General features: G+C 37.6%; 8 protein-coding genes across 19 annotated transcripts in view; 5 read left to right on the top strand and 3 right to left on the bottom strand.

The window, feature by feature from the left end:
• Nucleotides 1-15,974: 15,974 nt before the first annotated feature.
• On the bottom strand, nucleotides 15,975-36,879 carry SCLY (selenocysteine lyase). 5 transcript variants are annotated; one of them, XM_032225234.1, is made up of 13 exons: nucleotides 36,796-36,879; nucleotides 33,613-33,745; nucleotides 29,574-29,686; nucleotides 28,205-28,305; nucleotides 27,802-27,988; nucleotides 26,040-26,167; nucleotides 24,909-25,073; nucleotides 23,723-23,829; nucleotides 22,176-22,212; nucleotides 21,162-21,245; nucleotides 20,356-20,458; nucleotides 19,732-19,807; nucleotides 15,975-16,591 (listed from the first exon to the last, which is right to left on the bottom strand). In XM_032225234.1, exons 2-13 carry the CDS (start codon nucleotides 33,708-33,710, stop codon nucleotides 16,447-16,449), a joined length of 1,344 nt encoding a protein of 447 aa, XP_032081125.1. In that variant the 5' UTR covers nucleotides 33,711-33,745; nucleotides 36,796-36,879; the 3' UTR covers nucleotides 15,975-16,446. The 5 variants fall into 5 exon arrangements, with proteins under 5 accessions (XP_032081125.1, XP_032081124.1, XP_032081126.1 ...); XM_032225233.1 differs by lacking the exon at nucleotides 36,796-36,879 and adding an exon at nucleotides 36,531-36,612; XM_032225235.1 differs by lacking the exon at nucleotides 36,796-36,879 and adding an exon at nucleotides 36,531-36,612 and having other exon boundaries at nucleotides 33,613-33,740.
• Nucleotides 36,312-42,859, top strand: LOC116513918. Of its 4 annotated transcripts, none has more exons than XM_032225238.1 (2): nucleotides 36,312-36,700; nucleotides 39,605-42,859. In XM_032225238.1, exon 2 carries the CDS (start codon nucleotides 39,637-39,639, stop codon nucleotides 40,504-40,506), a length of 870 nt encoding a protein of 289 aa, XP_032081129.1. In that variant the 5' UTR covers nucleotides 36,312-36,700; nucleotides 39,605-39,636; the 3' UTR covers nucleotides 40,507-42,859. The 4 variants fall into 4 exon arrangements, with proteins under 4 accessions (XP_032081129.1, XP_032081127.1, XP_032081130.1 ...); XM_032225236.1 differs by having other exon boundaries at nucleotides 36,317-36,779; XM_032225239.1 differs by lacking the exon at nucleotides 36,312-36,700 and adding an exon at nucleotides 36,863-36,950.
• Nucleotides 42,860-43,454: 595 nt separating this feature from the next.
• LOC116513672 (autoimmune regulator-like) lies at nucleotides 43,455-52,995 on the top strand. Of its 2 annotated transcripts, XM_032224839.1 has the most exons (7): nucleotides 43,455-45,624; nucleotides 47,274-47,438; nucleotides 47,805-47,955; nucleotides 49,166-49,340; nucleotides 49,767-49,916; nucleotides 50,693-50,764; nucleotides 52,465-52,995. In XM_032224839.1, the coding sequence occupies exons 3-7, from the start codon at nucleotides 47,806-47,808 to the stop codon at nucleotides 52,653-52,655; spliced, it is 738 nt and encodes a 245-aa protein (XP_032080730.1). In that variant the 5' UTR covers nucleotides 43,455-45,624; nucleotides 47,274-47,438; nucleotide 47,805; the 3' UTR covers nucleotides 52,656-52,995. The 2 variants fall into 2 exon arrangements, with proteins under 2 accessions (XP_032080730.1, XP_032080731.1); XM_032224840.1 differs by lacking the exon at nucleotides 43,455-45,624 and having other exon boundaries at nucleotides 45,968-47,438.
• A 162-nt stretch (nucleotides 52,996-53,157) lies between these two features.
• LOC116514398 (autoimmune regulator-like) lies at nucleotides 53,158-65,729 on the top strand. Of its 2 annotated transcripts, XM_032225977.1 has the most exons (7): nucleotides 53,158-54,572; nucleotides 57,015-57,108; nucleotides 57,526-57,681; nucleotides 59,454-59,575; nucleotides 60,112-60,208; nucleotides 62,297-62,365; nucleotides 63,465-65,729. In XM_032225977.1, exons 3-7 carry the CDS (start codon nucleotides 57,628-57,630, stop codon nucleotides 63,543-63,545), a joined length of 423 nt encoding a protein of 140 aa, XP_032081868.1. In that variant the 5' UTR covers nucleotides 53,158-54,572; nucleotides 57,015-57,108; nucleotides 57,526-57,627; the 3' UTR covers nucleotides 63,546-65,729. The 2 variants fall into 2 exon arrangements, with proteins under 2 accessions (XP_032081868.1, XP_032081867.1); XM_032225976.1 differs by lacking the exon at nucleotides 53,158-54,572 and having other exon boundaries at nucleotides 55,351-57,108.
• A 9,408-nt stretch (nucleotides 65,730-75,137) lies between these two features.
• EFHD1 (EF-hand domain family member D1) lies at nucleotides 75,138-108,349 on the top strand. 2 transcript variants are annotated; one of them, XM_032225286.1, is made up of 4 exons: nucleotides 75,138-75,469; nucleotides 95,956-96,103; nucleotides 105,712-105,846; nucleotides 106,131-108,349. In XM_032225286.1, the coding sequence occupies exons 1-4, from the start codon at nucleotides 75,138-75,140 to the stop codon at nucleotides 106,263-106,265; spliced, it is 750 nt and encodes a 249-aa protein (XP_032081177.1). In that variant the 3' UTR covers nucleotides 106,266-108,349. The 2 variants fall into 2 exon arrangements, with proteins under 2 accessions (XP_032081177.1, XP_032081178.1); XM_032225287.1 differs by lacking the exon at nucleotides 75,138-75,469 and adding an exon at nucleotides 77,093-77,205.
• Nucleotides 108,350-113,075: 4,726 nt separating this feature from the next.
• On the top strand, nucleotides 113,076-211,646 carry GIGYF2 (GRB10 interacting GYF protein 2). Its single transcript, XM_032225223.1, has 28 exons — nucleotides 113,076-113,161; nucleotides 123,497-123,554; nucleotides 138,460-138,589; nucleotides 144,609-144,704; nucleotides 147,562-147,679; nucleotides 150,076-150,187; nucleotides 151,351-151,391; nucleotides 174,659-174,838; nucleotides 183,327-183,544; nucleotides 183,629-183,791; nucleotides 183,876-184,073; nucleotides 186,259-186,443; nucleotides 189,041-189,200; nucleotides 190,257-190,423; nucleotides 193,412-193,503; nucleotides 195,250-195,357; nucleotides 196,255-196,349; nucleotides 198,815-198,915; nucleotides 199,544-199,702; nucleotides 202,425-202,583; nucleotides 203,218-203,451; nucleotides 206,175-206,297; nucleotides 206,526-206,756; nucleotides 206,841-207,049; nucleotides 208,069-208,223; nucleotides 208,715-208,875; nucleotides 209,202-209,349; nucleotides 210,049-211,646. Exons 2-28 carry the CDS (start codon nucleotides 123,514-123,516, stop codon nucleotides 210,114-210,116), a joined length of 3,852 nt encoding a protein of 1,283 aa, XP_032081114.1. The 5' UTR covers nucleotides 113,076-113,161; nucleotides 123,497-123,513; the 3' UTR covers nucleotides 210,117-211,646.
• Nucleotides 154,693-156,613, bottom strand: KCNJ13 (potassium inwardly rectifying channel subfamily J member 13). Its single transcript, XM_032225224.1, has 2 exons — nucleotides 156,136-156,613; nucleotides 154,693-155,312 (listed from the first exon to the last, which is right to left on the bottom strand). The coding sequence occupies exons 1-2, from the start codon at nucleotides 156,611-156,613 to the stop codon at nucleotides 154,693-154,695; spliced, it is 1,098 nt and encodes a 365-aa protein (XP_032081115.1).
• Nucleotides 211,647-235,946: 24,300 nt separating the features above from the next.
• The window catches only part of NGEF (neuronal guanine nucleotide exchange factor), a 71,171-nt gene continuing 53,797 nt past the window's right edge, over nucleotides 235,947-253,320 (bottom strand). Inside the window, exons 7-16 of one of the 2 annotated variants that reach the window (XM_032225282.1) lie at nucleotides 253,065-253,225; nucleotides 251,652-251,804; nucleotides 247,543-247,672; nucleotides 247,109-247,183; nucleotides 244,277-244,366; nucleotides 243,237-243,400; nucleotides 241,657-241,860; nucleotides 238,883-238,962; nucleotides 238,218-238,322; nucleotides 235,947-237,504 (exon numbers count right to left, since the gene is read on the bottom strand). In XM_032225282.1, the coding sequence (XP_032081173.1) occupies nucleotides 237,332-237,504; nucleotides 238,218-238,322; nucleotides 238,883-238,962; nucleotides 241,657-241,860; nucleotides 243,237-243,400; nucleotides 244,277-244,366; nucleotides 247,109-247,183; nucleotides 247,543-247,672; nucleotides 251,652-251,804; nucleotides 253,065-253,225 (1,335 nt within the window). In that variant the 3' untranslated portion in view covers nucleotides 235,947-237,331. The remainder of the gene's footprint in view (nucleotides 237,505-238,217; nucleotides 238,323-238,882; nucleotides 238,963-241,656; nucleotides 241,861-243,236; nucleotides 243,401-244,276; nucleotides 244,367-247,108; nucleotides 247,184-247,542; nucleotides 247,673-251,651; nucleotides 251,805-253,064; nucleotides 253,226-253,320) is intronic. The other variant, XM_032225283.1, reaches the window with a different exon arrangement.

Genomic DNA, 253,320 nt, shown 5'->3' with positions numbered 1-253,320 from the left:
CTCGGAAGGATGGAAGGCTGAGTCAACCCTGAGCCGGTGAGATTTGAACCGCTGAACTGCTGATCTAGCAGTAGCCTGCAGTGCTGCATTTAACCACTGCGCCACCTCGGCTCATGGGTTAGGTGCCAATCTACCTTCTCTTGGGAAGCTATTCTAGGCTGAAGGGACTGCAATGGAGAAATGTTATCTCCACCTGTTTCAAATGTTTAAATAAAGGGAACCTAGAATATCCTTTCACAGGACAAGTGAACAGATTCTTTTGAAAATAATGTAACATTAGGAGATGTGGAGGGCGGGGAGGGTTTGGTCTTTTTTCCTGCTTCCATTCTATTGCCATTTTCCAGCACTAATTCATATTTCAATCTGCAGCTATTGAAAATGTGAGTTGAAAAAAAATTAGGTTCCCTTTTTCAGGCTTGCATTTAATTTGAGATTATATTAAAACCCAAAATAGCAACTTCAAAGAAAAAATAGCACATCCCTTACTCAATGTCACTGTTCTAATTAAAACTGCAATATTGTAGCTGGGGAATATTCACATTATATCTATTTATCACCTTAAATAGATAACTTCTCCCATTAGGCCACTACTGTAATGATGTTACCTAGTTTGGGTAATGAAATGCCTGCAATAAAAACAACTAACTCAGAGAGTACCAAGGACCCCTTACTGTTGCAAAACTCTGCAAGACATTATTAAAAATCCCTCACTGAAATTCTTATTTCTAAGATGGGAATATACTACTGCATTACCCAGTTTTTGAAGCCATATTTCAGTTAAAGAATTAATTCTGTGAGGAAACAATGTCTGTGCTTGAAGAAGAAATAGGATTAAATTATCTGATATTGAAGAGCTGAAAAAAAATGAAATTTGGTGTTAATGAATAAAGCCTACCGATCTGTATTCTATCAAATGTAAGGTGAAGCAAACAACAGCATGAGAACATCTGAAAATATCAGTGAAAAAATCAATGCCATCTCAGGCAGGAAAAGCCTTATATAAATGCAGTTCTTGATTCTCTAACATGTTCTATGTCTGTCCCACATCTTTTTTCTCTTCACAAAAAGGAAAGAACAACTGGAAATAAGTGACTAATATGGAAAATATGAAACCTATTCCAGACTGTAAAAGAAACATTTGTCTGATCTCTGCATCACACTAAACCTAGTGGTTTCTATTAATCCATACTGCAGGTTGATACTATAAAACATTGGTATTATGGTTTATTGATATATCCTGGGTTTTGTGATTATAGAAAGATGAATGCCATTTTCTTTCTCATCCACTTTAAGAAACTTTGCCACAGTAAACAGGCAATGTATGTTCATGTCTGAATCGTGGGGTGTGTGTGTGTTATACCTACACAAATCTCTTCAAGTTATGATGAGAATGAAATTGACAATTAATGGTATTTCAGGTATTTTTATCTTATTTGCCTGTAGGAATAAAAGACTATAATGTTCTTTTAACATGCAATGCTTAAATGTCTACTAAATCAGCTGCAGAATCATCTACTAATTCAGCTGCAGATCACCTGTGTGTATAAATGCCAAGTAAACATTTTATTATATTTCCTCTTAGATCAGAAATTGAATAAAAATGCTTGAAGATTCAACATCAGAAATTATAGGAAAAAGACAGGTGCATTTGTCTTGGAAAAAACAGGCACTTGCACATTTGACTCCAGAAACTTAACTATATAAGCATTTATCAACAGTTTTCAGTTGTAATTTGGGGGGCAACCTAATAGGTCATTGCTATAGCATTGGAAATCTATGTAGTCCTCTGAGATGAAATAAACTAGATCAGCCTTCCCCAAACTTGTATTTCTTGATATATAAAAATTAGAATTTTAACCAATAAGAAAATGGGAAGATTAACCAAGATTATTTGGAATGTTATATCACCTAGGAGTGCTTTGAGAAACATCATATTCAAACTGTATTAAGCATTATCCTAAGTGGTTTTTAATTGTGCAAACTTTGGCTGAAATTATCATGTTGTACCAGTGTTTTAGGCAGTGAGTGGGTTCTACCTTATTATGTGTAAGGGCAAGCTGTGCTATGTCAGATAAAATAAGATCACTGGTGCCTCATAAAATATTGATGAATTCTGTAGTCTCAGATAGGATACATGGCCCTCTTGAAGGTATCAGCATGTCTCAGCTAACCAAACCAATGTAGATGTCAGGGTTCCAAGTAATAGGCCCATAGCAAGCAAAACTCAGAGGCAGATGAATTCCTCATTGGAGATATCATATTGGCACAAATCTGGTGAAAACTGACTCTGAAGGTTCCCGTGGTTTTCACCTAATTAAAAGAGAAAGTTTTCCCTGAACTCCAAACAATCAGTCACATGGTCCAATCAAGACGCTGTCTGGTTGCCTGGTGACCTCACTCCTCCTTCAACAGACCAGGTGTGAGAATGTCCTTGGTTCCCAAGAGAAAGTATTTTATTTTGCTATAAAACCCCAGCTATCTCTAAACCCCACCCTCCTATCCCTCTGCTCCAGTGTGGCAACATTGAAGCTCCAATATATAGAAGGGATATTTTTTATTTATTATCACAGTATGATGAGAAATTAGGGGTGAGTGCTGGTAAAAATGGATTGGATATTGTATATATTAGTATACAAACTTGGCTTTGGCAAAACATTATTACTTGGACTGGTTCCTAACTATGCTCACATTTTTGATTCTGACACTGAAATCAACACTCTTTCCTTGTAGACTCAAGCTCAACCCCAAGTAGGCCCAACAAGTGGTTGGTGCTTTGCTGCTTCTCCTTGTTGCTGTAACTGCTTGCCTACTCTGATAATGTATATTACAAAAACAAAAGGAAAGCAAGCAGCAGAAAACTTCCAGCAGAAAACTTGAAGGATAAACTACAGGACCTCTGCAAATCTTTGTTCACGAGGCCAACATGGACCCTGCCCTGGCAGAGGTATTAGGTCCCTAGGCACTGAGGCAACATACTGAGATACCTGCTGCTGCCACATTACTTATAAGCAAGGAACCTTCCATTGCTCAGCCATGCTGGTAGTGCCAGTGTCAAATAACGTATTGCTGACCAACTCCAATGATATACTGCTGAGAGACAGACCAAATTAAGCTGCCAGTAGAAGACTGCCTTCTATCATCAGGACAGCCTATCCCACTCTACCCCCTACTTTCTACCTGACAGGTCTTTTCATCACACAGTTTAATAGATAGAACCAAATGACAAAGGAAAGTAGGTTCAGAAAATGTATCCTCCTTTTCTTAATTTGGAGATATCATGTCTCTCTATCTTCATGACATGTAGCTGATCTACATCAGCAGTCAACTTGATTGTAAAATTTGTCCTGGATTGGATTATATAACCCCAAAGTGCAATGGCTACAGTGCCCGTGAACTTAAAATGCACACATTTTTTACTTCTTGCATTTGGAAAATGTAGATAGCAAGAACACTTACTTATTCTTGATGGAAGCAGTCTCATTTTATTGTTTAGAATCCAGAATTTTAAGGTTAGGGTTAGTGCTTCCTAAAGAATATCCAATTCAGTCATGTCAGATGGGTCAATCTTTAGTTGGTCATAGAGAGTTAATTATTGTTTTAACATAATGTCCAGAAACCTTCACTCATATATTCCTCTAATTCTTCTATTTTTCTGATATAGTTGCAAGATAGTTTGTTTTTAGATAACAGTCATTTAGCATTATGCATGAATCCTTAATTCTCAAAGATATTAACTATGGTTTATTGAAAAAATAACTAATCTGGATAATTTTTGTCCAGTCTCCAACCTTCCCTGAGAAATTAGTTGCATGGCAGCTTCAAAAGACTCTGGATGAAGTGAGTTATCCAGACCCTCTCAGTCAGGATTCAGGCTGGAATATGGGACAGAGATGGCATTAATCATACTCTTGGTCAGGGACGTGCAGTCAGGGGAGGAGGGGAGGCAGGGCCTCACCACTGTCATGATGAAAAGAAAAATTAAAAGGAAAAAGGCTTAGGTAGTTGCTGCCAGAGTCACAGTGGACGACTCTGCTTAGTGCTTAACTGCAGGAGGAGGCGAGAGAACCACGTGCCTCTTTTACTCTATCTTTATGATCACTTGAGCAGAGTTAAGCAAGGATTAAAAGGCGAAAAATTCCTTATGCAAAGGGGGCGCATGGTTCTCTCGTCTCGTCCTGCTCTGGCAGCAGCAGCTTTTGCCTTTTTCTTTTTACATTTTTTATATTTTCATCATGGCAGACAAGAGGAGAGTTGAAATCCTCTGTGACACAGCTGGAAAAGGTATGTGGGTCGGACTGAGGGAGGGGGAGGAACTCAAATTATTGTAATTTAATTTGTAAGTAATTTTTTATTGTGAGTAATTTGTGTGTGCGTTTGTTTCTTCACTTCACTCAAACAAATTCTCTCTCAATTTGAGAGAGTTTGTTTGAGAAGAGAGGGAAGGGGGAGAAGTAGGGAGGACAGCCTTGTTTGAGAAGAGAGGGGCAGCCCGCCAACAGAGACGGGTCTTTTACCCGCCTCTGCTGGTGGGCTAGCGCTTTCTTTCTTTTGCCTGCTGTGCCCCCCTTCCCTTTCTCCTCTCCCCCACCAGGAGCCCCATCCTGCTCCCCTCTCCCTTTCCTCCTTCTCCTCTCCCCTTTCTTCATTAGCTGCCGCCTTGCCCCCCACCTCCTCCGTCCCCACCGCTGTGTCCAGCAGAGGTGTCTCACATCTATGGCAGACATAAATGCAAGATGCCTCTGTCGGGGACAGCGGTGGAGACGCTGCTTCTCGCCGCCACCGTGCTCTGCCGCCTCGCACCCCGCCTCCTCCGTCTCCACTGCTGTGTCCAACAGAGGCGTCTTGTGTTTATGGTGGACATAAATGCGAGATGCCTCTATCGGGGACAGCAGCGGGGACGCTGCTTCTCGCCGCCGCGCTCTGCCGCCTCTCACCCTGCCTTTTCCATCCCCTCCGCTGTGTCTGACAGAGGCATCTCGCGTCTATGGTGGACATAAACGCGTGACGCCTCTGTTGGGGACAGCAGCAGGGATGCTCCTTCTCGCTGCCGCCACTGCGCTCTTAACTCACCAACTGTAATCCTCACCGCACGTCACTGGTCTTGGTTTGTGGCCGGGAGGCACGCCGGCACTTTAAAGTGCATGCTGCCGCCCCGCTGTATGGCCGGGATGGCGGCATGCACTTTAAAGTGCCAGTGTGCCTCCCGGCCACAAACCAGGACATGTTTCATTCTATGGGGGGCCGAGGCAGCATGGCTTTAAAAATAATAATAATAAAAAAATAAAAAATAAAAAAATTATTAAAAATTAAAAATAATAAGTAATAAGTAAATAATAAGTAAATAAGTAAATAAGTAAATAAGTAAATAAGTAAATAAGTAAATAAGTAAATAAGTAAATAAGTAAATAAGTAAATAAGTAAATAAGTAAATAAGTAAATAATAAGTAAATAAGTAAATAAGTAAATAAGTGAATAAGTGAATAAGTAAATAAGTAAATAATAAGTAAATAAGTAAATAAGTAAATAAGTAAATAAGTAAATAAGTAAATAAGTAAATAATAAATAAGTAAATAGTAAATAGTAAATAGTAAATAAGTAAATAAGTAAATAAGTAAATAAGTAAATAAGTAAATAAGTAAATAATAAATAATAAATAATAAATAATAAATAATAAATAATAAATAATAAATAATAAATAATAAATAATAAATAATAAATAATAAATAATAAATAATAAATAATAAATAATAAATAATAAATAATAAATAATAAATAATAAATAAACAAAAAATAAAAAATAAAAATAAATGTGCCAGCCCTCGCGCCAGCAGAGGTGGGTAAAACACACACACACACACACACACACACAAAATGAAAACAAATTACAATTACTTACATTACAAATAATTTTGAATTCCTCCCCCCTGCCCCCTCCCTCCGACCCACATACCTTCCAGCTGTGTCAGAGGATTTCAACTCTCCTCTTGTCCACCAGGATGAAAATGCAAAAAGAAAAATGCAAGATTTGGTCTAGCCAGGGCCCCAGGCAGGCTAGGAGAGTTGCTGCTAGAGTCACCATGTGAATGACTCTGCTTAACTGTTTAAAAAGAGCCTCTAAACAAAGTGCCCTCTGCAGGTGAAAAAATCACACGCCTCCTTTGCATAAGGATTTTTTTGCCTTTTAACCCTTGCTTAACTCTGAGCAAGGGTTAAAAGGTGAAAAATTCCTTATGCAAAGGAGGTCCATAGTTCTCTCGCTTCCCCCTACTGATAGCACTAAGCAGACTCAGAATCACTGTGACTCTGGAGTCTGGCAGTAACTACCTTAGCCTTTTTAATTATTTTAAAATTTATTTTCCTTTCCTCATGACACTGGTGAGGTCCCGCCTCCCTGCCTCCCCTGACTTCACGTCCCTGACCAGGACATGTTTTGCTGTACAGCGGGCCGAAGCGGCATACCTGCCATACAGCGAAACATGTCCTAGTTTGTGGCCGGGAGGCACGCTGGCACTTTAAAGTGCATGCCGCTGCCTCGGGCCAGCCATACTCATGAGCGCAGCTTGGAGTGATGAACTCTCTGGTGGTGGTGGTGCCAGCAGCGGCGGCAGCAGCAGCAGCGATGGCAAGAGCCCCGCCGCCCAGCTGGATTCACCAAAAGCGGCACCAGCAGCAATGGGACATGCTCAGGGAAGGGAGAGCCAGAGCCACCTGCCCGGATTTGCATTCCAGCCGCCGCCACCACTTCTGCTGCTGCTGCAGCCACCAGAGACTCCTTCCCCTCCGCCACCCACATGGGGTGGGGAGAGAGCACGCGAACAGAGGAAAAGGAAAGGGCTCCAGGACCCAGCGACCTGTGGGAGCCAGTGATTGGGGTGGAAAGGATTTCTTCGCCTCCATCCCACCCTCCGGCGGCTTAAAGCGGTAGGACCCGGTTACCAGTCAGCCGGCGCTGCGGTGGCAACCACATTACCACGGGCTTTGTTACAGATGCACCTGGGCTCGGCCCGAGAAGCGATGCCTCCAAAGGCTGTCACCTGAGGCCGCCTCGCCTTGTTTCCTCTGCCCCGCCAGGTTGCAGAAAATGAGCAGCTCGATTCTCCGCTCTCATTTTCCTCAGCCTCCGCGCTATTGTGGCGGGGGGGTTTAAACCATCGCCTTGCGCCAGAATTGATAAGAAATAAAAGGCTGAATTGTTTTTAGCCTACTTACCTCCCCAATATGCAAAAGATCACTTGGAGTTAAGTAAGACCTTTAAATGATATTTGCTTCAAAACGCTTAAGAAACTTTGTTTCCCTACCTTTCAAGGAAGGCTTGGTGTTTAACTAGTTCTAATCCATCTCAGTAACAGATGATATTTCTTCAGGCAACCGGCAAACTATGATTTAGGTTTAAGCATTCGATTCTGAAATGTTTTGCTGAGATGGCATATCTGCCAAATCAAGGAACAAAATCATGCCCCCTCCCCCAAACAATTTTGTCCTGTTTAGTTTTGTTCTGTTCTTGGTTATTTTCTGTGTATTTTATCCCTGGAATAAAAAAAAATGGAAAAAATATGTGAAGTTAGTTAGCCTAATATACTAATGTAACACATCTTGTTTACATATCATGATCAGTTCTAAACTATGGATTTATAGATCACAATTGCTGTGTTCATACAATAGGTTAAGCCAAAAACAAATCATAGATTAGTTGATTGAGCCAAACCAATATGTCCCTGAATTTATACTTTATAACAAAATGAAGCCCCTTTGCCTTAGTACATGTTCATACATCTTATTCAGCCCTAGGCAAATGAAATATTATTTCACTACTTTTTATATGGAAAAGAGGAAGTCGCCATGAAGTTTTAAGGCACATTAACTTGCTGTCAGGAATCTTTCTAATATCCCACAAAGAAGACATGATTTTTTGTTAATTTGTTTAAGCAAACAGTTGAAGTTCCTTCAAGTGTTTGGGAATAGATTCTTCTACATATAGCTCACATTTCTTATTTAGCTGATGATACTTCTGTTAACATTAACCCATTGTAAAAATAACAGCAATTGAATGTTTTACCACAATCAACGCATTACATGACTGGAGTGAAGTTAGCAGCAGGGCGGCTTTTGCCTCTTGAAAGCAGGCAAAAGCTGCCCTGCCGCCCCGGCACTATGTCTGACATAGAGGCGGGATGCTATGTTGGACATGGCGTCCCGCCTCTATGTCGGACATAGTGCCGGGGCAGCAGAGCGGCTTTTGCCCGCTTGCCTCACCAGCCATAAACCTCACCGCACGTCACTGCTTCTAATAGTGGATATGTTCTAGGCCTGGAGCGAAGGAGCTGCAACCCAGGTAGGCAGAACTGGTATCCACTGTTTCAATATTTCATCTAATACATTATAAAACTATAGAGCACCATTATTGCACCCCCTCACACACACACACACCATCACAATAATGGAAGCCTATAAGATTTATACAAAAGCCCAGTTGACTTTTGGTCCACTTGTGAGGCCACAGTTATTGCCATGAAGCAATCTGGTGGGGTTTTTCTTTCCCCCTGTTAATATTTTATTAGGAACCTGAGTGGTGACAGAGGGTCTGGTTTCCTATTCCAAATCTCAGGCTATTTTCTATTTTCTATGCATTGTTCAATGAAACCTAAGGCCTTGATTAGGACTGCAGAGTTAATATGTCAGGTTAACCACAGTAGCCATTTCAATGCTTTGCTGAGCATTCCCTCATGTCTGAGGGAAGGCATGACTTCCCCAATATATTCTTTCCAGAAAAGTTGGAATTGTAGTTCTCAGACTGAAGGGCAGATTGGGTAGAAAATCTGGGATTCAATCACAATCCAATTTGAGCAAAATGGTAGATTGGGAAAAAAGAACTGTTTACCTAATACTGTGATTTCATCCCTCATTTCATCTTTCTATCCTTCCTTTTGCTCTTTCAAGTGATAAGGCTCAGGGCCCCTTGGGTGTGGTGAGTTTCAAAAGTTTTTAGAAACTCTTCTGTAGGTGTGGCCTGCTTTGTGGGAGTTGCTTGCCGGCCATGTGACCAGGTGGGAGTGGCTTTCTGGCCATGTGACCGAGTGGGAGTGGCTTGGCAGTCATGTGACTTGGTGGGCATGGTCAACTTGTAAAATGCGATGAAACTCACTTAACAACGCTCTTGCTTAGCAACCAAAATGTTGACTCAGAAACTCTGGCCTTTGAAGCATGCAAGTCTTAAAGCTGTCCAGTTACAAGACCCTTGCACCTCTAACCCTTTAGGAAAAAAACCCAGGGGTGTTCAAACTTGACAGCTTTAAGACTTTAAGGTTTAGATAGGATTCTTAGAGGGAGGGAGCTGGAACCGGTTCTAAACGGCACGGTAGATTTGTGGAACCTCTTCTATAGAAGAGGTTAGAACTGGCAGGAACCCACCCTTGGTTTCCCCCCCCCCCAACTTCCATTCATTATTTTCATCTTATGCTTTGTTTTATTTATGCAAATCCTGGAACTTCTTGTTTGCTCTCCTTTCCTTTTTGCAGTAGTCTGGATATGCAGCCATCTTAACCTAGCATCTGTGAGAGATTGGGAGGGGGATGAGGAAGAAATGGGAGGCACTTTGAGACATGAATACCAATAGATAGAAGATGATGTTAATGACTGAGGCAATTCTAAACTTATGACCATTTGTTCAGTGACAGTCTGGAATTAAGACAGCTTCTGACCATCAAAAAACATTGCACCCACAGTTGCATCATCATGATCTGATTGTCTGGCAATCTGTTCACACATGGCCATTTGTGAAGCACCCTGCAATCATGAGATAGCCATTTGCAATCTTCTCTACCAGCTTTCCTCAGAAAGTCAGTGGGGAAGCTGGCAAGGGAAGGTTGCAAGCTGCTGCTGCCTGCTAAGAGAACAACTTCTTGTCTCTTGGTGCTGGCTGAGAGTTGCCTGCTGAGGGAGGGGGGGACTCCTTTTGCAGGGTGCAGAAATGGAGCTTAGCTCCCAAAGATTCGAATTCAATTTCTACAGCCCACTTGAGGAGTTACCTTCCACACACGGAGGGTCACTGAGCTTGACAGGCATCTCTTTCGTTTTGCCAGTTTAACACCCCAGGAGATCGCTTAATGATGGCAATTGAGAGTGCTGAGATTGTGATCATTGAGCAAAGCAGTCATATGGACATCTCACTTAACAATCACTCAATAACCAAGATTCCAATCCCAATTGTTGTTGTAACTGGGGACTACAAGTACCTGACAAACAGCAACTCAGCCTAGGGTGCAGAAAGACTCCAAAGATATTCAAAACTTTTAAAGGCATTCCACTTTAGTGAACTTATTTACTAATAAAATAGGGCTAGAAATTCCAATTGCTATTTCCAAGATACTCTTCCCATAGTTCCAATTCTTCTTATCAAAATCTGAGTGATTCTTGTTCCTGGTTCATGCTCTCTATATGGGATTTGATATTACTTTGGATGATACGCAAAATTTATTTCTGCTGCACTCCAGAGACAGTTCCCCACAGCCTGCCAGGCTTTCCCATTTGATCTTATATTTTAAGAAGAAACTTTTCAGAAACTTTTACTATTTCCATTTTTCCATGTGCAAAAAGGTCAGGGAGTAGCCAGTGTTAAATGTCTTTAAACAGAATGTAGATTCTCCATGCAGAGGAAGGGTCAGGGCATGATTCTTCCCTTGCTTTCACTGTGTGAAGAACTGTTTTGCTCCATTCAAACAGAGCTTAGGAGTCTGGAAAGGTTTATTTATTTATATATAGCATAGCATCTACAGAGGTTATGCAATCGCTGATATACAAACTTATTTTAAACAAGGCATCAGCAAATACAAAACAAATACAGCACATACAGACATAAAAGAGAGATTAGGTGGCTAATAGAATGAATGGCATGGTGGCTTAGTGGTGAAGACGCTTGCCTCCCACTCTGAAGGTTGAGTGTTCGATCCTAGGGTGCAAAGAAAAAATATTTGATGCAAACTCTGCATGGTGTCAGAAAGGGCATCTGGCCAGTAAATGCTCAGCTCCATCCAATCACCACAACTTTGCTCCAACAATATAGGAGATAAAATATTAAGATAAAATCACCGTAATATGGAGCCATAGATTTGCAATGGGATAGATACTATAATTCGATATCTAAGTAAGCTAATCATCCAACTGCTTTTGATGTGGGTGGAATGAGATCATCCCAGGTGCCTAGAAATTTCCTGGGGAGACATTCTTGAATGATATGTGTTATAGTTTGCTCTGGTGTACCACAGTCACACTGCGAGCTCTCAGCTATTCCCCACTTAGAGTCTTGTTTAGTTCTGGCATGTCGCGTCCTGATTCTATTCAGGTGACTACATATTTTTCAGGGCAACTGCACTCATGAAAGTGGTTTTGTTGGATCTAAGTGATCTATTTCTTTGTGGTCATTGTACGTCGCCCATCTTAATTGCCATTCTTTATATAGATCGTAAGACTGTGGTATGTTATCCCAAATGTGTTTCCTAGACTTAAGCCTCATGAGGCTTAATGGTGGTAAGATGAGATGCCCCCATTGAGACAAAGTTATAAAATCATCTCAAGGTTAATGATTTTTTTCCCTACTTGCCAAAATCATACAAAATATCACATATGGTAAACACAACCCTCATTGTATAAAAACTGCTTCTCCCAAATTAGACATATGCAGCAAATTGCTAAGCTATCTATAAGGAAAGAACTGGAAATGTAAAAACTGTTGCTCAAAATTATATGTTTCAGCAGCACATATACTTTTATGTGAATATGCTGTAATAAACTGTAATAAAGCATTTTTTACTCTATTGGTATATATGTACTTGACGGCTCAATAATATTCAGTAAAGTTTACTTCCAAATAAAAATGTTAAGATTGTAGCATAAAATGTAATGCTTAATACTTCCCATTACGTTCAACAGACATTTAGTCCATAGCACACAATGTAAATGATTAGATCTGTAAATTAATGAAGGATGAATGGGATATACTGTAATTTAGAAAATGAATAGCTGGGAGAAAACATTTTGCATTATTCTAGTAATTTCCTAATATCTGTCCTAATTGAACAGCTGCTATTCAATCCTGTAGATGTGTAAAATGTTCCCTTTGCAAACAGTGAAAAATGTTCAGTCTGGTTGCAATATCCGTTTCCACACAGCGGGGCACTAGCAGTAGTGGGTTGCAGGCGGTACGGCCCGGTACGGGTGTACTGGAGCCAGCCCAGAACAATGGATACTGTTCCGGTACAGTATTCCAGAGGGCCCACCCAAGCTCCTTACCGGTCTTTTAAGGCTTCTGTGCCTCCGCGCACGGCGTGTACAGCACCTGCGTGACACTCCACTGAGCAGCTGGAGTGTCGCGGAGGCACTAAGATGCATGCGCGCGCTGTACGCATCCATGTGGACACCACCAGGCCCATTCCAACCGTACTGGTTGGAACAGGATCCAGAACCCACTACTGTGCACTAGATATAGCAGGCTCTTTCAAATCCACAATCCTATTTTAGAAGACCTCTCATAATGAGGAACAACTGATAAATGCCAGAAAGCAATTTTTGATGATGAGGGTTAAATATACATAACAGTAAAATCCAACAATTGGTGGCATTCACAGCTAATCGAAGAGCAATATGTATACAGGAACTACAATTATGTGTGGTATAAACAAAGTTCAACTCTTCTCTTGTTTCTATGGTGTATGTTTAGAAAGTCCTTATCAATTTACTTTCACACTATTTTCTCCACCTTCTTCAGCTGTTGTATTTTGGCAAGTTGCTCCATCACATGCTGGAATTGCCCCACTGTTTATTTTTGGTTCCCAAGAAGCTTTGCTTGCAGAGCCAGAGATCTGAGAAAATCCTCCTTTCTTGCTTATGATACATGAAAGACTAGGTCCTGATTCAGAGCACTATTTGATTCTGATTGCTACCAGCAGCTGGTTTTGTTCCTTGGTAGCTAATACCATTTCCCTGAAAATAAGACCTCCCTGGATAATTAGTCCAATCAGGCTTTTGAGCTCATTTGCTAAAATAAGCTGTCCCCTGAAACTAAGCCCTCCCCGAAAATATTGCAACACAACAGCAGCCACGCTCTCTGCCTCCAGCACCTCAAAAATAATAAGAAATCCCCGAAAATAAAGCCAAGTGCTTATTTCGTGAGTGAAAAGAAATAAGACCCTGTCTTATTTTCGGGGAAACATTGTACAACAGCACTTTGCTTTCCCATCTATCTGAGCTTTATTACTGTTTTTCTTACTTTCTTTGATCTTATTTTTATTTTATATATCAAGCAGGTGAGAAATATTTCTGATTACTTGGTAAAAGGTGATAGGAAACCCAATTTCTGTTGTGGGCTTAAAGAAAGGAACACAGGCTTGGTAAGAGATAGCAAAGTTTTCGATTTTATTAATTCTCCTTTCTCTTGTGACATTAACTCCTAAAGTGTCAAATGTACTTTAAATGGACTGATCAAATGTAAAGCACATTTTATACTCCAATTTATAAAATAGCAAAAATTAAAAGTCGCACTGTTAAACTGCAATTTTATCTGCTTTATGTATTCATCAATTATAGGCTACAAAAAACTGAAGAAACTTTAATTACTATTTTTCTTTTTGAGTTTCCTATGTCACCATTTGCTTTTTTAAAGTATAATTCCATATTTTTATCATATTCTGGGTCACTTGAGATGGAATAATTTTACCCTTGATACAAATACAATAGCTTATACAATTTCAATAAGCAAAGAAAGTTGGCAGAAGCACTCTGTTGTATACAAACATTTTAATCCTTTTCAATATTAATTCCTCATGACAGACTCCACCGTATTCTATCAACATTTGCATGTCTGAATATCTCTCTATCCATGTTCCCTTCTTTAGACAATTTTCTATTAAGAGATACAATTTTCTTGCTCTAATGTTTACCACATATTTAACTCGTTTTCACTCGTTTTCACTCCAGTTTTCCTACTACAAACACCTTAGTCCTTCATAATTAATTTCAGTTCAATATTTTTTTATCTGTCATTCAATCTAATTTCACAGAAAACATACATGTTGAAATACTGTAAAAACAACATAGAAACACATAGCATGAACGTATGTTTTTGTCTCCTACACAGTGCTTCCATCACAAACATTCATTATAAATTTATCCATAAATGCATATAACTTTCTTAATAAATAAATGGATAAATAAATAAATAAATCTAATTTTGTAACAGGGACAGAAATAGACGAGGGATCAAGACAAGAGTCAGGGAAAGGAAACTGTTTCATGAGTCTTTTGCAAATCAAAACATATTTCCAAATTATAAGAATATATTTGGGGTTTAAACTGTACTGGGTTTCAAAACAAGAACCGGTTTGGCTGAACAGAGGAAAGAGACTGAATTTTCCAAACACATCTCCCAAGAGAAGAGGGAGTGGATAATGGGGAAGAAATTCAATAACACTGATTTAAAAAACTACCGTTATGTAAAATATCCTTGAATCTGTGCTAATCTGGATATAGATCTCTATATAGTTATTGTTTGATGCAAATATTTTTAAACAGAACTGTTGAAGATGAAGGAAACTGGAAGATTAGATAATATTTGATATGTTCCTATAAATTGCCTTTCGCTCAGATCCCACAATGATCAGACAGAAATTCAACAAATAAACTTACTGCAGTATCATAAAGGAGATGGGCAAGACCAACGCTCAAAAAATACAGAATAAAATGCTTATATTACCTTTAAATTACAGTCAACATAAAATCAGATACTTGAACTGGTTGCTTCTTTGTATATTGTATCTTTCTATGAATAATTAAGCAGTTGTATTTCATGTTAAGACATAATTGTGCTTACATTTTACAGAGGGCATCAGTTTACAGTATAACCCACTTTGACCATTTAGTAGCAAGTCATGCTACATGTAAAACAAATAATACTATGAAAGGATAGTGAGTGAATTATACTGTAGAATTGCCTATTAAAACCTTAACAAGTACAGTTACCAAGAAACCAAACATTACCTCTTTAGTTCCATCACTATTAGCAAACAATGGTTCAGTAGATGCAGTAAAAAAAAAAACAGTAGACCTTATTCCACATATTCAAGTCAATTACTACATATTTCTGAAATTCAATATTTAAAGCTGCCATATATATTCCCAGCTGCCATTATCTCTTCATTTGTAGGATTTTTCAAGTGAGAACAAGGCTCCTATTTATGATATTTATGACTTTAATGATTTGTAAGAAACAGTGACAGTGAAACCTAGCTTCTATTACAGCACCTGCTTCCTCTCAAAAGGGAATTACTGTTGTGGCCAATTCTGTCCTCTTGCCATTCATGGCAGAAATGGACAGCAACAACCCCTGATTCAGATCCCAAACATTTGAGTTGCCTCCAGTATGATTTACTTTTCAGTTAATTCGTTATTAGATTTTTATCCCATTTTTATTTTGCAAAACTAAAGGCAACATGTTTAACTACACAAAACTATAATGCTATATACTATAAACTTCTAATGCTAAGTTAAATGGAAGGAAGCCGGCCTATATGTAACCAATATTCTGGTTTTCTCTGTTACTTAATTCTAATAGATGTATTATACGTGATAGATATATTATATATTCTTTCACGGTGCATATGCATACATGTATTTTTTAGAGTAGAACAATTTATTATTATACATTTCTAAATTTAGAGATTTACTTGACCATATATGTATACATATGTATGGCATATACACATGTATATAAATGCATATACCTTCTACTTATTGTATTCATATCCACGGAGATTCTCCTTCTTCCAGGTCATGATTGTCCCAAAGGTGTTTTTTAGATGAGAAGTGAAACGTTTCAAGGGGGTGGGGGGGAACCCAATACAGGGTGTTTGAAAAAAACACTTTGGGACAACCATGGCCTGGATAATTGAGAATCTCCGTAGATATGAATGAAGAAGCTTCTTGGATGAAAAGTAAACATTTTCAAAGCAAAAGAAAGTCCAGCTGCCTTTTGGAAAAAGCACCTTTGGTACAACCGTTATATTCACATTTGTTTTCTGTTCAGCACCAACTTTAAATATCCGGTAGAAATATTTCCTTGCTCTTCCTTCTGCTTGGTAAAACATGTTAAAAGGTATAATTCACCAATTGGATTTACTGGTGCTAAATTTAAGGGGGAGAAATCAGTGCTCATAGATGCAGACAGTGCTCCTAGGTATTCAATAAATGTAAACAAATTACTTGATGTTCAACAAAAATTCTGTTTCACAGAATTGATGGGAACACAATAGCTCACAATATGTCAGATGTAAGTATGGCACATTGAGCAATGAAGCATCAGGACTAGATAAGCTCACTTCCGGACACTGATGAAGAGAATCTTTTGTTGTTATTGTTGTTGTTGCTGCTGCTGCTGCTGCTGCTGACTATGTATCCAGCCTACTGTAACTCAGCCACAGCCCGTTTCAAATCTTCCACAATCAGATCCACATCTTCTTTGCTTGTATCACGGCCCACACTGAGGCGTATGGCATTCTGTGCAACATTATAAGGAATTCCACAGCTAAGCAGTACAGCTGAGGGCCTAGAGAACAGACACGATTAAAGCAAAATATAACAATTAACAGTATTTTTACCATGGTGATTTGAGAAGCATATAGAGAAAGGAAACAAATTATGCATAGCTCCTCCTGTCCAAAAGACATTTATTTCTAAGATATTTTTGTTCCAATAGAAATGCAAGTATGCATTTAAAGTGCATTTAAAATAAAGTAAGTTTGTGTACTGAGGTATGCAGAATTCCAGACTTCATAAGGACGATAGACACAAATCAGTAATTCTGAAATTTCTGTCAGAATTAATGAATTAATATAATTAGATTAATGTAAAGATATTAATGTTCTAATAAATATTATATGGATGACCAGCTAAACATTAAGGTTTAAAGTATGGAGAAAGTGGAATTGTTATTAAGTATTAGCATTTTAAAACTGATAAAAAGTTATTATATATAATACATACTCTTAATGACTTAACCAACTGTGATGAAAGGTTGTGGATTTTTAATACAGTATGTTATTTCACCAGCTAATAACAAATTTAAAGTTAAAATCCAGGTTTTTATGTAGGCAAAATAGAACACAAGAAGCCAGCATGAAAAGATTCAGAAGAACCATACTTGTATTAAAAATAATGGTTTTTTAAAAATTAACTATTTTAACTACAAGAACAGATGCATTCAGATTTGATTATATTTAGTGACTGTGCTATAAACTGATTGGTGAGACAAAGAAAAATGAATCAATAATGAACCATATTATGGATTCAAGTCATGGATGGCAGCAAAGCTACTAGAATAAGTCTCTTAATATTATGTTGCTATCTTTGTGCATTCCAAAACACTATGGCAATTTTAACAAATATTCTATAGGTTTCAGAGTATGGTTTTAAGTCTTTTGAAAAAGATATAAATGCAAAGTACTTATACTAAGTATTTCTCTGAAATACTATATAGAGCACACAATATGGAGAGCAAGTAACTTCTTGATACTTGGTTCGTCATTTTACATTTTTCTGTCTAGTCAGAACAAAAGCAATATCCTAATTCATCATATTCCATTAATTATAGAGACGATTTCCCCCCCAAAGAGAGGGCTATGGGGATCTGGGAAAATATTTGTGTACAGTGGTGCAAAGCATATCCGTATCACTAGGAATTAACACATGTCAGCAGATTGATCAGTTTCCATAATGGCCTGGGTAGCTAAATCAAAATACTCTTAGCTTCTGAATAGTCAATTCTTCTCCTACTTCTATCAAGGCTGCATAATATCTCTTTCCTCACGTCTTACTCCTAAAGACCCAGAAGGAATAATATAGAAAGAGTCAACTGATGCAGATCCATGGAGGAACACAATTATTTAAATCATATAATATTTGTTCCTATTGCATAGAATAACGGATTGTGAATAGTGCTTATTTCTTGGATAATATTATCAGTGAGTAAGGGGGAAATTACAATTATGTAAGGGCTGTAATTATTTATCATAATACTTTGTCACCACCATTACTAGCTGTTAAGAATATAATGGTTAGAATGGTTGACAAACTGATATTTGAGAACTTATACAGAATGAAAAATAGATTTTCTTCAACTAACAAATACTGCACTCAATTGGATAAATGGCTTAGATATTAATATATCTATAGAACACTTATTCCCATTCAACTTATTTCAAAATATAACCTATAACTTATCTATAACTTCTTGAATTCCTCATTGACTACATATTTCCATAACACATATACCATAATGAGCTCCTTTTATATATTCTTACTAGTTATATCCATGTACTCTATGATATACGCTAAATAAACACTAGTTGTTAAGCAACATAGGTCTATGTCAATAACCGTATTTTTTGGAGTATAAGATGTACCAAGGTTTTGAAGAGGAAAATTTTAAAAAAAAGTAGGTAGGTAGATAGAAGGATAGAGAGGGAGAGAAAGAGAGAGAAATACAGTAAGTTAGGTAGCCAGAGAGAGTAGTTAGGTAGGCAGGTAGATAGAGGGAGAAAGTGAGAGCTACAATAGATAGATAGGGAGAGGGATAGAGAGAGAGAAATAGAGAAAGAGAAAATACAGTAGATAGGTAGGGAGAGAGAGTGAGTAAGTAGGTAGGTAGGTAGATAGAGGGAGAGAGAGAGAAATACAGTAGATAGGTAGGTAGGGAGAGAGAGAATAGGTAGGTAGATAGGGAGAGAGAGACAGAGAAATACAGTAGGTAAGTAGGTAGGGAGAGAGAGAGTAGTAAGTAGGTAGATGTTTCAGGTGTATTTATCCACGTGCTGGAGAAGGAAATTACTGACAATCTGCAGCACGCAGGACTTGTTTCTGCTGGCACAACACTTGAGCAATCTAATTCTCATCAATCACTCTAACTAAAGAGTTTTTGCACGCTGCAAAACTCCCCAAAATGACTCATTTTTCATGAAAATGGGCCCGATTTTTTTAAAAGGCATGAATAGCCTTGGGGGGGGGCCTTGCAGAGTGCTCCTGGAGGGGGAAACGAGCAAAAAAACAGCCCATTTTTCATAAAAATGGACCTGTTTTTTGTCAAACAAAATTGCATACATAGCCTTATGGAGGCTTATAGAGTGCTGCTGGGTCCTGGGGGAGCAAAAAACAGCCAATTTTTTGCTCATTTCTGCCCTCCCCAGCCCCCAAGAGCTCTCTGAAAGTCTCCATAAGGATATGCATGGCCATTTTTGTGAAAGGGGCGGGGCTTCAGGAGGCAAAAAAGTGCTGTATTCGATGTATAAGATGCACCCAGATTTTCAGCCTCCTTTTTGAGGAAAAAATGTGCATCTTATACTCCAAAAAATACGGTAGTTAACAGGAGCATTAATATTGTTACCAATGCATAGCTTGCTTGTTATGACAAAGGTGGCAACATAATATTTGGGAAGGTAGTATGGCTGATGTGGCTCATGAAATTCTAAAAGTATGGCTAAAATGGCACAAAACACTATATATAATTTTTTTTCCCACAGCAGATGTTAACATTAACATCACCACCCTCCATAATTCTTGGGTAATATGAGAAATTGAGAGCTGTGATGACTCTAAGTGGTTAATTCTTTGTAAAACACACACACACAAACAAACCTCTTCACATATGCCCTCCAATTACAGGAACCTAATTACAGAACACCAGCTACTTACTGGTCACCCTTTTCAGAGTGGCAGGCTGCCCCAACACTGGCTTGCAAAGTCCTACAGCGTGAGAGCACCAGCCAACCTACAGAAAAAACAAGATATACATCTGCTCTCTTCTCGTGAAGTACCTATGGATCTAACTATGGAAGAAACACATAAAATTTGTTTATAGTCTTGCTTACGGTATCAAGTATAACTAGGATATAATTTTAAAAAATCAATCCTTGTTCATACTTTAGTAGAATTGACCTCATGAATGTTAACAACCAATGTTAGGATTACACACATAAAATTGCTACAACTAAATTGGAACATGGGAAATATACATTTCAAATCATGTTTCAGGGACAAAAAAGCAAAATGCTTTCTGACTAGTTACATAATTCATTTGTAAAAAAAATATCTTTATATCTTGCATCTGTAGTTGGCATTTTCATAATGAAATTATAATGCAAATTTGACTAAGCACACAAAAGCATGCTGATAATCTCTTAATTTGGTTTAAGGCAGAGAGACTAGTTTTAAAAGCAATTAATACTAAATTTTGTATTGATCACTAAATATAAAATCCCATAAATCAATCATAGGCTAGTTCTTAAAGAACAGTGCAAGTATAGACATAGATGTTACCTTGTAGACCTGAGCCCAATATAGAAAAATTACAGGTGTTGCAAAGTCGTTTAGAGCCTTTCAGTCGACAGTTAAAATGGATATTTTGTCTTCCAAATATAGTCTAGAATATAAAGTAATACTTTTTATAAAATGTCAACCCACACAATTTTAAATACATAAAGAAATAAAGATACTTATGGGTAGTATTGGCCTTGTGGCAGTATAACTTTCAGTATAGCACTAACAGGATTAACTATCACCTTGCTCACAGATGTGGGAAGAATATCTGAAAGGTCTACCTTATTCTGGCAAATCAAAGTAGGGCATTTGTCACAATTCTTGTAGTAATGAATTCCAAGAAAGGCAATTCAAAGAGGCTTCGATGCTATTCCATTACACAAAAATGTCAGTTCTGCAATAGTCACTGGGTTAATCCAGACATGATACATGTATCTATAATCTGAATCAAGGTTGTTTCCTGTGTCATTTCTGTCCATTTGCTATTTTTAGCATTCTTGACCTTTGCTCTGCTTCCCTCTAGATTGAAAGGCATCACTGCCCCATGACTGTGTTTAGCTCTCCTCGAAAATATTGCAACACAGCAGCAGCCATGAGGTGACCACGCTCACTGCCTCTTGCACCACAAAAATAATAAGAACTCTCAGAAAACAAGGCCAAGTGCTTATTTGGGGGGGGGGGGGTGTCAAAAGAAAATAAGACCCTGTCTTATTTTCTGGGAAACACGGTAGCTTTCTGATGTCATCTCCTGCTCCCATATAAAGATTGCAGAATTATACAGAAAACAGGCAAATAACTGAAATTACTTCAAGCCTTTCTTCCAGATAATCCCGAACATTCCTCATGTGAGCTTCATATAGCTTAGAGTTTTCATTCACCAATTCAGCTGCCTGCAAAAGAAGATGAGAATATCAGGTTAAATATTAGAGCCAAATTCAAAAGGAATCATTCAGTTCCCTTTTACACCTGAGCATATAATGTTTATTTTCATTAGCCAGGATAGACAAAAAGCCAATATGATAGAATCTCCTCCACAGGGTCCCCCAAATTTCACAATCTACTGAACAAAACCCAATATCTACAAAAGAATCTTAAAGATAAAAAGTAATAGAAAATGTTGGGGTATTCTGCAGTATGGCTGTACACACTTCAGAAATAATTGGGAGAAACCTGAAACTCTTTTTCAAGGTACTCCAAAACCTTTTTAAAAAATCAATACCAAGTAAGTCCAAAAGATATTATTTTTTCTTTTTTGCAAATGATTTTCAAAGCATGCAAAGCAACATCATCTGTCACTGTCTCACTATATGTTAAACTAACCTGAAAGCAGAGAAACGGAGCTTCATACAGGCTCCTAATCAGCTCAGGCAGCTCCGGTGAGAACAGCAGGGGTAGCGTGGAATGAAGCTGGGCCAGCCAACGAGCCAGAAACTAAGTTATAGAAACTAAGTGGATAGCATAGAAAATAGGCGGGTGGGCAGGTTAAGGGTTCACCCGAACCCTTGTGATCATGCAGCAGCCCACCACTACCTGAAAGTCTAAGTCTAGGTCTAGAACTTTGGGTCCCCATGCAAACAAATAAAACTTGGCTCAAATTATTGGCTTGGCTTAAGAGTCTAGAAATAAAGAATATTGGCACTGGCTAAGCCCAAGCAAAGAAATTTCAGAGAATCTGGAGAATTGCCTTCCTTCAGTTATGTAAATCTATGACTTGCTGATACCTATTTTCTCTTTTTTTTTAAATATAGTAAAGACACACTATTCAATAAGACAGTTTATCCACATTGCATATTTATATTATTTACTATTTTTAAGCCTACCTTGCCAAGACCAGCAATCATTGGAGTATTCTCAGTCCTAAAAAAAATTAGCTTTTATTCATACACTTTAAGTTGCACAAATACAAGGTCTACAATTGTGTGAATTTTTTAGCACCTGTATTAATGTATGAAGTAAATAAAATACACACTTCAAATGAAAATCAAGATACTACCTAGAAAACAGAAAGCCTCTCATTTTTCAAGCTTATTTGCATTTTTATTCCAAATATTTCCTTTTAAAAACTTTCTTGCATACTCTTAAAACCTACATACTATTCACTATAGCATAGAAGTGGAAAATGTGTGGCATGGTAGGTATCAGTGCTGCCCATGATTCCTTTTCAAACCAGTTTCTTAGGCCTCAGCCCTGACCTCTACTCTTCATAAGTGCCTATTACTCTACTACTCTTCCAAATTCTTCTCCCTCCAGTTTCCCCTCTACTGTGCTCACTCTTACGTCCATCATTTTTTTTACCTTCTGTGTTACTTCTATTTGTAGCTTCTCTTCTATGACTTTAAACTATCTGATACCACATCTGCTTCCTACCTACCTAAGATAATTCTCATCCTTTGTTCCTGTGATCTTTACTCATATTCCTTCTCAGTTGTATTTCCATCATTGTTGCTTCAATCCAGTTCCCCTCAACCTTCTCCCAACTCAATTCATTTTATACTCTTCTGCAATCCTTATCCTGCTGCTTTCCCCTTCATTTACATATTTTATCTGCCTCTCTGCTACTCTCAGCATCGCCTGCTCTCTCCTCTACTGTTTATCTTCTCTCCTCTTCTTATCTAAGTTGCATTTCCTTTTTCTGCAATTTAAGATAAAATCAGACAACTGGAATCGAAAAACAGAAATAGATAGGGACCCATCTATTTAATTTCCCATACTTTTTGATTCAATTAAATTGGATTGAGGGGGGGAGAGAAAGATGGATGTGTTTCTGCAATAACACTTTAATTTTTAATGATTACTATTTTTAACTGATTCTGTGCCACCATGTAAGTGTCAACTCTTGGTGACGATATAGATAGACCTTCTCCAAGACAATATGTCTCTAGCCTGGTCCTTCAGGTCTTCCCATGGCATACATGTCACTATTGTACCTGAGTCCATCCAATTTACTGCTGGTCTTTCCTTCTCTCCCCACCCCCCACCTTTCCTACAAGGGATCCTTCTCAAGACAGCTAGGTTCTTGTATAATTTGTCTAAAACATAATATTTTCAGCTAGGTTATTCTGCCCTGATTGAGAACTATGGATTGATTTATGGCAGCATAGCAGGGTTCAAAAGAGCACTTTTTATTTACTTTATTATTTACTTTTACTTGCTAAATAAAAATAAATACAAATAAAACAAAATACTCCATTCCTGCTTGTGATGGGTTTTGCCTGACTGCCCTCTTTTAGATTACAGTCCTGAATATGTCATCAAGCATTGCCTACATGCTTTTGAACCAAAGAAAGTTGAACATCCTGCCACAGTGTCATGATATATTTGTCTCTAACAATTCAGTTGGTTCATCTAGTGGTCCTGTTTACCATACCCTGGGCGAAAGCTCCATTCCTGTCCACCTCCAAACAGCATGGGGTGAAGGGGAATATTCATACCAAGTCCTCGCACATACAAGGCTCCAATACGTGGGGCATAAAACTGCAATTATAAATCACAACAGTAAAAGCAATATATAAAAACCAAAGGCAGATAAATTAGAGTTAACAATGCAGATAAAGGTTCCTAACAAGAAGATTTATTGGACAGAGTAATGAGTAAAGAGTCTTCTTCAGCATAGTTGGCAGATACATTTAAGCAAAGAGAGCCATTGGCCAGAGAATAAGAAGCAAGGATATTAGACCAAGTGTCATGAAGGGGTTTTTCCAACTTTATAATTTTGTCCTCCTGTAAGAATTAAGTGGAAAATGTAACAGGACTAATGCAAAATGATAGAAGTTTTATGGAGCGCAAGAAAGGATGCTAATGCTGTCACATGAAAAAGTCCTAAAATTCAGTGGATTAAAAAAAAGATTTCATTCAAAAATTATTTCTGAGGGCCATCTGCTGGAGAATCCTTAAAGAAACTTCTGAAGTATCTTTAAAGTCAAACAATGATTCTCATCACAGAATTATAGAGCAGAATGAAGCCATTTTGGAACTGGATTGGGCTGTCTATTCCATGTAAGAATTCAAAGTAAAAGGTTCAGTGCTGGATGGCTACACAGTCTCTGCTTGACCAATCCAATGTAGGAGAGTCAAGCATCTCTCTGGATAATCTCAACTTTATATAGTCATTTCTCTAAATGTTCCCACTACTTCCACTTCTTGATATTACAATTGGTTAGTATCAAATCAAACATAATAGATACTCTTGTATCTTCTTCTTTGAAAAAGAAAGCTATCAAAAATTTCCTAGAGGTATCAGACTTAACAGTGTGCGCCTCCCTAAACACGTGGCATAATTAAACACTTTATTACTACTGTTTTACTGCTTTATATTCTGTATACCAACATGCATAGCAAGATTATTCAAAGCAGTTTACTGTACAGCTATCCAACACATTCCAACAGCATGTCACATGAGATCTGTAAGAATAATTTCCAGAAATGACAAACCAAATTAGAGGCATTTACTTCTAATTTAGTAAATGAGAACTACTGTTCTTGGGTATGAAATTATCCAAAGTTCAGAAGAGGTCACAACAACGAGATAGAAGCCCAAACAGAGAAAAATATACCTTGTGCCCTACAATAGTGAGGTAATCTACTCCCAAGTCCTGGACATCCACTCGCCCCTTTCCAATCATCTGGGCTGCATCTGTGTGCACTAAGATCCATGGCAGACCAGAGGCCTTTCTCTTGTGGTTGATAACTTCAATCTGATGACTGAGTTCTGAGATGGGCTGAGAGAAAAGTTTCCTGTTAGGTGTCAGGAGATATAATTTTATCAAAAACACTTCCTTTCCCTCCCTATTAGTATTTAGTAATTCATTTTTGGAATTACTGAAATAGAAAGTAGTCATCAACTAATATTAATATTACCATCTTTCTACAGTCATAAAATCTATTATTAACATAACTGAATCTACCTAGTAACTTAATATTGATCTTGTTCTACTTATTTAGCAAATGTTATAATAAAAAACTAAGCCAAAATATGTTGCGCATATATTTAGCAATTTAATAAACAAAAATCTAATAACCCATGCTGCCAAAAATAAAGTAATTGTTGTAAAATATGGGAGCAAGAACATTGGCATAAATAACAAAAAAATAAGAAATTTGAAGATATTAAATGTTAAGAGCAGCCACCCCCAAAACCTGTTTTGATACATCTTTGGCATTAGTTTAGCAAAAGGGAGATCAGAAATAACTTCAAATATATGTGTATGTGTGTATGAAAGCATACATAGAATTTATTTAATTTTTAATATTTTAAAATTTAATATTTTAAAATAAAAAGATTCACAATTTTATAAAATGTGGTAAATGTATAAAATACTATAGGTCAGACAAAGATTGTCCATCAATCTACAGAAATATAAATATATTTCAGTGGATTCATTATATTCTCATATATGAATAAACCTGTTCCTGGTGGCTTTATTTATTTATTTGTCATCCAAACGTCATTGTAGATATTGCTTCATCATTGGAATACAATCAACTGAAACAACCTCTCAGTCACAATCATTTGTCATTTGCAATTCCTCAGTCAGTGACTGAAAGCAGGCTGAATGAATACAATAGAAAATGTTTTACGAGAATATCTGTCAGTACTTGATAGCATCTGGAGTAATCTCACTTAATTAAAAATCTAACTATTTTTCTTAAATTTAGGAACTATAACAATTAAATTTACAACTCACCATCACCACCCCAGTTTCATTATTTGCTAGCATTACAGAAACTAAGCAGGTGTTTGGATGGATTGCTGCAACAACATCATCTATTTCCACTTGCCCGGTTACCTTTGATACTGGCACAAAAGTGACTTCTACAAACCAGGATAAAAAGAAGATAGATAAATAAGAGTCTATGGAATTCAAAGAGGGCTGGACTTAGATTTCTTATGGGCATGAAGGAATTCCAAACTGATGATGTACTTGCCCCTCCCCCCTCCCCCGACTCAACCTGGACATCTCCTACAAATTCCTTGCATAGCTCCATATAATTAAATAAAAAGGAGGGATAAAGTTCTAATAATTTAATCTCATAATATTGATAACATAGGTATCAACCTTTTTATAGTAGCCAAGTCAGGAAACAGAACCCATAAAAATTACAGGAACAGAACTGTACTATTATAGGTCCTATAATATAGGATATAATGACAGAATTTTGAAGGCCTGACAAGAGTTTTCTTCTGACCTCTTACACCAAAGAAAATCAAAGCAAGTAAACTTGAGTTTCTTCCTCATACCCTCTTCTTCCTAAACCAAGATGTTCATTTAACTCCCCCCCCTTTCATGTTTATAACCATTATCTTCTACAATCAATGGTGTAAGTTAGCATGTCAGAATGAAATGCATGAATTTCATTCAGAAAATAAGATGGCCTTGATGGAGATAACACAGGAACTGTTAGTTAGGCAAAAAGATGTGAATTCGCAATTCGCAATTTAATGAGTTTATATGCCGTCTAATTCCGGGGGACTCCGGGCAGCTTACAAATACGAAATGAAATAAAATAACACATACGGGAAGAATACAAACAATTTAAAAAACACAACATACATTTGGTTTAACTGGGGGTTGAACCTGATTTGAAAATCAGCAACCCCAGGGCTGTCATAACAGCCAGGTTTTGGTGGCTTTTGGGAAGGCCACGAGGGTGGGAAGGGTCCGGATCTCTGCTGGTAGCTCGTTCCACAGAGCCGGAGCAGCTACAGAAAAAGCTCTCCCCCGAGTGATCGCCAGTCGGCATTGTCCGGTCGACGGCACCCGGAGGAGGCCTAGCCTGTGGGTTCTTATCAGACGTTGGGAGGTGTGTAGCAGGAGACGGTCTCTCAGATATCCAGGTCCAATGCCATGTAGGGCTTTAAAGGTAATCACCAGCACTTTGTAGCGCATCCGGAGACTAATAGGGAGCCAGTGCAGCTCGTGGAGGATAGGTGTAACATGGGTGTACCGAGGAACACCCGATATCGCTCGCGCAGCTGCATTCTGGACCAACTGCAGTCTCCGAACACTCTTCAAGGGCAACCCCATGTAGAGTGAAGTATTTTTAAAGTCCAAAATAGCCAGATAACATTTGGAAGCATCTCACACAGAAATGTCCCAATTCACTGAACTATAAGGAAGAGAGGTACAGCACAAACAGATTTGCAAGATTCCATGGATATTTTTTTAAAACAAAGAATTTTTAATAGTTGCAGATATATACTTGTTCTGAAAACTCATCTACCCATAAAAAAAAAACATCAAAGGTAAACTGGGAATGACAGACAGCATCCTAGGATGATAAATGAGATAGTGAGGTAAAGAAACTCATAAATTTGTGTTCTACTAAATTTGTGTTTTGTAAATGGCGATGCCCCCAATAGCAGTCATTTTGAGAAACATCCTCACTTGCATTTCAAAAGTGCCACCAAAAATGTTGATGGCTCGAGCGATAAAATCAATTGCTCACCAGCTTTTTGTTCCTTCACCAGATGCTCTACAGGGAGACGAACTGAATCATGTTCAATGCAAGATATAATGATATGTGGAAGTGTCCCTAAAGTCTTTTCTTCATGGCTTTCTTTTGTTGCAACAGGACTTTGTTTGCTGCTTTTCATAAAATCTTTTACTGCAGTATGAATCACTAAATTATTTGCCTGGAGAAAAAAAAGAAAGAAAGAAATACAAATCAGATTAAAGAATTCTGTAGGATAGAAAAAGATTTTTCTTTGAAGTAATTACTATTTTTTTGCTGATTTTTCTCAGCCAGAATTTCATTTCCAGAAAATAAAACTAAATAAGGCTAACAATTGGAGGCATTTTTAAAAATAAAAGCCAGATCAAAATAGTATTAACAACTTCAGATATCTTACTTCTGTCCCTCCAGAAGTGAAAATTATGTCCTGGAACCGTCCTCCCACCATTTTAGCCAAATTTTCACGAGCTTCATTTATGATCTTCTTTGCTCTTTGACCTGTGGAGGCAAGACACAAAAATACATCATATAAGGTAGATCCTGGAGGTTTTGTTCCTCACACTAAATGCATGTACATTTTAATTATGGACTTTTGTTCCGATTGCACATAATCATTATACAGGGATGTCCTGGCAACACCACTTTTCAGTCTTGTACCCATGAAATTACCTTCATTTTATTCCACAGCCTGTGAGACAGGTTTAAGTCATCCTTTGTTCTTCTTTAGTGTTAAAATGGCATTTTCTTCCTTAAATAAACAACACTCAACACTAGCTACAGGTGTGATAAAATGTAATACTATGTTTATTTTTATTGAAACGTATGATATCCAGTTGTCACACCATTCACGCATTGATATGTATAAATAATATAAAAATAATAAAAAAACATGACAAAAAGGTGTGCTAAAATGCTAGTTCTCCTCCCACTGTTTTGGAGGCAAAACATAGCTCTGAAAGTTATCCAACCCCAAAACAATATTAATGAGGCTAGGTTTTATAACATCTAGTGATGGCTACCAGATGCTAAGAACAAATAAGCCATTTTGTTGCTTTGAACTGTAAATGCCAGGTTGGTTGATGGTTTGACTAATTTTACACACTTTAAAAAAAATATTTGCATTGTTTTTTAATAACACATAAATCTGACTGAACCGAGGTGGCGCAGTGGTTAGGGTGAAGTACTGCAGGCCACTTCAGCTGACTGTTATCTGCAGTTCAGCGGTTCTAATCTCACCGGCTCAAGGTTGACTCAGCCTTCCATCCTTCCGAGGTGGGTGAAATGAGGACCCAGACTGTGGGGGCGATATGCTGACTCTGTAAACCGCTTAGAGAGGGCTGAAAGCCCTATGAAGCGGTATATAAGTCTAACTGCTATTGCTATTGCTATTGCTATTGACTGTTTGCGGTTAAATTATATATACATACACATACAACATTGGATGCTATCCTATCATCTTTTCCAAGTAGCAAGCCCATGTATCATTTTTTAAACAATGAAAAAATGCAGTGTTGCATGTTTATGTACATATAATTTAACCGCAACATTCAGATCTAAAGGTTATTAGGGCTATCTTTATTTTCCATAGTTATTACTAGAAGTGACTGGAGGCTGTAATGATTCACCATTCAATGATTGAGTCTTCTGATAAATCCTTAACTGCTACTCCAATAACCCTTCAAGATTAGACCCATCATTTACCACTAGACATTACTGTACCCAAAAAGATGCTTTCACAAAACATTTCCATATTATCTTCATCAGACCTGCTTCATAAGAACTGCTAGGATTGCCCCATGCTTCATACATGGCTTCTTTAACTGTCTCAATCACTTCTGGTGCCAAAGGGGTGGTTGCATTGTAATCCATGTAAATTTTCCTATAGGAAATAGAATGGAAAAATGGTTATCAACAGAAAGAACCACATAGATTAATACCGCCACCTATGTATTATACTAGGTTGCAATGTGTATTTTGGAAAATCTTCTTTGACAAATCTTTTCCATTGCTATCCACTTTTTCAAGCAGTGACAAGTACTTTATTTCACCTCCAAATGTTACAAAATTGTATTTTTATACCTTCTATGAAAACTGTCATAAAATTGAGGTGGTGGGCTGCCTCATGAAAGCCCTTTGATACATTCATTAATTTTGAAAACATTTTGTATGTAGTTATGACTCTGAATCAGACATTTGAAATTGGCTAATAATCTTGGTGATCTGGATATTCCATTCCAGGATAATGTTCTTTTTTTTTTTTTAAATATATTTTATTCATTTTCACATTCCATTTTACAATCACTTATATACAGGGTATTTGCTATAAGGAAAAAAAAAAGTTAAACAAAATAAAAAAGAAAACACAACTCATCATTCACAACCCCACCTGACACTTCCATCCTCCATACACCCCATCTACCCCCTCCAACTTTCCTTTCCTCCCTCTAACACTCCCCTCCTACTTCCCTTTCCCCTCAAACCTTCCTTACTCCCAACACACCCTCCTTACATTCCCCTTACTCCTTCCTTACTCCTCCCTCTTCTTTCCCTCTACCTCCCTCCTTGGTGTATTCCTTTATTCAAGTGTTGTTTATTATAATCTGATAAAAAGTAAAATAAACCAAGGAAAAAAAAATATAAAGAAAGAAAAGAGAAAAAAAAAGAAAAAAAAAAGAACAACTGTTTATAAGTGCATTCTTGTTCTTATTGAGACTATGTTAACACCCACCCACCCACCCCCCATAAATCCCCATCCCTAATCCTCCCGACTTCCCAGGGCCCACACCTGGCGCTGCCTTCTATCTAAAGTATCTTATGTTCGTATGGATTAAAAATAAAAGTAATATATTAAAGGAAAGAAAAACAAAAAAGAAAAAAAGGAAAAGAAAAAAGAAAAAAGAAAAAAGAAAAAAAAGAACTCTTTGTGTTAAGCTCAGCCCCCCATCTTTATCTATGCTTAAATAGTGTAAGTCATTCTATCTATATTTTATTCTCGTCTCTTGCTTCTTTGTTATTTACCCAGACCTCCTGTAGACTCTCCCGTTCCTCTTCCTTAACCTTGTATTCAGATAAACATTTATACAAATTTGTATAGACATCAATATACAATCTAGCTCAAAAATAATCCCTTCTAGTAAAATTTAAGCAGCGTGGATCGTTCCACATATTCAAATATTGCTTTACAGAAGAATAATCAAACTTTCCCTTCTAATAGGATTTAAACAGCGTAAATAATCTTTCTTAACCTTATTTTCAAACAGTAATTCAAAATAATCTGACCAAACTTTCTCTTCTTAGTGAACTTTAAGCAGCGTGGATCAAGTATTACTTTACACAAAAATCAGTTTGCATTCTATCTTAAAATGATCCCGACCAGCTTTCCCTTCTAATAGGATTTAAACAACGTAAATCATTCCGCATGCATTTTACCCTCATCCCTTGCTTCTCTGATATTTACCACTATCAAATTTATGCAGACATTAGTTTAAAATCTAGCTCATAATAATTTCACCAAGCTTTCCCTTCTAATAAAAATTAAATAGCATGGATCATTCCACGTATTCAAATAATACTTTCAACAAGAATCAGTTTACCTTCTGTTTTAAAATAATCTCGTCCAGCTTTCCCTTCTAACAGAATTTAAACAACATAAATCATTCTGCGTTCATTTTACATATATACATTCAGTATCACCCCACCAATATACGTAAATCATTCCGCATGCATTTTACCCTCATCCCTTGCTTCTCTGATATTTACCACTATCAAATTTATACAGACATTAGTTTAAAATCTAGCTCAAAATAATTTCACCAAGCTTTCCCTTCTAATAAAAATTAAATAGCATGGATCATTCCACGTGTTCAAATAATACTTTCAACAAGAATCAGTTTACCTTCTGTTTTAAAATAATCTCATCCAACTTTCCCTTCTAACAGAATTTAAACAACATAAATCATTCTGCATTCATTTTACATATCACCCCACCAATAAGTTCCGCTTTTTCTACCGGAGAGAGGTCGCAAACCCCCATTCAATCCACAACTTTGGCGAGTAATTTAGAATGTCTAAATCCTCGATCTCCGCTTTTCTGCTTCTCCGAGGGAGGAAAAGCTACCCCCTCCATCTTGCAGCCATGTGGTCCGTTGCTTGCCTTCTCCTTCGACTTGTCTCTCCTCTTTTCCAAGTGAATCAGGAAGCCCCGCCTTCAAGATCTTGTAATAGAAGTCTCGAGCCTCCGAAACAGAATTGAGACGAAATCTTTGATTCTCAAATGTGACCGTAATACCGGCTGGGGCCTCCCATTTATATTGAATCTGATAATTTCTAAGCAGTTTAGTTAGGAAAGTATACTCCCTTCCTGCCTTTAACATCTGGAATGGTATTTCTTTAAAGACAATCAGATCCTGGCCATCAACTCGCAAACTATTATTATGGAACTTTTGCATAATCGCGTTTCTAGATTCTTTTGTGGAGAAATATATAATTATGTCCCTTGGGAGCTGTCGCTGTTCCGCTACCAACGAATTCTGGCGATAGATTTTCCTAATCTGCCAATCAAAGTTAAGTCCCGGGCTTCCCACCGCATGGCTGAGGGCTTCAACAAAGGTCTGTTTCAGATTCTCTCGCTCCTTTTCACGGAATCCTCTGACTCTTATTGCGAATGCCTTCTTATTAAAGTTTATCATAACGAGCTGTTCTTGAGTGTCTCTAATTTTTTCTTGTAATATTTGAATATTAGTAGTCAAATTAGAATTAGCCTCCTCCAAGCTTTCCAATTTATTCTCTATTTCAGCGGTATAATCTGACAGGGCAGACACGGCTGCAAACGTATTCGCCTTCATTTGGTCAATTTTAGACTTTAAATCACCATATAGCTCCAATACAAATTCCTTAATTTCTTGTTTAAAATCATTAAACATTTGAAAGAAAAATTCCTGTGTTAAGAATTCTCCAGTAGAGGGCGTAGGAGACAAGGGCTGCGATTCCAGTGTAAATTCTTTAGTTCATTCATAGGTTCTTTAGGCACATTTGTAGAGAGACGCTTCGATTTTGACCTGGATGCCATTATAAATAAACAAATAAACAACGCTTTCGCTCCCCTCTGTTTCCCAAAAAAAAAAAAAAAAATTATTTTGTTAAGGAGCGGTCTGCAGGAAGGTAAAACCGGCTAAGTATTTCCCCTATCAATCACCAACGGAGAGAAATCGCCATTTTGAAGTCCGTTTAAACAAAGAAGCCTCTAAGACAAATGGAGCTGGTGTTTACGATAGTAATAAAAGCATAAATCTCACAGGGGTGGGACCCGCCCGTATTAATCCTAGCTTCAAACAACTTTGCTTTGTCCTGGGGGGGGGGATCGCCTGTCTAGGGCTGCAAAAAAAGGCAGCTGAGAAGAACTGGCTGGAGATAAAGGCTCCGCTACGCTGGATCTAATCTCTATCCACAGCCAAAAAAAAGAGAAAGGCTGTGAATTACGAATAGACCCTAGCACACAGAGCTACTCCCTGCCCCTTTATAGCCAAAAAGGGGTGATATCTATGATCTTATTTAGATATACAGACCAGATCTCTGAGAGGAGCTCGGTTGAGCCCTCCTCGGCGACAGGCTCCGCCCCCCCGGAAGTCCTCCAGGATAATGTTCTTGAATGAGTTTTGCAACCATATCCTGTGCAAATTCAGTTTAAAATAAGACCCATTGAGTTCAACAGGTTTTATTGTAAAAGAAATCATACATGAAACAGCAAGATCTTAGTACTTACATTAAAAGCAGAGACTATAAGTTGGTAACGAATAAGTTACATACCTGCTTGATGAGATATTATTTTTTCCATTACAATTTAATGTCTCATTAGTCTCCGTTCTTTGTTCCACTAATATCATCTTCAAGGTGGTCTCTTCCATTCTCAGTCAGCCTCTTTATGAAACAATGGCCTGCGCTGAAACAGAAAAATGTATCATGCAACTATCGATCACAATTTGTTTCTCTGCAGTGGCCTGCCAGCTGCCCAGTTCAGGTACTTGCAGACAAAGCTAAAACTCCTTAGAAATTCATGCAAATAGGCATGTTGGCTTCAAAAGAAAGATGTACAAAAGAATCCAATGCAGGTAGACAAAATGAATGACTATTTTATATGTTTGGCAGTAATTGCTTCTAGGTGACGTGACTGGTAAGGAATGGAGCCTGAACCCAGAGGATCTATAGTCAGGAAAAAGGAATCTAAGAGATCCCTTATTTCGGTTGCCATTACATTTTTACAAATTTGTTGTCAGAAAGGCATTAGGATTGCCAGTTAATTCTCAAAACACTTGCATCCTCAGGATCCTAGATTAAATGTATCACTAGGAGGCACCACACAACTGATTTTATCTATTGATGCTGCTCAGACATGGGTAGCCAAATGATAATTTAATAATTTCAAATCTTCTCCCAGGAATTGCACTTGTGGACTTTCAACCTTTTGGTGACTATATATAGTTTGTTTGTTTATCCAGGTCCTGGAGCTTAAGAGTTTCAGGAAGGAATACACAGAAGCTGGATATATGCAATATATAAAATGTGGATATATACAATCAACCTTCCCTTATGCCCAGAGAACAGAAAGGTAATGTCAAATCTTTGGCAATAGTACTATTCTCAGGGAGGGCTACAAAGAACTAGTATATGACAAAATAGAGCCAATATTGGGTTAAGTGAACCAATAATGAATCTTTTTTCTCTGTATTAGCAAATTATATTAATACATTAGTTCAAGCAGAAGCAGAAAGAAAACTTAGACTTTTAACTAGGTATTAATTTGTATATATGTTGTTCAAAATCCCTTTGAATCCAGCAATCTTTTTCTGTCAGTGGTGAAACAAACTTTTTATGGACACCAGTAAGGCATAAGAGTAAGTAAGGCTCCTGTAATATCTCAAGCTCTGTCTCTCTGATTTAGGAGGAAGCAGAATTACACCAATAAGAAGCCACCCACCAATTCACCCTCAATTTTCTCTCTCTTAAAGACATTTAATTTGATAGTCATTGATAAAGCTTATGAAAGTGAACTCCATTCTTTAGCTCCATTAAGATATGGGAAACTGATGAATCTCTACATATAATTAAATTATAACATCCTTCAACACTGGTCATGCTATTGAAAATTACAGTTCAACAGTAACTGTACTGAAATAGGGAACCTATCTAACATTTTAGTTTTGCAAGATGGGAACTTGGTACATTGTACATTGCCATAGTAAAATCAGCTGACATTGTTAGTGCAGCATTGAATAAGACTAAACAATGAAATCTTGTATGATATACAGAACATTTAATTCTCATATACTTGGTAGTATATGCTCAACCAAATCTGTCCAGTTTTCAACTTTTCCATCTTCCCCTCTTACTAATTGCTATCACTCAGTAGTTGCTCCTTAAGAGCATCGCTGGTTTATCAAAAATAGCTTTGGAAATGGTTGCCTCCTAAATGACTAAGTGGGCTGTAACATGAGTCTTTCAATAAACAAGCATCCAAAATATACCTATTAATGTCTATATCAAAGTTTAGTGCCTGCAGATTTGCTGAATTTCAATTTCTTTAATAGCCAAAAGAAAAGGGTAACCTAGTAAAGGGGTTGGATCACAGTAAAAGACAAAACTAAATTAGCTCATTAAATATTTGACACAACACTCCAGTTCCAGTGTTCTCTTGTAATTCAGTTTTAGCATTTTTCACTAAAATAATGTGATGTTTTCTTTCTTTATCTCCTTCTTCCTTCTGTTTTTAAATTGCAAGTCCTCTGGGAGAGGAGGCTCATACTTTCGGATTCCCTGAGTGCATTATTTAACAGCGCTACATTTAACATGAACTATTAATATATTCATATAAATAACAATCTTATGAAGTTAAACAAATCTGTGCCAAGGTTAGCTTTTAAATTTTTATTTAATCTGACAATAATAAAAAATTTGCACCAAGCAAAAACGATGGTACAATTATCAATCAAAAGATAATCAGACTTTCCTTCCAGGGAAGGGAAAAATCCGTAGCGCATCACTGTGTTCAATATCCTGGAGAGAAAAAAGAAGCCGTCAACCACACAACCAAGCGAGTTTCTCACCAAGGTTAAATGTCGAAGACTTCAACTAGGCGAGACAATTGTTACACAAACTTCACGGCGTCGCCATTGGTTACTGAGGGAAATACTCTCAACGCAAATCAGTCCGCGCCCCTCCCACTCAGCCATAAGCGATTGGCTGCGATTGCAGCCATTAAAAAAATAAACCGACACGCAGCAAGAGCAGCTCTAAGCACTGACATTTAGTAGGAAGAACGGCAAGCACTTACTCTAGTCCCGCCCTCGTTGGCACGGTGACGGTGCTCCCAGGGAAGAGCTGATTGGGCAATATTCGAATATAGTTTTCGATTAACGGCAATTTAAGCAGGTTCCCTTTGGAGGACCAATCGAGTTTCTTCCCCCCCCCCAACGAAAGCCAATTGGCTAAGAGCCTCCCTGTTTTTGTGACTCGGACAGCTTTCGTCGATGAGGATGGTGCCATCCAATTTTAAACAATCTACTCCCCCCTCCCCGCGACGCGAACCCCCTTCTTTTTAACCGTGGTGTCGTTTATTGACTAGATGGTGGTGGGCTATTGTTTTTTGCTGTGCTGTTATTCAGTCGATTCTTTTTCTCGCTAGGAAAAATGTGGTCCTGTCAATTTTCCAAAACTTGGTAGGCCCTTACCCACGTTTCCTCTCCGCTGACTAGTCAAAAACGAAACGCAAGCTGACGATTCCTGGTTGGTTAATGCTGTTTTCATCAGCCGCTGATTTAAAAGCCTGTTTGGACCATAGAGATGGAAGGAATTCCCTCGAAAGCAAGCTGTAAATATGCCCTTCTCGAAGATGGCGGAGGTGGGTTCGCTTTTCCCTTTTCGCTGCCTCGAGGTCTCGCGGGGTTTCACTGAAAGGATGGTGCACGGCGCGTGGGCCTGTAAGTGACGCCTTACCGTGTGTGTGTGTGTTTAATGCCGTTCTGGTAATCTGAAACGGGAAGGGAGAGATGAGGGGAAAGGCGGAATTGGAGTTCGCCGGACTGGGTTCCGCTGCCGCTGGCCTACGGCGAAAGAGAGAGCCTGGGCTTCAGATGGCCTGCTGTACGCAGGTGGGCAGAGACGTGACGAGGCCGAGAGGGAGGAGGCCGCTCCACCCCCTTCCCTTATGGGTCGGGTGGCCCTTTGCTTTTTCTACGTAGCATCCTCGTTCGGGAAAAGCCAAGTGAAGTGAAGTAGCGACAGGGATCTGCCAAATGGAGAGAAGCGTCTCATTCTCCGTTTGGAAGGACAGCGCCCAGTCACTCACACCCAGCGAGCAAATAAAGAGCCTATAGGTATTCTGGAGTTTGCTGACAGCAGGGTAGATTGAGGTGGCTGGTGGGGTTCGTCTACCCTGTTTTGCAAAACTGCTAGCTTAGAGAAGAGAATTGGGCGGTATATAATTTGAATGAATAATTGTTATTTATGTGTTGCAGCGAAGACACGAATAGTTTTGTGGCGCCCAAATACTAATACATTTATTATCCTATTAAGAGTTATTTCACCCTTCTTGTCTTATGTTTTCTTTGGCCACCTGCCCTGCAGACGTGCAACTTTTAAAAAAATAAATAAAATTGCAAGCTGCTGGAAATTTTACAACTATAAACTAGCTCTGAAATGTAAAGTTTGTATTTTGAAGGCTTCTTGGATTTCCCCCCCCCCAGAGATTACAGCTTTTGAAAAGATGCAGAGAATTTCCACTGTGTATAATGAAGAGCATAAATAGTTAAAAGTTGACAGTGTAGAGCAGGTTTAATGTAGTTGTGATTAATAACTTGTTATGTTCAGCTGCAAATGATTCCACACCAAAAAAAAAAAAAAACCTTTGAGAAGATTCTTACTTAGGAGTATTGCAATTTTCACCAGTGGAAAATATACATTTATTCATTTAATACAGATATTGCCACACTCTAAAAGACTTGTGTGGTATAACAGAAAAGCAGACTAATTGAGAAATAATGTCAAATATTAATTTTCATAAATTATAACCATAAATATTATAATAGGCATATGCACTGGAACTCTTTTCTGAATAGGTCAACTTTTAAGGAATTTAAAAAGGATCAGAATAATGGATCATTGAGATTTTTGGTGGGTTGGCATTCCACATGGGGTTTCCATTCCATTGAGGAATAAGATGTCCTTATTTTTCCCTAGATTTTATATGGAGAAGGAACCTTCAGCAATCCAAATAGATGTCTTTTCCCTGAATAGATAGAAGCTATTTCAAGATGATCCTGAATTATTTTAATTTATATAGACATCCAGTTGTCATGTGAATTAGAGTGTATAATAACATACAGAGACAACATCATTGAATCAAAAATAATTTAAAAATAGTTAAGATACTAATAAAACCTGGCCAGTTCCTGTGGGAAAAGTGAAGTCTTAAGAGCCTTTAAAAACAAGGCCAGGGACAAGACTACACGGTATCAATCTCAGCAGGGATGAAAGGAGAAAAGACATGCCTCCTAGACCCTGCCAGATGACACTGCTTATTTGATAGATGCATGCCTAGTCTCCCAGATCTTATTGGATGCTAAACTGAAGTTGGGCTTTAATTCACTTTGAATTTGCCTGTTGGTCAGTGTGGATTCCAATATTATGTATGAAAAGTATCTCTCACCTGCAGACAAGTAGGCATTTTGGTCCAACTAACTTCAGAATAATTTTAAAAGGCAGATCCTGTAAAACATAATGCAATTTAATCAGGAGATGGCAATGACATGGCTTTGTTGCTTTTATTTGTCTCTCAGCTTATATCCCTTAGTGTTGTAATGGTGATATGGGCAGGATATAAATTTAATAAAATAAATATACTTTTTGCATAAACATTGTTTTATAAATCTGTATTGTTTGGGGGAAAAATTAGTTATCTCTGTCAATAGAGATAATTGAAAATAGAAGTATTTAAGTAAATAAAATAGTATGCTATTGTTTTATTCAGTTTAATGAAACAGTAAGCTGCTTATTCATTTACACATCAAAAGCAATGCAATCATGCCTCTGGAACAAGCTCCCCTGGAGATTCGGACCCTCACCACCCTCCAGGCTTTCCGCAAAGCCCTTAAAACCTGGCTGTTCCGACAGGCCTGGGGCTGATAAGTTCTTGTCCCCGCTTGAATGGTGTGGCTGTTGAGTGTTTTTAAATTGTGGTATTGTTTTGTCCATGTCTTTTCTTTCCTATTTGTTTCCCTCCCCCCCCCCCTTGACTTGGTTTGTGACCCGCCCTGAGTCCCTTCTGGGAATAGGGCGGCATAGAAATATAATAAATTCAATTCAATTCAATTCATGCTGGCAGCAGGAAAGGGTCAAATAAAAGAGAGCCTTTCTCTCCCTCCCTCCCTCCCTCCCTCCCTCCCTCTCTCTCTCTCTCTTTCTCCCCACCCCCACCCTTTAGCAGAGTGGAAAAGTTGGAGGAGGAAGAGATTTCAAGAGTACTGTAAGCTGTGTAGCTTGCCTGCAACTCTCAGGCTGCCAATATGATTGCATTGCTTTTGATAGTAAGCGGGTACTTGAGCATTCCAAAGTGGTAAGAAGGCAAAGGAAAGCTAAAGGTGTAAAACTGAGTAGTCTTGTCTCTTCCAGCTGGAAAGCATGGGTTATGGTTTCCCATTGATGACTGCTTTGCTTAGTGGTGGAGTTGCCGATCCATATTATGATAGTTAAGCGACAACTACTTGTACTTGGTGTTATTTCAGCTAACGTCTTCCTTCTTTTTCAGCTTTTGATATAGAGTGACTTTAAACAGGAATTATGGCAGCTTTGGATAAAATAAAAGCAAAAAAGACTCTGGGAACTGTTGATTATGTGGAATCATCTGAATTTGCACAAGGAATTCTGCCTACAAAGAAGGATGTCATTCAAAACATGTTGTATTTGTTGCATCCAAAAAGGGCTGGACAAGCACAACGATCCAAAGAAGATGCTGCCCAATTGCTTGCTGAACTTTTGCAGGAACACTGGTTGTTTTGCAATCTATATACCATAGCAACACAGAGCATAAAGAAGCATATTCTGAAAGTATATGAAGAATTCTCAAAGTTATACCAATCCAGAAAGCGAAGAAAAAATGAACTGTTTATTCAGAAAGCAGATGACTTCAATAGGAGTTCAGAACAGCTTTTTGATATATTTTGTACAGACACTGTTACACGAGAGAAATTGGAGCAATGCAGTGGTGTTAAGATGACAGATACTGAATGGAAATTCCTTGAAGACCAGAGGAATGAGAGAAAAATGTACTTTGAGGACTTTGTGGACAAAAAACAAATGGAAACAATAGAAAGACGGAGAAAGGTTGAGTCTTTAGAGAATTTTAGGAAAATTGCAGAGGAAGAGAAAGAAGCTCGTAAGCGGAAAGAAATGACTTCAAACAGGGATGAACAGTCAGTTGAAGATGTTAATAAGAATAAAGATGACTCCTGTCTTGAATACAACAAGGGAATTGGAGGGTTTTCAGATAAAGCAAAAAGAAAGCGTATGTCGTCTTGTTGGGTAACTGGGACAGCAACTTCAACCACTTACAATGAATCAGTTCCTTCTGAAAATCAGCATCTACGTATGAATATCAGAAAAGTCAGACCAGGATTCTATGAGACTTTTGACAAACACAAGAACTGCTAGTTTGGTATCTGAACTCTGGAGGAATTAACTTAGATCTTAAAGTACCCAAGTTATTTGGGAATTGGTGTAGATAATTATGTTGGGCTCCATTATTGTGCAACAGCAGCACCAAAAGGATTGGTAAAAATAGTCCATGGAAAAGGTTAAGATGATAGTCATTTAGTTTTATAGCAATATATTCACAGAGAGAAAATATTAGTTATGAAAAACAATAACAGTTGCAAAAAAAATCTGAAGTTCCAGTGCTTATAAGCTTAAAAAAATAAAGTAGATATGAACTGGTTACATTCCATGAGAATAATGTATGTATTTCAACAAACTGCTTAGGAAGATAATGCTTTATCCGTTATGTACAGCAATTGAATCAGACCTGGCATACTAAAAACCTTTTGCTAAAAACATAATATGGAGGTCTGAGAAAGAAAAAAAAAATGAAGAGTAAATTAATTAAATAATGTATTCCAGCTCTGCATCTCTGGAGATTGGAAGACCATATCCAATTTATTAACCTAAGAAGCTATACATGGCTATTGAAAGGAAGACAATTTATAGTCTTGTAACATTGGAATATTGAGGATCACAGTAAACTGCAAACTCAAACCATGACAACTAAAACTGTGTCCCTTAAGGAAAAATAATAATTGGTCCCAGTGATTCAGAAAGTGCTGTTATTTTCTAGAGGAAAAAGAAAACAAAAACCTGTCTGGCCCTAAGAGATGTAGTATATATAACTTGCAGTTGATACATTGAGATTTGAATGGTTTTAGGTGTTTGCACAAAAAGTTATGTTATTTGACCTAGTAGGTAAGTAGTTGTTAAGAGACACATTGGCAAACCAGTTCTTGTAGATAATTTGATAGCTTATTGGAAGAAAACAGGAATTTTAAACAATGGCTTTAGATTCCAGATGTGCTGGTGACAGCTATCATTTTTCTGAATTCTTGGCAATTAAATAACAGTGATAATTATGTAAAAAAAAATCTGAGGTTAAAAGTAAGATGTGTAAGACACAATATGATAACAAGGTGAAATTGCCTAAAGGTTAAAGAAAAAAGTCTCAGACTGATAATTTTGAATGTGTAAACTGATATTTGCAACAACAAATATCTAGCTACTTAGTCATACCAACTGACTTTGTATATTAATTGTTGATTCTTTAAAGATTTAAAACTTAAAATAGTTTCAAATCTTTACCTTATAATTCTAGCATAGTCCCAGGGCGAGATAGGCAGCAAATGAATTCAATAATTCTGCATAAATTAGGTAGATACATTACAAGAGCTGTGGTGGCACAGTGATTAGAATGCAGTACTGCAGGATAACTCTGCCATCATCCAGGAGTTCAAACCTGACCAGCTCAAGGTTGACAGCCTTCCATCGTTCTGAGGTTGGTAAAATGAGGATCCAGATTGTTGGGGGCAATATGCTGATATTTGTAAACTGCTCAGAGAGTTCTGTACTAGCACTATAGAGTGATACATAAGTCTAAGTGCTATTGCTATTTGTTTTACATCAAAGCTTTTTTCTGTATTTTTAGCATTAAATTTTCCATGTATTCCCCTATAACAACATGACTACTAAAATAAACAGTACACACAGTACAAGTGAATATATGATTAAGTGAGTCCAAACTGATTTTAGTTATGTAATTGTTTTGTAAGAAAAATATCAATTTAAATGCTAAAATAGCAACAAAAAATTAAGAAAAGCAGTGTTGGAATTAAGCATATTGGTTAACTGTGTGCCTCTGGGAAGCCTCCAAATAAGGTGCTGTATGTTGATAATAACCCCTATTAAAATTGTTCTTTAGATACTGGAATTCAGAGGCATAAACATACCCTGGAAAATGGCAATGAGAAACCTGCCTAGAAAACTATATAATCATCGGGAATGAAGCTTTACTCTTAACGTCTGGCATTTAGAGCCGTATAACTTCTAATTATTCATATTCTGATACTCCCAAGAATGTTTTGAATCCTTTAAAATTATCTAAAAAGTGACTTGTTTTATAAAATGAATTTACATGATTAAATTAAGTGGTGTATAATGTGGGATAGCTTCTTGAATTTCCCACCATTTACCTTCACCTGATGATCTCAGATTCTGGTGTTATGAAGGAGAAAACAAAACAGACTTAGTTGAGAAGCTTAATAGAGTAAATGGGGGAAATGAGTCATGGGCCTTATTTTTTTCTTTGAAAGTCCTGAAGATTAAGGAATATACAAAATAAATCACTTGAGAAGTTTTTATATAGGATGTAGTATAAACACTTTAGAATAATGGAAACTGAGAATGAAATCTTGAGAATGGGAAATGTATGCCTCCTAGGTTAATTCCTTCATACCTACCTTTTACAGCTAAAGGAAGATGATCAAGTATCTTAACTTTGTATTAAGCTTATTTGAGCAATACCATGATCAGCTACAGAATAATCAATTGCATGACTAAGACAGTTTTCATACTAATGTAAAAATGCTCTCAATTAACAGTTTTAATTGTTTTATAAACAGTGAAGTTTTTTTTCTGGCCAAGAATAAAATTGCTTAAAAGCAGCATTCTGATTGTCTGCTATGCTTTTCATCAATATATTAAAGCTTTGGGGCCTTTATGAATATTAAAAATCAGCATCTCCCTGATCTAACTTTAATTGGAAGATGTATCTGTTCCAATTGACAACTTTTTAAAAAAATATATTTTATTATGTTTACATTTAAAACAATGCAGTACATCACAGTCGAAGTGACCATACATTCACATTATACACAATTAGTCTCAACCATTAACTATTAGCCTACTTAGTGCATTGTCTATCCTTCTGTCCAATCACAATATATACAGTTTGTTCCAGTCTTGTCACCTTGTCTTATACCAATCATAAAATCTGTTCCAGACTTCAAAATATTCTGATTCCCCTTTATTTTTAAGTTCAAGAGTGAGCCTATCTGCTTCCGCACAGGCCAACATTTTTCTGATTATATCTAGCTCTGATGGTGTATTTTATTTTTTCCAATACTGCACAAAAGTTATGCCACCACAGTTAGCACATGTATAATTAGATAGAGTACATTTTTCTTAAACCCCTCTGGTATTACGCCTAGGAGAAAAATTTCTGGTTTAAACCAAATTTGGTCTCCCACCATTTGTTCCAACCATGATTGAATCATTTTCCAATATCTTTGGGCCTCATTGCCAATTGCCTCACCACCAGTTGTCAATTTTTTGAAGTTGAAACTGGAGATTGAACACAATTTCTCAAACATTTGCAGTTTTTTCTTTTTACTGTTTTGATTTCTAACTTGCAAATCTCTTTCCAATACTGATTCTGTCATGTGAATAAACATCTCTGATTGCTGCTGTTTCCTATTTTAGGTCTGATATTATAGAAAGCATTCATCATACATCCTGGAAGAAGAGAATAAATGCTTATGATGCAACAGTCTCTGTAATCTACTTTTGCACTGCATAATAATAATTGATGTCTACACCACATTGAAATAGTGATTGGGTGGAACCAATCCTACCTTTGAAGGGACCCATAACTACTTAGGAGGCCTATCTCTTAATCCTTTGTTACTATATGAAAATAGAATGAGAAGTTTGATGCTTGGCCTGAATGAATAGAATCTTTATAAGGCAGTTTTTAATATACATGGTCATATCAATCAAGATTCCATGCAGATTTCTGGTCAGAATTTGCTAACCAATTGGGATTGCAAATATGAATAATCTTTGATACCAAGTTCACATCATTGATTAGCAGCTGAATCATTCCGGCGTATAGTCAAAATCTGCAACTGACACAAAATATGTCCAGCTTTTGGGAACAAGAACTCTTTGTCCAAAGTATGCTTGTAGCGATCCATATTTTTCTAAATATGCACATTCACATTATTCAATAGAGCACTAATGCTAACTTGCTTGGGTCATATTTGCAATTCTGAGATGCTAAAAGTACTTGTGCAAAATATATATGAAATTTACTTCCCACCATAACTACCATTCCCTATAGCCCTTAAGATATCCTTTGCTATCTTAGTTTGCCTTTAGTTTTTTGGGGGTGCATGCATACTTCATAGCACTGAGTTGTAGTCTCAATGTGGCAGTTTTGAAAGTAAGCTTAAGGCTGGTACTATGTAATAAATCAGTTTATCATTTAGCTTTATTAAAAAGTAACAAAATAATGGAGCCTGGTGATTACCAAAGAAAGGGTTACCAGATACACAGTGCTGCATAAGGAGAATAAAATTTGGGGCTTACATAAAACATCCCATTCATATTGTATACAACTCAATATATCATTGTTAATTATAATGCAATCTTTACACTTCATGTAGAAGTGATGAATGACAGTATTTTGACTGTATTTTTCTAGTTCTTTGCTAACACAGTTCCTTGAAATGATGGCAAAGCTTTATTTTAATGAAAAATACATTTGTTTATTAGCTTGTTCTCAACTATAGAAATAAACTGAAACTTTTTTGAAATTTCTGTTAAATTTCATTTATGTATTTAGCTTTAGGTATCAAATTTAGAAACTGACTATTTCACTCACAAAGCTCCTTTTGTTAGCACTATTTTATGCAAAAATGAAGGGTGGGGTTTGATTTTGTCCACCCAGGAGGATTCCAAGTCCTCATTGGTCATCTTTCCTTACATTTATATGACTGTCTCAACTATTTTTCCAAATCCTTCATACAAAATTGCCTTGTCTTTAAGCAGATTGGTTTAACAGCATTTTCTATAACAGTTCTCCCATTTTTGTATATAGCACAATAAAGCCAATAATTCACAGGCTATCAGGATTATGGGAATGGTAATTCAATATGTATAAGAAATGTTGGTCCCTGCTCCTTTGTAGCATCAACTCAATCATGGTTTATACATAGTGAATTGAATTTGCACGAATCAGATGAGTAATATAGATAACCATCGTGAATGAATTCAATCCTTAACTAGCAACAGTCCTCAATGCTTTCAGCGAAGTCTTTCCCAGTGCCAATTTCAGCTGAATTTCTAATTGCACATGAAATTTTAATATAGTCTATACTTCTGTTTCTTGCAGTTCCCACTTCATTAATGAATTTGGGTGAGGTACAATGCCACAATAAACATATTCATGTAAGTATGCACAGTTCTAAAAATGGAGGTATGGATCAATACCTAGGTCAATATGTATCCATTTTTTCTTGTTTTTAGATTTAGAGATGTGAAAAAATGAACACATTTTCAATAGCTGGGATACAGCGCCAACTAGCCATGCTTTGTTTCATTCCAAGAGTGTTTAGAATACTTACCTTCCTGTATTCTAGTGAGAGAGAGAAATGATATACCTTAAACGTAATGAATGGAGAATTAGATAACACAGCATTACTGGAGAGTAGGTTAAAAGGAATTCACTGTTAAAAATAGTTATCCAAGTTAGTTTTTCTAAAATAAAATGGACATTTGTGGATCTAAAAAAATACATCAGCAATCCTCAGGATGATTTGAGTTGTCTACTTTTATTTCTTTGGGGATCATTATCGTGGGCTTTTCCTAGCTTCATTTTAGTGAAGATCTAATGATTAAATACCATGGAAAGTCCATAAATTTTATCAAGAATAATGTAAAGTGTTTTGAAACCAATTACATACTTGGGGGTAATAGTATACTTATTTTGCATGAAATGCAGTTTCTGATTCAATTCTCACAGAATTACCATTTAAAAGAACAACTCTCAGCTTTTAACTGTCACCTGATTTTATGGATTGAAACAACAGAGTAGCATTAGGTTTTTCTAAAACTCTAAAATTTGAGGAAGCCCATTGAAATTCTGAAAAATGAGTCAATGCACAGATCATCCTAGGATTTTATTATTAACAAATAGCTTTAATAACCACATTATTTTATTACTATAACAAAAAAACTTTAACATTACATTATTATTAAATTGCTTTAACAACATTATTTAAAACAATATAGAAAAGATCTGAAAAGTCTAGCATCTCTTTTTCCTTTCTTCCTTGAGAAAAACATTTTTTCCAAGTCAGCTGAAATAAAACATCATTTGGTGCTGAAAAACTGCCAAAGACAGAGAGATTTAGCTTTCTTTAAAACTATAATGTTCAATCACAAATTTTTAATTGGCAACTATAAAAATATTTCAAATCTTCAAATATTGCTGATCATCTGCCAACATCTATCTATATACCAGTACTGACAAGTTTATCTTCATTTGGGATATAAACCACTCAATGCTATTCTTAGGCCACTTTCCAATTAATTATATTCTCCCTATACTGACTTTTCTTATTCTGGTACCTTCAAATGTGTGAGGTCTACAACTCCAGAATTCCAATTTTGTATGGAAATCATAGACTAAAAAAGATTGCCCTAGGCTCTGACTGTTCTTGACGTGCCCTCCTTGACGTGTATTTTAATTAAATTATGACAATAACTTCTCAAACAACATGAATATAGGAGCTCAATATTATTACATTCCTGATTATAGCCATATCTTTGCAACATAAAAAATTTAATTGGCAAGTCTCTCATGCAAGGTATGGAGCCTTAATCAAAACTGTAAGGGACCAGGGGTGGGATGGGGTGGGGACTCAGCACTTCCCCATCCACAGTACATACAGCCTTCTCATTTTCCAGTCAAGAAAGGTAATACACAATGTGTGCAGATGGCACAGGGTGGAGTGAAACACTGTGAAAGAAACACGATATTTCAAATAATAAAGCAGTCTAAATAGGCTTTACTGGAGAGAGCTTTTATTTCTCAGATTCATCAGAGGGTTATTACGGAGTTTCTGTTTGTATCTTCAATCAAATGCTCTTGTTCCACACACCATCTCCTCCCTCCTCATCTATCCTTATTTCAAGATGGAGCAATATAAAGAGCACAAGGAACTACAGAAAGCAGAATTGTGTTGATTGCCGTTTAGGAGGTGAGACCAACAATGTGGTATCTCTTGATTATTAGGACAGCTGGCTAAGCATGTCAAAGCTGAATACTTAGAAATATTGAAAGAAATGAAAACAACCAAGGAGTCATTGGAAAGAGAAACTATAGGCAGAAACATCATCTTTTTGCAAACTATGTTTGCAAGTCTAATGTTCCAAAGCCAGTGGGGCTGGCAGAAAGGTTCATAAAATAAGTGATGATCCTTCAGAATATCTTACCTCAAAACTGGGTTAGGGTTAGGGTTAGGGTTTAAATTATCTTCCGGCATTGTTAATAAGGTTTGATTTCTGCAAAGTTGATCCAAAAATAAACTTGGAAGATTAGTTTACTCCTTTTGTTTCTGTTCCAGGATGTTCAATTCCAATAGAGCATTAGGGGAAGGAGATTTGAGAAAATTACTGAAGATTTATCGCACAGAGATTTCGATGGCGGTGGATGATGTCTTCCCATTACTTCATGGACTTGCTGATCATGAAATTGTCACTGAAGAGATGTTCAAGGTGAGAGGGGGAAAATCTGGGTACTATGTAACTTTTCAGTACATAATATCGGAATATATCCGTTTCTTTTAAGCCATTCATTTTTAATGTGTTACAATAATTTGCATATATGCTGTTTTATTTTATACAATATTGTGTAAAGCCATGTTCAGTTACACTTTTGCTGATCTATCTCTCACTTTTTAACTTTGGTGTTTTTATATTTCATTACAGCATTTTCTGTTTCATTCTGTGCAAATTATTGAAATGTGATGGTTTTTCAGACTACTTTGTATAAATTTTTATTTATTTTATTTGGGCAGGTAGGCTGTAAAATCAACAGAGTCTGAAACTGTATAGCCTGGATATTAATTTTTAGTATCAAAGTATGAATGAAAGTGTTGTCTCCAAATGTATACACCAAAATTTATGGATAAAGTTTGAAATAACGGCAAATGACTATAAAGGAATGCCTGTCTAAAGACATTAGTTTAGGTAGAGAGTAATCTGAGGGTACTGGTAAATTTCTCCCATTCTTTTAGCATTACAGTATTAGCCTTTTGCTTCAATTTCTAAAGCACTTTCAAGACTACTTATAATTCCAAAAAGTTCATATTCAATTTTCCTCAGTTTCTAATTTTTTTCCAAAATAAATTTCATTTTAACCCTTTCTTTATTATATTGCAAATAAGTGCTTAAGTGTATAAATACTATATTCATCAGGTATTATACTATATTCTATTTATTACATTATATTGTTGGATTTTCTGCCCAATATACATTCCTTTTGCATGAAGTTTTCTGAAATCTCTTCTTATTTATTTTATTTATTTGCTGCTCATCTTTTTTTGAAGTGACTTTGGGGAGCTTTTTGAACATCTAAATACCATAGATGTATAAAACATCTAGTATACTGTATATTAAGGTTAAAATCATCCTAAAAATATATACACTTTAAGGCCAAGTTTAAATTATACTGCAAAATTCAGCAATAATCAAAATTTAATTTTGTGTCTTAGTTTGTGATGTGCAAATTAGATAAATTGCATCAAAATTATTTCTCACTTTGTTTATAAAATAGAATATTCAAATGTTGAGACTATTAATTAGCTAGTACTCAAGAAGATTGATTACAACAAATAATAAATACTGCATGATAAGCATTTTGAAGGAATAAAATATATTTGAGAATTAGGTCCATTTTTGCATTTTTCCTTTCTTTGTCTTGAAGGACACTCTCCACCTGAAGGAAACTGAAGGTTGCCACAGGGCTTTTTATACCATGTTGACATGGTTGCTAAATCAGGATTTATCTTCCATAGAAGATTTCTGGAGAGTCCTTTTCAAAGAGTACAACTTGGAGAGGTATTCCAAGCTTCAGTCCATTTGGAGCAGCTTTCCTAAAGGTATAAGATGTTGTCATTATGGCCTTAAAATAGCCTTTAAGGCCATCTGGCCTTAAAATGAAATTTATAGGAGACAGTGAGAAGTTGTGAATAATAGGTAGAATAGAAATGGGGAATTGTGGGAGTAATCCAAGTTGTATCTAATTGGCTGAATGTGGTTCGTACTAAAATTAGTGTACTTGGGACATGTCTAGCATATTGAAAGTAATTTTGAGTACAAGCTAAAATTCAAGTTTAATTTAAATACAGTCACTTGATACAAAGATGAAAATGTGAGTTAATGATGATAGCACATTTAGAAGATTTATCTTGTGGCATGTATCTGCCTTTGCTAAGGAAGACGTTACCTTCTATGTGGTTGGAGATAAATTTCCACAATTGTAGGCAAGAATTTCAGTCAGTCTCACTATTTCTCCTTGCTTTCAGATATGGATTTCGGCAAGCATCGCAAAACAAAGAAAGTTGCCATTAGTCCAAAGACTGTGGCTCAGCACAAATCCCAAGGAAAGAGAAAGATAGAAGAAAAAGACCCTTTGCAATTAACTCAGCCTTCAGGGAAAATTGATCCGCACCTTGGTATAGAATTATTTACTGTGTTTTTACTGTATCTTGTGGGATATTGCCATTTAACTAAAATATGAAAAAATGAGTTTAAAGAACGAAGGAAACCCTTCCCCTTCCCAAAACCTAAGCATCTCAGAAGAGTAATCCATTGTAATGACATCATACTGTATTTTTCTCTTTTTATACAATTAAAGACAACATGCAGTTATAGTTAAAAAATTTTTTTACAGTTTCTTTTCTCTACTAAAGGCTCTCAAGCATCTGAGAAAAGTATAGTTCTTACTATTATCCTAATAAATAATATATATTAAGATTAATTGTTACAGGTAGTCCTCGACTTACAACTATTTGTTTAGTGACCAAATTTGCAACGGCACTGGAAAAAGTGGCTTACGACTGTTTTTTCACACTTGGTTGTAGTAGCGTCACAGCCATGTGATCAAAATTCAGGCACTTGGCAACTGGCATGTATTTATGACAGCTGCACTGTGCTAGGGTCTTGTGATCACCATTCGTAACTTAGCCAGCAGGCTTCCGACAGGCCAAATCAATGGAGGAAGCCATATTTCCTTAATGACTGGATGGTTCATTAACCTGCAGTGATTCACTTAACAACTGTGGAGAAAAAGGTCGTGAAATGGAACAAAATTCACTTAACAACTGCCTTGCTAGCAACATAAATTTGGGGCTCAATTGTGGTTGTAAGTTTAGGTCTACCTGTATTGTGCATTTTGAAAAAAAAGACAATTTCTGCTTTCAATATTGCAAACTGTCTTATAAATCAACAGGGTCTCTTCCTAAAACAAAAGCTGTGAAGAAATCAGAAAATGCTGAGGTCCAACAATACCCTCTTCCAAGTGGTAAGTTTATCACTTGGCTATGCTTGTTGAATATGCTCCAAACTGTTCGGCTACTTCTGTGAAATGATCTACCAATCAAAATAAAATTTAAAACTATGAACAATCTTGTTTCATTATCAGATCTCATTAGATTTTGAAATGTCTCCCTGGGATCTCAAAAAGGAAGAAAGAATTTCACAATAATTTGACATCTTTGTATGGAGTCTTGTCAATGAAATATTACATGACTTGGTCAAGTTTTAGATTTGGTTGCTAGTCATTGACTAATTATCCAATATTATTTGTATACTATGCCTTGATGTATTGCTCACTCAGACATGATCCCAAGTCATTCTTCTTATTAAGAATTCTGGGTGGCTAAGGTATTGTTCAGCATACAAATTATTTGTTTAGCCAGAGGGCATGGCTAAACAAATAATATATTACATGTCAACCTAATGTAATGTCATGAAAGGCTACTTAATAACTTTTACTGAATCAAATTCTCATTGTAGCGGTTGATCTAAGCTGCCTTTTGATGATTTCATTTAAGTCTACTCTTTGCATGTAAGAAAACTGATTAATTATAAGATTCAAATAAGAAAAATCAAATCATTAGTTCAATATTATCTGCAGCCATTTCTCCACAATTCTCCTACCCAATTTAAAGAACATTCTAATCACTCACTATTCTCTTCAAGGAGCCAGTTAATGTAATGGCTACAGCCTCAAGCTAAAAACTTGAGAGCATTTCTAGCCCCACCTTAGGCACAAAACCAGCTGGGTGACCTTGGCTTTGCCCTGAGAAGAAGGCAATGGCAAACCATTTCTGAAAAATCTTGCCAAGAAAATTGAAGGGACTTTTACTGACAGTGTCCAAGAATCAAACATGATTGATAAAAGAAACTGATAAGGAGAATATTTCAATATTGAAATTAGAGGTCCTGAGGTTGGTTGTTTTCTTGCAGATGTTTTATTTTCCAAACTAGGTGACATCATCAATGCTAGTATGGAGTGGGGTTGGCTCTCAATTTCTATTCTAGTGGTTTGCCCTGTTGGTGTTGGTGGGAGTGGGAGTGGTCTTGGAGGTTCTTTGTCTGGGCTGTTTACTATTAGCTTGTTTGGCAATTTATTTTTGTCACTTCTTGATTATGCGTAATGTTATTCTATGCACATGTGGGTATTGATTGCTGGTGTTGGAGGTATTTTGGTCTATTTATTCCCCTTTTGGCTTGTTGATTGTTTCTTTTGAACAATATGTTAACAGAAAAAAATCTTCAAACAGAAATAATAGACAATTTCAATGTCAAGTTGAAGAATTTCCAAGGGAATGTTAACTTGATCATTTGTTACAATAGCATTTTAAAATGGTATATAAGTAGATCTCATTTTTGCATATGGGGATCTGAGGCATAAAGGTGGGAATCTACTGAACAGTCAAGAATCGAACACAGCTTTCAAAGTGCTTCATTCTGTTTTAGTGCCACTTAAACATTGGCGCAATGATATTCTCCATATTGTGTTAAACGTCTTTCTTGCTTTGTTGTAAAATCTATATCAAATCTATTTTACTCCGCTGGGCACATGCAGAAGAGATAATTATACTTTACATTACATTGTTTGAAAAAGTTAATTTGGTTCAATATTCCAGTTGCAGCTAAGGTTAAATTATCTCATAGGAAAGACACAGTTCCAAAGATGTCAAATATGTCTTTTTCCAGGCAATGCTAAGAAATTTGTTAAAGTTGGGGATGAATGTTATACATCAAGCATGTCAGAAGAACTCGGAGAAAACAAAGTTTATGAAAAGAAGCCCAGCATGAATAACAAAGAACTCCAGGTTTCTGAATATGTATACTCACATACTATTATCAATTCTTATTCTCTTTGGATCTTTAGTAGTGAAGAGTAATCTATGTTGGGCTAGTTTCTCTGTTTAGAGTCAAGGTTATGGTGACCATAGAGTCTTCATCATGGAGATAAATAGGAAATCCAAGAGCTTCTATTAGTCTTATTTATATAGCACCAATAGAAAAGTACTTTTCAACAAGTATTGCATGCATCTGCCATATTAAGAAGCAAAACTAGCAACTGAAAGTGAGTATGTGAACATGGCTATTTAAAATGAACAACAGCAAGAAAAACATTTTCATACTGGTTCCACATGCAAGAAACAGATACTTCAGAGGTGGGTTGCTCCCAGTTCGGCCAAACCGAATTCAGGTCTTGGTCGCAGAACTGGCAGAGACCCAGGCCTGCCACGCCCCCAAACCAGTTCCCTTGCTGCCACTGGGTTGCCGCCATTTTGGTTTTTAGTGACTGCTCCTGCACAGTTCACTGTAAATAGTTCTGCGCATGTGCGAAGAACAATTTACATTGAACAGCACACGCTCGCATTGCACGCAGGTAGTAAAACCGGCAGCAACCCACCCCTGAGATACACACATGACTGTGATTTATGAAAAAAAATTTTTTTGCAGATTTCTGGTCTTTTTGACTGATTTCCGGCAAAAAATGCCTCTAGAAATATGATGATTCACTTAACAATCAAGGCATTTGCTTTAAAATGCTGCAAAAAAAGTCATAAAATTGAGTCTGATCATGTGAATGCCTTGTATTATGACCTTGATGACTTACAATTGAAAGTCTGGGCTCCGTTATGGTCGTAAGTCATGAACTATGTGCATATGACAATATTCTAACATAAATGAAAATTTTCTATAAACTTTCCTGTGATAGGAACAAGTGGGGACATGATGGGAGTTGTCCTGTGTGTTACTAATAGTTAATAGTCTAGCTTTTTCCTAGCTTTTTCCCTAGTATGTGCCCAACATATAACTTGCTGAATCCATCCGAGTGGGAAGTCCCAGTTTTCTTTATCTCCTTAAACTGGTGTCAGATTCAAAGATGTGGGTTTGGCTATGATGTTTTTTCCCCCCTCCTTCTTAGATGATGTGCCATTTCTATCAAGATGGAATTCCCCAAGTATTTCAAAGTGCATAATTACCCTCTTTCTCACCTGAATTATTTTTAGATTTACGCTTCTCTCTGAGTAGAGATAATCAGCAAGGCTTTCAGAGATTCAGGGCTCTGTATGACCTGTTAACTATGCTTGGAGACACCTCCCTGTTTTTACAGGGTGTGTCTTCACAGTGCAGTTTTTGTCTCACTCCCAGTCCAAGTTGGAGGGAGCCTAAATTTGTCTTTAGTTGTTCCAATTTTAAAACAGTATTCTCCATCTTCTCTCACAAGTATGAATGAGATTAGGACATCTTATTCATGATTTTGATGCTGCTGCTGTCAAGAGCTTGCATCTAGTGAACTTCTGTTGGCGTGCTGAGGATGCCCTTGCCATTTGGTCAATATTCACTGCCCTCCCTGGATGCTTTGGCTTGGATTACAAAAGAAACCGGACACCCGATTTCTGCAAAATCTGACTCAGGCTTTACAAAACATCAGGCATTATACAGGTTTTTATAAACATTTGTATACTGATCTTCTGGAAGACTGTAAGCCTATTATTAAATAAGCCTTCATGGATCTTGAAGATCTTTAAAATAGGTTACTGGTCAAAATAAACTGAGAAATTATAATTTTAACAAAGGTCTGGTGATTTAATAAGATTGACAAAAGCAACTTCGGCCGTATGCAAAGAAATTGGTTTAAATTATAATGTTCTTTTGTTTTAATCACTCCACAATTTTGCTGGCTAGAAGAACGATGATGAATGTGCCATCTGCAGGGATGGTGGAGAGCTGATCTGTTGTGATGGATGCCCTAAGGCTTTTCATCTTGGTTGCCTTATACCACCGCTGACAGAAATTCCAAGGTAAAAACAACTTTTATCCATTTAAAATTGAATATAGCCTTGGGTACAGATTTACAGCCATTTGCTATCTTGTGTGATTATGATTCTTTGTAGCCTTTACAATTAGTTCCTTAACTGAGTTTTGTAATCTTACGTAGCATGTTCTCACTGAGTTTTGTAATTAACTTTAGGGTGCAAGCTATAGAAGGGTTTTTGTTTTTATTATTTAACAAATAAAAGATGACAAGCATCTGGTTTATAATTTTAAAAAATTACAGTTATCAATACCTTCTCAAAGTAAAAAATGAATAATTGTGAAAAAGATAGATAGATGTACATTATTAGATATAGCTATATATATTGTTTATGTCTAAGGTACACTATATTGCCAAACGTATTCGTTCACCCATCCAAATAATCAGAATCAGGCGTTCCAATCACTTCCATGGCCACAGGTGTATAAAATCAAGTATCTAGGCATGCAGACTGTTTTTACAAACATTTGTGAAAGAATGGGTCGCTCTCAGGAGCTCAGTGAATTCCAGCGTGGAACTGTGATAGGATGCCACCTGTGCAACAAATCCAGTTGTGAAATTTCCTCGCTCCTAAATATTCCACAGTCAACTGTCAGCTGTATTATAAGAACGTGGAAGTGTTTGGGAACGACAGCAACTCAGCCACGAAGTGGTAGGCCACGTAAACTCAGCCAACATCAGTGTGTGACTTCACAAATGCGCTTCTGGAAGAATGATCAAAAATTCCCATAAACAAACAGCCTTCCCAGAAGAGTTGAAGCTGTTATAGCTGCAAAGGGTGGACCGACGTCATATTGAACCCTATGAATTAGGAATGGGATGTCACTTACAGTTAGTTCATATGCAGGTAAAGGCAAGTGAGCGAATACTTTTGGCAATATAGTGTATCTTCAAGTCACAACTTTTGAGATCTGTAAAAATATTCTCCATCTCAATCTGTCTTCACTGGCACTTTGAGAAAAATTGGCATTTCTTACAGGAATATTTCACTGATAGACTTGCAACTAACCACCTTATCCATTGTCTTCCTTTCTTTCACTTTGCTTAACCTTGCCCGGCATTCTAGTGTCCATTATCTATTGGCATCACAAGCCCAAGTTTCTGAGTATCTGTTTAGAAAACTTCAATGCAATAGCCATTCTTTATTTTTCCCAGGAACAATTTACTGTGCGTTGTTTTTGCAGACCACATTTCAAATCCATTATTTGAAGATATTTATTTATGGCAGTGGTTCTTTTTCAGTTTTCCAGCTATACATTGCCATTGGGAAAGGTATTGCTTTAACTACTCTGATCTTTATTGTGAAGATTTGCAGGCATACATAGTGTGTTTTAACTTGATGAATGTTAAAATATGGATGAGGTATGCTTATGGACTGTTTGTGTGACATATTTAATGTATGTTTAAATATTGCCTATGTACCAGACATAGGAAGAAATCTCAATCAAGAAAATCAACAAAGAGAAGAAAATAGCAAGAAAAAGAAAATGAGATATCTCAAAGGTGTTTTTTTCAAAAGATCAGCTGCCCTGTTGTATATGATATCAGAAGTGTGTTTAGGAAATGTTGGGAAGTCTAGCCACAATCTCCCAGCCTCTGCTGCAGCCATTTTCTCCCTGGATTTGCCATTTCCATTAGCATCTTGATTTCTTTCACATTTATTATCCCCTTTCTTCCTGCTTCTCCCTGTTTCTGACATAAACTTTTCTTTGGGCATCCACCATGGGGAGAGAAAAGGAAAATACTGCTCTAATATTTTATGTGGCAAAAAGAAGAAACATTTTTGTGCAATTATGCTGAAACAAAATATTCTAAAATATATTTCTGCCTTTATATACTTATTTTGTGTCTATAGTTGCTCATGTCAACATATGACTCTTTTGCCCTACCCCCACTTATTTCACTCCAGAAAATAATGAAAGGAACTAAATAGAGCTTTTTCTGTCATTTGCCTTATATTTACAATCATCCCACTTCTCCCTACCCCTGTAAAAGAGTAAGACATGACAGCAATGTTATGCATTGTTTTGTGTCATTTTAAGGATAAGAGAGCAGCACTAAAATCAGTGTGTGTAGGAGGAAGGTCTAACTGGGCAGAATCTGATGCCCAGTATGAATAGCAGGCATTGTGTACGGAGAGCAGCAGCAACATATATTGATAGATATAATTCCATGTGCATTGTGAGACCCTAGGTTAAATATAATGGAGAATGCTGTCCTTATAGCAGTGCTGAATGTGATTCAACTGAGAACTACTTCAAAAAATGTGGATTAAGGGAGAAAGCAAAATATTTTCAGCCAGTAACTACTTTGCATGAAAGAAACAGATTATATATAAGATTTAAGAAGCTTGTTAATTTATTTTTCCTTCTTTTTCCCTTGTGTATTTGATTATCCACCTGTCTTTCTGCCTTGGAACACTCATCAGTGGGACATGGAGGTGTGATTCCTGCTTATCTGGGAAAGCCAAAGAGGACAGAGGCACTGAAGAGAAGAATAGAGAGTCATTTACTCAAAGTCAGGTATAACTGTGGTTTTTGACTTTCCATGTCAGATGGTCATTCTGGCTGGAGTTGATAGGAGTTATAATGCCAGATATCAGAAGCATATTAGTTTGGGGAAGGCTGCCATATCTTAAGTAGTAATAAAATCTGCTGTGTTTTTTTTCAATGGTTGACTGTCCATTTGCTCCTGTTTCACAGTTCCAGTTTCCATTCTGGAAAATGAAAACAGAGAATGAACGTTGTTCAAAGCTATGCATAGATATTTGTGTACAATGTAATTAAAGAACTTTGTCACTTTAAAAACATTTTGAAATCAGCATATGACAAATCTGAAATACATAATATGTACAGTTTGCATTTCCTCCTCCGTACAAATGCTTTCCTGCTGCAGCTAAATAAGGACTGGGGTGTTATTTAATTTACCTATCTCCTCAGGGTGCTGTTTATGTCCAGAGAACAACTGAAGATGGGAGGAGAATTCTTATCAAAGAACCTCTGTGTGCCCCCTTCAGGCAACCGCTGCCATCTTTGCTCTCTATGTCCGTGGCAGCTCCGTCCACAGTACAGAATGCTGGAACAGAGAAACAACTGGTCAGTAGATTGTCTTTCCATTATTTTTCACATTTCAGTGGGTGAGGCCATTTCAAAACATGCATGCATGCATGCATGCATGTATGTGTCAGATGGGTGAAACCATTTGTTGTCAGGTTTTTAATTTGGCTGCTTTGATCAGAAGAGCTGTATGGCAAGATAAAAGTTTAAAGCAGGGTATGTCTTATCTTTGGCAGACTAAAGATCACACTCCAAGAGACAGGTGGGCTAGGAGTAAGAATGGGGCAAATCCAAAATGAACTCTGAAATTGTTGCAGTTTAAATTTAATTAAAACTAATTTAAATAAATGTTTCTCATTATTAAGCAAATTTGAGTAAACAAGAGCCAGTTTGGTGTAATGATTAAGACTCCAGGATAGAAACTGAGAGACTAAGTTCTAGTGCCAACTTAGGCACAAAGCCAGCCAAGTTTCTCTCTCGGCCCTACGAAGCAGGCAATGGCAAAATGCTTCTGAAAATCTTGCCAACAAAAATACAGGAACTAGTCCAGGCAATTGCTAGAGAATGAATTGAAAGCACTAAAAAGTTAGTGTGATGGTTCTTCCCTCTGTTGTTTTTGAAAGGACTGTAGGATGCCACTCTTACAATTCTATGTATTCTTGGATAACATCCCTGCTCTTTCTTTATCCATGGGAAGAGGTAAATAGGTACAGTCAAGCCGAGGTGGCGCAGTGATTAGAATGCAGTACTGCAGGGTACTTCAGCTGACTGCTAGCTGCAGTTCGACAGATCAAATCTCACCAGCTCAAGGTTGACTCAGCCTTCCATTCTTCCAAGATGGATAAGATGAGGACCCAGCTTGTTGGCGGCAATATGCTGACTGTGTAAACCACTTAGAGAAAGCTGTAAAATCACTATGAAACAGTATATAAGTCTAAGTGCTATTGCTATTGCTACAGTAGACCTATTAAGGAAACTATAATTTGATGTTTACCTTATAATATCTAGTAATTCTAGCATTTTGGAAAACTTGTGGTAGCCTGATCCCAGGGTTCTGTTTTTGCTTGTTTTTAAATTCTAAAATTGTTCTCTTCCCTATATAAATTAGGTTCAATCAAATAAATCTAGACTACTGGTTAAGCTGTTGGGCTAGGAATGAGGAGCCCTAGGTTCCATTCCACGCATAGCCACGAAAGCTCACTAGATGTCTTTGGACCAGCCACTGTCTCTCAACGTAATTTACCTGAAAAAGTTGTTGGGGAAAATAGGAAGAGCTTCAGGAAGCACATGCATGCTTCCTGGAGCTTGTTATAAGAGATAGATTATAAATGTAATAAACAGTCAAGCAGTTATGAGTGTTTAATATTCAATTGTTGCCATGAAATTATACTCTCTTTTCCCCCCCATTATCCTCGATCCCAAATAGCAATGGCACTTAGACTTAGAATCACTTCACAGTGCTTTACATGCCCCCAACAATCTGGGTCCTCATTTTACTGACCTTGGAAGGATGGAAGGCTGAGTCAACCTCGAGCTAGTCAGAATCAAGCTCCTAGCAGTGGCAGTGGACCAGGCAGTTTCATCCTATTATTGCTGAGGTTTTCAAAGTTTAAATATTTATTTTTTTAAGTTTTGTCATTTTATTGTGTGCTGTAAGGCTAAGAATGGCAATGTAAGTAGAGGTCTAAGCAATTATGATAAAACTGTTAAACACTGGATAGAAGAGATGGATGTAAAGTACAAAATTATTTTCAAGAATGTAAAAAGGAACATTTTTTGCTAGAAAATTACTTTGAATTGTATTTTTTCAGAAACTAACCATTGGTGACAAATGCGGTATATGCCGGAAAGGAGGAGATGTGATTTACTGCAATAAATGTTTCAGGGCTTTCCACTGGCGTTGCCATTTTCCTGCCAGCACAGATGAAATCAGGTATTAATTGTGCCCAAGAATAAATCTTCATTTATCTCTTATATTTGTCTAGCAGTGCAAAACTCTTGTGAAAAACAGCCCCCAGCTGTTACCATCAAAAGTCAGCAGGAGGAGAATGGAGACCTGGCAAATATTGCTGTCAGGTGCACTAAATTAATGTGGCTAATATGTTCCCTAGAGGCATATTTGTTCCTAATTTTTTCCAAGACAGTTTTAAAGTTTTAGTTAAGGCAAAACTTTGATCTCCACTTTTTACAGAGGGTTCTGTACAGGTGCAAATTCACATAACTGAATGATCCACCATATCACCATCACTCTAAATCTCCCTGCATATCAGGAACAAGTTGATAATGTGGAAGGTTTCAGTCCAAATGTTTATGCTGCTGTTTGATTAGATAAAAGGTTTATGTAATTAAATCATTTGAGAATCTACTTATAATCTAACATAGATGTATCCAGTTTAACAACCATGGAATCTGAAATCAACTCTTATACTTTGCGGGAATGATTAAGATTGTTTTTATATTGTATTGTAGTGGAATCCTGATATGTAAGTCCTGTTTTGACAACTCTACAGTTATCAACTTGGAAGGAGACTCACATTCCAATGCTCAAACACTACGAGCAGTAAAGGTCAGGTTTTCCTTTTTTCCCTCCCACAACCTTATTGTTCCCAGAGGATTAAAGACACTCTGGTATATATACACAGATGACCTTCATGACTTTTCATGTTCTGATATGCAATTCCCATCACTGGTTTATCCCTTCATTATCTGAGATTAATGGGAATTATAATCTAAAAAATTCTGAATAGGCATAACTTCCCTGAACTCCAATTGCCAAATCTAGTAGACTTTCTTTATTAGTCTTGATCAGTATGCTGAACACATTCTGGTTTCTTAGACAAAAATATTACTGCTTCTTGAAGTTTATTTAGATCAACAACAAATATCGGAACATAGAGATAAGGTAGGAAGAAATATGCAAGTTCCATTTGTAAAGTTGATTGTATCTATATACTACTAAAAATTGTATCTAAGCTTTAACTGTGAAACAATGCATCACAGGGCAAAACCTTTTCAACTAAAGTATTGTAAATGGCTAAATTACTGAATGCTGGCACCCATTGCTTCTGTTGGAATGAAATTTTAGAAAGTTCTTGCTGTTTCAACACTACTATTCTTGACTGCTGCCACCATGCTGCTAGGGTTATGTGATCCCAATTTAGAGCTTCCCTGAAACCTGCCCACAAGCCAATGGGGAAGCCTGGGAAGCTTTCAGAGAGAAAGTCAATGGGGAATCACATCCTTCCATAAAAGCTTGCAGGGGAGAAAGTCAATAGGGAACCTTGCAAGAGAATGTATCAAGTTGCTCAGGTTAGTCTTCTGCACTCACAGAATCTCTGCCAGTCCCTCTGCACTCATAAATATATCTGAAAGGATGACCCAACAGGTTAAGTGTATAAATATAAATGAATGTGTCAAATCAAGGGATTCATTCCAGAAGTGAATTTTGAAGAGAAATTTGAGGAAAAAGACAGGTATGGTAGTCTCCATATATTTAACTAAGACACAAAGCATACAACTTTTATTTTTGTTATCTGTTAATCCATTCCTGCAGCTTATTCTTTTGAAAAGTGTTGCAAATGGCTTCTGCCTCAAGTTTATAGGATCATTTTCGTTTCCAAAGCTTAATAACCTCAATGTACTAAAAATCTTATATCCATGTTCCTCTAACTAGACTGAACACAGTGAAGACTTTTCTTCTTCTGATTATTGCACTGACCCCTTTCTGGAGAGAGGCAGGGAGCAGGTATCAGCAAACAAATGTAGGACCCATGGAAGTAGTATGAAGAGAGATTAATTTATTCACATCTGACTTTTTAAACTCTCACAGATAAGGCTGGCATTTTCTTTTTACCATAGCTATTTTGCACAAAATTTATACCAGCTTTCTGTAACTTGATACTCTCCAGCTGTGTTAGATAATCCCTTAAAACAGGGGTCCCTAACTCCCAGTCCACAGATGATACCAATCTGCGGCCCATTGAGAACTGGCCTGTGCAAGCAGTAGGCAAGCGTGTGAAGCTCCATTTGTGCTTGTAGCGGGTGCGCACATGAAATCATCCCCTCACACACACCCCACTGCCATTGCTGCTGCAGCCACCACCACTGCTAGTCCGTGGAGCCCGAAAGATTGGGGACTACTGCCTTAGAATACTGGCTATTGTTAAATACATGAACCTAATTTATATAAAAGCTTAAGTACTAAGGCTATAGTCCAGTCCATACAAGTTGTCCTCAATTTATGACCCAACTGGGACAGTAGTTAAGTAGTATGGTTATTAAGTGAGACATGTGTTTACCCCTGATTTTACAACCATTTTTGCCAAAGTAATTAGCAAAGCACCACAGTTGTTAAGCAAGCATCACATGATCATGATTTGCAACCTACAGTCCTCCCCATTGACTTTACTCGTTGGATCCATTGAGGAAGGTCGCAAATGGCAATCAGATGACCATAGGGACCCTGCAAGGGTTGTAAATATGTAAATATTGTAAATGCTCATAAGTTTTTTTCAGTGTATCATAACTTTGAATGGCCACTAAACAAATTGTTGTAAGTCGAGGACTACCTGTATTTAGTATGAGAACAAATCCTATTGGACATGTGGAACTTACTTCTGAATAGACATGTATAAGGAAATATTTTGAATTATAGGTGCTAGAAGATTCTGCTGGAACTGAACCTGCATTGAACAAAGATGATTTGGATTCCCTCTTAGGGGAGGTAAATCAAGTAAATAATGATGTAGGTTTATTTGTTTGGCTCTGTAAAATATCTAATGTGGAATTTATAATGCATCAGCAAGCTTCAGTAAAAATCAAATCCTCCTTGGTAATATTCAGCATTTAGCATGCTAGTTTAACAAATTCAGCCATAAAATGATTTGCAAATTTCTGGAAGAAATGGCAGATCAGAATTGGATGTGGTTTAACCTACACAGGAATAGTGTATTTGTTTTTTAAAAAGTATAAAAATAGTTTTACATTTGCCTTTATTATGTAATTTAGTATTTAGTATTTATTAATACTTATAGGCCGCCCTTTTCCCTGAGGGGACTCAGGGCGGCTTACATAAAAAATGAGGGGGGGGGTATACAGACAATAGACACAAACAATACATAGAAGTAAAATAGTAAGCAACATTCATTCATCATTCGGGTGGGGACAGTTATCTTTGTCCCCAGGCCTGACGGGCTAGCCAGGTCTTAAGGGCTGTGCGGAAGGTCTGGACGGTGGTGAGGGTACGAATCTCCACGGGGAGATCGTTCCAAAGGGTCGGAGCTACTACTGAAAAGGTTCTCCTCCGTGTAGTTGCCAGTCGGCACTGACTGGCAGATGGAACTCGGAGGAGGCCTAATCTATGTGATCTAATTGGTCGCAGGTAATCTATTCCTATGAAGAAGGGATGTGGTGGCTCAGTGGCTAAGATGTTGAGCTTGTTGATCAGAAAGGTTGGCAGTTTGGCAGTTCAAATCCCTAGTGCCGCATAACGGCGTGAGCTCTTGTTACTTGTCCCAGCTTCTGTCAACTTAGCAGTTCAAATGCACGTAAAAAATGCAAGTAGAAAAAATAGGAACCACCTTTGGTGGGAGATAACAGTGTTCCGTGTGCCTTTGGCATTTAGTCATGCTGGCCACATGACCACCAAGATGTTTTCGGACGGCCCTGCCTCTTCACCTTTGAAATGGAGATGTGCAGTGCCCCCTAGAGTCAGGAACGACTAGCACATATGTGCGAGGAGAACCTTTACCTTTACCTTATTCCTATGAATTATCTTTCTAAATTCAGATTCTGATTATTTTATTTTCTCTATGATCTTCCAGAACACGTTTGATGGGATTTTGCATTGGGCATTCCAGAGCATGCCTCGTTCATTATCAGGCACCCAAGGATTTTTCTCATAATAGTCTAGGTGGGACTATTTTCCAATATCTATTTCCACTGCTATTGTTCAGTAACATTAGAAATCATCTCATTACAGTTCAACACTATGTTCAAAATATGTTTTTTATGTTTTATATATTTTAATGTCATATTTATACCAATATGATTGTTTTCTTAAACGTGGTGATTTTTAATTGTCAGAATGTACTGATAGTGTTTATTTAGTAACTGTTTACAATTACAATGATGATGAAAAAGTACCTTCAGACTGATCTTTGCATTTACAACCTTCATGGGTCTGTAAAACAAAAGAAGAAGAAAAAGAAGCTGAAATAACATCATAAGCACAGCTGCAATTTTATTTAGTGATTTAACAATTGAGTCCTAATTGTGGTAACTAAACTAGAACTACCTGCTTATTGTTAATTCTGTAACTTAACAGGTCAACAAATTAAATTTTCTATTAATCTCTTGCAACTGTTGGCATGATAGTAGTATCATAGTAAAACATTCAGAAAATCTGCAGGTGGTGGTAGGCACTTAATTTGCCTTCTGTGGGAGAAAAGTTGGAGACAGCTCATGAATTCCTAATGACTGTGAGAGGCATTGACCTGTTCCTGGTATAAGAGCTCATCACATTACTCACTTTAGATGGGGTTTTTATCTTGGGACAGCCAATGTGATCTATAACTTTGGGACATTAATATTATGTTATGCCATGGTCAAAAAACTTGCATTCTGTGCAAGTTTATTTAGTGACCTCTAAATTTTTGAATGTTTTGTTATCATTTTATCATGCCATAACTTGATAAGTAAGATCTAGTGCCATATCACTCATGAAATAAATATGCCTATCTTACTGGTCTGCCCCAGGCATCTAATGGAATTCCAGGGTGGTGGCTGAGGTTTCAGTAATTTCATCTAGTACTTAGACGTGCATTCAGGACTTTGGAACAGATGGGCTGTAATGTACCCTAAAATTGCCAGTTTTTCTAATACTGCTCCTATGTCTAATATAAGGAATTAAACAAATTACTCTTTTGCTTTCATCTGCGTATCTCTGTGCTTTAAAATAATAACCTCATACACAATCAATTAATAAAACATAGAATGAGTCCGGGAACTTTTATTTCATTATTATTTATATACTTCATCTTGTTATAGTTACAAAATTTTGAAATGTCAGTACATTAGTTTTGATAATAGAGAGGGAAATGGGAAGTTTTGAAATATGAAATATAAAAAAAATAATTTTACTCTCCTGGGGAAAAAACCCCTACTGTATAATTAATACAAAATTTGAGGTGCTTGTGCCATGAGGTATATTTTCAGCAGCAGTTGTATTCTTTAGTTTGAGTTGGTGCAAATAGCAATAGTGAACTGACAACTGATAGTAAATCTCAACTCTGTAGTCAAATGGAAATACATAAAAGGTTTTGAGGTTCTCTGAATATTTTTTTCCACTTCTGAAAAGTTGAATGTAAAATTATCAGTTTCATTCCTTACCTTTGTAATTTGCATACAATTTTCTATGTTTGTAAAAAATGCTGAAATCCAGACAAGTTCTCTGTCATCAAAATGTAAAAAAATTTATTTATGTACACTGGCATTTTGTTTTCTAAAAATTATATTGACAGATTGGATACAAGGCTGATTCAGGAAGTTAGTCCGCAATAATTAAATTATAAGGTTGGAAGATTAATAGAACATTCCCAGTTTAAACTACGTTTACTGCCATTAATAAATAATAGAAGCTCTTTGATAGTAAAAAAAAAGCCAGTTAACTAGTCAGTGAATGTAAAATATTCCCCATTAAACATAAATAAAACATAGATGTATATAACACATATATTTACATATAGTGCTTTCCTGTTTCTTTGCAAACTATTGTATTCATTTAATTGTAAAAGTAGATACCTGTGAGGGTATTTTAAGATTTTCTGCTAATAACATACTCTACAGATAATCTATACAATATTTATTTCTACTTTCTCTGATACAGCAAGAAGTAGGATAGTTCTAGGGTCACTTTGCAGGAATACCACTTGGCTGAAGATTGTAATGGAATAAAAAAGTATAATTATCAGTTCTTGTAAATTCATGAGGGAGTGTCAAAATTCCGAGTGATGCATATTCTAACAAGATGGAAACTTCTTCAGAGCTCTAACTAACTTTAACTCCAATATCCAACTCCTTCAGGATTACAGACTAAAATAATCTTTTGTGCAATCTGAAATGATGTCTATAGAAATTCTCAATCATCCATGTCATGCTTTTACAAAAGGCAACTGGACTTTCTTGCTTTTTTCTTGAAAATATTTCCCCTTTCATCCAAGAAGCTTCTTCTGTTCTGATGAGAAGCAAAATGTTTTCGGGGGGGGGGGGGGGGGAAGAAAGTCCAGTTGCCTTTTGTAAAAGCATGACATGGATGATTGAGAATTTCTATAGACATCATTTCAGATTGCACAAAAGATTATTTTAGTCTGTAATCCTGAAGGAGTTAGATATTAGCGTTAGAGTTAAAGCACCTTTAGAACAATCTGAAATTATGCTGAATCAGATATACTTTAAACCTGAATTGCCTCTGAATACATTTCTTATTGATTAGTAGACTACTAGATACTTAAATAATACATAACTTTTCCATACCTTCTTGCTCCAGTAGGCCATTACCTACCAGCTGGGTAATACATCAGAATAAGTTATACAGTGTTTACATACTTTTCAATAGCAAAAGGTTTCTGGATAATTTAAGGGAAAAATGATATACCAGAACTATATGGTATAACAAATAGGGCTGCAATGCTTAGGAAAATAAAATAATAACTAGTATTCAAAATGCCATAATATATTATCTCAGATCAGTCTATTTGAAGAGAATATTCTGCTGCTGAAGTACCACCACTTAAAAGCCTCTCCAATTTAAATTTCCTTCATAAATTACAAAATGTTTATAATAGTAGATATTTGTATGGAGAATATATTGCACCGGTAGCACCTCCTTAAATCAAACATTGCCAGGCATGTCCATAAAAGATGTAGAAATAAGAAATTGCTCATACGTGTTACATGAGCAACCATATGTTTTTAGATAATCTTTATCTTGTAAACTTGCATTTTTAAAAACAGAGCATACAATAATCCAGCAGAGGGCAACACCAGTCTTTCACATTTCAAATTCAAGCACCATGTAAATCTAAAATCTTAATGTTTCCTGTAATTTATGTTCATTTGCTTCTGCTGTCAAGCGAAATTACAGATGAACTTATATATTTCTAAGAAAAACATCAGAACAAAGCCTGCTTGTAACATCTTGTATTTCATTTTTTAAATTATAGTGCTATTCACCACAGACAGCTCTGTTTACATATTACTTTGGTATGTCTCAATTTTTAGTTCAGAAAACCTGAGCAACCTACCGTAATCAATTTTCACGTCAAATAATTGATCATTTGTAGACTCTGCCTCTTATTTTAATATAGGTTAAATTGTTATGTTGGATTTTGTTTTTTAGTCTGACTTGTAAGAGTTCAATCTTACACATTAAAAAGTGAGAAACGACAGGATCTGGAGTTGTCAGGTATCTTTTCTTTCATTTTAGCTGTTTCCTGGATGTAGCTATCAGCAAAACACTAAATAATGAAGTTGCAGTCTCAAATAACCAATAGATACTTTAGAGTATTTCCAGAAATACCATGTAGACACATATGGCACTAATAAAGTAACATCTCCATATACATAATTATTTGCAAATTTGCAAAAAAAAAATCATTTTTTGACAATTTATACATTATTCATGGCAAGCATTATATTGTAATACATCTGTAAGAAACTATTTTCTAACCAGTATTTTAGATTTTAATTTTTCCTAAGCAGACAAATGAGAATTCCCTGTAATTTTCAGTAATATTTAAAAGATTTTTGTCAAGATTTTTGAAAAATACTCTGTTCCAGTGGAAATCAGGAAAGATTTAGGCAGGAGAAACAGCTGCTGAGCCTTCAGGGGAAGAAAGGAGACACTCTAGAACAGGACACAGGATCGTGATTCTCTAAAGGGCAAAGAAAATGCAGCTGTTGGCTTTGAGAAGACAAAGAGAAAAGTTGTAGTAATCGGTTGTTCACCTTTAAAACAAATCAGAATAAATGTACGCTGACCAGGCCTATCACCTTATGAAATGTGCTTCTATATGGAACAAGGATCAAAGATGTAATAGAATGAACTCTTGAGTCTTCTCAAGTCTTCTGAAAATTACATATTTGTATAAATTCATATGGGGATAATTACCTAAATACCATAGCTTTTGGAGGAAAGAACTCAAGAACCCTTAGGTTCTGATAATGTTCTGTTTAGTCAATGGAAATCAATTGGAAAAAGAAAACAAATGATATTGGAAATGAATGATTGGTTATACCCATAGCCAATACTGGTGTGAGAGATTTGGACTCTAGAATTATGATTTAAATTACCTGGATTATGACCTGCTGGCACAAAATTGATTGCACCTCCTAAGGGTTGCTAAAATCACATAAATTTTCACAACTTCTGTTTACACAACTGATATACTATTCAAATAATGGCAAAATGATATACCTAAATTTGTACAGCAAGGGGGGAAAACCACAATTTAAATATAAAGTGTTACAGAATGCAAAGGAAAGAGGACAGGGATCTGAAATTGTATTTTGCAACGTTGTCTGGCGGAAAGAATAGTTGTTGCTGAGAACAAGAGTTGTTTAGAGTTAGAAGGTAACTTGACATCTGGATGGCATAGATATTTATAGTGTAAAATAATGTTAAAATTAATGTAGCTTTTAAAAATCATTTTATTATATATGTCATTGAGAATATGGAATAAATATAAATCCAGATTGTGTCTGAAAACACTTCTGTGGATCTCAGCTCAAGAAGCATTTCACAGAGGAGAAAAGTAGCCAAGGTCAAATGACTGACATACTGGGAACTATTGGAAAATCATCAAGGGGAATTAAATAAAGAGAGCAACTAGTAGGAAAAGGCCATAGCTGTCAATGGTTTCCTCATTTACACTTAAACATGTAATTGCTGAAATGTATTAAGTTTTGTTACATTTGGAAACAGGAAGAATAGATTAAACAATATATGATAAAGTGGGCTAAGAATTTTGATTATAATATACAGATGGATCAATGTGGCTAAAATGCTTAAAATTTACATTATCTTATCTTAAAGAGAATGTTTATAAAATGATATACTGTTGGTAATGGACATGAGAGAAATTATCTAGAATGTATAAAACACTTCAAATGTATGTTGGAAATGTGAACATGAATGGATGTTTATGTTCAAGAATATGTAAAAACGCTAAAAAGTTGTGTATTCAAATATATACATTGATAGAGATGATTTTAAATATTGATATTCAATTGAAGCAAGAACTTTTCCTTTTAGGGTTGATGGATACACAGTTAGAAAGGATACATATAAGGTTATTTCAATATATGACTACTTGTATTACAGCAAGATTATATGAACAAAAATGAAATGATTTTGCACTATTGTACTCACTATAGAGGGATGTTTGGTGAAATTGATAAATCTTGCTGAGATAAATAAACTGATTTTGACTTCTTGGATTAAAAGAAAGACAATGTCTACATTTATTGGAGATTAAAAACCTTTTATGGGTAAAAATGAAAAAATAATTTCTGATTTATGGTTTTGATGATTAGACAAGCTAGACCAAGGAAAGATGCAACTTCAGAGTTGCTTGATGGAACTTTAGAGAGAGAGATTGAAATATGTGTACATGTGAAAGTGATCTGGGAATAATAGTTGATAGTAAATGAAGTCAAAAGGTTTTTAGGGAGGCATTTAATATAGCTTCTAAATAATTTAAGTAATAACCTACACCATTTTTTCTTAGAAATCAAAATTATTTGCCAGAAATTGACAATATTTGCAAAAATGTAAAACAATATCACTGTTCTCATTTTTTGTTAAAAATGTTGAAGAAACATTGTTCTATATTATTCTATGTTAGGCCTTTCAATGTGCATTGTTTCCAATTCTGGGCAACATACTTTTAGTAGGATTCAAACCGAGAATAATAATTTTAGAATTGTCTGAGAGAAGATATGCTGATCTGTTCCCACTGCTTCTTTAAAACTTAGAATAAAAACTAATGATTTAAGAATGAAATATTGATAATTTGCTCAATGTCAAATAGTGCCAATCTGTTCCTAACTATGTCATTCGTATATGGATAATGCTGGAATGCAATTTATTATTAAATATCTGGACCATACTGAGTATAATATTTTGGATTAGAATGAGTGTAGTCTTCAACTCAAAACATGATATGACTATATAGTACATTAATTATTAGCAGTTGGGGAGTGATACATCATCCCAAATATGCAAATATATTGGGGCACTAAATACACAGGTAATAAAAACATAAATGTATGAATTACAAACAACAGTAATTTGTAGTCAATGACCCTTGCTCTGTTGTACCCTAGAAGAAAAGAAGTAATATATCTGACTGAGCTCACAATGTTTTGGATAATTTGAATATTATACAATATGATGATTGGAATATATATTATTTATTGTTTACAGTAGGTCTGTAGAAAAAGATAAGATCTCAAGTCCATTCTGTAATTATATTTTGGTCTGAAGAATTCCCTATAGAATGCAGATGATCATTTACCCCAGTCTAAAGAAGAATCAGTGATTCCATTATTCTAGTCACACACTACAAGAAATACACACCTTTTGATACAGCAATTACCATAGTACTTATGAAAAGGAGTGCCATAGGCAAAGTGCAACATGACATCAACCTTCAGGCTGTTGCCAGTGCAACAGTGCAAGTTTTGACTTAGTGACATTCATATTTGCAGAATACTCATATTTTTCTATAAGACTTTGACTACTGACTTTTCCATTTCTTTGCCAATTGATCTATAAAAGTATTATCATTTTTATTATCATTTCTCTTAACTTTTTTTACATGACAATTAAAAAGTTGGAGGACGGTTAGGAGAATTAAAGTCTGATTATTTACATACATACATAGGCACACACAATCCATGCCCAAGAAACAGAAACATGTTCTCCAATAATTTGGCAAAGTTATTAATACTTGGCTTGTTGACAAAACAACACAAGGGCTGACTAGCTAACTTTAGCTTCCTGTTACCATTATACAGTATGATGATTCATTAACCACTGACTAGCTAAAAATTGAACAATTTCCTTCTCAATTCTCCATTTTTAATTGGCTGAAACTACCCTTATATATGCTATATGAGATGCTACCAAATAGTTTGGAATCAACAATTAAATGAACACAAGGAATAAAAAGATGATCCAAAGGTAAATAAAATCACATCTTTTGACATAAAGGTTGTGCTTTCTTACTCATGTTAGAAGCAGGGAATGTTGTTAGTCTGTGCTGGGGCATATGTACATGATCAAAGATTTTTTTAAAAAATTTCTTCACATATTCCAGATAAGCCTTGTGTGCATGTGCTCACCCAGTTTAGACCTAACTCTTCAAAATTATACTTTGTGCAATGACTATGCCTGTTCTTTTCTTATACTTCTCTGACCCTTCTGCTGATGCCCTTAGAGATACATAAAGTCTTAACAAAGACTTTAAGGGCTCATTTAACAAAACTCTTTTATTATGTGGAATAAGCAAAGAAAAAGGGCTAAAATATGCTCCTTCGGAATTTTCACTCCTTTGGCATTTTTCTCCGTCTGGACTTCCTCAAGATCAACATTATTTATGATGAACACCAGTGCTCTGGGGCTAGAAAAGAAAACTAGTATATAATTATTAGGAAGGGAAACCTGAACCTGAATACTGTGTTGGTATTTTTTTGCTGTGTGGGCTTTTCTGATACTCAGCATTTATTTTCAGGAATTCTGGTTATCTTAAAAATAAAAATCATCTCAAAAAGTATTGTTGACAAGCTTGCAATTGCTGTTTGAAGCAAGCACTTAATAGGATTTTAGATAAAGGCATTACTTTCTACCAGTTCTGACTGGCTAGCTACTTTTTTTTTTTAAAGGAAAAATGTATGTCGGAAAATTTATCAGATTGATTTCTTGTGCCAAAGATACTGGTAGAATCAAAGTGTAAAAAGATTATGGTTACTGTACTTTCATACAGAAAAGAAAATCTCTGCTGATTTCGTCTGGAAGACAGAAAGTCAAACCATGATGTTAATAATGTTAAATTTGTGACTTCATTCTAGATTATTTTAGATCTCGGGAAAAATGTGAGAGATGTGCCTCTGTAAACTTAAGGAAGTTCCCTCCTGGGATAGACAAATTGCAAACTCTTGCTTTGAAAAATATAATAGGAGCCATTTAGGTTAAGGCCAATTTTCTATTTAGTGCAAAAATTCACATTAAAATAGCTCTATAGATGTTTTAGAAAACATAAAGCTTTTCTCTGATATCTGAAGCACATTATTCTTTTTTTCAACAGCTATGTTATCTATAACAAGATTATGTTTTCATTTCTCTTGTGATAAAATTATTACATTATTCTAGAACCCACTGATAATCATTGTTCTCTTAACTTCTAGTCACAATAATTTCCACATGAAAAGGTATATTGGAAAAATTAAAGAAAACCTATCCTCTGACTTTTTACCTATCCTGTGTGCCAGGGGTGGAATTCAGCAGGTTCTGACAGGTTCTGGAGAACTGGTAGTGGAAATTTTGAGTAGTTTGGAGAACTGGCAAATACCACTTTTGGCTGGCCCCAGAGTGGGGTGGGAATGGAGATTTTGCAATATCCTTCCCCAGGACTGGGGAGGGAATGGGGATTTTGCAGTATCCTTCCCCTGCCACGCCCACAAAACCGGTAGTAAAAAAATTTGAATTTCACAACTGCTGTGTGCTATTAAAGGAAAGGATGGGGAAACATTTTATTAAGGAACGTAATAAAAATCTAAGGAAATTATTAAAATTAATTTACATGCCATTTTGGGGGTTTAACTTCAAGATCAAATTGCTTAATACCAATGTTGCATGAAACAATTTAATTAGTAAAAATTTAAAACTGTAGAGATTTTATACACAAGCACACATATTCTTGAATGGTAATCATTCTGGATTAATATGTAAAAACATGAATTATAAAAAGGGCATTCTTAAAAGAATACTTTCCTGCTTTTTCAACATTTGTTCTAATTAGATTTTTAATTATTTCTCCAAGTAGTGATATGGATCAGAATTTCAATGGTAATTTTTTAGCTAAAAATAACCTTCACACTAAAGGATATTACTTTAAAGTTACCACTTACTTTACACTGTTATTACAGTGTGTATGTATGTACATGTATACCAGGGGTGGGTTTCAACTGGTTTGCGGCGGTCCCTGCGAACCGGTTGGTCGGCGAACCCGGAAGTAAGTAACTTCCGGGAACGGTGACGGGCCCACCTGCCCGCCCGCGCTCCTTACCCGGTTTTGACGAGTTCTGCGCTTCCACGCATGCGCAGGACGCATACAGCCCCTGCGCGATCCTCCAGGAGCAGCTGGAGCATCGCACAGATGCTAGTACGCATGCATGCGCCATGCGCGTGCACGAGGACGCCGCTGGCCCCGTTCCAACCGAACCGGTTGGAACGGGGCGAGAAACCCACCCCTGATGTATACATATGCAAGTATAAGCAATTTCCTTTCTTCCCATAATCTCTGCACATGCCTGCAAAAGCAGAAATAGGGACTAAAATATTCGGTTGTACAAATTCTATATATAGTGTTAACTCCTATCCTAATTATTCTCAATAATTTTTACTTTCCATACTAAAGAATAGGCTAAAAAGACAAGCATCTTTAAACGTCTATAAAAATAGTAATTCTCACCGTTGCATCACTTTCTTTTCTCCTGCAAACATTTGGGATTACTAAACCTAATTTTTAAAAGGATTAAAAAGGAAACAAGCCTTCTCTTCCTTATTAGTAGCACATAGAAAACATGGTTGTTGCTTTTACTACTATTATGTCCTGCACTTGTAAAATAGATTACAAAAAATGTTACATGCAGAACAAGTTTAGTGAAATTTAAATTCCAAGTTAGTGTACATCATGTTGCAACCTTAGTATCCTACTCCTAAAATTAACAGAAAGTAAAGTGTTAATGGGTTAGGTTAACATGTATTGTGCCTGCTTTCTATTGATTTGCATGACTGTCATTTATGAGCATGTCCCATATTATATATATTTACCTGGTGATAATTTCCAGTGAATTCATTCTGAGTCTAAGATTACTCTATTTAACTGTATTGCCAGGTAAATGCATATGACAGAAGCCAATCTTATCTGTACGTCTAAGCATACACAATTCACTAAAGATGTCATATATAGAATATTAGAACAAAAAATAGAGCCACACTTCAGCTTGCACTGACAAATTGGCAATGATATATCTGGTTAGTTTCTGACATAACACTTCAAACAGGAATGAATATAGTGTATAGTTAGGTTATAGCTGTAGGCTCTTTGGGCTGTAGACCAAAAATGATGACATAACAGGAACATTTATTTTCTAAGAAAAAAAGATCTATCATTATCCTGAATGGCTGATGTTGAGGCCAACGGGCATTTTGGCACCAGGTTTCCTATTCCATTTGATTTAAAATGTGTTGGCATGTTGCAAAATGAAATGTGAACCTGGCATAACATTTATTTCCAAGTATGTTTCAGAGTCCCATAAGCTTTCCAAAGGAATAAAAATGGATAACTGCAGGCCAGTGCTTTATTTGGAAATGTTCCCAGATAAACTGAAAAAGGAAAGTGTAAACATAAGAAACAGGAACTGCTCTACTAGTTGCAAAGCATTTTAGGGAACCCGTGCTCTGCAAGTGTTCTTGTCAGCCATTTTATGAACAGGCAAATCCTCAAACTATTATTTGGAGTGTACCAGAACATATCCCCAAAATTTCACACCAGCTCCAAGAGATATGGCACTCCTGTTTTAAAATATACTGTTTACAATGTAATCTTAAATCTATCCAAGGAAGGTTTGTTATATACTTTTCCTCTCTTCCATCAGGTTTGAAAAGGCATTTCTGACATCTGACAGCCCCTAATAGAAGACAGGAGATGGAAAGAGAAAGGGAAAACCAAATGCACATTACAGTGTAGCTTTAATCACTGTTATACATTATACACTTTCAGTATTAAGACCCAGGCCAATCCACTTTTTACTCGGAGGTGGAATACAGCGGTTCCTCAGCTATCATAAAAGTGCAACAACAGGTGTTTGTTACAGCCAGAGAGAAATAAAGGATCAACGCCGGATTCGATGACAGGTGCAGCGGAAAAAAATAATAATGGAGGAAGCTCTGTCTGTAGAGTTTGAGCTTCCGCGACAGGGACAACCCCAGAGAAAGAGACTTTACTGCGATGGCGCGCCAATCCCCGGCGCCTCCTTAAGTCTCAGCCCGGCCTCTCGCTGCTTCCCCGCCCCCGGCCCTCCTTCCCCGCCAATTCGCCAAAGTCCTAGAATAAAGTTTGCTGTTAGCGGGGCGGGTAAGCTTTTAGCAAAGAAAGGAAGCGAGCCCAGCGGCGACGGCGGTTGCAGGGCACGCTCGTTCTTTCTCGACCATGGCCTCGTCCGAACTGGCCCAAAAGTTGCAGAGGCGACTGCTTCGAGACGGCAGCACCTCGGAGGCGCCTCCTGCAGAAGAGGAAGACAGCCTTGCCCCTGAGCCGGCCGGCTCCGAAACGAGCCCCGAGGACCCGGCCGACGATCCGGCCGAAGACCGCGATGCGCTGAATGCCGCCGCTGACCCGGAGCTGAGCGCCAAGCTGACTCGCCGGCAGGACATCAACGCGGGCGCGGCACAGCCCCGCCTCGCCCAGGTCTTCAATCCCTACACTGAGTTTAAAGAGTTCACTCGTCGGCAGATCAAGGATATGGAGCGCTTATTTAGACTGTAAGCATCGTCTTAGCCCGCACTATCCCTTTACAGTTCCTCTTTGTAATTTTCGATCTTGGCGAACTTGAAACGCCTGAGTAGTTTTCTGTAGTATTTATTTCTAAATCCTTGACGGATTCGAGGATCCACGTGTTTTTAAAACAATCCACTCGTGAAGCTCGGTTCCAACAGTGGTTTCTTAGTATCGATGAAGTCTGTGGAATCGTTGAAATTTAAAGTTTCCAACCTTTTATGCGGAAGTTCAAAATTTCTGATATGACTCAATCATGAGGCAGTAGAGGAAAAACTTGGAAAAAGTTGGTTATAACTGTACCTGCACTGACTGAGGTCAATGTTTAATGAGAGTATGGTTGACTCCAGAACAGAAGAGTGCATAATACCTATATGCTAGATATGTGCTTTCCTGGAGAAAGTTAATTGTAGTAGTAAGGTTTACTTTTGAGTAAACTTTTACAGAACTGTCCTATGTATCACACTTTCCTCAACTGCTCTGATAAATTGAAAGGTAATGTGAAAAGTCACAATAAAGCTGGCTAGATTCAATGGAATTTAAATCAGCATGCACAGGATTGCAGACTAAAATTTAGAGCAAATTCTGCAGATCCAGATTCTCTTTTCAAAACGTTGGTATGACTGGTTTGCTTTTGTGCTTCTGTGTTTATCATTTTAAAAAGATAAACTTCACCAATCTTTTCCCTCGTGTATATTAGTTAATTCTCAAATTTCCAGTTCCTTCTTTTGCTGTTCTTGCAAAATGGAAACCTGTAGTGTTTCTTTCTGCCAATTATCTGTATGGTGAAAAAAAAAATACATTCACTTGCTAAATTAAAAAAAAAAATTTAGTCCACAGAACTGGAAGGGTCAAGTTAAGTCTTCCTATTGTTAGGCTTGGTATCTTATCTCTGTGATCAGGATTGGAGCAGCAGTTTATATTTGGCCTTAAAAATCACACTGCAACAAAAAACCTAACCTTCCCCACCCCTGCAAAGTCAACCATGGTTATATTTAGCTTGTGCTTTTAAGTAATAAAAGATGTACTGTTTGTCACTTGTTCCAATTATGTTACTAAAAGAGGAATTGAAAAAAACTTTGGCCTGATTTGCTGTACATTTTCTATTGCTGTTCCAACTTATTAATTATGTAGCCTTATAGCTGCTATTAATAAAGCAAGTCATAGAGTTCAATATATGTTTAATGGGATAGTAAACTAAATTAATATTATAATCTGTGCTTGATTGAATTTAATGGGATTGGCTTCTGAATTGACTTCTGAATTGACTTCTGAATTCTGATTGGCCTTTTCATCCTTGTTCCTAACTGTAATACAGACATGCCTTGGCGACATCTTTTTTTTAATGACATCCCTGGGATGTCTTCATTCTATCCCCACCCCATGAGTGAGACAAATTTAAATCATTGTGAATATCTAGTGGAAGCTGCAAGAAATCCATTTTGCTTTGCCACCCACTATGTCAGAGATAGAATCACATGACCAGTAGTAAGAGGGATTAGAGAGGTGTTTACTGCCTGTTTCAAGCTATTTTTTCCTTCCCTTTCCCAATCTACTTCTCTGCTGTCAATCTGCTGGACATGATGGTGCATGGTATATAAGGAAAAATAACTTCTTGCCAGGGCTTATAATGGTACCAGGGTGAAGTGGCATAACAGGCTGAAATAGCATTATAGAGAAATGTTGATATGCTTCCTTCCCATTGCTTCCTGATGTGGAAACTGTAAGTTGCTATTGGTCAACTGTATAAAGAAAGGAAAGAGAAATTTTAAGTGCCTGTGACTTAACTATTTTCATGATTGTTTTTTAAAACTTTATTCAGAATGGGATATAGGTAGAGAAGCACAGGAAGGAGACAGACCCTCCTCATTTCTGTAGCAGCACTATGATTGGTAGATATTTTTCCTGTAGCCTGGTGATAGGCAGAAGAGAGAGAACAGCAAACTTGGAGAAATGAACCTGTCATTTTGCTGATCGTGAATGCACAAAATTAGGATGGCAACTTTCTGCAGTGAGTCAGAACAGAGGTAGTAGCAGGATATGGATCAGCAGCGGGAGTGGCAAATTTCAGGTTTTGAAACTGAGTAATTTTTTGCTGACTCAGATATAGTTGGCTAGATTTTAGTAGCAGGAAAAGTATTTATGTTATCTTGATTGTCATACTGGAATTGCAAAATCCTGGTTCAGATACCTACTTAGTCACTGAGTTACTTTGGGCCGCTCCTTGACTGAGCATACACATTGTGGTATGCCATTGGCTTGTTGAATAAATGATTTACAGATCATACAGTAGTGACTGAATTCAGATTATATACTAAGATGTTATTAGTTACTAAGCTAAACCTGAACATAGCAGTTTACATGTTACATTAAACTATTATGTGACCTAGTTATCAGTGGTTTACCATGACATCTGTTTACCATGATGTGTTAACCTTGTCACTCTTATCACTATCACTTAGCCTGCGGAGGTAAGAGAAAGTACAGTGCTTATTTATTTGACTTATATGGCCATCCAATTCATAAGTGTGTGACAATTTTTGAAATTTAATGTTAACATTATCAAAATTTACTTGATGCAGTTGCAGGAACAATGATTCCCAGAAGAGAAAAATGAAACAACTTATGAGGTTGAAGAATCAATGGCTTTACAACATGTGGTATGACAGCTGCAATAATACAGAGATTGCTTTCTGACGTATCTTACAGGAGATATTTCTGCTGAGTTAGTAGTTAAATTCACACCTTTGAGATAGACATCTAGACTCATAAAGCACATTCCATGCTTAAGGAAGAAAAATTGTGCAATCTGTAAAACTCATGGAAAAAAAACTTGTCTGCTCAGCTCTCCTAGAGAAATTGAAACTGATGTTTTTTCCCCCTACCTTCCTCATCCAATCCTTCAGCAGCCAATGTAAGTCTTTGTAGTTGATTAAAAATGCTTCCATATGTTGCCATGCTAACTGAAGTTTCTGATTGAGAATATGATAGCAACAAGACACAAGTTGCCCAAAACTTACAACAGTTCATTTAATGACTGTTCATAGTTACAATGGCACTAAAAATGTGACTTATGACCATTTTTCACATTACAACCTTGTAATTGCAGCATCCCCATGATCATGTGATCAAAATTCAGATGCTTGGTAACTGGTTCATATTTATGACTTGCTGTGCCCCAAGTGCGACCTTCTCACAAGCAAAGTCAATATGGAAGCTATGTTAATTTAACAACTGGGTTACTGACTTATCAACTGCAGTGATTCACTTAATAACTGTGGCAAGAAAAGTCATAAAATGGGACAAAACTCACTTAACAAATGTCTCATTTAATGACATGTTTTGGACTCAATTGTGGTTGTAAGTTGTAACAAATACAAACCTGTATTTGTAGCTGTAGACCACAAATAGGCTGTGAACAAGTGCTCAACAATGTTTTTTCTTTTTACTTTCTAGCTTGCACTGTTTTGTGAAAGTCACCTTAACAGGCCTTGGTTCAGTGCGTTTATTTTACTCAGACATGTAAATAGATGCTAATATGTAAATAGTGAATAGATAATAAGATACCATACTTTACATCAAATTCTCAGAAACAAAACTCAAAAACAAAACCTACCTGGATTTCCAAAACGCATTTATTGTTAGTAGATAATGTAACAGAATCTTAAAACCTGCAAAATCCATTCTCCAAGTCAGCTCTGTGCAAATCAGGTGGAGTATTTAGTCTTCTGAACTAAATATATCTTTTTTGTAATGATCCTGCTCTGCCTTCATCTTCCTAGTCTGTTAAACATTCCATGTTATTTACTTATCTGTGGCAAGAAAGCTTCACCCTTGGTTGACCAAGAACAGACGTATATATGAAAAGAAAAAAGAAAATTATTGAATGCATATGTTTATGCCTATGTTTCTTAAAATATATTTAAAAGTAAAATAAAGCAAAAAAAGAATCACCATAGGTAGTCGTCAAAGTTAGAATAGCTTCGGAAAAGTTTTTTTATAACCTGTAAAGCACTTCCAGCTAATGTAAAATGTTGTGCCACGTATCCACGATCCCATGATTATAATCTGGGTTCTTTGACAAATTGTTTGCACTTATGACCAGTTGCCAAGCCCCTCTATGATTGGGTGGTCATTATTTGCAATCTTTTCACAGAATCATAGGGCTGGAAGGGACCTTGGAGGAGGTCCCTTCCAGCCCTACTCCTCCCCAAGGCAGGAGTTTTTATACCATCCCCTACAAATGGATGACATATCTTTTCTTGAAAACCTTGAAAAGCATCACAACTCCTGGAGGCAAGCTTTTCCTTTGATTAATTGTTCTTACTGTTAGGAAATTCTTTCTTATTTCCCGGTTGAATCTCCCTCTGACAAGTTTCCATCCATTGCTTCTTGTCCTGCCCTCAGGTGCTATGGAGAATAAGTCAACATCCTCTTCCTGACAGCCCTTCAAGTATTAGAAGACTGATATCATTCTTCTCTGAGCCTTCTCTTCACTAGGCTAAACATACCTAGTTCCCTTAGCAGTTTATTGTATGATTTAGTCTCCAGATTCCTTATCATTTTCGTTGTTCTACTCCACTCTTTCTAGGGTGTGAGCATCGTTTTAGAATTGTGGTAACCAAAACTAGATAGTAGTAGTATAGTCTTTATTGTCATTGTACCTCATGTATACAACGAATTGGTTTTATGCAATGCACTAGTCCAAGTGTGGTCTCACCGTGCAGTATTATTACTTATCATGATTTTAATGCTATTTCTCTGTTGATGCAGCCCAGAACTGTATTAGCTTTTTTGGCAGCTGCATGCTACTGACTCATACTTAAGCGATAATCCACCAGGACACCTAGATCCCTCTCACAGTTACTACTGTTGAGCCAGCCACCTCCTATTCTATATCTGTGCATTTGGTTTTTCCTATCTAAGTGCAGGACCTTACTTCTCTCATCACTGAACTGCTTCTTGTTGGATAGGACCTAATATTCAGGTCTGTCAAGATCCTTCTGAAACTTGAGTTCATCTTCCAAAGCATTGGCAATCCCCACCCCCACCCCAAGTTTGGGGTTGTCTGTAAATTTAATTTCCCCTTCTATCCCTTTATCTAGATCATTTGTGAAGATGATGAAAAGCAGGCCCAACGACAGTCCCCTGAGATATCCTACTGCATATTTCTCTCCGTGTAGATATAGCTCAATTGAGAACTACATGCTGAGTGCAGTTGGTCAGCCAACTGTGAATCCGTCTGGTCGTAGCACTGTCTATCCCACATTGTTCTCCCTTACCAAGACGTAGGCTGTAGTCTACTTAGTCAAAAGCATTACTGCAGTCGAAGTGTATTATATCCATAGCATTTCCCTGATCCATTAATTTAGTACTTTATCAAATATGGGAATAAAGTATGTCTGGCATGATCTGATTTTAACCATTTGGTTCTGGAGATTTGAACTCATTCAAAGCAAATAAGTGTTCTCTTATTAATTTCTTATCAATCTTTTTTTGCTGGTTTCCCCAGAAAGTCAGTGGAGAAGCCAGCAAGGAAAGTTGCAAGTTGCTGCCAATAGCCGAAAGGCCTCCCTTTTTGTCTCTGGGGCTGGCTGAAAGCTGCCTGCTGAGTAGGCTCAGCCCTCTGCTGGACTGTAGAAACCAGGCTTGGATCTGTAACCTAGCTGAGGTGTTATCTTCCGCATATAGAAGAACACTGGGAATGCCATTGTTTTGAAGGCTAGAAAGATTTTTAGCCTTCAGAACAATGGCTTTCACTAACTTTCTAGCCTTGTAGCAGTAGATAGTGAAATGACTCCTAATATTTAGAGATGGGGATCTGTTGTGGGCTAAATCTATCCTTTCTGGATTAATTGTCTCTATCAGTTAATTTACCAGTAGTTTTAGAGTTTGCATAACATTCACTGTGTACCCCAGGGGATTTCTTTGTGTTCTGGATCCTACAGCAGAGGAACGCAGCCTAATGTCTTAGGACCATATTTAACATCCAAAGCCTTGAGTGATTTAAGTAATTTAAGAAATTATTAAATTTTAAAATTTAAATATAAATAAATAGGTACTAGTATAGGGCAATGTTAATTTCTTTTGATGTAAAAATTTGGTCTTTTCCCTACTTTATTTGTCAGTGGGATAGATATTAAGTAGTAAATATAATTGCCAACATTGGGTCAACTAAAAAAGCTAAAGTGCCAGTTTGGTGGATATTTGAAGAAAAGTAAGGAAATTTGAAACACACTATGGGGGTATTTTTTATGCAAACAGCTGCTTATGCAACTTTCATTATTTGATCCTAATTAAATGTGTATAACCTTTGCTCATAGTCACCCTTAACTTAAAATGAGGACTTTTTAGAAAGGAAAACATACAGTTACTAATTAAACTTAATCATGGCCTAGAGACAAAGCTGGGGAGAGAGGATAGATAATTCCAAGAGAGAAAATGCTAATAAGTCTCTTCCAGATGAAATAACATGTGGAAAAACAAAGCAATTATTATTCAGCATGGGAATTCTGCAAGAGATTTAGTCAGTTTGAGTAAAAAAACGTCATAAATGCACATAACTAGAATTTTAGCCAAACCATGGCTTAAACGTTCACCAACTACTTCAGTATTTTATATCTTTTCAGTATAAAGTATTTTATACTTTAAAATGATAATCGGATATTTTTTAGAATGATAACTTACATATCTGTTTATGTAATCAAAATGTTGCTGTATAAAGCCTAGCATCTTCGCTGTAAGGGTAATTCCTTATGACAACCTAAGCTGATTGTCTCCCCTGCTGCTCCTAGCTGTTCCTAAGCTGCCTTAAAAAATTCCATCTGGATTGCTCTGGTTTTGTAACTGGGCTAAGTTGATGTTCATACAGGACAGCAGCCACAGTAGGCCCTGGCTGGTAGTTCTCTTGCTTCTTGTCCTACCAATTCATATAGGAGAGTCAACCCTTTCTAGATATTTTCTGTGTTAATGGGTCTCTTAAAGTTTGCCTTTTCTTTTCAGCAGTTGTTCCCTCCTTCGTGATCTCTTTGCCTTTCCCTTTGCTTTCCCAGTTATTTGTGCACCTGTATGCCCTCATACTCTCTTCTCTTCTTTTCTTCTATGAAACTCACACAGAGCTTTTCTTTCCCCATTCTAAATTGTTCAATCATTGCTTTGATGGTACAATGATTGAGAGAAAAAGAACATGTTCTTTCATTTAGCTTTGTGTAGCAGTGAAATACTGATAGTTCAAGTCCATAAAAGATCTAGAGTTGTTGGAATTTTACAGCTTTATTCCAAAATTCCTAAGCCACAGGTTAAAGGTGATTTGTGTTCATTTAAAAAAAACAAACCTGAAAGTATGGTGGGTAGAAATAAAAAAGGTGCCTTCTTGGCAGTTGTTAAGGGTAGAATGGAGGTATGGTGGTGGAAGAGTTGGAGAAAACGTAATGACCATGACACTTTATTGGACTCCATGGTATTTATAGAACTTCACTGAATTAACTAAAGAATTAAAAAGGAAGCTGCTGAGTAAGAGGGAACATAGCAGTCCAAGATGAAATGGCCATGTCGGGCAGCAAGCAACTGCTGGAAGGGAGGGGACTTGCCAGGCACTATTCCTGATCACAGTAGGAAATTTTGCTAAATTGGAATGAAGCACAATAGATTGATAACACAAAAGGACTTAAGATAACAAAAGTAATTTTGAAACAGAGCTTCAACAGTTGAGTGGAGGGGTAAATTTGTGATAGGTTTGGAGTAGGCGAAAGGCAACATCCATTTTTGTGTTCAAGAAATGGTGAAAGGTGAGATCTGGACTTTCAGCTAAGTTTAACAACCTGACCAGCTTAGAAGAAATTACTGACAACAGAGCCCTTTAATTGGAGCATCTTTGCCCCTGGGATTACTCATCAAGATTATTTTCAGCCCTGACTATCTAGTGATAATAATAATAATTAATTTTAACATTAAACCACATTTACTTAAAAAAACCCTGTATTGTTAGGTGTGTAATATTCCTTCGCTGTCTGAAAATCAGAAACATTACAAAATTCAGAACATGACTTCTTCTCATTCTACAATTAAACCATGATGGTGCTTGATATTGAAATAGTCAAGGGCATTGCCATTTTGAACCAGACTACATACCTGAACCTTTGTCTTTTTAAAGTATTCATGGGGCAGTTTAGTTTATAAAGAATGTAAACACTAGAATAAGAAACTGAAAATTGCTACAGTGGCAACTTTACAGTGGGTCTTCTTTATTTTTTGGTTTAGGAGAAGAGCCTTGTAATATAATTCACAAAATTTTGTATCGATTAGGCTCTTCAGTCACAGCATGGTGATTTCTCTATTAGTCATACTATCTTAACTAGCAAAATGCTCAGTTAGCTTATTTTTTAAAACATTAGTAGCTCTTCTAGCTTCAACATAAATATTTCTGTTCATAGGAAAATTAAGCTCGTAGGTTCATAGGCTTTATTGTCTGTAATATTCTTAATACAGATCCGTTGTCATTTATGCATGCTATGGCTAGTGCGTTTACATGTCCTGGTATATTTTTCTTCTTTTTCTACTGGAATACTTTCAAAAATTTATATTTAAAACTTTCATTTTCTGTTCTCAGAACATAGGTTCTGTGGATTAAGTATTTTTAATTATTCTGAATAATGAAAGTGGTACTTAAGGCAGACTGAAGAACATATTTTAAAAAAATAGATATATTTAGAATATTTAACAAATAAGAACATAACAAATAATAACTTGATTGTTCTGTTTCTTCCCAAGTGTGATACGCAGAAAAAGAGTTTGAATGACCAACACTTTCATTTTTTAATTGCATGTTAGGTTGCTTGTAATCACAGCAGGTCCATGACTATGAATTTAGGAATGCCTTAGTCATACAGAAATTGTGAATGAAGATAGCATTTTAATCTTTAAATAAGGGCTAAGCATTGAATGGCTGTAATCTATTTGCTATATAACTTTAAAAAATATTTTGACAGGCTTATTTAAAAAAAATGGAGACAGGATAAATATGTATAGGTAGTCCTCAACCTACAACAGTCCATTTAATAACTGTTCACAGTTACAATAACATTGAAAAAAGTGACTTATGACTGTTTTTTACACTTATGACCATTGCATCATCCCCATAGTCATGTGATCAAAATTCAGATGTTTTGCAACTGATTCATATTTATGAGAGTTGCAATGTCCTGGGGTCATGTGATCACTTTCTGCAACCTTCTGACAAGCAAAGTCAATGGGGAAGCCAAGTGCATTTAACAACCGTGTTACTAACTTAACAACTGCAGTGATTCACTTAACAACTGTGACAAGAAATGTCATAAAATGGGGCAAAATTCATTAACAGCTGTTTCGCTTAGCAACAAGATCAATTGTGATCGTAAGTTGAGGACTATCTGTGTACTAGGAGATTTGCTCAATCTAATACCACTAGAAAAAGCAAGAATCATGCAAATAGTTTCATATTTATTTCTCCAAATGCTGGGGAAACTTTATTTTTCATTTTGCACACAGGTTCATGTGCCATCTCAGAACTGGGAATATGAATGCATAATCCTGGTTAAATTCAGATGCCTTGGATTGGTCATGAGGATTACTAATAAGTAATTACCAATACAATTACAGCAACAGTTCTCAGTGTAAACAGTCTGATTAGCTGGAGGCCTTTAGCCAAAGAAAATTAGCCTCTTCTATAATGGGAATAAAAACAAAGGAGCAAGAAGAAATTACTGCTCATTTGAAAGGAACACTAGGATTTCCTTGCCAAAACCAAGTGAAATAAATACTGTCTTTGGGATCTGATACAAAATTCTAGCGTTGGGTGCAGCATTTACAGCAGTCAGTAAGACCTGCTTTCTGGGAGCAGCAGTTTCCCTTGTGTATGATACAGTCAACAACACACCCACTTTAGGAATAGGGAGTGAGTTAGATGGAACTTTGATATGGATTTTGTTTTCTATGCAGTTGTTTTACTGCTTAGTTTTGGGAGTGGAGCCACACTTCATCTTTTTCTTTTCTTTTTGGCTATGATTCAATCTCTGGTGCTGTGGCTTGTCTCTCTCCTTTGTCTTTGTGCTCTTTGAGTCAGCTAGTCTCTGTGGTATGAAGTTCTTTCTTGGTTAATCTAGTAAGAAACATGAAAAAAAAAATCCTCTTATCAAAAAGGGAGCTGGATTTTCTATTACAGTAATCTCCTTTATTCACAGCAACCAGCAGTCTGGAAAATGTACTAGTAAAAAAGCAATATATTTTTACAAACATGCTTCCGCTATTTAATTGAGTTGTTAATTATTGTAATGATGTACCTTGCAATTCTTTCAGTCAGAATCTGTATTAAGAGAGAGAATGTATGAGAAAAAGAAATTTATATAAACAGGCCCTTATATTACTACAACCTCCTAACCTTGATTTGTTGAAACAGCTCTCTTGAATTATATATAGAATGTATTCAATCCACAGACCTAAAATCTAAATACAGGTTGTCCTTGACTTACAACAGTTCATTTAGAGATGGTTCGAAGTTACACCGGCACTAAAAAAGTGACTTATGACCATTTTTCACACTTGTGACCATTGCAGCACCCCCATAATCACGTGATTTATATTTGGATGCTTGACAACTGACACACATTTGTGACGGTTGTAGTGTCATGGGGTGATTTAATTATCTTTTGCAACCTTCTGACAAGCAAAGTCTATGGGGAAATCAGATTCACTTAACAACCATGTTACTAATTTAACAACTGTAGTGGCTCGCTTAACAAACATAACAAGAAAAATTGTAAAATGGGGCAAAACTCAACGAATTTCTCACAGCAACATAAATTTAGGGCTGGATTTTAGTTGTAAATCGAGGACTATCTGTAGTTTCAGCTCTACTTCAGGGCAGGAAAAACATAATAATATAACATTGAAATCCTATCCATTATCACAAATGACCCATTTTTTAAAAAACAGTATTTTAACTGAAAATCCAAGTACATACTGAAATTCTGCACTGATACCACCATTTCATCCTCATGCAGGAATTTCAGATTATATATTGCAATTCTTTAAATACTGGTGGTTCTCAACCAGTGGTGGGTTTCAAAATTTTTTAGAACCTCTTCTGTAGGTGTGGCCTGCTTTGTGGGAGTGGCTTGCTGGCCATGTGACTGAGTGGCAGTGGCTTGGTAGTTATGTCACTGGGTGAGTGTGGCAAACTTGTAAAACGTGAAACTGACTTAACAACACTCTTGCTTAGCAACCAAAATGTTCACTCAAAAACTCTGGCATTTGAAGCACGCAAGTCTTAAAGCTGTCAAGTTACAAGACTCTTGCACCCCTAATCCTTTAGAAAAAAACCCAGGGGTGTTCAAACTTGACAGCTTTAAGACTTGTGGACTTCAACTCCCAGAATTCCTCCTCTCGCTCTTCATCTTGATGATGTGCGGACAGGTGGGGGGAGGGAGCTGGAACTGGTTGTAAACGGCACTGAAGATTTGTGGAACCTCTTCTATAGAAGAGGTTAGAACTGGCAGGAACCCACCCCTGTCCTCAATTGATGATTGGGCCAGAATTTCTGTTGCTAAGCAAGATTGGTGTTAAGTCTCATCCAGTTTTATAATCTTTTTTGCCGTGGTTGTTAATTGAATCACTGGCGTTATTAAATGAATCATTCAGTTGTTAAGCAAATCTGACTTCCCCCAATGACTTTGCTTGTTGGAAACCATCTGAAGATAGTCATAAGTGGAGGTCAAGTGACCCTGATGCAACTCTTGTAAATATATGTTGGTTACCAATTGAGTAAATTTTGATCATGGTACTCTAGAGATGCTGTTCAAGGGGTCACAAAACAAATGGTCATAAGTTGAGGACTATCTGTATTGTCCAATGAAAAATTCTGGAGAATTTGAAAGCTTATTCTAAAACCTTTTGGTTTGCCATAATAAGCATGTCTTTTTTTGGATTTTAATCTTTTAATTCATAGGCCTACCTTGGTTTCTTTCAATTCTTTTCATCTTAGTTTCTCCTATCCTAATTAGACTTTAACATTTGCATTGCATAAAATAAAGTTTAAGTTCCTTAAAGTTATGCACATATTCACCTGTTTATCATTTGCTTAAAACTATCTGCCCAAACCTTGTTCTGTCTAGCCAACTCACTCTATTTCCAATTAGCTCATGTTATTTCTAGATTGGGCGAAAATTTTCTGGTTTTTATTTTCCTCATCATGGATTTGGATGGAAGCAAATTATGCCATATCTACTCAGGGCAGGTATCCAAAGCAAATAATTAATCTCCGGTGAACTTCCAGTGAAGGAGAATTAAACCCATGATTTCCTAACATATATCACCTTCTGCCTTCTAACCTAAATCCTTTATTGCAGTGATGGCTAACCTTTTTCCCATCACGTGCCAAAAGCGGGGGAGTGCAGTGTGGTCATGTGCAGGCGTGCCCACACCCATAATTCTATGTGCGCAATACCCACCCACCCCCCTGCGTGATCGGAGGGCGGAAAATGTCCCTACGGGCAACCCGGAAGTCCGTTTCTGAACTTCAAGTTTGCCCGTTGGGTTGTTTTTTGCCCTCCGGAGGGTGAAAAACAGGCAAAAATGAAGGCTGAAGTCAGCTGGCCATATGCTGGAGCTGACAGGGCAACACCTCGCGTTCCCTAACAAATGGCTTCATGTGCCACTTCTGGCACACATGCCATAGGTTCGCCATCACGGCTTTATTGTGTATCTGATCCAGGTCTTTTGTGAAACATGTGCCATGTATTTGAACAGTGCTATGATAGTCCAGTTGGTGTATTGGCTAAGATGCTTGGCTAGAAACCAGGAAACTGAATTTAGGCTTTCCTTAGTTATGAATGCTAAATGCATAATTTTCAGCTAGTTACTCTTTCTTCATCCCAATCTGCCTCACAGAATGTTGGTTGTGGGGCAAAACGACAATCCTTTCATTAAAAAAAATATTGTTCGACAATGTTAATTGTGTTTTAACTACCTTTGATAATTTTGGAACAATCTTTTTACTAAGCTAAGCTGTTAAAAATGTGCATATTCTTTGTAATAGCTATCAATAAAAGCAAGATAACAAAAAGTTTTCCAGACTAGTAGATCCATCTCCCTAACCCCGTGATGACGAACCTATGGCACGCTGAGCCATTTGTCAGGGCACGTGAGGCTTGCCCCGTCAGCTGGCCAACTTGCTTCGGCCTTCTTTTGAGGCCATTTTTCGCCCTCTGGAGGCTTCAGGAGCTTCCCTGAAGGCCCCGGAGTGTGAAAAACTGGCCCTATGGGCAAACAGGAAGTTCAGAAACGAAATTCCGGTTTGCTCGTAGGGCCGGTTTTAGCCCTCCGGAGCATTCAGGAGCCCTCAGGAGGATTCCCTGAAGGCTCCGGAGAGCAAAAAACAACACTACGAGCAAACCGGAAGTGACTTCCTGAACTTTCGGTTTGCCCTTAGGGCCAGTTTTTCACGCTCCGGAGGCTTCGGGGGGGGGGCAGGGGCAAAGAGGCTGTTTTCACCCCCCCCCATGCTCCTATAAAGCCTCTGGAGCCTGGGGAGGGTGAAAAAAGCAGTCAAAAAATGGGGGGAACGCTGGTCGTGTGCGCATGCGCACTAGGGTTATGCATGCATGCGCACTAGGGTCGTGCATGTATGTGCACTAGGGTCATGCACAAAGCATTATGGGTGTGGCACGCCTGCATACAACCTCCCCTGCGCTTCCCCCCGCTTTTGGCACATAAGCCAAAAAAGATTTGCCATCACTGCCCTAACCTCTTCCTTTCTAGTGTTCAGGCTTCTCACTTCTTAACAGATAGCAGTTGGAAATGGGTTTGTTATATCATATTGATTTTCATTGAATTCTACTCTATAAAGCTCACTATATAGTGAGATGGGTAGCATATAAATTTAATAAATAATGAATAAAATATACTCAAATTACTATGTATTTGTTGTATGTGGCATATCATTTTTATGAAATTTTGCAATATGTGGCAATATAAAGAATGGTAATGATATAATCCCTGGGGCATTCCATAATTTATTAAGGATATCTAGATATGAAGTACCACAACTAATGTCTTAACTTATTTGTTAAAAAATGAAGAATAAATATTACTGTATAGATACAAGCCCAACTTTGAACCTGTATCACATAATGAGAATAGCAAAATACCAGTATTTTTCTCTCTGACTGCCTTGATTGAAAATTGTCCAATGGCAGCTCTCAAGATGCCTTATAACCTATTAGAGAAGGATAGATAGGATATCTTGAGCCTGCTGAGATATGTTTACAAGACAATTTATCAACACAATTTATTGTGTTTGCTCTGATGTAGATTCCACTTTTACAGAAACAAGTTGGATAACTCAGGCAACATTTTGTGGGGTTATCTTTGTACTTTCCGAGAAAATAGATAGGATTCTCGAAAATGACTTCTGCTATCTGTGGGATGTATCAATGCCTGCAGAGATAGCAGAAGTCAGGAAGCTGGGTGAATCATATACTTTTGGATCAGAGGTATTAAATGGTCACTTGAAAGGGGGTGGATGGGCTGGTAATATAAAATAGGTCATCTCTTGATACAGCCAGGTTAAATAGCTTCCAATCAGTATTCACCCTTCATGGAAAAGTTTGTGGAGAAGATATTAAGACTACAACTACAAGGAATCTTAGTGCCAATTATGTAGATGAAGCAAATTATGTAGATTGGTTTTAGCCGAGTTTCATATCCAGGAATGGGACTGAAATTCTATAGGTCATTTTGGAAAACTTGAATTGGAAGGTATAGCCCTCCTACTCCTATTGGATCTCTCAATGTCATTCTGTCAGGATTTCATGAATCCTTCCTATATCCTGAGACTAAACATATTACTTGCATTTTGTTTCAATTAAACCAACTAAATATAAACTTCCTTTTTAATAGCATATTTCTTTTTACAGTTATATTTTCTTACGAAAAGAAATAAGTCACTTTGGTATAGTGGTTAAGGCACCAAGCTAGAAATAGGAGACCATCTAGTCCTGCCTTGACATGAAGTCAGCTGGATAACTTTGGGCCAGTTGCTCTCTCAGCTTTGGGAAGCAGGCAAAGGCAAACCTCCTGAAATCTTGCATAGAAAACTGCTGGGACTAGTACAGGAGGTCACCAGAAGACAAAAACTGATTCTAAGGAACCCACCCACCCCCCACCCCCAAAGGAGGAAAAGGATATGAGGAAACAAGTCTGTCTACTGGCTTGTCTCTTTTTACCACTCTTAGAAACTGTGTGTATATACTGAAACAAGGGTGATGATTTTTTGTGGAACTGTTGGTGGTTGTTAAAGTGTGATATATTCTAATTTTGCTTATATATTTTATTAGACTCACTTCCTCCTCCACAGTAATTCAGTTGTTCTATTGTCCGTCCATCCCCCACCCCCCCACCCCCGTCCCCAATTTTGACTTTTTGTTAAAATTCTGAGAGGGCAAATAGATTTTTCAGTATTACAGTTAGGCTTCTTGCATTTTTTAACTTGGTATGGGTCATCTAGAATGAGTTTCTTGGATTGTGATCAACATTAAGGAAGAGTTAACACTCAAGTTTACTTGATTGCAATTTATTTCATCTAAGATAATGATTGGTAGTTTGTTGTTTCAGATATTCTCATAGGCAATTTGTGGCAAGAGAAGGAAATATAATAAATTATAAACTTTCCATTTATTTGACATATCCTGTCTTAATGTGTATTAAAGGTTTAGTATGAAGACAAGTGTAAAATTTTAGATTTAATTTAGATTAAAAAGTAAAAGAAAATGGCTGGCTGAATGCTGCTACTGAGGTATGATGAAATCCTCACCCTTTACTTAGGTTATCATTGAGCTCTTTCTTGTCTCGAAAAACAAGTTTGCCTTCCTTGCTTCACAAGCTCACTGGCTACTCACTGTACTTTTTAAAGTGGTCTCAGAAGAAAAAATGTTCCTTTAATTTGTGTTTGTATTGCTGAGCTGTTTCATCTGCGGTTTGCTCTGGCTGAATTGAAAACAGATTGAATATTCTGTAGCCACTTTGCTTTTTGTGGCAGTGTAACATTGGAAAGCTATGCTTTGAAAGAAAGATCTGGCACAGCATACTGAACACCTATTGTAATACTGTGATAGAGCAATGCTTTGCCATCTCAACCCACTTCTGGCAAGACCCAGTTTCTCACAATCCTTGCTTTGTGTTGTTTCTTTGCTGGAATGATGGATATGAGAGACTGCTCGTTGGCTGTGGATCCTGAGTCAGTTAACCCTTCTGGAGCTATTGCTGTTCTCGCAAAACTGCCTTACAATTCGTGCAGCTCCCATAAAAACCTCTTTTTCAGAGTGGCAGGATGCCAGACTTCGCTTTTGTAGTTTTTGTTTGTGAAATTTTGATTTGGGCAGTGACCCAGTAAGCGGAGAGAGAATGAGAGTGAAATTTCCTGGGATTGTAATGACTACTTCTGTGTTACAGCCCTTCTCAGAATATAGGAAATACCTTACTGCAATTCTTCTATCATTGCAAGTGCATCATTGTTATAAGAGAGAGGGGGGGAGTATCCTATTTTTCTGTGTGTTCTGCAAGTGTTTAAGGCTTATGTGTTACTTTTACAGAATTTGGCATGGTTGACATTCTTATCTGCTAGCTGAAATTCATATCTGCTAACTATCTTCAGGGCATAATATAGCCTATTATCTTTACTGAAATCATTTATGTCCATGTTTTTGGACTGGAGGCATTATCATAAAATGTATGAACTGTGATGGTTACTTATATCCCTACTGTGTGATTATTTATCATCCTGACTTCAGAGAAGGGGTGGGTAATTCATTTTCCTGAGACTGTTTGGAGGAGTGAGCCAATAGGACTGCTGAGGCCACTGCCCTGGGCCTAATGTATGGGCCATCAGAATTACTTTGAAGAAGTCCTGAACAGACTATCATGCATTGCCTAACAGTCTTATCTTCATACATAACAATGGATTACTCTAGGCTTCTTTCCTTTGGGGATTGCTGAAGCTGCACAAATAGGAATATATTAAGATTTTATATCCTTTAGGGCCACTATGGACATATCTTAACTAAACTTGCCTCTATGCATCCAGTAAAATACATGCTGGATTTTGCATCTTATTCAGTGTAGTTATGACCTGAACTTTGAAAAGTTTATTGTTGATTCCATTATCATAGACAATTCACTCCCTGGTCAGTTTACATTTCAGGTAACAAACCTCTTCAGGATGAAGATTCTGTTAAAATGTTCTGGCCATGTACCTGAAACACTTGGATTTTCTAAATTCGGGGAATTTCTTGTTTGTCAGTCATGCTAACATAGCCCCAGCTCATTTGTAGAATAGAGAGAGATAGTCCAGGTGGTTGATAATATTGCTCCCAAGTGGCATTTTTCCTCCCATCAAGCAGAATAAACTACGGTATTTGATTTACTAGGCACTGAGGGTGTTGAAATGGAACATCTGATCTGATTCTTTGACAGATCAAACTGAATACAAATGAAAGCCCATTTTAAGAAAGTAGTAATGTATCTCTGATAAGCTCTCATTGGTCCAGGAAATCTGTACAATTATAGTCCAGTTTCAATTATTCCATTTCTGGAAAAAGTGAGTGAAAAAGAAATAGTCATTTTATTGTTCCAAATACAGCTGAGACACACAGATCTAGACTCTCAGCCAGGATATTATATTGAAATTGTTCTGGTTTTTGTTCTTGGTGACTGTTTTTTTCTTATTAATGACCAGTAATCAATCCATACATCCACATTGCCTCTGTATGACAGTGGGCTGGATGAGGGATAGCAAATAGCACACAAATTTGTAAATAAAAATCTGATTTTGGAGTTTGAGGTTCAGCCAGTTTTGGATGAAGTTGTAATTTCCCCGAAAGAACAGGTTTACAGTCTGGGAGTACTCCTTGGTTTTCAATTGTGACTGGATTCATCGGTAGCAATTGTGGCACTGATGGTATTAGGGAAAAGTGTCTCTAAGTTGGCAGTTGGTGACAACTAGGCTGTTTACTGGTAGCAAGGTACTAGGATCATACACCTTTAATGTAGGATCTGCATTGATTATTACTTGCTGATTGGGCAAAATTTCTGTAGTGGAATTTAAAAACCTTAAATGACTTAAGGCTGTTAAAGGATAATTGTTTAAAGGATCACCTCTCCCATTATGAATACACCCAGGTTTTAAGTTTTGCAGAGGAAGCTTTTTTGAAAATGTTTCTTCTGTCAAAGACCTGTCTTTATAACAAGCCAAAGAAAATCTCCTTTGGCATTGCTGCTAGTATGCTCCTGTGTTGCATTTGGATCATGCTCTTTTAGTATTTAGAAAATTTGTTTTTAAAAAAACTGCATGTCTTTTGCCAGATTCTTAACTGATTTTAGCATCAGATTTGGGGTTTATTTTAGATTATTTTTTCTCTATTTGCATTAAAATATATTAGCTGCTTTAAAAATAAATCAACACTTTAATGAATTTCCTATTAGTTAAAATTAGGGCTCTGAAAAAGTAGTTAATTGTGGATTTTTTCTATCCTAAAATATATTTATATAGCAGACATTTGAAAGACTTAAGTCTAAGAATAATACCTGACTTTATGACTCCTAGGGTGTTTGGCCCAGACTGATCTGTGCATATTATCTTTGTTTCTTAATTGTTCCCTGATCCACTTGGCTTTTTTATTTCTTGTGAATCAGCCCTTCTTATCTACAAAACTGGTTTTTCTCTTTGTAGTTTTTTTTTTCAGTTACAGGAAGTGGGGGTGTGTAGCCAAAGGGACATTCAGACTAAAGAGGAACAATAAAATTTAGTAATGATTCATCTTATTTTTGCTGCCAGTGGCAAGGAATTTTATGTATGTGAAGTGCTTTTGTGTTGCTAAACATTATATCATCCAATTTTAGATTTCGGTTCATCTAGAAACCCACAAGCTAATCTATGTACATGTGCTAATTATGTTGTAGGCCTAGAATTCTTTATTAACATTTTGAATAAAGAAGCTAAAGTTCTTTCAATGAGAAACATATTTTTTCAATTTTCTCAAATTGAGAGAAGGCACTTTAAAATCCACAGAGGATATTTTTAAGAAGAAATCATAACAAAATACTAGTATGGTGTTTCTTTCAAAAATAAATGCCTCTTAAAAAATAATATTTTTTGAACGGTTAATTTCTAAAATTCTTTTTGCATATCTGGATTATGTTTTGCAATTGTTGCATAGATCTCTCCCCCCCCCTCTCTCTTTTAAATATGTCTGTTTGAGGACAATAATTAATCCAGGCTTTCATGGTTGACATGCCAATAAAATTGTTTATTATTGTATACAAACTTCTACTATAGAAGGTACAGAGTTTCTTTTTAGAGCTTGGGAAAGTCCAGTACCTGAAGCCCTCTTTTGCTCCACAATGGCTCTCAGTGCAGGGCTACCATGCTAAATGGCTTTCTTGCTTGGTATGATTTTGGGTTCCTTTTAAAGCCACCTCTTTGTCCAAGTCTCTGCCAACTGTCATATCAGAACTAAGTGAATCTTTTCCACTTCCTGTCAATCTTTTTCTAATTCAGTTAAAATTTGGATGACACTGAGAGGCTTTTTAAAAAAATCACTCTATTTAAAAGAATAATACCATATTGAGGATTAAGGGATGAATAGGACATCCAAGGAAAACATTTTTTCCCTTTTATATATGAGTGACAGGCTATGCTTCATTTTTTATCTCAGGTGGTATGTTTAATTATGCAGACGATTTTCATTCAATCTTGTTAGATTCTTTGACACTGCCTGGACAAGTCCCTGCAGTTTTCTTGGCAAGCATATTCAGAAGTCCTCCTTCCTAGGACTGAGAGAAAGTGCTAGCCCAAGATCACCCACCTGGATTTGTGCCCATGGTGGGACTAGAACCCATGATATCTGGTTTCTTAACCACTATATCAAAATGACTGTCTATATTACAAAGATCAAATAGCAATTCCGCCTGTTGGTTAAGACAGCAGACTAGAAGGCAAGAAACAGTGAGTTCTAATCCTGCTTTAGGCATGAAAGCTGTCTGAGTGACTTCGGGCCAAGCCAGCCATCATATTTATAAAAGTAATAAAGGTGGGATTAAAAAAAATCTAAAAAAGAAAAAATTGCAAACTTATATTCTAATTATCATTTCTCTTTCGGCATAGAAAGCAATCAAATGACAAATTTGAGTCATATGGAGCTATTTGCTTCAAGTCTGATCCTGCTAAGGTAACACCATGTGGTGGGAGAGATAAATAAAACACGGGAATTGTTGGCTGAACAATGCATGAAAATGGCCCTGGTTAGAGGGTGGTATTTGGACTGATTTTGACAAAATATTAGGGGTTTACGCTGATTAGCTTGAGCTGTGTTATATTTTGTGTGAACTTCACCTTGTCAGCCAGGCAGCCTAACAGTGTCCTTTTAATATTTCTTTTTCTGCTTAGGTATGACTCTGGAAAGGATGGATATATTGACCTGATGGAATTGAAGCTGATGATGGAGAAACTTGGTGCACCTCAGACACATTTGGGTCTGAAGAATATGATCAAGGAAGTGGATGAAGACTTTGATGGCAAGCTCAGTTTCCGTGAGGTACGTGCTAGTAAGAAAGATATGCAATGTAATAAGAATGTGGAACTTAGCTACTACTTCTGCTTTTCAGGTTTTAGGAAAAAAATAATGTGCAGTACATTAAGAATAAGATTTCAGTACCCTATTTACAGTAACACAAGAGGTTATTCAAGGACATAATTTCCCAAAGGAATTCCCAAGTATTAGAACTTGCTATTTATACATCTTCCCTATCCATCCCCAAATTTAAACTATGGGAATCTTATGTTTTAAAGATATTGAAATCCAAACTCTGCAGTACTACCTGACTTGCATAGCATGTTAAGTCATGCTTACTTGGTAGTAATCTTCTACTTATTTATTAGATTTATATTCTGCCTTTATTTTGTGAGATTCAGAGTGGATTTTTTCTTACTAGAACCCTGTGAGTTAGATTGAGCTGAAAAAAAGTGATGCAAAGCCACCAAGCTGGCTTCTATGCCTAAGGGAGGATTAAAATGTACTTTAAATCCTGAGAATACCGATTGCATTAAGCCCTGCACGAAACAATGGAATATAAAACAGTTTGGTGTAGAACCAGTTTGGTGCAGTGGTTAAGGTATGACGCTAGAAACTAGGACACTGAATTCTACTTCCACCTTAGACATGAAAGGTGACTGGGTTACTCTCTGTCAGCCCATACCACTTCAGAGGGTTGTTGTGAGAAAACGGGAGGAAGAATGAATATCATTGTGTTTATCACCTTGAGTTATTTATAAAAATAATAAAAGTGGAATATTAAATAAATAAATAATACATTGCTTTTGTTCTTACTAAACACTGATATGCTTGAATTTGCTTGGTTTTGACTCGGCATATTGGGTAAGAACTATAGTTGGACTGTAGGGAACATGCCATGGATTTATAAGCCTCTTAGTCTCCTCCACTTCCTCTTTCCCCTTGTATGCTTCAATCACTCAGGCACATTCTGCATTGAGCACAATAGGGATTACTGTAATATCCAAAGAAAAATCAGAAGACAATTCAAATGGTATTTTCTGAACCAATTTTGGCACATAAATAATGTTATCCACATCAGAGGCATTCATTTATTGAAATTAAGAACTAAGGGGTGAATTGTATATATGCACAGAGTCAGGGAAGGGAACTTGGAAGAAATGTTAAGAAATATTAAGCAAAAAAGACAAAAGTGTTACTTAAGTCCTTGGAACAGAAGTAATATTAAGAAAAGAATCCGGTTGGCTCCTGCATGACTCAGTGAAGCATAAGAGGGAAGGAAGAAGAAGTACAATCAACTTGTGAAATTTTGTTATTTTAGCCTACAATAAAGCATCGTTCTCATCTTCCTGTGAAGTTGAGTTTTGTATCTGATCTGCATTTAGGAGGACAGGAAGAGCCTCTTATTCCCTGCAAAAATAAGCAATATTCACTTGTTGGGTACTACCCAAAGACATCCAAACAATGTTTTCCAACTTCAGATTCTATGGCATGGTACAAAGTGGATAGTCCTGCACAAAGCAAGTGCCTCTTTGATTCAGATATCGTACATGCATTGTGAAAACCATTCTTCATGGAACAAAAGTTTAAGGTGGGTGTCGGCAACCCGCAGCTCCAGAGGCACATGCGGCTCTTTGACCCATCTCCTGCAGCTCCCTGCTGACCTGGTCGCATGACCAGTTCTCCACCCCAAGACACTGGCCCAAACTGGCTGTGGCTGATAGCAACCTCACTAATATGAGGGCTGGCGGGGTGGGAATGGGATCTGGGAGAAGGGTACGATGGAAAAGGGGACAGGCCTGCAGCTGAGGAGCGAGCATGAACTGCAGTGGCAGCTTTCCCGAAAATGATCCTCCTTCTCATGCAAACCCCTGGCCAGCTGTTGCGGGGCTAGGAAGGCGCATGATCGGGGCAAGCATCAGGATACCCTCAAGTGAGTGGCTAGGCTCAGCCAAAGCGCAGTGAAGGTGCACAGAGCAGACAGTTTGACTGGCTTTCTCTGAGCCTGATCCTCAGGGTGTGCATGCAAGGTTCGGTGGGGCCAACCCCTTTTCCCGCTGTCCTGAGCTTCTTCACTCCTCCAGCTGAGCAGTGCCAGCGGTGGCATTGATTGAAAGCACCCTAATGCCGGCGGTGGCACCACTCAGCTGGAGGAGTAAAGAAGCTCAGGGCAGCGGGAAAAGGGGGATGGCCCCGCCGAACCGCGCACGCCAGTTTGACAGGCCTGATCTTGAGGGACATCAGGAAGAGCTACTACCAAGACAACAGTCAAATGAAAGAAAGGAAAGGGCGGAGGCACATTCATACTTGGAAAATTCTGTTACTATAACTTTACAGTAGTTCTGAAGTACTATTGTAGTAAAGTAGTACTAATCTACGTACATAACATTCCTAATTGATCTACCTTGAAGGGCAAAGGAAATTCCTACCACTCTGGTATAGCTGTAGCATAGATGTTGTGCAGCAGGGGAATGGTATAATAAAAGGATAGATCATTTTTTGAAATGTAGTATTTCTGCAGCATTAGAGTTAATGTGGAGCAAATAAAAAGACTAATCAATTGGATTGTGGACTAACCTGAATATTTATTTCTCATCTTTTGTATTAATTCATAAATGACTACTTTGAAATGTAATAGTCAAAATAATTGGAAGTTACGACTTTATGTTGATGTATTACTGTAATAATAAAAAGAACTCTTAAAGCCTTTCAGCATAGTTCCTCTAAAGCATTATTCACTTGAACTTGAGTAAACAATTCAATTGTAATGGCAATATTACACGTTTCTACCTTACTCCTGATCCCTGTCCTGCTTTCTGTCCTATGGCAGAGTCCTGATTTTGGGTATGCAGAGCAGGTTAGGTAAAGTTGTTGTTGTTGTTGTTGATTTTATTTATATGCTGCTCTTTTCCCCGAAGGGGACTCAGGGCGGCTCACAACTCAACCAGGGAAGGGGGATACAAACAAGAATTTAAACGACATAAAAAACAATGCATAATTAAAACACAACAGTCATACCAATTCGAGGCGGGGGCAACAGTTCTTTAGCCCCAGGCCTGTCGGAACAGCCAGGTTTTAAGGGCTTTGCGGAAGGCCTGGAGGGTGGTGAGGGTCCGAATCTCCACGGGGAGTTCGTTCCAGAGGGTCGGAGCAGCCACAGAGAAGGCTCTCCTCCGAGTAGTTGCCAGTCGACATTGGGCGGCGGATGGAATTCGGAGGAGGCCTAATCTGTGGGATCTAATCGGTCTAGTGGAGGTAATTGGCAGCAGGCGGTCTCTCAAGTACCCAGGTCCAATACCATGAAGGGCTTTATAAGTGACGACTAGCGCCTTGAAGCGTATCCGGAGACCAATAGGCAGCCAGTGCAGCTCGCGGAGGATAGGTGTTATGTGGGTGAACCGAGGCGCACCCACGATCGCTCGCGCGGCTGCATTCTGGACAAGCTGTAGTCGCCGAATGCTCTTCAAGGGCTGCCCCATGTAGAGCACGTTGCAGTAATCCAGTCTAGAGGTCACATGGGCACGAGTGACTGTTGTGAGAGCCTCCCGGTTCAGGTAGGGACGCAACTGATGCACCAGGCGAACCTGTGCAAATGCCCCCCTGGTCACAGCCGACAAGTGGTGTTCAAAAGTCAGCTGTGGGTCCAGGAGGACTCCCAAATTGCGAACCCTGTCTGAGGGGCGTACTGTTTGACCCCCCAGCCTGAGAGATGGAACACTTGGCCAATTAGTAGAAGGGAAGCACACCAGCCACTCGGTCTTATAAAGTATAAAGCTACTTTGCTATCCTCCTGTTTATAATTGTCACAAGCCTTGGGGTGGATATTTGTTAATCACAGCATGGATATACAAGGGGTGCAATTTTGAAAGAACACTAAGCCCATATGGAAGGATAGACAAGGCTTGCTACGCAAAAAGCACCAGTTTAGCATTAGAACACTTAAGGAAAACGTAGGGGTAACTCAGATGTGGGTTAAGGATGTTGTTCAAAGATGAAAGAAGAACAAAAAAAATCATCTTGCATATTAGCAAGCACTTTATCCACATTGAATGTGTGCTACTAGGGAAAGAGCAGGGAAATTCCCTGAGTTGTGTTCTATAGTTTTGCAATGGTAATTTATTCCGATCTATTTTTACACTAGTATTTAATAAAGTTAATTTTTACTTCTTTCAATTATCACTCCATCAATGTATAACTAATTGCCACATACCATTCCAGACCAACTCTCAAAGTGAATAACATGCATATAAAACAACACACTTGCTACAAGTAATTTATTTCATCACGAATAATGACTACATATCGTGGTTTTTCCTTGTTGTTAGCCACCCTGTTCTATGTTTCATCTAAACGTCTATTTTTTGTTGTGAAATGTTTGATTTGTTCTTTGGGCTCTCCCTTTTTTCCTAAAAAGATTGTCACTACCCCTGGGGCTACCAGATCTGGGCTATAGGCACTAGATTTTGCAAAACCATACTGAAAAGTCTAGTATTTTACTACCACCTGGTGGTCATCCTTAATTTTGCAGCTCAGAACATGTAACCTTACTAGCAAAGTAAAATGGAATCTAGTAATATATAGACTTGCAAATGCTAGTTGTCTTAGATTCTTTCAAGGGGCAATTTGTTCATGTCAGAGGTTTCTGGAATGACAGTTGTTCTCTGAGAATTCTAAAGAGTACCTTATTCTAGTACCTTTAAACACTAGAATATGATGTGTCTTGATTTGAAGCTTTGCTACAGATATGTTGCTTTCTTTATTTTCTGAAGAGTGATTTGATTTGGTACCTGAACATATACAGATTGTACAAATTATATCCATAAATACTGATATAATATTGTGAAGAATCTCTAAAAAGTCATGTCAATGTGAACATTGTGAAATCACTAGCTACTTATCTAGAGAGAACTTTTTCTATTCCTGTGCATAGAGATGATCTGGATTTGGCAGCTCCCATCTGGCCTCTTCCAGCTGTTTAGATGAGTCATTCCCATGTGCCTCTCCTTTTTGCTCTGTCAAGTGGTATTACAATGTGTTTCTCTATTCTTGTGGCCAAAGGGGGGGAATCTGCCTGATAATTCTGAGGACTATAATTCCCCTACAAACAGCTATGCCTGTGTACATACTGGCTAGATTTGTATTCTGTGAACCAGAGTGACACTGAATTTGAAGAGCTTCTTGTTAATAATAAATATATAAGGAAGCTTTCTTATGAAGGTGTTGTATGAAGATGTTAATTTTGATTCATGCCAGATCTTCCACCACCACCACCACCCAGAGGCACCCTGTGCTCCGCTTCCTGCTCCTCAGGGTCTCTGCAAGCCTTGGGTCTGCTTCCCTCTCCACCAGGCTCCAATAGTAATATAGCAATAGCAGTAGACTTATATACCGCTTCATAGGCCTTTCAGGCCTCTCTAAGCGGTTTACAGAGAGTCAGCATATTGCCCCCAACAATCTGGGTCCTCATTTTACCCACCTCGGAAGGATGGAAGGCTGAGTCAACCCTGAGCCGGTGAGATTTGAACCGCTGACCTGCTGATCTAGCAGTAGCCTGCAGTGCTGCATTTAACCACTGCGCCACCTTGGCTCTTCTCCTCATCCCATGTCACTAATTATGCTTATGTTTCAAAGATCTCTGTTGCTTGGCTTAGGGAAGGAGTGCAGGCTGCTCCATTCCTGGACTATGTATTGAGATCCTGAAAGTAAGCACCATTTTCAGAGCAGCCACAATTCAGTGAGACTATCCTAAGAATGGCAGTCACTTCTGGAAATGCGCCACATGGCCCAGGAACAGAATGGCCTATCCTCCCTTCCCTAATCCATGCTTTGGAAATCTTCGAAAGGCAAGTGAGGAGGAGGCCGTGGGCCCAGTGGTGAAGCAGGCCCAAAGCCTACAGGAATCCAATAGGGGGAGGAAGGTTGGGGGGGGGACGGGACACTGTAGCATCCCTGCAATTCAAGAGTGAATGATCGCAGGCACCCTACGGCAGTTATACCTTTGGAATTGGGTCTAAGTAGCTTTTGGGGAGTCCACCATAATGTTGAATAGTTGCTAAGCAAGTCATTATTGTCAAGGACTTTCACAATATAATGAGGATGCTTTCTCAGTTAGATTCTGTACAATTTTTCAGTTAATGAATTATTATTGATACGAGATTGCCAGCATGGTTAAACTGCTAAACTTTATGTTTGTATCAGCTTCCTTGCACTGAAGTATAAGTATAATCTTTATTGTCATTGTACTTAAATATAACAAAATTGGTGTGAAGGTCTGTTTATTCATGAATTAGACCAATAAATTGGAGAAAATGCATCAATTCAGGAGTAATGAACATGATTTAGATGCAGGAACTGGCAAAATAGCTTTAATTTGGCCAACTACATATTCTGTTCTCCAGCAAAGGGTTTCAGAAGCTGGCCTACATGTTTAAAATATTCCAAGTCAATTCTATAACTAGTTTCTTACAAAAGGCAGTTTCTTGTCCTCATTATATCAAGAAATAAACCATATTGTTCTATTTCTATGGGCTTGTCATGGCAACTATGGCAGAAAGTAAACTCCCTTAGTCAAGAACATCTTTATCATGCTAAGAAAAATCTGAAACAAGGGTTGAGATGATGACATTCAGTGGCTTTGTGGTTGTCAGCCATTACGGTAACTTCAAATTTTCCTCTCTTCAAATATTGAGTCTGTATTGATACCACACCAGCATTCCAGGTGTGTACAATTGCTATAAATTACCTTCCCAGCTCAGCCACCTAGATCTTAGTAATGATATATACTCAAGGTTGCAAGCATACCCAATACTCCTACATCCTTCTAATTTTCCCACAACAACTACAACCCAGTGAGGTGGATTGGACTGAGATTAACCCAAATTCACCCCTCTGGCTTTCATGCTTAAGACGGTCTAGAACTCCCTCTAGTGCCTTAACCACTAGACTATCTGCCAAGTTTCCTTGACTTTGCCTTTATCGCATTCCAGCCCATGAATGAAACAGGCAGAATCATCTAAAATAGTTTTTTGTCCATTAAGCCAGCAGTGATCCATGAAAGTGTAATGGTGAGTATATTCTGACACACTTTACTTTGGGCAATTTCCTCTACTCCATTTTTTTAATCCTCCAGAAAGAAACTCCAGTTTTAAAAGACTATAAAACAACTTACTGTTAAAACAACCTGTCATCTGATTAATGAGGTGAGTTGTCAGTAAAGCAAGAGAGGCTGCACTGGGCAGCTCTGACAATCAGCTGCCATGTGGGCCTACTTCTATAGCAGAAAGGAGCTTATCCAGAAGCTAATTGCCAGAGTTGCATGAAAGGTAGGAGATTGGCTGTTTGATAAGCTTGGTTTGAGGCAGGCTGAGCCCTGTTTAAAAAAAAACAAACCTATGATCAAAGGAAACCTGCTATCCTGCTTATTGTCATGCTGGGAGAACTATCTAGCTAAGCAGCCCCCAAACTTTTGGGCATCAGGGTCTGATTCCGTGGAGAGATGTTTTTCCGTGGACTGAAGGGGGTGTGGTTTTATGTAGTGCCTGCATCTTGCAGATGGGGCTTCGTTTGTTTGCTGGCATGCTGCGAACTGGTCCTGGTTCGCGGACTGGGGGTTGGGGACCCCGGATCCAGCAAGATTAAAGAGTCTGTCCCATTTTATTGATGAGTACATTCTTTCCACTGATCACCATTTAATGGCTTGGAAAATACCAGATTTTCACAGATGGCTTAGCCATCTAGGCATTTATCAGCCACCTATCTTAATATTTTAATTTTATATATTTTTATCATATTTAAAAATTGTGTGTGTGGTGAGAGAGGGGGGAGAGAGGGAGGGAAATGGGGGAGATGATTCATTTAATAGCTTTCCATTATTGCACAATTGGAATTAAGGCATTACCATTTGGCAGTAAGGTTGAACAGATGCTATAGAGGCAGGATAGATATTGCGAATAGAGACATTTTATGCAAATTTAATTTTCTGACAGCTTAGGAATGGTAGATGGTGCTATAACTTAACCAAGCTATCGGGGAAAGCACAACATTAAGATAGGATGACTCATGATTTCTCTTGAAATAAGACACCATGGGTAGGAGATTTTAAGTCCTCTATTTGTTAGGGGAAACATGCCGAAATACACAAGGGGATTAAATTACCAATTTCCTCCAAGAAGACATCTTCATAATTGTTTGTTTTTCCCACTGCATGAAAGTTTCTGTAGATAGTTTAATATTAGGAACAAACTGGTATTCTGAGAGGGAAATCTAGAGATTTGATGTGTTAGCTCAGTCCCTCCATCCTACAGTAGTCTTTAGTCTCTGTACTGTATTGCAATGAGTAATGACTTCATCATCGTGGCACAGCCTTTGTTTACAGGCACAAGTTGAGCCAGAGAATGTGACTCACTGAAGAATTGTTATGTACTGTCCTAGCAAATAGTACTACATGGTTGGATGAATACACCCATTCTAACTATGGCCTGAAACAGTTTAGCAGTTTTGTAATCTTCTCCCACCCATCCCTGGGGCATTTAGGGAGTTTTATTTTTTTTTATTTCAGATGCTATATTAGTAAGCTAGTAGGAAAAAGAACGAAAACTTGGGAACAAACAGTTCTGCCAGATGCCTAACTTCCTGATATATATATATCACATTATTAGTATCATTAGATTCTACTGTCCCCTAGTGAAAAAATATGAATTCTGCACAGAATAATAGTGAAATCAGTGCTATCAATTATATGTAGTAAAAGTTGCAGCCAGAATTGTCTGTAGAACTTGAAAAATTATTTTGTGGTTTTCTCTGCTAAGGGTTTATAATTTTGTCTCTATGTAAAGTGGAAATACAATTGAATCCATTGAATATATGGATATGTTGAAATTTGGAATATAAACTAGCTATAAGCAATAACTTTGAATAAAGTATCACTCTAAAATTTAATAGCATCTTTGGTCTTCTTTTAAACTTCTCTTTGGTCTTGGGTTTCTCATCAGAAAAAGGGAGATAGAAGTGCAATCTTTATTCCTCTGTCATAAATTATTTATTTTTAATAGCCTTCCTTAGAGAAGCTGTAGGTTATATGTTCTTCTTAGTTGTTTGTGGGGAAGTTGGGACAAAACATTTATCTGATGGGTCTCCTCCTCTGTCAGTAGGCTCTAATGGATTTACCAGACTGTAATGGCAATGTTTCAGCAGAATGAGGCTTTCAATCAATGTCCTAGACTAATGTTGCCATAAAGGCATTAATGGGAACTATTTTATGGGGTTGGCTATATTACAGCTACCTGGTGCTGCTTGAAGTACTGAGCAGTTGCTCACAGATACCAATTGCTGCTGCCAACTTTTGAGTGGGAGGAGTAAAGGGAAGTAACATTGCAGAAAAATGTTAACCTAATCTTCCCCAGTGTAGTGTCCTCTTGTGTATATATGTCTACAGTTGCTATAGTTATGGGAGCTTTTAAATAAACATTTAAATAAGGTTATGATCTAGTCACAAATCTTTATCTATTTGGACTCTAAACAAATACATTTTCAGAATAAATGCAGAAGTTTAATTTTGAATCTCCAATCTTAGACTTGGAGTTTAATCTTATTTAGTTTTTCTAAATAGTTTCCCATTGTATTATTTCCCCTAGTTTCTTCTGATTTTCCATAAAGCTGCAGCTGGAGAACTTGAAGAAGACAGTGGATTGATGGCTTTAGCAAAGCTTTCTGAAATAGACGTGGCTCTTGAAGGAGTAAAAGGAGCCAAAAACTTTTTTGAAGCAAAGGTAAAAAAATATGTGTAAGGTGTCTCGGGGGTTTTCCAAGTTACCACAAATTGTTGAATGTATAGAAAATAATGACACAAAATGAATTTTGTTATTTAAATCAAATCAAATATTTGTCCTGACCCTGGAATGTGGCCATTGTAATGCTACTCACAAATAATGTGAATTTTTTTCTCTCTGCACAAGCTGTGTACTTGTGATAATGAGATAAGCTCCACTGAATACAGTATTGTTTTTTTTACAATTGTTGCAATGATATTAACCATTTCATACCTGAATTTTAGGTTCAAGCTTTGTCTTCATCAAGCAAGTTTGAAGCAGAAATAAAAGCAGAACAAGATGAGCGAAAGCGTGAGGAAGAGGAAAGACGGCACCGCAGAGCAGCCTTCCGAGAACTCAAGTCAGCATTTAGTCAGTAGTGGAAGCAATCAGTCACCAGAAATTGGTGTACATCCTTAAAAGCTTTGTCTGTGATTAGACATCTACCTAAATGGAAACAGAAGTGTTATGATGCCTCTTTTTCTTTCTTTTTTCTTTTTCCTTTTTGAAGCTCCTGTTTAGGTGCTGGAGGATGTGCCACCAATGGTAGCATTCAGAAATTGCAAATGCTAGATGTAATTCCAATAGGCCTTACACTCTAATAATAGTTGCTTAGAAGAATTAAATGTCCTAATAATGAAGTCCCATTGGCAGATGCCAAAACTCCTCATAAATAAATTGAATACTGGCAATTTCATTTTTTTTGTCATTCTAAACGATCCTGCTTCAAACGTTATAAAATATTCTTCAGAATTCCTTTCTACATAATGCTTGGCTCTGCTTTACTTTCACAATAAGACCTTGTTTCTCAGATAAGCTGAAATGCTTTAATTCCAAGAACTCTGTATATTAGGAAACTGAGCTGATGGTGGTGCTGGGGAGGATGGGATAAAGGAAATTTCTAGTTATTAGATTTTTGCTGCAATCCAAATATATTCTTATCTAAATGACGGTTATGTTTTTTTCATTCTGCTGATTCAAGTTCTCCCCCAAGTTAGACTTAAATACCTCTCAATTTTTCCATGACAGTCATGAGAAAATGTTTAAGGGACACCACAGGCTACAGCTGGAAAGAGGAGACAGGAAATCCAAACTGCACAAGTGAAATTCTCTGTATATTTTTCTGAATCTAAGCTGCTATTTAAGAGTGCTGAATACATATCAAGAATGCAACATTCACCCTTCAGTTTTTCCTCTTTTCTCTGTAACAAAGCAAGGAACCATTTTGATCTTAGATCTTCTGCCTTACTTAGTTCTGTACTTTTGTGGTCACATTCGTTTATATGATTTGCATGGGGACCAGAACCTTTTTTTTCCTTTTTGTGTATTTTAGTCATTGAGTTTTAACAAGTAACGAAATTTCTATCTATAAGAGATTAAGGGAGCAGTATAATTTAGGACACATTAGCTTTCTACTCTGGAAATCCTCATACTACTTGTGGATCCTTATTGAGAATTAAACTCCTTTTTGAAGAGTTACCACTTTCATAAGATGGTGAAATTATTTGCCAGTTCCAACAGTTTATTCGCAAGGAAAACTAGATTTCAAAGCAGAATCTGTAATATAGTTCAACAAGCTTCTATTGGATACAGAATTTACACATGTATGTCTACATACATAGAGAAGAAAAATGCTTGCTGCTTTACTAATCTTGCCATCAGATTGCAAACAAATATGTTGTTTCTTTGTTTTCACATTTAGCTTTTTATACTGAGATACTAAACTGTGTGTGCAGAATAATTAAAAAAAGCAGCCTGTTGAATATATAATAGTGGATAAAAGAATTGCTAGTAATTGAAACTGTATTTGCAAACCCACAGATTATATTTGATAAAAATTGCATGTTTTACCTAAAATATTTATAATAAATGTTTTTTATATATCACAAAGTTTCGGGTTTTTTGTGTTACATATGTAAATAAATGTTTTAAAAAATTGGTGGGGACTAAATTTGAAATTCTGTATCAAAATTTGCCTCCTTTAGGGAAAATGGCTTTACATTTATGCTCTGAAAAATATGAATCAATAGTTATTAGAAAGATCAAAAGTAATTAGTGGAATTCACATTAACTCTGTTGTTTTATCAATACCATTAGAATGATTGCTATGATTGCATGAATGTATCTGGTATGAATCCCAGAAAGGATACTTCTTAATACTCATGAGCCCAAGACTGAATTGTTCTCATTTGCTTTTGATGTGTTGTTATTTAGTATTAACTGTAATGTCAACTATTTCCACTGTTTATAAAATTGCTTTGACATGATCTAAATGAGTATGTATTAGTACAACCATGCTGAAGCTTCTGTTTAATGAAATATAACTAGCCTTCTTAATTTGGTTTACTCCAGAGGTAGCAGGCATCAAAACATCAGAGATCCTTTTCTAGAAAGCTAACAAAGAGTTTATGTTTTTGGAAATTTTTCTTTTAAAGTCTGTGATAGGTCATGGTTTGTTGAAAATGCCTTTGAGAAAACAGAGACAGGAAGGCAGTCTGAGGAAATATAAATGGCAAATTATATCAGATTTCACTGAAAGATGCTTAAACTTCTTTCTTTTGAGCTCCGCCTAGTGGATTGTTTCTGTACTCAGTTTGAACTGCAAATATTATTTTATATAGAAATTTGCTATAAATACCAGCCAATAAATGGAATGGGAGAAACAATTAAAAAATCATTTCTCTTTGCAAGCTGTGTTTTTCTTTTGCTGAAACTTTAAATAACCCAATGAACAACTAACAAAAAAAAAACCCAGTGTTTAAATCTTATTCTATGTTATGCTCATTGTTCTGATTATTAAAAACATTTACACAGTTATATTTGAGAGGAGTTTTTTCGCAGTTAATTTTTGTCAATTGGGAAGGTGTTGTAAGATGGCCGTGGAGGAGAAGGAAATAGATTGTTTGCATCATCAGTGACACAATTATTTTTTGGAAAGTGAGCTTTGAATGTGCAAGTCCTTTCCATTTTAAATACCATGCCTAATGAAGTAGAAAAATTTGAGATGAGAAAAAATTATTTAGCAGAGGATATAAGAAGTCCCTGATATTTATATTCAACTATATTTATTTAATTTTATCCCACTTTTATCCCTTTATAAGTAACTCTAGGTGGTGGACATAACCTAATCCTTCTTCCTCCTTCTATTTTCCCCACAACAATAACCTGCAAAATAGGTTGGGCTGAGAAAGTGGCCCAAAGTCATCCAGCCATCTTTCATGCGTAAGGAGAATAGAACTCGGCTTGCTGATTTCTAGGTGGCACCATAACCACTACATCATCCCATTATTTATAATTATTTATAACCATAAGAGAGCTGAGTTGTCAGTGTAGCATAGCAGTTAACATGCTGAACTAAGGGTAGGGAGCCTCAGGTTTAATCCTATCACTAAAATTCACTGATAACTTTGGGCCAATCACACAATGCTCAGTCCATCCTCAAATGTTAAAATAGGAGAAGGGACTGGTGTGTTTGTCCTCAAGAGATCCTGGAGGAAAGATATAAACATTTAACAATTGTTGACAGCCAATGTAATGTCAGTCAGGAACTGGTTTGGCACCAGAACATCAGGTTCACCTGCAGCTATAGAAACCTAGTGTTTTGTACCCTGCCAATCTCATAGGGTTATTTGATGGAGGGGATAGAAAATGTGCTGCTTTGAGCTCCTAAAAACTATGAAGAAATAGATATCCTTATAAATGGCAAATACTTTTTAAAGAATGCATAGTCTCATTTCTGAATAACTTACTGCCAGCAAGGGTTATATGGAAAATGAAGAATGACATTCTTACCAAATTGTCGATGTATTTCAAATAAAGTGAAAGACATGCTATTGATAGATCAAAGAAAGAAAAAGAACACAAATCCTAAAATACAAGTAACATTTAGCTCCTCTTATCAGCAGATAGTGATATTCTCTTTGTAATAAATTAGGAAGATCTGATTGCAATTAATTAAAGCATTATTTAGACTAGATGACTGCAATGTATCCTTATGAACAAAATGCTTTGTTCATTTATTTAGTTGGAATTACAGGTAATCCTTGATTTATAATCATAACTGAATCCAAAAATTCCATCGTTAAGCAAGATGGTTAAGTAAGTTTTGCTCCATTTTATGACCTTTCTGCCACAGTTAAGTAAATAATTGCACTTCTTAAGTTAGTAACATGTTTGTTTAGTGATTTTGGTTTCCCCATTGACTTTCCTTGTTAGAAATTCACAAATGATCATGTGACCCCAGGACAAATGCATCACATGCAGGCCATACCCACACCTCCATGAAGGGAAAAAACGTTGCAATACGTCATGTGACGGCAATGGGATGCAGCAAATTTGACACCCGTGGTTTACATTATATTCTTCTTATAATAGTCCAATACATATTACACATTGTTATGATCTAAATGAGAACACAAGCACAAACCTAAATTGGGAAGGGATTATTTTTTTGCTACAAACAGCCCCTTAAACAAGAACATATTAAGATGGTTGAGCTAAAAATTTTTACTAGAAAAGGATACAGTATTGAAAAAATAGTGATGGGCATTTAATTTTTATTTCTGGTGTAATACTTAGTTTATTGCAGGTGTCTTCAACCTTAAAAGAGCCATTTAAATCCCTTTCCCATAGAAAACACGTGAGCCACAAAACTCGGGTCTCCTGTTTCTTTCACTGTGTGTCTTTTCTCTCTTTCTTTCTTCAGGAGTGAAGGAACCCCTGAACTGGTGATGGGAATCTGACAGAGGGAGGGAGGGAGGGAGGGAGGGAGAGAGGGAGAGAGAGAGAGAGAGAGAGAGAGAGAGAGAGAGAGAGAGAACAGATGTTTGTAAAGCAGCCTCCTTCCCAGCTATTCTGCATCCACATGCAACAGCAGGCTGCCGCAAGAATATGTTTGGATATAAAAAACAGCTCTTTCCCATTAAATCTCTGTATGTCTGTCTGTGTGTGCGTGCACAAGAACAGACCAAATAATGTAACTTGCCCATGCAGGTGCAAAGCCACTTATCTGGAACAAATTGGGCACATAAACAATTCTTGTGCACCTGGCAAGGTCTGGTGGGCCAGGCAGAGATAGGGACAGATTGTTACACTAGTTCAGTACTCAATTTCCGGGATGAGCCAATGTGCGAATGGAGTGACAGGAGCCACAGCATCTCAGAAGCAGATCAGGTGCAGGACAAACAAGGAGCACACTGGCAACTTAGGCATCTCCCCCTTATATCCAAGGTGTGACCTCTGCACTTGGCAGCTACACGCTGTCACCTGTCCTGCCATAGGAGGAGGCTGGGAGAAATGTGCATGTCTTGAAACTGTGCATGCTGATTGCTCTAGCGCTGCTGCTACTGCTTCGGAGTCCACCGAGGATGGCAGACAAGCAGGACACTGATGATCAGCTGGAAGGCAGGGCATCACAGCAACTGACATCTGGGAGATGAGAGTGAGCTGCCAGAAGAAGCGCCCTTAAGACATAGCAAGTACAGGGGCACTTCGCTTCTGCTCTGAAATATGGTCTCTATCCCTCACTGTTGCCTTCATCTTCTCAGGCCAGGCGAAGAGTGACTGAGAGGGGCCAGCCAGTGTGGGTTCACCTGGGAGTCACAGCAGCCAGAGGGGGGGGGAGCGACACCCGATCTATTGCAACATCAAGTTTTAGGTAGAAAGGAGTATCCATTAAATAGTGTAGATAGATTAGATAGATAGATAGATAGATAGATAGATAGATAGATAGATAGATAGATAGATAGATAGATAGATAGATAAGATAGATAGATTAGATAGATAGATAGATACATACATAGATAGATAGATAGATAGATAGATAATGTTGAAGTCTTTCAGTAACAGACTAGGTTCATACACATCAAATGATCATTTGGTTTTGACATAGCATACTATTTGAATTCAGCTGTTAAGATTCATTGATAAATTAAGATTCATTGATTAATGCAATTATGAACTCAGGCAACATAGCTTTACTTTATCCAAGCCATGGTTATTCAACCTATGGCTTTGCCAAATTTATATGGCCACCCATCTCATAAACAAGTGACTCTGGGCAACATACAACAATGGTAAAAGACAGTATTAACAATTATTAATAAAAGCTTTAAAATAAAATGGGAAAATATATTTGAGCACAGTGTGTAAACTTGTCATAATTAACTATAAATGTTCATAATTTTGAATATCCATGATTCTCCTACAATAGCTCTCTGAACCTATTTACTCCCTTCCTCTGCAGCCCAAAGTACAGTATACGAAGACGAGACGGCAGAAAAGCCACTCTTAATATGCAAACAAGATGCAACATGGCAAATAAGATTGCAAATAAATTGGTAGAGCAGTGTTAGCACCTGTATCTGTAAAGTGGGAGCAACTTAGCAAACGACAGGAAAGAGTAACATACGATGGGCAAATTGGGTGTAACCAAGTGTGGGAACTTTTGAGTTCCTGACTCCATCTGTCCTGAAATAAAATTATAGGCTGTTCTTGCTTGAAGACAGAAACTAGGCAAGAACAACTAGATAGAAATTTTGCTGGATGACCAACATTACAGGTGAACCTTATAATTTGCAGCTGCCACGTGTGATCACCCAATTACTGAACTGTTTTGGAAGTATCTAAGGGTCTTTGCTCTTGGAATCTGCCTTTTCCAATAAAATAAATGAAAGACTACGTAGCGTGCTGTGTGGGAATCCTTTGCTATGTGTTGAAAACAAACTACCTTATATCAAAAGTTGACGATGAAAATCCTAATACAACGTAATAAACAAAAAACAAAAAAAACCCAGACACACGCGACTTTCGTTTCTTAACAGCCTGATAAACTGGAAAAGAATATATATCACACGGATCTTAAAAAAGGCGACAGAACAAGGCGTTTCCTCTTCGGGAGAGGGAATTCTTCCATAGGATCACACATCGCTAAGCCACAGTCGGCTTCCTAGGTTTGACGTCGTGGATTGTGTGAGCCCGGCCGCTAAGAACCTAAATCACCACTTTCTTTTGGTTCAGGATTTTGGAGAGCGCGGCTGTCCCGTAAAAGGAGGGGAGAGAAAGAAAGCTCGGACAATCGATTCTACACCCGCGAACGCCGCATTTAGAAGCCTCTTCCTTGTTCCGTGAGCCGCTTCCTCTTACCCAGCTTACCGAAAGAGGGCGGGGCCACGGCAGTGAGGTCACATGACCTTGCGTGGTAGCGCGGTAGCCATCTTGTGTTGTTGGTGCTGAGGTTTGGCTTTGGATCCGAGAGGCTCTCTGTCCGCGACCTCAGGTAAACCGGCTGTTCGTAGGCTTGCCTCTCTTCTTTCGGACGCGGCTTCTTGCTGAGGTTCTTGGTTTTCTCCCCCTGGTCTCTGTTTGACTCACTGCCACGGGTTTTTTTTGGCCTGAACACACCTAGGCCTTTCGCTGAGCACCGGCTTCCCATATGTCTCGTATCCGGGGGAAGCGCCCGGAGACGGGCGAAATGAGCTGGAGACTGGCGTTGGGGTTTATTAGCTGTGGCATGTGAGTTACTTAGATAGTTTTCAGAGTCCGGGGGAGCGAAACGAAGCTTCAGTGAGGCGAAGGCTCACTTGGCACTGACAGGTCACCAAGCAGAGAGGGGCTTCTCCCTCTCCATGCGGCATATCGATAACATTTCTGAGGCTGGCTGACTGGGTGGACGAAACTCTGGGCTCTGCATTCACAGAGAAGCGTGTTTATATTCCCAGTTGCTGTGTATTCCTCTCTTTTAACTCGAAACACAGTTGTGTTATTTTCTTCAGTACGGGATTGGGTCTACATTTTTTTTAAAAAAGGAAACAGCTCTAACTTTCCAAGTACACATTTTACCAAGTCCAAGAAGGAGGAACCCCTTGACCAATTTGTCGAGCGTAAGAATGGCGTTTAATATCTGTGAGTTAGGTAGTAGGGTGTACTCTAAATGGATGGTTGTGTAGTTTTTAATAATGTACCAGCCTAGGCATTATAGAGCAACTGATAATGTTTGGTAACTCCTATTATTTAATGAATAAGAATACAGTCAGAATACATCTAGGAAGAATGACAGGCAGTTGTGCTTAATACTGTACACAGATGTTGGAAATGTAAATAATTTAAGCAAATAGAGATTTATTGATAAATTTTCAAAAAGGGGGAAACAGCTTTATAGTTACTTATTTATATGTTTAATATTTGTATTCTATCTAGAATTTTATGAACTTAATAGATACAGTGAAAGAACTAGAATACCGCTAAATTCCATATGCCTATTTTCATAATACAATAGAAATTACTTTTTCCTAGCCTGTTTAGGCTAAATTTGCCACACCTTCTGCAAGAGATCAACTGGAAAATCATTCTTTTCAATTAGTTATGTATCCAAACTAATGTAAAATAGGCATAAATGTAACTCACACATATTATCCCTCTCCTAACTAAACTTTAATTGATTGGGTTTACACAAAATCATGTACTATAGCTTACAAATCTCAATGAATGTATTCACACAACACTCTTAAGATAGGAAAAAAAATGTTTTGGCTAAGTATAGTATGTGAACTTTGTCATAGGTGTAAAACCATTATAGGTTGACTAGGTATGAAGGCTGTTGGCCCAATTTTCGTAGAAACTGATAGACTTGAATTATAATCCCACGATAGGCATGAAAATTGGCTGGATGCTTTTTGGGCTAGTCACACTGTCTCAGCCTGGCCAACCTTACAGGCTTGTTGCTAGGAAAATAGGAAGGAGTATTATGTGTGTTTGCTTCCTTCATTTACATAAGAAGTAATACAGGCAAATAAAAATCTAGTAAATGGTCTCCACTCTGTTGATTTTCCATAAGAAGTTAAAAACAGTTTTGTCAGGAGGCCTGTGGAGAATGAATGAAGCCACTAATTTGATTGTGTTGCTGCTGCTATGGGGATGGGTAGAAGGTGGGGGGATAAAGGGTTTTTATCATATGGTAGATTTTTTTAAATTTTGAAATCTGCCAGGAATTTGTTTAATAAATAACCAAAATAAATAATAACAAATGATTTATTATCTCAATGATAATAGTAACAGTGCAACAACTAGGGAATTTGCTACAAAGGCTTAGCAGTACTGATTGTTGAAAGAAAGTCCATCTTTGATTAAATAATGATCAGGAATATGACATAGGCAAACAAATAGGTTTGGAAGATAGAATATATACAGTGCAATTCCGGGAAACAAAGTATGACAAAACTTGGTTGAACAGGAAAGAACTAGATGGTTTTTAAAACATGGAGTTCAAAAATCAGAGCATTCTTGCAGGTTTTCCCAGTAAAGTTGAGTTGTGAAAATATCAGAAAATACATAAGGAATTAGTTCCTTTTGAATGTAAAGTATGTGAATATGTGCAAAGCTAGCTTTATAATATCTGACATTTTTCTCACATGGCAGTTGCACATGTATGAAATATTTAGCTACATATGTGGAGACTGTTAAACCATAGTGTAGTGTGTAGATATGTGAATGAACTTTGTTATTCTTTACTACTGCTGTAAGGGAAAGATTAGGAATATTTCCATCTGTTTCAGTTTATCGCAATTTGCTGTGTCATGATTTGGAATTGAGATGAGCTTTAACTGTAATATAGTTTAACTGAGGAAATTTAGAACCCATGGTTAGAAGTTGGCAAGGGTGTGAACAAGACAATTTCAGGTTTATTTTTATTGTAATCCTGTTTAGATTGTATTATTTCATGCTCAGTCTATTTAAAATACTTTTTACCTTTGTTTCATAATCTTCCATTTTAAAAGCTACAGCAGACTTTCAATTTATTATGCTTTTATCATTTTATTTATTTGATAATATACATACACTGCTACAATCAATGGTAGTGTATAAGGAGCAAACCAGAAACAATATCTCAAACATTAAAAATAACCACAATAAGAATATAATATAGAAGATGGCAACAGTTGACACTCAGGCCAAATTTCTATTGATACAAAATGATGTCTAGGACTTTCCTGAATGAGAGAAGGATAAGGGTCAAGCATACTTGCAAGGACATATTTTAAAGTGTGGTGGTTGAGAAGGCGTTCTCCCTGACCTAATTTAACAGGCAATCTTTAGACATTTAGGCAGGCAGAATGATGCTTGGCATGGTGGTCCTGATAATCCCAGTACAATTCCAGCAATAAAACTTTAAACTTGTAATACAAATCTGAAGAAGTGGATTTGGGGTGGTGGGGGTGGTATTATTTATCCTGAAGGGAATTTGAATAGCGTGGTAGCCTAATGTTGAAGACATTCACCACCCACTCAGAAGGTTGACAGTTCAATTCTAGGTAGCAGTAGATGTTTAGGACCCAAAGAAAAAATATCTGCTGTGAACTTGTAGAATCAGGAACTTAGTGAAATACTTTTGTCTTTCCACATAAACTGCTAGATTATAATATTACTAGCATTGCTACTAGTACTACTAATTTATTGGACTGTTTATGAAGACTAAACAGCATTTAGTCTTCATGAACAATGCAATATATCTTATTCATTGCAACAAGCCTTCAGATTTCAAAAGCATAGATAACATTCTTCAAATTGGAATAGTTGAAAGTAGGCTATATTAGTCAAAACTTTCATCTGTTATTATTTTACAGAGGTCTGTTGCTGCTAGGTACTCCTTAATAGAACCTCATATTCCACATAGTCACAGTAGTGATTTTTGCAAGAATACATCAAGCTTGTCCACATCTGCCTCTATAAATTTGTTAATATCTTTTTGACTATATCCTTGGATATATATCCTATATCCAAGATACTTCATTGAGATAGAAAATATTCTTAGGTTCTTAATACTGTTTCATATCAATTAAGCATACTGTTGACTCCATAGTTTACTCATGTATCTGCTTTATACAAAAATAATAATTACAATAATTGAATGTTAATTACCATAATTGGTGATTTATGTCAGTAAACATGCTTTTATTACAAAACTGCACACAAGCATAGCCATCTGTGAATGTAAGCATTTAAGAGCTTCTCCTTTGTTCATAAAATAACCAGTGTGATAAACTATAATGACCTAAAAAAGCTAGAGATGATTGGAAGGATTAATAGTCTTAACTATTAATGCTGTCTTGTAATGACTCATCTTGAAAGCCTTAAAGACTGTTCATTCCTCACACATTCACTTTAGCTGGCTGTGCATAATTTCCTAAACATAATTCTAATTATTTCCTGGTTTTAAGAAGTGAAACTTTTTTTCCTTTGAAGTACGTATTGATAATCCAAACAAAATTATCCAGTCTCTTCCAGTTTCATACCATATTCCAGGAAGGGTACAACAGCATATTTAAAATATTTTATCAATTTTGCTACAAGGACTATAGATTAAGTTGAAAATGTGATTGTGACGTCTGTTGAATGATTATAAGTATTGACTTTTATTTACTTATTTATCCATGAAATTATCCATAAAATAGCCAACCAATCCATTTGAATGCTGATAGAAACATAGTGGGTGGCATGTTATCTATTTCAAGAAGTAGTGAAGAAATGAAAATAGCTGTTAATAAGAGCATGCTTCTGTCATCTGATTATATGAAAGCATGAATTGTGTATGCTAAGAGAAACATAAAAGTAAGTGGAATGTCATACTTAAGAGTGTATGTGATAATAAAGAAAGAGATGGAGTCAGGAATATATAGGTGCTGAATGTATATGGATTGAATACCAAAATGAGTGGCCAATATGAAAGAAATACTTTGAGATGGTTTTGTAACATAGACAGAATGAATGAGGATTGTATTGTCAAAAAGTGTATATAAGAAGACTGAATGGGTCTAGAGGAAGCAATTGAATGAAAATGATGAGATTCTTGAAAAGAGAGAGAGAGAGCTATGCAGGTTTAAAGAACTTTTTATCTTTTACTTATTTCAGACTAAAATTCTTATGTGCTATAATTTCTTCACTGGGGAGCAGCCTGAAATCCATGATCGATTACCTTTTCTGCACCATTTTTTTCTTCTGCAGTATTTTTCAGATACAGTGAACAAAACTAATCCATCTTCTGATTGTAGTCATACCATAGATTTATTTACTTTGAGACTTGATTGTGAAAGAAGGAATCTTCTTATTCTACTGTGCATCCTTTTGTGGTTTTTGCAGGTCTGCCATACAATATTAAGTCCTTCAGATTTTGGATCCAAAAAAGTAGTTTTTCTTAGGTAACTACTACAGAATACAGACTTGAAAAGCAATGGGAGCTGCTGGAGAGAATTGAAAACAGTTAAGAGCTCAGATACATACAGTTTTTTTCAGAGTATAAGATGCTCTGAAGTATAAGACACATCTAACTTTTGGGGAGAAAAACAAGGGGAAAAATCTGCCTCCCAGCAATTTAACCCTAACCCTAACTCCTCCCAATTATTTAAGTAATTCTCCAAACATGACTAAGTCAGGGTGTAATTAAACAACAGGACACTGTTACATTTCAGACTATACTTGTACAGAAACTGTTAAAATTGATGTGGCTTTCTGGAAGTATACGTTATTCTCTGCTATTTAAAAGAAGATTCAATAGCACTGGGCCTCTTCAGACCAAGCATTTATTTTAAAAAGCTTCTTCATTTTGTTAAGTTGTCTAGCACAATAATAAAGCAGTTTTTTTAAAAAATAAGTTTAATAATTTGAACATTCTATACAGGCATTTATAGTTATGACTTACCTCCTTGCAGCAAACAGCCTGATTAGCACAAGACAAAAAATCTGCCTCTGCCTTCCAGCAATTTGCTTGGCGCAGGAAACAACAAGTTTCACTTTCAATTTGAGCATGGGCCTCCCAATCATCAGCTGTTTCAGGCTGCAGAGATTGCATAGCTGCAAGCCCCATTTTCTCCATTTGCTGCAAGGAGGTAAACTGCTGGGAGGCAGAGGCCAAAGTGTGGGGGCTGGTGGGTGAGCGGGGCTACATTCTGTGTATAAGACACACCCAAATTTTCACCCTCTTTTAGGGAGGGGAAAGGTGCATCTTATACTTCAAAAATATGGTAGTTATCCCTCACTCCCAGAATATTTTAAAGTCTATCACCAACATTTTTTTAATGCTGCTGTTACTTTCTGTGGATATTAATGTAATCTCCCGTATACACAAGCCTCCATCTTTTTGCAGAGTCTCTTTGGTATTGAAAAATGACCAGGATCCTATATTGCTGCCTCCCTAGGTAACAATGACGGGTTAAGTGTTAAAATCTGTTAGTTTCTATTTAATAATACAATGTACCTTATAATTCTCAAACAAATTTAATTGTAGATTTTATTTTTTATAAAGTTAAATAGAGCTGTACTTTAACTTTCTAGTCATGGTGTTTGCTCTCTCCCTCCCCCCATCTCCCTTATCCCTCCCTCTACCTTTCATGCACTTTTCATTATAGTATGACGGACCTATTGCTATGTTTTCTGAGTGAGTTAGCAGAGAGGCATGTGTGCTAGCGAGGGAGAGTTGCTGGGGGAGTGTCCTATTTTAAGAAGTCTCCAAACTCAGGTTAGTGTAGATTTGTAGAGGAGTATAAGTGGCTCAGTGGCCAACATGCTGAGGTTGTCGATCAGAAAGTTTGGCAGTTTGGCTGTTCGAATTCCTAGTGCCGCATAACGGAGTGAGCTTCTGTTACTTGTCCCAGCTTCTGCCAACCTAGCAGTTTGAAAGCATGTAAAAATGCATGTAGAAAAATAGGAACCACATTTGGTGGGAAGGTAACAATGTTCCGTGTGCCTTTGGTATTTAGTCATGCTGGCCACATGACCACGGAGGTTCACCGACAAAAGGGCAAACAACAAAAGCGCGCCCGACTAAACCGCGGTGACAAAACCGTGAGTTCTAACACGCGCCGATGAATGAGCGCTGAAGCGCGGCAACAACAGCACGGTGACAGAAGCGCGCTGTAAACCTAACCCTAAACCTAACCCTAACCTTAACTTAAATCGTGCTTCTGTCGGCGCCCTGTTGTCGCCGCGTTGATGATGTCGCGTTGATGGCATTGCGATTTTGTCGGCGCGATTTTGTTGTGCGCGCATTTGTTGAGTCACGGACCATGGAGATGTCTTCAAACAGTGTTGGCTCTTTGGCTTTGAAACAGAGGTGAGCACCACCTCTTGGAGTCGGGAATGACTAGCACATATGTGCGAAGGAAACCTTTACCTTTATAAGTGTAAGCATTCACTCAAAGCAACAGAACAATTAAGATAGCAACAGCAATAGCAGTTAGACTTATATACCGCTTCATAGGGCTTTCAGCCCTCTCTAAGCGGTTTACAGAGTCGGCATATTGCCCCCACAATCTGGGTCCTCATTTTACCCACTTCAGAAGGATGGAAGGCTGAGTCAACCCTGAGCCGGTAAGATTTGAACCGCCGAACTGCAGAACTAGCAGTCAGCTGAAGTGGCTGCAGTACTGCACCCTAACCACTGCGCCACCTCGGCTCTTTTTAGATAATCTTCGACTGTATTGTATTCTTTCTTCATTGAATGTTTTTGCTCCTTTGGTTGGATATAATTTGCCACCGAGAGGGACCGATTAAAAGACTATTCCTGCCTTTGGATCATTGCACTGACCCATGGCAGAAAGGTATTTTAGTGCATTATAGAGCATCATATGCTGTTTTTTGTAGTTGGTTTGTGATTGGTTGGGACTTGCGGGATTTCTTCATGCTTATAGCTGCTAATGTCACCTATATGGACTTTAAATTTGGTCAGGGTTCATCTCATCACTTTGGATTGATTTTTTTTCTTTGAATGGTTTTTTTTTTTAATGGCTGAAAAGGGCTGGACTAAAAGCACCCAGACACTGATCATAGCAGCACAAGAACAGGCACTAAGCACCAGATTCATAAAAGTAGGGATCTATTAGACAGGACCAACGGTACAGAGTATGGAGAGTGGTTCCAACAGATCCCAGGAACATCAGCACTCTGTCCTAAAGAGTGCAGTGCTAGGATCAGCTAAGATCCTATGCAGAAAAATCAAACTCTGAGGTCTCTAGTAAAGGAGAATCCATATATCCCTATGGTTTATATTGTTTGTTGCATTTATCTTAGAAGAAAAACCCTTAGTAACCGTGGAAATCATAGGCTAGTAGATCAGGGGCTTTTTGTTTTTTTGAAGAAGTCTGTTTTATTTTTTAAATGAACACAGACAAAAACAAAAAACACAAAACCATCTTCCATTACAAATTGTAGAAAGTGTGGCGGTTGGTTACAAAAACTTCCATGCGTTCCTTCCACAGTCATCACCTACAATTCATATCGAATCACATATTTTTAAATCAAGTATGCAGTATTTATATACATTGCTTTCATCATACCTCAGCCTTCATTTGACTGTAATTGTTTTTACATCCTTTTATATGAAATATTCCAATTGAAAGCAAAACCACATAATGGCATTCCATTAACTCCTCCCAACATCCTACAATAAAATTGCATGTTTATAACATGTTCTAAATAAAATATGTTTAATTTCTAAATTTCCTTTCATAGTCTCCATTTGCAATTTATATAGAATTTCCTCTTAACAAACCAATACATATATATGCATTATTATCATTATCAATCATTTATTTAACTATAACCATTATCACTTCATTTTATACATAATACTCTAACTAAATTTAACTTAATTTTTATTATCAGCTTTCATTACATCAACCTGTGTCTTTCCAGTAAAAGTGCAGTCTTCTGTCTTTTGCCATTTGTAGCATTAGCATTCTGATTAATATTTTGGTAAGTCTTATATAGACTTCTCTTCACAAGTTATTGTTCATTTCATTTCTTATGTAAACTCGAAACCCTCCATTTGTTTTTTCAATCAGCTTATCTTTAGTTATCATTCGTGCTTCTGTTAAAGCTTCTCTCCCTATTTCCATCAATTTTTCTCTCTTTTCTTCTTCTGTACTTTGAAGTCTGGGATAGAGTTCCAGTCCATCTATTTCCTCTTTCCATATTCCACTCTTTTCATTTCCAGCCAGGCTCAATTTACTATCAATATCAACAGTTTTCTTGTTTCTTTGATTATTTTTCCCTTCAATTTTTAGAACTCTGTCCTCCACTTTTTCCAATTCATAAACATCCTCAATTTTTCCATCAAATTTTACTGTGCTGCGTTCTATATTCTCCAATCTCTTCTCAATTTTTTCTGTTACTGCAAAAATATTTTGAATTCCAAACATAATCATTTGCAATGTTAAGGTTTCTTTTTCTTGTTGTACCATTTTCCAATTTGTAAACACTGCCACTATAACATTCGAAGCTTTTTGTTAGATTTGAAGCGAGTTCATTTATAATCTTTCAAAGTCAAGGTCTCTCCACTCCAGCTATTGAAAGAGCTCCCGAAGAGCACCTGTATAAACAATCCGTGCTCTTCCCACTATCACACTATAAACAAGCAGAGAGACCTTGAAGTGTAAAGCAAATAATCAAAGGGGAAAAAAAAACAATATTTCCAGCCTCCAGTCTCCAAGTGGCAGTGCTACTTCCTTTCCTTCTATTATTACAGACTTCTTTGTATTCCTTTTAATATCTTTTTTATAATCCAAACTTACAGAGAAAAAAAAACTTCTTAAATGGAGAAAAAAACCATTCAGTCCAGCATTGTAAAAATAAAGGAAAAAATCTTAATCCATTGGTATATAAAAAGAAATAAAAAGTAGTAGAAGAAAAACTAATCCATTCAGTTTAAAAAATAGGAAATATTTGCAAAAGTTCCATCCATGAAAAAAGATTTAAAAAAACAAGGATAACACACTGTCTAATGTAGCTTAATTTCGCCGCTTACTTTTTTCTGTTTTCAAATTTAATTTAACTTTAATTTTTTGGGGTAATCTCTTGTCTAATAATACAATTTCCTCATCAAATGGCACACTTTCTCTTTCTGCTTTCCTCCCGTTCCGGAGCTGTCCCAACTTCAGCAGCTTCAGTGACTGCGCTTCTATCTCCTGGATCAATCAGGGACTTTGCGATGTCCCTGAGATCAGCAGGACATACTCTTCCCTGTCACCGCCTCTGCGGAATGGTCTAGGTCCAAAAGGACCATCCAGCGACAAAAGTATTGACTGCAATTCCGAAGCAACAAGATCGCACGTTGTGTCGTCGCAATCGGGCTATTTGTGAAGTGTGTGAAATAGACATTTGTTTGTAATTATACATTTATGGATATATAGCAAAGGCAAGAATCTTTCTCAATCACACAAGATGGTACATCTGTCTTCTGACTTGTATGTTATATTGCTATATTTTGGAATACAAAGTTAGAAAAAAGGTTAGTTACTTCTGCTCTCCCAACTCAAACATTGACAAACATTCTCTGCCATCGCTGCCCCAGGTTTTAAGGTAGAGAGAATTGGATTGGTAGCAAAAATTAGGTGTTCACTATAGAACATGCTGAGAGTAATGCTGGGTTCTTCCAAGTTGATTGAGTTCTTTTAAAGGAAGCATCTTTCCTAATATTGAAAATGGAACAGTTGAATTTTAGTGGATACTATGTTTTATGCATTTATTGGACTAGAAGACCTCCAAGACCTCCCTTCCAGCTCTAAGGTGGCACTAGAACTCATATATAGTATTATGTATTCATAGCTTGTGTTTTCTTTTTCAGGTTAATATTTTTCAAAAATGGCAGCAGAAACTCAGACACTTAACTTTGGGCCTGAATGGTAAGTCTGTCTTTCTCTTTATTTTTCTAAAAGATTTTTTTTCTATGAATGTTGATAATAGCTGGTTTATCAATATATTGCTTCAAATGGCTCCTTAGAAAAATACATAAGGTGTTGAATTATTTTTGTTAAATTGCAATTATGTAAGTTGTTTGTTTAAAGAATTTATATGGCTCCCTATCTCATTAAGATAGTGATCTTAGGCTGCTCCCAACAACTACTAAAAACATTACATAAAGTACCGTCTCATCAAGTCTCCATAACCATCCACACTACTGACCCCCAACTCAACACAATCCTGTGCCGGGCGGGAAGGAGAGCTAGGGTTCATGGCCTTTCAGAGGGCTAAAAGAATACCCCCCCCCAAATATCAGGTGGGAGACTATTCTAAATCAGATTTTTTAGTTTGAATTGTGTTGTATTGGAGAAATCTCACATCAATTTTATGATGTCCCATGGTGATATAATTAAATGTTTTTTTTCCCTTAACCATCTTTCTTACTTGAAGAAAATATTGATAGTCACTTTGCTATTTCCTGCCATATTATACAACTTAGGGAAACCTGTGAGATATTTCCCTGGTTTATTTCTCATTGTTTCTTGTACATTATCTGAAAAAAGTGATGAGTCATTTCTGTATTAGACCTAAATACAGTAAAACTGACTATGGTTTTGGGCTTCACAATAGTCAGTAAGTAAATATTGAATTAGCCAGTTGTCCATCTAATTCACCATTCTTATGGTGTATAAAGCCAGTTAGGTGCCTTCTGAAAGTTGCATAATATACAATAGGATGATGGTCCTCTTTTGAGGTCACTCTAAATAAAAGGAGATTACTTGAGGTGGTAATCAGCAAGTAGAAGCTTGCATGTTATGGGCATATGATTTAAACAGATGACAAACAAGAAAGAATAAAAAAGCCTGCTTGATTAGATTGAGGGAAGTAGAAAAGAAAACAAATAAGTAGATGGATGAGCTTAAAGAGTAGAATGCTGTGAATCAGACCGGATTCAAATTGATATTTACACAAAAAGGGTATGATTCAAGCTGTCAAAGAGATTCTGGGGCACACTGGTTTTGAGAGAATTCGAATTTAGACTGTACAGTATATAGACCAGCTAACCTTTTTGTCATCGGGTGCCAAAAGCTTGTGCTGGCATGCACACGTGAGTGCCCGCATCCATAATGCAATGCGCCCTCAACTCCCCCACCCTCTTGTGCATGTACCTGAGACACCCCTGTGCTGCGCCTGCCCCCATGCACGTGTGCATATCCCCCCCACATCCCGTGCATGCATGTGTGCCCCCCCACGCATGTGTGCAAGGAACCCTCCCCCCCTTCCGGCACCTTGTTTTTGGCCTAGCAGGCCTCCCTACAGCCTCGGACCAAAAACAGGTTGGGGGTGCACCCCATTCCTTGTGCTTTCCCCAACCCCCACGCTTGTGCACATGAACCCCCACTATGCTTGTGCATGCACCTCCAGCATGCACCCTGCACATGTGCAGCAGAGACCTGAAATCAGCTGGCTGGAGGGAGGCGTGCGCACATGCGCAGTGGAGCTGAGCTGGGGCAACAGCTTGCGTGTCCGCAGAGAGGGCTCTGCATGCTACTGGTGGCACGTGTGCCATAGGTTCGCCATCATAGATATAGACAATAATGCCAGAATCAATTTTGGGCCAAGTGGATAAAAATAGGAATCATAGGATGTTTAAGGTGAATTAACCCTACCAAGTTTTAGTGAGTTGTAAATATTGTAATATTTCATGGACACCATTTTGAATGGTTTCATGGTAAATTTTTGCCTTACATCTTCTTTAAACAAGAGATGAAACAAGAACAGCACAAAAGGTTCTAAATCAGTAGTGTCTCCAGGAATGGGCGTGGAGTACAGAATAACAAAAGTAGCAATGTGTTAGTTCAAGCACCACCCCTTTTCCATATATTGTAATTTTTCATGCATATAATTGCAGCACAATGCTGCTTTCACCATCCTGATGCAAGTAGCAGAATCTTAAGGATACCACTGCTCCTGATTGTTCAACAGTCTCTGAACTGAGAAGCATAATACTCCAATTGAATAGTACAATATTTGAAAACTACAGGTAGTTCTTGGTTTATGATGGCAATTGTGAGTAGAATTGATGTCGCTAAGCAATGTGATTGTAAAGAGTGATGTTAAAAGTACTTAGTAACAGTAATTCCAGCAATCCCAGTTTTACCATTAATCAAGCAGCACGTGGGTCCTTTACTTTGGAAAGCCAGCAGGGAATATCAAAAATGATCACATGACTGTGGCTGTTTGAAATGTTAGAATTGCAAACTGGGTACTCAGCACCCGGATTGAAATCATATGATGGGGGGCATGTCATGTATAGAACTCTGAGAACTTGTCATAAACATAACTGGTCATTTGGCACTATTGTAATTTCAGACAGCCACAGAACAAATGGTTGTTAAATGATGACTGTCTACAGTTACAGCTCTGATGTTTCCATAGGCTTTTTGGAGTGCCCGTTTTAGAATGGTACTGATGAATTACCATTAACCTTGTTTTGTGGGGTTGAGTTCTTCTCGTGCTCCTTGTGAAATTCTCAAGCACCACAATGATTATCATAGCTGATTAGCTAGCTTATGCCACCCACTAATGCTAATATTGTGACTGACACTGGCCTTGATGTTCAAGGATACCCAAGGCAAATAGGCAAATTTCTTCTTTTGGATAGCAGTCGGAAGAATGACTGTTGCCTTTTCTTTACAAACAGTGAAGCTTTACTGTGTCTCATAATTGGCCTTTGGGGAATTGCAGAAGAGTTGTCATAATTATTTGTCAAAGTTGGCCCATTATTACTGTGTTTTCCCAAAAATAAGACAGGGCCTTATTTTCTTTTGACCCCCAAAATAAATGCTTGGCTTTATTTTCAGAGAGGTTTTATTATTTTTGAGATGCAGGAGGCGGTGAGCGTGGTCACCTCATGGCTGCTATTGTGTTGCAATATTTTCAGGGAGGGCTTATTTTCAGGGGAGGGCTTATTTTAGCTCATGTGCTCAAAAGCCCAATTTGGTTTATTTTCCAGGGAGGTCTTATTTTCAGGGAAACAGGGAAGTGGCAATATTCCATTGTACTAAAATTATGGCTTGCTGACATTGTTTTATTTTAGTTATTAGTGAAAAGTAGCAAAACAGGTTGATAGTGAGACACAGTTCCACAAAAATAGGCCACAGAGAAAGAGGCTGACACACAAGGTATAATTTCTTACCATCTCTTGCTCTTAAAAACATTTATGTCAGCCCTTGACACCCGTTCACTCTTTTTTTGAGAGACTTACATCTGCCCCAGTCATTGAGAATTTAAATGTAGTTTGATACAAGAAAGAATCACAGTTTATTTGCCTTGAGTGTAGCAGAGTTGAATTCCAGAAGTGCTGGCAGACTCACACAGAGGTATATCGTATTTATAATGGCAGAAAAGAAGTGCTTAGGGCAGACCACGTTGAAAAATTAAAAGCAGGGAAAGAGAAGTTTTAAAATGAATGAAATCCAAATAATAGCCTTGCTACCCTAAAATAATGTTGATAAGCAACAAAGTTAATAAGATAGTAAAATAATTGGCTGGTACTTGACTCATTGAAGACTCCATTGCATCATTCACATCCTTCCCCTTTTTCAGCATTCTTTAAATATACCGTATAAGTGAAATTGTGGTACATATTTATTTATCAAATTTATATGGCCACTCATCTCACAAGAAAACACAATCATATTATATCCACATACATATGATTAAGCACCAGAACAGGGATGAACTGCTACCGGTTTGGACTGGTTCGCCCAAACTGGCAGTAAAAAATGCTACTGGTTCGCCTGAACCAGTAGTAAAACAATGCTTTAAAAAGTTTTTTCAAAGTTCCGATGATTACACAGCACAGCTGATTGTCACACAGCTGATCATTGTAACTTTTTAAAAAACTTTTTAAAGCATTTTTTTACTGCTGGTTTGCCTGAACCGGTAGTAAAAAAAAAATTACAAGGTTAGTGTGGCACAATTGATTGTGGGAACTTTTAAAAAAGTTTTTAAAACTTTTTTACTACCGGTTTGCCAAAGTTCTGACAATCCGCTGTGTGAAAATCAGCTGTGCCGTGCAATTTATATCAGCTAGAAAGCAGCACAGCTGTCCCCCCCCTGTTCTACTTACCTTTGCAGACTCAGAAAAGGTTTTGTAGCGCCTGTGGTGCGCATACATGCAAAGCGTGCATGTGTGCACAAAGTGAACCGGTAGCAGATGTCAGAGCATTTCACCCCTGCACCAGAGCCACCTCAAGTTCTCACTGATTCCCTGAGAGCCCCAGGTCAGGTCTTGAGGAACTTCTGAAAAATAGAGATGGAGCTGACCTCACTTCAGGGAATCGAATGTTCCATAAGGCAGATGCCACAGCAGAGAAGGCCCATTTCCTCAGGCCTGCCAATATAGTAATTCCCTGAGAGATGGGATCCACAGCATGCCTCTCTTAGGACAGATCTGATGAGACAAGCAGAAATAATTAGAGAGAGGTGGTGCTTTGTTCGCAAGCCGAGATAACACCAGACGCCAAGTTGCAGTTGAACCATTTATTAACAAGCTAGCATAGAACTACGACAGCCAGACAAAAGGCTGTCTGATGGCTATTTGTAAGACCACTATCAGGCGGCCAGCCAATCCAGGGCTACGTTTAGCTGGAACCAATCAGTGAAACTCGGCTCAGCCCAGGTTGGAAGTCCAAGGACTTAACACTCCTTCCCCCCAGATCGCACAAGCGTAGTTGGACAGATAGGCAGGCCAATGGTGGATCCGCTCCGACCTGCAGAGTTTGGGGGGGCGATACTGATGGAGGAGTCTCACAGGTCTCCGGCAACGGACCCGATGGGCAAAGATTGCCCACGGAAAACTCCGTCCCCGGAACAGAATGACCCATTTCTGGTATGGGAGCTGGCGTGAGCGAGTCGGGCTGTAAAGGAGGCGAAGCTGGAAATGGTGAAGAGCATGGCCGGCAGGCATTGTCAGAGGCCAGGTTGGCATCCTCTTGGGACTGGAAATCAAGAGGGTCTTCAGAACCCTGCCGCCGTAATTGATTTACATGATGCCGCCATTGCCTGCCATCATCAAGGCATATCCTGTAAGAACAGGGCCCAGTGACAGCAATTACCTGACCTGGCAGCCACTTAAGGTCTCCCGCGAAATTCTGTGCAAAAACCCAATCCCCCACCTGAAAAACCCTACAGACGGGACAGCCGTGGCGGCCTGATATCAAAATACTCAGGATGAATTCTGTCCAATGTAGTGCGAAGCCAGCGACCCATCAAAATCTCAGCTGGGCTTTTGCCCATGCTCTGGCACAGGGTGGTATGTTGCGCTAGCAAGAACATGGCGAGGCGAGTGTGCCAGCTACCAGGGCCAAGGCGACGTAATGCGTATTTAACCGAGCACACTGCTTGCTCTGCCAAACTGTTCCCTGCCGGATGATAAGGAGCCACAAAAACTTGTCTAATACCCAAGGAGGCTAAATACGTCTGAAAGATAGCGGATGTAAACTGCAGGCCATTGTCAGATACAGTAGTATCCGGCAGCCCATGCATCGTGAAGAGCTTGCCCAGCAGCCTGATGATAGCATCTGAGATGATGGATGTCATGGGGATAAACGTCTATCTGCTTAGACAACGTATCCACCACCACGAAGAGATACGTATGTCCCTCCAACAGCCCCACAAAATCAAGATGGAGCCTAGACCATGGGCTCCGTGGCATCTCCCAGTCATGAACTGGTACAGCGGGGAGAACCAGCAGGCTTTGTTGGCACGGATGGCATCGCTGAACCCAGGATGCAATGTCAGCATCCATATTAGGCTACCAGGCTTAGGCGCGGCCAAGTGCCTTCATCCGCACTATGCACGGATGGCCATCGTAGAGGCAGGCGAGGACAATAGCCTTCAGTTCCGGCAGCACTACAATCCTGGTCCCCCATAACAAACACCCTTGGAGCTCAGAGAGCTCCCTATGGCAGCGGAGGAAAGGGGAAAAGGCCGGTGCCACTGGCCTCTTAGGCCACCCCCGCTGGACCCACCCCAGCACCCTGGACAACAGAGCATCCTTTCTAGAATAACAGGCAATGTTGATGGCGAAAAGGGGTAGATCGCCGTTGTCCACTAGAAAAACAGTGGAAACAAGAGTGGGGTCTGAAACCAACACGGCGAAAGAGGTCAGTAAATTCTTAACAGCTGCAAATACCTGAGATTCGCGGTCCATCCAGACCTACGAGGCTGAGCTATCCAGTAGCTGGTGCAAGGGTTCTGCTACAGTGGCCTTTTGCCACTGTTATTAAGTGAATCACTGCAGGTGTTAAGTTATTAACACGGTTATTAAGTGAATCTGGCTTCCTTCATGGATTTTGCTTGTCTACTGTCAGAAGGTTGCAAAATGTCAGATGGTTGAACAAACTGATCATGTGACTCCAGGACACTGCAACCATCATAAATATGAACCAGTTGCTAAGCATCTGAATTTTGATCATGTGATCATGGGGATGCTGCAATGGTCATAAGTGAAAAACGGTCTTAAGTCACTTTTTTCAGTGGTGTAACTTTAAATAGTCACTAAATGAACAGTTGTAAGTTGAGTATGTGTAAAGAATGCTGATATGAGACTTTAAACATAACCCATTAACTGCTGCCAATCAAATATTGGATAAGATAATTTGTAGGATTTTAATGTTTGTAAATCTGATTGTGATTATGTCAGTGCCTCACCAGCCATAAACCTCACCACAGGTCACTGGTAGGTAGGTAGGTAGATGTTTCCAGGTGTATTTATCCATGTGCTGGAGAAGGAAATCGCTGACAATCTGCAGTACCTAAGACTTTGTTTCGGCTGGCACAGTGCTTAATCAATGTAATTCTCATCAATCAGTTAAAGAGCTTTCCGAAAGGAAAAAAAAAGTTTTTGCACTCTACAAACCTCCCCAAAACACCCCGCTTTTCACCAAAATGGGCCCGTTTTCTTTTTTTAAAAACAGGATGAATAGCCTTGGGGGGCTTGCAGAGTGCTCCTGGGGGGCAAAAATGAGTAATAAATGGCCCATTTTTTGTGAAAACGGGCCCATTTTTTGTCAAAAAGATTGCATGCATAGGCTTATGGAGGCTTATAGAGTGCTGCTGGGGGCTAGGGGGGTAAAAATGGCCTGGTTTTTGCTCATTTCTGCCCTCCCCAGCCCCTGGGAGCTCTCTGAAAGCCTCCATAATGCTATGCACGGCCATTTTAGTGAAGGGGCGGGCTTCAGGAGGCAAAAAATGCTGTATTCGATGTATAGGACGCACCCAGATTTTCAGCCTCTTTTTAAAGGAAAAAGATGTGTCTTATAGTTTGAAAAATACGGTAGTTTGTTTTAGAAAAAAAAAGTGTAAAGACAAGACTGCTATGACTGCTTTTTGGCTTTTTGCCATTGTTGTATTGTGTTGGTCTTGGAATTAATAAAATCATAATTTGTTACATTTGGGGAAAGCATAAGTAATGTAGAGGCTGCAGGCCCTGATATTCCCTAGAAAAAATATTTTGTGTCCACTAGCTTCCCTCCTACCTGCTTTGGGGTGGCTGCATTGAGATCATTCCAGATGCCTTTAAATTTCCCCAGGAGACGTTTCTGAACTATCAAATGTTTATGATATTTTCTGAGATAGTTGGTCTAATCTGGAAACAAAGTCATGCTGATGATACCATGCTTTAGAGTTTTTAGACTATTGTTTTAGGTAAGGTGACCAGACGTCCCGATTTCAGCTGGATGGTCACGCTTTATAACAATTTATCCCGTGTCCCGGGCCGTTTGAAAAAAGTCCCGATTTTCTGGCTTCATGTTGAAAGCCCAGTGGATTTGCTTAAGAAATCCTAACCGGGGCAAGACAAAAGACACCCTGTCTAATCCCTCTCTGTCTCTGTCTCAGTACTTTCATTGAAGATATTAAAACGTTAAAGCAACAAAACGGACCCCCCCGCGCCCCTTTTACTCACTTTTATAAGAAAAAATGACCAAGTACCATAGAGCTCCAGGAAACACTTGGCTAGAGAGGGAAGCGACTGTTACTTCCTGGATTTTCCGGAGGGGAGGGGCACGGAGGTTGGAGGTCTGCTCCAAAATGGTGACAAAGTTTCTTTGAAAAATATTTCCCTGACTAATTTCACCATTTCAATTTGCTCAGTTCTTTGTATTAAGATCTACATCATTCTGGGTTGACTTGTAGTGCAAGCCTGCTGGTAAGTGAGCTGGGTTTTTTTCTTTTATTTTTTTAATGTATTTTAAAATAATATTTTATTTATTGTGCATAGGATTTTTAAAAATTCTGTGTGGATTCTTTTTTAAAATTGTCTTAGACTATTTAAAAAAAGATTCTATCCAAAATAAATTGAAGTGAAACCATGTTTAAAAATTCTATGCACAATACTTTGAAATATATTGTGCATAGAAACAATACTTTGAAATGTTTTACTTCAATTTATTCTGTGTGGATTCTTTTTTTAAATTGTCTTAGGCTATTTAAAAAAAGATTCTATCCAAAATACAAAATACCAGCTGCAGTTATTCACTTAAGAACTGTGGCAAGAAAGGTGGTATAATGGGCTTAGTGACCAAAGTTACAATGGCATTGAAAAAAGTGACTGATGACCATTTTTCACACTTAGCGACCATTTTCACTCTTAGCGACCGTTGCACCATCCTCATGGTCACGCGATCAAAATTTTGATGTTTGGCAACAGATTCGTATTTATAATGGTTTCAGTGTCCTGGGGTCATATAATCACCTTTTGTCAAAGTCAAATGGGGAAACCAGATTCACTTATGCTACTAACTTATCAGCTGCAGTTATTCACTTAAGAACTGTGGCAAGAAAGGTGGTATAATGGGCTTAGTGACCAAAGTTACAATGGCATTGAAAAAAGTGACTGATGACCATTTTTCACACTTAGCGACCATTTTCACACTTAGCGACCATTGCAGCATCCTCATGGTCACGTGATCAAAATTTTGATGTTTGGCAACAGTTACAATTTCTATTTGTAAATTGTAGTTATGTTGAAATAAAAAAAAATTACAATACTATTTTTGCGTTGTATGAAAATTTTTGTTGCTCCGTAATCAACAACCCCTCCCCCGGTCAAAGGTGTCCCTCTTTACCAATCTGAAAATCTGGTCACCTTAGCTTTAGGCAACAGGGGCCAATTTGAGTGTAGTTTCCTTTTGATTCTGTTATACTGTGTGGCCCATCATTTTTATTTTTGTATTTTATATTTATATCTTTTACGTGTTTTAATTTATGTGGGTTTCAGGAGAATATGTTGCTTTTGTTGTTGTGATACATCATTTTGTATTTGTATTTTGTATTTGTGTTTATTTGTATGCCGCCCTTTTCCCTGGGGGGACTCAGGGCGGCTCACAATCAAAAGGAAAGGGGAAACAGACTTTTACAAATAGACAGTACATAATTAAAACGCAACATTCATACCATTCGGGCGGGACACAGTCTTTAGCCCCAGGCCTGACGGGATAGCCAGATTCTAAGGCTGTGCGGAAGGTCTGGAGGGTGGTGAGGGTACGAAGCTCCACGGGGAGATCGTTCCATTGGGTCGGGGCAACCACCGAGAAGGCTCTCCTCCGCGTGGTGGCCAGTCAGCATTGGCCAGCGGATGGAATTCGGAGGAGGCCTAAACAATGGGATCTAATGGGTCGTGCGGAGGTGATCGGCAGTAGGCGGTCTCTCATCATCCCGAGTCACATTGTTAAAGTTGAGCAATTTTAGAAACGTAGCAAGTAAGTAAATAAGTAAATAAATAAGTAAATATTACTTTGTGTTTGGAATAAAGCTACCCTATAACAGTATTTCAAAGTTTCATGGTTGGCATAAAATAGCTAGACTGATTATTTGAATAGATAGAGAAATAATATTCAAGTAATTGAACATTGCTTTTATTTTTATTTATTGCCATGAAAACAGTGGCCACAAGGTGGTAGCAGATTAATAGGATAAAATTCTAATTTGCTTGCTAAATCTTTCTTCATTTCTTTTAATAACAGATGAAACGTCACTTGATACTTTTAATAGATCTCATTTTAATAGTTACTGTATTATTCAACAATAGTTTGCTACTTTTATTTAATATCTACAATGAGGCTTCAGAATATTAGTACATTAGTGGGAAGTATAAAAAAGATGCTTGATGAAATGAAAGTGGTTATGAATAAGGAAAATTATATATAAGAAAATGATTCCTCTGTCATGACAGCAACCAACAGACAATTTGGAGTATGTAAAGATTGTATCTCCTCCTGACGTTGGATAGATTTTCTTTATAGCAGATGTCATGAATTTTATTTGTTATGCCATCCTTGTTGCCATGCAATAAGCAAATGCATCACATCTTTTTTGTTCTAAACAGGATTTTTGGACATTGAACTATCTTGTGTCAAAGGATTACATGCCTTTCTCTTTGTAATTGATATGCTTTGTAAGATGGTTTACTTAATTCCCTGTTGTGGCATCGCCTCTGCCCTGAGATACTTAATTCAACAAATCTTCCAAAGCCATGGTCTAATGATTCAGAGTAGTTTTGGAAAGTTTATTTAAATTACTGGATATCAAACTCCACCTATCTTCTGGGAAAGTTGATTGAGGGGGGTGGGGGAATCAAGGAACAAATGCTAGTTTAGAACAATCAGAGATGTAATATGCTAGTTTAGAACAATAACAGATGCAAATGTAGGATTGCACTCCTTTAATGACCTAGCCTGAAACTGTCTTAACTATATCCTTTGTACATGGGGACCCACAATTTCTTTCTTTCATTCATTCATTCATGATAGTGATGAATGATAGCAGTGTTCCAATATCTAAGGGGCTGTGACAAAGAATAAGGGGTCAAGCTATTCTCCAAAGCACCTGAAGGCAGAACAAGAAGCAGTGGATGGAAACTAACCAAGGAGAGAAGCAACTTAGAACTGAGGAGAAATTTCCTGACAGAACAATTAATGAGTGGAATGATTTGCCTACAGAAGTTGTTGGCACTCCATCACTGGAGGATTTCAAGAAGAGATTGAACAGCCTATGCCATGTCTGAAATGGTATAACGTTTCCTACTTGAGCAGGGGGTTGGACTAAAAGACCTCCAAGACCCATTCCAACTCTATTATTCTGTTATTTTATTATTAATATTTGATTTTTTACTATTAAGAACCCATATAGTAACAAATTGTTTAGTTTGATTAAAGAAGACTCATTGACAACACGGAATGATACCTAAATATCAGTGAGCATATTTTCACTATAATTTAAAAATTGAAAGTGGGTAGGTTTTACTCTGTTTGGTTAACAGTCTATATGATGAACTTCCAATTAAAACTCCTTTTAAATCCATAGTTTAATTTAAATTAGACATATTTATTAAATTTATCATGTAATTCATTGTTTAATCAGCTTTTTTTAAAAAAATGGGGCATTTATGATATAAAAGTCAGAAAATTATGTAGTTTTGGCCCATTAAAATACAAAGCACAAAAAGATTTTTGTATTGTACTCATGCTTATTGTGTTGTTTGCTAATCCAATTGAAGAGATTATGTTTAGCGCAGTATTGAAATCTAAGAGGGAATTCAAGTATGATAACAACACACAAACTTAAGAGTAATAGACCTGTTTAGAAAGTTATCACAGCTTTCGAAATAATGATTGTACATGATTATTTCAAAGCTTCAAACATTACTGAAAAACTGTGTTCAATTGAGACAACTTACCTGATCTCATCACATTATTCAAGTTAATAATTCAGACTAAAAGTAATTCTTCTAAGCAGGTCTTAGTTATAATGGACTAAATATGCATATTTCAGATAGTTGATTTGATATACATTTTAGGTCTATATTCTTCTTTCTTCAAATGCTAGGAAAGCAGCAGGCAGGATCGACGCCTGCTGCTTTAATACTGCAATCCATTGAAGATCAGGCTGTGAAGATAAATAGCTAGATAAAGAAAGGGAAGAGGTTAGCTCTGGAATGCTTTCTGCATGCTCAGCTAGTCTCTAACTTTTACAAGATGCTGTTGGAAGTTCTTAGTACAGCCTCTACTACCGTGTTTCCCCAAAAATACGACAAAGTCTTATATTTTTTGACCCAAATATGGCCTTGGGCTTATTAAAGGGGAGGGGTTATTGTTTTTGGGTTGCTGGGCAGCTGCTCCCTTGTGACTGGGCTCCCGAAGAGCTGGGCACAGCCTCAGGGTCGAATGGCTGTGTTGCGCTGTGGCAGCAGCAACACAGCAGCCACGAGGTGACCACGCTCGTGAGCAGCCACCTGGCAACCCCCCTTTCCAGCCAGACACAGTACCGCTGACCGACCTAGCGATACCTGGAAGGCACCAAGCAACGCAAGTGACTGTTCGCCGCCCTCCGCCTCCTGCGGCTTGGCGCCTTCGGGATGCCCCTAGGTGAGTGAATGGGGTTCTGCATGGCTGGAGAGGGGGGTTGCGCGAGCGGCTTTTCCGTTCCCCACTCGTGCGACTCGCAGGCTCACAATCCCCTTGGCTAACTCTACAATACCTGCAGAGCCAGGGCATCTCCGCTGCTGGCGCTGCCCACCACTTGGGTTTTTTTTGGTGGCTTTCAAAGCCCAGAGGATGGATGCAGCTGTGGAAGTACGCTCTATGGTAGTGTACAACCATAGAGCATACTCCCAGAGTGGTATCCTACCTCCGTGCTTTGGAAGCCACAATGGAGGACGGATGCCGCTCTGGGAATACGCTCTATGGTTGTACACTCTGCAGCCGCAAAAAAAAAAAAAACAGTGGGCGGCGCCAGCAGCAAAGATGCCCTGGTTCTGCAGGTACTGTAGAGCTAGCCAAGGGCATCGTGAACCTGGGAGTTGCGCGAGTGGGGAGCGGAAAAGCCGCTCACGCAACCCCTCTCTCTAGCCATGCAGAGCCCCATTCACTCACCTAGGGGTATTCCAAAGGTGTCGACCCGTGGGAGGCGTAGGGCGGTGCACAGGCACTCACGTTGCTTGGTGACTTCTGGGTACCACTAGGTCGGTCAGCGGTGCTGTGCCCGGCTGGAAAGGGGGGTTGCTGGGCAGCTGCTCACAAGCATGGTCACCTCATGGCTGTTGTGTTGTTGCTGCGACAGCGCAACACAGCCATTTGACCCTGAGGCTGTGCCCAGCTCTTTGGGAGCCTGCTCATAAGATAGCAGCTGTCCTGAAACCCCCCTCTTCAGCTGGGCACAGTGCCGCTGATCGACCTAGCCCAAAGTCACCAAGCAACGCAAGCGCCTTTGCCCCCAACTCGTTCCTACGGCTTGGCGCCTTCGGGATACCGCTAGGTCGGAGAGCGGTGCTCTGGCTGGCTGGAGGGGGGGTTGTCAGGGGGGCTTATTTTCAGGGGGGCTAATACTTTTGCCCACCCGAAATATGTGGCTTTAGTTTCAGGACAGGTCGTATTTTCGGGGAAACACTGTATAAGAGTCAATATGGAATTTTTAAAAAACTGGTCTTTTTGTTAGGTTCTTTTGTAATGATGAAGCCTTTGGAAGCCCAACCAATCAAGAGTAAAGTAATCTTCCAGTATCTAGTGGTAGACTCAAAAAAGTTATATCGAACAGATAGAATTTGACAATATAGAAATGACTGGGAAACAAGCAGGTTAGTTACAACACTCTGAAACTCTAATTCAATTTATCTGATTGCTTTTTTGAAGGACTTACGGTAACTTTTTTCAAGTGGCTTCTGTACTATAGAAGGTTGTCAAAGCTTTGTATGACAAAATAGTTACAAAACTAATATGAATGGAAAAGCAGGTCTGGAGTTCTGGTGGACCGGACCGACAGCCAGTTTCATTGCTTTCTTGAGTTATAGCAACTTCACATTTCATCTTTTCTCCATATTTGATCACAGAACATTTCATGTTGAATACAGTATAACAGGCATGACAGATATGAGGACACTTGGGCAAGAAGCTTTTAAGTAATCTTACAGTGTTATAATTTTTTGCCAGGGTATGTTGGCTCACATGAGTCCTATGTTTATATAGAGGCCTGTTTGGAACCTTCTACAATTTAAAAAATTGTTTAGCAAGAGTCATGTCCTTAACTCATAGTATGCAATTGGGCATCAGTCCAGCTAAACCATTTCAGCTTGTGATCACTGCAGCATCAGCATGTTTGTTGTTCAGCTGATTATTCTCCTGCTTTATTAAAATTGTTATAAACACTGCTATTTATCCACTGAAAAAACTTGCAGGAATTGCAGTTGTTCTTTGCACTCGCAAACCATTGTCTGGAGACAAGAGTGACGAACTCTTAACCTATTATAGCTCTTATTTTTCCCTTAAATTCTTATTCTTGCAATGTGCTAAATATCATAATATTCTAAATATATTCTGGTGATCAAATTCTCCATCATAGAGAAATGATATTTAGATGTGTGCCACTATCACTGGCATTTATTTATTTAGCATTGTTAATAAACTACCACATTACCTAACATTCTAGGTAAAGAAAAACAGCAATAATAAATGACAATAATTCTAATATGAAAAACAGAATATGTAACCAAGATGGAAGGTCACAATCAATTCAGAGCAAGGCATACTGGAATAATATATTTTTTATTATGCTTGTAATAAGGAAGATGGAACAAAACATACCTTACAAAAAGTGTGTTTCTTAATATGCAGGCTCCTACAGATATTGCCTATGAAGGACTCATAGTATAAGCTTGCATCGTATGATTTCAAATAGGGAAAAAGAAAAAGGATTCCGGTGTGACATGAATCTTCATATCCATTGTACTAATGAGAAAATTACATGTATAAAATACCTAGTTTCATTGATTTCTTTCCTCTCTAGGCTTCGAGCTCTATCAAGTGGTGGGAGTGTGACATCTCCTCCTCTCTCTCCAGCTTTGCCAAAGTATAAATTAGCTGATTATCGTTATGGGAGAGAAGAAATGTTAGCACTTTTTCTGAAAGATAGTAAGGTAAGTACGGGAAAATAGTCATATCTGATTATATTGAAATCTGGGCATAATTGTTAGGTTATGTTAATACAAAACAGGAGTAAACACCTTAAACTCAAACGTGCTAAATGGAGATCTTAAATAATGATTGATTAAACTATGAAAAGGTTTATGTTCCTCTAATCAACAACATTATGTTGCTTGTTTTTTTAAAGGTAAAGATTGTGTAGTCCTGTTTTAACTAATACATATGAAAAGATTAGTAAATTAATTGAGTTGTATCAAAATGTCTTAGTTGAATGAAAATATTCTTTAGATTCATCCACTCATATTTTTTTTATTCCATAAATTATTGATTACATTGTTTACTTTGATATGTGGACTAAGCCACTTAAAGTTATGAATATTTTGTGGGCTGGCTCTACTGCTGCCATGGGTAGTTTTTATTAGTATTACATCTTGTATACTAGATGATACTGCTCCGCTGTCTAGAGAATTCACTAAGAGAACTCACATAAATTTGTTACTTAGCTGTAACTGCAGCTCATAGAATGATTATCTGGGCATACACAGCCAGTAACAGAAATATTTGTATCAGCAGCACCAATTCTTCCACTGTTGATGATAGTTGCAGACCAACTGAACAAAGCTAGTGGCCTGGAATACTTGACTGCTGAAATCACAGGTTATTGAAACATAGAATGAAAAAATAGGAAGGACTTGAATATAATTTAGTCCAAGCTTCTATCCAGTGCAGGAATCCTACTACAGCATCTCCAATACATGGCTATCTAAGCTCTATATAAAAAAACTACAGAAAAAGACAGTCCACCAACTCCTGAAGAAGTCTATTCTATTGTTGAACAGCTCTTACTATTAGGATTTTTTTTTATGATGTTCAACCAAAATCTACTTTTTCATGATTTAAACATATTCTTATCCTGTTCATAGGGCAGCTGTAAACAATTCAGCTATGCCATCTACATGGCATGCCATCTACATGGCTATGCCGTCTTTTAGATAGTTGAAAACAGCAATTTTACCTTCTTGCAATTTTATCTTCTGTAAACATAATTTCCAACCATTCCAGATATTTTTTTTACATAAGTCCCTTATCATCTTGGTTGCTTACCTCTGAACAGATTTTAGTTTGTTGAAGTTCTTTCCAAAATGTGGTGCCACAACTGGATGCAGTATTGCAGCTATTGCCTAACCAGTGCTAAATAGAGAGCAATCATGACTTTCTTGGTCTTGGTACTACAGTATATGCTGAGGCAGCCTAACACTTCATTTGTATTTTGCAAATGCATCAGAGCCGCCCGAGTTGCTTGATAGTGAAATAGGCGGCACACACATTTAACAATCAGTAAATTGTTGGCTCATGTTCAGTTTGTGATCCACCAAGACACATAGCTTTTCATGTATTTTGTTTGTTTTGGTACCTTCAAATCAGGTTGATTCCTGGCTACTGCTGGACTAGTCCCTACAGTTTTCTTGGGAAGGTTTTTGTAAGTGGTTTACTATTGCTTTTCAAGGACAGAGAGTGAGTGACTGATCCAAAGTCACTCAGCAACTTCATGCCTAAAATGGGATTCTAACACATTATGTCTTGGTTTCTAGTCTAGTGCCTTAACTATATACCAAATTGGTTTTCTTGTAATGTGTACTGCTGCCCAATACAGGTATTTTCATCCTATATTCATGCCTTTGATTTTTTTTCTACCTATTTATTCCTGTTGAAATTCATCTTGTTGACTTCTGCCCGTTGTTCCTCCTTGTCTACGTTCTTTGAATCTTGGCACTGTCTTCCTAATGTTTACTATTTCTCCTAATTTTATACCATATAAAATTAATAATCATATTTTCTAACTTCTAATTTGATTGAACAGGATAGGCCTAGAACATAGCCTGTGGTACACCACTCAATTTTTCTTTCAGTTTGACATGGAGCTCTTAATGAATACTCCTTCAGTACAATTGTTCAACTAGCTCTGTCCATCTAATGGTAACATACTCTACCCATATTTTGATTGCAAGTTTTTTAGGTGTTGAGATTTTTTTTTTACTACTTGCTTCTCCTTGGAGAAAACTGTTTTCATTCAATTTTTATAGCTGCCTCTCTCACTAGGTGAAATTTAAAAAGTAAATTAAATTTTAAAAATAAAAACAATTATAATAATACAAAAACTAAAATATATGGCAATTGAGAATAAATCACCCATCATAATCCCTAAATTAATCAAGAAACAGGTCGCTGCAAATACTTGGGGTTCCAGACCTGGGCACAGCTCTTTCAAAAGCTATGAAAAACTATGAGAATTGGGATTATTCTAATTTAAGATACAGGTAATCCTTGCCTTTTGACAATTTGTTTAATGACCGTTTGAAGTTATGATGTAACTGGAAAAGTGATTAATGAACAGTCCACACACTTAATAACCATTGCACTGCTCCTATAGTCACATGATCAAAGTTTGTGCGCTCGGTAATGTATTTATGTCAATTGCTGCATCCCAGATCATGTGATTGTCATTTGTAATGACCTCAGAGGGCTTCCAACAAGCAAAGTCAATAGGGGAAGTCAGGTTCACTTGAAATCCATGTGATTTGCTTAAAGATCAAGGCAGAAAGATTGTAAAATTGAGTGTGACTCATGTAATGACTGCCTCACTTAGCAATAGAAGTCCTATGTCATATGTAGAAGACCACACACACACACACACACACACACAAACACAGACTAGAAGTAAATATACACACACAAACTTACAATAATGAACTCAGACCTTCAGGACTCTTAATATATACTTTAGTGATCAGCCTATTCACTTGATCTTGAATTCTGTGTTTTAATTTGCTTTTAATTGATGGTTTTCTTCTGGGAATTAAATTCCCATTCTTTTTTTAAAAAAATGCAGCAGTGGAGTATAATCACACTGGGAGTGTTCCATATTATCTCCTCTGACTTTTACTTCTGATAGTTATAATGTTTGAAGGAACAGAGTTGATTTTTAATATACAAATAGCATTTTTTTATGAAAGTGACATATATATGTGTGTGTGTGTGTGTGTATACACACACACACACACATATATACACACTCCCAAACACACACACACACACTCCCAAACACACACACACACACTCCCAAACGTATTAATCTCCAACGGATTCCAAAGAAAAACAATTACCAACCTAATCCAAAGGGAGACTCCCCCCCAAAAAACCAAGACACAGAACAGGACAACGGCATCACCCTCCTCCCTTACATCAAAGACACCACAGATGAAATCAGCAAAATTCTCCACAAACACAATATCAAGACAGCCTTCAACACTGACCCAAAAATACCCAACATCTTAAGAAACCCCAAAGACAAAATCCAGCTAGAAAACCAAGGAGTCTACGAAATATGATGCAAAATCTGCCCTGCAACATACATAGGACAAGAGAACAGGAGAATAAATGCACGCATCGCAGAACACAAGCACGCAGTAAGAAAAAAAGAAAAAACTTCCTCCCTTTTCCAGCACCTTAAAGCTACAGGACATGAAATTAATTTTGAAAAAATCAAGTTATTCTCCTGAGTGCTGTTTGGAGAGTCCAAGCATGGGGTTAACACAGTCTATCTGCCCTAGGACCGAGTGTCTTTTTTCCTTTGACCACGCCTCCCTTTGCCTCTAATATCTCAGTTTAAAAACTCAGTCCACCTGAGAGGACTTGAATTTGGGGAGTTCCTTGGTCTTAGTGCAGATAGACTGAACTTCCCATTGTGCTTTGGAGTCAAAAAGTAGAATTTGCCATCCTCAAGACCACCAGGAAAGGATTGGACGTTTTACAGAGTCTGTCACTGCTTCCCGAGGCTGAGAGATTGCCGGGATCTCTGCCTACCGCTGGTCGCAAGCGGGGTGAACTGTGAGTCCTTCGCCTGGCGGAGGCCGGCGAACGGAGGGGGAATGGCGGGGGGGGAGCTTCCTGATCAGCCGCTGAACACTTCAACAAGATAATAATTATGGAAGCTATCGAAATAGAGAAACACCCCCACAACATGAATAAACATAACGATACCTCTTGCCTACCAGACATCTGGAAACCAGCCCTAGTCAACAAACGATCCTCACCCACCACCCAGGCAGTTACAACACGAAACAACAATGGACACACAGGCAGTACCAATCAGCACCAATCTACCAATCATGATACAACCACACGACCAATCATTCCATTTACTGAAACAAAGTCAGCACTCCACCTCCACCCCCCACCAAGATTTATAGAAAGAAGGCAGCTCCTCCCACGCTTTAAGCCCAAAGCCCAGCCTGAAGATGGCGAGTTCAAGTTGTTTGGTGTAACATAATTTTGTGAAAGCCTGGTGCTTATGTATTTTAGGATTACAATCTGTGGGATTAGTGCCTATATCATTAATATCCCAAGTAGTTTCATCTAATTATTAAGGGGAATATCAGCATCTTTCTAAGCCAAGTAATATCCACCAGTAGCTATAATTCAGATAGATATCTTCATATTTAGAGAAAAATATTAGAGCACTAAATTTTGTAACCAAAGGAATTGTCTCCTGTATGAATAAGTGCAGAAGGACAATACTGATTTTATTTTGCATTTTGTTGCCAGCAATGGTTTTCTACGGTGGTATTTTGAATCAAGACATCTGTATCAGGTTCTCATGTTAGCCAGGCCTATTACAACATTAGGGAAATTCTAGAGAACCTGTTTTGCTTGGTATGCAGCAGATAACATTCGTTTCTAGTAGATGAAATGTACTTATTTTATGGCTTTTGCAGATAAGCACATTGGATCAGCTGTTTGCTTGCTGCAAAATATCCTCCAGTTTCTATTCTCTTTGGAAATAGATGGCTTTTCTGTTCCTTTCTTCCGACTTTAAGAGCCATCTTAGATTCCCATTTTGTTGATGGGATTTCCATGTTCAGCATATAGCTTAAATATTTCTAAAAGGTTTGCTCAAACTATATTTGCTTAGGTAACCAATCCTGGCAATGAAGAGAACCTTTCTGTAGTTTTGAATCTATTTATGTCCAGACCCTTTAACCCTAACAACATTCAATCTCAGACTGCTGAACTGGCTCACTGGCATTCTTGATTGCCATTTCTCTGCCAGTATGCTCTGCACTGCATGTGTGCATTTGCTGTACTTCACCCTAATTGTCCAAGTGATTTTGCTTTTTCGTTTGAATTTGGGTATTTCTATTCCATTCTTCTTTTCAATACTGATTATTCTACTAGAAATCTCTCTTTACTGTCTGAAGATGTATAGGGTTTTCTGTCTAGACTAGATAAGATCTTTCTGTAAGCCATGGAAATTAGCTATTGCAGATGGTTATGGGATTTTTGTCATATTTACTAAATAGTTTGAAAAGTAAGTCCTCTGTGGCAAGTTTTGAATGTTCCATTGTTAGAGTGGAAACACTGAGACAGTGGACAGCAATACAACAATCATGTTCTCCATAAGTTTTCTGCCAGAGAGCTTTTATAATCATTCTGTGATAACTCTTCTCCTTATTTAAAAACTATTGACTTGGTATACAAATAAAAACAGACATTATATTTCATGGATTGACCATGGCCTTATTTCTTTCTTATATATCTGCCTTTTTGCCCAGCATGTAAGATTCCTACTCATCCATATTTTGTTAGCAGAGACCACAAAGTAGAAGGATAAGTTGGTTACCTGAAATTATAGCTCTCTGAGTGGCCATCTGTGAAGTTACATAATATACCTTTCCCCCTATGGCTTATGTTTTCTTCTGTTGGTCATTCTATTCCCTATTTACCTGCTGTGGTCGTTGTTAAGAACTCAGGAGAAAATAGGAATCACATTGTTGAGATATGCACACTGGGAGCCAGGGGCATGTTTCCCTCAAACTTTCCATTTGTTCTAAAATAGTATCAACAAGTTGATGTACAGCATTAAAATCCATATGTATGATGGTGTAGATGACCACTCAAAGTTCTATTGTTACAGGTCTGCAACCTCTCCTTTTTTTAAAATTTCCCCTTTAGATACCCTCAGACCTTCTGGATAAGGAGTTTCTACCTATTCTACAAGAGGAGCCCCTACTACCTTTGGCACTAGTACCTTTTACAGAAGAAGAACAGGTTAGTTTAAAAAAAATGGGTATGTTTATGAGAATGTAATGATAGCAAAGTAGATTATTCATTATAGCACATTTAACACTCAGGTTAATATAAAACATTAACAGCTATAAAACATTTCCTTATTGTCATGCATGGTAATATATACCACATTAATATTTTATAATTTAAAAATTAAATATTCTCCCCATATATTTAAATACATCTACTGTCCCTTATCAAATTTCATATTGGCCAATATTAAAATTAAAGAATTGTAAATTATATTTCAAATATCTGTGTTGATCTAAAAAGTCTTTAATGCCATTTTCAAATATTCAGAAAATTTCTTGTTTAAACAATGTATCACAGAGTAAAAAATATATGGTAATTCTGATTTTACATTCATTACATTACATTACATTTAACTCGTTCTATTTAGTCAGTGTCATTTTGATAAAGTACAAGGTAAGAATATTTTACACACACACACACACACACGCACACACACGCACACACACACACACACACCACACCGTGTTTCCAAAAAATAAGACCCAACCGGAAAATAAGCCCTAGCATGATTTTTAAGGATGCTCGTAATATAAGCCCTAACCCAAAAATAACTCCCTGTTAAGATCGTCAGACAAACACATTTGGTACCATATTTTCCCAAAAATAAGACCTAATCGGAAAACAAACCCTAATGCATCTTTTGAGTGAAATTTAATATAAGACCTGATCTTATTTTCGGGAAAACACACACAGAGTATATATTAGACATTGTTTATTTCATTTCATTTTTTTAAACCTTTCTGATAACCAACACAAATTCATCTTTAAATCTGAAGTTATTATATATTTAACAATAATTTTAGTAATTATAGTACATTATTTTCATTTTCATTCTGACATTACTGTTATTAGAAGTATTTACGGGGTAGATGTAGGAGAAGACCCCCGGGACAGAGGTAAATGTATTATCCTTTTAGTGTCTTTGCATTGCCACAAGAGATCTAAGTCCATCCCTTTTTGAATTCTGTTGACCTTTATAAAGTGCCAATTTGGTTCTGACTATTAGTTGACCATATTCTTATGTACAGGTTTCAATAAATCTATGCTGCAACTTTATGAATGATCCTGATATTGGCATAAAACGAAAGCACCCAAGTCTGTCTAGAGCAGCGATGGTGAACCTTTTTTGGCTCGTGTGCCATAATGGGGGGGGGAGTGCAGGGGGATCATGCAGTGGTGTGCCGTATCCATAATGCAATGCGCGACCCCCCAGTACGCATGTGCTTATGAGAGGCGCGACCAACCCCCCCATTTTTTGCATGCTTTTTTTCGCCCTCCCAGGCTCCAGAGGCTTTATAGGAGCCTGGGGAGGGTGAAAACAGCCTCCCCGCCCCCCTGGAGGCCCTCTGGAGGCTTCAGGGACCTTCAGGAGGACTAAAAAGGACCCTACGAGCAAACCAGAAGTGACTTTCGGTTTGCTTGTAGGGTCAGTTAAAACTCTCTGGAGGCTTCAGGGACCTTCGGAGGACTAAAAACTACCCTATGAACAAACTGGAAGTATTGGGCTGTGGTCTGGGGGTTGGAGACCGCTGATGTATATGTAACTGTTTCTAAATAAACTTTCTTTATAATTGGATGGTGGTAATTTAATTTTAAATTTTTGTGTGTGTACCCTTCTCACTGAATCTATTTTAGATTCAAGACTTTGTTTTAGAAGCTTGTACAAATAGCTGTTTTTATAATTGGCAATGGAAGGAAAACAGCCAGAAATTTAATCATTTTAATATTGATAAATAATTTGATATACAGATAATACTCAACCTATGGCCAGAATTAGGATCAGAACTTCATTTATTAAGCGATATGGTTGTTAAATGAGTCATGCTTGATTTTATGACTTTATTTGCTTTGGTCATTAATCACCATGGCTGTTAAGCAAATCATGTGGCTTTCCTCTTTGACTTTACTTATGAGACACCCCTTGGGAAGATTGCAAATAGTGATCATGTGACAACATCCCCCCCCCAAAGCTGCAACATTGTGAATACATGCCTAAGTTTGATCACATGACCAGGGGGATGTTGCAAAGGTTGTAAATGTAAAGACTGGTCACAGTTCATTTTTTTCAGTGCCATTGCACCTTCAAATGGCTGTTAATTGAATGGTTGTAAGTCGAAGACTACCTGAGACCACCATTTGAGTACAAATAATCTAGCACTCAATATTGTTTTTATTTAGTGTTTTAGTCTGTGGAGATTCTCAGTCATCCAGGTCGTGGTTGACCTGGTGCTTTTTCAAAAGGCAACTGGACTTTCTTTGGGTTTTATTTTCCTTGAAGATATTTCACTTCTCAAGAAGTTCCTTCAGTTCATAGTTAATTTTTTAGTATTTTTTCTTTTTTTCATTTCTTTTAAACTAAGATTATTTGCATTAATTTCTGAGTGATTAATAGTGGTGATATTAATAAACTTAACTATATTTTGAGTTTTGCAGTGATTTGCAATTAGGAGTTTGTTTTATATGATCAATTATTTAATTATTCAAATAATGAAACAAGAATTTTAAATATAATTATACATTTTGTTTGTTTACTGATATTTTATCTTCTATACGCTGCCTTCTCTAATTTATTTTTTCTGTGCAATAATTTATTTCAGTCTTAAATGCTTTAAAGTATTTTTTAATAAAAAAAGTTTAATAGTTCATCAGTCATTATTCATTTGCTTTGTCATTACTTCTCTAATATTGATTTGGTGCTTCAGTTTGTTTTCAGTTGCAGAATAATATTGGAGTATAGTATGAAATATGCTTTCATTTGATGATATCTTCAGAAATGTTTTTGTTACTTCTTTCTTACTTTTGGCAGAGAAATTTTTCATTATCTGTAAATAGTGCTGCTGTCCTACGATTAATGGGACGAGGAGGAGGAGGAGGAGGAACAGTAGTAGGGGCTCCTCGAGGTCGAAGTTCCTCTAGAGGTCGAGGTGAGATTATTTAATAAACAAAATGATGTCTTTTTAAAAAGAATTAAATGATATTTTTGCTATAAATATACCTTAGATTTTTTTTCTGTCCTTAAATGAAAGAAAAATGAAAAGTTAAAAATAATAAATATAAACCAACACAGAGAATGTACCCCAAACATTTGTAATGGAAAGTTAAAAAATTACAACATGTGAAAAAATGAGTGCTATAGTTCTGAAGGGTAATTCATAATGTTTCTAGCCAATGCTCAATTGTTCTAATGTACTAATATTAAACATGTGATCTATCTAGAAATCAAATGAAATGGCTTTATAATTGGAATGTCGTAAACATATTCCTAAATGCTGCATTTGTGATGTGGAAATAAATCATTTCTGCTGTCATTGGGTAGCATAGTCACCTAAAACCTGCTGAATGAGGATCTCGTATTCCTGTCATAGCAGTGCTTATGAGATCTGACATTGGGGGAGGTTTTGGTCTTCCCCTTGTCATGATCAGATCCCACCCTGATTACCATGGGATTCTCTGGCACCACCATCCACTACAGAGAAGCCAGATCATTAGATCAGTCTGCCCCCAGTAACTGATGGACCCTGATAGATCAGTCTGCCCCCCAGAAGGAGATGGGGGTTGTTTCCATTGGTCTGTTGCATGATTAATCTGAAGTGTTGGTTGCCACTTCATAATAAGATGGTGGCTGAATCAGATTATACCTATGCAACCTATCCCCTCTTTTAGATCATCCCGTAGTTTAGGGAAGAGTTTAGGCAGATGAAATGAGAGAAGGAAAATGTAGAATGTTACTGGCATTCTTCAGGAGATGAACCTGACCAGACAAGGGTTAAAGCCACTACAAGGCCTACCTTTTAGTGGTAAGCGTCAGTATTTCCCCATATTTTGTCTGTGGACAGCCATCTTGCAGCCCTGTTTCATGTGACTATCCTCTTGGGTAGAGTGGGCTCAGAGAACCCCTTGTAGGAGTATGCAGAAGAATTTATTCAGGATCTGCCAAAGTGATTCATATTCTCTCACAGTTTGATGCTGGCCTTGTTGCCGGTCTAGGGGAGATGCCTGATCTGTCTTGCCTAGTTATCTGGAATCAGTTTGAACATATTGGGCCTGACAAAGTGTACAGGTTTCTTAAGACTGTGAGTTCAGTCACCTGCTATTTTAGCTCTTAACATTTTAATTTTTATATACTGATATTTTGTTGTACATTGCCCAAAGTCCTCCTTTGAGAGAGATGAGAAGTTTAGAAATGTGAAAACCTGCAAATGCTATTCTGTATGAAGCTGCACTCCTTTTTTGCACCTTTTAGTGCTCACCCTAAGTATTTAATTGCTGAAATTTGGCAGCAGACTGCCTAATAATAGGAGGACAGCTTCTCTCTAATTTCCAGTAGAAAATAAAATGTTTGCTAAACCATCTAACAAGTCTAACATATTTATAAAATGGAAAAGAAATATAGCTTAAAATACAAGTCCTAATTTCTGTGAAGTTGCAGCACCACCACCTTGCTCACTTCAGTCCATAATTGAATCTGCCTACTTCTACGTTAAGGAGTGTTTCTATGATTGACCAGCAACCATCCTCACCCATGCTTATTTTCTTGCCTTTCTCTAAATCTATTCATAGTGTGCTCAGAACCACAAATATAACAAAGATGTTTTATCATTCTTTAAAAATAAATAATAAATGTTACATCAAGTCAAGCAGAAGAAAGTTGATTTCAAAGTTTTCTTTATATGCTGGCATGTTGATGTTGCAGGACTTGGCGTTTCTTGCTTGTTTCATCAGAGATAAAAGAATGAGATGGGATGTTTGGTTTGAGAAATGGAAGAGTAATATATTGAAAATGTTTATAAAAATAAAATGGATAGTCATGGTGGGAGAAGTGCTGAGATCTCAGCACTGAGACATTGCCAACACATACTTTTCTTTGATAAATTGTCAGTCATGGCCCAGTGGTTGACTGTCTCTCATGTAGATTAGCTGGGTAATATTGAATTCAGCAAATGATTGAAAGAAAAGGAGTTGAGAGTTCTGTATCTATATGAAGAATATCTGCAAAGAAATCAATAGACTCTGTGTAGGTTAGATAGGAAATCTATGGCGCACTTTCCCAATTTGAGTGCCTTTCAAATAAATGGACACTACTAAGAGCTGAGCCCCTATCTCCAGAGAGCACCAAATTAAGGAAAACCTGTGTAGAAAAATGTAATGGATGATGGAGATGAACTATATTTTCACACCCTTCCTCTGCTAAATTTTGTAGGGACATATAGCATCTGTACCTTTTAATATATCTCATCTCTATATCTTCTAAAAGAATATTTGAATTCAGTTCTGAAAACTGTGAAAGGTAATGAGGAAACATTTCTGTTTTATTTTTTAGGCAGAGGTCGAGGAGAAAGTGCTTTCTACCAAAGAAGTTTTGACGATGTGGAAGGTGGATTTGGAAGAGGAGGGGGCAGAGAAATGCATAGGTCACAGAGCTGGGAGGAAAGGTAATTCTAAAATCATATACAGTGTAATGAAATTGTTTGCTTTTTTAATGGAGCAGTCCTGGCTGTGCTTTGATGTTTATGCCTCGGTTAGATTTTTTTCTAAGAATATATTTCTAAAATATTAAATCAGAACGTGACCAGTGTTTGTCTCTATTTGTGTATATAAAAATAAGCTTTATTTTATTACAACTTTTGTACTTTTAATGTATATTATCCTGAGTAATTTTACGTTCAAATTACAAGTAAAGAAATGAATGAATTTTATATTTAGAACTGGTAGCATACGCTATATTCATAATAAAATTGTTTTATAATAAAATAGCCCTAAGACTTATTATTCTCGAGAAGTATGGAATCATGAGGTCCAGATTATTTTGTAAAATATATTGCTTTAACAAGATACAGAATATTTCTTAAATAACTATATTAAAATAGAAGGTATTATGTAGTATTGGTGATTCAGAAAATTACATTAAAATGTTATTCCTTAGAAATTATATTAGTGATGGTTTTCTGAGGAACATAGATTAGTACTTATTTTCATGTTTATCCAAGAGCATGAACAAGAATTGAACTTGCTAATAGTGTTGGTTCTTGTGTATCCCGGAAATCTACTGTAAGTTGATATTCAATAAACAGAACAGCATGTTAACTCAAAAGGGCTTTAGATTTGTTTCACTAGTAGATATATCTGTGGCATTGGAAAAATGTCATGTGAATTTGTAGTTCAAAGGAACAAACAATTATGGGAGAACAACATTATGGGAGAAAATAATTGAATCATATATAATTTAAATATAAGGAGAAAAGAGTAATTGGTGGAGAGTTCTGTTCACATTGGTTACATTTGATCTTATAAAAGCATGCAGAAAACACAGCAAAGCAGAGGCTAAAAACAACAAGCATGTTATGCATTAATGTGCAGTAAAATAGAATAAATGTATTGATAATATGAATTAATTCTAAGAACCTGTTTAATATAACTAAATATTGAACAAATTGATATAATGCAAGTGTTTTAATAAGTTATCTCCAAAATGGTTTTCATTATTCTGTCTCCATACATTCTTGGATTTCTAGTTTGAATTTTCTTTTAAGTTGCGAAAATGAAGCATTTCTCCTAAAAAAGCATTCTTGTATATTTGTTTTTCTAATTTTTTTAGAGGAGACAGAAGGTTTGAAAAAACAGGCAGAAAAGAACCAGGTATGTAGGATCTTTTCTCTGAAAACTTTAGAGGTATAACAGTCAATACTCTCTGTAGTCAGTAGTTGTTACTTAAATTCATATATTCGGATATGAAATTATCCAACCCAGGAATAGTTTCCTTGTGCAAAAACCCTTTCCATCTGGGCACATTTTGAAGCCTTTCCAGATTGGGGAGTGTTACGTTTCGAAGCATTTATATAAATTGTATATTGTCATTTGAAAAAAAATGAGAAGAGTTGGGGGACAGAGTTGCACTGATTCTTATTACTGGGGTATGTTACATTCTGGTCAACTCTAAGCCATGAAAGTCACTGGATGACTGTGAGCAAGTCATTCTCTCTCAGCCTGATCTGTCTCACAGAAGTAATAGCTATGCTAAAAAAAAGAGAGAGAGAAAAGGCAAAAGGAGAATGCCCTTGAAGGACAGCAGGAAGATCCACTACTAAGATAATGCTCAGACAAGCACAGATTGAACCCATTCCAAGAAACAAACTTAAGAAAATATCTCAGAAAGCCCCTCCCTAATTTACATGACACTAAAGTGAGGGAGGAGAGAGAAAAGCACATTCACACTTTTAAGATTCTGTTACTATAGTTGTTCTAATAAAAGGAGTTTTCAACCCATATGGCATTTCTTTGTTAATCAAATATAGAGCTTACAAATATTATATATATTAATTTGAGAAACTGAACAAAGGAAATATTCAGTTCAACATCTGATTTAAAAATAATAATTCCTAAAGTTTCTAGAATAAACACTGGACCAAGAACCATATTACCTAAAAGATACAGGAGGATTTTTCCATTAATAATTATACATGAATGAAAGCACTGGGAGGTCCAAGAATACTTTAAAATCTAATGAATTGTAAGAATTACCAATGAAAACAAGGGGCTGAAATGGAGACAGGATTGAGGGAGAAATTACTGATTTCCTCTTAGGAAATGAAAATTAGAAATAATGCATTCAAGGTAGAGTATAACTGGGATTAGTAAAGCTGATGTTAGAATTAGAATTATCGCTTTATGTTTGAAATCTGAATGCCATTTGTACTTGGTAATGCTGAAATTGGCCAATCAAATGTGTATTTTGTTTTCAGCATAAGCACTTTACTACAAAATCTTTTAACGGTATCTCACATTGCTAATGTTGCATTACAAGAGCAAGTTGCTTTTGTTAACTAATATTTAAATTGTAAAAGACTTTTGAGGCAAATAAAATTAATGCTTCTACTTGAATTTGGAAGCATATGACATTTTATCTGGACTGTTTACTTGTAGATTGAAAATTTGCATTTGTTTTATTGTACATATCTATATATTAGAAATGTAAAATTTAAATATTATAAAATTAGTACAGTTAAGCCAGAATTTGATAAAAATTGGGTACATAGATCAAAAGGAAAAGCTTTCATAATCACTACAATGTAGAAGGGAGACAGTTGTTTAAAATGATCGATAAAAAGGTAAAGTACAAATGCAATTTAATGAATTTTCAAAGTGATAATTACTATTGCTGTTTGGTTTCTGCATTGAGCTAAGCCATAATCACAGTAATCAGTAAATGAAAAGATTAAAATCTCAGCACAGATAAGGGCAAAATTACTTCCAAAACATTGTAAGAGAACATGAGTTTAGTGGTATATTGTGATGATATTCCAGATCATTTTTTCTAAAGCGTGGTTTGTCATAACTCACATCTCTTTTCCTCAATTGTAAAACACATTTTTCCATCCTGAGAATATGGTATGATTACGCTTAAGATTACATACATGAATATCATTAATAACCTTAATAAAATATTGGATCTCATATGCTTTAAAAACTTAGCAGCTTTGAATTGGCAGCTAATATAATTGTGAAATTAATTAATTGTCCAGAGCCCTACCATGTTCCCAGTAGATCATAGCTTCCATAATTGTCAGGTATAACCCATTCCTTAGATTTGGGAATAAGAATAAGCTTCATAAAAAGTACTTTATAATTGGTAACAAATCGCAACAATAAAACAAATCTCAACAGCAACACCAGTATATACATATAAATACATTTATCCAGGTTCAAGAGCAAAAAAGCTAAACTCTTCATAACGGTAAGTTAGAAATAAAGCCATTTGAAAATAAAACTATTAAAACCTATACCATGTTCTTCTGAGAAGAATCTTTTAATCATCCTTTACATAAAAGCACTTGGAAGTTCTGATGATGCTTTGTAGTCTTTCTTATGTGTGTATACATAGGAATTTATTGACTTCTCCAGCTGAAAAAAAGTTGAAAATCCACCAAATGGTTCTTTTAAACTTAGAAACAGCAACAGTATTAGTTCTGATAAACTGGTCTGGTAATAATCATGAATCAGTTGGCATAACGTCTAATGCTCAAAGTCTGGTAATTAGATTTCATGTTTGCTCAATTATTTTGTCAAGTCTAATGTTTATCTGCACTTAATGAACATAGTAATATGAAAAGATAAATAATTGTGGGAAATGCAGGACTTTCTGATGATAGAATTATCTTTCAAGACAGAAAAAGAAGAATTATTCTTGACAGAATAATTATGAATACAGATTGATGTTTCCTGATGTCTGTTAATGTCTCAATGCAGAGTATTAGTGCCCAATGTGTCTTAAAATTCTTCTCGTTCATTTTCATCACAAAACTGCCTAGGGATGTTGAACTTGTTCTTAGCTGTTGGAACAAAGAGATTTGGCAAATGCTTGCAATTTTTCCTTAATAAACAAGCACAGCAGGATTGCAATTTCAGTGCCACAGAAAATACTAGCAACATTCTTCATAGCATGTTTAGGCATCAGCATATTCTGTTGTAACTGTATAGCAAGGAAAGGTGAATTTGAGGTCCTATGGGAACTTGAGAATTTCAGGTGATCATTCTTTTTAGAGGAGATATCTTTAATAAAGTTGTGCCCATTTTTCCATAGTATTTACTCTCATTTAATTTAATTCCTTGAACAATTCTCTGGATTTAACAGTCTTCTATTTTAGGTCAGTGCAGTTTTAATCATAGTCCATTGAAATTGGCAGGAAGTGTTGTTGTTGTTGTTCTTCTTCTTCTTCTTGTTTTCTAAGGATTTGTGCAATGGTTCTTGTCCCTGACTTTTTTGTGCAGTTCTTAGTGGCTCATCCAGTACAATGGATAATATGCTCGTTGTTCTGCACATTGTTCTGAAGTCGAAGGTACTCATAGAATAAAACAAACATGAGAAACTTGAGAGGATAAAGACAGCATTGATGTGATAGTGGCATTTTGTTGTGTTTAAAAAGTGGCACACATTCAGAGTTTATTCTGTTATCTGTGTCTCACAGATTTGGAAGCTGTCAATGTGCTGTCCATTGATGCGAATCTCCATTTCAGTCCTTTTTGAACTTTTAGTGTCTGTTGCTGGAAGTTCTGGAATTGTTTTATCAAAATTTTCCATTTTGATTTGATACTCCCCTTTGGCACCACGAGCAAGCATAGAGGCAAAGTGATGATATAATACAATCTCTGATGGGAGATAGGACGTCCTCCTTTGACATGTTTCTCCTGTGCCTTCTTGGGTGGCTGAAAGAAAGACTACTAGCTCAAAGTGATGATGAGCCTCCCTTTGTAGAAGAATGGCTAGAGGACTTGATGGTGTAATAGAATGGTAATATGTTAAGGGAAAAATAAAAAATGGGCACTCTTCAGAAGTTATGCTATCCAAATGAAAATCCACAGTAGTTTGATGCAGTTGGCCAGTTTCACGTTCTTCATAAAGAACTGCAGAGATCCGAACACTGGTGAGTGGACTTGGGCGAGTATTAGCCACTTGGAACATTAAGTATGGCTTTCCTTCTTTGTGTGTCACCACTGCAAGATAAGTGAACCGGATGGATAGAGCTCGATTCTTTGGTCGGGCAATTTTTGCTACAAATGCACCTAGATAAAAAGATAATTTAAATATAGATCATGCATGTAGATGTGATTGTTTTGGTGCAAGTTGATAGAAATGAAGCACAAATAAGTATATCACATTATTTGAAGCAGAATAATATAAATATCAATTTTAAATGTTGATTAAAATATGTTAATATTTATTTTTAGGACAAGAGTTATTTCCTATGATGTAATTTTTAAAGCTAATGTTTGTATCATCTCTCAATAGATTTGTGTTGCAATAAATTTTATTATGATAAACCATTGTTTAATTATAAGTAATATGAAAATGTTAATTTTCTATTTATTGTTTTATTTTACATTATTATAAATACATATGTGTATTTACAATGAATATATGTATAATAGAAAATTACAGATACTGACCAAAAATATATAACTATGCAATATAATTTGTAGAAGAATGCTTGCCTATATTGTAATATATACTGAGTTCAAAATAACCCAGTACGTATAATCATCTTTTTAGAAATGTACTAAGCATATTTACAGAGAAATGTCTTATTGAACTAAGTAGGATTTACTTTGTTTGTACAGCTGCTTTGCATCTTGTTAGTTTAAAACCATTTAATTTTGTGGGGGTGGACCCCATCTGTACAATAGATAACACTGCTAATTTAAAATCCTTTGTACTATTATTTTACTTACATTAAATGGAAATATAGCTTGTCAAGCTGTTCTGAAAATAATTTTAATAGTCAGCAGCACAGCCTTTTCCTTCTTTCTCTTTTCTAACTTCACAACAGAATTTTCATATGAAACCACACTATTGAAACACTTAGTTATGAAGTTAACATCTATTTACCTGTGATAAAAGCCTCCAGCATTAGACCCAGTACCATTTGTATAGCAAGTAGAGCAATTGCACTTGGACAGTCTCCACTTGGGAACATTGTGCCATAACCGATTGTGAGCTGTGTCTCCAGTGAAAAAGAAAAAGCAGCTGTAAAGCTAGTGATGTACTTTACACAAATAGTATGGTTTTCAGGTGGGGCATCATGATCAATCTCCAGATCACCATTCATTTCAGCTAAGAAGTACCATAGAATTGCAAAAACAAGCCAATGGAGGACAAAAGAAGCTGAAAATACCAACATCATCCATCTCCAGCGCATATCCATTAGTATTCCCCAAGCGTCTTTTAAGTATGCAATTCCTTTTCCTTGGGCACCATCCATCTGGAGTGTGCTATGCCCATCTTTAGTGACCATCCTTGGGTACCGTTGAGTCAGAAGAGGAGCATTAGGTTTAGTGTTGTTGCCTTCTATCGCTTCTGTCCTCATCTTCTGAAAATGAAAAGTAAAAAACTGTGGGACACTTGTTTATCTATTTGCATGATGATCAGAGATTCTGACATATTGGCAGTGGACTGGATGCCACATGCAGCTAGCCAAGGAAGTTTTAAAACATGCACTTCTGAGAAAATTAATTTTGGAGAGCCAGGTTAGTCACGATGGAATAATTGTTACCTTAAAAAACAAAACAAAATCCTAAATGTCAGATAACTTTTTCAGACTTCAATTTAGAAATGTTAGCCAATTTAGATTTACTTGTGTGTTTGAAAGTTTAGTTCTAAAGTAGAAAAGAAGTATTGCAAGTGTTCATCATCTGAATTAAATAATGTGTTTACGAAACAAAGTATTTGATAATAACTATTTGTAATATTATAAATTCTGTTCTTTTGGTGGCAATCTTAAGGCTGTCATCTCACACCTGTTGCATAAAATTTCCCTCACAAATTTCTATGAGTTTCTGTCTACATTTTCACTGCTTCCAACCATGGTATTCTTATTGTCTAGAATTGTGGTACCTGGGATGTAGCCTCTTCTGCTGAACATACTCAGGCCACTGCTGATGTAAAGCTGTATTAAAAAGGGGACAGAGAATAATACGGAAAATATTATGCAGTTATATAAACTATTAAGAAGTCCTGAGGAAAAAATGCTAGTGCTAAATTCCATGTCATAAGCTCATTCATATTTTAAAAGGAGCTCATATAATTTCAGAAATATAAGAAATATTCATCATGGTTTCTTGTTATTAGAGACTTTGGAATATTCATTGTTTCCATGTTGTCATCAGTTGTTCTTTACATGAATGACACATATGCATAAGAAGACCATGTAAATAAATAGTGTGTGGTACTTAGACACAGTGCAGTGTATAGATTTTGCTCGTGCTCTTCAAAATTAGAGATTTTGGTGAGGCTAAACGAAATATTTTTAGAAATACTTAGTAACTTGTAAATTACATTGTTTTGCTTCCTCATGATTACTTCTTTTGAAATATAATTATGTTTAATATTCTGTTCTTTATTTCCCTCTGTAGTGCTAGACTACTCTAGAAACACTCATCAGTTGTCCTTTCCTTTTATTCTTTAATTTAAAGAATAGAATAGCTTATTATGAACATAAGCTGAACATAGTTTATCTAATATGTTTATATTTTAAAACTGCTTTAAACATCAATAGATCAGTAGATCAATAGATCTAAATTATATTTTAATCTTATATAGAGGCATAATGTGATCACTAATAGATTTAAGCATATTTTTATCAATCTTATGAGGAAATCTATGAAAATAGATTCCGCTACATACTAACACATTCTTAAAGATAAGGAATAAAGTCCAGTAACTGCAAAATATAAGCAGTTGCTTAGATGCCATTAATGCCTCATATTGTCATACAGTGCGTTTGAAGTCTGATCTGCTAGAATCACAAAAAAAGATTGTTTTACATAAGTGGCAAAGAAGGTTAAAAATCCTGGAATCTGTATTTAAAAAACTGGAATATGTATCCATAAAAGTCAATGGTCTGTAGCTGGGAATATTGAAGGCAAAACTATGGCCTACTGATAATCTGATGGAACAATGAAAATAATAGCAGTAATATTTACTTGTTTGCATATTAACAGAGTAACTCATAGACTGTTATATTTGCAACAATTATATAAAATAAGTCAATATTATTACTGTTATATTACAGGTAAGGGCTCTGTATTTGTAGCAAAAGCAAGATTAACAAGTTATACAATTCACAGCACAGTACCTTTATATATTATGCTATAGTAGCAATGCAAAAAAACTGACTTTAGAATTGTGCCTCAATTTCATCCGAGAATAAGTTATGTCCCTTGATTTAAAAAGTTTTTCTATTCAGAAATGGTATGAATTTCAAAGTGTTTTAAAATTTTAAAATGTTAACCCTAATTTAACTAATGATAATTTTTATATGTTTTATTTATCAGTTATATTGTACACCATTAAGAGCCCTTCTGTGAGGGAGATGGTTGGTTTAAAAATATGAAATATAAACAAACAAATGAATAATTATATGAAATATGAGTTTATATAGTTTTAAAATTGTAATATGGAATATGGAAATCTTCAGCGAACTAAATAAGCCATATCCATTAAGTTCTTATCAGAAATAAAGAACAATTTCTACAGTGTGTATTGTATTACTATAGATGTCTCTAGCTAAGGCCACTAGGCCTCTTAAGCTTTTTGTTATTTTTCATGTGTTGCAGCTAGCTAGGACACTTGATAAAAGAGTTTTTGGAATTGCTACTTTGTGACAAGTGTTTGTAATTTTACATCTGAAATTCATCAAATATATTTTAAATTACACCTCTGAAAATCACTTAATATATTAAAATTTGGATCTTCCTTATTTATGTAGTAAAGGTATGTTCTGCTTTTTTTAGTAGCTAAAGATGGAGAGAGAATGAAACTAGTAAAAAAACCATTTTGAATTAATTTATCATTAAATTATTAAAATGTGCAGTTTTGTTACTAAATTCACATTGATTCAGTCTAGCTTTCATCAATGTAGAAAAAATAATATATGACGTAATGAAATTTTCAAGATTTTGGTTTCTTTATCTAGCAGACATTGTAGGCCAAACATAATTAAGGCAGATTCATATACTGTGTATTTCCAGCAGACCAGTAAACTGCTTCTATAAATTTTGTTGGATCTGGAGGTACACAACAGGTCCCTACTAAAATAAAAGTGTATTAACATTTTTTTCATTAACTCCTAGGAACAGTTAAAGTGAATTGTGATATTTTAGTGGTCCTGTGCTCAAAAGTGAACAAAGAGTTCTAACATTCACTTGTGTCCCTCCATTTTTGATATGTTCGTTCTTTCTTTCTTTCTTTCTTTCTTTCTTTCTATCTATCTATCTATCTATCTATCTATCTATCTATCTATCTATCTATCTATCTATCTACCTACCTACCTACCTACCTACCTACCTACCTACCTACCTACCTACCTACTTACCTATCTATCCATCTATCTATGTTTTGTTTGTATTGATATAAACTGGATAAAGGAAAGGGGCTGGACAGAGATAAGTGCTAGGAATTTTCTTTGGGCGGTAAGGTACAACTTTGCCAGCATTAAGGCAAGATAAATGAGTAATACCTTCTACAAAATGTTCCCCTTTTAAGCAAGTTCAAACATGCAAAATCTATCCAAAATTTTAGCAAATTCTGATATATACCAATATGAGTCAGAAACAAATTAATAGTAGAAGATTACTTTAAATAGTACAAGAGAAACAAGAGCATCTGAATAAACAAGCATTTTCTCTTCCACTACTGGATTTCACTCAAAGATTTCAGTCATTTCAGAAGCTTAATTTAAGGGGATAATTTTAACAGCACTTTTACACTTGTGATTTGAGAAATAGTTCTCAAAATTCTATATAATCTTTCATTTTCATCTGTTATACAGATTTACAAAACAGCTATTTTTATCCCTGTCCTAAAAATTCTTAACAATTTTTTTTTGTCATTTTCACTTGCCAGACAGTTGATACTTTCTTTGAAATATCCTACCATAATCTTAGTGTTTTTGGTTGTGGAGTAGATATGTAACTGGGTTTTTGGTCTTTGTTTTGTTATATACATATTGACTTTAAATGACACAGCCAGTTTTTAAATTATGCATTCAGTTTGGACATTCCTCACAATATTCTTCACAGTTTTTATATCATTGTGTATAATTGAGTAGTGTCCACCTTTTTGACACATTTGGAATTTTGAGAATTGACCAATAAGCATTTATATATATGGCTACATTTTCTTTTTACAAAATGGCTGACATGGTAGCCATTCATCTCATGTATTATAATAGTGGAGGTTGTATGTGTTTTGCAGTATAGCAGTTTTGAATTTAATGTTTTCAAGGAAAAAAACTAGGACACTAATTCTAAAGACATTGTGCTTTTATTGTGTACTGGTTCCAAATTGCATCTTAAAATTAATTATTCCCAATATAGATTCTTGGGAATCACCTGAATATTTCCTTCACTGTTTAAACTACACATTCATCCTCTATTTTCCAATATTGAGTAATCTTCTCCCATTGTTTCCTGTACAATAAGTGCCATTCAGCAGAATCATCCAAAACTAGAGATTTTCCAAAAATAGAGGAGGTTATAGGTAGAGTTCTAAGCAAATAAGGCAGTTTCCAGTAGCCACATTATGCATAATAATCTGAATTCAAGCTATGATCTGCTGGAAGCAGATGTGACACTTCTGTCTTTTTGTGAGTTAAAAGCTCAACATTCAGAACATTTTCACATATAACCAAATGCTAAACATTTATGGTTCTATAAATAGAACATAAAATAATTAAATCAAAGAATAATTGAATGCCATCTCTTGTCATTAACTGTTTTCTGTTTTCTACTTTAATTGGCAGAAAGCAATTTTAAATTTCGCATAAATACACAAAAACTGGATATGTCAACAAACTATAACATATAGTAGTTAAAATGGAGTCCAGAAAACGGAAGCAAGAATAATAGATCATATTTTACTGAAGCAGCTAAATAAGCTTAGATAATTCAGAATCAGAGCACAGTATTTTAAGAGAAATAATACAGCTGTTCATCTGTAATAGTTTGAAGCATTTTGTATTCAAAGTGTTTGCATCATTTAATTAACAAAATGTGATTTTAAAAATATCTTTAAACTGTCACTTTGAATATAAAATTATTTAGACGCTACACTGTTTTGTGAAGGAAATATTTTTCATAGCATGTGAAATTATGTTTTCCTTAACATGTAATAGTCCAATTAATCCCTCAAAGTGTTTTTCCATCTTCAAAATGTTAGTTGCTTTAATAATGATATTTTCAGTATTTATAGTAGTTCCAGCTTAACTTTCATATTCAGGTGCTTGCCAGAATATTACATCGTACCTTAATAAGTAATGAATTTATTATTTATCAAAAATACTATTGGCTGAAGAAAGTGATATTTTGAGCTGTTAAGAATATTAACCTGTGTTCTTAATTCATCATTCTTAACAAAGAATGAAGAGAATTCTTAGTGCAAACTTTGAATATCTTTCAGCCAAGTTTTTAGGCAGCCAGGATCAGATACTTCATGAAATTGACAGAACATGTTTTATGAAGTTATAAAACAAAAACAAGCTGCAATTGATGTTTATGAAACTAATTTAAAGGGATATAACTGGTTTTGATGGATGACTTATTCCCTAAAAGAGATAAAAATATACTACATCAGAAAATTGATATGGATATTTTTTTTCTCCTCTGGCTAAGATTCTGCTAAGACTGGGAAGGATTTTTTGTAGAGGTGATAAAATGATTAATTTTATTTACAGATCAAGAGAAACCTATTAAAGTTCTAAAGCCTTGAAATACAAATAAGTAGCAAACTATTTTTAAAAATGCCGATTATTTGAAGACAGCAAAGATTTTTTTAAAAATCTAGGAAGATGTATAAGGTGGGCTTTCGTCTTGTTTGATCAGGGTTAAAAGAAGAAAAAAGTTACTGTATATCTGGTTGCCCTTATTGGACTTTTGCTGGTAAATATTGATTTATGTAGCATTTTGATTTTGCTTTCTTTACTTAAGATATGAGCTATGGGCGAAGAAGAGCAATTTTTTTCCCTTTCCCCCTCCTTTTTAATCCCCACTTCCATTTTTGTATTTTTTGTTTGTAACTTTTATACTTGTATTGACTTTTATTTGTTACATGTATAATTCTTAATGAAATTGGTTGGAAAAACCATATTTACAGAAAGTAGTTAAAATTATAGCTTTGGACTGAAGTTTTACTACAATGTTCTAAGGCTATAGTGTTATAGTAAATTCTATTTATTAATGGCCTGTCATGTTATTCTGAATATGTTGCATTGCTATTAAGTAAATTGTACATAATACATAATACTTTACATTTTCACTTAAAATCAAATTTGCTCAGTGATATATGACACTATTTTCCCCACCTTCCATTACCCATTCCATAATAAAACCTATTGATATTACACATGGCTTACAGGGAGTACTATCTCCTCCCATTGTCACCCCCTTTACCATTCCTGATGTTGCTCAGCTATTAGTAAATATTGCATGTGTTAAATAATCTTGCTTAATAAAACCAGAAATTAGCATGTATGCACAAATTCTTAGATATCTTCATAGAATTATATATCACATTTTGAATTATTTTCTGTTTTCATACATATGTGGGTGGTAATTTATAAAGTACAGAAGCCATGGAAGATAAAGTAGATGTAGGCATAAATTCATCTTGAAGTTGAATCTTCAAATCTATGCTGAGGTTTTTTTTTAACCAATGGTATTGGCCTATGCTTTATTTCTCAAAAGTTTTTCCAATATTTCAGTTCATTGTGGTTTACTATCCAAATAATAACTAGGACCAATGTCACTAAGCTTCTACTGAGATGGAATGAATCTAAGTTGGTGCAAATTGAAACCACGCAAATCTATTAGTTATAGATTTAAAAGGTAAATAAGATACATTCAAATGTCATTAGTCTTACATGGAATATGTCTCATTAACTTTATCTTTTTAATGATATGCTGTGTTGAATAAACTCTTGAGAATAGTAAGATATACTTTTAATATAAAAAGGTAAGCAAATTTACAAATTCAATAGTATAACCAGTATTATACCAATCTTTTACCATCAGATTTAAAACAACTACATACAACTTTACCCAATTGTAAAACTTTTTTTACTCCAAAGGCTGTAATTTCCCCCCAGACAATGTTGCTATGCATAATTAAAATATGTGCAATGTTAATTTGTCTTGTTCTAACTATGTATCTTTTAGAAACTGATTGTTTTGTGTGAGCAAGGAAGTTTAATATATATTCAATGTTCCTTAAACATCAATATGGTTTAAGATCTGTGAACTGAATGATAAAATTCTGAAGATTTATTTTTAAAGTTTTCTATCAGCAGATTGGCATGAGATATTTCAATAATATGAGGTCATTTGAATAGCCAAAGAAAAATTAATTTAAATCTGCATCACATCTTCCACTGTTTTGCATTCAGTGGAGTAAAGAATAATATGTGTTTTTAAAAAACACCTTCCAAAGTCACTTAAATTATTATTGAAAATAAAAGAAATGGAGAAGATTTAGGGAAAAATTCTTGTGCTGTTAAATTCTTTAAGACATATTGAAATTCAAATAAAAACGTAAAGATTCACAATCCTTTGGAGATAAACTTCACTGGGTAGAGCTTGAAATTTAACTATTAAGCACTATTATACTATATAAAATTCTAGCTTTTCTGAAAATAATCACATTTCCAATATTCAAACACATAATTGTTAAATAATTGCTTGTGTTTTATTTCTTATTAAAGAACTATACACTTTACATCTTACCATAAAATAATGCTCACATGGCTATAGATTTCACTGGCAATTTTATCATATAATGTCAATTTAATTCAGGCAATCAATTGTGATAACTGCCGAGCTTTATACTTCGGTTGAACTGGAAAGCTATATTTTATTCTAATGTTTCTATCAATAGTCATGACTTGCAAGAAAAAAAATCTTTATAGGTTTTGAAATGCTGGAAATTATTAAATACTGGAAGTTTTTCTTTGGAAAAATTAAAACACAGAATTGGAAAACTTAATATGTTTTGTTAGCATTCTGTACTTACCCGTTTCTTTGTAGCTTTTATCTGTGTGGCAGGGAAAGGGAGAAAGGTGGGTATCTTGAATATGGAATATGCACCAAGATCTTGTATCTGTCTGTATACAGTGGTCCAAAAGGTAGGAAGGAAAAAAAAACCAGTTTTTCTAGTTTGGAAGGATATTTGTTCAGAATGGGCTTAAAGATCTCATTCCACAGTATATAATGTGGGGGGTTGGTTTTCATATGAAGCTGATTTGATTGGTCATTTCATCTGCAGGGGGGCCAATTAGCTGTGGTCATGTGGAAAAGAATGCTGATTTGTTAGAACTTTCTTTACCCAATAATAACCTAGCTGCTATGGAGAAATACACAAGACCTTACTTGGAGAAAGGGGTGCATTTTTTTCTCTTAATCAGGATAGGGCTTTTAGGTTTGCATAATCTTACTTAAAGCTTTACTTGCTGGTTCAAAGGAATGACATTCCTCAGAATTGTTTTCCATTCATTTTCTTGAGGGTACTGTTCATAAAGTTCACACTAGTAAAAATATTTTCTTCCTAACAAAAGGCAGGCAGGTGAAGATGTACTTTCCGTTTCACTTTCTTCCTTTTAGGTTTTTTTTTTAATCTTAAGAGCTGGAAATATGCTTTATCTTAGACTTGGAAAATAATATCATTTGTAGATTGATACAGATTTGTTACCTTTAAATAGTTTGTAACCAAATATTCCAAGATTTAGTATCTAATCATTCTATATTTTGCTCCTAAAGTCAACTTTGCTCATAAGATTGTCTTTATTGGATTTAATAGAAAAGTGTTATGAGGATGGAACATAATTGCTTCACAAAATGAAGCACAATTTTACAGTGAATAAATCTATGGCATTCAGACTTTATACTGTGTGGAATTAGTCTAGAGTAATCTGATTAGTAAAAAAAATAGCTCAGATGAGGCCCACAATGGCCACTTTTTAGAAACATTTACAAGATTTGTTGAGATATGTTTATGTAGCATTTAAAATTTGTGGTATCTGGAATTAGTTAAATCTAATTAATTGGTGACTAGTAAAGAAATAGCTACAATGAGGTTCCTATCAATCTAGAACTACTTATATGATCTGTCAGTAGTTTTATAATGCATTTCACATTTTTCTTTAGTTAGTTGCTAATGTAGGGACTTTGATCGAACGTCAGACCTAAGAGGATCTGAGAAACAAAGACTGTGATTGTTTGCAGTAAAACTACGGAAGACCTGCTGTGAAAATTATTAATGTAGACCAATATAATGCTACTTAGAAACCGAAAATCTCTCCCATGTATTTCCTTTAAAAATCCACAAAATATAAATCATTAATTCTTTATTTCATTAGTAGAAAAAGTGTTAATACATGTTGAGACATAGCACTATAAAACTGAGGTAGGCACAATGACTTTTGTATCTACAAGGACGAGGAGATAGTTTTCATTCAAGCATATGGAACTACAACAGATTACTTCCCTAACTTTTCTATATAGTATGTTTTTTCCTTACATGTGTTCTTAATAATTAGTTCCATACACTAATCTCTTTAATCCAATTTGAGAGATACCGTGAAATGTTGATCTGTATATGTGGTAGGGCTTGGCTATTGTGCAACGTATGAAAGTTGTGTACAATTAGATTATACTACGGAATACTCCCTACAATTCTATGGAAAAGCATGTATAGTTGAAAAGTTGTGATTATATCTTCAGAAACAGAAATGAACAACGGTATGCATGTTAAAATGTGGTTGAATGCACTTTAGAAATTATAGTTACAGTAATTATAATTGTATACATGGTTTCATAGGTACACAGTATAATTTTCCCATAAAAAAAACCTTCCACAGCTTTACAACTTTTTGTTGTTTATATATTTCCTTGGATAAATGCTATTTATTATCTCAAATTAAGAAAGTTGTCAGGAAACCCCTCCTCCTTGTTACTATAGAGGAAAACAGTATGGGTGTTTATATATCGTATAGAAAGATTGTTGACACTGTTATTTGCTATCCTAGTTTTTTTTAACCTTCAATAAACAAGTTCTGAAAGGTTTGTATTCCAAAATACAACACTTTGAAGTTGGTCCTTTTAAAACTTCAAATTACATAGCTGTAGACTTTGTTGGCTGGATGTCTTTGTTGTATCTGAACTTTTCCATAAACACCATCACAGGCTTTGGGTCAGACATGGAATGCAGGTGCCCTTTAACTGCTCCTTCTCCTCAGGAAGTCCAGTCAATTAGTTTGAGGCAAAGTCACAGATCTTTTTCTCTTTTCTTTTCATCCTGGGAAATCATGGCGAAACACCAACCACGTGCCAATTAATCTAAGCCCAATAAAATGAACATACTAGGAATATAAAATTCATGGATGTTTACAGAAATTTAAGTACATATATTTAGAGTTAACTAGCCACTGAGTATGTTGGCCTCCCACTTTCTAGAAACTTCACAGCATAATACATCTGAATCTTATTAAATAGATTTTGAAAAATTATGTCATCCATACCAATTTTTCTATATCTGTTTTATAAAGCTTCTATACTGTTGATGGACAAATTTGTATTGCTACAGAATTAAGAGTCATATATTCCAGCCACATCCATTTTTATTCAGAAGAAAATTACAGTAAATTTAATACAACTTACTGTTTAGTGCTTTAGTTATAAATATAGGTATGCTAAGCCCACCCCAAATTTCTTTTAATTTTAATGAAATGTGATTTACTGAATAAGGTGGCACTGAAGCTTTCCCTAAAATGGGATTATACTCTACTGAATTTGGGCAGAAGTAAAATAACAATTCATACAAATGAACACAAATATCATATTTTATAAGATAAACAATATTATGCAAAGTGCAGAAAGGAAACTTAAAATTTAAAGCCTTGAAAAAAATAAAAGAAATATATAAATAACTAAAAGTAGTTAATATAACACCATTTATTTTATCCTTCTGTACCTTTTTTTGTTTTTGAAAACTACGTACCCCAAAATTTCCTCATTTATTGCTTTTGTTCTTTAAAGTCATCACTGGTTTGCTTTTTTTAAAGATTGGCTCCATCCAACCAATACATCTTCATTTAATTATCTATTCAATGTATTCATGCTTCCTTTGTATATTTGTTTTGCAGCTGCATTTATTCATTTCTCTCTGTATCAACCCACCTCAATGTACTGTTCTCATATTTGACATTCATTTTTATTCACTCCACATTTATTCAGCACTTGTTAATCGTGTTTTATTTTATCACTCATAGTTCCTAAGTACCCTATTTTCATTTTTTGTCTTTTCTGAGCAGTTCTCAGTTCCTTTACACAATAATTTTTACTTTTATTTCTTGCAACAATCTATATGCTATCCTGTTATCTTTCTGTTAGCATTTGTACATATTAAAATTTCTCCAACCTTAGTCAATATTGAACTATTTGCTAACTACTCCATTTATTCTCATAAAAAATTTTGTTCAGTCATAAACTGATCTTACCATATTTATCAACCAACATTGTGCAAAATTTTCTATAACTCAACTTATTTACTTTTTCATATGCTTTCTCTAAATCAACAAAAAAAATTTGTACATTCATTTTTCAGTGACCTGCTGTGGAGGAGAAAAAAGTTCTGTTTACCAGCTGCTTAGCATAAAATTGTATTTCTCTTCTCAAATTTTGCTCATTATCACATTTATATCCCTTTAATTAGAATTCTGCCAATGCCATTTCTTATACTTCTATTCAGAGAATAATATTCTTCTAGTCATGAGGTAGAGGTGCAGCCTTCACAGATATGATGAAGAAATCACATAACTAATTCTCAAGCAAGCTACATATTTTAATATGTCTTTCTAGTAATGCCATTTGCAAATGTAGCCTTATTATTTTTCAACAGGCTCACAACTTTTAAGGGTTTTTGTTGATCCATTTTTTTCAACATTAACTTTTCTAGTGTTTATTTCAATTCAACTCAACTCTACAAGATACCTCTGACACAAGTTTCTAAAATGTTTATTCCAACATTCCCTTTCTTCGGCTTCAATCCAAATCATTTCATCACTTTTATTTTTAATTCCAATCACTCCAGGGTTCTCCTTGTTTAGTCTTTTTCACCTATTTTCAAACCAGTTTTATTTCTATCAAAATCCCTCTGCATTTTCTTCACTCCTCTTAACCATCTCATGTTCTTCTTGACTGCTACTATCTTGCATTGCACTTGTCTTTTTCATTATTATTTGCAGCAATCCTCTCATTTTTCTCATCCATGGTGTCTTTTGTTTCCTCATTTTATTAAGTATCCTTTTTTATATTTTCCAGTAGTATACATCTGTGGTATTCTTTATGTTATTTAGACATTTTCATATATTGCAAGTACATGTACAATATGCTGATGATAGATAGATAGATAGATAGATAGATAGATAGATAGATAGATAGATAGATAGATAGATTTAGCACTCTATTATTGCATTTGTTTGTATCTGCCATTATTATTATTATACAATTGTATCACAGTGGCCAGTTGTTTCGCCGGATTTGGCATTGGTTACTAGTCGGGCCCCACCCAGGGGCCTAGGACGTCGTACCGTATTTTCGTAATATGCGTGCAGATCCAAGCAGTGCGGCTTTTTGCATTTGACTGATGGTGATTTTGTCAATTTTTAACTATTTTAAATGTAATTCCAGTGCTTTTGGAATAGCACCCAGTGTGCCAATTACTACTGGAATTACCACTACTGGTTTGTGCCATAGTCGTTGAATTTCGATTTTTAAGTCCTGGTATTTTGCAATTTTTTCATGTTCCTTCTTGGCGACCCTGCTATCATCTGGTATTGCGATATCTATGATTGTGACCTTATTTTTCTCAACCAGTGTGATGTCTGGTGTATTATGCGCCAGTATTCTGTCCATTTGTATACGGAAATCCCACAAGATCTTGGCCATCTGATTTTCGGTGACTTTTTCAGGCTGATGTTCCCACCAGTTTGTTGCTGTTTTAATATTATAATTTTTGCACAAATTCCAATGGATCATTTGTGCTACTGAATTGTGCCGCAATTTATAATCAATCTGCACGATTTTTTTACAGCAGCTGAGTATGTGATCAACAGTTTCATCAGCTTCTTTGCAAAGTCTGCATTTGGCATCATCAGAGGATTTTTCGATTTTGGCTTTAATGGCATTTGTGCGGACAGCTTGTTCTTGCGCAGCCAGGATTAGTGACTCTATTATTATTATTATTATTATTATTGTTGTTGTTGTTGTACAATTGTATCACAGCGGCCAGTTGTTTCGCCGGATTTGGCATTGGTTACTAGTCGGGCCCCACCCAGGGGCCTAGGACATCGTAACGTATTTTCGTAATATGCGTGCAGATCCAAGCAGTGCGGCTTTTTGCATTTGACTGATGGTGATTTTGTCAATTTTTAACTGTTTTAAATGTAATTCCAGTGCTTTTGGAATAGCACCCAGTGTGCCAATTACCACTGGAATTACCACTGCTGGTTTGTGCCATAGTCGTTGAATTTCGATTTTTAAGTCCTGGTATCTTGTGATTTTTTCATGTTCCTTCTCGGCGACCCTGCTATCACCTGGTATTGCGATGTCTATGATTGTGACCTTATTTTTCTCAACCAGTGTGATGTCTGGTGTATTATGCGCCAGTATTTTGTCGGTTTGTATACGGAAATCCCACAAGATCTTGACCATCTGATTTTCGGTGACTTTTTCAGGCTGATGTTCCCACCAGTTTGTTGCTGTTTTAATATTATAATTTTTGCACAAATTCCAATGGATCATTTGTGCTACTGAATTGTGCCGCAATTTATAATCAGTCTGCGCAATTTTTTTACAGCAGCTGAGTATGTGATCAACAGTTTCATCAGCTTCTTTGCAAAGTCTGCATTTGGCATCATCAGAGGATTTTTCGATTTTGGCCTTAATGGCATTTGTGCGGATAGCTTGTTCTTGCGCAGCCAGGATTAGTGACTCTGTTTCTTTCTTTAATGTACCTGTTTTTAACCATAACCAAGTTTGTTCACTGTCCACTTTATCTTTTATTTTTTCCAGAAATTGACCATGCAGTGCTTTGTTCTGCCAACTCTCCATTCTTGATTTTATCACATCTTTTCTGTATTCTTGTTTTGTCTGTTGGGCCTTCAGTAGATTTTTGTTCTTTACTTCGATTAATAGATGTTCTTGAGTGTCTTTTAAATAATCAGCCAGTGCATGTTTTTCTTCTTCAACTGTTTGCTTCACTTGTAATAATCCTCTGCCACCTGATTTTCGGGGCAGATATAGTCTATCAGTATCACCACGTGGATGTAAACTGTAGTGCATTGTCATTAGTTTCCTGGTTTTTCGGTCCAAAAGGTCCAAATCAGCTTGTGTCCAGTTAACTATGCCAGCTGTGTATCTTATAACTGGTATTGCCCAGGTATTTATGGCCTTGATTGTATTTCCACCATTCAATTTAGATTTCAAAATTTTCCTAACTCTGTTGGTGTACTCTCGCCTGACAATAGTTTTTACTTCTCCGTGCTTGATGTTATCCAACTGCAGAATGCCTAAGTATTTGTAGGCTTCATTTTCTTTGCATTTAATTAGTTGGCCATTGGGCATTTCAATTCCCTCAGATGCAGTGATTTTGCCCCTTTTTATGGATACAGTGGCGCATTTTTCCATGCCAAACTGCATTGAAATATCGGTGCTGAATATTCGGACTGTATTTGTCAATGATTGGATTTCTATTTCTGACTTTCCATAGAGTTTCAAATCATCCATATATAGTAAATGCAAAATTTTTTCAGCTTTTTGGCTGTTTGGTAGCCTAATTTCATTTTTTTTAAGATTACTGATAGTGGGATCATTGCGATGATGAAGAGAAGAGGTGAAAGTGAATCACCCTGGAAAATTCCTCGCTTGATATTAACCATTCCGTAGCTCTCATTCCCTACTGCCAACTCACTTCTCCATTGTTTCATTGCCTTTTCAGTAAAGGATGTAATATTTTTGCTAATGCCAGTTGTTTCTAAGCATTTTATGATCCAACTATGTGGCAGTGAGTCAAATGCCTTTTTGTAATCAATCCAGACCATATTCAAGTTCGTTTTTCTGTTCTTACAATTTTCTAATATCATTTTATCAATTAGAAGCTGATCTTTTGTGCCCCTGCTCCTTCTTTTGTTGCCTTTTTGCTCTACTGGCAAGATGTTGTTTGTTTCCAAATAATCCATCATGTTATCTGCAATAATGCCTGTGAGTAATTTGAAGGTTGTTGGTAAGCATGTTATTGGTCTATAGTTTTCAGGTGTTGTTCCTTTAGTTGGATCTTTCTGAATCAAGTATGTTTTTCCAGTTGTCAACCATTCATCAATTTGGCCCTTTTGTAAAATTTCATTCAGTTGCCTGGCCAATATTGCATGTAAACTGGTCAGATATTTGAGCCAGAAACCATGTAATTGGTCCTTTCCAGGTGATGTCCAATTCTTTACCTTTTTAACTCGATTTTTGATCATCTCAGTTGTTATTTCTAATACTTGCATTTGTTTGTTGCCAATGCTTTTCTCAAAGTCATGTATCCACTTTGCTTCCTTGTTGTAGTCCTTTGCATTTTCCCACAATTCTTTCCAGAATTCAACTGTGGCCTGCTTTTCTGGTTTTTCACTTTTGGTGTCACCATTCACATTAAGACTTTGATAAAAACGCCGTTGGTCTGATCGAAATTGCTGATTTTGTTTATATTGGATGATTCGTGCCTCATATCTTTCAATTTTTCTAGCTGTTGCTGTTATCTGCTGTTTTACAATCTCTACAGCTTCATTGATGTTTCTTGTATCCAATCTATATCTTCTGATTAGCCGATCTATGATTTTGTTGTTTTTAAGCCGTTGCTCATGCATGTTCTTTAAGTTACTAGCATCTGCCCTTAATTTTTTGATTTTTTGTTCTAGACGGATTTTCCACTTTGGCTTTGATGCTTTTTCTGTTGTGTGACTAGGTACTTTAATTTTAATGCCTAGTTCATTAGTGACTATTACAGCTGCGCTGTACATTAACTGGTTTGTTTCCAAGATGGATCCCGGTTCAATTGTTGAAAACACTGCATTAACCATTTTCATGATAGGGGCCAAAATTTTCTTAGGCACAGTTTTTAGTGATGGTAAACGTTGCCTTTCCTCATTAAGCAGAAAATGCTCCATGATCTTATCCTTCAATTCTTTTTGTTTTTGAGTTAGTTCATCAGTTGGTTCAGTGATAACTGGTTCTAGTGGTGGTGATGTTATTTCCTCCCTGAGAGCTTCTTCTGGGAGTTCTAGAGTTCTACTATAGTGTCTTTAGTTGTGTCTTGAATATCAGTTATTTCCGCTTGTGATATTGTTTTTTGGGTTTTGCAATTTGCCTGAATTTCCTCATGTTCAACTTCACTAAACACTTTATTCCGTATAATAAATCGCCTTTGATCTGCTAGTCGTTGTTCACTAACATTTGAATCTGGATATTGTTGTTTCCATAATTCATACATTCGCTTTAAATATCCTCTTTTTTCTGGCTCTGAGTTGTAGTAACAGGCCATTATGGCACGGTTTTCATCTGCACTATATTTTTGTCGTTTTGTTGGCTGGTCCACTTGTAGCCCACTTGTCGACGGATGTCCAGGCACCCCAACATCCGCCGCGGCCCTTGTTAACCCGCGCGACGACCGATGCGGTATGGAATTCTTATTCGTTTTTTTCACCATATTGTATGGGTTGGCGGGGGTTTTTTTACGGGACCAGATGCCAACCTGTTCCCAATCTTCCTCCTTTCTCATCCGGGCTTGGGACCGGCAACGGCGGAGTTTTATTATTATTATTAGTAGTATTATTATTAGTATTATTATTATTATACAATTGTATCCCAGCGGCCAGTTGTTTCGCCGGATTTGGCATTGGTTACTAGTCGGGCCCCACCCAGGGGCCTAGGACGTCGTAACGTATTTTTGTAATATGCGTGCAGATCCAAGCAGTGCGGCTTTTTGCATTTGACTGATGGTGATTTTGTCAATTTTTAACTGTTTTAAATGTAATTCCAGTGCTTTTGGAATAGCACCCAGTGTGCCAGTTGTTATTATTATTATTATTATTATTATTATTATTATTATTATTATTAATTACTGAAAGTGGTGAACCTATCCAACACACTTTCCTCCTCCTATTTTCCTCACAATTCTGTGAGGTGGGTGTTGTCACTTTGCTCCAAGCAACTTCCACATTCACATTTTGTACATCTGCTTTCCATTTATTATCTTGGGAGATTAATCAGCATTGTAATACTTTTTCAAATAGGCCCCATATTGTCTCTTTCTGCAGTCATGGTACTTTCACAGCCACTTATTTCCATTTCTTCAATGTCCATTTTTCTTCATGATCTCTGCTACCAAAAGATATTCAAAACCTCATGACTCTTCTATCTTTCACTAGCTCTGGATCTCTGACTAACTCCTTTTTTTGTATTCTTTTTATTTGTTCCAAGTGCTCTTATTTACTTAGCCAAATCATTACTTTCCTTGCAAATCACATTTTCAGAAGGTTATACAGTATAATTCTTACAAACTCATTTCTGTTCCACATTCTGTTCAGCATTCACTTCATATGCAGCAACTCTCTTCAATGGATCCCTACTTTGATGCAAACAGGTCTCCATCGTGACTATTTCAATGTCCTACAAAAGCTATCTATAAATAAATTATACCCAAACCACATATAAATACCCTCTTTATTCTTAAGCCACTACTATATTATTTGAAATGTAGCATTTTGTACACAATGATAAAAGATATACAGTAATTCATGTAGCTGCCTCTGATGCACATTTTTACAAATGCTGTTTCTAGATTTGACTTAATGTAGGCAAGTAGACTGGGCTGAATAACATTATATAGGTACTTTAAACAGAAACTAGATGCAGCTCTTAAAACACCTCCCATATGAAAAACAACAGAATCTTTGTGCCATTGTAAATTTCAGTGTGACCAGGAATAGTATCTTGATACTTCTCAACTATGATAAAGCAATCTCGGTGAACATCAGGTGGCATTTGTTTATGGAAACAAACTTTGCAGATGCTCCTCGATGGATGTTGCAGCTGTGTGGTAACAGCTTTATGAAATCTTTTTTAAAACACAGCTTGTTTTCCCCCTATGAAAAATGAAAATTGCCTTAACATAAAGTAGTTGAATTTTAAAGCAAACACAAGGAAATATGCATTTGATCTTTTATTCTTTTAGCCAAAGGTGATGTGATAATTGTACACTTCTGTTTATATGCCAAATTTATTTCATGTTATACATACTTATCACAAAATAGGGTTTTTTGTTTTTTTAGTGAGACCAAATTTTGAAGAAGCTGGAACTGCAACAGTAGGAAGGAAACATGAATTTATACGCTCTGAAAGTGAAAATTGGCGCATTTTCAGAGAAGAACAAAATGGTGAAGAGGATGATGGAGGTTGGCGACTTGCTGGTTCGAGAAGGGACGGTGAGAGGTGGCGACCTCATAGTCCAGGTGAGGCAATTCAGGCTAATAAATAAGTCAGTACACAATTTAGAAATTAACCAAGAGAAAAAGAAAATCAAAAAGATATGTGTTGATAGTCTAGTGGAGGATTAAATCATATTTTGCAAATAACACTTACAAATAACTAGGCAATGACAGCTTTCTTGGCCTTAAAATTCATTTTCTTCCAAGGTGTTCTCAAATTTATTTATTTTACCTTAGATCCTGAGAAGTATTTCCAGGGTTTTTGGATTGGTGTGGAAAGAAATACTTGTGATAAGAGAATAATTCATTGTGTTCTTCCTGACATCAAATATGAACAGTAAAAATACAAAAAAAGCAGTCTTTCTTAGCTTAAATAGAATTTTAAAAAGTTGAATCAGTACCACATGATGATCAGATGTGAAAGTTTTGCTTAAGACTTGAATAATTCATTTAGTAACATCTTGTTTAACAAAAAGACAAACAATCTCATTTATTAAGAAGCAAAACCTAAATATCAAAGATACATCCTGAGGTTAAAAAACTTGGGGGGAAATTCTGCTAGTTGAAAAGAAGTCTAAGACATGTTTGTCTTAGAAAATGCTCCATTATAGAGATTCTTCCAATTTTTCTTTCAGCTATAAAACATTTTTAGCATACTTTGCTTATAATGGTCTTGAACTGAATATATTTCCTTATGAAATATTAATGTTGTTAACTTATTTATTTGTCATATTTATACAGCTGCCCATTAATTAAGTGACACAAGGTGGTGTACAATAAAGTTTAAAAATTTAATATTAAAAACTTTAAAAATAAAAAGTGCAAAAAAAACAAACAAACCCAGAATGAAAGAGATTGGCAGGTATTAATTACACCGGATCTCAATATTTTACAAGTCCTTGTGTCACCAGGCCTGCTGACAGAACCAGATTTTGAAGGACCTCCAGAAATTTAAAATAGATTAAAATGAAATTCCCTAAGAAGTGAACCATAACATACCTTCTCTGCTGGACCTAGTAGATATAATCAGGGAGATGTGAGTTCTCAAATAACCTTGGCTCATGCCATGTAGGGTTTTAAAGGACAAAATCAATACCTTGAATTGGACCCAGCAACAGACCAATAACCAATGCAGTCTGCAATACTGAGATGTAATGTGTGTTGTTATAGAAGCACACTTAATTACCCATGCATTCGGCACAAGATGAAGCTTCCAGATACTCTTTTTTTACGGTTTTATTGAATTTTTATTTTTTAAATATACATCAATATCAATACATGAACAGTGTGGCTACTGGGTATAATTCATTTTGATACAACAACAACAACAATAGTGATTGTTACATTAATCAAACTTATATAATCCTAGTATTGATATACATGTTTGTTTTAGAGTAATTATTCAATATTTCAATGTTCTATTTTAATGCCAATGATATTATTGAGTGTACATAATAATACCATCTTTCAACCTCTAATCTTTTCATCTAATTATTACTTATATTATATTATATAAAATTATATCTACTAATATTCCTCCTATTTTTTATTTCTACTTCTATTCTAGCTTCTAATCAGGCCACCATTACTAATCTTAGTGTTAATAAACATGTTTATATTAAGACATAGTCCTTCATTATTTGGTTGTTCAAAGTCACAATATGCCATTCAAGTACCAATCATGCGATTAGTTAAACATACCTAATAATACCATCTTTCAACCTCCAATCTTTCCATCTAATTATTGCTTTATATAAAGATGTGTATTCTTATTTCTACCTCTATTCTAGTTTTTAATCAGGCCATCACTACATTAGAAAAAAAGAGGGGAAAAATAATAATTCCTTTCTATCCATCATCTCTTTCCCGTTTCAATACTTCAGTTCTTATTTGTTTTTTAGCTTGCCTCCCATACTCCTCTCTTGGGTCTTTGTCTCTATCAGCATCTGTGTCATGACCACTGAATATTTTTCCCATCTCTATCCTCCTAAGCTGCTAAGTCTCCAGAGTGTCCACCCAAACCCCTATCTCCCTTTCATAAGTACCATATTTTTTGGACTATAAGATGCACACACACACCCAAAATGGATGGAAATGTCTGTGTGTCTTATACACTTAATACAGGCCTGTTTTTGACCTGCAAAGTGCTTCTAGAGGCCAGGGAGGGTGGAAATGGAATGCACGGAGGCCAAAAACTATTTTTTTCTTGTTTACTTACTCTAAATTTAGGTGCGTCTTATAGTCTGAAAAATATGGGTATCTTCCAGGTTGTACGATTCCATTTCAAATCTCTTAAAGTACTTTTTCCTTGGTATATTTCTTCAGTCATTACTATCTTTATCATCTTCTCCTTCTTATCTTGTTTTGTTTGCTGGTTTGTCTGCTTTATCTTTTCCTCCATTCTTTCTGCTGTCTCCTCTCTCCTCTCTTTCCTGCACTCTTTTATCTTCATTCATTATCAATTGTAGGATATTTTCTATTTTCCCATTTATGCCTTACAATAGGTTATCTCTCTGTGATTCTTTGTGATGGTATCCCTAATGCTTTGAAACATCAACGCCATCTCTTTTGAAATCTCACTCATTTCCCCTTGATGGAGCATCTTGTCTTATTTTAGTAAGTCTCGCTGTTACTCAATAGTCCCAAAACAATGGTATTATTCAAGTCCAATGTTGCTCCTCAGAAAGTTCAATAATCATAGTTCTTTACATCTCAGGATTATTAATCAGTTCCATTTAAGTAGTCCAGGCAGCTTCCATAAATCAAAAGTCACTTTACTTTACTTAAGAGTCTTCTTTATTCTCACAATAGGGTCTCCAGTAATCCTAAAGAGTTAGTTATAAGAACAATAAGTATTACCACAGTCTTCCAGATGAATATTGTTTATTTCTCTTACCAGGAATTTTCCCAGGCTTGTAGGTGTTTGGTATATTTTCCATTCACCAGTAGATTGCACCCTCAGCCTAAGTTTCAGCATTGTTTCTAGTCTGATAAATGGATTAATCCAATTTTAGTTCAGTTTATGGAAGCAAAGTTGGCTCTTCAGGTAGATAATTCCAGCATTTTATAATGCTTGTCCAAAACAACATGAAACCGCTGGGCAAGATCATTCGGAGGCACGGGATAAAATACCATCAATACGCGGACGATACACAGTTGTATCTGTCCACCCCGTGCCAACTCAATGAAGCGGTGGACGTGATGAACCGGGGCCTTGAGGCTGTTAAAGACTGGATGAGAGCTAACAAACTGGTACTCAACCCGGAAAAGACCGAGTGGCTGTTGTGTTTTCCTCCCAACAATTTGGCTAATGTTCCATCAATCAGGCTGGGGGGGCAAAATTTATACCCCTCAGACAGGGTCCACAACTTGGGAGTCCTCCTGGACCCACAGCTGAGTTTCGACCATCACTTGTCAGCTGTGACCAGGGGGGCATTTGCCCAGGTTCGCCTGGTGCGCCAGTTGCGGCCCTACCTGAACCGGGAGGCCCTCACAACAGTCACTCGAGCCCTTATGATCTCTAGGCTGGAATACTGCAATGTGCTCTACATGGGGCTGCCCTTGAAGAGCATCCGGCGACTTCAGCTAGTCCAGAATGCGGCCGCGCGAGTGATCGTGGGCGCACTGCGGTTCGCCCACATAACACCGATCCTCCGTGAGCTGCGCTGGCTACCTGTTGATCTCCGGGTGCGCTTCAAGGTCCTACTTACCATCCACAAAGCGCTCCATGGTAGTGGATCTGGCTATTTGAGAGACCGCCTTCTGCCAATTACCTCCCTGCGTCCCATCAGATCACACACGGTAGGCCTCCTCCGAATTCCATCCGCCAGTCAGTGCCGACTGGCGACTACGCGGAGGAGAGCCTTCTCAGTTACAGCCCCGACGCTATGGAACAATCTCCCCGTGGAGATCCGCACCCTCACCACCGTCCAGGCCTTCTGCACGGCCCTTAAGATCTGGCTATCCCGTCAGGCCTGGGGATAGGACTTTACTCTCTCCCCGCCCGAATGCCGAGTGAATGTTGTGCTTTTATTGTTAATTATTTTTACTCACATTTTCTTTTATGTCTTGCCTTGCACTCCCCTCCCTCATTATTGTAAGCCGCCCTGAGTCCCCTCAGGGAAAAGGGCGGCCTATAAGTGTTCAATAAAACTCTAAAAAAAAAAAACAAAAAAAAAAAACACCTGCCCAGTTTAAAAATCCAATTTTCTATGTTTTAAAAGGTATTTTTTCTCCCCTTTTTCTTTCTATGGTTGTTCGCCGCTTTAAGAAATAGTTCTAAGAGTCTCTTTTCCTGGATTTTCTTCTTTTTTTCTTTTAAAGTTAAGGTCTAAATAAAAAAGAACCTTCTCACCCAGCTCCAGTCACTGCTCTTCTACACCACACCTGCACATTTCTTTGTTGCCTCGGCTGTCCCAGCTTCGTGACAGCCATGATGACTGCCTCTTTTTGTTGGGTGAAGCAGAAGAGTTGATGCTCTACACCAGTGGTCTCCAACCTTGGCAACTTTAAGACCTGTGGACTTCAACTTCCAGAGTTCCTCAGCCAGCTTTTAGCCAGGTCTTAAAGTTGCCAAGGTTGGAGACCACTGCTCTACACGACCTGCAAGGCACCCCTTTTTTCTTCACCACCCCTATAGGGTGGCTTTAGCTCCTTTCTGAGCCCTCCAGTGGGGAGAGCTCAACACAAGAGTTCCACGTGCCCGATCTCGCTGTGACATCAGCCAGAAGTCCCCTCTTCAGATACTCTTCCAGGGCAGCCCCATGTAGAGCATATGAAGTAGTCCAACTAGGATGTAACAAGATCAAGGATAACTGTGAACAGAGCCTCCAGATCCTGGAATGGGTGCAACTGGAGCACAACCTGCAGCTATTCAAAGGCCTTTCTAGCCACAAATACCACTTGCTCCTCAAGCAGAAGTCATGAATGCTAGATTGCACAAATCAGGAGTGCAACCCTACCCTATCCAACACCAATACTGTATATCTAGAATTGTCAGGCTCCAAAACTTTCCCAGTCTTGCCAAATTTAAACTGAAGCCTTTGTTCCCCATCCAAACCCTTACAACTTCTAACCATCAGAATAAGGTCTTCCTGGCAATCACTTCATTTATCGGGGCAGAGATGTAAAATTGGGATCATCAGCATACTGATAGTATTTCACCGTGATGACAGATGTGCTCACCCAGCACTCTCATGTTGATATTAAATAGGAAAGGAGAGAGCATCAAACCCTGAGACACTCCACATAGTACGGGCAAATGGCAGAATCTTTCCTCTCCAACTTCTCTGAAGCTGTTGTACAATACTGTTAGCTCTATTAATAATTTTGTTATTAACTTACATTGGGGATATGGAGCTATTCTGATCTGAAACATGAAAGGTACTTTTGTCTATCATGGGCACATTGACTGTAAAGATGTTTGAGGTAGCTATGCCTTTCTTGGGTTAGGCACTTGGATGGGCACTGTGGAGGTAACAAAAGCTATTCCACAGATCAGAATAGCTGTGTATCACTAATGTAGAGCCTTGATCTTTAGTAAGTTCCATGCCAACGTTCCAAGTTCCAAGCTTATTTTCTGTTATATTTATGTAATATGCATTTATTTATTTATATATTTACTGCATAATTTATATTTCTTATTTAATAGGGAGTCTATAAAGTGACATATTCAAAGTTGAGCTTTCTGTACCCTCAGCTATGAAACTTTTGTTTCTTTCTATGCTGCATGATTGAAAAGTAGTAGTTAAAGGAGAATTTTCATAACATTTTTATTCTCCCAATGGAATGCTAGGAGAGTGCACAACGTAGGAGAAGGTTAGACTGAAAGAAAGCGATTGATGCAAAACAGAACTGTGATTTGTATTAGTTAATATTCTAAATATTGGTTGTTGTATCAGTTTGGCTATCAGATACCTTATATGGTATTGAAATATTTTTATATGTATAGTGATAAAACACAGAGTTTATTTCAAGCTCCTCTATCTCAAATATTAAAACTCAGACTCAAATGCTGAGTCCAGATGCTCAATCCACGAAACCTTTGCTGCAGCTGTACATTTACCTATATTAATTATAATGTAATTATTCCAGTACAGATCATAAAGATAAATTTTATCTGAATTTAAGTTATATATTCACAGAATTGATTGCTTAAGCTAATATTAAATATAGTTCCTTGATCCTGAGCTATGTAGCCATGTCATAAGACACAGTAGAAAGGGGGAAAATTAAGTAATAAAAGAATAAGTTCTTATAAAATGCAGGTTGTACTCACTACAAGTAATATAATCATTGATCACTTCAAGCATATGTGATTTAATATACATTCAACTGTGTGTTCTTTATAAGCTTATTTAATCATGCCTTGCACTTAGTCAACAAGAATAAATAATTTTTAACTAAAGTAACTCAAAAGCTACCATCACGATGACTAATTGTAAGCTACCACTTTTGAGGACCACAAACTGAGTTACCAAAGCTTGTGGCTAACGTTCAGACACATGGAATATTGCTGCATTCAAAATTATAGAATGATTAGAGAAAAGATATTCTCTATACTTATTGATGACTGGAAACCTGTTATGGACTTTTTGTACAAAAATGGGGTTGGGGATTTTGATTAGACAGTGTACATTATAGAAAGAAGAGCAGTATGAGTAATTTTAGACAGACCAAATTCATTTAATTATTTTATTGATTCAATTACTATAGCCGCCCATCTCAACCAAGCGACTTTGGGCAACTTGCATTCCAAAATTATAAAACAATTTAAACAATTAAAAAAAACATTAAAACAATAGGAGCATCCACAAAATAAGTAGAAACGGCACCTGTGATGATTAATCAATTAGTACTAAGGCCAAATAATGGGACCTTAACACATTCTGAGCCCCAAGTCCGGGTACAGTTGTATTGATGTGTGGGATGTCAGACGCTACTTTCATTTTTACTTTTTTCGACTTTTTTTTTCTTGCACTTGTTCTTTGATTTTTTCATTTTTGTTTTTCTTCCTATAGTTTCTTAGTTTTACCTTGTTTAAAGGTTTTGATAAGAATTATATTAAATATATATTAAAATTATATTTTTAAAAACTACAGAATCAGAGATATTGACCTTCCTCAAAATGTTACCTCTTTCCTAGAATATACAATAATATAATTTACCACCCTCTGCCTACTCATTCTTATGCAAATTAAGTCACAGTTACATAGTCATCTTCAAAGCTAAAGTTTGGAATAAATGTATCAACCGCATATATTTTCACAGAACATTATTACTGGCACCTCATCCCAAAGCAAGGAGTGACTTTATAATAGAATCAGATGCCACAGATTATACACCATACTTCAAACTCCAGAAAAAAGAGGAATACAACTAGTAGAGAGAAAGAGGTGACTGTCTATTTGGAGTAGAGAGTAGATAACAAAAAGAATTTCATTTCTCTTTTTGTGGAGTGATAGAATGTATGTCAGATCTCAAAGGAAAGTAAATGTTTTTTTTAATAATCTCACCAAAATGAGCTATTAGATTTCATAGTCTAGTGAAATTATCCTATTAGTAGAAATTGATTGTTATGACTGAAGAGATAATGAGGTTTAGCAATTCTGTGGACTAAATAAAACTACTGGGACATTAACTGAGTGATGAGTTGATATAGTTCTTGTGGCCTTAGTTGTAGTCCACAAGACACAGGTAGTCCTTGATTAACAACAGCAGTTGGAATGTAATTGCTATTGTGAAGTGATGTGGTTGTATAGTATGATGTCAGGTGATCTCATTATTTAGTAATGGCAATTCCAGCACTTGCACTTGCTGTCATTAAGCAAGAATTGTACAGATTGTTAAGCAAGGACCTCCTCTGACCACCTGCTTCTCCATTGACTTTCCTTATGAGAAGCCAGCAGGGAAGATTGCAAAAAACAATCACATGACTATGGGATGCTGCAATGTTGCAATTGTGAGCTGTTCACTGAGCACCTGGAATGCATGACCCGGGTGAACACTGCAATGGCCAGAACTCTGATGACCTATCTCAGTGGTTCCCAAACTTGGCAACTTTAAGTCTTGTGGACTTCAACTCCCAGAATTCTCCAGCCAGCTCTGCTCTGCTGGCTGGAGAATTCTGGGAGTTGAAGTCCACAAGTCTTAAAGTTGCCAAGTTTGGGAACCACTGACCTATCTTAACTACCACTCATTGATGACCTGTCATAACTACCACTGTTGTAAGTTGAATGTTCATTGAACAAGTGATGATCATACAAGAACCACCTTTACTTATATTACTATGGCTTTAAACACTAGTATTTTGGGGTAGCATGTTCTGGAATGGTACAGTGATCATTTATAAACTGCCTCTGTCAACGTGGACCATAGACTGTAGTGGCGTTCTGAAGTTCTGTCACTTTGTCCTCTCTTTTCCCTGTCCTCCTTTCCTCTATTCCTTTCTCCTTCCAAATAAGTTCTTGCCCTATGGAACTCTTTTGTAAAGTTACTTTCCCGCCCCCCTTAGACGGCCCTCGTTCTGCAGGCTGGAGAGAGCATATGGAACGACGGCGAAGATTTGAATTTGATTTTCGAGACCGAGATGATGAAAGAGGTTACCGAAGAGTACGATGTGGCAGTGGCAGTATGGAGGATGATAGGGATAACCTTCCTGAATGGTGCTTAGAAGATGCTGAGGAGGAAATGGGGACTTTTGACTCATCTGGGGCATTCCTGTCCTTAAAAGTAAGGAACTTTCTGTTGATTTGATACGTGACATGAAATATGTGCAGCTGGTAGAATAAATTTTGATGTATATATCATCCTTAGAAAGTGCAAAAGGAACCAATTCCTGAGGAACAGGAAATGGATTTCCATCCTATAGAGGAAAGGGAAGATCAGTCAGATTCAGAAGAAAATCATAATGAAGAAGCCAAAGAATTAGATAAGACCCTTTTGAGAGAAGGAGTTACGACAGACCGAATAATAGCAGGTTAGTGGGATTTATCAGATTTATGCTTCATCTGTTGTTCTAAACTGTCAAATTAGTTACATAGATTTATTCCTTCCATTTCAGAAGAAACAGAAGAAACAGGGAAAGAATCTTCACCATGCACCAGGTCAGGTACCTCACCAAAATCACAGTCACAAGAGCCATTACCAACAAGCCGTGTTGAAAGGAAGGAAGACTGTATTCCGGTAGCAACAGAAAAATCAGAATTTGAAGAAAGCCAAATGGAGAATATTCCACTATCCAAAGTGCCCAATAGAGAAGGTAATAAAAATAAGCGTGGAAGATACGAGAAATTTAAATACCATTGAAATTGGAACCATCTGAAAAATGGTTCAGAAAGAATGAAAAGATGGTTTGAGCACTTTTGAGTGATTACCAACAACATTAACTGCTTCATTGTAACTGTTTACTCAGATATAGCAGCATTTCACTCTTGGATAGACTTGAAAAATTAATGTGATTTTTAGTACCGTATTTATCGGCGTATAACACGCAGTTTTAAAACTAAAATTGCAAGCTTAAACCCTGCCTGCGTGTTATACGCCGATACTCCGGGTGGCAGAAGCCCGGGACCCAGTCAAATTCGCTGCGCAAGGTGAAACGGCCGGCAGCAGCCCTGCTCTCCTGCTGCGGCTTCTGTTTCAATAGGGAAGAAAACTTCCTTTCGCTTCCCGGGCTTCTGCCGCCCGGCAGAAGCCCCGGGACCCAGTCAAATTCGGGAAGCGAAAGGAAGTTTTCTTCCCTACTGAAACAGAAGCCGCAGCAGGAGAGCGAGGCCAGCGTCCGTTTCAGTCGCTTCCCTTCTCCGTCTTGATTGCTGGAAGCAGTAACAAACGGCGCGTCCGCTCCGCATCGCCCTGACAACCACCCCAGCCGGCGGCTGCCAGGCCTCGCTGGAGTCAATTGCAAAGCTGCGTTCAGCGCTTTGAGGACCTGAGGCATCTTGGGAAATGTAGTTCCCTATCAGAAAGAATGGAGTAGCTGCGAATTTGTAACAACATAATATAACTTGGTGCTTCGCAGGTTACGAAAATCTCGTTTGATTTGCACACTGTTTTTTAAAAGTTAGATAAAGAAATTATGCTGTGAAAGCGACTAGATAGCCCCCCTCCCCTTCCTGTGTGTGAGAAAGGGAAGGAGAGGAAGGAAGGAGGGAGGGGGGAGGAAAAGAAGAAGGGAGGGGGGGAGAAGATGGAAGGAGAAAAGATGGATGGAAGGAGAAAGAATGGAAGGAGAAGGAGGAAGATGGAAGAAGAAAGGAAGAAAAAGAAGAAGGGAGGGAGAAGGAAGGAGGTAGGAAGAAAAGGGGAAGAGAGGGAAAGAGCAGAAAGACAAAGAGGATGAAGTTGATAGGCAAGAGGAAGGGGGAAGGAAGGGAAAAAAGAGGGAGAGAGTGAAGATGAGGAAGAGGTTTTTGGTTTTCCAAAAAGCAGTGATTCTGATTAAGTTTTTTTGCTCAAAGAGGTGTTTTTTCATTTCATATTTGCCTTTTAAGAGGAGTTAATGTTATAATTCATGTTCTAATGTTATAAATTTTAATCCAACATTAAGTTCCGAGCTTCCAAGTCATTTATTTTTAATGAAAAAATTTTTTACTCAAATTTTTGTGTTAAAATGGGGGGTGCGTGTTATACGCCGGTGCGTGTTATACGCCGATAAATACGGTATATTTCATGACGTGCTACAAAAAATATGAATTTTTTTTTAAAAAATAGGCTGGTTAATGCATATTTTATAGATGTATTAATACACTGTATTTGGTGATAGCTTTATCGCTTGAGAAGATTGCCCTGTCCCTCAAAGTCATCTGTAAAGAGAGAGTATGTTTTAAACAAGGACTTAGGTGGATGGTGAGTCTAGGAATAATAATAGCAATTAACCCAAGTCTTTGGGAAACACTGGATAGCTGGACAAAAATGCTAAATCCAGTCTCCACATTTGACTGGCTGTGCAATCAACCATCATATATTAAACATATATGTCATCCAAATCTCAGTGGTCCTGAATAGATCATAATCAAAGAAATTGAAATCATTAAAAGATAAAAAAAAATTGCAAGTGCAATGAAGCCAGGCATCTCACTCTCCATCACCGAAGCCCGGGGTTAAGAGCCAGGTTTTCATGGCTCTTCTAAACAAATAGTAATTATGAACCAGATTTGGCTTGCAGATTGCTTACGGCCTATCAGTAGTATAATATATTTATTTTATAAGTTTTTACTCTAAAAGTGGGGTTTGAATATGTTATTCAGTCAGTATCATGAAAGCTAGCTAGAGAATGTTAAGGGCTGGAAGCTCAAAGGGCATTTTTTCCTGTTACTTTCTTTAAAAATAAATTGCACATATGGGAAGCAGATATAAAGATGATAGAAAAGAGAATGTTATTTCTGATGAATTATGTCATACTACCCAAAATAATTTTGTATCTGTTGTTTTCATCCTTCTAGACTCTCCTTCTACTGTCCAGTCTTTGCCACAAATTCCTTCAGAAGCAGTTTCCACTATCCCTTCTTCAGATTCTAGTCCAAATTCGGCCTTAAGGTGTGTTCAAGCATCAGTTATGGCTGCTCCTGGTATGGGAAATGCTCTTACTGACCCTGATGATGAAGAGGGCCTCAAACATTTAGAACAGGTAAAAACATCTGTAAATTATTACTTTTTCAGTTAATTTGTACTTCTCTTGGATACAGCACAGGTACAATATAGATGGTACCTTGCTCAACAGTAGTAACTGTGAAAGGGATCTTGGAGTCCTAGTGGACAACCATTTAAATAAGATCCAGCAGTGTGCAGCAGCTGCCAAAAAGGCCAACACAGTTCTAGGCTGCATAAACAGAGGGATAGAATCAAGATTACGTGAAGTGTTAATACCACTTTATAATGCCTTGGTAAGGCCACACTTGGAATACATTCAGTTTTGGTCACCATGATGTAGAAAAGATGTGTGGAGACTCTAGAAAGAGTGCAGAGAAGAGCAACAAAGATGATTAAGGGATTGGAGACTAAAACTTGAAGAACGGTTGCAGGAACTGGGTATGTCTAGTTTAAGAGAAAGAAGGACTAGGGGAGACATGATAGCAGTGTTCCAATATCTCAGGGGTTGTCACAAAGAAGAGGGAGTCAAACTATTCTCCAAGGTACCTGAGGGTAGAACAAGAAGCAATGTGTGGAAACTAATCAAGGAGAGAAGCAACTTAGAACTGAGGAGAAATTTCCTGGCAGTTAGAACAATTAATCAGTGGAACAGCTTGCCTCCAGAAGTTGTGAATGCCCCAACACTGGAAGTCTTTAAGAAGATGTTGGATAGCCATTTGTCTGGAATGGGGTAGGGTTTCCTGCCTAGGCAGGGGGTTGGACTAGAAGACCTCCAAGGTCCCTTCCAACTCTGCTATTGTATTGTACAGCTATCAAAAACCCCTAAAACTTTCATATCTGTCTGTTTGTAACGTTCAGTTGGGTGAAAATGGAAGATGTAAGGACAACAAATATCAAACCATAGTAACTCAAATGAGCTAACTTACAGAATGATCCCATGGCAATGAAATTTGGGGAAGTTGTGGCTGTTTCAGTGCAAGCGCATCTTTCAATTACTCTTCCCATAAACCTGTAGGTGGTGCAGCACAAGTGAAGATGGGAAGTGTACAATACTTCCTTGTTTCCCACTTCCCTCTGGCTCCTGTACCCACCCAGGACTTCTGATAGAAAAATAATGAAATGCCAGCACTTAGCAGATAAAAACAAGTATAGATTTCAAACAGGCAAAGCAAAAATGAAATATTATACAATGAAGTCTTGATCTAGAACTAAAATATTTTAGAATAAATAAAGTATTAAACTATTATCCTACTTTCATTAATTTAGGCAATATGAGAAGAATAGCAGAGTTAGAAAAAGGGAGGTTTTGCTAACTCAGAAAGTTGGGGAGAATTGGGGAGATCAATATGATTTTGTTATTTATAACAGTTGTGATTGATGCCATTTTAATAGACTTTAAAAAGTATCTACACTTGGTGCTACATAAAATGGAGTGATCTCACCACTCTGACAAAAAGGAAAGGGACGTCAGATCTATAGTGATTCTTCATCTGTATTTTAATTACTTCCTGGAAGTGTCTTGCTTGAAAATAAACAGTTTTCATTTATTGATCTATAATTTGCTAGTTTCATAATCCTATAGTGCTGTATTATACCTTCCTCTGCTTTATTAGTAGATGATACCACACAGTAGATTTGCATTTTGCCATTCAATCTAGCCCCAGCACCTCAATCTTCCCTTATGCCTCAGATAGTTGTGTCTTCTCTTTTTTCTTGGTAGTCTTCCATAAGAACGTCTTAGTAGCTAAACAGTTTGTTTGGAGATCATATTAAACATGGTCTCTTCACTATCAAGTTTATACACTTTGGTATTCACTTTGAATTTTCAAAGTGATACCTTTTGGCATTTCTTCATTTTATGCTCCAGTGGAAAGTATTCCTTAAAAAACAATCTGCAGATGTAGTGAATCATGAGAGACTTGGTCTGCATCTACCCAATAATATTTCTTCTAGTCCCTGATTTCTCTAGTTTACCCCACACTGATGTCAAAATAATGAATATCAATCCTTTCATCTTCTCTCATAGAAGTTTGCATTTGTAGTAGCTGTGAGCCCACCTTTCCTTGATCCAATTTCTGATATTGAGTGGATGAGGGCTCAGTAGGCCTTTCTTCACTTACCTTAAGTCATATTTGGGACTTATAGAGACCACCCTGAAGATCACCTAGTTACTTGGTTGTAAATAGAACCGTTGTGTGACCAAATGTGAATTCATGTAATTGACGGTCTCTCTTGATGCTAGTGACCTCAAAGTTCTTTTCACTGATTTGTGATTTACAGTAAACTTAATTTAATAAGTAGTTCACATTCAAGTTCTAATGCACACTTATTGTTGTCTGCTAAATCAGTGTTGTATTGACTAACAAACAACATTCTTTCAAACTGCCTTTTAATGCAGTTTGAATTAATGCAACAAATTAATGCAAATTTGTTGATTTCATTGATTATTTGATCGGTTTTCATTGAGCATCCTAACATATATAATGATGTGCAATGTAAGACCAGTCTTAAGGATTTTAAACAGCTTTTTTTCTTTTCTACTCCCAACCATATTAATTACATATGTATTTTCACTATGTTTCAGTGATTGCTTACCAGCTATATTCTTCATAGCAAATTCTCTTTTAATTATAGCAAGCAGAAAAAATGGTGGCATATTTGCAAGATAGTGCCTTGGATGATGAAAGATTAGCAGCCAAACTTCAAGAGCAGAGAGGAAAGGGTACGTCAATACCACTACACCATGAGTCCATGCAAAAATGGTTCTACAAAGATCCTCAAGGAGAAATTCAGGGTAAGTGTTTTGGGTTGGGGTGGGTTTTTGGGGTTTGGCTTTTTAAAATTTGGTTTGGTTTGGTTTTTTTGTTTCATTTTGTTTTGTTACAAACGAGAGAAATCACATACAGGATGGATGGATGGACAGACAGAATTTCCGTTGGGAAGATTATCAGCTATACTGTTAAACATGTCACCAAATGTGGCATGTCTAGCCATTTCTGAAAGCCAATGTAATTGTAGTGATTAGAATGTCAGAAGAGGTCTATGGAGAATCTGATTTAAAACTTCATTCAGTCAATACTATTTAGGAGATTACATTGGATTAGTCATGCATTTTGATATACCACAATGTATATTACTTAGCTCCTTGAAGAAAAGTCATGATAAGAATATATATACATATATTGTATATATATCTTTCTCAGTAGGCAATAGCAAACTAATTCTGAAAAATCCTTGCCAAAAAATTGCAGAGACTCGGGTAATCCGTGAGTTACAACCATAATGAAGCCTGACTATCACAGTCATAACTCGTTATAGTCATAAAGCGGATCACTCACATGACCAATCTAATTTTATGATCGTTTTTGTGGTGACTATTAAGAAAGTCACTGTGGTTGTTCAGCAAACACTACAGTTACATGAACTAATAGTTCAATAAGAGTAGTTTTGCTGAAAACAGGAAGTAAATGCTGGTTTTTGGCAAAACTGTCATAAAATGTAATTACATAAGTGGCCAAGCATTTGAAATGCGGTCACATGATGATGGAATATGTGACCATGAAATCCAGATCATAAGTATGTTCTCTCCTCCCACCCTCCAGCTTGATATGTCAGGACTTTGAATGGTCATTAAGTAATTATTTGTAAGTCAAAGATTACTTGTAGTCCAGAAAATCATCATGAGTCAAAACTGACTCAAGGGCAACAATAAATAAATAGGTAAAATATTTAAAATGATCCCTAATAAATTTACATGCGTCTGTGATTGTTCGTGCGACATTGATTGTATGCTTTCTCGCTTATTTCTGTGGATTTCAACTTTGTATATATTTGGCGGGTAATTTTACAGGTCCATTCAGTAATCAGGAGATGACAGAGTGGTTCCAAGCTGGATACTTTACAATGTCGTTATTGGTGAAAAGAGCATGTGATGACAGCTTCCAGCCCCTTGGAGACATCATGAAAATATGGGGCAGGGTCCCTTTCACTCCAGGGCCAGCATCACCTCTGCATATGGTAAATTCATATACTGAATTAAAACAATTAGACATGACAAGACAATTGTAGGAATTTATTTATATGTTTTTGTACTATAGTGAACTTTAGGGAGACTGCCTCAATTTTCCATGTTTATTTTTAAGAGAGAGGTGCGAAAAGCCTCGTGTGGAACAAGAGAGTTGTATGCATAGTACTTACTATTAAGGCAGAGTTAGCTTTCATTTTCATTGATTTTCAATGAAATTCAAATTCAAAAGCTTATTTTCAATAAGCTTTTAAGTAAAATTGCTTCAGGTATTACTTTACCATGGATATCAATGAATGATATATATCATTCTTATTTGAGCTCTCCAACTAGAATGATCCCTTATAGCATGCCCTCATACTAGAGATTGATTGCACACCATAGAGGAGAGACTATTTCAGTATATGTTCTTATGGATTTACACATTACCTGAAAAACACAAGGCAACATATGATTTTATCCTTATCTAAACTTATAAGATACTCACAATGATTACAGTTGGTATTAGATCTTATGTGATTCAGATGCCTGTGCTGGAAATTGAACCCTTAACATTGAGATTTTTACAGTGTTCCTAGCTTTATGAGCTATGATGGCCCTTGTCAATTTACAGGAAGGGGATATAGGGATAATTTTGGCAAATGCAGCGTATCTGGGCTCAGATATGTCACTTTACCAGATCATTTCTGGTGACTATGTGACTATTTCTTGGCAATACTATGGTATAATTTACATTTTCTTCTACTTTTCATTGAATAAACTAATCTTATATTTATTTTATATTCCTATTTTTTATAGAAGTATTGCTGAATTGGCTATGGGTTCAAAAAGTATTGCTGAGTAAACTTATACAGGAAACTTTGTTTTTTCACATGCAGCAATATTTTTAAAAAGAGAAATTGTTTAGTAAAACAATCCCATATATCTCATAAAAACAAATTGCTTTAACAATTCATTTGAAAATAAAGTAAATCCATGCAATTAATGGAAAAGTTCAACAGTTGTGCCACAACAGAAAATATCTTTCTTCTATTCCTACCAGTGTAACCTTACTTTAAACATTCAAAAAGTCCATCTGAAGCAGATCTTTTGAAATGAGCAAATGTTTGAGAAAAGTGGCTTGTGCCCAAAAACAAATTAGCAGCTCTTGATAAGAGAAAGCGTATTTCCAGTAAAGTGTGAATTAGTGAACAACTTAGCCACCAGATTTTAGAGAATGCTGTTCAAGATTAAGCCCAATTAAAGAGCATTGCATTAATCTAAATCAGATATCATAGCAAATATATTTGCATATTTATTTACATTGCTTAATATATATCGTACACAATTGAGTTCTACTTGCAGAATTTTAGTTGCCATTGTAGAACTGTTGTTTTGTTTATCTGTGAATGTCTTTATCATTTTACATGTGGCACATATATACACAGAAAATGAACTAATGCTGAGCCTTCCTTCTCCATGAAATACGTAATACAGATAGTTCTCAGGTCACAACAGTAATTGGATGAGAATTTCTATTGCTATTTTAGTGCCTGTAAGGCAAGGGATAGCCTCTTCTTGAACTCTTCTCATCTGACTATTTCTCTGCCCCGCCCCCCCCCCCCCCCCAAAAAAATCTGCCCTTTTGGCTGCCACAAACAGTGGTCGTTCTTGGCAATAGTGGTGCTGGGGCTCAAATAGAAGCCCATACCCTTCAGCAATCTTAGTAGCCCACCCATTGGGCTTCTACTTCAGCACCAGCTCCCCTGCCACTGCTGAGGCATACCAACTCAATCTCCATGCCATGGCAACCACTACAGCACAACATCCTAGCCACCCCACTGCCCTGTGCTTTGCAGGTCCTGCCACACTCAGCTGACCTTGGCCATATTCCTCCTACTGATGAGGTGTGCCTGGTCTGGCCCTATACAAGGCAGCTGCTGACTGTGCCAGGCCTTCTTCTCAATTCTCTTGCAGCATTCTTGTAATGTTTCTGAAGCTTTCTGAAGGCTTTCTGAAGCTTTGCGAGAACAGCGGATGCAGCTTTCTCGTAATGCTTTCTGAAGCATTGTAATAATGATGCAAATGGACTTGGGGGGAAAATGCCTGACATGATTGGCAGCTGCTTTGCATAGGCCCAGGCTAGGTACATCTCATCAGCAGTAGGAGAGTCAGTTGGGCATAGCAGGGCGGCAGAAGCAGTTGGGTCTTTACATTGTGGTGCTGGGCTGGCTGACCATGGTGTGGTTGGAGTTGGCACTGTTTGATGGTAGTGGTGCTGAAATAGATCAGTGGAGGCCAACTGAGATCGCTGAAGACCCCAGGCTTCTACTTCAGGGTCTGCTGCCATCGAGAATAGCCACTCTGCAGGGAGGCTAAAAGGGCTGAGATGAGAAGAGATAAGTGAGGGAAGAGAATTTAAGTCCCTATTCTGACCCCCACCTTGTTCGTTCAGAAACGAAAGCCAAATGAAGCTTGCAAAGGAATGTCTTTATCAGTCCCGGCTCAAGCTGGCTGCGAGCCCAAAATAAACACAGATAAAAGGCTCTGGCAAAAAGTCTTCACTCAAACTAATACCAAACAAAATTACATAAATCAAAACACTTATCCAAATGCTTTTCTCAATGGTTACACACGAACGGAGAACGAACGTTGACTTCTGCAACTAGGGCGTGGCACCATCAGTCTTTTATCCGCAGGAGGAGATCCTTAACGAGCCACAGCTGCTTGTTCTCTTCTCCTGTGAGCATCCTGAAACCACTCACAGGAGCTTTCTGTGTCAGAGTCTGATAGCAGCTCCAAAGGCTCCTACTGAGCCACAACAAGTCCCTCTGCAGACGAGATGCTGCAAAGGCCATAGTTTTAGGGACCAGTCAGATACGCTATCCATTCAGAGTTGTTGCAACTTTGAATGGTCACTGAACGATTGATCATTGATCATGTGATCAAACAAGTGGTACAGTTTCCTCCAAGTCTGGTAACTGATTTGTTTACACCCTCAGGGTGAGTTGGACCAAGAACGTCTGACTAGACAACAGGAATTTACGGCCATGTATCAAATGCAGCATCTCCAGTACCAGCAATTTTTGTTACAGTAAGTCTATTGAAAGTCTATGGGTTTTTTGCCGATGACTCAAAGGTGTGTAATAGATTTGATGTTCCTGGGGGTATTCGTAACACAGAAAACAATTGTTGGAAAATTGGTCAGAAATGTGGAATGCAGTTCACTGTTTCAAAATGTAAGATCATTTACATTTAGCGAAAAAGAAATCCTTTGGTAGGGTACAATATTGGGGGTACAAAGCAATGGAAGGAAAGAATTTAGGTGTGCCCATAGCAGCTGATTGCAAAATGAGCAAACATTCTGGCCATGCAGCTGTGAAGGCAAATACAATTCTGGGTTGCATACATCACCAGAAGGAAAAAGGAGGTTCTAATCCTATGTAGGGATTTAGTCAAAGCCCATTTGGAATACTGTATCAGTTCTGTAGACCTTATTTTTAAAAAGATATTGATAAGACTGATTGAGTCCAGAGATGGGCAATAAAAATGGTGCAAGATCTGAAGAACAAAAGACATCAGGAGAGCAAGAGGAACTGAGTATGTACAACGTGGAGGAAAGAAGAAAAGGGGTGACATAATTGAAACCTTTAAATATATTAAGGGTATGAATAAGATTCTAGAAGGCAGTATTTTCAATATTAAGCAAAAATTAAGAACATGAGGGAAGTTCAAAACAGGAGGGAAGTTCAAAAGTGATGTAAGAAAATATTACTTCACAGAAAAAGAAGTGGAAGCTTGGAACCAATTTCTAGCAGTCATCAGTAACTGAGTTTAAATGTGTTTTGGATACACATGTGTCCATCATCCAACAATTTAAAATAAAATTGAATAAAATATAAAAATAATAATTAAAAATAATGGATAGATTAATTAAAAAGAAAACAAAAAACAAACTCAAAGGGTAGGTTCAATGGACCACTAAGTTTTTTTCTGCTATTAGTTCTGCTGTTAGAGGTCTGGAGTCATATCTGTTAAATATCTATCTATTCGTCCACATCAATTTGTAATTTTTTGTAAGCTTATTTATTGTTAGTCTTTTTCAAAGTACACATTTTGCTCTTATTTTATTAGAAAAATTGAGAATCGCAATTCATAGGACATAGACCTCATTTTTAAAAACTTTATTTACATTGAAGAATACAGTGTAATATGTTATACATAATACAAATTTTTAAAAATAGGTAACTAACATAGAGGAGAGTCATATTGAACTTTTGTAATAATTTAAATGTTTTCTTCTTTTAAGTATATCTTTTCAGAAAGTGAAATATAAAGATGATGATAAAGAAATGGAATAAAGACACAATAAAAGGAAACATCAGAATATTTCAAAACAATATAGTTCTGTGATCTGATATTAGTCTTACCATTAATTTAGTATTTTTTGTTTTAAGGTACCAGTTAACGTGACTTCCATCCCAATACACCATAGCATATATCAGGATTTTCTTGATTCTCTAAGGCAGTGTTTCTCAAGCTTGGCGACTTTAAGTCCCGTGGACTTCAACTCCCAGAATCCCCCAGCCAGCACAGCTGGCTGGGGAATTCTAGAAATTGAAATCCACAGGACTTAAAGCTGCCAAGGTTGAGAAACACTGCTCTAAGGGCTGCAAAGGGAAGATGTAAAGATACTAGCTTCTGTAGCTTATGTATACATATAGTCAGACTATTGTGTGTTTCCAGAATCAGATGTGTGTGTGTTATATGTGCATGTATTAATGAAGTTTAAAAAATGATTTTGTAAGTCAGAATGACTTTTTTGCATTTCCTTTTGAAGACAACAATATGCACAGGTGATGGCACAACATCAAAAAGCAGCTGTCTCATCTCAGCAGCAGCAGCAGCTGGCTCTCCTTTTGCAACAATTCCAGGCACTTAAAATGAGGTAAATATGCCGGTTCCAAGGCCACTGATGTGTTTTCTCTGACAAATACATCTCTTTATTTGCATGCAACCATCTGTCTCATTCGTGCTCTACATTATTTACATTGTATATTACCAATGTATCATATAATTGAAGGAATGCTTATTGATCAAGCAGAGAATTTTGTCCACTGAATGGGATGGGTAGAATTTCATGGGATTCCTTTTCTCTCACAAGTTCATATTCTGGTGTTTGGAGGGCTGTGATAAGGGATCTTCCTGAATATCATGTCCTCATTCCACTGAAGCCTCTGCAGAATTAAATCACAGAGTAACATGTACTTTCAAGATTCTTCTTGAAAGTCTTACAGGTAGTCCTCAAGTTATTTCTGTAATTAAACCTGCAATTATAGCTATGATGGTTATAAAGCAGGTCACCATATGACTGGATCTGATTTTATAAACTTTTTTTATGCTGGTTGTTAAGCAAACGCTGCTGTTAAGCAAATTCATTGTTCACCAAAAGTAAACCAATAAATTGTAATCACTAAACTGTTGTTAAGTCCCATTTTCAGTGTCTTTTTGACTTTCACTAAGTGGCTGGTCGTAAGTTGAGGATTACCTGACTAGAAATCTGTACAAGAAATCTGGGATTTGGAGGACCATTTATATCATATTTATTAATTTTTATCTTCCTGCAATATATTTATTTTCAATAATGCAGACTTTGTACTTAATTTCCAGCTGATAGTATTCAACATTTTTATGAAACTTCTAGATTTTGTTCAAGCTTGGAAAATACAGAGAAGTACAATACTACCTTAAAACTGGCTTTCTGGAAGGAAAGAAAACAAATGTATTAAAACATGATAATCTTTGTCTTGAGAGAGTGTGTTTACTCTCAGTCTTTATGTTATAGAAAAGTTGAACAGAACATGGTGCCACCTGTAACAAGATCAATGTCAGACACTAGTTCAATTTGGGAACTTCAATCAACTGCTCCACAAACTACTGGTAGGAAACAGTTTTTGAATGTGTTTATATTGGCTGCATTTAGATTGAATATTAAAGTTATTTATAAAACCAAAGTTTCAGTGACATTATAAGTAATATGTTCCAAAGCTGTGGCTTGAAATTCATAGCAAGCCATGATCTGCACCAGAATTTTAAGCAGTTATGAACCAATGATTTGTGGGATTTGGATATAATAAACGATAATTGTTACTGAGATATTCTGTGCTCTTAGAAGTTACTTACATATTTTACTGAGTAAAATACTTACAGAGTATAAGACGCACATTTTTACCCCCCAAAAGAGGGTGAAAATCTGGGTGTGTCTTATACTCCAAATGTAGCCCCGCCCACCTGGTCCGCGCGTCAGATTTTCGGGTGGTTCCAGGCAGCGAGGATCCTCACTGCCACATGGAGACTGATTCCCGAAGCAGGCCAGGGAATTGCATTGAAAGCCTTTTGAAGGCCCCCTCAGGAGCCATCAAATGCTTGCTGCTCCTCTGACACCCGCTGAAGCTCCTCCCACCACTGATGCACCTTCTCTTTTCCCCTGGCCAGATCCACCACCTGAAACGTGAGGATCATGGAAGAAAGAGCTTTCAGGTGGCACTACCTTCCGCACGCACTGTTTTTGGAATCAGGGAGGGGATCTGCCACCTGAAAATGCTTTCCTCCACGATCCTCACAGGTGTCAGAAGGCCAGCAAGGGCTTGGTGGCTCCTAAGGGGGTTGAGCCTTCTCCGCTCGCAACGTCATCGCCCTGAGGGCATTGCTTGGAAGCCGCTTCCCACAGCTCAGGAAGCACAAAGGAGGCTTAGCTCAAGTGTTCAAAAAAGGCTTTGAATCAAGCTTTGAAAGAAAGCCACGTTTGGAACCTGCCAAAAACCGCCGCCCGAAAAGCACTGCTTTCTTTCCCAGTTACTCAGAGGCTTTTGTATATGCTGCCCTCCTCCTCTTCCGCACAGGAGAGGTGCCTCAGAGATGCTAGATTTCTCTGGATGCTAGATTGGGAAGTTAAAAATCTGGAGTGGGGTTCAATCAAGCTTGATTCAAAGCTTTGGCTTTGGATCATTGTGCTGCCACCCAAAAATGCTGTTACAGTGATCTCTGCAGAGTCCACTTCACCTGCCCCTTCTTGGGCAGTTCCAGGCGGTAGAGATCGCCGTAACAGCGTTTTGGGGTGGCACTGAAGTGATCTCAGGAGCTTGATTGTACCCCATTCCAGGTTTTTAACTTCCCAATCTGTTCCTCTTCTCTTCCTCCACCCCCACCTCCAATCTGCCCGGACTTGGCATGCAGCAAAGAGATATAGTACTGAGAGCCTGGCACCTGCTTTTGCACCAAGATTAAGGAAGTGGGGTTGCGAAGAGGGCTGTGAACAAGCCCAATTGTTCAAGGAGGCAATCTTGCCAGGTCGTCTCTTTGGGCTTCCCTTTTGTGGCTCAGGGACCACCACGAAGATTAATCCAAATTAATCCACCATTAATCCAAATTAAAGGGATTCCCAATCCCCCCTCGCCCAATAGGCCATTCCCGGTCGAGCACATCAGTGGCGGTTTAGCAGCCCCCACGTGTCTTTCTCTCCTCACTGAAGAGAAGAAGTGAGCCGACTGCTGCTCCTTGGGCCAAGCAGCTCTGCATGGTCACCAGTCAGAGGGAAGAGGGGAAAAATAAAGTGCAGAGAGATATGTTTAGTCCCGCCCTGGGGAGGAGTAGAGAAAAGCGGATTTGAGATTGATAAAAGCCTTACCCTTTAGGGTGATCAAGCCCCCACACATTACGTTTTTGCCCTCCCTGGCTCCCAGAAGCACTTCGCAGGCCTCCCAAACTCTCTGCATGCCTCAGTTTTTAGAGGGTTTGGGAAGCCTGCAGAGTGCTCGGGGAGGGCAAATTTTTTTTTAAAAAAATTTACCTCTTCAAAATCTTGGTGCATCTTATACTCCGATGCGTCTTATATTCTGAAAAATATGGTAGTTAACATAATGCTGTCTTAGATTTATATACATAAGACCTTAAATAATTTAAAGTAAGGAAGGGAATGTTACTGAATCAGCTGTTCAGCTTATTGGCCTTAATATGTCTCTTTTAATATAAAATGCTTTCTAAATATTTTTTTTGATATGATTTCTTCTGCATTTTTATTGTTACTGATTGATTTATACCATTGTCTCAGCATCCTTCTCAACAATAACCCCTTTCTACATTTTTTCTTTGAGAAATCCAGCTGGATTTTATTTCCCATATCTTTAGACTACATGGGACTACAATTCTTAGGAACAAAAAAAGGTTTCTAATATAAGAATTTGCCAAAGCTATGAACTGTAAATTCAATTAATTGACTAGAGAATGTACTACTACTGGTACTAATTTAGGCTTATTCCCAATTTAAATATTTGTTATTTTTAATAGACTTGTGTTATATACATTACACATCTGCAGTCTCTATTTTTTCTCTGTTTGCTTTGAAGTCTGGGAAGGAAGTAGTGTCTGGGATCTCCCAATCGATACTGCAGCTCAGGGACCAGCTTTAGAACAGTTACAGCAGCTTGAAAAGGCCAAAGTTGCAAAGGTAAGGAGCAGTGTATATTTTATTATATGGGGTGAAATTGTTTTTACTTCAACCTCTAATTTATCTTTTTATAGCAGTTTACTGTGATGTGGCAGATGCTATTTGCCATAAATAGAGTGCAATATTTTACAATTGGTTGATTATGTGCTATCAAATTGGGATTGACTCTTAGTAATCACAAAGATAGATTTTCTCCATGACACTCTATCCTAACGTGGTCCTTCAGCTCTTTCAGTGGTGCATTGATAACCACATCCACCTTGTTCTGGTTGTCTTCTCTTTCTTTCCACCTTTCCCAGAATCAGAGCTTTTATGGGAGAATTAGATCGTCACATTATGTGTCCAAAGTAGGATAATTTGAACTTGGTCAATTGTTCCTTGAACGAGAACTCTGCGTTGATTTGTTCGATGATCTGTTTGTTTTCTTGGTTGGACATTAAATAAAGAATAGTTAATTCTGGAGCAGATACTGTTTTAGCACATTGTGAAGACAAAATACTGGGAAGGCATTCACTACTATACTTGTAGGGAAGGGTGCTAAGGCAAAACCATATACTAGCAAGAATCATGCAGTTATTTATAGAGATAATTCTATTGTCATATTTCTAGTATTGCTCTTAAATTTTAGCTAGAGCAGGAACGGAGGGAAGCTGAATTAAGGGCCAAAAGAGAAGAAGAAGAGCGTAAGAGGCAGGAGGAGCTCCGGAGGCAACAGGAAGAACTAATTAGGAGACAAGAGGAAGAAAGAAAAAGAAGAGAAGAAGAAGAGTTAGCTCGTAGGAAGCAGGTGACAATTCAAATATGTTAAATTATTATTATTGCCATGTTTAAAAAAGATGCCATTTTTCCAGTATCGTGCATGTGTGTAAGAAAGAAACATTGTAGAATTTAATTTTATTCTTACACTTTTCTACCTTATATCAGTAAAGCCATAGGAACATCTTCAGGACTGCTCTGAAGAATATTGTAACTGTCTGTCAGATAAAGATGTTCAGATTCACTCAGAATTGAACCTGACTGGGCAAGATTGATTGAACTGCCTGAAGCATGATTTTGTAGATTTACCTGACTTTGATGAAGTAGACAGAATTGGCTTGCAAGCACCAGCAAGTGTGTCTTCTCTGCTATAGCCCCTGCCCTCTTGTGCATCCTGTCTTCAGAATTACGATGACCACAAATGTGGCTTTCATAAGGCCGGGGTGACCTAACAATGTCCCCAGACGTGTATTAGGTGCCTCATTTCTTGACCATACTAACATCCATACATCTATGGTGGTAACTTTACTCAGCAGCCGTATATATTTATTTGTATGATTTTAATTATTTTTATGGTTATGCCACTTAAGAGTCACTTGTTGAGATAGGTGGCTATAGAAATCAAATAAATAAAAATATGTTTCATACTAGCGCAGTACTCAAGTGTAGTATTGCAACAAAACTCTGCCCATAGCATGGAGTTTGATCCTGACAGGGCTCAAGATTGACTCAACCTGCCATCCTTTGGAAGTTGGTAAAATGAGATCCCAGATTGTTGGGAGCAATATGCAAAGAATGCTGACCTTGTAAACCACCCAGAGAGTGCTATAAAGCACCATGGGGGATATATAAATCTAAATGCTATTTCTATAGTTTCAAAAAAGGAGAAATAAGTATTAAATGGGAAAACATCCAAATATTTAAAAGCAATAATTTAACCAACATTCCAATTATCTTCTGTTTGTATTTTTAAAACTATAACATAATTTCCTGAAAAATAAATATTGTAGTCTGTTTATTTATACTCTGCATGTAATAATTACTTGTTAGTTACAAGGTTTTCTCTTTCCAAAAGGTAGACAGAGATTTCAGATGTTGCCAATAAAATTTGCTAGCTTAATTTTTTTTTAAAATGCTTCAACGACATGAACAGCAATGGTCAAAGAAAACACACTGTACTTCTATTCATCAGTTCCTCCATCCAGAGTGCTTCATTTGGAAGGAGCCCAGGAGCTTTCTTGTTGAAACATTTTGTCCAGCAAGAAAACAACCAGCAGAATATGCACCACACTCTAGGGCAGTGAGGCATCAGAGTGGGCAGATAGTGCCCGTATACGAATTATGTATACTAATTTACAAGAAAAAATAATTTTTGAATAGTAATTTTACCTCCTCATGTTGCTTGTGGATTTTAAATAAAGAATGCACAAATAACCTTTAGGGGGCTAAAAAGAAATGAAGCTGAATAAATGTGTGGGGTCCTTGATGCTCCAAGCCCACCCTTTATCCAATCAATAAAAGATGTATAACAACACATTTTTTTCAGGATGCTACCAGCTTTTTAGTAGTCAAGATTTCTCACTTCAGATTTCACTATGAGCAACTAGATTAGGAGGATGTCTTATACTTTCAAGTATATAATCATCATTAAGGATGATTATGTTACAAATAGAGAGACATGGCTACATAGTCTCACTGCCGCGTTTCCCCGAAAATAAGGCAATAAGTCTTATTTTCTTTTTACACACAAAATATAGCTTGGGCCTTATTATGAGGGGAGGGTTTATTGTTTTGGGGTTGCCGGGCGGCTGCTCTATTGCACGCTCACGAGCAGCCACCCGGCAAACCCCCTTTCCAGCCAGACACAACGCCATTCACTGACCTAGGGGTATTGCCAAGCCGCGTGAGCGCCTGTTCTCCACCGCCCGGCTCCCGCAGCTTGGCGCCTTCAAAATGCCAGTGAATGGCGCTCTGCATGGCTGGAGAGGGGGGTTGCGTGAGCGGATGTTCCTTTCTCTCTCTCGTGCACCTCCCAGCCTCACGATACCCTGGCCCAGCTCTCCCTGCAGAGCCAGGGCACCCCTGGTGCCACCACCGCCATCTCAGCATGGCTTTTTCGGCAGCTTCCAAACCGAGTCTTCCAGCAGTGGCAGCTCTGGGCATATGCTCTATGGTTGTACATTCTGCCGACAGCTAGCCCACAACCATAAAGCATACATACAGAGCAGCCACTGCCAGCGGTGCAGAGTGCCAATCACTGGCATTTCGAAGGCGCCAAGCCACGGGAACCAGGCAACAGCGAACAAGCACTCTCGCGGCTTGGCAATACCCCTAAGTCAGTGAATGGCGCTCTGCACGGCTGGAAAAAGGGTTTGCCGGGTGGCTGCCGTGCCCAGCTCTTTGGGAGCCCGCTTGCAAGAGAGCAGCCGCCCGGCAATCCCCCTCTTCAGCTGGGCACAGTGCCGCTCACCAACCTAGTGGTATCCCGAAGGCACCAAGCAAAGCGATCACCTTTAACACACACACACACACACACACACACACCCGGTTCCCGCAGCTTGGCACCTTCGGGATACCGCTGGGTTGATGAGCAGCACTCTGCCTGGTCGGAGGTGGGGGGGTTGTCCAGGTCTTATTTGCGGGGGAGAGCTTATATTTTTGCCCACCAGAAAAATGTGGCATGGCCTTATCAGGACATGTTGTATTTTCGGGTAGGTACTAATGGTGCAGTCTAACTTTTCTTTTTGTGTAAGGAGGAAGCTCTCAGGCGACAACGGGAACAAGAAATTGCACTAAGGAGGCAGCGAGAGGAAGAGGAACGGCAACAACAGGAAGAAGCACTTAGAAGGTTGGAAGAAAGGAGAAGAGAAGAAGAGGAAAGACGGCAGCGAGAAGAGTTGCTTCGGAAACAGGTGAAGAGAAAGATGCTGATCTGTTCAGAATGAGTAGACCTGATAATCTCTGCTGCCTTCATGGCAATAGATATTGCATTTTTCCTCCCGAGTAATTATTATATTTTTAACAGGTCATTATAGATGACACAGAAAAGAGATTGTTATTGATTAAACACAAGAATTTTAGCAATTCAAAATTGATAAATGAAGAAACTACCTCAACTGAAGAAGCTTTTAAATGAACTTTGAAAACCTGTTTTCCCAACACTGGGGTAGTGTTGTGTTTGGTGTGCAGTTTTTGTTTACTTTGAGTGTGTTTCTTTTTTTCCTGTTACATGTACTATCATGTTTACTTTTTGTTTATCTGTTTTTTTTTCAGAAGTTGTATCTGTTTTTGCATTTAAGTCACCCAGTTGGGGATAGATGGATGAAGTTATATAACTAATATATAAATACACTAGGGTGTAATGCATTTTTGAGGACCGTTTAGTTGAATTATTTGAAATTAGTTCTATTCTACCCAATAGTTATGTTTTGGAGCAAGTTGCATTATTTAAAGCAGAGAATATCTACATGTCTGTAGAATTGCTTTGAAAGTAAACATTTTAATCTAGAAATTTAGAGGATTTGCTTTTTTTTCTGACCTGGAAAGGAAGAGGAGGCTGCCAAATGGGCACGTGAAGAAGAGGCCAAGCGTCAGGTAGAAGAAAACCGACTGCGCATGGAAGAAGAAGCAGCTCAGCAGCGGCAAGAAGAGGAAGAACGGAAGCGGAAAGAGCTGGAACTCCAACGCCAGAAGGAAATTATGAGGCTGAGGCAGCAGCAACAGGAAGCTTTGCGTCGATTGCAGCAGCAACAGCAGCAGCAGCAACTCGCGCAGATGAAGGTACCAATTCTTCTCAGTGTAACTTTTGTCTTGTTAGCAAATGAATATGAATTATGCTCATAACGAGACTAGAGATTCATCCTGTTAATTCTGCAAAACCTGTACAATTGTTGCCGGTTTTAACTTCAGATCAGAATAAATATATCTCGTATTTCAATGAGCAGCGTGTTTGCCATTCAGTGTTTCCAGTAGACAGAGAATAAGCCCTCTTTTGAGCTCCAAAGGAAACCCATAGTATTATTTCTTTACTCCCTAAACAAAAATTTTTAAATTTGTCAAGTACCACATGTTAGTTCTAAGTCTAGAACTATGAGAGGGAACAGGTAGTCTTGGTTTAATGACCATTCCTTTAGTGAGCTTAGTTACAATGGCACTTTAGAAGTTAGCTATGGCAGCCTCTCCACAGCCATTTGATCAAAATTCAGACATTTGGCAGCTTGCCTACATTTGCAACCATAGCGTGTGCTTCAGCTCCCCCCGCCTGTTTACCTACCCCCCTCCTCTGCCATTCCCGCTGCTCTGCCCTTTGCTACTCCAACTAACCTTTATCCTCTTCTTCCTCCTGCCTACTGACAGAGCGCACCCAGCTGATCCAGCTCTTGGCCCTTTGCCTTGCGTAGCACCCTGCATTTGACTGCAACCCCCAGCTGGCCTTTGCCATCTTCCTCCTCCTGCTGTTCATAAGACCTTGTCAGCTGAGGCAACTGCTGGCCCTTAGCAAAGCCTTCTGCAGTATCAGCAGGAGGAGGAAGACACAGAAGGTCAACTGCGGGTGGGATGTGGAGTGAGGGCAGCTAAAAAATTAGAAATGCAGTGGAGATAGACAGATGGGAGGGATTGAATGAGAGGCAAGCTTGGCAGTACAGCAGAATCTCATCTGCCAAAGAGAGCTCACCAGGCCTGGAGGAGGAGAAGGTAGTAGGACAGAACTGGTAATTTGTGCAGGCTAAGAGAAATCTGAGTTCCTTGTCTAACAACAGCCTTGTCTAATGACCAGAAGCAGGAACAATTGGAGCAGCTATTGCTAAGCAGTGCGGTCATATGTTTCACTTAATGACCACTTCACTTAGCAATGGAAATTCTGGCCCTTATTTGGGTCATTAAGCAAAGACTACTTGTGCAATATTTTTGGTGTTCACAACATTGGGTTTTAATACCACCATATATTTTTTTTTACAAGAAGCTGAAACTGAATAGTTCACGCAAAAGATGCAAACATATAATTTACAGAATGTGATTATTTTAAAGACAGATTGTAATTCTTTTCTGAATCTCTACTACCCTTGATGGGTGGAGAAATCTACAACTCCAGCAGAACAAATACAGGTATTCCATGACTTATGACCACAGTTAGGTCCAGAATTTCCATTGCTAAGCAATGCGATCATAACATGCGATGTCATCTGACTACATCGCTTAGTAACAGCAAACTTGACATTCCCCACTGCTGCTGTTAAGCAATTTCAGTGGTTGTTAGGTGAGAACCCATCCCAATCTAAACTATTCCAGGTTTGATCCCTCCCAGCCTCAAACCTTGATTCTTCTGTTGCTTCCCCTTCAACTCTCCCCAACTATTTATTCCCCTCCCCCCCCATCTCTGCCATTTTGGCTGCCCTGTCTTGCACCTGGAAGCAGGATAGTGCAATACTGTCTAATCCCAGGAAGCTCCAACAACAATATCCCCAAAGCCTCAACATCCCAGGAAGTGCCCCAGTTCCAGCCGTGCTTGTCTACCCTGTACTACCAGTCCCCTGCCAACCCAACTGACCTTCAAAATCTGGTCCTGCAGCTGACGAGGTGCATCCATCCTGCCCCTTCCTAAAGCAGCTGCTGACCACGTGAGTTGATCTACCTCACGTCTCATGAGGAAGCCACTATGCGCAATCTGGGAAAGAAAATCTCGTGCAGCTAGCAGATGCCTTGTGAAGGGTCAGGACAGGGACCATGGAGTACAGAGGGTCAAAAGGATATAAATGCCAGGGATAGGTAGGTGAGTCAGGGGAGTTAAAGTATCCCTGTGGTTGTTAAGTGATGCAGACTGCTAATTGCCTTAATTTTGATCATGTGATGGTGAGGCACTGCAATAGCTGTAATCTTGCGGACCAATCATAAGTCCCTTCATTTAGTGCCACTGTAATTTTGAATGATCACTCAACAACTGGGCGTAAGTTATTTGTGTATAATAAGCAATGTTGTATTTTATGCATTATACTATACTGGCTCTTCCCCCCCCCCCCCCCCCCCCCCCCCCCTGTTTTTCAAGGCTGCCCTGTATGGCACACCACATTTAATCATTCTAGATAAAAAGTTTGCCCAAATGCTCTGTCTCATGGTCTTGCTTTTGTTAATACATCTTTTTTAATTCCCCCTTCTGAATTACTGGTTCTTCAACTGTTTTAGCTGTTTCCTGTTCTTTTACATGGGATATTTAAGTTCAATAAAATCCATTTATTTTTCACAGTTCTCTGCCTCAACCTTTAGTCTGAACCTTACTGCTGTAGAAACTATTTCTCTTTGTCGGCAATATGAAATTTTTACTGAGCTACAAGCTTGGGTGTCATACAGAAAAAGATAGCAATTGTACAGTATAAGAGAGCAATAATCAAATTGTGGTTAAGTTAATACCTGTAGTCTTGTTGTTACCCTTTCTTTATTCTTTATCTCATTTTTTGATGTATTTCTTGTCTCCGTTAATTGGTTTTTCTGTGTATATCTCTTCCTAGCTCCCTTCTTCTTCAACATGGGGTCAGCAATCCAGTTCAAGAGCTTGTCAGTCACAAGCAACATTATCATTAGCAGAAATCCAAAAGCTTGAAGAAGAGAGAGAGAAACAACTTCGAGAAGAGGTAAATGTTATAGTTTCCAAACAATAAACAGTTTTGGGTATCTGCTGAGCAAGAACTTCGGAACTTGTTTCCTTAAGCCTGGGATCTGCATTGGGAAAGACATTACATGATTCTACTCACTTCTTTCTGCTTCTGAAAAATCCACTGTTGCTTGCTAATATGAGTGTGGCTACTAGAGGGCACTCCTGTGATGTTTTGCAATCAAGTTTTGCACTTACTATCTTCTAGCAAAGGCGTCAACAGCGTGAACTAGTGAAAGCTCTCCAGCAGCAGCAGCAGCAACAGCAACAGAAGCTGTCTGGTTGGGGAAATGTTGCCAAGTCTGCCGGCACTACAAAATCTCTCTTGGAGATACAGCAGGAAGAGGCAAGGCAGATGCAGAAGCAGCAACACCAGCAGCAGCAGCCGCAGCAGCAACACCAGCAGCCGCAGCAGCAGAGCAGACCCCGCAGCACTACAGTGAGCAGCTCCTACATTTTAATGTTTATAATTTCTCATTGAAGTCAAGGCAGATTTAAATACTTCATCCTTTTTGTTCCCCAGCAACATTCAAATCGGCATACCAGCATTGGCAATTCGGTATGGGGCTCTTTAAGCACAAATCCTAGCAGCCAGTGGGCATCAGATCTTGTCAGTAGTATTTGGAGTAATGCTGATACAAAAAATTCAAACATGGGATTCTGGGATGATGCAATCAAAGAAGTGGGCCCTCGTAATGCAACTAATAAAAACAAGAACAATGCTAGCATCAGGTAAGAATGTGTGTGGTTGAATTTTTCTTTCTTCTGTTCGACAGTGCCAAAGCTTGCGGCATTTCTTAAAAATGGCTCAGTGGACGAAAGTTTTCTATCAAACCACAGCACAACCAGGATTGTTTATTTCATCATATTTTAGGTTAGCCGGTATAAATAACTGGGGAAAGCATTAGGTATGGTAAAAGGCCATTACATGCAGTGAGCTATCCAGCTTTGTCTTAAGAAGAACAAGGAGTCATTTATGCATTTCCAAAAGCTAAGTCTGGCTTTTAAATAAATATTTATTGATCCTACCTGTATTATGTTTACAAATAACTCAAGGCAGAGAACATCCCTTATACTCCTTCCTCATTCTATCCCCCCACCCCCTCCAACAACAACAACCAACCCTGTCAGATGAGTTGGGCTAAGAGAGAGTACTGGTCCACAGCCTTCCTCATGGCTTTCATGAGTAAGATGGGACTAGAATTCACATTTTCCTGGTTTTTAGCAAGGCCTTGCCTGCCTGCCTGCCTGCCTGCCTGCCTGCCTGCCTGCCTGCCTGCCTGCCTGCCTGCCTGCCTGCCTGCCTGCCTGCCTGCCTGCCTGCCTTTGTATAGCCACCCATCTTAATACTGAACCTTGGGTGGCTTACAACCTACTCTATCATATATGTTAGGTCCAGAAATATCCAGGATGATTTACACAGGGCAAGACTTCTGCTGTGACCATCTCCCTGTGACACATGTTTTTCAGGATAGAAAGATGGAAGGTAGTCATTGAACAGGTAGGGCAGGTTAATCCAGCCTATTATGGAGTCAAGTAAGTATGAGTAGAAGTAAATGGATAGATAGTAAGTCCAGCTAGCTGCATCTATTAAGATTATACCTTATTGTACACCCATATGATTTTTTTAAATATAATTGATAGATTGCTAGAGTTTTCTGGTTTCTAGAGTTACATACTTCCTATCCTGTTCCTGGCAACCTACATCCCTTCTTTATACTCTGCAGTGATAGTGTTTTTCTTTGTCCCAGTAAATCTATAGATGTTACAAGCAGGCATAACAAGAAGGTAGAAGAAGAAGAAAAGTTATTGAAATTGTTTCAGGGAGTTAATAAACCTCAGGATGGATTCACTCAGTGGTGTGAACAAATGCTTCATGCACTCAACTCAGCTAACAACTTGGATGGTAAGCAGTAGTAAAAGGTACAAGCATCTTACAATATATACCATGCATGCTACCACATATTACAAGGAATTATATCATAGTTGCATTCAAAATCCATGATACTGTTTTGTAGTATAAATAAATATGAGAAAATTACAGGAGATCCAATACTCATTGCCCAATATATAAATATATAAGTGCGTGGATATATAAATTGTGTTGCATAATACCGCTTATATTTTTGAATTGTAGATCTTAGCACAGGACTTTCTGCATTGCTGAAAATTAAATGAAGTAGAAATAGTCTGTTGTTTTCATTAGCAAGTAATTCAGTGACGATAGGAAACATTTTTTGTTTTTTTATTCAAGCAGAAATAATTTTGTTTTACATAAAGTTTCTAAAGACGTTTATCAAATAGTTCGTACTGGAAAGCTCTTGTCCATTGCATTGCATTGCTTTCCTTAACATTCTTTACAGAGTTCTCACAATTGAATCTCTCTTCTTGTTCTAGTTCCCACATTTGTTTCTTTCCTGAAAGAAGTGGAATCTCCTTATGAGGTTCATGATTACATCAGAGCTTATCTTGGGGACACCCCTGAAGCCAAGGAATTTGCCAAGCAGTTTCTTGAGCGCCGTGCCAAACAAAAAGCCAACCAACAACGGCAGCAGCAGGTTCATATTTCTGTTTTGGGGAAATATTTCCAAGTCAGAAGTAGATATTACTCGGGCAGAGAAAAATGCATCAGATAGATGTGGAATTGTTCCTGAAAAGGAGAGCGTATTTGAGCATGGATGTATTAATATAGAAACTATTCATCTTGAAGCTTTTCTTAAAACTGTATGTAGATAAAAAGGAAATGAACATATGGAAAATGTCTATCAGGTAACTGATAGTGTATGAAAATATCTTCTGATACATTCCTACAATAGGGGAAATGCTTCTTAGGCAAGTACATAAAAACTTAATTTTTATCTTAAAATATGTCCTTTATTTCCAGGATTCTGTATGGGGGATGAACCATAGTTCTTTGCATACTGTCTTTCAAACTAATCAGAGCAACAATCAGCAGTCCAGTTTTGAAGCAGTGCAGAGTGGCAAAAAGAAGAAGAAACAAAAAATGGTTCGCGCAGATCCAAGCTTGTTAGGTGAGTTTTAGAACCTTCAAATTATAATTAATTTGTAACATTGGTGTGCCTTCCAGTCAGCCTTAACTTCTGACAGCTAATCCCTGGACTAATCCCTGCAGTTTTCTTGGCAAAGCTTTTTGGAAGTAGTTTGCTGCTTCCCCCTTCCTAGAGCTTAGGGAGAGCAACTGACCTAAAATTATCCAGAAATTTAATATGGTATGTTAAATAAATGGAGACCCACAGAGAACATAGAAACTAAGATAAAAGAGTTGGTGATAACTATTTTTTCTCCTCTTGGGATTGCAGTTTTATTTATCAGTCAACACCCCTTTAGTCCCCAGAGTTTGCTACACAGATTATTTTATTAGTTCTACAATCAGATGTATGCAAGAAAACAGCTGCTAAAGTTTTATGTACATATCTGTGCATTTAAATTTCATATGCTCCATCTTGTTGATTTGTTAGATTCCTAAAAACAATAGATAGTGGGCATGTATTTTTTAAATGAAATATGTGATTATCAAGAAAATTCTTCAATAATACTTTTATTAAATGAATCAATGTTTTAAAAGTACTGAACTGATATACTAGAAAGTTTTTTTTCTTAACTATGATCTATAATTTTGTATGGTTGTTTAATTAGATGTCAATTGGCAAGTATGAAACATGATTCATCTGTGAACTGATAAATTGTAAACTTGGATCTGTGTTTTTCAGGTTTCTCAGTCAATGCTTCATCAGAACGGCTCAATATGGGAGAAATAGAGACTTTGGATGACTACTGAGTAAATACCACTCACCTGGCTTTTCCAGTGTCTGTTAACCATGCATTCTCCACTGCTGGACTGAGTCCTTTCTCTTCACTGCTGTCATCTTTGCCTTGCAAATGGATCACAGAATCAATCATATCAGGCTGCTGTTTTTAGCTTCAACAAATGCTTTCTGCCCAGGATTGCACAGCCACCTTCATTTATATTGGCCTTTGGTTTTTGTACTGGGTAGACAGAAAAGAAGATTTATTCAGAGGTTCAATTCAAAGCACTGTGAGTGATTTTTTTTTCTCCCAAGCTATTTGGAAAGCCATCTGGAGGTCTACATATGGTAGCTTCCTTCCCTTTTGTCATTACTTTCACAACAATAAGCCCGTGCAATCATGGTGGAGAGCTCATGGTTAACAGATGTCATTCAGAACCAAAATGCCATGCAGATACTGACTTCCATGCCTTCCAATTTCAGGAGGTGCATTCATAAATAAACTGTAAAACTGCCAACAGCAGAATTTTTTTGTGGTGGGCAGCATTCAGCTTGGATTGGTCTGGCATTGCACATCCCTGTCAGCCTATCTTCAGCACATTGCATTTGGGGAAGCTCAAGTCTGTCTTCATTAAGTGGTGTTGTCAACGCTACTTGAGTTCAGGCTTCGGTGCATCCAGCCTTCTTGAACAATTGGGGACTCAAGTTGTGGGAGGAGGCACTTACTTCAGGCTGAATTTCTCCTGTAATTCTCTTTGCTCCATTGTGATTGGGCCAGTTATTTTGGACCCTTCTGCTGTGAATTTGTCTCGTTTCAGAGGCACATAGGATCTTTACCATATGTATGTTCATCAGTTGGCTTTGTATGAGGATTTGACACTACCTTTGGAGCATGAAATGTAGCCAGATTTTCATCTGGTTACATATGATGGTGATTCAGGATTTTGTAAGTTCTGCAGCAGCATTATGCCAATAAACAGGAGATGTCGTCTTCAAAGAAAAATAAATGAGACAAGGAATTTGAGCATTGGCAGTGTCTATGTTTGTAAACAAAATCATATGAATAAAATGCAGTGTGCTGGTTTTTGTTACATAGTACCCTCTCCCATTACTCTAACTGTGCCCATATTTATACCATCCATCTTTTCCCAGTTATATTCCAGAATTCAGTGCACTTAGGTACCTTCACCCTTGTCCTCCACCCCAATCTCCCACTTGCGCAGTGAAGTTGCTGTGTGAAGATTTTTTTTTGTCATCCCCTGAAGAAAACAACCGAAGTTGCTTTAATTTTTATTTCAATTGATTTTCTTCTCCTTTTCTCATCTTTCAAATGCAAATTTGTACAATAACTGTATAGATTGTAGACTTGTAAATAGTTTTGCATCTACTAGCACAGAGAAACCTGTCACAAATCTGCTCTCCTTTACTTTGTACACTTATGAAGCAGGGAGAGCGGGTAGTTATGTTTACAACAGATCTTTAAATTCCCTCTGAACTCTACATAGTAAGAGGGAGTGGGGATAAGAAGTTTAAAAAAAATAAAACCTGGTTGTATTATTGCACATATTGTTTGCTTTTGTCAAAACCAGTTTTGGCAATCTTTTGTGGTGCTAAACTCAGCCTTGAAGTGCTACAAATACCCATTTGCTTAATTGACAAGCAAGTACAGAGGAGCTGGAGGGACAGAAGATGCTTTATTTTGTAATCCTAGAGGAATGTTGCTGGTTTTTCTACTTGATAATTTTAGAGGTGGAAATAAACATCAAGGCTGCAAATGTTTGACAAAGATTCACTCTTCACTTTTTTCCATTTGAAGACATTCGCTTATTCACACTCTTGTTTCGTTTATGCAAGAGACGTAGGTTTGGGTAGTTCCTTTTACAGTTGTAAACATCTAGCATAGAGACTTTAATAAGCCCAGTGTGATCAAAATGGCAAGTACTGTATCAACAGTGGTTGTTTGTTTGTTTGTTTTTTCAAACTAAAAAATGGTTCTCTAATCTATTTGTAAAAGATGCTGTCTCTTGGGAACAGCGGTGATTTTATGTGACTTTTAAATGTAGACTTAACACCTAGATCTGCACTCCTTAACACTTAGTTTTTGTGCTAGATTTCAATAGCTGTTTTAGGATGAGTTAAGGAAATAAAAAAGTCAGATTAACTATGTTTCAAATTTTGTATAAACATTTTAGAATTTCCACTTCCCTTAATTAGTGTAACCAAATATTTTTATAGAGCCCTATAGAACAGTTCTGTGCATCTCATCTCAAAAGTAAGTCCTATTAAATTTTATTAGATTTACTTCCAAATAGGTTTTAGAATTGCTGTCTTCGCATAAGCCCCAATTTTTTAAAAGTGAGATGTAAATAAATTATGTAAATAGGGATGTTTGCTAGTCCAAAACGTGTATACAGACAATTCTGAATATGTAAGAAGCAAGTTCTAAATTGAATTAATTTTAGTAAAAATTGGCATGGATAAAATTTGAAGCTCAGGAAACCACTGCCTTATTTGAATATTACTACTACTACTACTATACTGCTATTAATAATAACCCTTCTTTTGTATAATCTTATAATTCATGGAGAGACGGATGACAGATTGAGATCTCTAAATAGAACTTGACTGATTTGCAGTCAATTGACAAAGATCTCAGACTTAAATTAGACAGAGTAGATTCAGATTCAGATTTAATTTATTTGTATGCTGCCCTTCTCCGGGAGGGACTCAGGGCGGCGAACAACTCAAAAGGGGAAAGGGGATACAAACACAATACATATAATTAAAATACACAAGAGTCATACAGCCATACAAGTCGAGAGGGGAGGGGAACTCATCAACCCCAGGCCTGCCGGCACAGCCAGGTTTTGACAGCTTTCCGGAAGGCCTGGAGAGGGGTGAGGGTCCGAATCTCCGCGGGGAGTTCATTCCAAAGGGCCGGAGCTGCAACAGAGAAGGCCCTCCCCCCGGGTAGTAGCCAGATGGCATTGGCTGGTAGACGGAACCCAGAGGAGGCCGACCCTGTGCGATCTAACGGGTCTGAATCTGAATCTGAATCTGAATCTGAAATTAGACAGAGTAGACCCATGATGGCAAACCTATGGCACATGTGCCGGAAGTGGCACACAGAGCCATCTCTCTGGGCACACCAGCCATCGCTCGTTGCTCTTCCAGGTTCCATCGTCCACATGCACACTGGCCAGCTGGTCTTCATGCACAGGGGAGCGCTGGAAACAGGAAGAGCAGCACCTTGATGCGCATGCATGTGTCAGGAAGTTGAGCTTCAGGTTTCCAGCGCATACATGCGTGCCAACCAGCTGGTCTTGCGCACATGCACACCAGAAACCGGAAGACTAGGTGACTGGCATGCATGTGACCGCTGGAAACTGGAAGTTCAGCTCCCTGGCGCATGCATACACGCTGCGGAACTGTTCTTCCGCTTTCCGGTGCTCCAGCGTTTGCACACCAGAGAACTACTCTTCCTGTTTCTGGCGCTTCCCTCCTCCACACACCGGCTCCCATTTCACCACTCAGTGCTGAAAGGTTTCGTCAACAATGGAGTAGATTGATACTTATCTATGCAAAACATTCCACTATATGAACTTGTAAATAATTTTCTTCATTCATGTCAGAAGCCCTACAAACATACAGACATAGAATATTCAATACTGAACAAGTAAAATGGGCATAAAATAGGTGATAAAAACATAGCACATTTAGAAGATGTAAAATAAGTAGGATTAGAACTAAATGATATTAATTTAATAAATAATAAATAATCTTTTTCTTTGAGCCACCATTTGTAGTTGGTGATCTCAAGATTCTCCAAAGTTGGTAGAGACAGCAGTCATGCATGGGTTAACTCAGCCAGTAGCCAATAGAACTGAGTCTATCAAAGTAGAGGAGTGTCCTCCCGCTTTTTTAGACTTAGTTTGATCAGAACTGACTGTGCTAATTGCTCTCTCCTCAACATTTCTACTTAAAAATTCTGAATTGGCTACTCTAATTAGATTTAATTGGAATTTCCTCTCAAATTTATCTTCTAAATTACTGGTGGAGGTCAGATCGTCGCTGATAGCTCCCCTCAGAGCCAAGGCTCTCTCTCTTAGCCCCAGGGCTTCTTGAGGGGGATTGCCAGGGTGTCTTTGAGGCTTCAGCCTCCTGACCTTGCTGGCAGTTTGCACAGATGTCCTGAACTGGCCGTTGGAGGCTCTGCTTAGTGCTGCCACCTCTGCTGGCTCTCCCCCGCCACCAAATGCTGCTGCTGCCTCTGGGACAGCGCCACCGCTGCACGCCGACGCCGCTACTCAGCGCTCCCGCCACCGCCAGACCGCTGCAGCTGCCCTTCACTTCTGCAGCCTCTCCGTAGGGCCACCAGCGCCCTTATATCTCCCGCAGCCTCGGCTACCTCGTGGCACCCGGCCCATAGGCTCTGTAACTTCAGTGGCCATTTTGTTTTGGCGCGAAGAAGCTCTGGCGGCTATTTTGAGTCAACAAGTCATGAGTACAGGCCATGGCCTCCTCTCCTACCCAGGAACCACAAGTGCCTCCAATTGCCCGGGCCCCTGCCCCCACCAACGAATCCCTTTGTGACTCATAAGAGCAGGCCCGCCTCAGAGGTTCCCCCCACTGGGCCCCCTCCCAAGACTCCTAGGCCTAGCCATAGGAATTCAGCTAATCCACCTGCTCTAGAAGATGGCAATGCAGTTCAGGCCAGGAGCAAGACTAAGCATACAGAATCCCATCTGTTTCATCCCCAGAGGTCTGTTCCTCCCAATCCTCCTGACCTGTCTTCTGACTCGGAGGATGATCTCTCCCCTGCTGCTTCCATTATCCAACCTGAGGAAGCCAGGGGCATGGGTGATATGGTCTACAGTGGGGATGAATCTGAGGGTAGCAAGAGAATCACGCCTGATGAGGAGTCCCTCTATCAGGAGGACATCTCCCCCATCCCGCTGCCATTCATACTCACCTGGCATGGCTGATATGATACCTGAGGTCATCAAACGAGGCATAGCAGCAGGACTTAAACACAAGTCTTCTAACCATTCTACTCCTCGCAGGTCTGCTTCTTCTTCTGGTTCCAGAGGCAGGGATGGCGAACTCTCGGCCTCTTCATCGCATGAGCTACCTGGCACGTCCAGTCAACCGTCAGTTTTCGGAGAACACCCTGCAACAGATTCAAATCTCTCGGAAGATGAGGGCCTTCCTCCCGACCCTCCTACCTTTGTCGGTCTCTTTAAACCTGCTGTCTTTCGGTCTCTTCTCTTTAAGGCCAAGAAGATCGTGGACATTCCTTCACCCAAGACATCTCAGGGAGCGGAAGCGGACAAGACAGACACCACTGACCCCCTCTTTGTCCAACCTAAGGTGGAAAAGGAGGTGATTCCATCACCCAGAGTATTCCAGAACCAATGGACATCACCAGGTACAGCCCCCTCCCCAATACCTTGGACAAGCGGCTGTATAATGTGGGACCAGAACTCACCAAAGCTTTAGAAGTACCTTATTGACTTACCTATCGTTAGCCTCTTCTCTCCTAACGCAGCCTCAGCAACTCCTGAGGAAGCTCTTGGCCCTGAAGACAAGATAATAGAACAGACTCTGGTCAAGGAACACCAGGCCTGGGCCTGGGCCTTCAGGGCAGCTACCTCTGCTTCATTCTTTAGTTGCTCGGCTCTTCTATGGCTAAGATAACTCCAAGGGAGGCTTCTGGCCCAGGATTCTAGGGCTTGCACGGACATTAACAAATTGAAGGCAGTCCTGGAATATACTGCAGATGCTTCCTTGAACGCAGCCCATTTCGCATCCAAGGCCATAGCATCCTCTATCTCCATCCGCCGACTTCTTTGGCTAAAGCAGTGGCAGGTGGAAGCCTGAGCCAAGTGGAGACTTGCCTCCTCTCCCTATTCTTCCTCCCTTCTCTTTGGTCCTCCCTTGGAGCCTCTACTAGTAGAGTCCAAGGATAAGCGAAAGATCCTACAACCGGCCACCCAGAAACAGGAGGATCGGAGTCAGCCTTTTTACCATAGGCAGCCCTTTCGTGGTTAGGATGGGGGTTCCTCCAATTTCCGTCCTCAACGCCAGGCTCCTCCCAGACAGGGCCCCTCCTTCTCCAACAGATCAGGCAGGAACAACCAGAGATTCCAGCCCAGAAAGTCATTCAGGGACAATAACAACCACTCTATAAGAGGCAGAAATGACTGCCTGGAGGATCTTCCAGCCTGGGGTCGTCTGGCATCCTACACGGATCGTTGGGACGACATCACCAATGATGCGTGGGTCAGGTCCACTATCAGATTCGGCCCTCTCTTGGACTTGCGCTCCGCTCCTCCGAACCACTTTGTCACGTGCCTAATCTCCAAGGATCCTCACAAGAGGTTCCTAGTAGAGCAGGCCACCTATCATCTGCTCCACATTCAGGCCATTCAACCTGTGCCTCCAGGTCAAGTGGGATGGGGTTTTATTCTTGTCTCTTTATCATGCCAAAGTCTTCGGGAGGCTGGAGAGCAATCCTCAATTTCAAATTTCTCAATCATCAGGTACAGGAGATTCAAAATGCACTCTCTCCTATCAATCCTAGAGAGTGTATGCAAACACAATCTCCTCATATCAGTGGACCTCACGGAGGCTTACCTCCATGTGCCCATTCACAGGCGATACAGACAGTTCCTCCGCTTTGTCTATGCGGGCTGTCACTTTTAGTATCGTGCCCTCCCCTTCGGGCTATCATCAGCCCCAAGGGTGTTCACCAAACTCCTGGCAGTCATAGCAGCCCACTTGCAAGCCAGACCCATTCGGATCACGTGCTACCTGGACAACATCCTCTTATTGTCAAGGTCACACAACCAGGCTCTTCAGGAGCTCCAGGATACCTTACAGGTGCTTCAGGGGGTGGGATTCTCCATCAATCAGGAGAAGAGTCACCTTGTCCCCACCTCACGATTAGTGCACCTAGGAGCCCTCATCGATTCTTCTCAGGAAAGGGTCTTCCTGTCTCAGGAACACCAGATCAGCCTCAGGGACTTGGCCAAGGAGGTGCAGAGGAGGCAGCTTGAATATTGAATTGAATTGAATAAGTTTATTTATAGGCCGCCCTTTTCCCTGAGGGGACTCAGGGCGGCTAACAACTTATAGGGGGGGGGGATACAGACAATAACATATAACATAACACATAATTAAAAAGTAAACAACATTCATTCAACATTCGGGTGGGGGCGGATCAAATCTTTACCCCCAGGCCTGGCGGGATAGCCAGTTCTTGAGGGCTGCGCGGAAGGTCTGAAGGGTGGTGAGGGTACGAATCTCCACGGGGAGATCATTCCAGAGGGTCGGAGCTGTCACTGAAAAGGCTCTCCTCCGCGTAGTAGCCAGCCGGTACTGGCTGGCAGATGGCACTCGGAGGAGGCCTAATCTATGAGATCTAATCGGTCTCGAGGAGGTAATCGGCAGGAGGCGGTCTCCCAAGTACCCAGATCCACTACCATGAAGGGCTTTATAGGTGGTAAGAAGCACCTTGAAGCGCACACGGAGATCAACAGGTAGCCAGCGCAGCTCGCGGAGGATAGGTGTTATGTGGGTGAACCGAGGTGCACCCACAATCACTCGCGCGGCCGCATTCTGGACTAGCTGAAGTCGCCGGGTGCTCTTCAAGGGCAGCCCCATGTAGAGCACATTGCAGTATTCCAGCCTAGAGGTCACGAGGGCGCGAGTGACTGTTGTGAGTGCCTCCCGATTCAGGTAGGGTCGCAACTGGCGCACCAGGCGGACCTGGGCGAATGCCCCCCTGGTCACAGCCGACAGGTGGTGATCAAAGGTCAGCTGTGGGTCCAGGAGGACTCCCAAGTTGCGAACCCTATCTGAGGGGTGTAAAATTTGGCCCCCCAGCCTGAGTGATGGAACGCTAACCAAATTATTGGGAGGGAAACACAACAGCCACTCGGTCTTTTCCGGGTTGAGTACAAGCTTGTTAGCCCGCATCCAGTCTCTAACGGCCTCAAGACCCTGGTTCATCACGTCCACCGCTTCATTGAGTTGGCATGGGGCGGACAGATACAGCTGTGTATCGTCCGCATATTGATGGTATCTTATCCCGTGCCTCCGAATGATCTCGCCCAGCGGTTTCATGTAAATGTTAAATAGTACCTACTTTGGTAGACTCAGTTCTATTGGTTACTGGCTGATTTAACCCATGTACCTGCCTAGAGAAGGGGCGTATCAGGTAAAAACCAACGCCCCATTCTGGTATGAAATGGATGTTTGCAACTTAAACTCTGTACTATAATGGATAAGACTCATAAACTGTGATTTATTAGAAGCTTTTTGAATTTTAATTTAGATAGATTTTAATGTTTAAAGTCAATTCTCTGCAGAATTAATACTGATAGTTATCCAAATGCCGATTAATTACCTTAACATAATGATCATCACACAGGCAGCTTTCTCCCTTAACAAGTACAAACTGATTTTTGAACTGAAACCCTCTAGAATAATAATCTTGGCAAATGTGATACAACTATTTAGTATTTCAATTTACAATGTTCCATGGTGCTAGTTTTAATGTAAGTCATTTCAGAAATTTTACCTTGCTGAAAAAATGAATAATGCTCGAGATCACAGATGTTCAGATAATGGCTATGATTTTTGCTGCTACTGTTATTTACGTTTTATTTTATTTTATAAGCCACGTTGAGTTTGTGCCAATATACCAAATAAGTTTATATATTACCTTTTAAATATCAGTTCATCAAACTAACATACAGCAGTGGTAGCCTGTGCTAGGCTAACTGTTGTCTACTGTAGTGCCAAGTAATAAGAAACATCTTTTCACATTTTTCCAGTTGTGGTCAGGTGTGAATAAAAGTGAGTATTTGCGAGGGGAACAAATATGGCAGTTAGAGATGTGGAAAATTTTTGACTGAAACTTTGTGAGTTCAAAACAGACTGTTTTGAGGATTTTGGAAATGTTTCAAACCCAAAGCACTTCCAAAATGCTTGGAACAGTAGTTTTACATATGAAATGGAAAAGTTTGCAGTTTCACATGCAAATAATTTGAATCAAAACAGTTTGAGTGGCCTAAGTGGCATAGAGGATCTTAGCCTTGGATTTCAGATTGACTACAGAAACACAGTGAAGTTTTTCCTTGCAAAGGTAGCAAGCTTTTATATGCATACTGATATAAATTAGAATTCAACAAGAAGTAATTTAAATTTATTTGAAGGAAATTCAAATAGTGATTTTATCATTTGACTATTAGTTTGGCTACTGAACTGGGGCTGACGTGCAAAATTTGCAAGGGAAAAATATATTTGTAATATATTTAATAATATAAATAAAATACCTATAAAAACTCAAATGGAACTCTTATAAAACAAAATCATTAGTCTTTAATAGGAATAAATAGAAAATGAAACATATATTTAAAAACTACCATTGTGCCTCTATATAACAATTTACAACAATCCACTTTTCAAAACTGAATCTTATAAACTTGAAGTTAGATCAAGGATGTGTATTGGTTCTTAAAATATTTTTTCACACTTTTATCAAAAATAAAAGCTCACCAGAATGAAACTAAGTTATTTGAACAATGCATGATTTTTTTCCAGTAAATTCAACTAAACAAAAGTCATTCACTGCAGGTTGAATGTAAAGTTGCTGCAAATAATTTCAAGTGCCTAACTGATTTTAGCCTATTTTCGAAGTGCTCATGTAAATAAGTATGCTGAAGCGATTTTCTTCCTAATGAAAATTTGACTTTTACCTCTAATTTATTCAAAAATACTTTGGGATATATATATTTCAACATAAGGATTCCAGGTTTTCAAGGCATTGAGCATTTCTGGAAGATTCAAATATCCCCTCATCATTTATATGATTCTTTCAGGTTTAAAGACATTCAGTCATCTCTGAACAGGAAAAGATCTTTCACAAAATGTTCAGAATTTAAATTGAAGAATGGTTAATAAACATGGATCTGATACCTGGGATATATTTTAAACTCAATCAAGAATTGGTAGATAACGTTGAATTCAGAAACTCTTTAATATCTTTAATCTTCCAACATTACTTTAAACGTGATTGGTATCCTTCTGTTTTACACTCTCACACCCTATGCAAACATATGCCTATTTTAAGGATAGAACTGTTTAATGAATAGGGTTATTCATTGCTATCCTAAACTTAAAATACGTAGTCCAGTTATTGGAAGCCTAGTGCAGACTTTGGGGTTTTGCAGTTAACGGTCAAATAACATATACCTTACTCTGTTGGGGGAGGATTGAGTTTCCAAGGGCCAACTGTAGAACTTGGGGGGTGGAGAAATAAGACAAAATTGTTAGAAGGTGGAACTGCCTTCTGGCTTAAATCAGTTGATCAGCCAGACTGCATGAGTAAATGAGGCTGTAGCATATTTGCCATTCTGCTTATGTATTCTACATGTCTAAAGATTTGAGAACTGACTGGACAAGGTTTTGATTAAACTTCAGAAAATTGATTCCTGATTAAGAATTTAGAGAGTTTGAGCATTCCCAGAAGCATCTCACTTTTTGAAGAGGCAATGCCCAATACCAAGACATTTCACCTCATCCTACTGACACTGTCTGGAGTCCTGATCTCTTTTGTAAAACCTGGTAAGTTGAATTTATTTCTGGCCAACATATTTCATATAGCATTTTCCCCTTTCCCTGTGCATTCCCAGAATTCTAAATTTCTTTTCTATAAAGACAGCATATGGATAACTAACATGTTATAATGATAATAAACTGGGATGAGATTAAAATTTACATGTTTATGAGTCAGGTTGTGTAACTAGTTTCAGTTTGGTCAGCTGGAACACAATTCAGTTTTAAACCCTTGAAGAGGCTGGAACTCCTTAAATTTTTATTGATACAGTTAACTTGGGTGTGTTCAGAAAAAGTCATCATATAAACATCTCCATTTATAAACATGGTTTATAAACCATGGACATATTTTTGGGTATAATTTTACACTGTGAATTATTCCATTTTTGATGGAAGTTTTTAATTCTTTATCTGTGAAGATGAGACCGAGAAAGTATTTGCTGAAATGTAAAAAAAATTGTTGTAGTAAGATGTCCGAGCCACATGTAGGTTTCTATGACATTCTTGGGAGTTTTATCTCCACATGGTTAGCAGAAAGAATTACGAATTTATGATACCAGATCTATTTCAGAATGCTTAGTTCAAATAATAGATTGCACAACTGATTTGTGGATAGATTAATTTCTCCAATTTGCGCAATATTATGGAAATTATAATTAAAATATCAGTGAGATTCAGTATTATAAAAATTTATAGAAAAAGGTAAAGGTTCCCTTCATATGTGCTAGTTGTTCCCGACTCTGGAGTGTGTGTGCTCATCTCCCTTTCAAAGTCGAAGAGCCAGCGCAATGACTAAACGCCAAAGACGCACAGAACGCTGTTAACTTTCCACCAAAGGTGGTCCCTATTTTTCTACTTGTGTTTTTTTTTTACTTTTCTACTCTTAACTGCTAGGTTGGCAGAAGCTGGGACAAGTAAAGGGAGCTCGCTCTGTTACGCGGTGCTAGGGATTCAAACCGCCAAACTGCCGACCTTTCTGATCGACAAGCTCAGTGTCTTAGCCACTGAGCCATCGCATCTGAAACAGATATTACTATAAAAAGTGTTAGCGTAGAAGGTTGTGTGTGGGGGTGGGGGTGTCTGTGTGTGTTCCTGGAAAATGTGCAGAATAGAATATACATTCAGATATTAACCATGTTTAAGATTTTTTTACCTTGGATTATTTGGTGGGAATCGCCCTGAAATCTTTAAATAAAAGAATATGCATTGTACCACTGACCTATAGTCCTTTGTTGCTTCTTGTGTCCTAGAGAAGAATTTTGATTCAGACTCTGATTTCAAGGTTCTCCGTCCAGCGCAAAAAATATAGGCTCTGCAGATATTTCTGGAAATAAATGTTATTTCAATTACAAGTAGAAGTGGGAAAAGAATATGAAAGTGGAAGAGGTTTCAGAATATCATAGTAAATATATTTTAAGAGATGTATCTTTTTTCTGTCATTTGCATTCAAAGCTCGGCAGATGTTAAGCTACTCAGTTTTTTATTCAGCATTGTACATTTGTCTTGCTATTTTTAGCACTCTTAAAAATTGGACAGTTTCCTATTAAACAGCAGAGAAGACTAATTTCTATTTTTCACATAAATTAAATACACCAAAAACTAATTTCTGTACAATTATGACATTTTTTAAAAACAAAACGATCATTGCAAAACATTTTGCAAAAATGTTTCTTAAATATTTGATAATAATATCATGATAATGAATGGGAACCAGTTTGATGTAGTAGTTAAGGCATCGGGCTAGAAACCATGAGACTGAATTTAGTCCCATTTTAGGCATAAACCTAGTTGCATAACTTGGGCCAGTCATTTTTTCTCAGCCTTTGGAAGGAGGCAGTGGTAAATCACTTCTGAAAAACCTTGCCAAGAACACTGTGGGGACTTGCCCAAGCAGTTTCTAAAAACTGGACACAAGCAGAAGAACAAAATATATGAGGATGATTTACTTTTAATGTAAAAAAATTTAGAAGACGGACAAGAAGAAAGATTTTTGTTTGTTTGTTTCTGTCAAGGAAAGACACCCTGATTCACTCTCAACTCCCACTTAGAGGAAAATAATCATTAATTTTCTTTGCAACAATATGGGCATGGTCTGCCATTGCCGTCAATCAGGATGCTTAACTCACTGACTGACAGCCTTTATATTTACTGGTGGTCTTTTGACCAAGTATAAGTCCTTTCTTAGCTTCTAAATCCAATCAAGATCAACCAGGTGTTGGGAATTTGTAATCAAAGGTTTTTTTGTGAAATTGTATGCTGAATGTGAATTGTATGTGTAATGGATCTTAAAGTTGTCTAAGAAAAACCAGATCAAGCTAATCTGGCAAGTGTTGCTTTTTATAAATCTGGGTGAAATTCTGGCAAGCAACTGCATTGTTTTCAAGCTACTTATACTAATCACTTTATGATCTATTCTACAATTTTTCCTACATACAAGATTCCATGGCCAAATGGAAGGTCTTTCTATTTGTAGGGGAATAAATTATGTGTCTAGTTTTTCTGTTTCATTTTGTTCATGCAGAATTTGAATATAGTAATATAATTAGCATGCATTTACCAACTGACTGTTTTAACTAATTTCAATTCAGGTGTACTTGTAACTGAAGTGTACAATCTTACCAGTGCACATCTGCATAGAGTTCTGAAAAATAATAATCAGTTTAATTAGGTTTAGGTTTAATTCAGTTTAATTTAATTATACAGATAGTCCTCAACTTACAACAGTTCATTTAGTGACTGTTCAAAGTTACAGCGGCACTGAAAAAGTGACTTATGACCATTTTTCATAATTATGACCATTGCCGCATCCCCCATGGTCATGTGATTTACATTTGGATGCTTGACAACTGACTCACATTGATGACAGTTGCTGTGTCCCAGACTCATGCTTTCCTCTTTTGTGACCTTCTGACAAGCAAAGTCAAAGGGGAAACCAGGTTCACTTAATAACCGTGGTACTAATTTAAGAACTGCATTGATTCATTTAACAAATGTGGTGAGAAAAGTTGTAAAATGGGGCAGAACTCAATTAACAAATTTCTCAGCAAACAAATTTTGGGCTCAACTGTGGTTATAAGGTGGCGCAGTGGTTAAATGCAGCACTGCAGGCTACTGCTAGATCAGCAGGTCAGCGGTTCAAATCTCACCGGCTCAGGGTTGACTCAGCCTTCCGTCCTTCCGAGGTGGGTAAAATGAGGACCCAGATTGTTGGGGGCAATATGCTGACTCTCTGTAAACCGCTTAGAGAGGCCTGAAAGGCCTATTAAGCGGTATATAAGTCTACTGCTATTGCTATAAGGTGAGGGCTACCTGTATAGTATGCATTATGAAGATTACTTTTTGCCCATTGTGTTTTGATTATTATTTTTTTCAAATGAATTTTTTCCAGCTTGGTTCGGGGGTGGGTGGGGGAAATGCTGCTGAGCTCAAACAGAATGATGGAAAGGGTAGGACCAGCGTGGCGATATGCTAGATGGGGCATTATAGACAGACTTCTTGTAAACAAGTTTTGTTTAACAAGTTCAGCCTCTGCCGACCCAGGACTGAGAACTGCACCACAGTCTTCCCTTGTGCCTCCAAAGAAGGGCTTCATTCATCTGCATACTGGCCACGTGCCCATGGTGGCTACCTGGATCCAGACAGCCCACTCTTGGTTTCCAAGAGCATTTTGGTCCCTGCTTTTCTGTGCCGATTGCTCAGCTTTCAGAAGCAGAGACACCCAAGCTGAGCAAGGAGATATTCCAGTGAGCCCCAAAGGAGACATGGAAGCAGTTGAGTCAAGGGTTTATGCAGTTTTTCCCTTGCTCAGTCACAAGTCGATCAAGAGAAAGCAAATAATAAAATGATAGTTGTATTATCTATTTTCTTTGGGGTAATAAAGGCTAACTTGAAATAAACAGGCTTAAAAAGGTAAAGGTAAAGGTTCCCCTCGAACATATGTACTAGTTGTTCCCAACTCTAGGGGGCAGTGCTCATCTCCGTTTCAAAGCCGAAGAGCCAGCTAAGCAAAAGCTGAATGTTGATATTTTGTATATTTAAATTCAGCACACCTATTTTTTTCAAAACCAATAGATCCTTTTTCCTAACTACTGTAGTCACTATTTTTCCTGTATCAATAAATCTGAAAAAAAGCTAAAAATAATTCAAAGCACTCTGCATTAAAACAGTATTGCAGTGATGGTTACTTCAAATTCCTGCTTAATGCTCAAATAAGGAGACAATCCTATGTATCAGAATATTTAGTGGAATGGAGATGATCAATTCCATATAATAAATTTCACAGCTGACAATATTTCAGAAAGCACCTGGTTAGTAATTTCAAGGTGCTCTGGATAGCAAAACAAAATTGTTTTGCTCCTGTCTTTTCTTCCAGGGCAGGGTTGTCTCTCTCGTGAGATACTGTATTTTTTGGAGTATAAGACGCACCTTGGTTTTTGGGAAAGAATATAGGAGAAAAAAAATTCTGCCTACCAGGTTTTCAACTGGCTCGCTAGTCACTCTGGTCAGCTTCAGAATATAAGTTTGCCGGTTTTGAGCGAGCATCTGTGCTTTTTATTCCCTGGTTGGGGATAAAAAACAGCTTCTAAAGCACAGCTGATCGTCTCGGACAGAGAAGCAATGAGAAAAGCAGGGAAAGCATAGACGAGATGGCTTCACTCATTAGCGCCTCATTAGGGCTGAAAAACAGGTTGGAAAAAGCTACATTTGCACCCAAATTCTTCTTTTAGGGGGGAAAAAGTGTGTCTTATATTCTAAAAAAATATGGGTAATCTATTGGGGCTGGGTTTTGTTTTGTGGTTTTTGTGTGCCTTCCAGTCATTATTGACTCTTGATGACTGCCTGGACAAATCCAAGCCATTGTTCAAAAACAGTTTTGCCCTTTCCTCTGAGGATTGAGAGAAAAAAATGTTCCAAATTCATCCAGTTGTGCCTGAATCAGAAATAGAACTCCTAGCCTTCTTCCAGTTTCTAATCCAGCTGCTTTAACCAGTACACCAAACTAGCTTTCCACTTTGTGCAGGTTGAATCAAACAAGGCATCCAAATGATAGTTTCTTATATTCCTTCTTTAAAGTTTGCACTTTGAAGTGTAGCTTTTACCGTCCAATTTGCAAATATTTCAAGGGCCATGTATCAGTTTTGATTAAGTGGATAGAGCAGATAATAAGGAAAGTTATCCGACTGACCTTTATTTGTTGGCTTAGAAGTTAGCTAGAACATCAGTTGAAAAAAAACTCTTTGTCAACACATGTACTTATGAGTCTTACTAGATCAGTGGTTCCCAAACTTGGCAACTTTAAGACTTGTGGACTTCAACTCCCAGAATTCTCCAGCCAGCAGAGCTCTGCTGGCTGGAGAATTCTGGGAGTTGAAGTCCACAAGTCTTAAAGTTGCCAAGTTTGGGAACCACTGTACTAGATGGACTGGAATATATTTCTAGGCTAGTTTGTATACACAGTGTATACAACCACAAACACCATCCGTCCTTGCCCCTACTCAGTAAAACCGTTCTTGGGAACAAGCTTTTGTATAAAATGTTTAGCTGCATTATTATTTACCTAATGTAATCTTACATGTGACTATTCCAATGTGAATTCCATTAGGCTTATTCCTAAGTAAGAAAGTAATAAAATTGCAGCTTTATTAAGCAGCAAAGGAAGAATTCCCTCACTTCTACCTCTCTCCCCAATTATGATCATTGGCTCACAATATAGAAACAAACTGCCATCTGTGAAAACATAATTTGTGCTTCATGTTGCATGCATCAGCACAGCTAGGCTTTTTATATATGAAGTTGTTCTGTTCTGCTCTTCATTATTTAAGCAAATAATAAACTTCTGAGGTCCTGGATGCAATAGGAATCACCTGCCCTAAAATATGGGGTGGGGAGGGGTGCGTAGGCAGTAGATGATTACAGTTACTATTTTATCTTTTTTACAATTAGATGACTGCATTTGCCCTTAAACATAAGAAGACTCGTAAGCAATGTATAAAATATGTTATAAAAATTGCAAAGCAAAACCAAATAAAATGAAAAATCTTCATTAGAATAGAATTGGTGGTGGAATTACTGACGGAGGCATGGGAAGACCAACATAAGAAGGTAGCTTTTTAAATGTCTAAAGTACACCAACATTGGAGCTTGATACACCACAGCGGATACTTTCTTTCAAAGCACAAGGCCACAATTCCTTACTTCACACCACTTCCAAGTGGCTATTCATTGACAGTGGCATAGAGAAATGGGTTTTTTCTAACCATCATACCAGAGGTGGGTTGCTCCCGGTTCGGCCCGGATTAGGCAAACTGGTAGTGGCAGCGGCTCCGTACCCCACTTGGACACTTCTGCACATGTACAGAAGCATCGTGCGAGCAGAAGTGTGCGCATGAGCAAACCGGTAGTAAAAAAAATGGAAACCCCATCACTGCATCATACATACTCCAGTGACTAGGTAACTTGAAGGGCTGCATACTTTTAAAGAGATCTTTTTGGCATGTCCATATATCTGTAAATTCAGGTTGGCCAGGGCAAAGTCCTGCATATGGGCCATCTAGGATAGATAGAAGTACAACCATGTGGCTTTCAGAGGGGGGCATCTTTCACAACAATTACTTGTACAATCAAAGGAGTGGACTGTTTTAGCATCATATTAAGCAAGTCCCAAAAGAATAACACAATGATTTCTCCCTCCCTCCCTCCCTCCCTCCCTCCCTCCCTCCCTCCCTCCCTCCCTTCCTTCCTTCCTTCCTTCCTTCCTCTTGTTTGGTCCAATTCTGTTGATCAACTAACCTAACCCTTTGGAAGGATCAGTTTGTCTATATAAATGTGCACCCACACACATTTGAGGCTGTGTTCCTGCTACTCCTGCAGTCCTTTGCTCCAGGCCTTATTTTTACACAGGTTTTGTAACATGATTAGGCAGTTCTGAAGGGTGGTTCCAGTTTTCATCTGGGTGTGATATTTCCAGTGCTTCAACAGGGCTCTGTAGAATGTCTCCAGTTCTTGCTAGGGCCTCTGTTTCAAGCTGCCTAACAAAACGAGCTTTGATTCCTGCCTTCTTGGTCTACCCATATACAAACACAAATGGCATTTCAGTTTCTTCAGGGATGCTTGGGTGGGTGGGTGGAATGAACATGAATTGCAGTATCAAAGAAAATGTAATTTTTTTGGAATCTCACTTCATAATTGCAACGGGGGAGGAGACTCTGCCCCTAGTCTTCTCTAGTTCTAGCACTTGGTCATCTGCCTTGATTTTCCTGGCAGTTAAACTGCTCTATCCAAGGCAAGCTCCCTTTGCAAAAAGCGGGGGGGGGGGGGGGGAGAATGTGAGGACAGATGTTTCAGTAAGTCCACCACTGTCCTCAGTGCCTGTCGTCTCAATGGGCCAGTTGGCTTTTCTTTTCGTATGATGAACTTTTTCAAATTGTACATTATCAGCAAGCATAGACTTTCAGAGAGCAAACCAAATCCAACTAAATATCTAATCTATAAAGTAAATATCTAATCTAATCTAGCAAATCAAAAGCTATGAGGACAAAGCTCCATAGAATTCCATGTATCTCCAGGAGATACATCAGTTTTCTTAAGTTATTTGGAGAATTGAAGCAACATTGGACAAGAACTGAACACACGTGGGGGGGGGGGGGAACCCCAGTCATTAGAAATGTGTGTCACCATCTCTTTGAGTTCTCCAAGAAGGCAAAGATCAGACATGCCTGATTAACACAGCCAATAAAGAAACACTGCAGGTCACTAGCCAGAAATAAAGGTTTGTGTTCAGAAACCCTGCAGTGAAAATTAATTCCCACTGCAGATGCCTGAATTGAGATTGAAGTTGTTGTCTATGATGGCCATTCCTGAAAATGTTGCTTCCCCTTATGCCAACTGTTCCCAGCCTGAAATCCTCCAGAATGTTTGATTTCAGTTCCCAGCAGGAAGGGCTAATACAAACATTGCCTTTTGTCTTTCATGGTGCAAAACACAATAAAAACAATGTTTAGCTTCAAAATAGAAGTAGTCCCCAGGTTATGGCCACATTCCAGTTGCTAACCACCTGAATTTTGATCACATGATCACAGGAATGCTGCAATTCTCATTAATATGAGGACCAGTTGAAAGTCACTTTTTCATAGCCATTGTAACTTTGAACTGTTGACAAATGAATGGTAAGTTGAGTACTTCCTCTTACACTGAAGGTTTTTAACAGAGCTAGGGAGAGGTCCAGATCAAAAGGGCAATATGTGACGCGCATGCGCGCGCGCACACACACACACACCATTCCTAGAAGTTTTCATTGCTGCAAATTGCATTTTGCCCATTGAATCTGCTTCACTACAGAGCCCTTTCCCTAGCTTCCCAGTGCAATCATTGCATTGTTACTTAAATATTTTCCCTACTATGTGTATGTCATATAATAAGTTATTACTTGTAATGAAGCTGTGCAAAACCTTATGTGGCTATTTGATGTATTTTAACTTATAGCAGGAACTGGGTATGTCTAGTTTAATGAAAAGAAGGACTAGGGGAGACATGATAGCAGTGTTCCAATATCTCAGGGGTTGCACAAAGAAGAGTGAGTCAAACTATTCTCCAAGGCGCCTGAGGGTAGAACAAGAAGCAATGGGTGGAAATAATCAAGGAGAGAAGCAACTTAGAACTGAGGAGAAATTTCCTGACAGTTAGAACATTTAATCAGTGGAACAGCTTGCCTCCAGAAGTTTTGAATGCCCCAACACTGGTAGTCTTTAAGATGATGTCGGATAGCCATTTGTCTGAAACGGTATAGGGTTTCCTGCCTAGGCAGAGGGTTGGACTAGAAGACCTCCAAGGTTCCTTCCAACTCTGCTATTGTATTGTATAAGACACTTCAGAAGGGCAGTCAGTAGAGTATCTAGCAAGCTATGTAAAAAGCTGACATATTCAGGTAACAAATGATATCTACCCAGAGCCACATTTTTAAAATTTATATATATACGTATACGTATACGTATACGGACACATACATATACACATACATACATACATACATACATGTGTGTGTGTGTGTGTGTGTGTGTGTTGTATTTGTGCTGATAAATAAATAAAGCACAAATGCAACACAAATGTAACAAAGGCAACAGTAAAAATAATGGCTTTCTGTCTGGATGGTCTCTTGGGATGAGCCGATAGACAGAGAAAGGAAGCAGTATGCTTCCTCCCATATTTGGGCATACCAGGGGTTGTGACACAAAATGTGTGTGTGTGTGTGTGTGTGTGTTTGTTTGTTTTAAAAATTCAGTTCACAGGCCTCTTTTTAGGTGTTCTTCATCATTCCAGTATAAGAAGTATGCTCAAATTTGCTATACAGTATGTGCTCACAAACAAATTGAAAAATATTTCCTTAATGTGATGCCTATTTTTATCATCCTTTGTTTGTTGGGATGGGCTAGATATTTTCAAAATTATTTGAATTAGGTACCTCAATCTGATCTGACATGTATATTTGATGTTTTCCAGTTTACTACATATCCTTAGTGGTGTTCCACATGCTACCTAAAATTTTAACTAAATGCAGCTGTGGATTTTAAAAATTACTCTGGTTACATGTTTTTGGAGGCTGACAAGCAAATTTGAAAAAGTCTACATGGTGGGGGGTGGGGCTTGTGCATGCAAAACAGAATAATGACCAGAATTCACTCTTCCTCTGCATGGATAAAGCAAGATGAAGCAAAAAGGAAAACCTGGAATTTGCTCCTATTCCACTGGTCACTATAAAAGTTAAGAAATTCATCCTTCCCATTTTTTTAAAAAAAGTTTAAATTTTGATATTTTTCATTATTTTCCAGTTAATAAATATTTATTTTATAAAGTTTCAAGGTGTTATTTATTATATAGAATTCTATTTAATTATTAAAAATAAATATATTTGTTTGCCAACTTTAATATCCTGAAGTAGTCCACATGTGATATACTATTAAGATAAAAATATATGAAAATATAGAGTACATAAAAATTGCATAAAATATAATTGGATTGTTCAAAAATTCATTTCAAATCAAGCAGTCTTGAGCATCGCCTATGTTTTTCCCTTCAAAACAATCATTCTATCATCTATCATCTCTCTTTTTCTCGCTCTTTTATCTATCTAGCCTTCTTGCCTATGAAAAAATCACCGGCACACCAGTAGCTGAGTTACTTACAGCCTTTCAGACTTTAACCAGCAGAGGGCAGTGCTCTCTATTTTTTTTGCAGCACTTCCTATTAGAAGATGTTTTTGGGGTAGACACTACTGATTGTGGCTTAGACTAATGACAGGCAGACCAAATTTTCTGACTTTTATTTTTTAATCCAGGAGAGTCCTCCCATAGGCTTTTTTTTTTGCAGCTCTGCTGCAAGGGCTGCTAAAGGAGACACCTATTTAAAAAAGTATTCTTTTAGAGAAGACCTTATTCCCTTGGAGAAATTCAGAAAAACTTCCTTTCCATTTTCTCTGCTTATTTATGCTCAGCTGTACTGGCACTCTTTAGCACAGGTTTTGGCCTGCTTTGGATTGCAAAAAAACCCCAACAATCCCTAAATGATTTGTACATTTTTTCCCAGCAGAATACTCGCAAGAACCTATCCCAACATTGTGGAATGATTCACCAGAGCTGCCATCAGGTGGAGGAGCTGTAGAAACCACCCCTCCTGCCCACTTCTCAGATTCTACAGGATTCCCATCCTATACATCTGATTATGAACTAGAGGACACAACCCATCACCACCAGCTGGATAATGACAATGGTATCCCTGCTTGGCAACCAGGCTGATTATTGGGCGGGTCCTAGTGACATCTCGTCAGGCCTTCTAATGAAGGGTGGCAGAATTTACAGATTCCCCTGGGGCCACATGCCTATCAAGGAAAGAATAAAGCTATGTATTATTGTTGAGTGGGTCCTGAATATACATATAGCACTTTTCATTCTTGCTGACTATATCAATCCAATGGGATCTTTTAGGATCATTTTTGTTCCTCTGTTACAATTAAGTTTACAACAGTTTAAGGCAGTGGCCCCCAACCTTTTGTGTATCAGGTATTAGGTTCAATGGAGAAAGGTTTTTCTGCAGAGAGGAGGGGGCATGGTTTTATGTGCTGGGCAATGCGACCAGACCTGGGGTAGAGCAGGAATGCTGCTTATGACAAAGGTACACCTGATATCTTAGTAGGCAAATGCAAAACATGAGAGATCTGAGGATAGAATGTTCTAAAGAACAAGAGATATCTTGTTCAGACCCATGATGTGCCTCCTCTAGGCCATCCTTTTTAGTGGTCAGTTGATAACCAGGAGTATTTACTCCAGGAGTAAATTGTTCAGACTAGAAGTGATTCAAGTTATTCTGAACATTCCAGTATGGATCAACAAACATAGAATACTGTCCTCTATTTTGACTTGTTTTTAAAATGCATTATCATAAATAAAAATGTATTTAGCTTTAATCATAATTAGCAATGAGAAATTGAAAAATGGAAGCTATCACATTTAATAAAGCTAGGCTTGTGCCAGAGGTGGGTTTCAAATCCCAGCGCTACCAGTTCGCTTGTGCGTGCGCTCGAAGCATATGTTGCATCTGGGTGGGTGAGTGAGCGGAACCTGCTGCTGCCGCCACTACGTTTGGCTGATCTGGGCTGAACCAGAAGCAACCCACCTGGCTTGCGCCGTTCAGATCATAATCTGGCTCTGTTCAGGGACTTCAACTCTACTTTTGCTATGACTCACTGGTTTAGCTTTAAACACACATAAACAAAAGGTTATCCAATTATTTTTATTTTTCATATATCAACTATATATCAATTTTATGTTATTTCATGTCTAGTTTAGGACTTCAAAATTTAGTCTGGTTAAATTTTGCCAATTTGAATTCAAGGAGATAGAAGGCAACATATCACAACTTGAGTTGGAGTATAACATGCATATTTTAAAATAATAAAACACCTGAATATTAACAGTTGTCTTGGCATGATGAAGTGGCTTGTTATTGCAATATTCTGCAATATCCTTTCAACTTTGTATTTTAAAGTACTGGCCTTCCCAGTTGATCAGTGTTTTCCCTCAGAGGGGATCAAAAGGATGATCATAATAACCATGTGATTGCATTCTTTTTAAATATGTATCATGGGCATCCTTGAGGGAGCAATGATTCCCTATCTTGGTCAGCAGCTGCTTATCTTTTGAGCTCTTCCAAGGCTCACCTAGTGGTGACCCAGGACTGGGAATGCAACATACTAGCCTGGCGCTTTCTTTCCCCACTACTGTAGTCTTATGCAATATAAAAATGGAGGGGAAGAGCCAGAGCTCTTTAGCCCCACCCTTAAATGTAGGTATCAGCCACTCATTTAGAAAATATGATAGAATCATTATAGATTCAATCTAGTTGAGCAACTGCAGGGGTATCGTATTCTCCTCCTGCAACTGCGGTTTTAGGCATAATCTACTAAATTATTTTGGCCTTTTGAGTGTATCTCATTTTTAACTAATTTATTATTGCATTGTTTGCTGTACATGCCAAATCCAAGTGCTCTTCTGTTCTCTCTCATCTCATCTGCAGAGTCTCTGGGTCCTGGAGCTATCGGTGCCATAGTGATTGCTGCTCTGCTGGGAGCGTCTGTGATTGTGGCCTTGATTGTTATCACTCTACGGAAATGTTCTACTTCCTAAAATTAATAAAAAGTGCTTTCGTCTCCCAAGTATACTTTTGTTGAACCTTCCTCTTTCCTCCAGGCTTGCTTATTTTGGGAGAGGATAGGAAGAATAAAGGTACACCTGGATTTCAAAGGTCAACCTGTCCACAAGCCACCTTGGACCATGGTCCTGGTGCTTCTTTACTTTCAGACAAAAGGCCTTTGAAATGCAAGATCTAATAATTGCACAGTTGGAAGTTGGGTGGGAGGTACATCTATACTGACCGAGAAGCTGCTACAAGCATCAAGTTCCTGACAAGACGACGCTTTGCACCACCAAATATGAAGCCCATGCATTACTGAAAGGCCACATTATGTTCATGCAAGTATTTAAAGGCACGTATTAAAAATCACTATGAAGGCTTGATTGCTAAAGCAAAAATAAACCCATAACCAGCAGCTTAGCTTTTGATTCCTGAAATACTATTGCTGGGGAGTAAGAACAAGCTGTTCTGTATTTATTTTCAGATGGCCTGATTTTATATACTGTTCTGTTATAATGAAACAAGCCTCCTCCCTCCCCAAATACTATGTTTGCCCTGGCTTTTTTTTTAAAGGAGCCAAGTTTTGTTAACATTGAATATAATTTGGGGGAGAGATGAGGAACACTAAGGTTGAAAAAAAACTATACAAACTTTTCCTTTGTTTGTGTAGAACAACAGCATCATTTATTGCATACCCTTACGAACATGCACTTCTATTTATTTGACCAATAATATATGACAGAGTGGTGCAACTACTATAAACATCAGTGTGAAACTCTACTCACCTCTCAAATTGGTTTGGGAGTTCATTGTGAAGTAGCATATTATCTCAGTTGTAGATTAGTTTGTGTCAAGGGGTACTTGATTACTGGCTTGTGAGGTTAGAACCACTCTGGCCATTCCTATGAGCCATGCAGCCACTTAAGATAAGCTTTTGCACAGTTCTGTTGCATAGGTTTGGTAGATTTAAAAAGGAGGTTGAAACTTTCCAGTGGTAGATTTGGCTTAAACCATCCTTAGACTTTATACTGTATCACATCATCTAACCTAAAATGAGCTCTTCTTTCCATTTACAAAGAGCTTTCTCTGCCAGGATTTATCTATGCTCCCTTAGATATTGGAATAGCTTCTCAGAGTATTCAATCTTAAATTGTTCTTAAAAGTATGTTGACGTGGATCGCAATTGTTGGGCTCCAAATTTTCCCCAGTTCCAGCCATCCTGATGAATTGTCATGGATTCTGGGAATTATAGCTGAACATCCAGAGAATCATAGGTTCCTCGTTCCTTCTCTAAAATATTAATATATCACAGATATTAATATACCTAATATTTATTCAGGCATAACAAGAGATCCTTTGAAAGATGGCTTTTTTCTATTGCTTACAGGATTCTTCCCCAAACCTAACCCTATGAATGTATATGGGGCTAAACTTCCATAAAGTCCAGCTAACATTACCAAGTCATCTTTATAGGAACTGACTTGTACATTGCTACAACTTTTAGGTGATATTTTCATGTTTTTATACAATCTTATCTCCGTAATTATTTTGCAAGTAAATTACTCCAAGGCACAGCAATGGCACAAGCAACGCATGGCTGGCATTAGATTAACATTGTGAGACGGGAATGGACGCTTCCCTCCAAAACTCAGCCACTTTAGTATTTTTAGATATGTATCAGTATAGCTAAAAAAAACCACCTTAATGCAATTTGGAAAATTCTAATTTTGGTAATAATGAAACACTAGGATCATATTTTAATAATACTGGTCACAACTACATTGGCTGGGAACATATGAGTGAGTGAGGGTTTTTCCTAATATAATGATTACAAAAGTTTTCATATATTCACGCTCTACCCTTTCAAGCTGAACAGTCTTACTTCTAAAAATTGGTGTTAGTGATAATATAGAAAAGAATCATTTGGACCAATGGCTTTTCTTATTATGCAGCAGTTTCATCTCTTAAAAAACCCTCTCGTTTTTGAGCAAATTAACACTTCGTTATATTTGTGCCTTGCAGAAAGGTCATTTAATAAATTATTTTAGGAATATATAAATAAATGCTTCTTGATAATTGCTTCTGTAACATTTTTAATATGCAAAATGTTTTACAACCTGTTAATCTATTAGGCTCGGCACCATAGCTGACCATGTGGCTTTTCCAAAATGAAAAGGATCTTGATGCTGTTTATGGCTCTGTATTAAAATGATCAGACATTTCTTGTTCTTTTGGCTCAAGACTTTCCTGTACACAAGTTTAAAGTACAGACTTCATGCACTTTGCTAAGGGTGCACAACAAATGAGTAAAACCACATTTCTATTACTTTGATACAACTTTGGAGACATTTAATACAAACATCCACCTTTTGTCTCAGGTCCACTGAATTTCTTTGCATGGGCATTGGCTGTTATTGGTGCACAATGGCAGAGCAAAGGAGCAAAAGACAGAACTTTATTGTTCTGACTCTCAATGAGTTACCGATGCTTCCCAGATGTAGCACCCATCTGGAATGTTATGAATAGCTTATTTGGCTGTGAAAACATGTTCTCTGCTTTTCTTTTACTTTTTTCAGCATATGCAAACGCTTCAGTGTATGCAAGAGACTCAAGCAGGGAAAACTCTTCAAGGGATATTGTCTCAAATATTGAATTCTCTTATACAGTTTAGTGCAGCATTTGCTTAGGACAAACCCCTTAATACATTGGTCCCCAATCTTTCTGACTTGGCGGCTTGGTTGGGGAGGGGAACTGAGCTGTGTGAGTGGCTGGCCAATGTGCACGGACATGCAGCCCTTGTGCAAGTGGTGGGCCAACATGCATGGGTGCAGCTCGACTTACACAGCAGAGGGCCGGCATACACACATGCGATTGCCTGCCAGCACACCACTTGTGTTCTGGCAAGCCACTCACATGGCCCAATTCCAAATAAGCCACAGCAGGTACTAAGCTGTGGCCCAGAGGTTGGGAACCCCTACCTTAATATACTCCCCATTCTGGCACTAACTCCAAACACAGCTATACTCTGTCTGGTTGCCAGTGGTAAATGTATGAGATAACTGGTGTTTGGATAAGTAAGTGCAGTTAGTGATTGCTTAGACAGGGAGTAATGGTTCTTATATAACAGAATAATTAATTCAGTATTGTCCCTGCATAATGTGGTTTGACATACATCATTTTGAGAAGAGTAGACTACACAGGTCAATAAAATAGAAGGATGATAATCTGAGTTCCCAATTGGAACCAACTGATCCCTATTTTAGAAAATGTACTTTGCATGATTCAATCTTACCTTCTAGAACTTTGAATCTCATAACCAAGACAAAATAAATATTGTGGTGCATTTTAACTACATAACATTGCACTTCCTAATCTTTTTGTTACCTCCACCTTTCTTCCAAAACATAAGAAGAAACTAGTTTATCACATGAGCAGTTCAAACTCAGGTCCTAGGAGAAACTTCCTAAGTATAGAAATATGGAAGTTGACCATTTATAGTATAAACTTTCAATGTAGTATTGTCCACAACTTCATTATCTTTCCTTAAAATCAAATGCTGCACTTTTTTGTACCATTGGATAAGATGCTAAAGAACCAAGTAGCTGGATTTACGGACAGTGACACAATTTTCCCAGTTGCTCAAGTGATTAGTTTCTTCATCATGCAGAGTTAATAAATTTACAATCTTCAGAGTATGCAGTACATTAGGAAAGACATTTACAGCTTCTACATCTGTACAGGTGAATGACAGCCCCTCTTCTTTTCAGTCTGTCTTCAGAAAGACTGTGCAACTTGTAATGAGAATGCAAGGAAGCCCGATGTTTCATAGGTGAAAGGATTTGCTTGCCAAAATATGATTCATGTGCATTCTCTCAAGCACAAAATTTCATTGTCTCAGCTTCTGCCATAAATAACTTCTGAAAACCAGACGACTCCGCAATGATCATTGTTTATTCCTGCTGCCCATCTTCCTCCTCTGACTGTCATCAGTTTTGTGCACTCGGAAACATTCCTTTAAATTTTGAGATCGAATCTTGGGATTCATAATCTCTTCACCCATAGAACTGGGGAACCAACCTCTTTCTTGATCATGCAAACGTTCCCCAAATATCCAACCTATAATAAAAGACAAGATAGTGATGGTAGAAGAAATGTACTAATAAGAGATCAAATTCATATCAGCTTAATAATTCAATATGCAGAAAGTATTTTATTAATTAGGATGTTTTGTGAAGGTGACTATACCAGTATTTCTCAACCTTGACAACTTGAAGATGTCTGGACTTCAACTCCCAGAATTCCCCAGCCAGCATTCGTTGAGAAACACTGGACTATACCATCTTAAGTATGAAACAGATCCTACTTAAAGAAAATGTAAGAATACAGTTTCATTACACTGAAATATCTTAGTATTACTGTAGTTTTAATTAAGAGTATGACAAAGTATACACATATTCATTTCCTTGGGCCACGACTACTGGAATGCTCAAATATACTGCAGTCTCCCATCCTTAATAATGCAAATAAAATAGTTTCCATTGTAATGGAATGGGGACATAGCAATAGCAATAGCAGTTAGACTTATATACCACTTCATAGGGCTTTCAGCCCTTTCTAAGCGGTTTACAGAGTCAGCATATTGCCCCCACAGTCTGGGTCCTCATTTCACCCACCTCAGAAGGATGGAAGGCTGAGTCAACCTTGAGCGGGTGAGATTAGTACCGCTGAACTGCAGATAACAGTCAGCTGAAGTGGCCTGCAGTACTGCACCCAAACCACTGCGCCACCGTTAGTCAGACATGACTCTGCATAAGTCTTGTTGCTCTTACCATCGTCTGTCTTTTCCAGAATGTTGAGAACATCAGCCAATTCCAATGAAAGCTCATCTGGTTGCTGGGCCACGTAAGGATGGACACATTGTACTTGAGGGCAATCTGTTAAAGGGAAGGAAATTAATTTAGCTTGCTAATCATTTATGAGAGGGAACTGCATGGGTATCTTTAACAGAATTAGGAGTTAATGAAATGCTGATGTCCACTTTGAATGGTTTGCATGAAAAACACAGTGTGCGGGAATCATAAGTAGTTTGTTACTGACTTCTTCTAGAGCAGTGTTTCTCAACCTTGGCAACTTGAAGATGTCCGGACTTTAACTCCCAGAATTCCCCAGCCAGCGATTGCTGGCTGGGGAATTCTGGGAGTTGAAGTCCGGACATTTTCAAGTTGCCAAGGTTGAGAAACACTGTTCTAGAGTGAGACTGATCCAGAATCCCTCTTAGGCACAGAGGTTGGCTCTGTCCCTAAGGAACAACTAGAACTCAGCAATTCCTTGTTTCTAGTGTGGTGCCTTAACCACTACACCCAACTGGCTTTCCCAATCAATGATACCCATCCTGATTTAAAGTCTAGAACTGACATTGCTAAAATCCAATAAAAGAAGAAAGGTATAGCATCTTTTTCCAACCTGTTTGGATAGCACCTTCTTTTTCACTTACCCATAAGCCTGGATGTGAAGGAAACAAACTTTGTTCTTCGATTTGGAGCCAGCAAAATCATCCAGCGTTTCATTTCGCTTCTATGTGACACATACAGGAAGATATCACAGCAGTCAGAGTTTTCCATGCACTTTTGGAAGGGTTAGAAATCATGCAACTCTTACAATTAATTGTTCCTGCCAATTTGTATATTTTTCTTCTGTTTAGATAAATATATATTTTAGTCCATTTATGGAGGAATCAGAAAGCTCGTAACACTTCTTTTCTATAAGTCCAGTGACCATAAGATATGCAATAATGCAGTTACATCATCATCATCATCATTATTCCTTCACTTAAAATATTTTTTCTTGCTGCATACACAGCATTAGGTCTTCACCTTAATACTGAATGCTTCAGCATCTGTAAACATATTTGTAAATCTATAGGCACTTTATCATTCCCCTTCTCACGCCATGCATCTGCAAAATGACTCATCTGCACTTATGTATTTAAAACATATATATGGCCATCCATCTTAAGGAACTTTGGGTGTCTCACAACAACTGACAGTTTGTTAGAATGCCTTGCAGAATGTAATGCAATAAGCGGTGCACAGCTACAAATATCTGTGAAAATGGAGCATATTTCAAAAACATAAGACTACAAAAATGTAAATTCCACTACATACTCCTCTTACTTGTCAACTCTTGCTTAAAGTATGCATTGCTTTCTGAAAATAAAGCAGTTGTTTCCAGGGTGAAATTCATCAGGTTCTGACAGGTTCTGGAGAATTGGTAGTGGAAATTTTGAGTAGTTCAGAGAACCGGCAAATACCACCTATGGCTGGCCCCAGAGTGGGGAGGAAATGGGGATTTTGCAGTATCCTTCCCCTGCCATGCCCACCAAGGCATGCCCACAGAACCGGTAGTAAAAAAAATTGAATTTCACCACTGGTGGTTTCCCTTTCCTAATTTCAAATTAGACAGGATACAATAAACCTGTAACTCAGACATAAAGGACTGACTATGAAGAGCATGTACTTTTATTTCAGAACAGAATATACAATATTTACTATGGTTCCTAGCCTGAATTTATATAGCTTGGATGTAAATCCAAGCTATATAAATTATCCAAGCTATATAAATACATGCTAACTAAAGTAGGAATAAAATAGAAGAATTAAATGCAACGACTTGAGTGTTAATTGTTTCAGTAGTTAAAACTATCCTGTACATAAATAACCAAGGTTTAAAGAAGATCAAATTCAATTATATAAGGAGTTCTACAGAACTGCATAACAATCATAATCATGTTTATTAGACTAAATCTATAGATTTCTAAACCTCTCATAAAATGTTCCATCTGCCTTTTGAAGCAGACCTCAGCAAATGAAATGGTCAAATTACCCTGGGAAAAAACTGGTCCACATGCTTTAACACCCTCCCAAATCCCTGAATTATTGTCAGCATTGAAATTTATTTTGGATATGACTTTTGCCAAAAACCTGAAATAAAGAGTTGCAAAAGCTCCTATTAACAAATATATGGGGATCAAAAAGTACCAAGTATGTTTCTTATGATTTTAAATGGGATTAATTCCACACAAAAAAATTGTCTACGTTTATTAAACACCTCAGAAGAAAATCTGGCTGTCTCATTATTCTATAAGGATAAAATGCATAAAGGAATCTGACTCAGACCCACTGCTGCCCATCTGGATTAATACCGATTACGTGTTAATATTGTAATATGGTCAACATCCTTTAATATATGAATGTACTTTTAACATGTATCACTTCCCAAAGAGACATGGAATTACCAGGCGTGGAAGGATGTTGCAAAAAAGATTGTGTTTCAACACTAGAAGGACAGAGTAACCTCAGTATTACCCTCCAGTTACACATATCATAGTATCAAAGGGTTGAAAGTGAGCTTGGAGGTCTTCTAGTCCAACCCCCTGCCCAAACATATGATTGATGATGTGGGTTCACTTTCTTATTGGGAGATGATTATCTACTGATGCACTGGAAATACTAATTAATATTATTCCATGTAGTCAAAGCTTAATGTTTTCAGAAATTGAGCGTAATAGGTTTGTTTATATATAAAAGCAAAAAGAAATTTAAAAGGAGTTACCACAAAAAGTCCCAATGTGACCTTTTCTTGAAATTCAATTATCATGGGGTGGCATTAGCTTTCTTTGCATACAGGATGTCCACAAAAATTTTTACTCTCAAACAATAGTTTTGGAGCCAAAAGGAGGGAAAAAACCCAGCTCCTTAGCACATTTTATATTCATTTTAGGAATGTTCTGGAACCATGTATTCAAGAATGAGAATAAAAAGCTCCCAGCAAAGGGGGTACCGGGGGTGGTGGTGTTGCAATTTCATTTGGTTTTCTAATTTCAGTATGGAGGAAAAAAATGCACTATTTTGAGGGAGGAGGAAACTAAACCATTCTTGCTCTGCCCAAGAATTAGAGAGTAAATTTTTCTATGCCTAATCATGGGGATTGTAAAACAGGCAATTACATTAAGGGGAGCTCATTTTAGTGATAAAAATAAATTACAAGGTAGTTTCTGCTAAGATTTATACACAGAGCAATTTCTGAACTGATTTCTGAGCATGCATGCATGCAAATGAAAAAATGGAATATGGATGAGTTGCATACAAGCAGTTTCTCACCAATTAGCCTGGAAAAGCTAAACATCCGTAATCCATTAAGCTGGAACAAACTGAATGGGTTCACTCAAAGAATCCACACACTTGCATGCATATCACTTGCTGTACTCACTGGGATAACGCCTTCAACATATAGCTGACTTCACGGTCATCTGCATTTTCTAGCAGCCTCAAAATAAATACATTGGCCAAGCTCTGTCCTTGGTCCTCCAACTCTTCCACTCGAAGAAGGCCTCGAGAAGCAGAATCAAATACTTGGTACTTGTCACTGAGGCAAATAATACAGTTGTTATTATTATTGGCTGGGTTACAATTTCTTTTAAAATGGGAGAGAAACAGACAGAATATACTTGTCAGAGATGAACCAGAATAAAATATTTCTCAATAAATGACTTAATTTCAATTATAAATTAAAGAGACCTGGACATAAGAAGATCCCTTCTCTGTTGCAAGGTTCTCCTAAAGGGTTACTTCAATAAAAAGCAAGAATCAGATGACCTGGTTTATGACTGAATTCACAGCTTGGAAAGTAGCCCAATTCACCTTGTATTGCTCTGGGAGTTGGGGTGGGGGAGGGTTTCCTGAGTCTAGGTCAGTGGTTCCCAAACTTGGCAACTTTAAGACTTGTGGACTTCAACTCCCAGAATTCTCCAGCCAGCTCTGCAGAGGGAGTTTAAGTCCACAAGTCTTAAAGTTGCCAAGTTTGGGAACCACTGGTCTAGGTGATTATTGAGAATATGGGAAATATATGCTGTCATGTCATAATATAGATTTGATTTGTTTTGATTTGGGAAAGCTATTTATGATATTGCTTCAAAAAAAATATAAAGCACCTAAAATGCCTTTAACTTCCTTGTTTTCTATTAGAATGGGATAACAGATTCAGCAATGTCTATGGATATTCTCTGTCATCTAGGTCATGGTTGTCCCAAAAGTGCTTTTTCAAAAGGCAACTGGACTTTCTGGTTTTCTTTAAAGACGTTTCACTTCTCATCCAAGAAGCTTCTTCAGCTCTGATTAAAGCAATGTTTGATCGTGATCCGGCTAGGCCTGTGGGAACCTGGTGGGGTAGGATGGTGGCATAGATAGGCAGAGGGCATTGTAGCATTTTTGCACTTGATCATAGGGAAGATTGTGCAAAGGTTTTAATTTTGAAACTGGCCCATAAGCAGTCTGTCATAACTTCAAATGGTTACTAAGTGACCAGTCTTAAATTGAGGACTACCTATATTCCATTTTTAACCCCTGGCTCATTTCCAGCATCTCAAACTAACCCATAACACAAAAGAAAAGAAAAAGATACCAAAAGAAGCCCCTCCCAAACACAAAGCAGCTTGACTACCATCATAATCCAAGGCCTGGAAAAATAATCAGGTTTTTAACAATTTGAGGAGAACCAGGAAACAAAGAGCAGCCCCAATCTCCATGGAGGGATATCATTCTAGAGAGCAAATTTGGTTAAAACAATAACAAGTGTCAAAAAGATTTGTCTAACAGTTTATGCCTACAGCTAGGGCTATAGTAACATGAGATCCTTTGTGTGATAGACAGGCTCTAAAATATTATTGTTGTAAATAAATAATATACTTATATATTGTTATTGTTTGTAATTATTAATATATTAATAAACATTAATTACTAATGAAGAATAATTTCTCCCAGAATTGTTAAACATATCTAATTGAGACTTACCCATTAATTTGTCTGCACAGTACTAGTAAGTCGTTGAAAAGGAACAAGTAGATTTCTCTAAAGAGTTTCTTTGTACGAAGTGTACGGGATGTTTTAGGGCCATTCATCTGCTGGAGTTCTCCCTGCTTTAGCAGCCAGCGGGAATGAGAGATGATGGGCACAGACTAATGATGGAAATAAAACAGAGATCATAATCAAGCAGAATTTACTGCTAAGAAAGGAAAGTTGCCACCTTAAAATAAGGGCTAAGATCTTTGGGGCATTATGGTCCTTGAAGGTATAACAGGGGCAAAATAAAAATAGGGTATCACAGTGGGATAACAACATAATCAAAAGGGCTGAAAGTGTGATCTGTCTGGAGATTTTGTATTCAAAAATGGTTAGCTTCCAAATTTTAATAGCACGACTGTGGTCTTCATGGCTACAAAATGATACTAAAGGACTATTACTCACTACCCCAGAATGGATGGGACCTATATTAACAAGAGTTACACTCTTTGAAAAGGTGAAATGCAGTGCCAGTTTTTAATATTAGTATAGTATAGATCTGAACAAGTAACAAGTAATCACTGGAGGATTTATGATTAGTCCATTTCCCTAGAATTTCACAATAGATTTTTAATTCCTCAAAATACATCCTGAATCTGTTGTTTGATTTATCTTCCCTCTCCGTCAGGAACTCAAAGCAGCATGAATTGCATTCCTTTCTCCAATATTTCCTCACAACAAAATAAACAATACAAAGAAGTGGGATTTGAATCCTCAATTCATTATTCCGTATAAAGGTTAGCCATTTCACTCTAGCTAGTCCTTCTATAATATAAGCCAAGAAAAGGGGATATAAATAATGTTCTACTTAGTGAAAACTAGAACAATTACATTCATATTTTTTTCTCAAAATTCATCAGATCACAATTTATCTTCATCAAGCAAAGACAGCCCCAAATCCTACTTTCCAGATAACCTGCTTCCATAAAATTCTGTATGTTCCTTAAAAGCCAATTATCTTCTCATCATGATTTACCAGCTTATATTTATACCTTGATCTTAAATTCCAATTTCTTCTGGATGCTGATCATCTGTTCTGTGCGGCTCATCTTTCTAACACCTTCATTACATGCCTTCACTATCTAAAAGAGAAAGATAAGGAAATTTCAGAAATAGCGTTTTTTGTCCTAAGATCCTGCCTTGGAGCTTTCACAGCAGTAAAAATGAAAGGGGCATTATAACAGCAATTGGCAAGCAACACAGGGCAATCTAAATAGAGAGATACTTAGATTAATTTATAGTTAAGTAAGTCTGCGAGACCGTCTTCTGCCACATACCTCCCTCAGACCAATAAGATCGCACAGGATGGGCCTTCTCCAGGTGCCGTCAGCGGGACAATGCCGGCTGGCGAAGCCTAGGAGTAGGGCCTTCTCTGTTGCTGCTCTGGCCCTGTGGAATGAGCTGCCCCCTGAGATCTGGGCCCTACCCACTCTCATGGCCTTTCGCAAAGCCATTAAAACCTGGCTTTTCCGGCAGGCTTGGGGCTGTTGACCCCTTGATTGAGGTCCAGCCCCCTCCTGATTGGGTGTTTGTTGTGTTTCCCTTTTTAACCTTGTTGTGTCCAATTGTTTTTAATAATTCTTTTTAATTTTTTTCATTTCTGTAAGCCGCCCGGAGTCCTCCGGGATTGGGCGGCATAGAAATTTAATAAATGAATGAAATGAATGAATGAAGTCTTTTTCTATTTGCCTTTACTATAATTGTAGGTGCATTTGCCAGCCCATTCAACATGCAGGAGTGACGTGATATCGAAATTCCCCAAGATCTTCTAAGGACTTCTTGTCACTCAAATTCTTCCCATTGTCATAATTTCATTCACTGGGAGAAGGCAGTGATAAATCTCCTCCATATTACTGTTAAACACATAACATGGATAAGTTCATGAGTCACCACAGGTTGAGCTCAACTCAAGGGAAACTTTGTTTTTCTTTTGTTCATTTTTTATATTTTTATTTAAAAAATCTTCTAACTTAGATTGGATAGCGATTGGTCACTCTTTTTCACTATGCATATAGACACATTTAAAAATATTCTTTAACTATATGATTTTAATGTATGGGCAAAGACATATAAAATGCCTCTAAAATTAATGTTTCATTCAAACAGGATTAGCAAACTAATTCAATTGCACTAAAATATTTGGCTGTAAGACTTAATACTATGCTATTAAGATCCTGGCCCCAGTGATATAGAGAGCTAATCAAAAAATCATTTTTCAATGCTTTCAAAGCTATATTTTTACTTGCTACTTTTGGTATGTACCTGGCAATATGTTATGAACTGTTCAACATACTAGGATTCTGTCAAATTGCAATTTAGTTCTTATTATTAAACCATGCCAAGGTCAGAATATGTGAGTTGGGTGGCTACATAAATTTGTTAAATAAATATAGTTTTTATAGTGACCCAATCATACAACTGTCAGTAGTATATGCGTATAACATCCATAATGTAAATAAAATATAAAATAATTCTACCAAATTTGAAATAGAGAATGCATAGTTATATAAAATAACATGATGGTATCCAACTAATCAAAAGCTTTACAAAGAGCTCCATTTTAACATGCTTTCATAATGCTAGCAAGATTGATCTTCTTTTGGTCTCAGGCTTGTAATGCCTGACAATGGAGGATTTAACTAGGTGATACAATATAGGGCTCTATAAATCAAAGCCAATTATTTAATTGTACCATGAAATTTACTGACAATCAAAGTAATGCCAGCAGCACAAGGGGAATATAACCCTAGCATCTTAGCTAATGAATGATGGGCTGCTGTGTTTTGAACCAAGCCCACTTTCTGAGTGGTTTCTGAAAGCAGCTCATGTAGAGTAAATTGTAGCATTTCAACTGAATGGTGATAAGTACATGAGTCACTGTCATAAGGTACTCCCACTCCAGGTAAAGTCATAAATGGTTTTTGTGTGTGGTAAAAATCACACAGTAGCTTATAACAAGTTTTAAATAGAAATAAGTGTTTAGTTTTTTTATTTATTTGTATTTATTATTAGATTTTTATCCCACCTTCATTATATTATAAGTAACTCAAGGCAGCAAATATACTATACTCCATCCTCTTACTATTTTTTTTCCACAATAACCACCTTGTTAGATGGATTGGGCTGAAAGTATGTGACTGGCTCAAAGTAACCCAGCTGGCTTTCATACCTAAGGCAAGACTGGGATTCAGGTTCTCCTACTTTCTAGGCCAGCACTTTCCCCACTTGACCAAACTGGTTGCCTATATGTGTAGGTCATATGTATACCTCGATGGACTAGACCGGAGGCAGAGTTCTCATCCTGCATGGCCAAGGGGGGCAGATACCTTAATACTTCACTTATCAGACACTGGTTCAGTTTAATAGTAAAATTTGTAATTTGGCCTAGCCCAGAAATATGTACGTATTTAATCAGAAAGGACGCATGCTCAGGGGATTCCTAAAATGGAGTTCGAATGAAATGAAACACTTTAAAAAATATATGCCATGACTCTACAATTTTGGGATCATAAAAGTAATTCTGCACTTCTAGATGCAAATCTGACCTATTAACAGTCTTTGAATGGTGGCAGCTAATTAAATTAACTGCTCTCCATGGATTTTTATCACCTTCAAGTGTTTGACAAAAGCTTTGGATCTGAAAGTCTGAATCTGTTTTCCTCAGAAAATGCATTTCCTCTAAAGATCCTCACAGGTGTGTCAACTCATCACTAATCAACTCCTGCTTAGAAACTTGCTTGAATGGTCAGACATTTTCCAGACTTTCAGTTCATTAAAAACTGCATTTCCTTAAAAAAGAAAGTGAAAAACATAAACAAGCTTACTATTTCCAGTTCCTTGTGAGCCTCAAGAGCAGTGATTTCACGTTCAGATTTTTCTTCCACTTTCTTCAGGATATTCTGCACAAAGAACAGGGAAAATGTTATTAACTTGCTTTATAGAAACCGTATAGTTTGTTCTAATACAGTAGGATATTTTTAATAGGGATTTTCTTTGTTTTCCAATTCAAGATCAAATATTGTCTATCTGTCTGTACATATGTATATACGGTATGTATTGTTAAGTTGATATTATTGTTGAACAACACTACTTGAATACATGTGTAAGACTTTGGTGCTAATTTAGTACAGATTTTCAATTCACAGTCTAATACGTGTAAATGTTTCTTATTGGCTTTTCATTTCCCATTTGAATGCTGTCATCTTCTTCACAAGTGGCCCCACATAAGAATGAAAAGAAGAATAAAAATTTATTGTACCTGTACCAGCAGCTTCAGCCTAGTGATTCTTTGAAAAGGCAAAATCAAGAAAGATGAGAAAGGCAGGCCTTTGCATTTTGGATCCAGTTCCAATTGTAAGATCACCTCCCGGAAAGCTGGCTTGTCTTGGCTGCCGAAACAGATTGAGAGAGGTGTTTGTTATTTCCTTTTGCTTCAAACCTGTAGGAGTAGCTGATCTCCTCTATGTTATTCTTTTAATCCATGGCACTCTCTTTCTCACTACTCCTGGCCTTTGGTTTGGGTCTTGTTTTGAAAATTGTGGTGCAAAAAATATTAGCACTCTGAATGTTGGTTTTTGGTTGAATCTATTTATAGTATTGGAGAATGGAAAAATAGACTTTTTATGTGCAAGCAAAAGTAATGGCTTCCCATGCGTAACATATGCAGACCTAGCTGCCTATGCTGTGTGTGGGGGTGTATGTGAATGGAGAGTGTGTCCAAGCAGTTGAGTCAGAGACTTAATTATACATTTTTACACAGTCAGATTATTGTGGTATGGTGAAGTGCATATAGTCATAGAAGACAGCTTTCTATAAGGTGCTTTGACTGAAGGAAACTTTGCTGGAAATATTGAAATGAAGAATGCACCTGACCCAGATGGGAAGCTCACATTGGAAGGCACAGTCTGTCAGTGATATGGCTACTGTCATTTAGTGGTACAGAAAAGCAGCTCACAAGTTTTGTTTATGTTGCAAGGAAGCTCATGTTATTGGATTCCTCACAGCCAAGAAAAGGCAGCATTGTAAGGGAACCTTGTGTTCACAATGACCTACAATAGAGGGAAGCATCTGGAATAAAAAGATATAAAGGTCAAAGCGCAAAACAGCTCTTTTCAGTTAGTGCTGCACTTGGTATGTCGCAGGCCAGAATCCAAAAAATAGCAGGTGGACCAGGAGAAAAACTTAATTTAATTTAACTTATTTTTAAATGTAAGTAAAACTAAGTACAGATAAACCTTTATTCCTCAATCATGTATTTACTAATTTCCCTCCTCATTCACATTTAAAATTACAGTTTGATAATAATTTGGACATCTCTGAAAGCTGCATCCCAGACTGTCAGTGATTTCTGATTCAGCACTTCTGGTTTATAGGTTCAAACAGGTTGCACCATCATCACTGGGAGACAGTTGAGGCAAATCCTAAACTCTGGCTCAAGCAAAACCTGGGCCTGATGAGATCCAGATGAGCCACCATTTTTTTTTTAAAAAAAAAAAAAAAGAAGAGAAGGAATGGATGAAAAAAACCACAGGCCAATTGGGCCCCGGAATTGGAACAGGAATATAATTATGCAACACATATATTTGTATATATAATGGAACACCTATTATAACAATAGCTTTTCTTTGAAAGTTTTCCCATTGACTTTATATCCCTGTTTTGTTGCTTAATTCTCGGTTATGAAGCAACTTCAAATGGAGTCACTGTAAAAGAAAATCAGAGAATGCACTACCTCTCATCTAATTACAATTGATCTTTTTTAATGGTTTGCACTGTCATTCGATGTTTTGACCAGAAGTGATGCAAGAAGGGGTAAAGTCCCATAACACCATGCTCACCACATTTATCTACTTCAGTCCACTTTCTTTCCAGTGGTACTAATTCCTGAATTTATCTTTCCTATGCAAAAACTGTTCTCAAAACAAGAATAATTTCCATCCTGTAACAGATCTCCAAGAAATACTGTTCTCTGCTATTAAATACTTATTAAGGAGTAATTTAATCTTGAATCACAGGAATAAATTTTAGTCAGAATGGCAGTAACAGAAGTCTGCTTGTATAGATAGTCCTCAACTTAAGACCATTCATTCAGCAACCATTCAAAATTACAATGGTGCTGGATGATCCAATTTCGTTATATACATGATGTACAATGACAATAAAGGCTATGCTATACTACACTACACTACGCTATACTATGAAAGGACTTAACCCCTGCCTGAAGTTGCAGTTGCTGCAACACCCACACAAATGTCTGAACAAAATTCAGGCACTTGGCAATTCATCTTCCTTAATGACCAACCCATAAGGAGCCCTCGCCTATCTCCCCCCATCCCACCCTGCTGGGTCCCGGCCGACCTTGGGCTGCAGAGATGGTGTTGGGGAAGGAGAGCAGGTCGTTCTGCCCCTCTGCCTACCCCTAGGCCATGAGACACTGTCCTGGAAGCAGGCACAGTTTTGGAGTGTCCACAATTTATTAACCCTCCTCTGGACCTCAATTTGACTTAATTTCTAAAATACAAAACCATCTTTATATTTGGTACAGAGGACTTCAGCATGAATCACAATGAACAATTCAATTTTTAACTGTGAATGTTAACTGTAAATATGATTCCACCTAGCTTTTCTTAAATGACTTTGGTAAAAATGTTCCTGACCTTACCAGGATACATCTTGGTTCAAGAAGAGCAAGGTGCTGCAATTATTAGGGAACCTACAAGCTTTTTTTTAATTGTTATTTTTATCTATGTGCTCACAATTGTTAGTTCACTTCTTAATATAATGAAGATTTTTTTCTAAAAGACTAGAATTATCTGCAACATTTATGGTCTGATCCAATGTTCTGAACCAATCTTCATTAACCTAGTAAAATGAGATGTGTTATCAGTCACAAAAAGGCTCACAATGAAAAGGATCTCATAATTTCCTGAGCTCACAGCTTAAAAGAGATTCTGTCCTTCCATCAATACTGTAGATATGAAGAAAAGGTATCCTGCCAAGATTAAAGGAAGTCAAGGCGATGCATTCCCCTCCCCCCCACCTGCCTTTATTTATCTGTTATAAAAATTGTGCCATGCAGACTGAGGAACAGAACAATGCCCAAAGGTAATATCTCTCTTTCATGTCTTTTTGCCTTTTATTCTGGTATGAAATGAATCACATATTTAGCACTTCATTGTTTGTAATTGCAGAGACAATTACATCGGCAGAACTAAAAGATGTTTGGCTTTCAGAATAAAGAAGATCTTCTGAAATGGGTCCTTGAGTAATCCAACAACAACAGCAAATCATGGCCATAAAGTGCCTTCTCTGGCCACTGTGAGACACTTACTATCTACAGGTCACCAGGTGGATCAAAACTCTGCATTTAAAGCTCTACTGTGCCATTGGAACTCTCGTTTCCTGTGTTTTGCTGAGGTGGTTGCCATTAACCGTTTGAAGCCCCTGTTGTGTGTGCAGAAATGACTTTATGTCAATCTACGCCTCCCATGGGCATAAGGCTTGCCATTGGTTGCTTTCCTGCATACGTTATAGGCTTAATTAATTAACGCTCTTGCTAGAACTTATATTTGTGGATGATTTAACCGTATTATTGTAATGTAGGCACTGATGAGTCAATATGAAATGCTTGCATCTACCTCTGTTCAGTTTTTGGCTGTATTATTTAACTTAATTATACACTGAACACATGAGTTCCTAAAACCTGAGGAAAATAAATTCCCCCTATGAACTAACTATTAAGATCCTGAAGGTTATCCAGTTCCTATGATGGAGTTAAATCGTTTCATTAGCAAAGCCATGTGTCTCTGCACCTGGTCAGAACTGGATGGGTGGAATCTGCCAGCATGGCAGTGGAAGATTGGACCATGTGATGGACTTGTGGGTGTAGAGGCAGGATCTTGAACTTTCAACTGGCTTTCAGATCCAGGTTTTCCCAGATGTGCCAACATGGCTCTCTTAATAAATTGGAACTTTGAGAAATCCTTTGCCTCAAACTGATTTACTTGTGGATACTTTTGGATCCTGACGTTAACCTGAATCTGAAAGCTTCCAGGTTTTCCCACCCAGTTGACAGTTCAAGATCCTCTCCCTACACCCACAAGTCCATCACTTGGTCCAATCTTCCACTATCATGCTAGCAGCTTCCACCCATCCAGTTCCGGCCAGGTGCAGAGACAAGGGATGATCTTGGCTTTCTAGAAATAATTTTGTTATGGCTACATATCACCCAACTCTGTATAATCCCCCCCTCCCATTTTCCCACAATAGAAAAATACATAGTAGAATAATAGAAAGTGTGGCAGGCCTGAGGTCCAAAAGAAAAGATGGCTTGCAGGCTTGACACCATGCTTGAGAAATTACACTCACAGAAGTTGCTTGTAAGCTCTTTCCTGGTAGGTCTGGTTCGACACGTAAGTGACATATACTGAGAAGTAGCTAACAGTATGCTGATGGACGATGTCACAGACATCAGAGATTACAATGTTCTCTTCTACTCGTTTCTCAAGATCTAAGAGAAATCTAAATGAGAAATCAACAAATAATCATTCAAATAAGTATTAAAAAACATGCAGTCAACAAAGAGGGAAAGCAAAGGATTGCAACAGAATCTTCAGTTTGTGTTTTGCTTCAATTCTTTCCAGCAAGAAGCATAGAAATTTGTAAAATATAGATTCTAAAATATTTTCATTTTTATTCATTTAAAATGAAATATTCATTTCATTTATTCATTTTTATTGCATTGCTGGAGGAGATATCTCTTTATTTGTTTTAGACCACATTTGAGCCATGTATTATATTTGAAAGTTCATTATTTTAAAAAAATATTATTCAGCGCAAACTAACACATGATTAATCTAGTCATTTTCACTTTATCTGATAAATAAGTTTAAGTAACTTATTACAAAATGTGAGCAAAATATACTGATGGCACAATTTTCAAGCTGAGACAAACTAATCCCTAGACAGATTGTGGAAAAATAATGTGTCAAGAATTTAGTGAAAGTTTCTTGTTTTTGTTTTTTTAATTAATGATCAATTCTTGACACTATTCTCTGTAAATTAAAGATTTTTGCCCTTATTTCATGGGTAGGGAGAACAGCATGCATACATGACCATATACCCCTGGTTTGACCTGATTCCCAGGAAAAGATGTAGCTGTATAATGAGGAGTAATATAATCCTATTTGTGTGTGTGTGTGTGTGCGTGCGTGCGTGCGTCTGTCTGTCTGTAGGAATTAACTAATATACATTATGACTGATATTCACATAACAGCTGCAGTAAGAACCTGGTAAATATATAGGGATAAAGCCAGAAAATTTAATAGTTTGAATTAATTCTGAAACATTGCTACTCTGGAATTATTTATGTCATATGAATCTATCTAATCCTTGAAAATTGAGACCTAACTAACCAAGCATTGTTTTCCCACAATGTTCCACTGAAAAGACACACTGTCCTTAATTCTAGAGATAATATATGGGATAAACAGGGCTGTTCTTAAACACATTGTCCCTTCTGACTGTGCCTGCAGGAGGAGTTTAACAGGACTGTGGAAGTAAGCAGTGAGGTGACATCTATAATATCCACAACCTACTAAGTCCACACTTTCCTACAGCAGCAAGAAAGTAGACTCATCTGATGTAGTTTTTTTTAATGTGGCTGCTTCTGATGCAAAAGATATAAGATTTATCAATCTTACCATTTCAGTATCACTATGTGTCCCTTTCAGAGAATATGAGGAAGTTTCTACCCACGATAACAATCATTTAAGGATTTACCGTTCACTGACTGCCATGACATCCAAAACATTGGAGAAGAGGATGTGAGCCTCTGAAGGATGCAAAATCTTTTTCAGTCGATCATTTTCCATGAAATGACATATCAATAAATTCAAACTTTTGTAGTATGAGGCTTCTGAAGTGACCAGTTCAAACATAGCCTGTAGGAGAATTCCAAAACTATATTATGAAGTCATGATTCTGAAACCCTCCATTATCGTTAATTAACTTAGTTTTATCAGAGGGACAGAATGAA

This window comes from Thamnophis elegans, chromosome 10 (assembly GCF_009769535.1).
Source record: "Thamnophis elegans isolate rThaEle1 chromosome 10, rThaEle1.pri, whole genome shotgun sequence".
NCBI lineage: Eukaryota > Metazoa > Chordata > Lepidosauria > Squamata > Colubridae > Thamnophis > Thamnophis elegans.
The sequence above is the reverse complement of the archived record's forward strand: the minus strand, read 5'-3'. Positions and strand labels throughout refer to the sequence as shown.

What these genes read in the sequence shown, in the direction of transcription:
- SCLY (XM_032225234.1), bottom strand. Translation starts at nt 33,710, where the DNA reads ATGGAAGAGACCACCTTGAAGATGATATTAGTGGAACAAAGAACGGAG. An exon ending in TGATTGCTGGTCTTGGCAAG is followed by an intron (nt 21,246 to 22,175) that starts GTAGGCTTAAAA and finishes CTTCTTTTGCAG; the next exon opens with GCAGCTGAATTGGTGAATGA. An exon ending in CACTCTGAAAAGGGTGACCA is followed by an intron (nt 16,592 to 19,731) that starts GTAAGTAGCTGG and finishes TCTGTTCTCTAG; the next exon opens with GCCCTCAGCTGTACTGCTTA.
- LOC116513918 (XM_032225238.1), top strand. Translation starts at nt 39,637, where the DNA reads ATGGCAGCTTTGGATAAAATAAAAGCAAAAAAGACTCTGGGAACTGTT.
- LOC116513672 (XM_032224839.1), top strand. Translation starts at nt 47,806, where the DNA reads ATGTTCAATTCCAATAGAGCATTAGGGGAAGGAGATTTGAGAAAATTA. An exon ending in TCACTGAAGAGATGTTCAAG is followed by an intron (nt 47,956 to 49,165) that starts GTGAGAGGGGGA and finishes TTTGTCTTGAAG; the next exon opens with GACACTCTCCACCTGAAGGA. An exon ending in ACAATACCCTCTTCCAAGTG is followed by an intron (nt 50,765 to 52,464) that starts GTAAGTTTATCA and finishes GTCTTTTTCCAG; the next exon opens with GCAATGCTAAGAAATTTGTT.
- LOC116514398 (XM_032225977.1), top strand. Translation starts at nt 57,628, where the DNA reads ATGTCCGTGGCAGCTCCGTCCACAGTACAGAATGCTGGAACAGAGAAA. An exon ending in CTGGAACAGAGAAACAACTG is followed by an intron (nt 57,682 to 59,453) that starts GTCAGTAGATTG and finishes GTATTTTTTCAG; the next exon opens with AAACTAACCATTGGTGACAA. An exon ending in AAACACTACGAGCAGTAAAG is followed by an intron (nt 60,209 to 62,296) that starts GTCAGGTTTTCC and finishes TTTGAATTATAG; the next exon opens with GTGCTAGAAGATTCTGCTGG.
- EFHD1 (XM_032225286.1), top strand. Translation starts at nt 75,138, where the DNA reads ATGGCCTCGTCCGAACTGGCCCAAAAGTTGCAGAGGCGACTGCTTCGA. An exon ending in GCAAGCTCAGTTTCCGTGAG is followed by an intron (nt 96,104 to 105,711) that starts GTACGTGCTAGT and finishes TATTTCCCCTAG; the next exon opens with TTTCTTCTGATTTTCCATAA. An exon ending in AAAACTTTTTTGAAGCAAAG is followed by an intron (nt 105,847 to 106,130) that starts GTAAAAAAATAT and finishes CCTGAATTTTAG; the next exon opens with GTTCAAGCTTTGTCTTCATC.
- GIGYF2 (XM_032225223.1), top strand. Translation starts at nt 123,514, where the DNA reads ATGGCAGCAGAAACTCAGACACTTAACTTTGGGCCTGAATG. An exon ending in GACAGACCGAATAATAGCAG is followed by an intron (nt 183,792 to 183,875) that starts GTTAGTGGGATT and finishes CTTCCATTTCAG; the next exon opens with AAGAAACAGAAGAAACAGGG. An exon ending in CAAAGTGCCCAATAGAGAAG is followed by an intron (nt 184,074 to 186,258) that starts GTAATAAAAATA and finishes TCATCCTTCTAG; the next exon opens with ACTCTCCTTCTACTGTCCAG.
- KCNJ13 (XM_032225224.1), bottom strand. Translation starts at nt 156,613, where the DNA reads ATGAGGACAGAAGCGATAGAAGGCAACAACACTAAACCTAATGCTCCT. An exon ending in GCTGGAGGCTTTTATCACAG is followed by an intron (nt 155,313 to 156,135) that starts GTAAATAGATGT and finishes CTTTTTATCTAG; the next exon opens with GTGCATTTGTAGCAAAAATT.